This window comes from Lemur catta, chromosome 7 (assembly GCF_020740605.2).
Source record: "Lemur catta isolate mLemCat1 chromosome 7, mLemCat1.pri, whole genome shotgun sequence".
NCBI lineage: Eukaryota > Metazoa > Chordata > Mammalia > Primates > Lemuridae > Lemur > Lemur catta.
The window spans coordinates 41617754-41906111 of NC_059134.1; the positions used below are offsets into that span (position 1 = coordinate 41617754).

Below are 288358 nucleotides of genomic sequence, written 5' to 3' on the forward strand. Positions count from 1 at the left end.
TTATTTAGATATATGTGAATTAATACCAAGATAGACAGTAAAAAGATTAAAAGTTACTACCCCAGGGAAAAGCACAGGAATTAGGAAAGGGTGAGGCAAGATAGTGTGGCTTTTAATCACAGGTTCTATGATATTTTGACTTATTAAAGGCTAAGTTCTTTTATAATTTTTTTTTAATTTTAAAGGATTTTAACGTTGTCTCTGGGATCATTACCAAATTCCTTTCAGTCCCTTGTTACATGAACAGATCCTAATTCTCACGGGCAACTCCCAGGTCCCAGCACCACTAAGTCCTTGGGCACAACCCCTGTAATTTTTATCCATCTTGCTGTGAACACCATAAGCAATGAAGTTCCATGATCATCCATGGGTCAAGAGCCTTTAATAACGTGTGGTATTTATATGGTACCTTTCATCTGAAGACTTCAGTGAATGTTACAACATTATGTCACCATGTTCCTGTAGGGAAGGTAGGAGGCAGGTGCTATTAACCCCATTATACATACAGGGAAACTGAGGCAAAGAGCTCTCATAACCAACCTGCTGGGTTGGCTCTGTCCTGCAGAATTAAGGGGATAACTGCTGAGCCTCAGGACCCTTGTAAGGGATTCTGGGAGATTTAAACTGGTTTCTTAAAGTCCTGAAACAGATTCTTTCTGAAGACACTTGTGAGTGGGCTTAATTACAGGCTTCATCTTTCCCCTCTTTTAGCTGAGTGATCCGGGGCCAAGGGTGGAGCTGTGGGGAGAGGGGAGTCAGTCATAGCGAGTGAGGGAAGATGGGGAGAACTGAGAGAGAAAGGCCCAGTTAATTGTAGGCAGAGTCTTATTCATTCAGTAAATAAATGAGAAAGTATTTACAAAGCCTCCTATTAGGTTTTCAGTTCTATGCTCTACGCTGGGGAGAATTCAAAGAAGGAGAATAGAATTAGTGCCCATTTATCAGTAGCTTGTAATTTACTTGGATTCATGAGAAATACACACATTGAACAAAATGAAAACCAGTGCTGCATGGAAGGTAGAAACAGAACAGTAAGTAAGTGTAGTAGGATTTTAGGGGGAAAGAAGATGAGCAGTGGCTTGAACAGGCAGTTTTTCCACCTGTCTCTTTATAGAGCACCCACACGGGGCTGGGTGCGGTGTCGGAGGCAGAAGATTTAGCACCCAGTCCCTGCTCTCACGGCCCCCGCAAGCCAGCCAGTCTGGGAGAGGTGGTGCGGCAGGACGCCTCCCCGAGCAAGTGGCATCTATAAATCAGGCCCTAACCACAGAATGGATGTCCTGCCTGTGAGGTGCAGGGAGAGCTCTGGCCAGAGGGACGGGGCCCCAGACACACGCAGTGGAGGAAAGACACTTCAAGGAAGAAGAAGGGCTTGGGCTCAATTTGGAAATCCTCTCCTGAAGTCACTCAGTTTTCTTCTCCTAGGTCAGGATTCTTCCCTTCACTAATTTTTGCCTCATTGAGTTAAGAAGAATACTCCTCCCCCATTTCCAAATGTCCATATTTTCTTTCTGCTTTCTGTCTTTCTCTTGCCTTCCTGACTTTTAACATGGTATCAAGAGAGTGCCTATTACCCAAAAAACCTCCTGCCAGACAAATCTTTCTGCTTTTTCGGTATTTTTTTTTTTAAGTATTCCTTATTTAGAATATTTTCATTTGCATGTGACCTCATTGCCTACAAACTGCATCTATCACCGCAAAGTTACATCTCAGATATGACAAGGGACATCAGTGTCTGGTTAAGGGCTTACCTGCAAGTCAACAGATGGACTCCAGATAGAATTCCAGCCGAGCCAGGCAGTGGAGCTGTTGGATCACCCAAGTGAGGAGCAAAAGTCCAAGTGGCAATGGGTTTCGCCAAGGAAGGGGTGTGCTGCATTCCCATCCCCCTCGGTTTCAGTGCCCCTGCCAGGAGGCAGAGGGTCAGGACAGCAACTCAGCTTGGTAGCCACGCAGGAGTCCTCCCAGACCTGCCTACAACCTGGGCTGGATGAAAGGAAGTCACACGGATTAATGCATGTCATCAGCTATGGCCACCTTCTCCATACGACAAAGAAATGGGTCCCTACTCTCTCTTTTCTCAGAACCAGAACCGCAGGTGGTACCCAACAGAGAATAACTCAGTGGCTAAAAGCCCTAAATGTCCCCGACTTTTCAATGCCTTCCCTCTACTGCCCCATTCTGCCCATCGCTTGCCCAGCCATTCAAGTGATCCAAACTCAGGAACACTCTCCTCATTGTGTAAGACAAGGCTGGCTGAGTAAAAACGAGCAGACCCCCAGTCTGTGCAGAGCTCTTGCTGAGTGTGGGAGCCCGGTCATCACCCTCCCGCAGGCCCAACACCGGAGCCCAGGGAGGGTGGTGGGGCCAGGGCTGGCTGGACTCCTCAGGGTCACCTCTTATCTCCACAGCAGGTATATCCTAATTCTTCTGATATCCCCAGAAGGAGCCTGTTACACATGCCTCTCTGCTCTCCTGGAAATAGATGATTGATATTATTATATATCAAACAATAAGTTATTATAAATAGCAAATAAGTCATTATCACTAAATATTTTATTAGTTGTAACTAATATTATCATAAATACTTATATTGTAATCATTACTAATGGTAGTGTAAAGGAAAATAAAAACCTTAGGACCACCCCCTGCAACTCCTTAGGCAAAAAGGAAGGTCAAACCTGGAGGCTGAGTGATGTAACACCTTCTTCCAAATGAATAGCTGTGGTTAGCATTATGCACGAGCTAGATCCCCAGGGAAAGGTAAAAGGCTTCAGGCATCTGCAAGGACTGCTCCTACAGATTATTCGTAAGGAAATTCTTTATTGGCTTCTTATAAATAAAGACATGCAAATTGTAACTTTGGGTCTGCATGTTAAGTCCAGCTCCTAAAACTAAAGTCTGTTGGATTCCACCTTAATAATGTTGATTGCAAGTTTATTCTCCTAGGTACAGAACAGAGACAAAACAAGATCAACTATTCTTCCACCTTCTCAGGAACATTTACCTGATTCTTCCTTGAGTCCCTTTTTCTCTTCAAACATTCACCTTATCTTATGTAAAGTGTAGATTTCCTGGGCACTAAGTAAAGTTTCACAAGAATATAACAACCTGCCTCACTGCCCACCTCTCTTCCCCTATTTCTTCCTGTGTTCCCCTTGAATACTGAGTTCTCAAATCCCAGAGCACAGGTCACAGATACTTCTGTGGTTTGTGCTCTTCCCAGGTGCATCCTCAAACTTTGGCTTAATGAACCTCCATTGATTGAGACCTTTGCCTCGCTCACTTGCTTTGGGTTGTTGGTGGTAAATGTAATTAACTGTTTCATAAGAACTCATGTAGAGTTAATGGATTTGTCCATGAGCGCTCAGGAAATAGCAGTGTAGTTTCCCAGGCATAATATTTTCTTAATAAATAAAATTGAAACCTGAATAAGGGAATGTGTGCCTTGCTGCTCTTTCCATACAGTTCTCCTTGCCCAGGCCAGGGTCTTATGTTCTCACAAGGTGCAGGCTCCCTCTAATGGTCATATTTGGTTACAAAGGAGTTCCTGAAGGTCACCCAGAAATCTGGTCGGATCTGTCCCCTCGTGGGGCATAGAGTAGCCATAAATAGGACGTGGTCTATCAGAGGTGGCACTTTCTCTTATTAGCGAATACCAGAACCTAAAAAGGTAAAGTTCAGGCCGGGCGCGGTGGCTCATGCCTGTAATCCTAGCCCTCTGGGAGGCCGAGGCGGGTGGATCTCTTGAGGTCAGGAGTTCAAGACCAGCCTGAGTGAGACCTCCCGTCTCTACTAAAAATAGAAATAAAAAAATTATCTGGCCAACTAAAAATATATATAGAAAAAAAAAATTAGCTGGGCATGGTGGCTCATGCCTGTAGTCCCAGCTACTCGGGAGGCTGAGGCAGTAGTAGGATCACTTAAGCCCAGGAGTTTGAGGTTGCTGTGAGCTAGGCTGACACCACGGCACTCACTCTAGCCCGGGCAACAAAGCGACACTCTGTCTCAAAAAAAAAAAAAAAAAAAAAAGGTAAAGTTCAATCCAAAGTCCTCTCGACTAATCTTTGGAAAAGGAGCCAAAGTAAAATGTTAAAACATACATGAAAGTTGTTTTAGTAATTTATTAGGTGATAAAGTGATAGCATACTTGATACAGAAGTGCAATGAAATTATAAATCAACCTCAGACAGACCACACAGAGTCTGGGATAGCAGAAGTGTGAGAGGGAGCATGCCAGCCTCCCCTAGCCGGGGATGAAAGTAAACAACCCAGCACCCCCACATGGAGCAAAACTGGAGAGGGGGAGTCCTAGCTACCCTTTTTCTTTTTTAAAAACATTTTTTATTTTTAATTATACATAATACTTTTTTAATTATGCATTTTTTAATTTTAATTATACATAATTTAATTATATATAATTATACATAATAAATTTTTAATTATACATAATAGTTGTATATCTTTATAGGGTACATGTGATGTTCTGATATAGGCATACGATGTGTATTAATTAAATCAGGGTAATGGGGTATCCATCACTTCAAGCATTTATCATTTCTTTGTGTTAGGAACACTCCAATTCTACTCTTTTAATTATTTTAAAGTATACCCTAACTTATTATTGATTATAGTCACTTTGTTGTGCTGTCAATTATTGTTCATTCTAACTAATTGTATTTTTGCACCCATTGACCATCCTCGCTTTATCCCCCCTCCGCACTACCTTTCCCAGCCTCTCTAACCATCATCTACTCTCTGTCTCCATGAGATCAATTGTTTTAACATTTAGCTCCCACATATGAGTGAGAGCATAATAGATTTGTCTTTCTGTGCTTGGCTTATTACACTTAACATAATGTTCTCCAGTTTCATCCATGTTGTTCCATATGGCAGGATTTCATTCTTTTTATGTCTATATAATATTCCATTGTGTGTATGTACCACAATTGCTTTACCCATTCATCCACTGATGGACACTTAGGTTGATTCCAAATCTTGGCTATTGTGAATAGTGCTACAATGCACATGAAGTGCAGATTCTTTTTGATATACTGATTTCCTTTGTTTTGGATATATACCCAGCAATGGGATTGCTGGGTCATGTGGTAGTTCTACTTTTCATTTTTTCAGAAACTTCCATACTGTTCTCTGTACTGGTTGCACTAATTTACATTCCCACCAACAGTGTACAAGGGTTCCCCTTTCTCCACATCCTCACCAGCATTTGTTATTGTCTGTCTTTCTGATAAAAGCCATTTTAACTGGGGTGAGATGATATCTCACTGTAGTTTTGGTTTGCATTTAGCCTTTTTCTTTTTAAGGCATTGTATATATTTTTAATTTTCTACTTAATTATCCAGTTTATTAAAGGTAATGAGTTAGACACATGTAGGATGTGCTTAAAAACCCAAAACAGTAACTAATAAAAGCAAAATCATTTGTCCTGAAGTAGTTTGCAAGACTGCATCTTCAGTGTTGACTCTGAAAATGATCCAACAGGACTGTTGTATAAACACGAGGAACTGTACACCAGTTTATCTCTGCTCCCTGCTGGAAACTCCCTCCAAAAAACACAGTAAATTGATTTAAAAGGACAAAAGAAGGGGAGATGAGATCACAGAGTAGGAAGATGTCAGTGTATTTGGGGAAGACGGAAAGCAAATGAAAGTGTGGTCCCTAACTTGGGCGGAAGGGAGAAAGCTGAACTCTCAGGGCCTGCAGAGGACACCAGTGTGAGTTCCGTGGAGTCAGGAAAGGCTCAGGAGCTAGACTGAGCTAATTTGGAAGGTGGGCGTGAAGGATAGAGCTGAAAACTTCTTGTGGCTCCAGCGTCTACTAGGACTTCTGCATCCAGACAGCATACAGGAGAAAAAAGAGGATGGGGAATCGCACATGAGGAATCGCTGTGGGCCGGGCCTGGAAGTAGCACACATCTCATCGGCCTGTATTCTACCAGCCAGAATTCAATCACATGGCCACACCTATCTGCAAGAGAGCTGGGAGAGGTAGTCTAGCTCTGTGTCCAGGAGGGAAAGGAAATAGGTTTTGGTGATCATATAGCCCTTTCTGCCACTGGCAAATTCTAATTGCTAGAGCAAATTATAAGTTCAAGCGAGGAACATACCACTTTTACATCAATAATACCTTCCCAGTGCTCCATTAGAGGGTGCTCACTGAATACTAGCATCATAAACCACAACTCTCGCAGTGTTTACTCTGTTCCAGGCACGGTTTTAAGTACTTTACGTACATAAAGTCATTCAATCCTCACAAAAACCCTGTGGGGTAGATATTATTATTCTCCCCACTTTACAGATGAGAAAACTGAGGCCTGCAGAGGCTACATAACTGTCCCTGATCACTTAGCAATTAAGTGGCAGAATTGAGATGACAAATCAGCCAATCCAGTTCCAGAGTCTATGCTCTTAAGCTAAATTCTACCACTCAAAATTGACCCTATATGGGATCAATAGGGCTATCCCCTCCTAAATTGTCTCAAACAAGGAGAAAGTGGGTATTTAACATATTTCCCAGGAGCTGTCCTAGTATTCGTGGCTCTATGCAGCGCAGCACCCATTTTCAGTTTGGACCTTCCTTACCCAGGAAGTTCTTTCTCCTGCCCCAAGGCAGCAGTGAAGGCGGCCATAATTCCAATCACACAGACCAAAGAGCTGTGCATGGCACAGGCCACACTGGAGAGAAGCCGGCAGCCTTGCAATGCCCTGGGCAAAGGTGATTATAAGCAGTTCCGCGGAGAGCAGGGGTAAGGGCTCAGTAACTGTCGGCGCTATCTAGTCTAGTGTGAGTGTGAGTGAGTAGCATTTAACCCACCTGAGGCCCTGTCCCATGATGTTTTGTGACTAGTACCTTTCTACTGATAAACATAATTCTCTTGTACCAGGAACCTTTAATTTTTTTTTTTTTTTTTTTGAGACAGAGTCTCGCTCTGTTGCCCGGGCTAGAGTGAGTGCCGTGGGGTCAGCCTAGCTCACAGCAACCTCAAACTCCTGGGCTCAAGTGATCCTACTGCCTCAGCCTCCTGAGTAGCTGGGACTACAGGCATGCGCCACCACGCCCAGCTAATTTTTCTATATATATATTTTTAGTTGGCCAGATAATTTCTTTCTATTTTTTTTTTTTTTTAGTAGAGACAGGGTCTCGCTCTTGCTCAGGCTGGTCTCGAACTCCTGAGCTCGAGCAACCCTCCCGCCTCGGCCTCCCAGAGTGCTAGGATTACAGGCGTGAGCCACTGGGCCTGGCCAGAACCTTTAATTCTTACCACAATCCTATGAATTATGAGGGAATCCTGCTATTTTTTTGACCCCCATTTTAGAAGGACACTGAGGCACAGAGAAGTTAAGTAACCCCAAGAGACTAAGCTGGAGCATTCTTTGGGACTGCAACCCGGCCTGCAGGGCCCCCTCCACTACTACTGGGCTGTCTGCCTGGGGCACTTTGCCGAGGGGAGGCTGCACAGTCTATCTGTGCCCCCAGCACCCCACTGACCAGGTACTGGGTTGATGGGTGTGTCTATGTTTCTAATTAGGGAGGGGCAGGATTGGTGTTGCAAACAAGTTCCTACAGCCTGGCGTTGCACAGCCACTCTAAAAACCTCAGTGCGGCAACCATGCTGTCCAACCCCAAACTTAGGGTATAATTGTCTGGGTACGAATACAATTTTATGAGGGGCATGGGGCAGGTTATGTGAAAGGAAGACCATGATTAAAGAACATAGGGGCTTGTGATTACCCCACCTGTTGAGCAAGTGGGCTAAAAGGTATGGGAACTGGATAGATTCCTAAAACAAGCTGCCCCATTACAAGCTCTGTGACCTCAGATGAGTGCTTTAGCCTCTCTGAACCTCAGAATGCTCAGCAGCAAATGCATTAGATAGGATAATAATGATGTCTCTGTCATGTCGCGCCGCACTCGCCTGCAAGGACGACGCAACAAACTGGAGTTCTTCCAACAGCAGTTTAATGAGGCATCTAGTCTAGTTACATGGCGAGAGACCCCGAACAGGAAGGACAGTGGGCTTATATACCATTGCAGGTAGTCGTGGCGGGAAGTGATTGGTAGAGGGCCCTGACAAGGCTCCCAGCAATGATTCTATTGGCTATGTGCTCACCCGTAATCAGAGACCGCTCCCAACAGCTCCCCCTTTTGTTTTGCAACACAAGCTTTGGGGACTCCAACCTCAAGGTCCGGATCCAGGGGGTGGAGTCCCTGAAGCAGGTGCAAAGGCCACCGTCTCCCGTGCAATGAGCAGAGACTCTGGGAGGTGCAACGGCTGGTAAGGGGGTGACACGCCACAATCTGGTGCAATGGGGAAACCCCTCAGAGTGCATGGGCCATGTCACGCTGTGCGAGAGGGGAGGCGGTCTTGACCTTCGGAGCGTAACATTTGTAGCCAGATGCCAGGGGATTGACCACACTCGAGGGCGGCTAGGGCTTGGGTAACCACCACTCGGTCCCTGCAGCGCTGTGCACGAACGCGCAGGAACCCCCAGATCACGAAACCTGCTCCCAGGATCCCCATGAACCCTAGGGACCCCAGGCCAGCCCAGTCCCGAAGTCCTCGGACTATTGACTGAAATGTAGGAAAGAGACCATTGGTCACTGTCAAGTCCAGGCGTGTGGAGTTAATGTGGGTGATCTCTAATTGCAACTGCCGGGTCAAGGCGGTAAATTGACTAGACCAGTGTCCTGTCAACATAGCAGATAATTGACGAGACTTGTTGGCCGCGGCGGAAGCATTATCAAACGGTACCGCGGTAATGCATAGTCCTGTGAAACGCCATTCGCAGCCCAGCTGTGCCAGCTGCCATAAGGCATCTATTTGCTCCTGGACCAAGTCCACACGTTGGTTCAGTATCATGATACCACCCTTCAGGTGCGCGTTGACGGCGGATTGTGTGTCCAGAGCTGTAGCCACAGATGCCGATAGGTTGTTCAGCGTCTGTGCTGTCTGAACAGAGCCTACCGCTGCAGCCGTAGCGGCTGCCAGTGCGGCAGTCACTGCCAATGTGGAAATTACAGCTGCAGTAACGCCAAAATCTCTTCGCTGTCGGAAAAGGGTCAAGAAGCTAGGAGCCTCCACCGGCCAAGGAATATGCCGAGGCATACGGGCAACAATTGCCATGGACTGGCTGGAGGCATTCCAGCAACGGGCATAGGAGCAGTTTGCCGTGGAGCAATTGAGAACACCAGGACCAGAGGAAGTAGCAGTGATCCAGATAAAAGGGGGCCAGAGGCAAACAGGTGTGGAGGGGAAAGACAGATTACGCTGCTGAATAGCGTGGACCGACGTCTCAAATGTTGAGGAGGAGTTCCATGTAAGATTGGCAAGGCCCAAAGAGGCATTAGTAGCGAACAGCCGGGGGAAGATCTGGGCATCATGGGTCACCGGCATCGGTCTCGGGAACACCGACAGGATGGCCCAGCGCTGGTCCGTCGTCACCGATGCGGCCAGCAGCAGAAAGGTCAGGAACAGCAGCATCCCCGGCAGCGGACGCCCCATCATCTGCATCCTCCACATCCGCCAACCGCTGCACTCGCCGCGTTAAGCGTGCCGGGACCCACACTGGATCAGGAGTGTCCTGCGGGAAAACACAGACAGCTCCCCTGGACCGGCTCACAACCGGATCCGGGCCTTTCCATTTGTTAAGCAGGACATCCTTCCACAAGACCTGCTCTGATAAAGGGGAACCAGGGTTGGCGTGGCGGTCCGCAGCAGAGCGCCCCTGATCATCCAGCAAAAGAAAATTTAAAGTGAACAAGGTGAGAGAGAGCACAGGCTTAGGGGTACGTAAGCCCAAAGGGCTCGTCCCCGTCTCCCCCTTTTGTTTTTTGAGATAGGCCTTTAAGGTGCCATGGGCACGCTCTATGATACCCTGGGCCTGGGGGTTATAGGGAAGGCCCGTGCGGTGCTCCACGCCTAGGCGTGTGCAGAATTGACGAAAAGCTTGTGAGGTATAGGCAGGGCCATTGTCAGTTTTGATAACCTGAGGTTTACCCCAGGCAGCCCAAGCCTCTAAGCAGTGGGTGATGACATGACTTACCTTTTCACCTGTCAAGGGAGTGGCATGAATTATGCCAGAGCAGGTATCAACAGAAACATGGACATAAGAAAGAGTGCCAAAGGAGGAGTAATGAGTGACGTCCATTTGCCACAAGTGGAGTGGCCGAAGACCACGAGGATTGACACCTACATGAGGTGCTGGACGAAAAGGTGCACAGGCCGCGCACTGCAGCACAATATCGCGTGCGGCTGCCCGCGAGAGGCCAAATTTGAGACGTAACGTCAGTGAAGGAGTATGGTATAGAGAATGAAACTGGCGAGCTGCCTCCAACGGAGAGCCAACCCAATAAGCGTGAGTGGCATGATCCGCCAGGGCATTGCCGCGCGCCATGGGGCCCGGCAAAAGGGAATGGGCCCGAATGTGCGTTATAAAAAATGGGGACCGGCGCGAATGGATGGCAGCACGGATAGCACAGAATAAGGAGAACACCGTGCTGCGAGAGTTAAGAGAATGGGCTGTTTCCAAGTGACGGACAGCCTGAACAACATAAGCAGAATCAGAGATTATATTAAGGGGCTCTGGCACGGTTCGGAGAACCAATTCAACGATAGCACATTCAACGTGCTGGGGAGAAGAGTAAGCGAAGCGGGCCGTAAACACCTGATCATTGATTACATAGCTACCGGTGCCTGTGGATGACCCGTCAGTATAAACAATGGTAGCCCCAATTAGAGGCTCAGGGGAAGTCAGATGAGGAAAGATAAGCTGATTGCGAAGTGCAAACTGAAGAAGGGGATGTTTAGGGTAATGGTTATCTATGTCTCCTGGGAAGATACAACAGAGTACTACCCAAGAATTTATATGGATTTCCAATCTAAATATTGCCCCATGGATAGACAGGCCCGCGCGGTACCAGCCCAATCACTGGGGGTCATGGCATGCGCACTTAGCCGTTCCAGTAGGCCACGGGTGTAAGCGGCATTGCACCCATAAGCCTTGACAGCTTCAACCAAAGCTTTTAGTTGCTTGTAATCTAGGTGTTCGTGAAAGCGATGTTGATTAGCGTCCTCAAAGACGGGGAAAGCAAACTCCCTCTGTATCTTCTTTCTAGCTCGGGGAGGCACAAACGAGGTTCCGCCCTCCATATTTAGAGGGGCAGATCCCGCAACGGGAAAAGGAGGGGCAGTAGCGTACGGGGGCGGGCGATTACGCTCCGCCTCATATCTAGCCGCCGCCTCCTCCAGCTCCGCCTTCTCCTGCGGAGACAGCCCCTCCTCCGCCTCGCGAGAACGCGAACGGGAAGAAGAGCGAGACGATGAAGAAGAACAGGAAGAAGGACGAGAGGAAGAAGAGGAAGCCGACATGTGGAGGGAGGCCATTTTGAGAGCCACCTCCTCCATGTCCCTTTCAGGCGGCGGGCGTCCCCGCCGTTCCTGTTTACCCGCGGACTTACGTTTCCTTTCCGGCCTTTTCCTCGGCCGCCCCGGCCGAGCCGGACCCACTTTGCCTCTCTCAGACATACTATCTTGATAATCACTGAGTACTTGCTGACCTTCCCGGACCGGACCGCTGCAACGGTCGTCCTCTAAACAGGAGCGCACCAGTGCCCACACAGGGAGAACACACTCCCAAAGGGGACCAGACTCTCGGGCACGGCGAAGGTCCTGCTCTAGCTTATCCCAACTCGGAATCGTTAAAGACCCCGAGTGGAGAAACCATGGGGCCACCCGGTCCACGTCCTGCACAAAATGGCGCAGGACACGGTCAGGGATACGAAGCTCCCGGGCGGCCAGAAGACCCCGCAGGGCCCGCAACAGGTGACAACTAGGAGAGTTCCCCATGGGGTAGGTCACAAGCACCCGGTGCCGGCGTCAGAAGAGGGCAGGGGTCCAAAATAAAACCGCCCCAGCTGCTGTGGTTCTGAACTCACCTCCAAAGAGGTCGTCTCCGCTGGTGCGAGAAGTTCCCGGGTTTCGGCACCACTTGTCGCGCCGCACTCGCCTGCAAGGACGACGCAACAAACTGGAGTTCTTCCAACAGCAGTTTAATGAGGCATCTAGTCTAGTTACATGGCGAGAGACCCCGAACAGGAAGGACAGTGGGCTTATATACCATTGCAGGTAGTCGTGGCGGGAAGTGATTGGTAGAGGGCCCTGACAAGGCTCCCAGCAATGATTCTATTGGCTATGTGCTCACCCGTAATCAGAGACCGCTCCCAACACTGTCACTGGACTATTGAGGCATCAGATAAGACAATGCTTATGAACATGACTTTTACCATTTTTGGTGTTATTTCTAACTCTCTAGCCATATAATCTTGAACAAATAATTTCAACTCTTTGGGGCTATGTTTCCTAGAAAATGAAGGGATTGGATTTTCCAGATACCTTTGCAGCTCTAAAATTCTCAGCCATGACCCAGGAGAACAATTGCCTTCCCATAGTTTTATTAAGTGCCATCCTTGGGAGCTGCCTGGTCCCCCTTTCTAAATATGACCCCACTCTCCACCCACCCTCCCTTTTCTCTAAGAAGATCTGCAATTTTCCTGGGAAGTGAGCACGGCTGTATTCTTTGCAGCAATAGCTTTAACATCCAGGTGTCGAGAAGCTGTTGACCTGGATTCTCAGTGCTTCCAGTTCCTAATCATGAGCCCTGGCTGGGAAGAAGTCAAGGTGGAAATGAGCAGACCTACATCTGAGTGTCAGTTCTGTCACTAATTGGCTGGGAGACCCTGGAATCTTCTTTAACTTCTGCAAGCCTGTTTCCTCATGGAGCTACGCAGCTATCACCTCATTGGGCTGCTCTGAAGATTAAATGAAATGACACCTATAACGTGCCTGGAGCAAGTAGCGTTATGCCTTTTTTGTATATCCTAGAGCGCTATTTCCCACTAAGTGTTAAATTTCCATTATCACTGCTGTTAGTGGTCACACTGGGCAATGATGTCAGCAGTTTCAACCTCCTTCATCCAAACAAAGGAGCCAGAGGCAGGCAGCGCCCCCTTCAGGCATCAGCTTTCTGTGGCCCTGGATTGGGATATCAGATAGGAATAAGACCCCAAGCATTAGCATCCTGCTTAAGCCACTGTTCATGAATGACTTTAAATCTTCTGTGGGCACAAAAAGCTGAAGCTGGACATTTTTCTGTTTTGTCCCCAAAGAGAAGTCCCTGGCTCTGCAAAGGACTTCAGCTTTCCCCCGTGGAAAGGGCCATTCGTGACACCAGGCCTCCATGCCTGGGGACCGTGTAGGGAATGAGCCACTATTCATGAGGCAGTTAGTTGACAACCTTGGCATGAACCTGAGTCAAGAATGGGCACGGGCGCCACCTAACCGGAATCAGGCACTCTTCCTGCGTCCCACAGGCACATTCTGGGCTTTGCAGGAATCACCCACATCTCCTGCTTCTCTGGCAGCCTCCACGCAGCAAATGAAACACGGAATTGACTCCAGTCCGACGTCAGTTCGCAAGGAGCCAGTGCGGAGAAGAGAGGAAGATGTAAAATCTTCCCTTCTCTCCACGTACCTCCAATATGGCTTCTCCAAAATCTCCAGGTTCGGTAAACTAAATCCATAAAGAAAATGAGACAGGACATGTTCCACAAAATCAAATGAGAGGCCAAGACGATTCAGATCACCTTGGTTCTTTCTTTCTCCAGCTACCACGCATTGAGAGCCTTTTGAACACATGATCTTATTTTCATCCTCTCAACAATCTCATAAGGCAAGTGCTACTGTCAGCCCCATTTTACAGATGGGGAAATTGAGGTGAAAGAATTTAAATAACTTGCCCGAGGTCACACAGTTGCTAAGCGAAGGAGACGAGGTCTGAGCCGAGGTTTGTGTGACTCAGGGCCAAGTTCATCATCACTAGGGGAATTGCTCTGGCAGTAGATGAAAGAATCAGAACAGGACAACAGTGATTTCCTAAACTTGCCTCAGTTCCCCCAACCTTTCAAGGAGAGCCTACTGAACATGTACTGTAAGCCAGACGCTTCCACATCTATTATACTCCTTTAGTCCACATACCACTGTCTTTGAGGTCAATACTTTCTCTGTGTTACAGAGGAAACTGAGGCTCAGAGAGGTAAGTGGCTCTCCGGGTCGCTCTGTCTACCAGTGGCAGAGCTGGGCTTGGCACAGTGGGGCTGTGAGGCCAGAGCACTTTCTCCTGATTCTGCAATGGCTGGAGGCAGCTTCCTCGTATCTGCTGTTTCCTCGCTCCCTTGCAGCGAGGATTCACCTGTGCTCTGCCAAGGGCTGGAGGGGCACAGGCTTGCTGCTCTTGGCCTTGGCCACCACAGCCAGGAGGAATGAATAGAGGTGAGGAGCAGGGGGCGCGGTGTGGCACTAATCTCCCCAGAAGCTTGACTCTCAATGGAGGAAGAAAGGACAGTAGATTGAGCTTCTCTTTCTGATGGAAGGAAGGCTACAACAAGCCCTCAAAAGCCACAAGGAACACTGCAGACGACGAGTGATGACGAGCACAAACACTTATGTAATGTCAGCTCCATGCCTAAGGCTGTTTGAGGATCTGTAGGGGGGACCGGAATTCACAGCTGCTTCCTTTCATACTAACTGTAGCAGGCATTTGCACAAAGCGTTAAGGTACATTAAATCTTTGCAGACATATCATTTTATGTGTTTCCCACACCAACTTTGTGAGATAAGTATCATTATCACCATCTCACAGGTGTGGAAAGGAGGCCCAGGCAGACTAAATCAATGACTGTGGCCTCACAGCTGGTGCAGGGCAGAAGGGGGCCTCAAACACTTCTGACTCCAAAGCCTGTGCTCTCTCCATTTCTCCACCATCTCACTCATGCGTGCACACATAGGGCAGGACACGGGGAAAGATGGCATGCATGAAGCTAATGCTAGCAGAGGTCCTGCTACATACCCACAGTTCAGCAAAATAGGACACAGAGTGCTTGGGAGGGCTGCTCCGACCAGCTGAGAGTCGGTCTGAGTTTGTTTGGCCTGATGTCTGTCAGAGGAGGAACACATCTAAGTAGGTAACAGAAGAAAATCCACGTTGAAGAGGACCCACACAGTTCAACCTGTGTTGTTCGAGGGTTAACTGTATTTACCTAACCTTAGGTATGTTGCAAAGCCCCTTTCCTGGCGGCAAAGCCCACATCTTATCATCTCTAGACCCCTGGCCCTCCACGGTGCTTGACACACAGTCGGCTCTCAGGACATGAGGACACGCTCAGTGAAGGTGTGGCTGGCAGGGCTGAGACTCGGTCTAGGTCTCCTGACTCCTGAGATCGTGCTTTTCCCCCCACACAGAGCTGCTTACCAATGTCTCTGATCACAGGAAACTGTCCACTGCTCTTACAGTTTTGTTCAGACACCTTCCACCGCCCTTTAAGAACTGAGAAAACTCAAATAGCCAGAGACCTTCCTGCTCCAAAGATTCCCTCTGCTTGAAGCCTCCAGTCAGAGCCTCCCCAGAGACTTTAGACCCCATGTCCTGGGCTGCCTGAGTCATTCCAGTCAGCTCCCCCGTCCCTCCCTGTGGTGAGGAAGACACAACACGGATATGTCAGGAATAAAAGCTCATGCTTCGAAGCAAACACAGCCCTCAGCTTTGCCCCAATTCAGCAAAGCATTAACATGCTGGAAGTGTCGCCGGCCTTCCTGTGGCCTCACCGTCACACTCACCCATCCAGTCAACAAATATTTATGGAGTTTGTACACAGCTCAGGCTCTGTTTTGGTCACTGACTCAGGCTTTAGAAAAACAATTATTCATTTGCTCATCCAACCATACAACAAACATTTACTGAACATGCTCTGCCTTCATGGAGAGTGCCAACACCAATGGCTTCGTCACTCTGCGTAGAGGAGACTATGAGGCTGCATCCGGGCTTGGTGAGGAAGCATGCTAGGATCCATTACTGATGTCTGCCCTGTGTGCAGATTAGGGAGCTGGCAGCACACTTACTCCTATGTACTGGGCAGCGCATAGGCACTGGAAGTGAATGGTGGATAAGTCTCATTCCCTGCTCACAATTTTGTAGCAAATGATTTCATTCTATAGATGACAACTGGGGCAGATGAATGGACAGAGGGCGTCACAGTTCTAGTACCCCATTTTTACACACTTGGTAAATAAGACAAAGATATTTAACCTAGTCTGCCATTCTACATTTGGACCCTCTTCAATACGACCAGGAAACTCAGCAGATGCACCTTTAAAAAGCTGAGTTCCCGTCACCTTTCTCACCATTGCTGTATTGAATTTCTGGCTCTTTTCCATTTTAGAAGCTGCTCTGTGTGCTTTTGGCCACACAGGGGACTGTGGGGTCAATGTACTGTGTGGTGATTTCTTCACTAGGTATGCTTAGTGGCCCCTTCTGTGACGTGGGCAGTGGAAACCATACCTACCCTTTCAAGAATGACACCCTGGAGTGAGTAGCATTCACAGTCTTGGGTCAGTGTCTCACATTTAAAGAGGACACAGTTGATGACCACAAAGAGTGTGTGCTGTCAGTACTGACTGTCCAGTAATAGGGCCAGGAACTTCCATTCATACCCAGTGTCTTGTTTCTCTCCCCCCACTTGCTCCCAAGTCAACATCTCTGAGAGATGATTGGCCTGGGCAAGGAGCCCTGTGTGGGCCCATGAATTAAGCAGTCCACCCAAGGTATTCAACCCAGTGCCTTGACTTCCTTAGCCCCAATTATTAAACTCAACAAAGTAGGTGCTGAGGAAGGGGGGGGGAGTACAAAAGATGGATACGACAACTTTGCCTTTTGCAAGAAGCTCACAATCTAACTGTGGGGACTTAACTACCAAATCTGGGGTTGCACAAATAGTCTAGAGTGGCTGGACCCTGTGATGCACATTTAGTTTCCTGAAGGAGTATGGGGGAAAACGAGCACCAGTTGATTGAGAAAGACCCTGCCTCTCTTCTCACGCTCTCTCCCTGGCAGATCTCTTTCATGCCCATGCCTTTCAGAACCATCCATCCATTTATGTATGATCATTATTATTTATGAATATTCCCAGATTGTCAATCTCCAGCCTGGACATTTCTTCTACATTTCTGACCCACATAACCATTGCCTTCCTGAAATTTCCTCTTGAATGTCTTGCAGCGTTTCAATATGAATATGCCCTAAACCTTGGCTGCTCCCCCAGATCATCCCCACACATTAGGTGGTACCTAAAACCTGTGAGTCATCTTCGATTCTTCTCTCTTCTCACTCCCACATTCAATTTACCACCACGTCCTGTGGATTCTACCTTGATGATATGCCTTGAGTCCAACCACTGCTCCCGGCCAAGTCTGTCATTATCCTATTCCAAATCCCATCTGCCTTCACCTCAACTCCTACAGTAGCCTTGTAACAAGTGTCCCAGGCTCATTTTGAAATAGATCAGCCAAAGGAGTTTTTGTAAAAAGTAAAGGAGCTGGTGAGGCTGAGAAATCTTTACACTAAGGAACTTACAGTCTCACTGGGAACTCAGCAGACACAGACATGGGTGGGGTGAAGGTAGAGATAGAGACAGAGATATCAAATACTATGCTGCCTTGTGAAACACAGCCAGAAAACCTACTCCACTTTCTCCCTGTCCAGCCAGCATACTCTGGCCCCGAATCTCCCTCGGGGCTTTTGCTTCCATGCCGTTTCTCTGCTGCCAGCCTCCTTCAAGGCCAGGGCACCTCCCCTTTCCCAGTGAAGCCTTCTCCAGCGACTCTGGGCCTCTCCGATCTCTCCTTGATATGACTACAATTCACGCCTACTGCATGGCAGTCACTGTGTCGATTAGTATCTCACTAATCCTCACAATCACTTAATGTTATTGATGCTATTTTTAACTCCATTTTACACACAAAGAATCGGAGGTACAGAAACGTTTTAAAAATTTATCCGGAATTTCGTAGCAAGAGAGCTGGGATAAGGATCTGGGTCTGTGGGACTTCGGAGCCCTAGCTCTTAATTGCTCCTTACTGCCTCTGAGATCCTTATAGCAGTTAAAATCTTGTCTCCCGTGATTTCCCATCTCCTCCTGTGCTCTCCTGAGTGGCTACGTCTATATCCGCAACACCCTGCTGAGACGTTGTGCTATTAGAGGGAAAGATGTCTGTTCAGCCCTCTCTCCACTGGGCACATAACAAATCTGTTCTCTCTGTGAAGATGAGAGCAATGAAGACCCGTAGGGCTGTGTAATCTCCTGTATTAGGCTGGTGCTTTTCAGATGCTTGTAAGTGGCAGGTCCCTCCCTTTACTGTCTTTGATGCAGAGACAGAAAACTAGCCAGGCGAATTTTCTCTCCTGTCCTGGTAGGAGCAACTACTTATTCAACCAGCCCCCCTGGGCTACGTGCAAAGAGCTTGAGCATATTGTTCTCTGGAACATGGTCTTGTTCTCCATCCTCCTGGGGACTGGCGCTGTGGCAGCTGTGCTCTGCCTTGGTCACATTTTCAGTGGACCCTGAAGCACCTTCTGCGGCCCATGCATCTGAAAATGACAGGTCAGCGCTTCTGGAACCCAGCGATCTCCAGGTCACTTCCCCTCGTGACCCATCCCACAACGTCTCTCTGCTGCCCCAGCTCCACACTTCCAGAAGTAAGGCAGTAACTGTGAAATGCCTTTTGAAATGTAGAACTTCATTTGCCTCTCTGGGCTTAATTTTCTTTTAGGTGACCATGACTAGCTTAGGATCAGCCTGAAGAAATCGTAACTTATTGACAGATGCAAAAGAGTTCCCCTTGGTTCAGAGGAACTGGATTTGGCAAATGTCAATGCCTAGAATTCTTAAAGCTGCAAAAAAATGCTTTCTTATCAGAGTTTATTTTTATAAATGTCAACAGCTTTGAAAACTTTATCTTCTTTGTTAGACTCAAGACTGTCATTTCTCCAAATGATCTTTAAGAATGATGTAAGTCATTGGGCTGTATGATAATGAAAATCATAATAACAATAATGATAGACAGTCACATTCATTGAGTAATTACTATATCCCTGTCCCTGTGCTAAGCACTTTACCTATGTTATTTCAGTTAATTCTATTAAGCAAGTACCATTATAATGCCATCTTATAGGTGAGGTAACTCAGGCTCAGGAGGCTCAATGAATCTAAAGTCAATGAATCTAAGTTTTGAACTTGATTCTGATATTTATATTCTTGACCACTTTTAAACACTAGTTCTATGGATTGTAATAGATGTTATTCATTGACCCCCAAAAAGGAGGATCTATACTCAAATTAAATTGAGATACAGTGGATTAAAACAAAGTTTAATAGGTTTTTCTGCCACAAGACTTGTCAGAACTTTTACAAAGCACATTCACGGTGTGCATTGCTAATCTCCAGGAAGAGAATAGCAAATGCACAATTCCTCAGTCTTATTTAACCACAAAACCATTTTCTACTGGAACAATTTTTATGGGGCTAATGTTCCATGGAGCACGTTTGGGAAATATTGCATGACTCACAGGGATGGAGTAGAACCTACAATTCTTAACCCATAACAATCCAACAGACTTTCCCACACCACCGGAGAAGCAGAGAATCATGAGATGAAACCAGTGAAGGACTACTTGCCTAATGTTTAAAAACAAAATTGGCTGGGCACAGTGGCTTTTGCCTGTAACCCTAGCACTCTGGGAGGCTGAGGTGAGAGGATCACTTCAGGTCAGGAGTTCGAGACTAGCCTGAGCAAGAGCAAGACCCCGTCTCTACTAAAAGTAGAAAAAATTAGCCAGGCATGGTGGTGCACGCCTGTAGTTCCAGCAACCTGGGGGGCTGAGGCAGGAGCATTGCTTGAGCCCAGGAGTTTGAGGTTGCTGTGAGCTAGGCTAATGCCATGACACTCTAGCCTGGGCAACAGAGTAAGACTCAGTCTCAAAAAAAAAAAAAAAAATTAAAAATTTTTAAAAAATTTAAAAAATAAAAAATAAATCTTTTCTACAACAGCTGAAATCAGAAGGGCCTTTCCACTTTTTTCATCATAATTCTTTACTCTCATTGGAATAAACATTTTTGAGAACTCAATCTATGAGTAGAAGCTATGGCAGTTTCCAAAAAGGTATTTGACAGGGTCCCCACTTCAGGAATCTCGTAAACTAATGAGTCTTGCAGAGCCGACCGCTTCCATAGCAAATGCCCAGGGCTCCTGCTAGCCCAAATGGCACCTCTGTTCAAACTACAAAACAGCAGAGGACACAGCTGGGCAAGCAGAGAGAGCCACTGGCAGGTTTTAAAAAGGCATCTCTCCTATAGCCGGTACTGGATTGAATAGTGTTCTCTAAAAGTTCTGTCCAGCCAGAACCTGAGAATGTGACCGTATTTGGAAATAGGGTAGTTGTAAGATATAAATAATTGAAATGAGGTCATAATGGATTAGGGTGGGCTCCAAATCTAATATGACTAGCGTCCTTATAGGAAGAGAAGAAACACACACACATGGAGAGGAAGGCCATGTGCAAACAGAGGCAGAGATGGAAGTTATGCTGATGCAACCAAGGAATGCCAACGATCGCCAGCAACCAACAGAAAGTAGGAACAGATTCTCCCTCTGAGCCTCCAGAACCCAGCTGACACCTTGACTTCAGACCTCTGGCCTCCAAACTGTGAGAGAATAAATTTCTGTTGTTTTAAGCCACTCAGCTGGTGGTAGTCTGTTACAGCAGCCACACCAGGGCATAGTAAGCAGAGCACGGGCTGGATCTCAGCCTGCCCCCCCACCCCCAACCAGGCCCTGGACACTCGCTGCCTTGTACAGAATCAACCTGCTCAACAAGGTGGCCCTGCTGAAGCCACGAGGGCCCGTCAGCCCTGCCAATCCAGGCTGCTTCTTCAGCTGCCCTTCAGCTCTCCCGCTAGCACAAATCCAGACACAGGACCACAGAGAGCATGGACTGAGGACCCTGCAGTGAGCCTGGCACTCTGCCCGCATCTGAGGTTGTCCCCTCCACCCTGCCAGCGCTGTGAGGCTGTTATGTCTGGTGACAACACTGGGCTCGGGGAAGGGAAGTCTTTAGGGGAGTCAGTCTACCAAGTAGAATGGCTCTAACAAAATCCAAAGCATGAAGTTTTATAAGCTTTTCCTCATTAAAATACTCTCTTTGTAAAGTGATGGATTTGAAGCAAGGGAAGTAAAGGTTTTCTGCCTCTGGCAAAAGTCCCTCCTGTGGTTCTTCCTTTGGTAAGCAAAAGGAACTCACTGTTAAAAACACCAAAGCACAAACATTCTGTGGCCGGTAAGGTAGGCGGAGGGGGCATGGAGACACCCTCAGGCAGGGCCCAGCTTGTAAAGCTGGCGGGCTCTGTTAATGCACTCCATAAAGGGCTTGGGAGGGCGGGAAGTGCACCACCAACATTTTAAACATGGGGCCAACCATAACACGATTCGTGATTAATCCACTAAAAATTGTTTACTGCCAACTAGAAAAGAGATCTCTGAAAATAAGCAGGTACAGCTGACTTTCAAGGCTTAGGTCTACGATTCAGCTACTTTCTTGAGTTCCTATGATGTGCAAAGTAAAAGTGCCTGGAGAAAGGAGGGACGGAGCGACTCTCAATTATGGAAGAAAGACTTTAAGCAGAGGGGAAAATCCCAGTGCACAACCGCCTAGATGTGAAGCAAAGATGGATCCACTTCAGTCTCTGTGTCTTCAAGCACATCTCATCTGTTTAAATTCCATACTCTTGTTAAGAGACAAAATTGCAACAAACTGAGCTCAAGGATCTAATTGGCTTGTAGTCATGATTCTAGAATTGGACAGCTATCAGAACCAGGACAGGTTCAAAGAACTCCAGTCTGCCATGTGGTCAGATGGCATTTAAGGGCAGAAAATGGAAATGAGGTACAGAAGACGGAAGTGAGGTACAGAGACAGCTCAGTTGGTGACAGCTTGGCATTTGCCTCCTTTGAACATGGTTTGAACAGTTGGCTGCCAGTGATGGACTGAAGCCCGGCTGCTATGATTGGCTGAGACTCAGCTATTTGTTACAAACATATACTCCTAAATTAGGCTTTCAGGGAGTTTTCATATTAAGGCTGCAGTTCGCTATGTAAGGACTCATGTATGGAGACATCCTCAGGTCAAATTTAGTTTAATTTGAGACTTCTTATCTTAACTAACAGTATGTTAAAGTTAAACTTAAAGATTCCTTTCTGCTGATTCTAAGTTTTTAGAGAAGGCCCTCCTCTTTTAACCAATTACAAATTAAAGAATCACTGAATCCACCTATAACCTGTGAGCTCTCACTTCAAGATATCCGGCCCTTTTGGTCCAAACCAATGCATAACCTCCATGTTTTGATTTACAGCTTTGCCTGTAACTCCTGCTTCCCTCAAATGTCTAAAACAGAATTACAGCCTTACTTTCTCAGGAGGACTTTCTCAAGATGTCTTGGGTTTGTGCTTCCCCAGGTCGTGCACTCATATTGGCTCAGGAAAAATCTCTTTAAAATATTTTAAGCATTCAAGCATGACCATTCCCCAGAGGGTGTGCAACGCACTCGTCATGTAGGCATACACCCATCCCCTCCCCCCACCCCCCATCCCAGTCTGATATCCAATTGGTATCCTTCCCTGATGTACATTTAGGTGATGATCAGGGAAACCAGTTTTCTGGTGAGTACATGTGATGCTTGTTTTTCCATTCTTTGGATACTTCACTTAATATAATGGGTTCCAGCTCCCGGGGAGGTGGGGGGGGGGAGGGGATGGAGGTATGACTACATGATGAGTGCCAGGTGCACTGTCTGGAGAATGAGAGCGGACGCGCTTGGGACTCTGACTCGGGGGGATGGGCGGGACATGGACAATGTATATGACCTGAACTTATGTACCCCCATGATGAGCTGAAATAAAACAAAAAAAACAAAAAAAAAACATATAATCAGAATGAAACAATTACAATGTTAGAAATAAATTGTTTCACTAATTGAAAATTAGGATGATGAAATATAGTGAATTTCGAAATATTTAAAAAAAAATAAAATAAAATATTTTAAAGAGTTTGGTTTTTCCATTGACATAAGAAATACATATGTTGTCTTCGTCCCAGGTTCCTGGCACAGAGCTCCTAAAACCCCTGGAATTTCCTGAGTGATAATATGAGAGGAGCATCTTTCGCTGTTCATCAGAAACGCCTTGGCTGCCTGACGCCACCATCATAGGTTGTACACATGCTTCCTGGAAGAGCCTGTCCCAGTTGGCTTTGCCCTACCGCCGCAGCATCCCCCCTTGGCTGAAGTTGATGTCTGATGATGTGAAGGAGCAGATTTATAAACTGGCCAAGAAGGGCCTGATGCCCTCACGGATCGGTGTGATCCTGAGAGACCCACATGGCACTGCACAAGTACGTTTTGTGACAGATGATAAAATTTGAAGAATCCTTAAGTCTAAAGGACTTGCTCCTGATCTTCCTGAGGATCTATCTCTACCATTTAGTTAAGAAAGCAGTTGCTGTTAGAAAGTATCTTGAGAGGAATAGGAAGGATAAGGAAGCTACATTCCGCCTGATTCTGGTAGCCAAATTCATCAGTTGGCTCGGAATTACAAGACCAAGCGAGTTCTTCCTCCCAATTGGAAGTATGAGTCACCCACAGCCTCTGCCCTGGTTGCATACTTTTGCCTATGAACTCAAGCAATAAAATCAGTGTTTAACAAAAAAAGAAGAAAGGAAAGAAAGAAAGAGAGAGAGAGAAAGAAAGAGAGAAAGAAGGAAGGAAGGAAGGAAGGAAGGAAGGAAGGAAGGAAGGAAGGAAGGAAGGAAGGAAGGAAGGAACCCCTTTTAGCCATAGCAGAGTTTATGCTAACGAGGTGACTACTTCTGGTTGGCCCCTACATAACTTCAGGATTTGAGGATGGAAACTGGTTGCCGGAGGAACCAATCATATGATTAGATAGTTAAAATTTTCAGCCCCATCCACTCACCTCCAGGAAGGGGAGAGGGGCTGAAGATTGAGTTAATTATCAGTGGCCAATGGTTTTGATCAACCATGCTTAAAAAATAGAGCCTGCATACAAACCCTAAACAACTGGATTTGGAAAGCCCCTGGGTTGGTGAACACATGGAGGTGCTGGGAGGGTGGTGGCCTGAAGACGGTAGGGAAGCTCCTCATCCCCACCCCATGCCTTGCCCTGTGCATCTCTTTTACAGCTGGTTTATAGCCGGTCTGTCAGAAGTAGGGGGGACCTGGACTCACGATTGGCATTGAAGTGGAGGCAGGCTTGTGGGACTGAGCCCTTAACCTGTGAGGCTTGACTCTAACTCCAAGTGTCAGAATTGAATTGAATTGCAGGACACCCAGCTGGTGTTGGAAAATTGGCTGGCATGGGAAAAAAAAAACACATAGTTGGTGTCAGAAATGTTATGGGAATGAAAAACAGATCTTAGTAGATGGGGATGGGAAATACAAGATGAGCCTGGAGGGTCCTGTTGTGCCAGACAGTAAGGAAGGGCTCAAAAGGGAAAAGGGCGAGGGCATGCCAAAAGGACCCAGACGCAGACCCGAAAGAGCTCCCAATGGCCAAAACAGAAAGAATTTAAGCAACAAAATAAATAATGTAACATTGTATTATAACCCAAGTATAAAATAAATATCCATGAATCTAGACTGATATAAGTAAATGATTATACAAATAAATAAATTGGAGAGAGCAAATCTTCCTCACAGAAGAATTCCAAATAATGTGTGAAGATTCTCCCTTGCCGGGAAATGGAGTTTAGTCCCTCTCCCCACTTTGAATATAGGCTGTGCTTAATGACTTAATTCTAAAGAATAAGAATATGTAAAGTGGGGAAAGTCATTTTACAGTGGTGAAAATGAGAAAACATCACCTAGGCCAAATGATTAATACCATCAGCTATGAGTCATGTTGGTGGCAGGTACCCCTGATATGACGTGATGAGAAGGGCACTTCACCTCGGTGGTCTTCCTCCCCAAAGCCCAGCCTAACTATGAGAAAAACATCAGACAAACCCAAACTGAGAGACGTTCTATTAATACAAGATATCTGACTAGCTCTTCTCAAAACTGCCTGTGTGATCAAAAACAAGGAAAACCTAAGAAACTGTCGTAGCCAAAAGGAACCTAAGGACATGACAATGACGTGTCATGATCATATAATAATTAAATGTAATATGGTATCATGGATGGGATCCTGGAATAGAAAAGAAATTTAATGCAAAAATTAGTGAATGTTGATTAAAATGTGACATTTAGTCAATCGAAATGTTCCAACACTGATTTCTCAGTTGTGGCAAATGTACCGTGGTAATGTAAGACGTTCAAAATAGAAGGAACCACCAAGTGAGGGATATGTGGGAACTTTCTGTGTTACCTCTGTGACTTTTCTGTAATTTTGAAATAAAAAGTTGATTAAAAAAGAAAAGAAAAGAGAGAATTGAGTTTCCTTGACTAAGGCTTTGAGCTTCCCAACCTACCCAAGCAGCAATCTAAAATCACCCAAAATTGGAGGGAGACTCAACTAGCTCTTCCTGTGTCTGAGCAGCACTGCCTGAGCAGTGGCCTTACCCACAGGTGGCTAAAGTGAGCATAACCCAGTGGAGAAACACAGGGCTCTGTTTGGCCTCTTCCTCCAAGGCAGTATGCTGAGAGTGGGTCTAAAGAAATTACTTTACATTGTGGAAACATGCATCATGCCATCTGACCCCTGAGAAGCCAGCAGTTCAGCCCTAAAGTGACTGAGAACACAGGTTCAGGAATACAGCCACGTAGTCTAGTGGATTCTTTTGTACTAGATGTTTTCTTGCCCTACCACACGCAGTCACATGCCTGATGTACTCTCTTACCCTCCATGCAAACAATGCCCTGAGAATAATTGGTAGCCCTCTGGTTTGAGTGAAGCGGCCTTCTGTTCCCTGGACATATCTTAAGCACAGCACCCATCTTGTCATCTTGTTGGTCACATGCCAGCTCCCTCAACCTGGCTGTGATGCAGGCATGTACCTCATTCATCTCCACAGTACGCAGGGCATAATGAGTTCTCAATAAACATTTACTGAATGAGTAAACAAAAGAACGAATGAGTTAATGTTCCAAACCTGCAAATGAATCAGGAAATGTGACTATCCAAAGTAGTTTATAGAAACCGAATGCACAGCTCTTTAAAAAGTCAGCTTCCTTCTTTTTCTCTTCCTCTCTTTGATCATCCTGTCCCAAATGCAGAAGTTCCCAAAAAGGAACAAAGCCAGTTCTGAACAGGGTTGCATTATGCAACCGTAGTTAAAATGCACTCTGTCGCTCACCACCACCACCAGCTGGGATTAACATGAAGTTCTTAGTACACGCCACGCTGTTCTAAATGCAGCATAACACACAAAAATCCTATAATGACAATGTCTGGGATCTTTGCATAGGCTGAATCATCTCCAAAGCTCTTTTCCTATGTGGTCATATCTGATCCTGAAAGCATTGTCACATCTTCCACTTACAAATGGTCATCACCATTTTACTGAGGAGGAAACTGAGGCTCAGAGATGGCTGCCCAAGATGAAGCAGATAAGAGGCTCAACGCTGAACTTTTGACTCCAAGTCAAAAGTTCTTTACATGGAATCTCACTGCTCATCACCTAGCTGAGGAGAGAAGACCAGTACCGAGAAAGGAACTCAAGAGCACCGTGCTACGGCTGGAGCAGTCAGGGGAGCGCTCCAGACGAGAGAGGCCTGAGCTGGACAAGTGGGAAAGAGAGGTCATCCAGATTTTCTGCGTGTGAACTTGCGATGCACGAGCTCTCACACAAAGCAGAACTGAACTCTGGTGCCAAAGTGCCCTTGAACCTCAATGGTCTGAACCATCATTTCACCCTATACCATATTGCTGGGGCACATTTGCTATGTTTGGACAGGTTTAAGGACTCACTAAGACTATTAAGAAGAGCATCCTTATAATGGAAACAAAAGTAGAGACAGGTGGGGCACAATGGCTCATACCTGTACCCCCAGCACTTCGGGAGGCCAATGTGGGAGTATCACTTGGGACCAGGAGTTCAAGACAAGCCTGGGCAACATAGAGAGACCCCTGTCTCTACAATCAATCAATCTTCAATCAATGTAGAGATTTTTTAAAAAGGAGGTTGAAAGTAGTAAGAAGAGGACAAATATTATACATTCTCATGTCTGAGGTATTTGACAATAGAAATGATTCTCAAAACAAAGAAAATTCTGCCACATGTGAGCAGTGTTATAACTGAAAAGTATAGCAGTGAACAAGATATGAGGAAAAGGATGGGTAAAAGGGGAAGATTTTGAGTATGCAGCTTGAAGATGAGTATGAACTTCAAATACACATTAGACTGCTGTAAGTTAGAAGTAGGCTAGGAGTTTAGTGATTCAATCATTCCATAAAGATTTGTTGAGCATCTACTATGTGCCAAGACCCGTCCTAGAAACCGCACATAGAGCGGTGAACAAAACCAAGTCCCCGCCCTCATGGAGTTTTGATTTTCCAAGGAGAAATGGATGACAAACAACATATTTATCAGATGCTGGTAAGTGTCAGGGAGAAAGTCAATCAGGGCAGCTGGGTTAGAGAATACTGGTGTGGGCAGGGCCAAGGAACGTCGGTGTTTGTGTTCAGCGGTCAGGAAGACCTCTCAAACAAGGTGACTTCCATCAGAGACGTAAAGGGAGTGAAGAAGTGAGTTCTTTGAGGTCTAGAAGTTTAAACGTGATGAAAATGCCATGGATGAAACTTTTTGTAAGGTTTAAATTTTAACTACTTATTTAATTTTTGTTTATTTAGTTTGGGAGGCAGTGAACTTACTCTGCGAGACAGAGAGAATCCAGTAGGTTCTAGACAGTAGGTCCTGTGAATGTTGTCACATGAAAGAGGTGTGCAAGCCAGTCGTGTGGACACCAGAGCCACTGGAGTTTTCTCAGATGCTTACAGAGATTCTCAGAGAGCAAGGTCACCTGCTTCATCCAACCGCGAAAGGAGAAGAAGCTAGTCTCTTGACGAAAGACGTCTGATAAAATTGTCACCCCAATAGGCAATGAATGTGTCTGAGTTTAAAGCTTAAAATTAACTCACATTTCTATTAGGTAGAAAGGATCAGGGAAATACAAACTTGAACTCTCTTGGTCCCTTTGGCCTTTAGAACCTGCCTTGTTGGGGAGCAGTTGGTGGGCAGGTAAGTAATGGAAATTTATTTCCTTATCTAGCCCTTTGCAGGAAACAGGGACATCTGCTTTGCCTTCCAAAGGCTGCTGACAAACCTCCGAAGGCTGGAATTCCCAGGACCTGCCAATGAGCAACATATGCCCTGAGCTTAGCCCACAGGGAAATTCCTTCCAACGTGGACAGTGTTTGTTGTGCATTAAGCTGGCACCAGCCTGCCATAGTCACTCTCGTAATTGAAATCCATCCACATCGCGTGATGAGGCAGAAGCAAAGCAAGCAAAGCTCGGAGGAAACACAAACCAGCCCTGCCACAGCCCTGATGGCCTGACTCATGCCACTGTGCCCAGGGGAAGTTGGCTTGGCCTCTGGTGACCCTCCCACAAGCCAAACTAAGGACTCTGAGCTGGATGGTTCTGGGAAGGAAATAGGATCCTATCCCTTAGTTATTTAATATCCTAAAAGACTCTAAAATCCATCCTCTCTGCTGTGTGGAGCACGAGCTCCGCTACCACCTGCATTGCTAGCTCAGCCTCACCATTTACTGCGTGACCTTGGGCAAGCTGCCTTGGTTTCCCCACCTCATAGGAATGTTAGGATAGAATGAAGTAAAATGAGAGCCCATCATGTGCTTGGCACATAGTAAGCTCAAAATCAGTGTTAGCTGGTGGTATCGTTTCTGCCCCTTACCTCTTGCCTGGACTGGTGCAGTGGCCTCCTGACCCGTGTCCTGCCTCCAGATCCCCACTAAATCCATCCCACACATTGATGCCAAAATCACCTCTCAGCACACAAATCAGATTCTAAAATCCTCCTGTGTGTGGTTCCTCTCTGCCCTTAGAATTTGTCTACATTTACATGCATGGCGTATAAAACCCTGTGTCACCTGGCACCTCTGCACCTGCACTGTGCTCTTTACTCAGCCCAGAATGCCCCTTCTCATCCTGACCACCTGCTAAATTCCTACTCATTCCTTAAATTTCCACTTGAGCATCACTTCTTCCAACCTCTCCCTGCCGCTCCAGGCATAGTCAATCATCTTTTCTTTATTTCCTACAGAACATTCAGTGTTGACTTTACAATGGCACTTAATACATTGGCCTGTCTTTGTTTGCTTGTCCTTCTTCCCCTCTAGACTGTTTAGTTTAGCCACAGGAGTGAGGTCAGGTTCAAGGACTACAGAGAATGACAATGCAGACTCAATAGTGTGCCTTTACCGTGGTTTTGTGTCACTTCAGCCACTTAACACAGAGAATGCACACAATGCCATCCCATCCTGTGCTGTGTGACGCTAAGGACTTAGACTTTGCTCTGAGGAGAGGATAGCTGTAAGAAGAGTGAAGTGATTGGTTTTGCTCATACTGGCCGGGCAGTTACCTACTGCAGGTAACCCAGAAAGAGTGGAAGTCTGTGAGAAGATAAATTCAGTTTTTAAAAACACATATACACATCCACACAAAATCAAGGGTACATAATGATGCAAGTGGACTGTGCACTCGCTGATTCCCACAGAGAATGCTCAGCGTTCAGGGGTCCCAGCAGACTGCAGGCAGGAAGGAACTTGCTAGGTCAAGAAAGCCCAGAAGTGACAGCATGCTGCCTTCATGCAATGTTAGGATCAGGCTAAGGGTCACATAAGATCCTATCTCTGGTCCTAATATCTAGACGTTATTAGGATATAACATAATATCTTACAGCACCATAGTTCATAATATCTTGCAGCACCACAGTTATACAAGCCATTTACTTACACAAAGGCAAGGATTCCAGGTGGCAGGCCTGACCTTGGCTTGCCACACTATGCTTTATTTATATTTATCTTTATATGTGTCATATAGTAGGTGTTCAATTTAAATGTCTCTTGAATCAATAAATAGTATCTTTAAATGAAGATAATAATACCAACTTCATAAGGTTGTATAAATTTAATGAGAACTAGGCAAAGCCAGGCCACCATACACATACACACATATAGGTATAATTCTGGTAGCATTTACTGGAAATTCAGGTAACCTAAATATTTAGCTTTACCCAAAGAAAACTGAAATGTTTTACCATATTCATTCATTCAATCATTCAATAAGTGTTTTTTGAGTGCATACTAAATACAAGACATGTCAAGACAAAGACATATCAAAGAGACATGTATAATCTAATGACCAAATTCTATGAACAAGAAAAAAAATAACAGAATGAGGGAATTAAGATAGACAGATGGTGACAATTTTATATATCAGGGAAGGCTTCTCTAAGGAGGTAATGTTTGAACAGACTCTTAAATGAACTGAGTTGCTATGCAGACATCTGAGGGAAAGAGGTCTAGGCTGGGAGAATAGCAAATGCAAAGCCCTTACACAGCTGTGGGTCACATTTTCCTACTTCCTGGCGTGTCTGGTAGTGTTTGTGTGGAAGCTAGATTATTGAGTGTTGAATTTTGTTCTATAAAACCAGGTTCATTTTTTTTCTGGCAGGTAGGCAAGTTAATTAAAGTTCAGCTTGATCTTTTTCAGCTTTGGTTTTGAGTTTCGTTAGTGAGGGTCTAGCTTTCCGCTGGTGGGTTTCTGCTCCTGTCAATTGCGATTGCCTATATTTGCCTGTCTCCCCAAATTGGGGGCACAGTTTTCCTAGTGACCTCACTTCTTTTACAAACCTAAGAAGAGTTGCTGACTTTTCTGTTAGTTCAGCTTTTTACTTGTTAGGATGGAGTGGCAACTTCTAAGCTCCTTACATGCCAGATTGGAAACTGAAGTCCCCACACCAGTTACTTTTACAGAGAGAATTAAATATAAAGAACGGTTAGCTAGGTTTGAAAGACTCCTCAGGGGATCCGCAGAAGCTTCATGAGATCAGCCACAAAGGTGGCTTAGGTGAAGCGCTGAGATGCTGGCCATTTGTGGCAGAGGCATGCAGGTGAATTGTGTCTGAAGTTAGTGGGGGGATGACCAAGTGCCCTGAGGATGAAAGCCAGAGCCCTGTCCCAGTCCCTTCCACTCTCTCTTGCTGAACCCGCTCTCCTAGTGATCATCCTACAGTACTTGGAATGTCACCAAGGGAGAGGGCCACCCTGCGGCCACATAGCTGCTTCCTCATAAAGAACACACCTGGCTACCTCCCTGGGGGCTGAATAAAGGAAGTAAATGAGTAAAGCCCCCCTTTGTAGGGGGATTGTATGCCCAAGGCTCAACTCGGAGAGGCTGTTCAGGGCATCTTATTTTCTCCCTTCCCTCCTCTGCCACCTAGACCCACTCTTCTCTCCCAGATAACAGGGGGAAAAAACGTCTCATCTCCTTGGAGCATGAATGATCTTTGTAACCATTCGCTCAAGCCTGGCACCTCCTAGTCTCCACTCAAAACTAAAAGATAAAGGAGAGAAAATTAACTAAAAGACAAACTCATAGGGACACAAAGTAAAATAGTGATTACCAGGGACGGGGGGAATGAGATAATAGGGAGTTATTGTACCCATTAAAATGGGTACAGAGTTTCAGTTTTGGATGATAAAAAGTTCTGGAGATGGATGGTGGTAATGGTTACACAACAATGTGAATGTAGTTAATGCAAAGAAACTGCATAGTTAAAATTACTAAAAAGGTAAATTTTATGTTATGGCTATAAAATCACAATAAAAATATTCATTAATTTAAACTATATCATTAATTAAAATACATCATTAATTATAAATAATTGTATTCAATGAGCCCTACCTGGTGAGATAATGTGGTTGAGCCACTAACAGGTAGAGCTCGTTTCTAGCACCTGGGTCTTAGGAAGGAATCAGGCAATGGGGGATAAACCTCTGGATTCCAAGGTAACAAGCAGGACAAGGGCCTGCGGGCAGAGCTGGTCCTGCTCTGATGGACAGAAATTGGGAAAAACACTATAAATAAGTGTTCAAGTCCTTGTCACAAACTGTACTGTTTTAGCAGACACTATCTCATCCTGTTGGCATAACAAATTGAATCTCAATACTGTTTCTCCAGTTTTCTTGAGAGATAAAATATGGTAACCCAGCCAACCAAAATACTGTCCAGGAAAGTCCTTTAACCCCAAGTGCCCCATAAACCACATCTGGTCCAAAGGGAAGCATGAAAAGGCCCATCAAAACCTTGTACCCAAGGACCAGGGTGGGCAAACAGAAGCTGACCAATTCTCCTTTGTCCACACCCTAATAAATGCCCTTTTTGTCCTTTTTAAGCTGGTATTCAGTTTAGGAAGATATCATTTGGGCCAGAGGAGGATTGAAACAGGCTGTGTGAGCACTCCTAGAGCTAGTCAACTCCTGTTCCCACAGTAGAACTCCATGGGGTTTCCTTCATTTCTTGGAGCACCAAAATGATTATTATTTTCAGCTTCTTACAGAGCTAGAAGAAGCTGCCTTATTTATTCCAATGCATTCCTCCAGAAAGTTCCCAAAGCTGTCTGCTATTCATTCATTTATTCAACAGGCATTTCCTGAGTGCCTACTGGGCGTCAGGCTCTATGCTAAGCACTGGGCTGCAGCAGTGAGCAGGCCGGCCCCAGTCCTTGCCCTGGTGCTGTTTATGATCCAATGGTGCTCAAAATCTCTAATGCTCAGAACCACTAACCCCAAATCTCTTGTTCTCCAGTGGATCCCCAGGATCCATAGAAGGCATGAGGGTGTGGTCAGGCAGGTCTGGGATCCGAAGCAAACGACACCTGAGTTCAAACCCCAGCACTCTCACTTGCTGGCTGCACTGCCTTGAACAAACGTTTTACACCCCCCGAGTCTTAGTTTCTTGTCTGTGTGTATGACTGATAATCTCATCAGTGCATGCGGCTGCTGGAAGAGCTGAACGAGGTAATGTGTGCAGAGTGTTTTATATGGCACTTGGCACACAGTAGCTACCAATGCATGGTAGCTATTTTCATTAATAAGAATAGCTTTGATCCCCCAACTGTGAATTTCTTCAGAAAGAAGCAAGTCCTGATAGGAGACACAGACCTAGGGTTCAGGGAGTCGCAAGTTTGATCTCCATCCACATCTTCAAATGTGTCACAACCTTACTACCTCAGTCTTACCAGACATAAAATGGTAATAACACCCATTGCCTCCTCACGCTGTTGTAAGAATATTTTAATTACTTCTTGCAAGGCCCTTTGAAGCTGAAAGTGCTGACTAAGTAACTCAAAATAGAAAATAAATAGGTGGATCATTTATTAGAAGAAAAAACACCAAACTGGTGCCTGCTGCTTTGTCACCAGGGCTGTGGCTCTTGTAGCATCAGCTTCCCTTCTCTGACTCATGCTGAGTGAGATCAGTTCAAATGACACCACGATAAAGGACATATCCACCACCTACCCTCAGCTCAGGGAAGGAACGAACATTTCAAATGACCGTGGTGATAAAATGTGCTTTCAAATTTTTTTCCGATAATAAGAGTTTGCATCTGCATTCCTAACATGCCAGTAGCCACATCTCAATGAGTGCCGCATTGGTCAGGGTTTTCTGGAGAAGTAGAACCAACAGGATGTATATATAAGCACAAAGAGATTTATTTTAAGGAATTGGCTCAGGTGATTGTGGAGGCGGGGCAAGCCCACAATCTGATGAAACAGGCCGGCAGGCTGGAGACTCAGAGAAGAGCTGTAGTTCAAGTTCAAAGGCAGCCTGCTGGCAGAATTCCCTCATCTTCTGGGGAGATCAGTCCTTTTCTCTTAAGGCCGTCAACTGATTGGATGAGGCCCACCCAGATTACTCAGAGCAATCTGCTTTACTCAAAGTCTGCTGATTTCAATGTTAATCTCATCTAAAAACAAAAACCAAACCTTCACAGAAATATCTAGAATAATGTTCGACCAAAGATCTGGGTACTGTGGCCTAGCCAAGTTGACTTATAAAGTCAACCATCACCAGTGTTTCCCAGATGTGTTGCCAGAACGTGCCTTAGATGGTCAGCATTTTCTCTGCTGGGCCCCCCTCTGGGCCTCTGGGTTTCTCGCTCCTCAGCCACCACCATGGATGTCGCATGCCTTTGGGAGTTTCTTGCTGTGCGTCGACACCTGCCACGGCCTGTGTGTGGAGAGGAGCCTGCTCTGGCCTGGCCTCCTGATCTTCCCCCTCCCAGGGAAGATGGAGTGAACAGAAGACCAGACCAGCTTCCTCCACTCATTCCCCCAAAACTGTGGCTCTCAAAGCATAGTCCCTAGACCAGCAGCATCCGCATCACCTGGAAATTTGTTAGAAAAGCAAATTCAGGAGCCCCACCCCAGCCCTACTGAATCAGACACTCTGGGGTGGGGCCCAGCAATCTGGTATTAATAAGCCCTCCAGGAGACGCTGGTACATGCTCAGGTTTGAGGACCACTGGCTTCAGAGAAGAACAAGTCCAACGGGTGCTGCAGGAGAGAAACTTCTGTGAACCTAGTTGTCTTTTCTCCTTTCTCACAGACCTTAAACCACCTAGTGAATACCTGTCCCTTGTGAGTTTCCAGGATTGGCTTCTCAGCACACCAGAGTTTTCCAAAGCATGAATCACACTTAACTATAGATTGGGGACTCTTCCAAAAGGCTTTAATTACACTCAATTGATTTCATTTAAAATGATGTTTTTTTCTGAGTTTGAGCATTTATCTCTCTGAAGACAATATGACACTTTGGCACTAAGACATTGGAACATCCCCTATCACTCCTTTAATCCTCTCAAAGATCACATAAGCCAAGTGATAATATTATCATCTCCATTTCACACATCAGGAAACAGATGCAAAGAAGTTGTTGGCCAAGGAATCTGGCTCCAGAGTCGCATCCCTAAGCACCATCCTGTCTTGTGTGGGACCCTTCTCTTCACTGCCTGCACCTTAGTCCTGAAGGTAGGTTAGACCCTACAGTGGCCCAAGACAGCCTCCAGTGTCCACATCTAGCCTTGAGCCTCCACTGACTTGTGGCTTGCTGGGTGTACCTGCTTCCAGAGCATTTCCCCAGGGGCCCGTGAGCGCCCTCAGAGGTCTGTTGTCAGCATCACTAAACCAAGTGCTTTGGTCAAACTATTTCAACAGCTCCTGACTACACTGACCAAGGTGGTTGTGGGGAGTGTGGGATTGTTAAAAAGAATTTACACTGTGGCCCCACTTCCCCGCTCTGTGGGGCCTGGCAGAGTATCTGAGTACTAAAGCTTATGCTCACATGTTTAGCTATATTTAGCATAAAGCAGAAGATAATGTCCTTAGAACTTAAAAAAGTATAGTAAACCTTATATTATTAATATAAGCAGTGCTGAGGACTGTCCCATTAGGCAAATATTCTGGTTAACAGAAAGCTGGCATACGTTCTATACATGGCTTGTTAATTTAGACAAATGCCAGAATCATAAATCATATATTTTGGAGAGTTGAGAGAAATCTTGCAATTTAAGTCAACATGCTTTCCCAGATGCTTAGATACCAATCACGGTCCTTGTCAATGGTTCGTCCAGACATTAGATGATTGGAATCTGTCCCCAAGACTGTCCGTTCCATGTCGGGCAGCCCAGACAGTTAAAAATGTCTTCCTTCTAATGAGCCAAGCTCTGTCTCTCTGTAGCCTCGTAGTTTGACCCCTGGGTAATGACTTCCACTTCATCTTCAGGTATTCAAAGACAGTGATCATGTCTTCCCTGAGTCCTGGAATATTCCCCTGAGGTCTCAGCTCTGTGACTCCTTTTACCAGTTGAGCATCAAGCCCAAGATCACTCCCGTTTTGTCTACATCCCTTTCAAGGTGTGGTATCTGGAACTGAACCCTGTACTCCAGGGCGAATTCTGATCCAGAAAGAGAGGAACAAAGCGATCCCCTCCCAGTAATGTTCTGGAATACAAATACAGCTAATGCCACCATGATATGTCTTCATAGATACAGATATGGAGTCCATTTCTGAACACATGCACATAAATAAACTCCAGAAACTTAAACAAGTTTGTTAAATGATAGAGAGTTTTTAAATAGTCAAAAAATAATTTGAAACAATTTCAAAATACAGTGCTGATTCTCACCCTTCCTGAGTTCCTTTATGCCTTCCATTTCTGTGAGTGTCATGAACGCTGCTGGTTGGAAGGTCTAGAATCAGAGGGTCCGAGGGCCACCTCGGCAGCTGCCTGGGTCCTACCACCTGAGTCCTGGGATGTTCCTCCCCACCGAGCTGCCGGGCTGGGGAGGTAGGACCTGCCCCGCTTCACCCTGCATAGTCACGTCCTTGTACAGATGCGGCCTCCCCGGAAACCTGTCTTGTAGTCAGACATCCTGGGCACATTTGCTTAACTGCTTTATAAAAGTAGATTCCGCTTTCTTTGGTCCCTCTGAGGGGAAGGAAGGGGAAGATGAGTGGAGCACCTATTATATGCCAGGCACCATGGCATTTCGACGCCCTCTCTTTCCATCCCCTTACCACTTTATAAGGGACACGTGCTGTCCTCAGGGAGCACAGGGTGGCTGTGCAGCCTGCCCAAGGCCATGCAGCCAATAAGGAGCAGGTGGGAGTGATCATTCGGGTGGGCTGCCCTGGCTGTCCCCCTGACGGGCCCCACTGGGGGTCAGGCGGATCCTCAGTCACAGCCACAGCCTGCACTGAGGACTGTGCTCTGTGAGGTGGCGCTAGAGGGGGCTGGGTGGGAGCGAGGGAGCATGTCCCATCTCAGGAGCAGGGGTCCTGCCCCCCAGGAACCCCAGGACCCACCAGGTCTTAGCGCTGCCCCCCGAGGAGTCCCTGTGATTCCACCTTGGAAAATCAGTCCCACACTGGCATGCAGATGTCTGGGTTTTCTCCATGGTCTGGGAAGAGCAAGGGCCTGTGTTGGAGATAATCAGAGCATATTGATTAACAATGAATGAGTAATTTTCTCCCCTCCCTTCATACCTGGTGAAATGCTTTGGATTAAACAGATAATTCATAACATATAAAAACTGCTACTTTTCAAGTCAGACCATTTTGGGAGAATGTCAAAAGAGGGTAGGTAAGACACAGACATAAAAATCACTTTTAGGATGGCTGTAGATCTCCGAGGCTTTACGAGTCTCTTGTGTGGCCAGTCTAGAGGCTCTAATGTCTCTTGTCTGATCGGAGGAGCTTTGACGGAATTAACGACCTAAGTCAAAAGGGCTGTCTCCTGGAGTGTTCGAAGAAGAAAAATACCATTAATCACAATAATGATGTGTACTTAAATAAGGCCTTTCATCTGTGCCTCTCAAAGTACTTTAACCACAATTAATTATACCTCCCAACACACCTCTGAGGTAGGTAAAAATTACTGTACCATTTTACAGGCAAATAAACCACTACTGGGAGAGTAGGAGCAAATTATTTGGGGCCACACATAAACCAGTGGCAGAGCAAGCAGTTCCTGCCCCCCAGGTCAGGGCTGAGCTGCCCTATTCTTGTTTGCTCCCCTGACTGGAGGATCCGGCTCCGGGAAAGAATCAAAGATGTTCTTCTGATCCTACCTCTAAGTCACTGTTAGCTCAAGCTCTTGAAAAAAGAAAATGGCCTACTGAAGCATGAAGGCAGAATATTCTCATTATTTGGGCATTGTCCCTTAGGGTACATGTGGCCAGTGATGCGCAGATGAACAGGATGTTCGGGACCCATCTTAGGCCAGGATACCCTGGGTCCCTCACCACTGTGCTGGGTCCAGTAGAGTCACAAAGTCGGTTCCCAGAGAAAACCTGAACAAGCAGACGTTCCGCAGAGCAGAGTAGCTCCTCCTGTGACTAGTCTCCCTGTCTCAGCATCTCCCTTTGCTCTTGCCTTCCTTCCCCACCTGGCAGGGGTATGAACCTCGTCTCGGGGCCAGGGGGAAGGGCGGGAGAAAGCCAGGCCCTCCATGAGGAAAGAAAGCACCACAGGCTGAGACGACGCGGGGTCCAGAGGTGAGAGCGCCTGAGCGTGAGGAACTGCCCCCAACTCTTTAAGGCTGACACCAGTGTGTGCAGAGGAGGAGGAGGGAGTGGGGAGAGCCACAAGGCAGAATTTTACGGAGGGCACCACTACAGAGTGGGGAGCTGTGGAAAACCACAATCAATCTACGTGTTCAGAGTAGGAAGGCCGGGAGGAGGCGCAGGTGTGGGGTGCACACAGATGCTGAGTTCGACTGGGACTGCTAATTTGAGGCCCCCGCAGAACGTGCAAGTGAAGATGCCCAGTGGGCTTTGGGTGCCGGGGGCCAGAGGGCAGAATCTAGAAGAGATGGAGGTTCAGGGGTCCTGAGCTGGAGGTGCTCCTCAAGGGAGCTGGGGTCACCAAAGAACAATGTGAAAGTGAGAAACAAGGAGGACTGAAAAGGAAACCCTCGGGACGACCAGAAGCAGATTTCCTTATTTAGAGAACTGTATAAACTGGGCATAAGGACTAGCTTGGTGCATTGCATGTAGGTGTTTGAGGAAGGAAGGAAGGAAGGTAGGAAGGACAGAAGGAAAGAAGGGACGGAGGGAGGGGAAAAAGGATAAAAGGGAAAAATGGAGGGACAAAGAAAGAGAAGGAAAAATAAATTCTACAGAATTCCTTATAAGGAACTAAAAATCCAAGAGGCAGCACAGCATGGTGGTTAAGAGAAGCAGATGACCTGGGTTAAATCCCAGCTCTACCACTTACTGGCTCTGTGGCTTTGAGCAAATTACTTAATATCCGTTTCATTTTCCTCATCATTAAAGCATGGGTAATAATAATACCTACTTCCTGATGGTGCTGCGGGAATTAAATGAGTTAAGACAAACTTGTTTTTCCCTGGAGCCTTCCTGGACTCTGTCGTTTTCTCTCACATCCCCTCATCCATGCCGGAGACAATTCCCCTCCACTCTGTCTTCAAAATACCTCTGCAATCTGACTGCTTCCCTGCCTCTGCAGGACCCCCTGGGCTGGCCACCACCGTCTCTCCCTGACTTTTGTCATAGCCTCCTCACTCCTCTCTCCCTGACTTTTGTCATAGCCTCCTCACTCCTCTCTCCCTGACTTTTGTCAAAGCCTCCTTACTGGTCTCCCACCTCTCATCCTTGTACCCGTGCAGTCTGTTCTCAATGGGCTGCTGGAACGACCTATTAAAATATCTGTCTGTTCACTGCCCTCTTCTGCTGGGAAACCTCCAGCGACTCCCATCTCACCAGGAGGGAAGCCAGGGCCCTCTTGGGCTCTGCAAGGCCTTTCTCCTCCTCCCTGACTCCCTCCCGCCCCGCAACATACAGCCCTCCTGCTCCTCATCCATGGAACAATCCCTGCTCCTGCCTCAGGGCATCCATCCTTCTGTTTCCCCTGCCCACAGCTCTTGCCCAGGTAGCCGGGTTCCCCGGCCTCTCCACCCTGTGCTCAGGCACCTTGGCCATCGCATGTTCCTGACCACCTATTTAGAACTGCAGCTTCCGCTTACCCCACGTGTCACACTCCCTTTGCTGGCTTTATCCTTTCCCCTCCCCACAGCACTTCCCCTGGGTGCCATTTACTTACTGACTTTGCTTACTGTCTGCCTCCACTGTCCACTGTCCCCTGAGGCACTCTCTCTGGACTCTCGAACATGAAGGTGGGGATTTTCACCAGTCTTGTTCATTAAGTGGAGCAGTGCCCAGTACACATGAGGTGCTCAATAAATATTTATTGAATAAATCACTTAACAGTGTCTTGGATATAGAAAGCATTCAGTTTTAGCTGACTAAAATTGATTGATCCACCAAAAAAAAGTCTAAAGATAATTACTGGAACAACTGGGAAATTCTGAACATGGATTATAGATAATATTACTGTTATTATACACACCCCATTCTTTTTCTTTTTTTTTGTATTTTTTATCGATACATTATAGTTGTACATATTTTGGGGGTACATGGGATTTAAATTTCTTGAATGTGATGTAGGTTATGTAGGAGAATATCCTTGTTCTTAAAAGTTACAGGCTGAAGTATTTAAGGGTAAAGTGCCATGATGTCTATAACTTACTTTCCAATGTTTTAACCACATGTATAAATATTTGGGGGCAGATAAAGCAAAATAATTGGTGAATGTAGGGGAAAGACATGTAAATGTTCATTGCATTATTTTTTCAAATTATCTTTAGTTTGAAATCCTTTTTTAATAATAGTAAAATACACAAACATAAAGTTATGACTATCTCAGCCATTTTTAAGTGTACAGTCCAATAATGTTAAGTACGTTCACACTGTTGTGCAATCAATCTCCAAATCTCTTTCCATCTTGTAAAACTGAAAACCTGTATCCATTAAACACCAATTCTTCATTCCTTCCTTTCCCTAGCCCCTGGCAACCACCATTCTACTTCCTGCCTCTGTGAATTTGATTACTTTAGGGACCTCACATAAGTGGAATTTGTCTTTCCACTTTCCACAGAGAGACAATATTTGTCTTTCTGTGACCAGCTTATTTCACTTAGCAAAATGTCCTCAAGATTTATCCATGTTGTAGCATATGTCAAATTTCCATCCTTTTTATGACTGAGTAATATCCCATTGCATATACATACCACATTTCATTTATTCGTTCATTCACTGACAGACACTTGTGTTGCTTCTACCTTTTAACTGTTGTAAATAATACTTCTATGAACATGGATATACAAATATATCTTCGAGACCTTGCTCCCACTTCTTTTGGTATATGCCAAAGTGGAATTGTTGGATCATTCGGTGGTTCTATTTTTCATTTTTTGAGAAACTGCCATACTGTTTTCCATAGTGTCTGTTCAGCTTGAAATTCTTCAGAATAAAAAGTTGGCATAGAAGCTTTGTGATGCATCAGGCTGTTCCTGTATGTTGTCAGTTAAGGTGGGCCACGAGAGAAATTCTTGTGCAAGAGGTGGAGGGTGGAAGTGATCCAATGGCCATTTTGTAGCTCACACGTGTTGTTTCTTATCTGCTGGATTAACTCATCAGCATGAGATAACAGTTGAGTCTGCAATTGCTTCACCTTTCCTGGGATTCCCTTAAGATTCTCTGACTCACAGGCCAGGTACATGTTTCAGCTCCCTAAGAAGAGCCCCAGTTCCTGGAAGACACCCAGTCCATCAAGATCAGAGACAACAAGTACTGACAAGTGCTGTTCATTATCTGGAAAACATGATGAGCCATACTTGCCTGGACTACTTTCCATAAGTGTGTTAGGTACTTTAAGGCCCAGGGTATTATTCAAAAGAAGGGCTTGCCTTTATTTAACTGCACACCCTTTGGAAAGATCCCTTTTAGCTTATATATCTCTCTTATCCATATTATCTACCAATCAAATGAAGGGGTTGGTTGAGCAGTTAAGGATGGGGCTCAGCAATCTTTCTATGGGATGATCATCTAATGCAGAGACTCCCAAACACAGGTCCACAGAGTGCCCACCAATCCCCAACAAGGTGAGAAAAATAAAGACAATGTCCATTCAGCTTAAATGCGCTCAACATATGAGACTCTGTTGTTATTAGTTCTTCCCACCTATTGGTATTAAAAATCTTCTAAGGGAGAGGAGGAAATGGGAGGGAGTGCTTAAAAAAATCTTTTATGCAATGCTGAAAATAGTGGATTTTAGTTAAGGTTTATTGCTGTTGCTGTTGTTTGTTCTTTCTCAGCAAAATAAAACATCTTCAACCTTATGTTATCTTTGTTTAAAAAAAAAAACAACCTTACACTCATGTATTGATGGGCATTTAATATTTTGAAATAAAATAAAATAAATAAGCCTTACAGATCCATGAAATTCATAAGCCTGGAAGCTATGGACATATAGAATTTCCAGGGTGGAGGGAGATTTTTGATTCACGGAGGGCACGAGCCGGGAGGCAAGGGGGTGAAAGAGTGGGGGCAGCAGTCTGGTCTGGATGCTGTTCATTCTCCTCCACCTCCACGCAGCCTTTTCGGGTCACACCCAGCTCCAAACTCCTCTCTGTCTTCCTGACAGCTGCCGTGCTGAGGTACTTAGGGAAAGAAGCTGCAGGGGCACACTCAGCCACTGCGTGTCAGGCTTGATTACCTGGCTCTCAGTGGGGTATTTTTACCTCATCGTGGCCCCCATTCTGGGCTTTCTTTCTACATATGACATCTGACACATTCTTGCCACGAAGGCAGTATGATGCAGGAGAAAGGACAGTGGACCCACAGCACGAGACTGGACATTCCTTCCTAGCCATGTGATGGGGCAACCTCTTGGAACCTCAGTTTCCTCATCTCCAAAAACGGGATGATGATGCCACCTCCACTGTGTGGTTGTGGGGATGAAGTGAAGCAGAGTGTGTGAAAGCAGGCGTAGCATCTGGCACATCACAGGTGCTCAGCAAATGCTGCCTGGATCTGATGGTAAGATAGAAAGGAAAGAGCAGCTCCCAGTCCCCCCGCCCCGCCCCAGACGCTATTTCCCTTTGAATATAGGCAGAAATCTTGAGTCGGGAGAAAAAGTATCTCCAGGTAGAATTTCAGATATGAGTGGCAGATGCCTGGGAGCTGTGAAGTAGATGCCTGTTCTTCCAGCTCAAGCCCTTCACCAGGCCTTGCTTTCCAGCGTCTGCTCAGAAACTCCTCACATCTGAAGTCCCCTCAGCCTGGAGCCTCTTAGCTTCCATCTTAACTCCCTTCGCCATGTTGTAGCCCCTGGGATTTAATCACCCTGGGCACAGACCTGGCCCAGAACCCACCGTATCCCGCTTCCACTTGCTCCTGGAATCCTTCTGTCCATTTCCAGCTGTCGGTACCACACGTCCGAACTCTACACCCACCCAGGTCTCTCCTCTGCTCCCGCCACAGTCCACAGGGGGTTCTGACACATAATCACAAGGACATGACAAATCAGAGCCGCCAGCCTGCTGGTGGGCCTTCCCGCCACTGTCCCCAGCAAAGCCCTTCTTTTGGAGTCAAGCAGGGCCCTTTCCCAGCAGCTACAGGTGGCTCTATTGGAGAGCATGGCCTCCCCAGGGGGGGTTAGTGTGATTCCTTACTCTGAGCCTGAGATACCCTTAACTGGCTTGTGAGGAAGATATACCAGTTATAGGAATTAAAAAGCCGTATTATCATAGCACACCTGAGTGTGGCATGAGAACGTTGACCCACTTCATCTGGTGGCTTGGTTACCCAATTAACAGCTGTCTCTCCTCGTAGACTTTGTCAGTCTTACTCAGCCTTGTATTCCCATAACCTACCACATAGCCCTAATTAGGAAATACCTGAAGAATGAATGAACAAATAAATGAGAGACTATGGAGAGACAGGGTCACATTGATGAAAATAGAAGATCCCTCTTCCAGCATCACTGGAGGGGAGAGGAGGAGGACAGATGGGAGATGGGGCAGTCCAAAGGGGCAGAGTTAGGAAGCCAGAGGAGAGCAAGGCTCCATAAGATACCCATAAAAGAAAATCTTAGTACCACCGCCAACTCCCTATGCAATGAGGAAGGTAAGGCCTCAGGCACCTGTGAAGGACTGGCCCCACAGACCATTCATTAAGGAAATTCCTTGCTGGCCTCCCATAAGCAAGGACATGCAAACTGTAACTTTAGGTCTGCAGGCTACGTCTATGTAGTAAAACTAAACTCTGCTCGATTGGATTCCACACTAATAATGAATTACAAGTGTATCTTCCCAGGTGCAGAGCAGAGGCAAGACAGGATCAAACGCTCTTCCACCCACCCAGGGACATCTACTTAACTGATGCTTCTTTCACTCCCTTTTTCTCTCCCAGCATTCTCCCTCTCTTATGCAAAATGTAGATTTTCCTGCGTCTCACAAGAATGTAACCATTTTCTCTAACTACCCACCCAACCCCTGCTTTTTTTCTTTCGGTATTCCCTTTCCCCTTTAAATCCTGAAGCTCCCACATTCCACTTCAGAAAGACAGCCAGAGATTTGTCTGTGGTTTGTGTTTTTCCCAGGCACATCTTTAGCTTTGGCTTAATAAATCCTCCATTGATTGAGATTTTGGCCTCAGTCACTGATTTGGGGTTGCCATGCCTTTCACTGTGTCTGTGAATTGGGGGGAGTCAGCCCCTGAAAAGGGGGGAGGCAAGGAAGGAGGAGGGAAGACTGAGAGAGGTGGAGGTTTGAGACAGTGACTGTAGCAATGTGACCGGATGCCAAGCAGGGACTGAAGGAGGGATTGCTGGGCAGCAGCGTGGCTCTGAGGTTTAACCCTGTTTCCAAAGCTGGCAGATGCCATCTACCAAGACAGGAAATAGAGGAGGAGGAAGCCTAATTCAGGGAACAGTTTATGGGGGTCAGGCTTGCAGACGGAACTAGCCATCTCAGATTAATTATTAATAAAATGTGTCAAGCTCCTACTATATGCTGGACCTTGTATTGAGTACAAAGAAAAATGAAGAGCGCTTTCCCTGGAGGAGCTAGAAAATGCATCAAATATCAGGAAATCATAAATGCCTAAGTAAAACCATAGATGGTCCCATACTATGGCTCAACTGTGAAAGAAAAGAATGGCAAGACCAAAGGTTTTTCTCTCTTCCCTCCCCCTTGTCCTTCTTGTTCGTTTTTTATATCAAAAATCACAGAATTCAGCTCCCTGGCCCTGTGCACAGAATTCTTTTTCAGCGAGTATGACCCACATTAGGTAGTCTTGGAGCACCACCTGGTGGGTCTTCAGGGTATTAAATATTTAGCTCTTAGAAGATAGGGTTCTAGATTGTAAAGGTAGGAGAACAATGAATTCATTTGGCAAATATTTATTGCCCAAAACACTGAGACTGACACCATGACTATGAATATATGCCCTCAAATTTCTTCCAATATAATAAGAAAAAAATGTAATTGTTCATTTGAACTGACACTAATTTCTGAATCGAAAGCCTGTACTGAAAGGAAATTTGTTGGACTGGTTCTCGGTATCAGGGTTTTTTTAAAGCAAATTTGGCTCTACTTCCTGGGTGTCAGCCCACTGGGAGCATAGACGGATGCTGCTAACAAGTGCATTTAGCTCCAGTCCTGGGTCCTGCCAAGGCCGCCTGATGGACAGACAGCATGGGAAGGATTTGGCTTCTCTCCTCTCTTTTGTCTCCTTTCTTTCTTTATCTCCCATCTCCATCCTCCCACCCCTCTCCATCCTCATGTCACCGTCTTTTTAGTGCCCCCACACCCCATTCTACTCTCTGTTTCTCTTCCCCCTTTCCCGCTTTCCCACTGTCCCTGTCCTCCTTCATCCTGTGCCCAGCTCTCCTTCACTGTCTCTTTCTATTTCTCTCATCTTTGCCTAATTCTGCCTTTCTCTTAACATCATTTTGTGCATTTCCCCTGTCTTTAAAATCCTTTGCAAAGCACCCCTTTCAATGAGTATTACATTTCAATGAGGCCATCATAAAGCTGTATCCTAATTTACCCAACCATTTCCCTACTGTTGGACAGCTCTGTGGTTTCTAATTGGTCGCCGTGGTAAATGGTAATGTCATAACAGACATAAAGAGAAAGTGAAGATTTTTTTTCATTAAGTTAGTGATATAAGAGCACAGGCTCTGGAGCCAGACCAGCTAGGTTTGAATCTCAGTTCTGCCACTTATTAGTTGTGTAATTCGGGCAAGAAATTTAACCTTTCATGGCTTCAATTTCCTCATTGGAAATGGAGATTATTTTTTGCTTTTATTATTATTTATAATTGTCATATAATAATTGTACATATTTATGGGGTACAGTGTGATATTCTGATACATGTATACAATGTGTAATGATCAAATCAGGGTAATTGGCATATCCATCACTTCAAACATTTATCATTTCTTTGTGCTGGGAATATTCAAAATCTGCTCTTCTAGCTATTTGAAAACATACAATAAATTGTTGTTGACTATAGTCACCGCACAGTGTTATCGAACACTAGAACTTAACTATTTAGCTTTACTTTTGCATCCACTAACCAACCCTTGGCTTTCTCTCCCCCACCCACCCCTTCTCACCTCTCATAACCATTATTCTGCTCCCTAACTTCTATGAGATCTTTTTAGCGTTCATATATGAGTGAGAACATGCAGTATTTATCTTTCTGTGTCTGGCTTATGGAAACGGAAATTTTTTTTTTTTTTTTTTTTGAGACAGAGTGTCACTTTGTTGCCCTGGCTAGAGTGAGTGCCGTGGCGTCAGCCTAGCTCACAGCAACCTCAGACTCCTGGGCTGAAGCGATCTTACTGCCTCAGCCTCCCGAGTAGCTGGGACTACAGGCCAGTGCCACCATGCCCAGCTAATTTTTTCTATATATATTTTAGTTGGCCAGATAATTTCTTTCTATTTTTATTAGAGATGGGGTCTCACTCTTGCTCAGGCTGGTCTCGAACTCCTGACCTCAAGCGATCCACCCGCCTTGGCCTCCCAGAGTGCTAGGATTACAGGCGTGAGCCACCGTGCCCGGCCGGAAATGGAAATATTAATAGTAACCTGGCTCATAGGGTTTTTGCGAGGTTACATGGAATAATAAAAGTAAAGCACTTAGAACAGTGCCTGGTGTTTAGTAAGCCCTCAGAAGGTATTAGCTATTATTTGTAGTATTATTTGAGGAAGGACATAAAGCTGAGCTTAGAACAATTGATGTTGCAAACAAGTTAGAACAGATTATTATCGGAGGACTGGGGGAGATTGGAGAGTGTTATTAGACTGCTCCAAAAGTCTATATTTGGGTTGGCAGAGTCCGGATGTGGAATAGGGATAGCATAGCCCATATCTGCCACATCCCTTGACCTTGGTAGAAGTAACTATTCAACAGCAACATGGTTCCCATGGAGCCCACATATGGCCTAACCATCCCATCCATCACTTCAAGCTTCTGTTACTATCTAATCTGAGCTAAGGTAAGGGACAGGTCTCTTTTCATCCCTGTTCTGGAGTGATGGTTCTCAGCCCTGGTACCCAGTAGAATCACCTGGGTGGTGGGAGAGGCAGACTTCCCAGACAGCCTAAGAGGAGCGATCCCCGCCTCCAGGCAGTCAAGCCCCCTCAAGTAAGCCCCTCCACTGAGGCATGGGCCAGGCCTAGTGGCCTGCTTCTACTGAACAGAATACGGCGAAAGTCATGTCTATCATTTCCATGAATGGGTTATAAAAGACTGTGACATCCATCTCACTAGCAGACTCTCTTGCTAACTTTGATGAGGCGAGTTTCTAGGTTGGAGAGGCTCACAGGGCAAAGAACTCTCAGCTAAGAGCCAACGAGGAACCGAGGCCTCCGTCCAACCCCCTGTGGGGTCCTGCACCTGCCAGCAACCACCGGAGAGCCTGGAAGCAGATCCAGCTCTGCTCGAACCTTGACCGCAGCCTTGTGAGAGCCCCTGAGCCAACACGGTGATTACAACTTTGAGAGAAACCCCGAAGCAAAGGACCCACTAAGCTGCGTCTGGATTCCTGAGCCACGGAAACTGCGAGATCATAAACGTGTGTTGTTTTATGCCGCTAAGCACAGGGGGAATTTGTTACACAGCAATAGATAACTCAAATAAGTGGAAAGGGGAAGCTTTCAAAAGAAACACTGATGCTAACTAATTAAATCAGAATCTCTAAGGAGGGGACCCAATCATTGGTGTTTTTAAAATCTTCCCTGGTGATGCCAACATACTAGCCGAAGTCCAGAGCCACTGACTGGACTTCTCAAACTTTAAGTGAATAGAAATCACTTAAGGATTTTGTCAAAATGCAGATGGGGGGGCACAGTTTTGCGTTTCTGACAAGCTCCCAGAATAGGCCGCTGCTGCTGGTCCCAGAGCACACCAGGGGCAGGGGGCTGGAGACCAGAGAAGGGACAAGGGAGGCCTAACGGGGCACAGCTCTGGAAATGGAGAGAGACAGGAGAGGCAGGGAATTTAAAGGAATAAGCCTCGTCTTGAATCCTTTAGGTGTGGAGCGCCAGGGTGAGGCACCAGGGACAGCTGCAGCGAGGTTTTAAGTCCAGAAAACAGGGAGGAAGTCGGCATTTTTAGCTGAGATGAGGAATAGAAGAGGACAAGCTTGTTCGGGGAGAAAAGTAATAAATGCTGAAAGGAAAAGTAACAAATGCTGGAAATAACCTGTTAGGGATGGTCAGGACATAAAGTGTGGAGCCCAGCACAAAATGAAAAGGAGGGGCCCCTTGCTCAAAAATTAGGGAGAATCTCAAGATGGCAACAGTAGAGCATGGATTCAAGCGTATGGGCCAGTCACAGGCCAAATAGCCATATACCCAGCCCTGGGACAGATCCATCAAAAGCAAGACTTACCTACTCCAAGAAAATGTCTTTGGGGCCCCTGCCATACCTGTCCCCTCCCTCTGCCCTGGGGGCTGCCATGCTCTGTGCCTGGGACTCCCTCATGCATTATCCTAGAACTAGGCTCTGGCCTCCTTAGGTGCTGTGCCTCCCCAATGAGACTGGAAGCTGCCGGAAGGCCAAAGGAGTGACCCCTTTGTATTTCCCCCACGAGGGCTCAGAGAAGATTGGATGTGGCTTGTGTAAGTTCCCCCAAGATGAGGAGCAGAGCCTGTGTTAGTCACCTGTCCTGCACCTGCTTCCATCCATGTTAGTGCCCCACTGAGGAAGAGCCATGCCACTGGGAGCAATGTCGGCCCGTGTTTCCCTCATCCCAGCCCCTCCCTGGATCTGAGCTCCTCTTCCATATTGGCTTCCAGATAAGTCTATAAACAGAGTTCACAACCTGTAGCTCTAAGTATATTTTTAAACAGCTATTTTCAGCAGAGTGTTTTATAGCTCACATCAGAAAATAGCTGACCCATTCCTGAGGGTTGGCACCTGCCCCACACTGATGCGTTTGACATCTATTGGTGCCTGTGGTTACTTGTGAGTTGCTTTCAATGTTAACTTGGAGACTCTCAGGCCAGACCCCAAAATATCTTTAAAAAGGCTCAGAGTCTGTTTCTGGGACATGAGTTATGAACAAGGGTTCACAACCAACTTATTGGAAAATACATAGTCAAAGTGATTTCCTTGACAAACATATCATACTTCCCAGTACTTATGATCATTCTAAAACCCAAGAAACTGAAATGTCAACATGATGAAAAGAATACAGTATATCACAATCTACAAAATTCCATTGACTTTTATCTGCTGCCACTTTGCACATATGGTCCTAAAATTGTAGGTGAGTGGTGGGATGTTTGGCATCTTGCTCTGTGACTTGGTACCTAAGAAAGAAGGAAACTAATATTTATCATAAAGCTAGCATGTGTTGGATACTGTGCTAAGTACTTCGTATACTATCTCATTTAATAGTATAGAGAAACAGAATAACAGAGTGATGGGAAGACCAGTTTTATAAGCCAAACAGCCTGGGTTTAAGCAAAGCTCTGCCACTTAGTAATTCAGTGCCTTGGTTTTCTAATCTGTAAAATGGATAGAGTGAATGTAATAATACTTCCTTCATGGAGCTGATTAATTTAAGGACCAAATGAGTTATTAGAGATGAAGCACTTAAGACAGCACTGGCTTTCCAGCATCAGGAACCTATGTTCACCTTCACAACAACCTGGGGAGACAGTATGATAAAACTCAATTTACAGTTTAAGTAACTGAAGTTCAGAGAGGTGAAACAATTTGCTCAGTCACAAAGCTAATAGTGCCATAGCTGGTATTTGAATTCAAGAATGTTCCAGTACAGCCCAATGTTAAGATTCCTGGAATTATTTCATGCATGAGCTCCTATCATGTGCCAAGCACTGCAGATAAAGTAAAGAACAAGAGGATAAGATCCTGTTTATTTAGCTGGGGAGAAAAGGAAAGTCAGAGATAAACTAATAGATGAACAGTAAGTTCAGATAGTGATGATGCAATAAAGACAATAAAACAGACTGATGTTAAAAGGCAAAAACTAAAAATAACCCAATGCACTCCAGCCTAGGCAACAGAGCAAGACCCTGACTCTTAAAAAAAAAAGGAAGAAGCCAGGCATGGTGGCATGCCCCTGTAGTCCCAGCTTCTCAAGAGGCTGAGGTAGGAGGATTGATCACTTGAAGCCAGGAGCTTGAGGCTACAGGGGGCTACAATCCTGCCACTACACTCCATCCAGGGCGACAGAGCAAGACCCTGCCTCAAAACAAAAAATTAGAAAAAAAAGAAAATTTGATACACAGAACAATGTGAATGAATCTCAAAATCATGCTGGGAGAAGAAAACCAGACACAAAACCAGACTACATGCTGTATGACTCTATGTATATAACATCCTAGAAAATGCAAATGAATCTATATCAACATAAAACAATTCAATGGTTGCGTAGGGCTGAGGGTAGAGGGAAGGATCGGCTGCCAAAGGAAACTTTTTGGGGTGATGGAAATGTTCTGTATCTTAATGGTAGGGATAGTGGTTTCATGGGTATATGTTGTGGCAATAACTAATTCAAAATCTAAGCTGTTGCAACCCTAAATTATTTTTTTATTTCAAAGTATTATGGGGGTACAAATAATTTTGGTTACATGGATCACTTTTATAATGCTTGAGTCATGGTTATAAGTGTGCCCATCACCCAGATAGTGTTCACTGTACCCGTTAGGTAGGTTTTTGCCCATCCCCACCTCCCGTCTCTCCCCTGCTTGATTTCCATTGATTTTTACTTCCCTCTGTGCACATGTGTGATCATTGGTTAGTTCCACTTTAATAGTGAGTACACGTGTTTGTTTTTCCATTCTTTAGATACTTCACTTAGGAGAATGGTCTCTAGTTCCATCCAAAGTGTTCCAAAAGGCATTTGGTCATCATTCTTCATGGCTGAGTAGTATTCCATGGTATACATATACCACATTTTGTTAATCCACTCATGAATTTATGGGCACTTGGGTTGATTCCACATCTTTGCAATTGTGAATTGTGCTGCAATAAACATTTGAATGCAAGTGTCTTTTTGATAAAATGACTTCTTTTCCTTTGGGTAGTGGGACTGCTGGATCAAACAGTAGGTCTTTGAGGCATCTCCATGTCGTATTTCACAGATCTAGAAAAAATAATTCCATGCTTCATTTGGAACCAAAAAAAAGCTTGAATAAGCAAAGCAATCTTAAGCAAAAGGAACAAATCTGGAAGCATCACACTACCAGACTTCAAACTATACTATTAATATTTTGAGCCTTAAAGGAATGTGAATTACTGGGCCTGAGTCACATGGCAGGTAGCTGTAACCTGGGGAGCTAAAACCTTTTGTCTCTATGATTACAGAGTAAGCCTTTTCTCTTCCCTGCATGTAAAATGTTGTAAATGGCCAAAGGGCTCCAGGAAGACCCTTTCCCTTTCCAATGTTGATTTTCATAACAGATTAACCTCCTTCTTACCTTTCTCACACAAAGATTTCATGGCTATCACATTGCCTTAAAATGGAATGTTAAAATACATTCTTAAATTGGAAAGGAAATAAAAACCAGCTGTAAAGAAAACAATTAACTTATAAACCAGCCTTACATAGAAAATGTTGTAATCTTGTCAAATTTCTTTTGTTTTTGGCCTATGTAAGCAAGAATTTAGCTTTTAACTGCAGAACATTGACCCCATTTCTCTGGAGCTTGTGCATCCCGGAATAGCCATTCTCAGGTTTCTGCTTGAATAAACTCTTTAAAACTAGATTCTGGGCCGGGTGCGGTGGCTCACGCCTGTAATCCTAGCACTCCAGGAGGCTGAGGCGGGTGGATCGCTCGAGGTCAGGTGTTCGAGACCAGCCTGAGCAACAGCGAGACCCCGTCTCTACTAAAAATAGAAAGAAATTATCTGGACAACTAAAAATATATATAGAGAAAAAATTAGCCGGGCATGGTGGCGCATGCCTATAGTCCCAGCTACCCGGGAGGCTGAGGCAGTAGGATTGCTTAAGCCCAGGAGTCTGAGGTTGCTGTGAGCTAGGCTGACGCCACAGCACTCACTGTAGCCCAGGCAACAGAGCAAGACTCTGTCTCAAAAAAAAAAAAAAAAAAAAAACAACCAACTAGATTCTGACTCTTTTGATTACTTCAGGTTGACAATACACATAACAAAAGTCCTCAAATTGTACACTTTAAATGAGTGCAGTTCACTGCTCATAAATGAAACCTCAGTAAAGTTGATTTTAAAATACGGGAAAATGACTGCAAAGGTGGGTGGGACAGGGGAGCTTTGTGCTGAGAACTAAATGATGAACAGGATGTTCAAGTTGTAAGATACAAAAAAAAAATCCCCAAATATTTTCAAACTGTGGAGAACCAAGGGCAGGGATCATCTGGTCCCTGATGCAGGCAATGTGGAGGTGCAGTGTCTAAAGAGAATTTATCATAAAATCAAGCATAGATCCAGATAAAAGTTGTTATTATCACCATGTGCTGACAATTCTAGACAATGCCAGTGTTAAAATACTCTTCCCTGCTGGAGCAGACTGCTCTTACACTCAAGTCTCCAGCTGTGCTCCACACGATCAGAAGTTTCTGTATGGCACTCGGGCCATGTTAATTTTTATTAAGTACAACAGTGAATTGTGATTTTTGAACATGACTCATAAGATTTCAACACCCTATTTCTTGGGCAGTACTTCTTCATTACTTTTTGGTTGCCTTTTATTTAAATTAGACTTTTTTGTTTGTTTGAAACAGAATCTTGCTCTATTGCCCTAGCTGGAGTGCAGTGGCATCATCATAACTCACTGCAACTTCAAACTCCTGGGCTCAAGCAATCCTCCTGCCTCAGCCTCCCAAGTAGCTGAGACTCCAGGCACAAGCCACCACTCCTGGCCTTGACATTAGATTTGAACAGCTCAATTCCCATCTTGTATATGGGATTTTCAGCCCATCCAGGTACCTAATGGTAACGCCAGGTCCTGATGTCCAACTAGCTCACAGTGCCAGCTAATTCAGGGAAACTATTTGATTTTCTAATTTTTACATTTATTCTCAGATCAAGTACATGACATTGGCCCCAGACCACCTACCTAATACCTAACCTCTCATTTTTAACCAGTGAAGAAACTGAGACCTAGAGGCAGTAAATCATTTCCATAATGGAACAACTAAGGCAGAATTCAGGTTAGATTTTCGCATTCCACCACACTGCCCCCACTATGTATTTATTGAGCACCTTCTATATAACCAGCAAGAAGAGATAGCCCATAAAAGGTTGGGAAGAAATGATCTCTACCCTCAGAACTAGGTAGTCTTAGAGGCTAAGACTAAAAAGCATGACGAACACTAGAGGAATTTATCCAATGGTGCCTGAGCGCCATAATGGCAGGCACTGAGCTGGACCAGGCACTGAGCTGGACGCTGTGATAATAACTGACAGGGATCAAGGGTTTAACCATATAACCACCCCACTTCACACCTGTGTCTTATCTAACCTTCCTAACAGTACTTATAAAGGTAATATCAGAATCCCACTTTAGAGATAAGGAATCTGCTGCCAAAGAAATGTTAATAGCTTGCCTAAGGCCACATAGCTAGCAAGTGGAAGAACTGGGTTTTTCCTGGGTCTGTCTAACTCCAAAGCCAGAGTTCTTAACCAACGTGCTCCCCAACCTCTTCATTATGTGGACAGGATACTAAGAGAATAAGCCTAACAGGTGAACGAAGGCTTGTGTGCATCAATCACCACAACTTGTAGTTATAGAAGCTAAACACAGGCTGTGTAGTATAGGTAGTTTGGACCATCACAGCTCAAAGAAGAAAGAGACACCCCCTTATGGGTCTTCCCTACAGTAGGCTTGGCCACTCTTTGGTCCCAGCGTGACATGGGGAATACAAACCAGCTCACCTTAGAGAGTCTTTGGGCACTAAATGGCACCTTAAAAACCCAGCTCAAAGGAACCAACTTTAACAAAGGTTTGCATAAGCTTCCATACTGTACCTATGCTTTCCATACTGTAGCGTTCAACACAATCCCCTCCCAGTTCCGCCAGCTCCCTGTCACCATTACACATATCTCGTAATAAACAGCAAGCATATTTTCAAGACAGATGAAAGAAGCAAGAATTTACAGGCCATCTGAACATGGTGATCAATTTTGCAGAATGCCAGGCTATATGCTCTCACAAATTCAAATGTACTTACAGGAAGAGAATAGCATATTTCAAATCAGCACTGTCCTCAAGAATAAGAAATGCATGGGGGGCTGGTCTGATGGTAGTGGGTTATCAGAACTTATTAACATTAGTGTCACTAAAGTTGATATACAACCTGCCCACTGCTAAATTTGACTGGCTTTTTAAAAATTTTTAAAAAAAGAAAAGAAAAAGAAATGATTGGGGTTGTGTTGCTGTCATAAAGCTAGGTCACTATAAACACACACCATTTACTTCTCTTGGAAGTGAAGAATGGCTCCCAAGATTTTGAGAAAATAAACATTGTTGGGTATTGTTTTTTCCAGAGTGGTTGACTGGTGAGAAGTGTTACCAAATACCTGAGGGCTATGGTGTGTGCCAAAGATTGCAAAGGAGGAGCCAACATTTCAAACTCAGCGTGAACCTTGAGTTACATTCTTTTAGCAAAACAAGCATCCTCAGGAGTCAGTGTACAGACACTTCAAACCTGAGTCCCCTTCTAGCTTCTCCTCCCCATCCTTCCCCCTCTGCCTCTACTAATGCCATGCCTGAGATCTTGCAGGCATTTAAAATAATGTTTGTTGAATGAGGGCCAAGCACAGGGGCTCACACCTGTAATCCCAGAACTTTGGGAGGATGAGGCGGGAGGATTGCTTGAGGCCAAGAGGTAGAGGACCAGGCCAGTTTGAGCAACATAGCAAGACCTCATCTCTACAAAAAAATAGAAAAATTAGCCAGGTGTGGTGGCAGGTGCCTGATAGTCCCAGCTACTCACGAGGCTGAGGCAAGAAGATTGTTTGAGCCCAGGAGTTCAAAGTTATAGTGAGCTATGATGACGCCACTACACTCCAGCCTGGGGAATAGAGTGAGACCCCATCTCTAAAAAATAAATATATAAAAACTTTAAAATATACATTTGTTGAATGAATAAATGAATGAATGAAATGGTAAATACAATCATGTCTTAAATGGACTCATGCTATCTCCCCCCTCTCCTGTATGAAATCCTACATGAAAGAAAAGATCTGATCAATTTGGACCTAAATGACATCACATATGACCTCAAGGAGCCTCAGTCTAGAGCAGTGGTTTTCCACTCCGGCTGCACATTAGAAGCACTCAGGGAGCTTTCTAAAAACACTGATGCCTCAGCTCCACTCCCAGAAAATCTGATTCAATTGAACTGGAGTAGGGCCCAGACTGTAGTGCTTTTTTTTCCTAATGTGCAGTCAGGGCTGTCAATTTCTGGTACAGTCCAATCCCCTCAGAAATCCAGAGTTGATGTTACTTCTCAATGGCCAGAGACCTAGGAGGTGACAGGCAGATGAACTCACAGCATCACTGAGTCACTCCAGCCTTTATCAGCTCTTTATCTCATGAGATGCTTCCTTCTCTCTAACTTATTATTTCTCAGACTTCAGTTTTTATCATCCATATATTCACTTAATAAATAGTTGTTAAGCACCAACCATGTGTGAGGTGCCAGGCATATGCAGGGAGCAAACAGCTATGTCCTCACACCTTGGCCACAGCAGGAAGAGCCCCTGGGTCTGGAGGCCTTTCTCAGTTTGGATCATTCTATCTCCACTAGTTGGTGAGTTTCTGGGAACTAGAGGTCATAACTTATTCATCTTTGGAACGATGCCTAGCACACTGCCTAGTCCAGGGACAGATTTAATAAATGTTTGATGAATAAACAAACAAATGCAAATGACTCGTGAAGCTCTTAAAATGGAATAAAGAAAACATAACAATGCCAACAACACTACTTATTTTAGTTAGGACATTTTCAATTTTATATCATAAAAATCCAACTTAAAATTGCTGAGGCAAAAGAGGGCATTTATTTGCTGATAACCAGCAAACTCAAAGGTGCAGAATTCCAGAGCTCCAACAGTGCTATTCTGCCTCTTTTTCCTCAGTTCCCAGCTCAATTTGTCTCATCTTGGCTTTGCTCTTAATCCAAGGCCCTCTCCACCAGACAGGCAAAATGGCCCACCAGTTCCAGGTTCATATCCCCTGTTTTTTGCAATCCCAGCAGTGGCCCCCTATCATTTCCAGGTAAGATTCTGATGGCCCTGACTGCCCATCCTGGAACCAAACACTTTGGCTAGTCAGCCTGGGTGACAAGCCCACCCTAGGGCAGTCAGCAGGGTACCACTATTGTCAGCCTCACCAGGAACACATGGAATTAGCAAGGAGTCCCCCTCAGGAACCAGAAGATAGGAAAGTATGCTGGACTACCATGGTGTTCTAGGTCTGTCTATTTTTCTGCTCCATCATCCTTACTTAGCATGATGGCTTTTATCCTCATCTATGTAACTTCATGGATGCAAGTTAGTTGCCACAGATCTAAACAGAATGAATGTTTTCAAGGAGGGGGGAAAGGCGGAAGGGGATATCCCAGCCTTATCTGTCCCTTTTATCAGGAAAGCAAAAAGTTGTCCGGAAATACCCCAAGAAGACTTCCCCTTAAATATCATTGGCTTGCACCCTGTCACACTGCTACCCCCTAGCTGCAAGGGAGGTTAGAGAATGTAGGTATTTTTGTTTGGCTTTTTGTTTTTTTAATTTTTTTAATGGCTGTGCTTATGATTCAAAAGGACCTAACTCTGAAGGCATGTCTGGTTAATTCCAGTTGTTTGCCAGATGTTGTAATAGTTGCTTCTCCTACTGTGACCCGGCTGTTGGTGCCGGGGTTCCCTCCCAGCCCGTAGTTGTTGAAGGTGAGATGACTGTATGGATTGTATCCCACAAGCCCTGGTGTGCTGGACAATTGTGTCACAGGAGCTGGGGTGGGAGGTGGGGCATAAGATGGTCTTTTTGACATTTGGGAAGATTAAGTTCGCAGTCTCTTAAGAATGAATCTGAGACACCTCGGGCAGAAAAAGCACCCACAGCTCTGGCTTTGCTTCCCTTCTTGAGAATATAGTTTTGACAAAGCGAAATGGAATTTCACAACTAGCTTGGACCAACACCGATCTCCCCCTACCCTCCCCTGTCCTGGGGGTTAGTTACTCTGGTCTGAGCCCCAGTAGAATCCTGAGCCTCCCACAGCATAGCAACACACGCACTGTGCAGCAGTTGCTCGGTTTTCCAGCCCCCACCCCTTGCTAGGGTTTCTAACCAGGTGCCCACATCTGTCTTGTGTCCCCAGGACCTAGCACAGTGGTCAGCTCCATTCCACCCATGTTCTCCGAGTGACTGCCATGTGCCAGGCCCTGGCAAACAAGCAGGCTCAGTGGGCACTTCCTGGGTGGTGGGATGGTGGATGGTGGGTGGTGGATGGTGGGTGGGGATCATCAGCGTCCAGTGGTTTCCCCCAGAGCAGCCTGAGTCTCTTTGTCCCCTCCCCCATCCCTCTCACACCCAGCTGTCATTTCACTTTCCTAAAAGCCTTCCCTTTGCCTATGAAGCCATTAGATGGTCGCTTTAGGTCCTCGGGCAATAGCCAGTACTTTCCCTCCTTCCTGCCACCCAGCATCCAGCTGAATCTTGAATCAACACCAGTAAACTGGGTGTGAACGGAAGGAGACGGCTCATTATTTGCCATTTGCCTCCGAGTGTGTGCATTCCCATTCCTGCCCATATTCATATTCTCTCTCCCTGCCTCCCTCCCCATCCCCTTCTCTCCTACTCTCTCTCTCTCTCTCCTTGGGAACTGGTTCAACCAGAGTACAACCAGCTCATCTGCATTAGCCCTGGAGAACCTGCAGGAGCCGGAGGAGGAGGAGGAGGAGAGCGAAGGCGGCGGGCGGGCGGCGGCGCGGCGAGCTCACAGCCCGGCCCGCGCCGCCAGAGGAGCCGGTGCGCAGCCCGTGCCGCCCCGGGCTTGCTCATGAGGCCTCTGCCGAGCCGCAGGAGGAAGACCCGAGGCATCTCGCTGGGACTCTTCGCCCTCTGCCTGGCCGCAGCCGGCTGTCTGCAGAGTAAGCTCGGGCGCGGGGCGGGGGCGCGGGCGGGTCGCCCACCTTGCCCGGCGGAGGGCGCGGCGGGCTCGGGCTGGGGCTGCCTCGCGGGCCGGGCGCGGCCGGAGGAGCCGGGGCAGAGCGGAGCGCCCTGCGCCCTGGGCCACTTCGGGGCGCCAGCCTCGCCCGGCGAGCCCGCCGGCAGTTATCGGAGCCGGAAGCCGGCCCGGAGATAACCGGCTCCCAGCCCGGTGGCCGTCTCCTCTGCAACAATTTTTATTTCTTTTTCCTGGAATAACCAGACTGCGGCCCCCAAGGGCGCACGGACCCGCCCCCTACGGTGGGCCCCCTCCGCCCCTCCGTGGGCTTCCCGGGGCATCTGTGCGTTCCGCGCGCTTCCCGGCCGTTGAGAAGAACCCCGGCAGCCTGCTCCGGAGGAAAAAGGGCTCTGGGGGCATATATGGGTTGGGCGCTGGGGCCTGAATTCCTCGGGCCGAGATGGTCCTCACCACCGGAGCCCATGGCAGATGGATTTGGGGGGCTGAGTCCTAGAATCCCCAGCCTGGTGAGTCTGAATGTAAGGCACAATCCCACAAACTCCCATGACACAAACAGCAGATTATAACGCAGCTTTTACTTTCTCATTTAATTATTAACATCATCATTCCCATCGTACATATGGCCAACTGAGGCTCAGTGAGTGACCAGAGCAGGGCCGCTGGAGGTGAAAGGACCTACAGTAAGAGCCAGCGCTTACTAAGCACTTAAGCCTTCCCCAGCCATCAGACTTCAAGAGACTTATGTCATTGAATCCTCAGGGCAACCCTATGAAATAAGTGCTACTCTTATTCCTGTTCACAAGTGAGAAAACTGAGACGCAAAAAAGTTGTGTTATTTGTATGGGGTGCCCAGCGACTTAGTGGTGAAGCCAGGACTCAAACTGAGCAATCTGAACACTCGACCTTTACCCTCTCTGGCTAGAACCCAGCACTGGAGGTTGCAAATCTCAGAAACCCAGTAAAACTGGGGCATGTTCCTTTGGCGGCTGTGAATCAAGAAATAGCTGGTGGTTAGTCTCTGCAGGTGTGTGGGTCTGTTTGTCATTGCAGTGGCGTTTTCTGTTGTTTTTCAACCCCCTAGCACAGGTTTCCAGTCACCATTCTTAACCAGCCTTGGTAGATGCCAGCCATTTGCCACAGCATACGATGCGGTCATTCATTCACACGTTGACTGTACCCTCTCCCTGCAGGAAGTACCTGCAGGACTCGATACATTGCTTCACAGCTTTGTCCTCGGGAAGTTTAGGGTCTCACGGGGAAGACAGAAAGAAAACAAGATTGCAAGATTGCCACCCTTGGAGTGGCAAGCCTTGAGAGGCAAAAGGCAACTCACTTTGGGAGCCCTAGAGGCTCAGAACCCAGACTTGGGAAACCAAAGCAAACCTTTCTTAGGGAGCCTCACCTACCCCAGACCTAACATATGGATAGGAGCAGCCAGGGGAATGGGACGGAGGGAATGCACGGTGTCCCAGACAGAGCACAGCATGTGCAAACCTGGAGCACTGGTGAAAGTTTGCAGTTATCCATGGACTAGACCTATCTCTTGCACAGCTGCAAGCACTCTTTTCAGCTCTGGGGCCCTAGCGCTTGCCCAACGCTAGCTAGGATGTGCACCTTAAAAGGTGTTGAGTGAATGTGTGCCCACAAGAATGAGGCCTGTGCTTTAGGGCCAGTCCTAAGGATGTAGATAGAGGGGGCCTCCTTCCTCTCACCAGCTGCCTCCCTTTGCTGCCTCTCCAGCCTCTGTCAAAAGCTTTCATCCAGAAACTCTGGTGTTCATCATTTACACTAAAGTCTGTGTTAAAGCATGCCCACAACACACAGAGACAGTCTGTGCTTGAAGTCTTTCCTCTATAAATCGCACTGTTATAGACACTAAATGTTTGTGTCCCCAACCCCCAGCTCAGATTTATACAGTGAAGCCCTAACCTCCAATGTGATGGTATTTGGAGGTGGGGTCTTTGGGAGGTAATTAGGTTTATGTGAGGTCATGAAGGTGGGGCCCCCATAATGGGGTTAGTGTCCTTATAAGAAGAGAAAGAGAGACCACATCTTAATATCTCTCTCTCTCTCTTTCTCTCTCTTCCCCTGCCATGGGAGGACATAGCAAGAAAGCAGCTGTTAGCAAGTCAGGAAGAGGACCCTCTCCAAAAACTGATTCTGCTAGCACCTTGATCTTGGACTTCCCAGCCTCTTCAGAACTATGAGAAATAAATAAATGTCTGTGGTTTAAGCCACACCAGCCAGTATGTGGTAATCTGTTACAGCAGCCTGAGCTGACCAGGACAAGGACTTATAGGCTTGTCCCCTTGGAAAGCTGACAGGCCCCCCCAGCAGGCCAGGGTGAAGCATCTTTCTAGAAACCTTGTCCATGTCCTTTCATATTAAATTAGCCCTCAGGCCTACGAGTACCCAGCGCTCCCTCTTATTTGGAAGCAGATCAGTCCAAGACCATAGTAGGACTGTTTAGTTAATGACCTGGGCCCCAGTCAACTGGCTTCTCTTGTTCCAACCCCAATTTCTAAGAAGCAGCCAGCTCCCCCAACACACACACACACACACACACACACACACACACACACACACGTGCGTGTGCATCCTTTAACACTGTGGGGCAGGGCTGGAGGAGGTGGCCCCCGTGAGTCACTCACAGCCCAGTCCCCAGGAAAATGGAACAGGGTCGGGCTGAATCCGGGTCTGAGGAGGAAGTGGGCAGACCCAGAGCAGCCACAAGCAGAGTGGAGCTGTGGGTTCTGGGCTTAGCGGAGGATGGGGATGGAGGAGAAGGGGAGGGAGCTGGTGTAGGAGGAATCCCCTTGAGGTCCTCAGGAGACTTCCAGATCCATCACCCCTGCCACCAGGCAGCCTCCATGTGGCACACATTTTCAGAGCACCTCCCATGCTGCGCCCAGCTCTGCGTGCTGGCCCCCGATGAAACAGAGACAAATGAGGTGTGAACTTATTCTGCACTGGCCTTTTAGATTTATAGAAAATAGTTGTGCCTACATACAAATGGACCCACTGGAAAATGTGGGTTTTCAGTGTACTTTTTAAAAAATGCAATCATGCTGTGCTTGTTATTCAGCAACTTAGTTTTTACACCATTTTTTTAAAGCTCTATCCATGTTGATAAGGCAATGCATTCCTTTCAACTGCTGTACATATGTCACCATATAAATATGCTTTTTACTTAGCCACACCCCCTGATGGCATTTAAGCTTTCAGCTTTTAGCCCTCACTCCGGGGAGAGGCAGACCCCTAACACAGGGTGCTGTGTGGAGTGCTAGTGATATGCCCAGGGACAGGCACCCCCTGCACACACACCTCCCCACAGGGTTGGAACTCAAAAGCTACCTGAGGACTAAACTGAAGCAGTTAAGTGAGGGGGAGAGTCAACCAGAAGTTTCTTCATTTCTGATCTCAAATGGCCTTCCTGAGTGTACTCCCTGCAGGTCTGGGAGAGGGGCTGGGGCCAGGGGACCCTCTGTTCTCCATTATCCCCAGGTCCTAAGGACAGCTATATTCTTCATCCACTATAGGACTCCTTTTTCTTTCCTTTTAAAACATTTTAATACATCTAAAGTCAGGATGCATGTTACAAATCAGTAGCTTCGGTGCAATCTCTTTGCTACAATCTCTTTTGGCCTGAAGTTGAGCTCTTCCAGAGAGGACATGTGTGGCTTCTGCCAGTCACTAGGGAAGCCTAGGGAGTCAGAAAAAGCTTCCTAGAGAAAGTGGGGTTAGGTTTTGAAAGACTGAGCAAGTGTATACAGCAGGACAGGCTGGAAAAGAACACTGCAGGCACAGAGCAGGTGCTCATAAAATACCTGCACGATTCCTGTGGGGGCCTGGCAAGAGAAGAGGGAGTGGGTGTTGCACTAGCATGCACCGGTTGGAACTTAGCCAGTGCCCCCTCAGAGACCCCACTGACACCGCAGCCCCACAGCTTGTGCACTCGACATGCTGCTCTCCCTGTACCTGGGTTTCCCCTGAAGAAACAGGCAGGAAAGGATGTACTTATCCAGCAGGAATGGGAGTGGGAGGGAAGGGGACTGGCAAATTCAAAGTTGGAAAATGAAATGTTTGCTGGGCTGGGAAAGCACCAGTCAGCCCTGTGGGCAAAGAGGAAATGACACTCTGGGCAGTAAAGGGAGCACAGGACATTCCTTGGCCAAGGAAGCACACAGGCCTTTCCCCCTGCTGAGGTGCACCCCGGGGGGCAGCTCAGCCTGTGCCATGCTGGCCCCAGAGAGGAGCCCCGCTGCAGAGAAGCCCCAGCTGGCAGAGGGGAAGGGCCCGAAGCACCAGTTGCTGCCCCAGCACTGCCCGTAAACCCCGTATGTGAGGTCAGCCTTCTCTGAGCGCACAGGGTAGAGAGTCGGTGAGCTTAGTGGTTCTCGACCAAGGCTGCATGTTAGAACCACCTGGGGAGCTTGCAAGAATGACAGATACCCATGCCCTACTCCAAACCAATGAAATCAGTATTTCTGAGGGCAGGCCCCTGGCACTGTGTCGTTTTGCTTTTAAGCTCCTCAGTAATTCCAGTGGGTGGCCCAGCAGAAAGCTACTGGACTAGACCATCTCCAGATCCCTCCATTAGTCCTGCCCTATGGACACAGCTTGACGGGAGGTGGGAGAACACCCACCATTGTGTTGTAGAGTCTCGCCTATGTCTGATTTGTGTTTTTATCCTGACAAACCTGTAAATACTTTTCCACCAGGCTTAAGGCAGGAGACAAGGCTGCTTGGCTGTGAAGTTTGGTTTGGTTCAAGAAATAGTTCCTGAACACCTATGGTGCTTGGGGTAGCATGCCAGGAGCTGGGGCCTACACTGGGGAATTGAGTATCCCGGAGGGGAAGTCAGAACCTGAACCTATGATTTAATGTCACATGCCCTGGGGCACTGAGAAAAGCAGTTAGCTCCATTTGGAGTAGGGAGGAGGCAGCCTTCATGGCCAAGTAGGAGGTAGTCAGGTGAGCAGGGAGAGAGAAGGTTCTTAGCAGTGGGGTACGTGAGCGCTAGCAGCTTCTCTCATCCTAGGCTAGTAGAAGTGGTGACCATTCTTCAGTTAAACCAGATTTTTCAGCTCCTGTCTGTTTCCCTGTATTCAATCTGATGAGTTGCCTGACAGTTAAGGAAATGGAGCTTGGAAAGGTCTTGGGGGAAGGTGCTGGAATAATTCCTCTGATAGGCCCTTCACTAGTGCCAGAGGAGCAGGGACACTTGGGTCCCTTGGCACCAGGCACAGGCAAAGGAACCTAACATGAAGCTCCTCTAACTGACTGTCCTGTACTAATAGGAGACCCCTGCCCCCGCTCACTGTGGGGCTGGATCACGTTCCTTTGGGAAGCCAATGCCTAGAAGCAGAACACCAGGACTCCCCTCTCCTCTTCCCATCAGCCAGGCCTTCTCCGTACTTTGGGGTAGGATTTCAGGGATTCTTGAACGAGAACTTGCTCCTGTATGTCAGGTGGTTAGTCAATTTGCCAGCCCCTGCTTGAAGGAGTCATCCCTAATGTCACATACTGCAGTGTGCTGGTGATTCAGGCCTAAGCACAATGAGGTGCCCGCCGCCCCTTCTAACACGGGAGAGGGCAGTCACTCAGCTAACTCGAGTGCAAGGCAGGCTGCAACTCTGCTGTGGGAGCCTGGTGGGGCTGGCAGAGGAGATTGGAAGCTTAAGCAGGAACCTGAGAAGGGGAGGGGTGATCTGAGCTGAGGCTGAGCGGATAAAAGCCCAGTGGTACACCTGGAACTCGGGGTGGGAGGGAGTCGTGAGAGATGGGGAAGGGAAAGAAAACTGGGACCAGATTACTGAGATCATTCAGAGCCAGGGAAGACACAGCCAGATGTGTCGCTTAGAAAGATCACTATTAATAGCCTCCAGCCAACTAAAGGGAAGAAAAGCCAGTATCTCCTGAGTTTTTTATAACTCTTAATAACAATTACAGGACAATGCTAACTGTGACTATTTACTAAGCACTTACTTCATGCCAGGTGCTGTAACAGCTGCTTTCGATTCATCTTCACAGAAATCCTGCAAAGAAGCATGATTAGTCACATTTAATAGGTGCAGAAACTGCGGCTCAGAGAGGCTGAGGGGCTTGCCTAAAGACATTCATTCATTCAGCAGGTGTTTATGGGACGCCCACAGGGCCAGGCACTGTGCTAGGCTCTGGGGATTCAGTGGAGAACAAGATGGGCCAGCCCCTGTGTTCACATAGCTGACAGTTGTAGGAGGGTGAACCGTTCATCGAGAGGAATTACAACAGAGTGGAAGAGATGTGTTGCTAGAGTGGAACAGGGAACAATGGGGAACACAGAACTAGGGCCCCTAACCTGGTGCTGAGGAAGTGGGGAAGGCTTCCTGAAAGAAGTGATGTTTAAACAAAAACCTAAAGGACAGAGATGAATGGGCCCATTAATTTCTTTGGAGGAGTATTTATTCTAACCTGTGGTACTCTAACGCATGTGTGTACCTGAATTATCTTTTGATCACTGTATCACCCTCTTCCAAGTGCTTTCAGGCATCCCATAAAGTCCCTCCAAAAGAATTTTCAGGAGATCACACCACCTCATTTCTTCCCTTGTCTTCCTGTTCAACACATTTACTGACCCCACCCTCCAGTTTCCCAGGCCGGCCACTGGCCCAGGCCTGGCCCTACGTCTTGCAGCCCAGCTTCACAGAGGGCAAACCCCTCCACTTCCCCACCCCCCAATATTGTGCAGGGTGAGGCAGTTGCCACCATCTTGCCTGACTTCCTTGGCATCTGATTAGAATCATGGCAGTGACATTTCCATAGCCCATGGCCTTTCAGGAAAGAGTCCAACCTTCCAGCAAGGGTGGCTCTTCCTTGTGCCTGGAAAAGGTGTGCTAGAAAGATTCTGGAAGGAATTCCATAGAGAGGAATTTCAGGTCACCCAATCTCTTGCCACACTTTCAGAAAAGAATCACGGCTTTACAAATGCTCATTCCAGTTCTAGGCCTACTATGTGATCTGGATGGAAGAACCTGCCTCCTCTACCCAACATTCCAGCCCGCAGTCCCAGATCTACTGCGTCAATCTCTGGTACAACTCTAGCTTCTGCTTCTGCCTCCTGGGGATAAAGAGTTCACTACTTTAGTAAGAAGCTCTGCACATCTTCAAAGAATTCTCATTAATAACAGCTAGTATCTACTGAGCGATCACCAAGTGTTAGAAACTATGCTAAGCTCTTTACATGTATTGTCTCCTTTAAACTTTACTCTGCTGCAGGAGGTGGGCACAGCACTATTATACTGTCTTTATTTCATAGGTACTGTAACAGAGGCTGAAAGAAATTAAGTGATTTACCCCAGGTCACTCAGTTGTTTCTAGCAGAGCTAAATTTTGAACACAAGCCAGTCTGACTCTCGAGTCCATGAATGCATCCATTCTGCAAACACTGCTTCAATTCTGTTCCCAAGAACCTGTCTTCTTTCAATTTTTACCCATGGGCCCTCTGGCTATGATTGGGTGTTCAAAGACTTCCCTTCTCCAAGATAGAAAGTACTGTGCCACAGGCTTGTCCACAGAGGGGTCCCCTGGCTGGCAGAAGTGGCTGTAGCAGTCTTGGTGCAGGAGAGGAGGGGCCTGGCCTGCTGAGATCCTTGAGAGCATCCTCGGTGCCCCCTTTGCCCTAAGGTCTTATAAAATCATTTCTGCCAAAGTTCTAAGATTGTAGTCCTGGGACCACTAGCAGCATCACCTAGGAACTTGTTAGAAACGCAAATTCTTGAGGTTCACTTCACACCTACTGAATGAGAAACTGGGGATGGGGCCAGAAATCTGGGTTTTGACAGTCAGCTCCAGGTGATTCTAATGCAGCTAAATGCTGAGAACCACCAAGCTGAAGTATTGGAGAGGGTGGAGGCAGCAAACAGAATCACTCAACCTACCTGTTCTTCCTCCTAAGGCCCCAAAGCATCACTAGAAATAGGACCATCCAGATACAGTAAAATTTGAGGGACACCAGAAATAGTCCACTTCCCACAAATATCTCCCTGAAAGGGCTGTCACTAGTGTCTCAAACATTCCTCTTTCACACACATTCCTTTGACTTTAGGCTTTGTTAAAGTGCCCCTGTGAAGAAGTTATATATAAGTGGCCTTGAGCTGCTAACACCTTAGTGTGGATTAGCTCTGTAGTTTTCAATCTTGGCTGCACACAGGAATCACACGGGGAGTTTCATTAGTATAGGGTAGTGTTTTTATTTTTATTTTTTTATGCAACATGGATGAACCTTGATAGGGTAGTGTTTTTAAAAACTTCTCTAGATGGTCTAATGCTCCATTAAGATTGGAAAATAACTGGATTAGCTGATTCAGTCCTTTCCAATTGGAAAACTAGATACCTGAAGGCTGGAAACAAAAGCCACAGAAGGGCCATGTATTTGTTTACTAGGGCTGCCTTAACAAATGACCACAACTGCACAGCTTAAACAACCGAAATTTATTGTCTCACAGTTCTGTAGTCTAGAAGTGTGAGGTCAAGATGTCAGCAGGGCTGATTCCTTCTGAGGACTGTGAGGAAGACTATTCCAGGTGGTTTGCTGCCGATCTTTGGTATTCTTTGGCTTATAGAGGCATTCCCTGATCTCTCCGCCTTCATCTTCACATGGCATTCTGCGTGCATGTCTGTCTCTGTGTCCAAATTTCTCCTTTTTAGAAGGACACCGGTCATATTGGATTAGGACCCACCCTAAAGACCTCATTTTAACTTGATTACCTCTGTAGTGGCCCTATCTCCAAATAAGGTCACATTTTGAGTACTGGTTAGAATGCCAACATATTTTTGGGAGGAGACACAATTCAGGCAGGCAAAAAGGGTGGGAGCCCTGGGTAGAGAGCAGGCCTGGGTGGGACCAACCACTACCTAGATTCCATCCTCACCTGCAGCCTGCAGCTCCTGCCCATGCATTGCCAGGCCCCTGATCACGCCATTGCTCCTCATCCTCCAGCTAGCACAGGTGGACTATGATTTTTGTTTTGTTTTGTTTTTGGATCTACCTCAAAAAGTGCTTACTGCACGTCTTCACAGACATGCAAAATAGGCTTTGGTATTCCCACTTGACAGATGAAGAAACAGAGTCAGAGAGGCTAAGTAACTTCTAAGGAACAGGAGATGCCCAAGGGAAAGTGTGTTTAGAGGGAAACAGAGGTGTCTGCCAAGGACAGAGGAGCAGGTCTCTCCCCTGACCTGGAACCAGGATCCCAGAAGCCAGCTGGACCCGCGGCAGCCCCTCTCCCCAGCAGTCCGTGGGCGACGTTAGCACTGTCTCTCCCGGGCAGCCTCTCACACCAAGACTGGCTTTCTCCGCCACAGTTACTGCGCCTCGATGCAGCATCACCGCTCTCCCAGGACCCCAGGGACCAAGGAGGCCCCAGGCCCAAGGCCAGACTCTGGAGAGAGAATCTGATTGGCCCAGTTCAGATCAGGTGGTCAGCCTTGGCCCAATAGCCTGAAGCGGAGAGGCGAGTTGGCCAGGCCCTCTCTGCAGGGCCTTGGTCTCTAGTAACGGCCTGCCGGGGAGCGGTGACCCGGAACGGTGAACGGTGCTCCGGAAGTGTAGGTCGCTGACCCCGCCCCTCCCCAAATGCTTGTTGACCGGAAGGAGACTGGGTTGGGTTCTCAAGGCCTGTAGTCAGGGCTTCCTCTGGGTAAGAAATCAGAGAAAGGAGGCCCTGTGCCCCCAGAATTGTTCCTGGCTGTCAAGCTGTGTCACCCATATGGTTTCCTTTGTCTTGGGTTTTAAAAATTGAGTCACTGACAGCCAAGCCACCTTGACCCCTAATTACAAATGAGGCAATGGCGGGTCCTGGAGGCGAAGGGGTTTGCGCAGACTCGCCGGGCTCTGGCGAGTGCGGCGGAAACAGAGGCCGAGTCTTGGGCTGCGCGCGTGCTCCCCGGATCCCCAGCCTGCGTCCTGCCCTCCTCCCGGACCGCTGCTCCCACCGCAGATCCCTCCATCCCGGTGGCCCGGAACCAGTGGTGCCGTTGGTATGTGCAGTCTGCTAAGTTTCCACTCAGGGGTCGGAGAAGTAGTTTGCCTGTTTTCTTTGTGTTAGAAATTACATTTTTCATGGATGTGTTCGTTCACACCATGAATTGTCTTCTCGTTAGACCTGGGATTCTTATATAGCATATAGCCCCGCTGTGCTAAGTGTTTGGCATATAGCGTTCACTTTTATTCCTTTTAACGTATCCGATCTTTGAGGTGGCTGTGGCCATCCTTGTTTTACTGATGAGGAAGAGAGGCTCAGTGACTTTGAGCTAACTTGACCAAAGTCATGGTATTAATAAAGGGCAGATGGGTATTTGAACCCACATCTGCCTGACTCATCTCCTCGGAAGCCCTTGCTTCCCTGGTACAATCCCTTGGGATTCTTTCCACATATGGCCCCCATCTGCCAGAAATTCAGAAACTGGGCTCTGTGCGTGAGTGCATACAACAGAGCATGGGTACACACACATGCCTGTGTGTGATACAGGGCAGTTTAGACGGGAGGATCACATATATATTTCAGACTGGGAAAAGGAGGTAAATTGGGTCCCAAAGATCCCACCAGAGCTGGCTGTGGGGTCCTAACCCCTGATGCTGTGCTCAGCTTGGCATAGTCCTGGGTTCTGCACCCCACACCCCCAGATGGGATGTATAATCCTATAAGGGGTAGTCACTGCTCGGGAATTCCCATCCATGTGCCAGGCACTCTGCAGGGTTCTGGTGCTGTAACAGGGAACCAAATAGGAAGCTCCTGCCCTCATGGAACTTACAATCTAAAGGGGAACTGGTGTTAAATACTCACACAAGTGTATACTGACTGTGATAGTTACTATGATGGAAAGGTGCTATGAAAACACGTAAGGGGAGACCTGACCTAGCCTGGGGTTGGGAGAGGCTTCCCGGAAGAGATAATGGTTGTGGTCTGAAAAACGAATAAAGGTTAACAGGCAAACAAGGGCAGAGGGAGCAGCATGCGCCAAGCCCCTGTGGTGGGAGAGAACATGATGAATCTAAGAGGCTGAAGAAAGGGCAGGCTCTGGGAGCCCAGGGTAAGAAGGCATGGCACGCTGAGGACACTGAGGCCTGAATGGCAGGCAGGGCCAGACCATGCTTGGCCAGTTAAGCGTTTGAAGGAGTTTTGACTTTATTCCTAGAGCAATAGGTAGCTACACAAGGGTTTCAAGCAGGCGGGTGACAAGATGCAATTAAGTTTTGAAACTATCACTTCCACTTACAACCTAAAAAAAGAAAAAAATAATAAAAATAAATTAAAAAAAAGAAACTTCCACTCAGGATACTATATAGACAATAGGTTGGGGGGAGTGAGCAGGCACAGCGAGACAAATTAGGAGACCATTGTCACCATACATGAGGCGGTGGCTCCGACTAGGGTGATGGTGGAAGAAGGAGAGCACAGAGGTCAGATTCAAGTTACATTTTGTAGGTCAAATTGATAGATGGGATGTGAGGGGTGAGGAAGGAGGAAGTGTCAGGATAGTGTCTTGTCGAGCTGACTGGCTGTGAGAGCCTTTCACTCAGGTTAGAGACACCAGAAGACCAAATTTAGAGAAGAAATTATACATTTATTGTTTTAAATGGATTGAATTCTTTTAAATTTTGATTATGTTTGAATAGGTAGTATGCACACAGTCCAAAATCAAATGTGTATACTTAAAAGTCTCCCACTCTTGTCCTCTAGCCACCTAGGTCTTCCCCTTACCCTCTGGAACCAACTAGTTACCAGTTTCTTCTGTATCTTCCCTGATAGTTAAGGGAAATAGACACAACTGTGCATACATTTACTTTATCTTTAAAGGTGTTGATTTTGAAGTGCCTGTCAACTGTCGAGTGCAGATATAAAGCAGACAGTTGGATTCATGAGTCTGACACTCAGGTGCAGTGCAGGTTGGTGATATGAATTTGGATGTAACTGGACTAAGAGCTGTTTGCATGGATGGGATTGCCTAGGGAGAGAATACAGAGTACAGGAGAGGGCCTAGCACCAAGCCTCAAGGAACTCCATCATTCAATGGCAAATCAAAGAGTATCTTAGTACGTTTTCTGTTGCTATAACTGAATACCACAGACTGGGTAATTTATAAAGAAAAGTTTATTTCTCACAATTCTGAAGGCTGGGAAATCCAAGGTTGAAAGGCCACATCTGGAAGGCCTTTTTGCGGGTGGTTACTCTCTGTAGAGTACCAAGTCGTGTTGACACAGGCCATCATCTGGTGAAGAGGCTCACTGAGAACCAAACTGGCTTTTATAACAGACCCACTCTAGGGATAACCCAGTAACCTGTGAACTCACTAATCCATTAATCCATGAATGGATTAATTCAATCCACATGACCCAGTCACCTTTTAAAGGTCACACCTCTTAATACTCTTAAATTGGGGATTAAGTTTCAACATGAGTTTCAGAGGGGACAGACATTCATACTATAGCAAAGAGGATGAGCCTTGGAAAGAGACAGGAAGAACACCTGGGGAGCGTGATGGCCCAGAGCCACAAACAACTCAAGCAGGGGAGAGTGGTCAGCAGTGTCCCAGGAGGAGGAGGTCATCTGCTGAGAATGCAAAGGAATTTAAAGGTCCAAAGAGATTGGAGGGAGATTGTCATAGTAACTGGGACAAAGAAGGAGTGAATTTATGTGAAATACATAGTAAAATTGTCTAGCAGTATGGAGGCGCTCTTGAATTTGGTGATCTTGAATCTACACTGGAAACAACGAGCTTTGTTGTTCTGAAGAACTTCTGCAGTGGGACATCCTCCTGCAGGGCTGGCTACTCAGATAGGGGCAGAGAAGAAAGTACATCTGCACTTGACAGTTGATCTGGGGCTAGGGGCTTGCCAGGTAGATATGATGAGCAGACAGGCTGGAGTTTAAAGCACTGGCAGGCGTGCTTAGGGCAAGGCGGGCCATGGAAGCGAGGCTGGGTAGGGAGGGCAGTGAGAAGGCTGGATGGGGAGAAGTAGAGGGAGTCTGAGTGGAAGGACTGCTGAGGCCAAGAGGAGGGGTTGGGCCGGGCATGGTGGCTCACACCTGTAATTCTAGTACTCTGGGAGGCCAAGGCAGGAGGATCACTTGAGCCCAGGAGTTGGAGGTTGCTGTGAGCTAGGCTGACGCCACAGCACTCTAGCCCAGGTGACAGAGCAAGACTCCATTTCAAAAAAAAAAAAAAAGGAGGGGTTGAACGCTAAGCAGGAAGGAGAGAAGGTTGTGGTCAGAACATGCTGGTTTTCTGGAGACTGAGGTAGAGTAGAAGGGGATGTTCCTGTAGATGAGGTTGCTGGATGGACTGACCATGGGGGTGCTGGAGGTACCCGGGATGATGCTGTAACTTGCAGTAAAAGGTGTCAGCATGCTTAAAGAATGGAGAGGAAAGACAGGGACAGAGAGCTTACATTGTTGAGAGGGGGCTAGAGTGGAACAACCTCAAGGGAACAGGATTTTTTTTTTTTTTTTTTTTTCGCAAGGGGTTGGAGAAGTGATAGTCTGCACCAACATTGTTCAATACAAATATAATGCAAGGCACACATGTGGGCCACATATGTACGTTTAAATGTTTTAGTGGTCACATTAAAAATGTAAAAAGAAACAGGTGAAATTAACTTTAAAAATATGTTTCGTTCAATCCAGTATATCTGAAAGATCATTTCAACATGTAATCAATGTAAAATAATTATTAATCAGATGTTTTACATCCTATATTACATACTAAGTACTAAGTCTTCAAAATATAGTGTGCATTTTACATTTAGAGCACATTTCAATTTAGACTAGCCAATTTTTAAAATCTTTTCTCCCCTATCAGCTTGTATTGTTAAAATAATAAATATACTTTTTTTGTTTGTTTTTAGAGACAGAGCCTTGCTCTGTCACCCAGGCTGGAGTACTGTGGCACAATCATAGCTCACGGCAGCCTCAAACATCTAGACTCAAGCTATTCTCCCACATCAGCCTCCCAAAGCACTGGGATTACACGTGTAAGCCACTGCATGCAGCCCAGCTCAGACTAACCAACCCCAAGTGCTCAATAACCACATGTGGCTAGCAGCCACTCTATTGGACAGTGGAGGTCTAGACTCTTGCTTCTTGTCAAATCTTTGCCAGCACTGAGTGATGCGCTATTTGGGGAAATATAAAAGACATGTAAAACTCCACCTCTATACTAAAGTGTCTTATCTTATTAAAGGCAGCTGTGGGAAAGTGAAAAGAGACTTGGGTTCTGGTCTCAGTTCTGATTTTTTACTTAACAAAAATGTGGACATTTATTATGTTTCTGAGCCTCAGTTTCCTCATCTGTAAAGTAGTGATCAAATAAGCAAGTGACCAGGAAGGAGAATGCATAATCCCTTGGTCCGAGTCTCCTGACTGCCTGCACAGGCTGAGATAATGCTTGTGAAGTACTTTGTCAATTGTGTGAATGTAAATAACTAACATTTCCAAATGTGAAAAATCTGGGACTCAAACCCAGTCTTTGCATTTTTTTTTTATTTTTAGGATGACAGTTTTTTATTTTTTAATTCACAAACTTGCTAAAATATTCCAACTGTTCAAAGGGTATAGAGTGAAATTGAAAGCTTCCTTCCACTCCAGATAACCAGTCTCCTCCCCAAAGACAACCACAGGTCCTGGTTTTTAGAGTAACCTTCCAGAGATGTTCTGTGCACTTATACGGATAATTGTGTGTTCATCTGGGTATGTGTGAATGTGTGTATACACATATAAGTACTTTATTCAAGTGGGAGCATTCTCTACACACTGTTCTACCCTGTGCTTTTTTCATTATTTTTTGAGATCATCTAATGTCAATACATATAGATGTACCTCATTCTTTTGAATGTCTCTGTAGTATTCCAAAGCAAGAATATTGATTGATAATTTATTTAACCGGTCCCTTACCAGTGAACACATAGGTATATCGCCAATCTTTTGCTATTACAATTGACCATAGTAAGCTTCATGACAACACTGACACATACATCTTTGCATCTATGTACCTATGTTAACTGTAGGATAATTCTTTAAAGTGGAATTTCCGGGTCAAAAGGTATGTGCTATTTCAATATTTTTATAGATTTAGTCATATTGCCCTCTAAGCAGGTTACACCCATTTACAATCACCACAGTAACGTTTGAGTGTAACTTCCACACACTCCTGATAACATAATGTTATCAAACTTCTTCATCTTTCCCAGTCTGAGAACAGCCAAATCATTCAACTTTTCCCAGCCTTGGCTTGTGATAGTTGTGTATAACATCTTGTACCTCACAGGTGTTGCCAACAGAAATGGTGACTCCTGCTGCTTTGGAGTGATTTTTCTGATTTGGGTACAAATTCTGAAACCGGATGAAGGGGAGCAGCCTGGCAGCCTCCACCTAAACCTGCATGTGTCCATGTCGTTGGGTCTGGCTGACTTCCCAAGGCCATTAAGCAGCAAGATCAAAGGGGAGCCTCCTCCTGGATGAGCCGCGCGTTGGTTTCTGAGCAGTCAGGCACTGAGGGGGAATTACTGCCTGAGCCAGCCAAAGGGCTAGGTGCCCTGCAAACAGGTGCACATCACACTGATGTCAGTCATCAGCACTATTCTTTGTAGCTGAACAGGAAAGCTATTATTAGGGGTGCTGTGCTGGCCTCCTGCACAAAGCTGTGTTTCCCAAATTCCTGGCTGGCGTGTTTCAAGAATGGCACGAGTTGGGCAGTAACATAGATATTTTAGTTGTGGCTTGAAACAGTGCCATTTCTCCTCCTGGCTGTTTAACTGTCTGTACACTCGGGGCTGGGAAAGAGGTCCTGCCAGCACCTCTCTCCGCTAGGTCCAGTATCCCTCAGCTCAACACCGATACTCCCTCCCTGATCTCTCCCAGTTGGCAACAGTTTGACAGCCAGGGCATGCATGTCGTTGGTTTATTCTTACCAGTATATTTTGAGCACCCACAAAGTGCCAGGCCCAGTCCTGGGCGCTGGCGTTCCGAGATGAACAGGTTGCAAACTCTGTACAAAGAGCTCACCGTCTAAGGCAGACCTGTGGCGCGCGCGCACTTTGGCTCCCCGGACCCCACAGGCCCAGGGCAGCCGGAAGGTACAGGGCACTGCTGCACCCAGCGCCTCAAGCAGTCCCCAGCTGTTTGGCTCTAGCTTTGGGTTGTCCGGAAGGGCAGGCACCTGTGGTGGGCCCAGGGCAGCCCATGTGATGTGTGTAAATGATAAGATCGTGCATTCTGCCAGACTGTCCTTCCCAAAGCCCAGTTCAGATCACCGCTCTGTGTGCACACCCTCGGGTGCTCGCCGCCCGAGAGAGAACTCCTTCGGGTAATCTCCAGCCTGTTCGCCTCTGCCCGCTTGTCTCTGACAGATTCCTCCTGCAGTGGCCACCCTGCCCATCTTACTCACCAGGTCCCAAACGTAAGCATCTGGCAGATCCCTCCTGCCTCCCTGGGTTGCGCTTCCTTTGCCGCGCTTTTAAAATCTTGTCCCTTATGCCCCAGCCTACGTGAGTGTCTTCTCCCTTCCCCGACTGCTACACACTTCCGGGCTCATCAGGACAGTGAAAAGTACCCAGCATTTGAATCTCTGTTGAGCCACCTACCGTGACATTGGGCGAATCACCTAACCTCAGGGAACCTCTGTTTGCTCCTCTGTAAAATGGAGATGATCATATCTTCACCAGGCCACCCCCGAGGAGCCAGTGCTGGTGTTGAGCAAGCTGTGGCAGTGCGGTGCTGGGTGCTGGGCTCAGGGCCTAGCGGAAGGTCCCAGCTCAAATGGGGGCGCCTGGGATACTGACACAGGGTATGTGTTAGGGAGCCAGGGGGTTAAAGGCAGACGGCTTTGCTTCTCCCTTACCTTACCGGAGCTGGCTGCCTCTCCCATGCTGAGCCCCTTGGGTGCCTCAGAAATAAGTAGTTGTTTATCTGGAGTTTTCTCTCTGCTCTTTGACATTTCTTTGTTGAGTCTCAGATAAGGCGACCAAGCCTGGTTTGCCCATGACTGTCCTGCTTTTAGCATCCTGGGAAATCTCTCTGTCTTGGGCAAATTGGGACAGTAGGTCAGTCACCGTGAGGCCAGTGACACAGAGGTGATCAGAGAAGGGTGAGTGGTGGGGCCTGCAGCTCCTGGACAAGCAGCGAGTGCCGTGTCCTTTCTCAGTGGCTGGCCTGTTGCTGGGCCTTGGACATGTCATCTCTCCTCATTCCTGGGAGAGCCGAGGCTCTCCTAAATTAAGGACTTTCTCCAGATCTCCCAGCAAGGAGGTCCCACATCAGGTGTCTCCTACACCTCACTACCACTTGAAACAATTCTTTTGTAATGTGGTCCATCACTTCACCACCCCACTCCAATGGTTTTCTGGATTAAGACTCCCGGACCTGGCCAGTTGTGTTGGCTCACACCTGATGCTCGAGCCCAGGAGTTTGAGGTTGCTGTGAGCTAGGCTGATGCCATGGCACTCTTGCCTGGGCAACAGAGTGAGACTTTGTCTCAAATAAGAAAAGAAATATTGGCAAGGGTGTGGAAAAAAGGAAACCCTTGCACCCTGTTGGTGGGAATTTAAATTGATACAGCTATTATGAAAAACAATATGAAGATTCCTCAAAAAATTAAAAATAGAACTACCATACAATCCAGAAATCCTACTGCATATATATCCAAAGGAATTGAAATCAGTATATCAAAGAGATATCTGCACTCTTACGTTCATTGCAGCATATTCACAATAGCCAAGACATGGAAACTACCCAAATGTCCATCGATAGATGAATGGATTAAATATATATATATATGGATATTATTCAGCTGTAAAAAGAAGGAAATCTTGCCATTTGTGACAATATGGATGAACCTGGAGGACATTATGGTGAATGAAATAAGCCAGACACAGGAAGACAGTTACTGCATGATTTCACTTATGTGTGGAACCTAAGAAGATCAAATTCATAGGAACAGAGTAGAATGGTGGTTGCCAGGGGCTGGGGGTTTTGCGAAAGGGGGAGGTGTTGGCTAAAGGTTCCAAAATTTCAGTTATAAGACGAACAAACTCTGGTGATCTAATGTTCAGCATGGGTGGTGACAGATGTGTTAATTAATTTGTGATAATCATTACACAACATATAGATATATAAAATCATCATGCTGTATACCTTGACTATACACAATCTTTGTCAATTAAATATTTTAAGCTTTTTTTTTTTAAAAAAGAGGTTTTTCTGGTCAAGAGAAAATACAGAAACCAGCAAGAACCAGTCAGCCAGTTTCTAGGTGTATTAGCATCTGAGAAAGGGGTTGCTATTTTTGTTTTCCAGTTTTGCTGTTTCTTGGGCCAAAGTAACTGAAAGGCTCAAAATGAAGTTTCCTAAGGCTATAAAAAGGGCTGGTGGTCTCCCAGGAGACTAATCTGTCAATAACCTTGACCAACACAGCTAACAAAAGGTGCATGACATGCACAGAGATTATGATAAGATTTGTCACTAGTTATAAATGTAGATCTCTAAATCTTACAGTAATCACTACTCCACCTGCTCATATTCGAGGTCAGAGAAATCAGGAAATGTAGATTTCTCCATCACCCAAGAAGGATATGTTGAGGTTGGCATACCCATCAAGGACATGGTTTCCAGTGCTTTGACAAAACCTCAGGTGCATGGCCTCATGGCCAGGTGTCCGCAGTTCTGTATTGTCAGAGCATTCATCAACCCCCAGAGCTGGGGGTTGTAGCTTTGTATATGTTTGCTGTGGGTGAACCAGGAAAGAAGGCATATGCAGATTTCTACAGAAATTAGATTCTGTGAAAGATTTTGAGGAGATGAAGAAGGGTGGCGTCTTTCAGAGTGCAAAGTGATTTTGGAATATAAAAGAATTTCTTTGGGTTGATTTACATAGAAGTTTGTCACTGACCTGTGTTCCTGACCTATGAATATGTGGGCTGAGGAATAGTTTCTCTTGGTAAATAAACAATTAACAAATACTGTGAAAAAAAATCAGGAAACATAGACAAATAGATGATAGGGAGATAGATAGTCACAAAGTAGAGATACAGGGTTTGGAATCAGACTGCATTGAAATCCTGTCTTTATTTACTAGCTATGTGGGCATGTTACTGTCATGTAAAAAGCAAAAGAGATAATGACTGTGAAGTACATACTATAGTAACTGGCACATAAGCCTTAATTAATTATAGTTCTCTTCCCTATATGTATGTCAGTTTTTAGATGTACCTAATTTTTCAAACCACCAGAGCAGCAACCTTCCTATCAGGAAATGGCTCGTGCTTCCTGTTGCTATAAATATTTGGTCATTCACTTATTCGTTTACTCAGCAAACATTTATTGACCAACCACTATATGCCAGGCATTGTGCAGGGGACCCAGGAGTGAAGAAAATACATGAATCCTGCCCTCCTAGGGCCGGCCCGGAATTTGTCCTCTGTGTTCTTCTTTAATCCAGTAGCTTTAAACTCTGAAGTTTGTTCTGTGTTAAAGAATAACTGTGTCACACATTGAGGGCTTGAATGAGAAGGAGTGATCCAGGGAGTCATGGAACAGTCCTTGGGTATCTGAAGGGCTCCCACATACTGGGAGAGAACTTCTGTAGTCTGCATTGCTACAAAGGGGGCAGATTGCAGGTTGAAATAAAAGGGAGCTTTCTAAATACAGCTTCCCCAAATGGGAAAAGGTTGCCCTGTGAGTAGAGAGCTCTCTCTCACTGTAAGGAAGAGGTCAAGCAGAAGTTGAATAGTGAGCTCTTTCAATTCCTACACCACCCCGTTGGGTGTTGGCCAGTAAGGCACCTTTCACCTTGGAGAGTCTGATTTGTTGTTATCAAGCTCCTATGGGTGCATAATACCAGACCAGGACTCTTCGTCCTGAGCTTCTATCCCCAAAGGTGGCCCATGAGTGGAACCAGTGGCCACCCCATGTGATATGAGCACAAAAATGCAAAAAGACTACCTGTTCAAAATGATCTCACCAATCTTCCCCAGTCCCAAGTTTCTTAATCTTTGGCTTTAAAACATGAGGGCCCTTGTTAAAATGCAATCCATTCAAGGAAATGCTTAAAAACCAGTGAAAGACCGTTCAAAGAACTCACAAATGGCCTGAAGAGGCTCCCACTGGCCAAATATAAGGCAACCCAGCAGGAAAAATTATGATGATCGTAATGGAGTTTGAAATCTTAAAAAAAAAAAATCCATGAGTCTATAGAAACATTAAGATAAAAAGCATGGGGAGGTGCACAGAGAAAGAGTTTTTCTTTACAGAAGAATGCTAGCATGTAAATTTAGGAGGAATGATAAAGTTGAAAAATTGTGATTTTGTATCCAACTATGAAATAACTGGCATAGGCAAGGCTCATTGATGGATGCTAAGATGTGTGTGTGCACAGTTGCTGGGTGACAGGGTGGTCACATGGTCACTAAGTATCACCTTACAGATGGCATACCAATGACAGGGGAAAAGGTGCTGTTGCTTAAAAAAAGAGACTTGTCAGATATCACCCAAGTGATTAAACTTAGCTTTCCCAACAATGAGGCAAACCCACATTATTTGCCTCCTGGAGTGATGAACATGAAAACATCACCTTTGCAGTATTTTTACCTCATTCTAAACGAATCAGACTGTGGGGCATTCTGTATGACAATTGACCTGGACTCTATAAAATGTTAATGTCATGAAAACCACACAAAAAAAGGTGGGAAAATTTTACTAGATTGAAGGAGATTAATAAGACAGGATAACCAAATTCGGTGAGCAATCCTTTTTTTTTTTAGCCTAGCTCACAGCAACCTCAAACTCCTGGGCTCAAGCAATCCTACTGCCTCAGCCTCCCGAGTACCTGGGATTACAGGCATGTGCCACCATGCCCAGCTAATTTTTTTCTATATATATTTTTAGCTGCCCAGATCATTTCTTTCTATTTTTAGTAGAGATGGGGGGGTCTCACTCTTGCTCAGGCTGGTCTCGAACTCCTGACCTCAAGCAGTCCTCCCGCCTCGGCCTCCCAGAGTGCTAGGATTACAGGAATGAGCCACTACACCCGGCTGGTGAGCAATCCTTGATTGGATTCTTCATTAAAACAAAAAAGCAGGCAGAAAAGTCATTTTGAGGACATTTAGAGAAATTTGAATATATACCATATATTAGAAAATATTATACTGATGTTTAATTTCTTGGCTATATTATAATGTGGTTATGTAGGAGAATGTCTTGTTCTTACGTGAAGTGTCACGATGTCTGCAACATACTTTCAAATGGTTCAGCAAAATTTTTTAAAATTTTTTACTTAAAATTTTTATGTATATATATATAGAGAGATAAAATGTGGCAAAGTATACATGACTTTCAACTTTTCTTTAACATTTTTAAAAACACAAAGTTTGAGGAGAGAAAACATTGGTTACTTAGGAGCTGTAACTCTTGAAAACCATTATGAGTCCCAGTATTTTCAGCATGCAATTTACTGGATCATTTCCAGTCACTCAGCCAGGCCCTAGGAGAGAGACACAGGTGGGATGGGAGAGGACAATGAGAAAGGCCTGGAAAAGTGACAGGTGTGGCTACCGGGAGCCGCCCAACAGGGGACCCAGGGCAACCGGGCACCCAACGAGTGAAGCGGCTAGATAGGAAGTGGAGTCGGAAACCACGGGGTAGGCTCCAAGCTCAAATCCTGCCAAGTTCTTTCTCCAGCCTCAGGCCAGCCCTGACCACCCCTCTCTGTGGGAGAGGCATTTGTCACATCTTGTGCCCTCCACTGCCAACTGCTCACCTTTGATTTGAGCATGGAGGTTAAAGGTGTGAGGTTTACAGTCAGCAGCCCTTGTGTGAATCTCAGCCCTGCAGGGTGAACTTGGACAAGCTATTTAGTCCTGCTGAGCTTGGGGTTTCTTACATGAAAGTCTTTGCTAGAATGGCAACAGGTCGTGTGAGGCTTTCCTGAGATGATGAATGCAAAGCAAGTAGCAGTGGGCTTGGCACATGGGACCTCCTCAGGACATGTGTAAGAACATGTACTCACAGTCTCAGCCAGTGGCCCTACTGTTCATCCACTTACTCAGCAGAAACCTCTGATGCCTCTTTGCCTCACCTGCCCGCACATCAGCATGTTCTGTCTTCCCTACTCCCAAGTGTGTATCCCAAATCAGACTGCTTCGCACTAATCTCCAAGGCAGTCTTTTATCTACCTCCTGTAGCAGCCACCTGACTGCTCCTCCTGCTTTGACTGTTTTTTTTTTGTTTGTTTGTTTGTTTGTTTTTTTGAGACAAGGTCTGGCTCTGTTGCCTGAGAGCTAGAGTGCAGTGGTGTCTTCATAGCTCACAGCAACCTCAAACTCCTGGGCTCAAGAGATCTTCCTGCCTCAGCCTTCCGAGTAGCTGGGATTACAGATGTGTGCCACCACGCCTGGCTAATTTTTCTATTTTTTGGTAGAGGTGGGGGTCTCCCTATGTTGCTCAGACTGGTCTCAAACTCCTGGCCTCAAGGGATCCTCCCACCTGGGCCTCCCAAAATGCTGGGATTACAGGCGTGAGCCACCGCACCTGGCCCTGCTTCCACTCTTCCCCCCATTTTGTGCTGCTATGACAGAATACGTGAGACTGGGTCGTTTATAATGAACAGAGATCTATTTGGCTCAGGTTCTAGAGCTGGGAAGTCCAAGATCGAGGGGCCTTATCTGGTGAGGGCCTTCTTGCTGCATCATCCCATGGCAGAGGGGCAAAAGTGCATGGGTTCAAGATAGGGAAGGGGGCCGAACTCATCCTTTTATCAAGAGCCCACTACTGCAATAATGGCATTATCCTGATCACTTCTTAAAGGTCCCCCCCTCAGAATTGTTGCATTGGGGATTAAGTTTCCAGCACATAAACTTTGGGGGACACATTCAACCCATAGCACCCCCTTACCCACAGTATGTTCCCCATGGCAGACGTTCTCGGCTTAATGGGGAACATCACCCTCCTGCCTGAGCCCTCCTATGGCTTTCCCACCCCCCTTGACTACCTGACATCATGACTTGGCTCCCAGCCAGCTTTCTAGCCTCATCTGTTAAAGCTCTGCATTGCTCACTGCATTCCAGCACATTGGCCACCTTTCTGTCCCTCAGACACCCCCTTGCTCAGTCTCACCACGTAGGTTTTGCATTTGTTGTTCCCTTTGCCTGAAATGCTGTTCCCCTGTGTTTCCACAGGGATGCTTCCTCCTCCTCCCCCTCCTCCCCTTCCCGTCTCCCCCTCCTCCTTGTGCTTTGGGTCTCAGTTCAAATGTCATTTCCTCTGTGAGGTCTTCCCTAGCCATCCTGTCTAACGTTGTGTACGACCCCCACCCGTCACTGTTACCCTGTTGTGTTATCTTTTAAGCATTTCTCATTACATAAAATTATCTTGTTTGCTTATTTATCCCTTGTATGTCTCCCTTATAGAACGTAAGCTCCAGGGAGCCCTGTGTCTTGTTCACCACTGTAGCTCCCACATTAGAACCTAGGACAGTGCCTGGCCTGTAACAGGCACTCAATACATATTTGTGAAACGCATTAATGAATTGTATAAGTTCACTTAGTGGCCCCAACATCTGGCCCGTCATCCTGCAGGTCAGGGCGTGTCGCTGTACATCCCCCAGTCCACCATCAATGCCACTGTGGAACAAGACATCCTGTTTTCGGTTGAGTACTCCTGTCACGGCGTGCCCACCATCGAATGGACGTATACATCCAACTGGGGCATGCAGAAGATCGTGGAGTGGAAGCCAGGGATGCAGGCCAACATTTCCCAAAGCCACCAGGACAGAGTCTGCACCTTCGACAACGGCTCCATCCAGCTCTTCAGCGTAGGTGTGAGGGACTCTGGCTACTATGTCGTCACCGTGACCGAGCACCTGGGGAGCAGCCAGTTTGGCACCATCATGCTACATGTCTCTGGTAAGACAGCCCCCCGTGGGCACCTCTCTGAATTGCGAGTGTCTGGGAGGCCGACTGCACGATATTAAAAGCCACGTTGTCTCCATCTTCCCCTTCTCCTCACCCCCTCCCCGTAGAGATCCTCTACGAAGACCTGCACCTTGTCGCTGTCTTTCTTGCTTTTCTCACTGCCGTGGCCGCAGTATTAATCAGCTTATTGTGGGTTTGTAATAAGTGTGCGTATAAGTTCCAGAGGAAGAGAAGACACAAACTCAAAGGTAACTCCCTGGGCCCTGTGATAATCCACGCATGGTTTTGAGGCTGGGGGGTGGCACGCGTTATCTTGTTCTAAAAAAGCATGGAGTGGCTGGTTTTCACTCACTGACTTGTCCTTTGCTTTGCAGAAAGCACCACTGAGGAGATTGAGCTGCAAGATGTTGAGTGTTAGCCAAGGCTGGGCCCAACTGCATTCCTACCTCAAGAGGAAACCATTCTCCAACCAAAGGAGCAAGTGCAGCTATTACAGCCCTGTGTTGGCCTCCTGTGGTCTTGCCACAGCCGTCTGCTGCCGAAGGGACAGCTGACATTAACAAAATCAACTGCATGAAGTTGAAGACTGCGGGTGGGACAAAGTCGGTTCTAGAAGTCACACTAAGCTCAAGGATAAGAGTGACTGAGGCTTTGAACAGGAGCTTTGCTTGGCTGCAGCTTCGGGGCGGTGCTGGCGCATAACCAACGGCACAGTGCAGGTACTGGCTGCCGGCTTTGGCCCTGGGGATGGCCCGTGGGCGGAGTCCCTGCGTCAGAGGGCAGGGCATCTCCAGACTGAAGCGCAGCCAGCATGGGAACGTGCTCACTGTGCCTCTGTGCCCGTCTGCTCTGCCTGCTAACCCCCCTCATGCCCCGCAGACACTGCCGTGGGAGCTATTGTGGGCAACCTGGGGCTTTCAGACAACCTGCTGCCTCAGCAGCAGAGGCGGGAGACTGAGGGGTGGGGGTGCCATTTTGTGCTGTAGTGAGTGGCCGGGAGGTGAGGCCCCGTGGCTTGGAGCTTCAGGGAGAGGAGCTCAATGCACTCCTGAGGGACCAGCTTTGGATACAAGGAATAGGGAGAGAATTATCTTTCTCTTCCTCCCTCATTTCAACATTAATTGGACTTTCCCTCCAATGGCCCAGACGTGGACCAGTGTGAGAAGAACAGCAGCTCGTCTCTGCTGTGGGCCTCCGGCCTCCTGACGAGCTGGATGGTGCCACCTCCGTGTGAGCTGGAAAATCAGTAATCTCAGGCTTTGGATCTGTCCCCTTCGGTCACTAGCACTTCATGTCCCAAGTCAGGCCCTTGCTGTCTCCTGCTCAGGCTGGGGAACACTTGGCCTCTACCTACCTCACGGTCAGGGGATCAGGAAGAGCGCACAGTATGCACAGGGCTCTCTGAGCAGCTCGAGCATCCCTAGGAATTCTTCACGGCGCTGGAAGGCTACACTGGAAAGCACTATACTGTGTGAGTACTGGAAATTGATAAAATGCCCTGGGGCACTGGGGCTCCAGGTGAGATTGGGGACTGGACCACAGCTGTCCTTGGCCCTTATTCTCTCAGGTTGTTGGTCACCATGTTTACCTGAACGTTTCTCCTTCCCGACTTCCATTTGGCAAGCTCTCATAGCAAGCATGAGTTTATTTTCCATTCTCTTTTCTCTCTCCAATAATCATAGCTACAGACCCAAGGTACTATCCTGATTGTGATGTGTTCCCTGTCCTCAGCTGCAAATTCCCCGAAGTATAGGTGAAGAAGTGCTAGAACATTCCTTTCTCTTCTCTCTCCTGTCAGGTCCCCAATGTCCCTATCTTTTCTACTTCTCATGTCACAGGTAAGGAGTTGCCAGGAGAAGTTGGTTAGAGGCCTTTCCCTAAGCAGTGAATCCAAAGCTGCGGGAAGGGATCTTTTGGAATATTTAGGCAGGAACTGTCAGTGATCTAGAGAGTGGCTCCGAAGGCACCACTTGTTTCCACAGGCAAGAGAGAAACTGGGCTACACAACCGGTTTGTAGCTCTTGAACCTGACGCATAGAAGGTACTCACCCCCCAGCCCCCGTCCTGTACACACCGGTAAACACACACTGGTGCCCTATGCCCAGCAGGGAGCCAGGCCCCATGCCAGGACAGTTTCCAGTGCCATGAAGAAACAGCATGAGGAATTCCTGAGGAAAAAAAGGAATCAAGGATAATCTGATCATTTTTTTCTCTTCTTTCATATAGAAAGGCCACCAGTAAGCAGAAAGCAGCTAGGGCAAGTGTGCCCTCTTTCACACTCCCTGCTTTTCAGAACTCTGCTCTTCAGCTTGTCAGGAGTCAGGGCTGGCAATCTTCATAATAAAAGGAGAGAGACAGAAGAGAATACCCAGTGAGAGGCCTCCACAGCACACTCAGATGTAAATTAGATTGCCCCTCTGAAAATCTCATGTTATTCCCTCAGCTTTCCATTTCTTTGAAAAAAGGGTTTACTTTGTGCTTTTTAAGCTCCTCCCATCCTGAACATTCCTGTGGAAAGTTTTTGATGCCAGAGCCTGAGGATTTTGCTTATTTTTCAAAAAAGAAAATAAATTATAGATTTGCCAGTATAAATGTTAAGCTGTAAGTTATGTTTCAAACTGTGAAAAAAAAATTGTTTTAAGGAATGAATGAGGCTGGGTGTGGTGGCTCACACCTGCAATCCTAGCACTCTGGGAGGCTGAGGCAGGAGGATCGCTTTAACCCAGGAGTTTGTGGTTGCAGTGAGCTATGATGACGCCACTGCACTCTACCCAGGGTGACAGAGTGAGACTCTGTCTCAACAAAAAAAAAAAAAAAAAGAGAATGAGTGAATGAAATAAAACCTGAAAATAAAACCCTGGTCCTTTGTGGGTGAGCCCACTCCTGCCAAGAGCTCAGAGGCTCTGTGTGGTTTCTAGTCAGCACTGAGCACAAATAATGCCCCCAACCACAGCCATGGGTCTGGCACATATTTCAAATGACAGTGTAGCTAAGCACATTGGTTCTAACAGTAACATTCTTTAGCAATTCAGAAAAACATTGCCTTGTTAGTGCCACCGTTTTCCCCTATGTGTTAGCCAGATGACCAATTTGAAATTTGTGCTTCCAGAGTATTAATTGTAATTTAATAGTCCTTTCTGTTTCTAGAGAGGGCTAAAACAAGGTATGTATTAATTTTAGAAAAACCACGAGGTTTATATATATTTTTTTTAAAAAAGGAGAGCTTTATTTCTCATGAAGGGGTCTCAACCTGCAGTGACTATTCTGACAGGCTGGGAAACACTACTCCGGCCATGAGCCAGGAACATGTTTCAACGGAGTGACAAAAGGGAACAGGATTTTAGACTGAGTAGGTGGTGAAATACACACATTTAACAAGTTATAGCAGTCATGAATATTTATTAAGAGAAACCACACATGTGTAATCGTGCTTTACACTCCCCATCCAGTCATGGCTGGGAACTCAGTTTTAAGGCTTTTTTCTGTGGTCTCCTTGGCCAAGAGGGGTCTGTTCAGTTAGCGGGAGGCTTCAATTCTATTTTTAGTTCATAGATGTGACAGTTGTACCACCTAGCTCAGCAGGGCGTAAGATACCCTACTGAACATAACATGGTTTGTCAACAGAATGTCCTTGCAGAGATTATGATCTAAGAACTCAAAAAGGTATATATTGTACTTTCTGATTTCATGGTGCTCTGGGCATCTAAAGCAAGCTGAAACAAAGAACCCACGTCCTCTGAAGCCCACATAAGATGGCAAAAACCTGTGAGCACTTCACGCTCACTCTGATTTGAAGCAATACTCACAGAGGTGAGGAGCAATGGCAGTGAGAGATCAGAAGGTTATCAGGACATCTTGCCCAGGGCAGAAATGCGGAGGGAGGATACCATGGGGAGGGGTGGGGGAGGCTGTAACAGTGGGTAGAGAAGAGGTAGCAGAGTAGAATGCTGGAGTTGAAACCATGACCAAGGATACCATAGGGTGCAATCACAGGGGTGTGACTCTGATGCAGTCTCCTTGGCAATACCAAAGGCGATAATGGAGAGAACGAACACCCTCTTGCTGGCATCAACTTTTACACATCCAGCCTGGTTCTCTGCCCAGTTTCCAGAGACGCATCAGACACATCCATAGTTCACCGAAAGCAGAGCACATCTCTTGGTCACTGTTAGCACATCTGTGCACGACTCAAGTCTTACTAACAAATGATGGGAGTTGCCAGTGCTTGCGCCACTCTGCACACCTGAATTCACTGTTCTATCAGCTTTTCCAGTCCTTAAGAAGAACATGGTAGCTGAGGTCATTACTTCCACTGCTTTTTAAAAATTAAGTGGGTGTTTTGGCTTTGGTTTAATTACAAAGGTGATAAATCCTTTAAAGTTCAAATGGTACTTATGTCTATATATAAAGTAAAAGTTCTCTCTCCTTCCTCAACCCTACTTTCCAGAAGGAACAATAAATTGGTGTGTATCCTTCTAGCCTTGCTTATGCATATACAAACATATCTGTCGATATATGTACCACAATGTACCTATTTAACCTATTTTCTTTTTAGTCAAACGGGATTCTATTATACATATTGACCTATAAGTTGCCTGTTTTTTCCTTAATGTGTCTTGGGCATTATTTCCTAAACTTTATTCTTCTTGCCTGCACAATGCAATCCATAGCATGCATACACTATAATTGTTTGTTCACTGAAAAAAACTACTCTTTGTTTCAAATGATATATACAAAAATAAAACTCTTGGGCAAACTTTCTATTACATCACACTAGTTCCTTCAACCAAGATGACTTCCTCTTGTTAACTAATACATTCAACTCTATCTCCTGTGCATCTCTTACGCTTTCAGGGAATTCAGAGTCAATGTTTTATAATATTGGTGGATTTTATGTAAAGTTTATCGAAGACTGAGTATTGGGGTGGGAGAGAGGATATTGCTAATGTAAAATAAGTCTAAAATTTTAGCTTTAGATTTGGTCTTATAAAGTGCACACACAGGTAGGTTAAATTCCTTTGATGTAACAGACCAGTGATTGTGCAGTTCCATCCCAAAAATATTTTTCCCTCAGGTACTTCATGTTTTGAAAGGGTTTTTTCCTACTAAACAAAGTAAACTCATTAAATAATTCAGTTTCATGTTTTCATTCATCAACAGTTCGTAAGTGCCAATTAGAATTCCTGATCAACATGAGATAGTCAGGGGTTATCACTTTGATTTGATAGTGTTCTATTAAAGAGATTTAATGACATTTTAGAGGGTAAATGTACAACTTCCATTAGGCTTTTTCAAATACTGAACACAGATCAGAGCACTCCATTTACTGTCTCTTTGGGTAGCAAGGGGCTAGATGAGGAGCACTTATAAAGTTAGAAGAGAAGCTGTGAATTAGACTTGGGTGAGAGAGGTCATTCTGCCACTGGCCTCTCCTTGGCCTACTCACCAAATTATCAGGAAGTTTTTCAGATTGTGTTTTACCTTTGTATCTCAAACTTCTGCCTCATCTGTCAAGTTTCAAGTCAAATACAGTCTATTCTACTACAACAAATGTCTATTCTACCTATATGACATTATTTTCTGTGGTACTAAAAGGCTCATAAGCCTAAATCTATCTCTTACTAATGGGAATTCCTCAGGCACACTTTGGGACTGGGGTGCTATTTCCAAAAAGAGAAACATGTTTCTAGGAAACGGTAATCCATTAATCTATTAGTTTTTTTCTCTTTGAAAATGCAGAGAGAGCTAATGGAAAAGACTTTAATTGAGGAAGCACTCCAGGGCCACTGGGTAGAGGCTGGAGAACCCTGGAGGAAGGCTGGGTATGAGCGTGCACTAAGTGTCTCAAGTGGAGCAAGGTCACTCAAGTGGGAGAACAGACAAACAGGATGGGAGGAAGCCCTAAAGACACAATCTCCCTTCTATGCCTTCAGCTGTCCTTTCTGAGGAAGTTCTTAAACTATCTATTTAGGTTAGAGCCAGGCATAAAGAAGACAACTGCAGGAAGTAGTACTTCATTTATTAATACAGGAGCACACTTTATTTGAAGTCAACATCGAAGAAAGAATATTTTAAAAAGCAAATTCAAACACTTAAATTAGTAACATTTATTTAACTGAATAAAAAAATGTATTATTTTACATCTCCCCATACTACATACCCTGAAACTGTACATAAACTGCATTTCAAAGCGCTTGTCACTTATAAAGTGAAAGGTTTCAAATGCCAAGTAAACATCTGCGAATTATTATTTTTTAAGAACAATATACCTTTGGAAGTTATCGCTTCCTTGTGCTTATAGTTGATCTGCAAACATTTCAAGTCAAAGTTTCTGGAAAAAATCTGGAAGCTGTTCTGGAAAAAATCATAGGAGGCAAGGGCTAAGTGCAGACATAAGCAGCTCCATTTTATAAACAAAGTTTCGACCTTCCATTTTATTCCACTGCACTTCTTTGAATGGTCCACGAAGATGACTCCATTTGCTATCTTGTAAAACATCACTTTTTGGAAGATCTTTACACTGGTTACGGGGAAACTGAACCATAATCTTACTGCCACTTTCAGGTCCATTACGAACTGTGGAGAAAAACCAAAATATCAACACACCCATTCTCCAAACTAGAAAATAACAAGGATAAATTCCACAACGTCATTCTACCATGAATACAAAAACTTTGTCTGCCAACTTAAATATTCTTGTAAAAAAGGCTTTACAGCTTCACTATACCTTTAAAAAAAAGTATTAATTTATATATACCAGGTTGGCATAAATATTCATGATTATTGTTTATGCTGTAAAAATTAAGCAAGATGAATTTTGGATTAGGAAGTCAAATGTCCTACATATTTTCAGGAAATCACCATTTTTTAAAAAATACATTCACTTGATAATTAAATCATTCAACAAGCTGGTTAATATATGCCTAATATGTAACAAAATTCAAACACTCAGCATCAGGACTGGGAGGGATGAAGGAAAGGTGGTTTTCTCTGGGTGCGATGGCAGCTGTGCCTATAAACCCAGCTACTCAGAAGGCTGAGGTAGAAGGATCATTTGAGCCCAGAAATTTGAGTCCAGCCTGGGCAACACAGTAGGACCCCATCTCAAAAAAAAAAAACACTTCAGCTTTCAATGAAGTTTTAACTATTATTCAGGAAAAAAGAAAAAGGTATTTTGAGAAATTCCTAGCGATAAAGACCCAGCAATGATCAAACTTGCAGATTCACAAGCTGTGATCCTGTGGGGAAATATTTCTAACTACTCACTCTTTCAAATATAGTCATGTGCCACATAATGACTTCTCAGTTGATGACAGACTGCATATACAATGGTGGTCCCGTAAGATTATAATACTATATTTTTACTGTATCTTTACTATGTTTAGGTATGTTTAGATACATGAATACTTACCATTGTGTTATAACTGCCTACAGTAGTCAGTACAATAACATGTTGTACAGGTTTGTAGCCTAGGAAGAACAGGCTGTCACATATGGCCTACGTGTGTGTTAGGCTATTACCACCTAGCTTTGCGTAAGTACACTCTGTGTTATTCGTACAACATTGAAATCACTCAATGACATATTTCTCAGCATATATCCTTGTTGTTAAATGACACGACTGTATTTTTAAAGTATTTACAGCAGAGATTAGAGAAGATTATCACATTTAATCTGTAAGCACTCCAAATAGAAGTTTTAGGTAGGTAATCTACGTGCCAGTACCTATTAAAATGCCTGCTCATAGTAGGTGCTTCATAAAATATCTCTCTCTCCTCTCTGTTCTATCCCTTTACCATTTTAGGATCAGATCTTACTCTTCCCATGTTTGTAGCAGTACATTTTAAAAAAGCTTTTATCCATTAAAGGTTTGGGACTGCAGGAATAACAATGCTGATAACACTTTTCAGACTAGGAAAATGTACTGCCAAGCTAAATGTTTTTTATAACTACTGGAAAAAGAAGTTATCTCTTGCTCTGAATAATGGCTATGATCAGATAAATGCTCAGTATAAATACAACATTAACTCATTTATTACAGAGATAAATTACTCTTACCTATATTTAATTATTAAAGCTAAATGTTACAGCCAAAGTCCCAATGGTCCCTTCTCATTCACAGCAACAGAAAGTACCTGAAATAGCATAGTCACCACTTGGGGAGGCCACAGTGATGGCGGAGGCATTGCCGATGCTCTCTATGGGCCCAAGTCCCACGTGATTACTGAAGCTCAGTACCTGCCAGCCCATAACCTTGGCTAACTGCTGAACTGCATGCACCTGATGCTGTGACATCTGCGAATGAAAAGGGAAACGTGACTGACAATCAGCACAGATATTTGCAGTGACTTGACATCATGATCATAAAGTAACTTTGTTGGGGTTTTCACTGACTAGCACAGCAGTCCTATCTGAGAAATCCTCCTCTATGCGACTATTAGGGGGTGGGAGCAGGACCCCATCTTCTACTGCAGAAGCTAAAGTTGCCTGACACTCGCTTCCCCTGCCCACTGGCAGCTTGAGCACAGACATGGGACCTTAACTTGGCCAATGGAGACTCTGCCTGGATCACTGAATGGGGGCAACGCTACAAGCAGCAGGCATGCCGAACATCCTCCACTTGTCCCCTCGAGTCCACTTTCCACCCTATTCTCTTCTCTGGGAGGCTGGCCTACACGGGTACATTATCATCTTGTGTATCTTCTGGCTTCAGGTTGGGTTCCGGTAAGAGGAGTCGTCCAACGGGAGCGAGCAGGATGGCAGGGGAGCGAGGTCAGGGTATTTGCTCCCCTGGCACCCTCCCTGTGAGGTTGTCTGTGCTGGCTGTCTCCTAACGAAAGGCCACTGGTCTTCTCAAGGTGGCCCGTTCCACATGACTTTCCCCTTTAGGCTTCCTATAACCTGTCCCTCCCCTTAACCTTGGCTGAGGACTGGTGACTACTAAGCTCCTGTGGCCTAGTTACTACCAGCAGCAGGTTATACCTGGCGGTTCTCCTATACCATAACTTTGTAAATAGATCTTCAGTAAATAGGCCCTCCTGCAATTATCCTCCTGAGTGTACCACCTGCTGCTTGTTAAGACCCTGACTGATACACAGGGACAATTTAGAATGCATTCTGCCACCAGTGGAGAAGGCCTCGGTGCCAGGGTAACAGTAGTGCCATTCCCTGGCTGTGGTTCTCTTCATCTAGCTTCCTTTGATGATCCCTCCCTACGTGCAAACCTTGTTCTCTAGACTTCCCATCGATTCTGGAGCTACTCAACAGCATCCTAATATATTTTTGTGTGTGTGCTTAAGGTGACAGAAGCCATTTTGGATGTAATCAGCCAAGAGCTGCTGTACCTCACAAATGCATTTTATTTACTTGGCACCAAAGAAGCAAACCAGTATATAAGATCATTGCTTCTGGGATGGAGAGTGTATTTTTTTTAAATTTTATGTGAAAAATAGTATTTTACATTAGCATTTCATAGCACTTCCTCCCATAATTCAGCACTTCACTGGATCATCATAACTCCATGAAGAAGGTACGAAAAATATTGTTAGGTAAGAAAAGAAAGGTCCAGAAATTTGTCCAGTGTCACAAAGCAAGTTTGTAGGAAAGCTGGGACTAGAACCCATTATATTCTATACTGCCCCTTAATATGAGGAATTCTTTGTTAGTGCTTAAGATTAAAATATTTCATTTGTTTTGGATAATGGTCATTATAGTTTTATATTTGAGCCCCCTTTCTCTAGCTTTCTTGGGTTAATACTCCTCCACTCTCTTGTGGTTCTGGAGATGTTGTAAACCTTGGCAACCATAAACAAACAAAAAACTTGCTCATCTCAGAACTGGTTCTTCATCTCAAACACAAACTAAGTGAAAGCAAATCTAAGACAGTTTATCAATACTTTGAGTTAACTAAGGTTGCAAAATGGGCATCAGAAATTAAATGGCAGAAAAACATGGTTTTCTTCTTACATAATTTACTACATTTAATTATTTTTCAACCAATTTGTTCTTTAGCAGTTATGAGAGGAAGAGGCTTTAGACTTTTAGTCCACAGCTATTACCTGAGACAGAAGAAAATCTTGTAGCTCCTGTTCCTGATGAGACAGTGTAATTACTCTTCCATCTCTGTGTACAACTCGGATCTGCTCAACTCCAATATTCAATTGCAGCTGAATGGACCTTTATAGACACATATACTAAAAATCAGAAATGTTCAAAATTATCTTATACAATGCAACATAAAACCTTCAGATCAAAGAAAATGAAAACAACACTTTCAATAACTGATGCCAACATCCACGGGGAAAAAGAGGGGTCTTCTTAGGTTCAACTAAACAATCAAACTCACCACAGACCACATTGAGCACCAATCTACTCCGAAGGCGACAGACGAACCTCAGCTTGCCAGCAGGGGCCATGCTGCTGTCTATACAGCAGCAGTATACCTTTGTCGCAACAAGATGAGATCCACACTGGGTATATGTGGGACCTGCTCTAACTTAGAAACCTCATTCCCCACAGGAGCCATAAGCTCTTGTAATAATTCCGTAGACATGGTTTTCAGGGTCCCCACAACACATGCCCAGTTTTAAAAGTCACTCCATCCATGGAAGTCCAAAGGCATTCCCATCAGTTATTTAAAATTGCTCCCAGTCCAGATGCAATTTACCAATCTGAGATAAGCAGTGTTGCCAAGTAATATACATGACATCTTTCCTTATCAGGTTTCTAAGGGACAGAGCCAGACTTAACCAAAGGTGAAATTCTCATAGAGAAAAGGAAAACCTTTTCACTCTTTACCTTTTCCTCATGGAATAATCGGCAAACAAGTTAGAATATGTACACTCCATTAATACATAATATAGAATATGTACACTCTTGGCTTAGGTCAAATAAACTCATAAAATAGCCAATAAATCATACACAGATCACCGTGCTCTTCCAAGACAACTTGTATAATTTTAGCATATAACATGTTCAAGAAACTCAAAATCTCCCAAGTCAAATAATCTAGATGAACAAATGCAGAAAAAAATAGCATTGTCTTTCTTATTCCCATATATGATGATACCTCTTATAACTCTGTTTTATAGTAAATATCTGGGAAGAAAGTGTTTTTCCAATTGTCTACATAAAATTGTAATTTTTTTTAAAAAAATAGAGACAGGGTCTTGCTATGTTGCCCAGGCTTGAGTGCAGTGGCTATTCATACTACAAATCTAACCAAAATTTTTAAATTCTTTTTTTAAAAAACAAAGGTGTGAAGGAACAGGAATTCTTATCACTCACTACTGGCGGAAGCATACTTGTGGCAATCACTTTGAAGAAAAACTTGGTAATGTTAAAATTTTAAATGTCCTTATTTTTTGACCCAGCAATTGTATTTGTAGGACTTTAACCTATAAATAGATATACCTACATATGTACAAATTATTTTGCTGGCACCCAACAAAAATGTTCATCAACAGAAGTTTGGTTAAAAGTCTTGGTACATAAATGGAACACAATAAGGTTGTAACAAAAGAATGAGGTAGATCTATGTGTTGACAAAAAAGGCTTATTCACCAATATAATATACTGAGCAATAAATTATTATGTTTATTTGTCTGGATTTCTGGACCTTATGACCACCTGAATAATTTTAACTCAGAAGACTGCAGAATAATCACATATTTTAAACCCTGTTAAAATAGCAAACATAAAAAGGATCTATTCTGTAAAGCATTTCCTGTATACAATTTTTCCTAACTGATCCCATTTTGTTCTGATCATTAAACTTACCTGCATAAGTTGAACTATTATAAAAAATACTGAGAAAAAAAAGCACACAAATTACAAATAACTGCTAATACACACACAGTTTCTTTTTGAGGTAATGGAAATGTTCTGGAATTAGGTAGTGATGATGGTTACACAACACAGGGAATATACTGAAAACCAATGAATTGTGTACACTTTAAAATGGTGAATTTTGTTATGTGAATTATATATCAATGTTTCAAAAAAGCACACAAAACTGTGTAAAAGAGGTAGGGTAAAGGTAGAACATATGTGTTTCTAAATGCATGGACTTTCCTAGAAAGATGTGTAAGAAACTGTTTTGGATGATTGCTCCTAAGGACCTCCGAGAATTATTTTCACCTTTAAATAGCGTAAGTTGACCCCAGCTATAAAAGATGAGGAAAACGGCATCCTAGTACTCCCTTCTACTTCCCTCTCCTTCTGATTCTTTCAAGGCTATACCATCACTAACCTTTTCTTTATTTAAGACTAGAACATTTACACTGGGTCTGGTAACCATAACCCCAGTTGCTCTGGTCTTAGTTCTAGATGTAAACAATTCAATGCTGATAATTTTTTCTTTTCCTTTCCATTGCGCTCTTTTTATTATGGAAAATTTTAAACACAAACGGAAGTAGATCATAGTACAATGAAAGCCTATAATCCCATCACCCAGGCGTAACAGTTAAAAACTCAGGCCAAACTTATTTCATCTCTCTTCAACACCCACTCCTCCCCCCCATCCCTGCCCCAATCTCCCCAGTTATTTTCTTTAGGTATAGTGGAAGAAAATGCTATGATCCAGCTTCATTCCCTGGAAGTTTCAAGACTAATTTCCTTCCCATGATGTACTCTTTTTTATTCTATATTTGATCTCATACTTATCTACTACTTTTCATTTTAAAAAAGGTTTGTGAATTAAAACCTCCACATTGGAAAATAGCATTATAAATGTATTTTCTGTCCTTACTCCTAAGGGTGGTGATTTTGTGTTTCACCGTCTGTTTTGCTCACTATGGCTAGTTAGGTCTGTCTGAAATAAAGCAACTAACACTTACAAAATAAAAAGTACTCACAGACCCTGACAAATGTTTGCTAGTAACTCTCTCGGACTTGAGAAAAGAGACTCAGCTGTATCTTGTCAGTTGGTAAATTTCAAAGAGGCCCAAATGGTGACCCAAAATGCCCTTTCATGGCTACTAGCCAATTGTATTAACTTGTGGTTTGTGAATGTAAATCAAGTAGACTGCATGTCTATGAATGCGGGACAAAAATCGTTTTGTACCTTTCACAGACACACAGCTGTTAACTCAGTTTTAAGGGCATAATCATAAACTGGATTAGACCCAGAATCAACACTAGGTCAGGGGAGAGCTAAAAACTTAGGCTGTTTTACAGAGAGTATAGGCAGTAATATAAATTGCCCTTCTCACTTCAAATATACTGAACTTGCCACAGCCACTAGGCAAAAATGAAGCAAACCTGCAGTCTGAGCAGGTAAGGAAGCTTTCTGCTCAATGCTGGGGTTCATTTTTTACCATAGCTCAAATAAGCAACATTTACCTACTAGAGACTATTTTAGACATTCTTCCCTCTCATTCTTATAAACACTCTACAGTTGATATAATTTACAGGAATATTATGCTATCCTAGCAAACAAAAAAACAAAAGCCTAATATAATCACTCAGCCAACATCAATACACAAAAAGCAACATATTAAGTGCATAACTTTTATTTTTGACACTTACTTGCATATTTGTTCATAGCCTTGTGATGTGATTAAAACTTTCACACTAGATTCATAAACATCATTGATATTAGACCAATGAGCTTGTATCTGAGGATCCTCAATTCGACTTGCTAAGCTGTCAATGGTTGCAGCAGTTCTTTTAAAGACAAGAAGTTAAAATTTTTAAAAAGTCACCATATAAAATGATAGGATTCTAAACCACTCATCAATTTGATGAAAATTTAAAAACTGGATAACTACTTTTTAATTTTTATTAATAAAATACCACCATTTGAAAAGCAAAGATTTAAAGAAAGGCAGAGGTGCTTCTGAGAAACTCTTTCACATTCCGCTGATGTGCTCAGTTTCACATTACAACATACTCTCATCACATACTCCTGATTATCACAATTCATGATGGGTTTATTCCCTTTTAACTCCATTTTTTTTTTTCCCCACTCAGGAAAGCTGATAAGGACATAAGAGAGAAAGATATTTCTAGGGTACTAACCTAATATAAATCATTCATAAATGTCAACACTTGATCCCTGGTAACAAAAAACTTGGGACACGCCCACACCTAGACACATTACTGTAAATGGCACTATAATCATATTCAAGAGAAGCTAGAGACTTTTTGCACAATCAAAACCTTACACTCCAAGAAAAATATGATAAATACAAATGAGAATAAAGAATCATTAAGTGCTCATTATGTACCAAGTACTGTAATAAGTGCTTTCCTGAATTGTTAAATCTTACTAACAACAACCCTGTGTGTTAGGTAGGCACTATTACTATCTCCATTTTTCAGAAGAGGAAAAAAAGTTTAGTAATGTTAAGTAACTTGGCCAAGGTCACACAGCTATAAGCTGGAGTACAAAACCTGCCAGTCTAACTCCAGAGCCAAAAACCTGGGAATCTAACTCCAAAGGCAGTAATCTCTCCTTTATATCTTAGACACACTAATCAATAGCCACTACTTAGAACCAAAGCATAAATCATGTAAATTAGCCAAACCACTGTAGGCCCTCAGTGTCTAATTGTCTGATTCTAGCACTTTACCTGAAAGGAAAAGTCTGGAGAAAATGGGAAGAAATGAGAAAAGACAGTGGGGACAAGGAGCTTCTAAACAAACAGACTTGGGATTGGTTCTTTTACACTACTGCTCCAGTACTGGTTTCTTACAATCTGTTCCTAACTTTTTCCCTTTCCTTTTTTTTTTTAATTTTTATTTTTAAGAGACAGGGTCTCAGAGTGTCACTGTAGCCTTGAACTCAAGTGATCCTCCAGTCTCAGCCTCTTGAGTAGCAAGGACTGTAGGCATGTGCCACTGTACCTGGCTAATTTTTCTCATTTTTTGTAGAGGCTGGGGTCTTGTTATGTTGCCCAGGCTGGACGCAAGTGACCCTCCCGCCTCGGCCTCCCAAAGTGTTGGGTTTATAGGTGTGGGATTACATAGTGCCCAGCAACTTTCTCTTCTTTTTCCATGGCTTGTTTCCCTGACAGTGCTTCCTAATTCCTACAACAGATAGATATGTATGTGAGAATGTTCTGCTCAGCATTACATGTATCAACAAATTAGAAATATAAATATCTAGCAACTGAGAATTGGGAAAAGAATTCATTAAATATTCATGTAGTAGGATATTACACAGCTATTAATAATATCTTTGAATAGCATTTAATAAAAGATGAAAACAATTACAATATAATATGAAGTGAAGGCAGTATATAAAATTTTGTTTTCATTTTTTTGTGGTGTCCCTTCTAAGGTATGAACTCAGGAGGACATAAAATTTTATAATTTCAGATTTGCTTAAAAAAATAAAGACACCCACTCAGACACATATACATAAAAATACATTAGCATGTTAATAATAGTGGATCTCACTATGTATAGTATCATACAGGTGGGTCCTTTTTTCATTAAACTTTTTGTATACCAGAACATTACAATAACTAGGGGGGGAAAGCAAAATTTTCTAAAGCTTTGCTGCTTCTAAGGCTATACTTGCTACTATGAAATTTATAATTTGTAATTCTAAAGATATAATTTATAATTCTAAAGATAGCTATTTCTAAACCCCTCATTTATTTCAGTGACTATTTAACTTTATGGTCAATCAGAAATTCACAAGATCAGCAATACACTCAAGTTAACAGCTTTTATTATTGAAATGTATAAATGGAAAGTAACAGTAACCCACCATATATTATTTTGTCTGTAAGGAACTTCTGCATACATTATTTAGTAAGATCAGACTCCTATACCCACAATTGACAGAGAAATAAATGGAGGGGCACAGACACTAATTGCCTTGCCCGAAGTTACTTAGCAAGTGGTTCAGTCCTGGCTTAAACATATCTTTCACCCTAAATTCCCTATTCCTTTCACTGTCCCATGCTGTCTTCTCTAACATGTCTTCCTAATTCCTTTCATTAAAAGCCGAAGGACCTAAATTCCATTCTAAGGCTACAAACTAATGTGCTAATAAAACCGTGACTGTATTAACAAGAAAAAACTGGAAATCAAAAACAAAATATCATTTATTGTATGACAATGTGCCCACACCTGAAATTCTGATGTATTATCAAGGCACAATTATGAATGAAGTAAAAAATAGACCTCTTCATCAAGTTCCAATAATAAAATAGAAACACACTCCTTAGCATTGAAAAAGATACATTTATGTTCATAATGCCAAGTTCTTTTGTAAACAATGTGTATAAAAGAAAGAAAATGAGCTCTGTAGTTACACAGACCTGGTCATAAATCCTGGTTTTACTACTTTTTAGCTGGGTAACTTTGAGCAAGTTGTATAAACTTCTCTAAACTTTAATCTTCTCATCAGTAAAAATGTGGTTAATATTATCTACTCCAACGAACAAGAATTACATAAGTCAACGTATGGGAAAGTGCCTTCCAAACCCTAAAGTATATAACAAACAAAAAATACAGACAGCTTCAAAAAAGATTTAAATCAATCCAGAAATAAGTATCCCAAGGTTGGGTTACTGAAGAAAATATGATGTTCTCAGGCATATTCCTAGTCAGTTATCTTTGCAAAATTTTAGTACCAATGTTAGAAATATATTGTTAGATCAGCCATGGATCTAAGACTTCCCCATCCTTGACAAGACCCAGTCTATGGCCACAATTTTGTGGTCAACTTCCTTTCCTAGGAAAAAAAAGTTAAAGAATCCAAAAAAGATATGAATAAAAGAAAATTAACTACAGGTCAAAGAAAAAACAGTAACTCTGTTCATCCTTACCTGCTTCTCAGAAAAATATGCTTTGCTTGTTTGATTATTTTTTCCAGAAGCCCTTCACTAGACTGTAATGAATTAATTTCATTTTTATCAAAAGCTTGAGGGCCCGAAAGTCTCATTCTCTTGTGGCCAAAAGGTGCACTTGCTGGATGAGGCATCATGATGGAACTCAGGGTCTGTTTATGAAACTAACAAAAATACCCATTTTAAATGACCAAAACCCATATAGTAAATGCTATAAACTATTTACTCAAAATGCAGCCCACATCTTGGAAACACTGAAAGCAATGGATTTGAACCACATATGAAAACAATCTTGGCAAAGAGATAAATGCTATCATCTACTAAGTCATGCATAATGCAGGTTTGTAAAGAAAAGGGTCCCTCTCAAGCTGTAATGTGTTCTTTTTTCACATCAGATGGGTAATGTGCAGAAGTAACAAGGTTTGCAGGAGGAACGTCTCACACAGGAGTGTGAAAACACAATCATCATGCTTAGAAACTACAAAAGGATCTCAAGCTGTAATTTTTATTTTAAAAGTTTTAAAATATAAAATAATATTCTTCATTGAGTCTCATCAACAGAACATATGCAATCAGTAAATAGTTATTCAACTATACCCTAGATTAGAGGTGCCCAAACTGGCTGCCTATCAAAACCCCTGAGGAGCTTTTTACCAACACTGACTCTTGCACCACCACAATCAACTGAATCAGATTCTGGGGTGGGGTAAGGGAGGCTGCAATATGTACTTCTATGAAGATTCTTTTTTTTTTTTTTTTGAGACAGAGTCTTGCTCTGTTGCCCAGGCTAGAGTGCCATGGCGTCAGTCTACCTCACAGCAACCTCGAACTCCTGGGCTCAAGTTTTCCTCCTGCCTCAGCCTCCTGACTAGCTGGGACTGCAGGCATGCGCCACCACACTTGGCTAATTTTTTCTATTTTTAGTAGACATGGGGTCTTACTCTTGCTCAGGCTGGTCTCGAACTCGTGAGCTCAAGAGATCCTCCTGCCTTGGCCTCCCAGAGTGCTGGAATTACAGGCATGTGCCACCTCACCTGGCCAGGAGATTCTTTTGAAATTAGCCTAAACTGTGAACCAGTACTCTGGAAACACAGTTGTAAACAACCCATAAGTAGAATATGTCGTGAAGTAACTATTCAATTCACAGACTCTGGCAAGACATTTTCACATTTGCCCTTATACCCTCCCTCAACTCCCTCAGAATTACCCTTCCCTCTGTACCCTTTAGCATACTTCTACTATAAAACTTGTATATTTCCACCACTAGAAGGTATGCTTGGGAACAAGGTATCTTGGTATTCCCTCAGCACACAGCAAGGATCTTTCACATTAGATAGTGAATGTTGTTGCTATGTGAATAATCTAGACTCAGCAGAGGGGGGATGTTTGTGCATATTCATTGCCCCAAATATGCTCACCACAATACAAAGAAAAGCATTTATTTCATTACCTCTCTAATCAGTAGATGCAAATTATGTTCTAGGACATAAAGGTGGTCTTCTGGACTTGGCTTCTCAGTAGCAGATTTTTGTGATTTCTTATCATTTGAGGAATGGCACAAAGAAATAGATAACTGCAAGCCTATTTATAAAAAGAAGCAGGACAGAAGCAAATAACCTAAAATATGGAAAGGTACAAACTGTCTTCATAAAGTACAATCACAACCCATTCTCAAAAGATATATTCTAAACTTGAAGATCAGGCCTCATGATTAATATTTTATACCAAAATGACTTCATAAATATAATAAACTACCGTGTATTTTAACAATTCAAATTCTGTTGACCTATAATATGGTTGTTGACCCTGAGCTATCGCTAAAGACTGGTGAACAAAACCTATACATTGTTTCTTCCTGCCTTTAAAATAACAGAGTTGGTATCTGGTATTACAGAGTAAAAGACACACACCCTTCCCTGCTCCCATGTGAAACAGGATGGAATCTTTCACTATTAAAGCCTATGTCTTTGATAAGATCTAAGAAGACAGTCCTTAAAATTTATGTAAAAATTAACGTTACAGCTAACTATAAACTGGCTGCCAGGGTAAGGCTAACAGCTTTTGAATAATATAATTAAAAAATTTCTACAAATTTAGAAATATTTTGAATAAATATTTTTAAATTGACATCTCATTTAAAGAAAAAGACAGAATCCCTGAAAGATCTCACTTCAAAGCAACTGTTGCTAATTATTAATAGTAGTGATGCTAGCACAAATTTTTAATATATACTGTTTTAAAAATCCAGGAGTCACACTAATTAGGACACAACAGAATTATCAGGGCAGCTTGTGTTACATGCTTTACTGGCTACCATTACGGAGTGCACACTACCTCTTTGCTCTTACCATCCTTTCAGCACACCTAAATAGCTACTACCCCCTTTGTACTGTTCCCCAAACCACAAAGTCCTGTTTATAAGTCTCAAAAGGGCTGCCTGCTCTTACTTGGAAAGGGCTGAGAGATAATCTGGTTTTTCACCACAATGTGAGGGATCTGTGATTTAATCTGAACAGCCTCCCGAGAAAGCTGTGCAAAAATTTCTTTACACAAGAGAACATTTTGTGCCGCTTCTAATTTTGTCTGCCAATGTGGGGAACCTGAAAGACAAGGGATACATGTATATATCAATTATCTAACCATATTATGCATTAACTGGCTTCAATAGTGATCTGAATATCCAACAAAAGCTCAAAAAACACTATATTACACCATATTCTTTCCAAAATGTAAAAATCTCACTTTTACACAGAAAAAACTAGTAAATAAGTCCAATCTTAAAAAAAAAAAAAGTTGGGCCAGGTGAGGTGGCTCACATCTGTAATCCCAGCACCCAGGGAGGCCAAAATGGGAGCATCACTTGAGGCCAGGAGTTTGAGACCAGCCTGAGTAATATAGCAAGACCCTGTCTCTACAAATCATAGAAAAATTAGCCAGGCATGGTGGCATGTGCCTATAGTCCCAGCTACTCACGAGGATGAGGCAGGAGGATCACCTGAGCACAGGAGTTTGCGGTTGCAGTGAGCTATAATGACACCACTGCACCCTAGCCCTGGCAAGAACAAGACATTGTCTCAAAAAAAAAAAAAAAAGTACAGTTATTCACTAACAATTTATTACCAAATTTAAAAAGTATATTTCCAATGTTTCTTACTCTAAAACACCTATTTTTTTCTATCTACATTTATCTTTAGTTTATTTATAAATGTAAGCTCAGATAAGACCAGAAGTTAGAGGATGAAACGTAACTATACCTGGTTTGGATTTGGGCAAAGGTCGTTTGAAGAGGTTAACTGTACCAAGATCACCTATGTCTGGAGCCTGTTTTTGAATTGAAACCTATATGAAAACAAAAACATTTAAGAAAAAGTTAGCAAATTAGCTTCAGGGCTAGTAATAAGAAATTACTTGAAAAATACTTTAATGAATACCTTGATATACGCGGACCCCTCCAAATCACTAGGAATTTGGACGTCAAGGGGACAATAATCTTCAGGTATCTTTTTATCTAGATCAATATCTGTATTCTTTATTACTTCAAATGTACCATGATGGGGAAAGAGAGATCCTAATGGGGTATTAAAAAGAGGAAAATAAGAAACACTTGACATATTAATTTAATATATATTATTAAGTATATAACACTGCACATCCACATAATCACTGAATCATAAATTAAGTTCCCACTAAAAATGTATGTGTTTAGTGGGGAAGAGGTGAGAAATGGTGAGCAAAGGGAAGCAAGGAAATAGGGAAAAAAAGGTATTTACCTTAAAAAAAATCCTTATTCTAATGATATCGTTATAATATGAACTCCACAGGCCATTCAAATTTTTTTATTCCAGTGGAATTTTAATAAAATGGGTGTACTTTTAGCAAATAATCCCTCGAATTTAAACCTTAGGGATAAAATAATTCTGGAGCTCAGCCTCTATAATAAGTTTGCAACTTAAGTGTTCTGAATCCAGCAACAGAAAAAGGATACTTGTGTATAAAACACCCTTTTTTTAACCAGTTCCTAGATTTTTATGCAGTCAGAAGTTTGGGAAAGTGGTTCTGGGCTGTTGAATTATCTGAGGAGTGGGTGGTTAAATGTAACTGCTGTTTTATAACAAGGGAAGATGTTCAAGATCTTCTTGCAATTAAAACAACGTAATCAAATCCTTTCATAATCATGAGTGCCTGTCCCAAAGAGAGAAATTAGATAAAGTACTTGCACATAATCATTTGTGGAAAAGAACTTATTAGAATGCCTAAAACTAGAAAGCACTGCTTCCACAGACCACATAATAAAACGTAAAAATGGCCTTATCATCCTGAATTCATCTTTGTAATGGGATTTTACCTTTAGAATTCAAAATTCCCTGATTCACATCAATGCTGAAGCACTAAGTCCTCTAGGATTTGACTTAACCACCTCAACTTACTTTCCTTCAATTTTAGGATAATGATGACTTGCTCTGGCAAATGAATTCAAGATATCACTCTACTATTGTTATCTCAACTATCACAGCCGGGACTCCTTGCCCCATGCCTTGGCATTCAAAGCTTTTACTCCACTGAGCTGTGTGTGCCTTATAAACTTCCCCCATGCAGCCCCTCTAATTACCTCAGCAGCTTACAAAACATTGCCATTATTATCTTGTAAAACCTCTGCTCAGCAACAAAGAATTTATACCAAAAGATATGAATTCAGCATCATCAAACCTTAGTGTACTTCAAAAAAGTAATTTCCTAAATTAGTGTTGGTTGATTAGGAAAACAGAAAGCAAAGTGTTTCCACCATCCTTTCTCTTCACCCACGATGTGAAAACAGCTTAGCAGACTAAAGGGAAAAAAAGAATAAGAAGAATGGAAATCCTTCTTTTCTCCTTTTATGTCCAGTTTTTAAGGGTTACAGGTAAGGCTTTATCGAAGAGTCTATCTAGTCCTACCTAATTTCTAACTCAAACGTCAATTATAGTTCAGGATGTTAGCATATAAACTCCAACTTTGTACTTTCTATTAAATGTACCTAAAATGTTTTTAAATTGAAGCTAGGCTACTTATTATAAGGCTATAATAAGAGTGGTTTTGGTTTATTTGTACAGAAAATTAAAATTTCAAAATGTAACATAGCTAAGAAACAATATATTAAAGAAGGATGTGTTACAATACAATTAACCCTATACACAAAAAGCATAGTTTTTAACAATTATCTGTACCTGCGCTTCTGTAGCTCAGATCTCCAAGAATTTTATCTCCAACTTTTCTAAGTTTCCAATGTTGCCTTAATCGCAAAAGCTCAGAATTGAAGTCTCTTTGTAGCTTGTTTTCTTGGTTTTCGGTAACTGATTTAGTAAGTCTTTCGGCCCCCTTCAATAGGATTTGTGCTGCTCCAGCAAGTGACTTCTTTTTAGATATCAATTGCAACGTCTGAGGATTCTACCAAAAACAATCCAAAACTGCAGTTCTGTATTGTTTTTAAATGACATCAAAATTATACATTTTCTCAATAATAAAATATCTATTCAAGAGGATAGAAATTAAAGAAAAGCAAAAAGCAGGAGGGGAAAGTATACATAATAATGTTTTTTTAAAAATAATAACCTTAACTTCTTTCTTTGGTCAACATACATAAAGACTTATGTTAAACTAAAAACACCACAATGGACTCTAGTCATTACTACTTATCACTGCATCAACTCTACCCAGCCCAGGTTAAGGTCCCTTATGTACTGCCAGTTCTCTCCTTATATATTGCTGCCCCCACCCACATGTATGTACACCCTTTTGTGGCACTCATTACACTTCTGATTAAAGCCTATAATCCCTGCTTGAATGTGACCTATGTGATGGCAGAAACCACTATATCCAAAGATCCTAGAACAATGCCTGGCACATAATATTTGATTTGATGAATAAATGGGTGACTCCAATGAGTATAACTGTAAAATTATCTTGTATTACCACCATAAGCTATTACAGTGCTTTTGGAATTAAGATTGAAATCATGAAGCACTAGTATTAAATGTGCTTCACTGAATGATGACTTTTTTTGAAAACTATTCAGAAATCAAAAATCATATATTCATATATAAATATCCACAATCACTACCAATTTATGTATTTTTTTAACCAGATACACCAGAAAACTATTCAGAAATCAGAATCTATGTATCATATATTCATATATAAATATCCACAGTCACTACCAATTTATGTATTTTTTTAACCAGATACACTTCCAAAAACCTAAGTTTAATAAAAGAAAGTTTTCTGGCTATATGAGAATCAAAATCACATAGAAAGTTTCACAAAAATATCACAATCATCTTTTCATCTTATTAGGGAACCTAATTCAAAGAAGTTCCTGGAGATGTTAAGAAAATTCCTGGAGACTCCTTTCTGGGAAATGCACAGAATGAGGGGAAAGCAGTGGGCTGGGAGTGAGGTGCTGGCATTCTGGTCTTGGCTCTCTAACTCTGGCTTGACTGCAACATAACATATCACAAATCTCCCTGGCCTTAGTTTTCTCTCTGTTAAAGGAAAGAAGCAAATTTAATTAACTCTATTAAGTCTTCTAGCACAATGTTTCTGGATTCTAAAACTATTACTATGTAATTCTATTTTATTTACAAATGGGTTCTAACGATCATTACTTCTTCCCCATGACTAACTTGGTCATGGTCATGATGCTGGTTTTCCTTAAGGACCATCTAAGTAGCCTCCTTGATTTCAGACTCTTCATTCAACAATTCCTCCTTCTGTTGCCTCTCATTCATCTGCAAATGTTCAAAATTTGAATATATTCTTTATCAAATATCAACAATTCTACCCAACTTTCAATACCCTTCATAATTTGGTCTAACTTTTCTAACCAGTCCCTAAAAAAAAAGAGGAAGGGGAACTTGCTTAAGGTCAGATGGCTAGTGAGGGCAGAGGCAGGATCTGAACCCAGGTCTACCCGACTCCTACACCATTTTATCATCACATTTTTGTGTCGAATATTACAGATCAAGGACCCAGGCTATGAGAATTTAAGATCTAGTAACGCTTAAAGTATTACATTGTTAACGAAACTTAACTCTTCCAAGAGTCACAGGTATACAATAAAATAATAAAGGAGATTCAGTTTTATGGCTTTCAGATCGCTTAGCCTTTAAATCTTCATCTGGACTTAATTTTTGAAGAAAGGAAAAGGGAACAACAGGCACACAGCCAAAACATGGTCCTGGAACTTAATTAAATATTATTATTCAATTAAAGCCCACAAATACCTGTTTTGGAGGAAGTGCATCCTGAGAGACGGGATCAAGAGTCATAAATTTTTTATCCCTAACAATACTAAGAACATCATAGAGAACACACATCTCTGTCAGGGCACTTCTCAAATTGTTCCTCACTGAGTCCCAAGGCCAAAGGGAAGGCTGAAATTTTACCAACCCTAAAAGATAAAGAAAAAAAGAAATACAGAAGTTACATTGGACAGAAGAGAGAAAGCTCATTTAGAGGTTTAAAAGTACTAAAAGGAGAAAAAATAAATTTTATTTCAAATTGTTCCTCTTTTACCCCATTCCTTCCATCCGTTCTTGAATATTTGTTAACATGTAAATTAGCATTCCTACAATGGCAAAACAAATATGATATATAAGATATGTAATTTCCATAGGTTAAATCATTACAAAATTATATGTAGGCCCTCAAATATCTTTTTATATTTATGCAATCCTTTTTAATAACCTTTTTTCTTCCTGCTTTTAGAACTTGAATTTAGAAGTAATTGTAGAGAATTTCCAAAATACAGAGAAGTACAAAAACAAAATGACCTATAATGCCAGCACTGATATTGGCCATTATTAGCATATCTTTCTTTAAATTTTTTTAAAAATTATTTTTCTTAAATACATGCTCACTAGATAGAGTTCAAAAAATAAAGAATTATAGAGTAAAAAGTAAAAGTGTTCCTTCTTTTCCCACCCCTGATTCTCTTCTCTCCAAAGGTAACCACTTTTAACAGCTGGAGCCTACTTTTTCAAAAGTTTTTCTGTGTGCTTACATATATATACTCTCATTTTTCTATTACTTGCTTTTTTATCCCCACTAATATGTCCTCAAGACACTTCCACATCAGCACTTATAAATCTATCTCATTTTTTAAACACTGTATGTATTCTGGAACATGGATGTACAATAGTTTTAACCATTCCTATGTAACAGACATGTAGATTGCTTTCAACAATACTAGTAGTGGTAAACACCTTGAATGCATACCTGTCTAGATGTACAACTTTTTCTGTAGGTTAAATTCTTAGCTGTGATATTGGTGGATCAAAGGAGATAAACATTAAGAGTATCAATTCACATTTCCAACACTGAATATTAACAATCTTTTAAATTTCTGTCAGTTTTATGCATGAAAATAGTCTTTTAATGATGTTTTAATTTGCCTCTCCCTATTAGTGAGATTGAATCTATGTTTATCGGCATCTGAAGTCTCTTCTCTATGAGCTATTTATATCTTTGGCCTATTTTTCTAATCAGTCATCTTTTTCTTTTCAGTTTAAAGGGACTCTGATTATCAGGGATATCAACCAATTGTATGTCACACGTGTAGCTGCTACTTTCCCCAGTCTGTCATCTATCTTTTTACTTTGTTTACGGCATCTTTTCACATTATTATTTTTTTAAATGTTACATAATTATACTAATATATCTATCTTTTCCTTTATAACGTCTGTGTTTCCTATCTTAAAAGTCCTACTCTCAAAGTTATACAATTATTCTTCTATTATTTCTTCAATATTTTGTTTTATTTTCTTCACTTAGCACTTCAATCCTTGTGGAAATAATTTTTGTGAGAGATTTGAAGTCGTATTTACCGTTTTCCCCCCCCAAATAGACTCTTAATTGTCCTAATACCACTGGCTTGAAATGCCATCTTTAAATTCCCATTTACAATGGGTCTGCTGCATAACTAAATCAAGAATTGTGACTTTTCTTCCCTCTTAAATCCCCGACAATAATGAGAATCAAAAACCCACTCACATTGTTTCTTCCATTCTCTTCTAACTAGCCTCCTCCCTTGCAGTTTTGCTTCCTCTATAAATCACTTACCACAGAACATCCAGAGTAATCTTTAGCAAAATGATCTGCTTCTAGCCATCCTCCAAAAGCTCTCAGTTGTCTTCATAAAAACCATATGCTTATGCCCTGGCCTACTAAGCTCTGTATGATCTGGCCCCTGCTTACTTCTTAGACTTTCGCTTCATGCTCCAGTCAACACAGACCTCTTTTCAGCAGGTGCTGCTATCATCATCCGCACTACACAAGCAAGCACAGTAACTCTCCCAAAGTCACACAGCTAATAAGTCGCAGAAACCCAATACCAGGCTCTCAATCACTAAGCGTGCCACATTAAATTCGCTCTATACAAAAAGCATTTATTTAAATACTTCACCAGTGTGAGTATCTCAAACGCTCCCACTCAAAAAGACCTGCAGAAGGACAACGAGTATGAAGAGTCAAGTAGTGCCCTAACTTGTCCCGCTGTCATAAAATGACGACGGGCATAATAATACTATTCCGCGCAGCTGATACTTTCAAAGTGCTCCCACGCACAGAATCTCATCCGGCGCGGGAGAGACACAGTGACATTACCCGGGCGGCCACTGCGACCCCAGATCGGCGGACTCGAGAAGCAGACACGGCCTTACCCTCCTCGTCGTCCTGGTCTGCGCTGGACCCAGCGCCCGCCCAGTCCTGCGCGTCGCCCTCGGCCCCCGCCGCCTCCTCCTCCTCGGAGCCCGAACCCTGGCTGAAGTCGATCCGCTGGGCCAAACGCGCCAGATTCTGCGACATGGACAATGGCTGCAGGTAAGTCTCAGTGCCATCCAGGCCTACCTCCTGGACCTGCTTCTCGCAAGCCGACTCGATGCTGATCCGCACGGCGCGCACCCCAGACATGCTGGCGGCGTCGACGAGCCGTTGGAGGATCCCGGCGAGAGCCGAAAACCGAGAGAGGATGCAGAGGCGTCTCCGCGGAGAGCCAGCAGCCCAGAACCCCAGAACCGTGGAGCCTCCCCAGACCTTCAGGTAACTACACGCAACTCTCCGGCGGGAAACAAAGCTTAGGGCCCAGCCACCTTCCCAGAATTCACTGCAACGCCCCTCCCCGCCCGCTCCGCCGAGTCTCACGGATCAAAACTGCGCAGGCGCGGGAGCTCGGGGCTTTCGGGGAGCTCTTCCGGTGGATCCCAGTGCAAGGCTGGGAAGTACGTCTGGATCTGTAGGCGGCGAGGCCGGCAGCTGGAGGAAAGGTAGGATCCCGGGGCCAAGATCCTGGAGAAGCTGTTCTCTGCGGTTTTGTTTTATTTGTTTGTTTTTGCTACATCTCGCTGTGTCGCCTGGGCTAGAGTGCCGTGGAGTCAGCCTAACTCACAGCAAGCTCAAACTCCTGGGCTCAAACAGTTCGGCCGGGCTAATTTTTGTATTTTTAGTAGAGACGGATCTTGCTCTTGCTCAGGCTGGTCTCGAACTCCTGACTGTTAGGTCCGGAGCCGAGAGAGAGAGAGAGAGAGAGAGAGAGAGAGAGAGAGACAGACAGAGACAGAGAGAGAGAGACACCTAGCCTCATGTGTAGCAAATGATGTTTATTTTGAGCAGCTGGGTGCAGATGGGTGGAGGCAAAAAGCATCCACAAGGGAAAAGGGTTTTATAGAGGATTTTTTCGGGTGGAGTAAGTAAGTGGGCCAGAGCGGTCTTTTGTAATTTATTCTTTTGCAAACAACCAACTCCTGAGACCCCTGCCCCAGTCACATCCATCTTTCAACTCTGGCGTCCTTATCAGGAGATATAGGGAGGGATAAACTTCGTCTCTATCAGGAAGGGCGGTGGAAGGAATGCTGTCTGCAGCTGTTTGTTAGATTTACAAAGTCCCGGGACTCCAGACACCTGCAGCCATTGTTCTACAAGCCCGAGTTTTGCATTAACCACATTCTGCCCTATACATACTTTTCGGTTCCCACCTGGAACAAACCTAACCCTGACCTAAAGCGATCCTTCCGCCTTGGCCTCCCAGAGTGCTAGTATTGTAGAGTGAGCCACCGCGCCGGGCCTGTTCCCTGCAAAAAGTAAAACTTTTACTCATTAAAAGTGGTGGAGGGCCGTAGAGCAGTGGCTCACGCCTGTAAAATCTTAGCATTCTGGGAGGCCGAGGTGGGAGGATCGCCTGAGGCCAGGGGTTTGAGACCAGCCTGAGCAAGAGCAAGATCCCTTCTCTGCAAATAATAGAAAAATTAGCCAGGAGTGGTGGCATGTGTCTGTAGTCCTAGCGGCTCAGGAGGCTGAAGCTGAGGTAGGAGAATCGCTTGAGCCTCAGGAGCTTGAAGTTGCAATGAGCTATGATGATGCCACTGACTGGAGTCTGTCAAATAAATAAATGAATGAATGAATGTAAGTAAGTAGATAAGGGGTGGAGGAAAGAAAGCTGAAAAAGAACGCCATTGCACTCTAGCCCAATGACTGGCTAGGAAATACAGTGAATATCTTCAGCAAGCATAATAGACTTTGATACGTGCTTAATAAATATGTATTTCATGCCTGAGTGACTTAAATGATATTTATTTTTGTCATTATTTCTATTGAAGATTAGGTCTTGCTGTGTTGCTCAGGCTGAGTACAGTGGTTATTCACAGGCACAATCATGGAGCGTAGCCTTGAGCTCCTGGGTTCAAGTGATCCTCCTGCCTCAACCTCCCGAGTAGCTAGACCTCCCAAGTAGCTAGGAGTGCAGATGCAGGCCACTACGACTGGCTAATTTTTAAATTTTTTTGTAGAGACAGGGTCTCCCAATGTTGCCCAGGCTGATCTTGAACTCCTGATCTCAAATGATCCTCCTACCTTGGCTTCCAAAAAATGCTGGGATTGGCCGGGCGCGGTGGCTCACGCCTGTAATCCTAGCACTCTGGGAGGCCGAGGCGGGTGGATCGCTCGAGGTCAGGAGTTCGAGGCCAGCCTGAGCAAGACTGAGACCCCGTCTCTACTAAAAATAGAAAGAAATTATCTGACCAACTAAAAATATCTATAGAAAAAATTAGCTGGGCATGGTGGCACATGCCTGTAGTCCCAGCTGCTCGGGAGGCTGAGGCAGTAGGATCGCTTAAGCCCAGGAGTTTGAGGTTGCTGTGAGCTAGGCTAACGCCAGGGCACTCACTCTAGCCTGGGCAACAGAATGAGACTCTGTCTCAAAAAAAAAAAATGCTGGGATTATAGGTGTGAGCCACCCTGCTGGTCAGCCTTATTCTTTTGTTTGGCTTCTCTCTGTCTTCTTTAGTTAAAATACAGTAGATAACTGATCAACAAGATTAACCAAATTATGAATTTAAGAAGTAGCCCAAGGGCATCGATATTTTACTATTTGTGCCAATTCTTCACCTAACCTGTTAAGAAATCAGAATTGAGGAGAGTATCATTTTGATGATTAGTATAATTTTCTTCAGATAATGCTGAATATTGTTAAAATATTTTTTTAAAGTCTCTGAAAATATGCATTACTGACTCATCTGGATTTTGACATTGTTGTATTTTATTCCAGTTGACCACTCTTTGGAAGCCTAAAGTAATGGCTTAGAGCATAGCCTTTGTAACCTTTTCAATCTGAAAACTTATGAAAGTCCTTTATGGGGTTCCTCCAGTTTGCCTTAGCTATCCAATCTTTAACTTTATTTTCTGATACTTATATGTGAAGTAGCTGATACAAATCAGAAAAACCAGGGTCATAAGTTTGAATATTTAGTTCAGATTATCTGGCAAAACTAATAGGGTCCTAGTAGGGACCAAGAAATTCATTAATTGTGCTTTTAAGTTCTACTTTTAACCACAGTGGATAAACTAAGGCAGGTTTTTCTACAAGATACTGGCTGTTCACAAAATGGACCTGAAACAGGAGGAGTGGGAAGAGGAGGAAAAGAAGGCAAGTCTGGGCAAGGCAGTTCAGATATGAAGATACGGGAAAAGAGGAGGAGAGGCAGCTTCGGCAGTTTTCTTTAATTCAGAAATGGTTTTAGAGAGCCTTTTGTTTTTTTATCTGTAGGGAAAGAACTTTGTCAGAGCCTCTTTTGGACACTTCTAAGTACCACTGAAGTAACTCTCCCAATTATTTTGTTTAACTTTAGAGCTGGCTTTTTCTAACTGTCATGTAAATAAATTAGGCATTTCAAAGGTACCCCATTTTTGCCATTGTAGTTTGGGGGTCTTTACTGGTTAAGTAAGATCATTTTTCTAGATATTGACAGGAGGTAGCTCCATAAATATTGTATATGAATCCAGCTGGAGTCTCTAAAGGTGGATGTCTCCTCAAGAAGGACAACTCAGCCTTAAATAAACGATTGCTCATAGTTTGGGTTCTTTTTTTTAAGTGACCAAATCCTGAAAGGGAAAGATGTTTTGGATCTGGTGTGCTGCTTAATGGAGATTACTCTTCTAGGTATCACCCACGAGTCACTTCTCCCCTCTTAACATGTCTTGGTGAAACCCAGAAAGTCTGAGTGCTTAGGCACTAGCAGATCAACTCTTTATGTGTGCCCACTGAGTTAAGCGAGATTCCCTGTAGGTTCTTTGAGGATTCCTTGTGGGACTGTTTCATATCACAAGTGATGAGCTCAAACACTCCTAAAAGACCTTAGTTGCCTAAGGTGACTTTTGCCCAGGGGAACAGTGTCCCTTATTTTGGGGAGTTATCTTCATCCTCATAGAAAGCTTTTCATTGATTTTGATCACCCAAAAAGGGACTTTAGATATGCCAAATGAACCAAGCTTCAGAGTTTGGCCAGATTTTTAATAAAAATTACAAATTTTGCTTAAGGTATAAAAGTCTTCAGAGAGAGAGACTATTTCCTTCCCTGACCAAAACTCTGAGAGAAGAGGCTGTGTATAAATTCTGGTGAGTAGTTCTACAAACAACCCTTAACCTCAGAGAAAAGTGAAAATCACAAATTCTTGGGTAGCAGAATCTCTAGAGAACAAAAACAAAACTCCTGCCTTAAAAGCAGAATTTCGATTCCAGCTCCATCAAGTGTGAAATTGGGTCACTTAATAAATAAAGTCTTGCATCTCACACTAAAGCTAGGGAGATTTGAAGCCCACGAGCAGTCTCAAAAGAGACCCCTATCAAATCCAGTGAGGCTGGGTGTACGAAAAGCCTTTTGTGCTAGTACCCAGGCCTTGATTGTCAGTGAAGTGGAGGATACCTGGAGGCTCAATTCAGGCACCTTCAAGGTTGCCAAAATGTCAACCTAAAATTATCAAGAAATGTAGTTTAAAGAGAGTTTATTCAAGTGTAAAGTCTGAGGCCAGTCTGACCAGGAAGCACAGATTCCAAAAAATGGAAGTCAATGTTACAAAGCCTAGAAATTTGAGATCACTTGTATAGACAAAGCTTAGGGATGTTTAACAGAATTTCAGCATCTTTCTATGTAAGGCTTACTGCCTAGCTACAACAATCCATCTGATTAGTTGAGATGACCTTTTTCTTTCAGTAAAGGTATATTTAATTTTCCATACTGAAGATGCAACTGTCATGGGGTCTTGGGCACCATCTGGTCTGAGTTATATACAGGACAATAACAAAGATCAGTGATTGGAAGTGGGGACGTCTGATCTCTGGTCTCTGCTAGTCATTTACAGAACAAAAACAATGAAGAAGTGAGTTAAGCTATAATCTAAGAAAGCAAACTGCAAACATGCTATGTGACTCAGTCTCCAGGGCTTAATTTTCCCACTAGCTTAATAAATTTAGAGGGTCCTGAAATTTTATTTTCTTTTACAGTGATTGATGGAAAAGGTACAAGAGGTAAGCCTTGTCTGCGTTAAGTCTCCACCATCCACAAGTCCCATAGCCAAACCCAAAAGTCAAGGGTTGGGAGGAGATACACTCAAACTTTTTAGTTGCGCAGTTAAATGGCAGAGTTGTAGATAAAGAGAGAAGCAGGGCCAACAATCCATCACATGCAGAGAATAATTCAATTATATTCCCCTATCTGCTACCATTACGAAAAATAAATTCCAAATAGACTAAAGATCTACACATAAAAACAGTGAAATCTTCTGCAGACTCTGATACATATGAGATAAGAACTGCTTAGAGGGGAGTGTTCCCTCTAAGATATTTGTCAGAGTTTGAAGCTTGATGGGGCTAAGCTCAAATCTTCCAAAGGGCAGAACTGAACCCTCCACAGATCTGCCAGGCTCTAAATCACAACCCAAGGACGGAATCATGGAGTGACAGGCAGGTGCACAGCAGAGGTGGACTGAATCTTGTTTAAAATGCAACCCAACCCAACCCAGCTCCATCTCCAACTATATACTAGAATCAGTCTCTCAATTCGTTGGGCACAGTGGCTCATGCCTATAATCCTAGCACTCTGGGAGGCTGAGGCAGGAGGATTGCTTGAGCTCAGGAGTTCGAGACTAGCCTGAGCAAAAGTGAGACCTCTGTCTCTACTAAAAATAGAATAATTAGCTGGGTGTGGTGGCTCTCACCTGTAGTCCCAGCTATTCGGGAGGCTGATGATGCCACTAGACTTTACCCAGGGTGACAGAGTGAGACTCTGTCTGAAAAAAAAAAGAAAAAAGAAAGATAGAATCCCTCACTGGTGAAAGATATCCAGAACACGTAATACCCAGCATATAATAAATAATGATAATAATAGATATGCAAAGAAGTAGGAAACAGTGACTAGTAATCCAAAGCCAAAACAAATAATAGGAACATATTCGTTAGGGATGGGAGGCAAGGACTTTAAAACAGCTGATTACTAGGCCTGGCGTGGTGGCTCATACCTGTAATCCTAGCACTCAGGGAGGCCGAGACCAGCCTCAGCAAGACCCTGTCTCTGTTGCCCAGGCTAGAGTGCCATGGTGTCAGTCTAGCTCACAGCAACCTCCAACTCCTGGGCTCAAGCGATCCTCCTGCCTCAACCTCCCAAGGAGCTGGGACTACAGGTGTGCACTACCATGCCCAGCTAAGTTTTTCTATTTTTAGTTGCTCGGCTAATTTTTTTTTTTTCCGGCATATTATGGGGGCACAAAAGTTTAGGTTATGTATATTGCCCATGCCCTTCACCCCCCCCCCCCCCGCCCAAGTCAGAGCTTCAAGCGTGTCCATTCCCCAGATGGTGCGCATCACACTCATTATGTAGGTATACATCCATCCCGTCCCCCCCCCCCACATATCTGCCCAACACCCAATTGGTGTTATTCCCAAATGTGCACTTCAGTGACGATCATGGAAACCAATTTGCTGGTGAGTACATGTGGTGCTTATTTTTCCATTCTTGGGATACCTCACTTAGTAGAATGGGTTCCAACTCTATCCAGGAGAACATAAGAGATTCTATATCACCGTTATTTCTTATAGCTGAGTAACACTCCATGGTATACATACACCACATTTTACTAATCCACTCATGTATTGATGGGCATTTGGGTTGTTTCTACATCTTTGTGATTGTGCATTGTGCTGCTATAAACATTCTAGTGCAGATGTCTTTTTTATAGAATGTCTTTTGTTCTTTTGGGTAGATGCCCAGTAATGGGATTGCTGGATCGAATGGTAGGTGTACTTGTATCTTTTAAGGTATCTCCATATTGCTTTCCACAGGGGTTGCACTACTTTGCAGTCCCACCCGCAGTGTATGAGTGTTCCTGTCTCTCCACATCCACGCCAACATTTATTGTTTTGGGACTTTTTGATAAAGGCCATTCTCACAGGAGTTAAGTGATATCTCATTGTGGTTTTGATTTGCATTTCCCTGATGATTAGAGATGTTGAGTATTTTTTCATGTGTTTGTTGGCCATTCTTCTATCTTCTTTTGAAAAATTTCTATTCATGTCCTTTGCCCACTTTTTGATAGGATTGTTTGATTTTTTTTCTGGCTGATTTTCCTAAGTTCTAAATAAATTCTAGTTATCAGTCCTTTATCTGATGTGTAGCATGTGAAAATTTTTTCCCATTCTGTAGGTTGTCTGTTTGCTCTCGTGACTGTTTCTTTGGCTGTGCAGAAGCTTTTTAATTTAATCAGGTCCCATTTATTTTTGTTGTTGCTGTGATTGCTTTTGGGGTCTTCTTCATAAATTCTTTGCCTAGGCCAATGTCTATAAGAGTCTTTCCCACATTTTCTTCTAGAATTCTAATAGTTTCACACCTAAGGTTTAAGTCTGTTATCCACCGTGGTTTGATTTTTGTGAGAGGTGAAAGCTGTGGGTCCTGTTTCAGTCTTCTACATGTGACTATCCAGTTTTCCCAGCACCGTTTATGGAATAAGGATTCTTTTCCCCAGAGTATGTTTTTGTCTGCTTTGTCAAAGATTAGATGGCTATATGAGGATAGTTTTATATCTGGATTTTCTGTTCTATTCCACTGGTCTGTGTCCCTGCACTTGTGCCAATACCATGCAGTTTTAATAACTACAGCCTTGTAGTATAGTTTGAAGTCTGATAAATTAATACCTCCCATTTTGTTCTTATTGCTTAAAATTGCTTTGCTAAACAGGGTCTTCTCTGGTTCCATACAAAGCATAGAATTATTTTTTCTATATCTGTGTAAAATGGTAATTTAATAGGGATTGCATTGAATCTGTAGATCACTTTGGGTAGTACAGACATTTTAACAATGTTGATTCTTCCGATCCACAAGCATGGTATGATTTTCCACTTGTTTACCTGCTCTGTGATTTCCTTCCTCAGTGTTTCATAGTTCTCCCTGTAGAGGTCTTTTACCTTCTTAAATGTATTCCTAGGTACTTTATTTTCTTTGTTGCTATTGTGAAGGGTATTGAGTCTTTGATTTGGTTCTCAGTTTGACTGTTATTGGCATACATGAATGCCTCTGATTTGTGTGTATTGATTTTGTATCCTGAGACTCTACTGAATTCATTTATCAGTTCCAGGAGTCTCTTGGTTGAATCCTTGGGGTTTTCTAGATATAATATCATATCATCCACAAAGAGTGAGAGTTTGATCTCTTCCGTCCCCATTTGGACATCCTTGATTCTGCTCTCTTGCCTGATTGCTCTCACAAGGACTTCCAGCACTATGTTGAATAGCAGTGGGGACAGTGGGCAACTTTGTCTGGTTCTAGTTCTAAGTGGGAATGCTTTCAATTTTTCCCCATTCAGTATGATGTTGGCTGTGGGTTTGTCATATGGCTTGTATCATTTTTAGGTAGGCCCTGTCTATGCCTATTTTGTTAAGCATTCTTATCATAAAAAGGTGTTGAATTTTGTCAAATACTTTTTTTGCATCTATTGAGAGGATCATATGGTCTTTATTTTTGCTTCTATTTATGTGGTGTATTACATTTATAGATTTGCATATATTGAATCATCCCTGCATCTCTGGGATGAAGCCCATTTGGTCATGATGGATTATTTTCATGATAAGCACCTGGGTTCGATTTGCTAGGATTTTATTGAGAATTTTTGCATGTATATTCATGAGGGATATTGGTTTGTAGTTTTCTATTTTTGTTGCGTCCTTTCTTGGTTTTGGTGTTAGAGTTATGTTGGCTTCATAAAATGTGTTGGGGAGGATTCCGTATTTCTCGATGTTGTAGAATAACTTTTGTAGGGTAAGCACCAGTTCTTTGTAGGTGTGGTAAAATTCGGGTGTGAAATTATCTTGTCCTGGGCTTTTCTTTTTGGGGAGGTTTTTTATTGCTGTTTCGATTTCAGTGCTTGATATTGGTCTGTTCAGGAATTCTGTTTCTTCCTGGTTGAGCCTAGGGAGGTTGTGTGTTTCTAAAAATTTGTCCATTTCCTCCACATTTTCCAATTTGTGTATGTATAGGTTTTTGTAGAATTCATAGATGATATCTTATATCTCTGTGGCATCAGTTGTAATTTCTCCTTTCATGTTTCTGATGGAGATTATTAGAGATTTTTCTTTTCTGGTCTTAGTCTATTGGCTAAATTTTTTTCTTTTCTTTTTTTTTTTTTTTTTTAGTAGAGATGGGGGTCTCGCTCTTGTTCAGGCTGGTCTCGAACTCTTGAGCTCAAGTGATCCACCTTGGCCACTTGTAGGAGTAGGTTCCATTCTGTTTACGCATCCAGTTGGATTGCATTTCACTAGGTAGGGAGAAACCTTTAGGCCCAATGTAAAATATGTAAGGAGGCAGATTTAGGGTAAACCTAATTTAACAGTGTACAGTGCCTTACAGGGCAATATTGGTAGGATTTATCCTATTTTATTTCAATTATTTGCTCATATGAGTTGTGGTTCAGAAAATGATACTCCAAATATGGCATTTCAGCATGCTGAGTGCTTTAAATTAAAGGAGATTAAAAGGCCTCCGAAATAAGCCTCAAGACTAAGGTCTCTCTCTGACCTTCCCTGCCTTGCTGTCTTTCTGATACTATTTTTTTCTGAAGCACAGGGAGGTACTCTGGAATTTTTTTTATCTGACTAGGGAAGCTTCTTTCCAAAAGAAATGCAATTCCCTTCCCTAGGAATCTCATCAGATGACCAGGAAAGGTTAGCCATCAAGGAGAGAAGAGGCTGAGCATCTTCACCATGCCCAGAGAGGCTTTTCCTCTGTTCTTCTCAGGGCTGCTCCAGGAGATTACCTGGGGGACTTTATCTGCGTAATAAAACAACCTTTGCTCACAGTGAAGTTCTGCCCCTCATCTTCCCACCACCTCCCCCAGAGGTCAGAGGAACTTTGTCCCAGGCCGTGGTTCTTTTGGCTATTCATTACCCCTAAAAATCATTTACTCCTATACCCCCCATTTCTCTTCCCCTATGAAGAAGGGTATATAAGCATCTGGATTTCATTGGATTATTAGGTAATCATTCTCCCTCGATTCCCCATGTTTATGCACATTAAATGAAGTTTGTGTACTTTTTTCCCTATTAGCTTGCCTTTTGTCAGTTCATTTTCAATGAACCTTCAGAGAGTGGAAGGGAAGTTTGGGCTCCACTCCTGCACATTTTAGTGTCCCCACTAGACCAAGCTCCTCTGGGGCAGGGACCATGTCTTATTCATGTTGTCTTCCCAGTACCTGGCATGATACGTACCAGTACAATACATGTTAGTATATACTAGTACCAGCACAGTATGTACCACAGTGCCTGGTACAGTATGTTCCAGTATATTGCTATTGAATGAAAGAATAGGCCACACAGAGGCTTCACAGATAATCTAAAAGGAAGCTGGGGTTTTAAAACCAAAAGCAAATGGGAGTCCGCTTTTAGGTATCTACTGTAGTGGCAAATACTAGGTTGCTAATGCAAATAATATCAAGTATTGGTCTAAATTTAAAGAAGTTAATCTTTGCTATAGTTAATACACTTCAGAAAAACAGAATGTATCAGAGAAATGAGGCTAAAGGTAGGAGTTCCAGGAACAGTAACCATAAATTTGGCCAATGAATACACCAGATTTTTCTTTGGAAAATTCTGTTTTTAATATTTCATTACTTTAGTCACATAAGTTGCCCTGTTAGATTGTGTTCTTACCTTAGGTTTGGAAAGATGGTGTGACATTGTGATTTATAAGATAGTCTTAGTCCCTGTTTGCTGGCACACAGCTCCTAAAAACCCTGAGAATCTCCAGAGTGACAAGTGTCTTTTTCTATGCTAATGAAATGACTGATGGCTGGGGCTCTTGGATGGCTTCAGGTTGGGGGCTGCCTGCCAGGGCAACCAACCATGTGATTAAAGAGTTGGAATCATGTGATTAAAGAGTTGGAACTTTCCAGGGAGGGGAGAGGGGCTGAAAGTTGAGGTGATCACCAGTGGCCAATGATTTAATCAATCATGACTACAATAAGGAAGCCTCAGTAAAAACCCAAATGAAAAGGGTTTGAACATGTGGCAGTACCTGGAGGGTGGCGTACCCACAGAGAGTGTGGAAGCGCCACACGTCTTCCCACATGGCTGTCCCTATGCATCTCTTCCATCTGGCTGTTCATCTTATCCTTTATTATATCTCTTATTAATAAACTGAGAAATGTAAGTGTTTGCCTGAATTCTGTGATCTGCTCTAGCAAATTAAACTTGAAAAGGTGGGCATGGAAACTGCAATTTATTAGCAGGTTGGTCAGAAGCACAAGTCCCAACCTGGGGCTCATGATTGGCATCTGAAGTTGGCTGCAGTCTTGGGGGAGGGAGACTGAGCCATTAGCCTGTGGGATCTGATGCTATGTCTAGGTAAATAGCGAGGAAATTGAATTAAACTGTAGGACACCCAGCTGGTGTCTGCTGGAGAATTGCACAGTGTGTGGGAAAAAAAACCACATACATCTTGTCACAAGCATTCTGTGCTGTATTTAGTGTGTGAGAGCAGGAAAAGCATTTTGATTTTTTTCCTATCTCTATTAGTGTGAATGTTTCTAACCTCAAGCTTTTTGAATTGTGCCTATCAGCAAAAATAATTTGAGCTGAAACTCCTAAGAAAGGTACACAAAACTGGAAATTAAAAAGGATGAAATAAAATATGTAAATAGATATTCTAATATTCCTTCACTCCTTGGAATGTCCTGTGCACTTGCTGTTCATGCACCCCACTTTGGAGAACACTGAGGAAGAATAAAGGCAGTATTTGTATCTGTATTCAGGGGAAGAGGTGTAGGACTTAAGACGATTCTCACATCTGAAATCAGATCTGAAATCTGTAATCCAAAGAATGATTCCATTTATGATGTTTGACTGCTGACAGCTTTCAAGCCTTACCCCAACCCCTTCCGCCTCATATTTTGGCAAGCTAAGACAGCCTGGGTGCTGCTTTCTTTGACACCTTGGGAAATTCAAACCACATGCAGGAATCATCACCCTGGCCCTTCCCCCTAACCACCGCAAAGACTGCGAGCCAGTCTCCTTCCCTTGTGCTCTTAAGCCATTTTTGGACCATAGGGGCTGCTCTGCTCTCCTCAGAAAGCTTCATGATGTGAGTAACAAATCCTTTCATACCCTCTTGGGGTGCAAGTTCATTAGTCTTGATATCTGAATTAAATTTGGGGTGGGGACTATATCATGTCTCAGTGTGGAATGGCCACAACAAAACAGCATCCTTCTTTACAGTCCGTCCTCACTTTATTTCTCTTCATAACACTTAATACCACCAAATATTATGTCTTTATTTATTGTCTTCCCCTACTAGATAGATCCCCAGTACCTAGTGAAATGCCCGGCATAGTCATCCAAGTGCCTACTCTGGCCAGGTACTGTTAAAGGCACCAGTGCTACAGTGCTGATCACAGCCCTTGTCCTCACCCTCATGGAGTTTACATCCCAGAGGACAGGACACGTATTCGATACGTTATTTGTTAAATGAAAGAATATTATTTTTGTCTGGAGGTAAGATATTAAAAAGAAACAATATCATATCATGAAAATTTTTATTTTTTGCTTCAAAATAATGCTTATTTAAAAATATTTAGGAATTTATGCTCACAAGACATAGCTAACATCCAAAATAAACCATCAAAAAATATTACTTGAAGATTAAGTGCTTAGTACCAAAGAGCTCCTGCATCTTGCATGTTAGTAAGGTTGGCATTAGTAAGACTAGAGAGTTGATTTCTTGTTAATGATTATAGAAGAACATTGAGGAAAATTTCAACCATTACAATCAGTAAGAGTATAATTTTATATTTCACAGAGGACAGTGGTCATGTTTAGCAGTACGCTCACTTCAATGTTGTATTTTGATGCTGTTTTTTTCCCTTTTCTTCTTGCAAATAACCAGCAAGGTACAAACTGCTTCCAATCGGCAGTCCAAACAGCGGAGGAATCATGGCTAACACCACAAGTTGCTAATGTCTGTGAAAGGCGAACTGCAAACTTCTGAATATGGTTTAACTTCACCAAAACGGCAAAAGGCTCCCCACCCCTTTGCCATCTTGTTCCATGAAAAAAGTATACTCTGATTTCTAGAATGGATATTTAAAATCCAATACAAGGATTCAACAACTATCAACATTTCTTTCTTTCTTTCTTTTGTTAAGAGATGGAATCTCACTCTGTTGCCCAGGCTGGAGTTCAGTGAACATTTCTAAACACTTGACTTTTCTAATACTCAGAAATATCTACTTAGAAGTTGTGAGACTAATTTGAAAAATTTAATAATGTCATACAAATGTATGTTATTATTACTAAATAGGAATAATTACATGATTCCTGATCATGTTTACATTTAAAATATAAACATAAGACTGATTTTGCTAATATTACAAAAAACAATGAAGTTGGTTCAATAAATGTATATATGTAGGAAAAAAGTAAAGAACATCTCAGTTAGGTATCTTTGTTCCCAATAATCTCTTTCAGACAGATATATGAAATACTATAGAATACAATGTTAACATATTCCCTTAATTTCGAAAGCCAATAAAAAATGGGGCTTAAGTAGTGAGATTGTTTCTATTAGATTTTACATTAGTATCAATTAGTGAGTTAATCAATTAACCTTAATTCTTTTTCAAGTATCAGCTGATTTAATCTCGTCCAATTGTATGGGTCTCTTTTGGTTGATCAATACGATAGAGAAACTCTGCAGGTAAGAAGTATCCAAGATATTCTACTGTATCTGGGGTAGTGTCATAGTGGTAGTGTCCACCTTCTCCGTGATGACTAAAAAAATGCGTGTGCTCCAGTCGCAAATCAAAACCCTAGGACAACAGACAAACAATTTGTTAGTACTCAAATATTTACTTTTTTTTTTTTTAACTCAAATTGTAACTCAAATTGTAGCTCTTTCTGTATAGAGCTTTATTTTTTTAAAATAAAGACAGCATCTTGCTCTGTTGCAAAGGCTGGAGTGCAGTGGTGTGATCATACCTCACTATAACCTTGAACTCCTGGCCTCAAGTAATCCTACTGCAGCAGCTAGGACTACAGGCACACACCACCAGGCCCTGCTAATTTTTAAAACATTTTTTGTAGAGACGGGGGTCTCCCTATATTGCCTAGGCTGGTTTTGAAGTCATGGCCTCAAGTGATCTTCCTGCCTTAGCCTTCCAAAGGGCTGGGATTATAGCGATGAGCCACTGTACCTGGCCAGAGGGTTTTTTTTTTTTTTTTAACTTAACATGATGTTTGGAGTTGTTTGTATATTGGATCAGAAAAGAGCTTCCTCCTTCTTTCACACCTAACATGGTGTTATCTATCATATGTACATAACTCTTCCCAACTGACATTTACATTATTTCCAATTCCCCTGGTCTACTATAACAACACTGTCATGAATAACTTTTTAACTAATCATTTTACATAATTATGTCTATATTTAAGGATAAAATCCTAGACATGTAATCACTGGATCAAAAAAAGATAATGATCAGTATTTTAGTAGATATTTTCTTTGAATTGGTCTATAATATTTTTTCTAGTGTATAATATTAGAATATAATGAACACCAAATAAGGTAATAGAGGACCTGAATTTTATTGAATGGCTGTGATTCTACTAATTTTTTTTTTTTTTTTTTTAGACCGGGGTCTTGCTATGTTGCTTGCCCACGCTGGTCTCAAACTCCTGGGCTCAAGTGATCCTTCTGCCTCAGCCTCTCAAATAGCTAGGTAATGCCACCATGCCTGGCTACATCTACTATTCAGTAAAATGATTTGGGGTATTATTTAAAGTGCCTTGCCTTCACTTTCCCAAATATAAAATCTGCTCTTCCTAACTCATAGGGTGGTGAGCAACCTGCTGCTCCCTTACCTTTCAAAATAATTCTAGAGATTATCCTAGTTCTTAAGTAACTATTAAATACAACACAAAAAGTACCTAATTCTAAAAGAATATTCTAAAAATCAAGCATTATCATTGTAGTACAGGACAATATAAAAGACATAGACTTACTGGGTCTCTGGAGACAAAAACTGGTAGACAAACCAAAGGAGCCTTCATCTCATAAAAACGCAACCATTTATTCACGTCTTCATCTGAGTTCAAGGGGCAGGATGAAAATTCTGCAGGCTACAATAGAAGATTGTTAAAAAAAAAAAAAGACTGCTAAACAGGTAAACATACTAAATATTATTGAGAAATAAAATTTTTAAAAATATATAATTTCATTAAGTTAAAAATTTTAAGCCTTCTTATACATTCTACTATTTTTGGACCTTGAATAGCCAAAACAATTTTGAAAAAAGAATGTTATATGTCTGATACTTCTTGACTTCAAAACTTACTACAAGCTACAGTAATCAAAACAGTGCAATACTAGTATAAAGACAGACATCAGACCAGTGGAATAGGGAGCCCAGAAATAAACCCTCTCGTATATGGTCAAATGATTTTCGACAAGGGTGTCAACACCATTCAATGGGGAAAAGACAATCTTTTCAACAAATGGTGCTGGGAAAACTGGGTATTTGCATGCAAAAGTGAAGCGGGAACCTCCACCTTACACCATATACAAAAATTAACTCAAATTGGATCAAAGACTTAAATGTAGAGCTAATACTTTTATAATACCCATGGTAAAAATTTAATGACATTGGATTTTGGCCATGATTTCTTGAAAGGTACAGTCAACAAGAAAAATAGATAAATTGGACTACATCAAAATTAGAACTTTTGTGCACCAAATGACAAATGTGTATCAACAAAGTGATAAAGCAACTGATGGAATGGGAGGAAATATTTGCAAATCATATATCTGATAAGGGGTTAATATCCAGAATACAAAGACCTCGTGCAACTCAACAACACCTTAATTAAAAAATGAGCAAAGAATTTGAATAGACATTTCTCCAAAGAGGACATATAAATGGTTAATAAGAATGTGAAAAGATGCTCAACATCACTAATAATTATGGAAATGCAAATTGAAACCACAATGAGATATCACTTCATACCAATAGGATGGCTATCATCAAAAAAAAATTTATAATGAGTGTTGGCTAGATGTGGGAAAATACATTGCTGATGAGAATGTAAAATGGTACAGTCACTGTGGAAAATGGTATGGCAATTCCTGAAAAAATTAAATATAAAATTATCATATGATCTGGCAATTCTATTTATGGGTATATACACAAAAGAACTGCAGGATCTTGAAGAGATATTTGCACACCTGTGTTCATAGCAGCATTATTCACAATAGCCAAAAGGTGGAAGCAACCCAAGTGTCCACTGACGGATGAACGCATAAACAAAATGTGTATACATACAATGGAATATTATTCTGCCTTAAACAGGTAGGAAATTCTGATATATGCTACAACGTGGATGAACCTTGACAGCATTATCCTCTGGGGAATAAGCCAGTCACAAAAGAACAAATACTGTATCATTCCACTTATATGAGGTATCTAGAATAGTCAAATTCACAGAGATAGAAAGTAGAATGGGGGCTGTCAGAGAGAAGAGGGGAATGAGGGTTACTATTTAATGGGTACAGAGTTTCAGTTTTAGGAGATGAGAAAAGTTCTGGAGATGTATGGTGGTGATGGTTTCACAGTAACAGTGTAAATAATACCAGAGTTGTACACTTAAAAACTGTTAAAATGGTAAATTTTAGATTATGTGTGTTTTACCACAATTAAAACTAAAGTGAGTAGAAGAAAGGCTTTGCTTCAGCTTTCCTTGGTTTTTATTCTTTCTTGAATTCAAATGCATTTGCAACTATAAATTTATATAGTATTATTTGTGGTAATATTCACCTGTTTGCTCCTCATAAAAGTTACTAATGCATCTGATGACATTATAAATAGCTGAAGAATTAATTTTAAGGGTGACAGATTTACGCTTCACCTAAATGAAATATAAATGCCCAAGAATTAGGAGGAAAGGAGTGCTTCTATGCACTTTTGAAGACAGCTGGTTTATTTTGATTAAGAAAAAAATAAAGCACAGCTTCTTGATCTAAAATTCTGCAACATGATGATTCAATCCTATAGTCGTTTGTATTTACAACTAGATTTGCCTATAATTCTCTTGTTAATAATTTGGAAAAGCAATTAAGTAGGTTCAAAAATGCTGTCTCTTTATATGCAGGATCAGCTGGCTTGCCATTTAAAATTATCAAGATGAAAAACATTAAGGCAATGCGATTTCTGATGGCTTTACTGATGAAACAAAAAACTAAGTTAGAATCATTTTTATACCTCATTCATTTTTTCATTCATTCATCTACCAAGAATTATAAAGTCTTGAATGCTCTGGGTCTAGCTTAATATAGTATTCCATCCTTAATGTCTTATAAACATATATTTAGCCCATAAGATTATAATCTTTATAATGAATTTTCTTTCCTCAAAAGCACAACCATCTTAATAGCAAATTCTACTACGTATTCAGTTTGGGATTTTGGCAATGGAAATAGTAAGCAGTTTTTAAGGCTTATACTTGAATTTATCTTGATCTTAAAAATGAACACATTGAGAAGAAAGTTCTAATATATTAACATGAAAAAAGAACTCTAGCTAGACATTAATCTCACAATATGACTTCCAGTATTGTTTGTCATTTAAATTTTAAAGTAATATAATCACAGTGAAAGGATTTGTTTATCTTTAAAGGTAGAATTCCCAGCATATATTTAAAAATCCTAGGATCTTCAGCACATGCACATACACATAGGCCCTTACCATAATGTGAGACTTCACTTTTCCTTTCTGAATTATGAAAGTGCCTCCCATCCCTACAGGCTTATCTCCATAATGTTTTTCCAGAGTCTGTCTCATAGAAGTCACAAAGTTAAGTTGTCCAGTTCTTCTTTTGGCTTTCACCTCGATGACCTACAGAGGATATAAATATGTATACCATTGGCTAAGCTGCAAAATTTTATATAAATATCTACCAAAGTGAGACATTATATAATTTAATGCCATCAAGCAAATACTCTCTTCTTTGCTTAGAGCTCCCAGATCCAAGTTTCTGTGTCTCAGTCCTCTGTGAGTCTTGATCAAATATATACACACACACATATCAGTTATATATCATTTGCCCTAATAGTGTTATTCATGCTTTCATGAACTGAGAAAGAATTATAAATAAGTCCTACACTGACCTTTAGAGACTCTCTTAAGATATGTGTTAAGGTGGTAAAAGGTTGAGAATTCCCTGGCTTAAAGGGATTAACCTCCGATAAATGGGGGTTAGAGGGAAAGGATTACATTTTCTCATTTCTCTTCAATTCTAGACTATGTTATCTCCACTTTATTAGGTATTTTGACTTCTCGATCTCATATCTCAAAGTAGCTGATAAAATTGGAGAGTCCTCACAAATACTAACATTGAAATCATCTTTTTGCATACTAACAGGAAGTAATTATGAAGTAAAGCATTAATTTTTCTTCCCTGCTTCTTGCTATACTTTTTTCCTTTCTTTCTGTTTTTTTTGGAGACAGAGTCTCACCCTGTTGCCTGGGCTAGACTGCAGTGGTGTCATAGCTCACAGCAACCTCAAACTCCTGGGCTGAAGTGATGCTCCTGCCTCAGCCTCTAGAGTAGCTGGGACTACAGGCATGTGCCATCACACATAGCCAATTTTTCTATTTTTTGTAGAGATGGGGTCCTTCTCTTGCTCAGGCTGGTCTCGAATTCCTGGCCTCAAGCAATCCTCCTGCCTCACCTCTCAGAGTGCTAGGATTACTGGTGTGAGCCACCACGCCCAGTCTTGCTATATGTTTTTGCTACCACCATTTCTATCCTAGAACAATGTGTAATCAGTCAGAAATGAGTAATTTACTTATTTAGCACCTATAAGTAAAGCATTATTTATTTTAGCTGTGTGGTTCATATAAGTCTGTGGTCCCCAACCCCCAGAACATGGACCAGCACTGGTACTGTTAGGAACTCGGTTGCACAGCAGCAGGTGAGTGGAGGGTGAGTTAGTAAAGCTTCATCTGTATTTACAGCTGCTCCCCATCACTTGCATCACCACATAAGCTCTGTCTCCTGTCAGATCAGCAGCGGCATTAGATTCTTATAGGAGTGTGAACACTACTATAAACTGTGCATGTGAGGGCTCTAGATTATGTGCTCCTCATAAGAATCTAATGCTTGAAGATCTGAGGTGGAGCCGAGGGAGTGGTTGCAGATACGGATTATCATTAGCAAAGAGGTTTGACTGCACAATAAATGTAATGAGCTTGAATCATACTGAAACTATCCTCCCAATCCCTGTCCGTGGAGAATTTGTCTTCCATGAAACCAGTCCCTGGTGCCAAAAAGATTGAGGACCGCTGATACAAGTGACTAATTCATTCCCCAAATTAATATTCTGTTACCTTTTAGTTACTCAGAAAAAAGTATTCCTTACTACGTCTTTAACCTCAGTTTTAAAGACAACTTTTGCTCTGCCTGCAGTACTCTCTGAATCTTTCATAATTGGTTTTTTTTAGAGACAATGTCTCGCTCTGTTGCCCAGGCTGGAGGGCAGTGGCATGATCATAGCTCAGTGTGGTCTGGAACTCCTGAGCTTGAACAATCCTCCCGGCCTTAGCCTCCTGAGTAGCTGGGACTACAGGCGTGTGCCACCATGCCTTCATTTCATTTTATTTATTTTTTTTTTTAGAGATGGTGTCTCACTATGTTGCCCAGGCTGATCTTGAACTCCTGGCCTCTAGTGATCCTCCCACTTCAGCCTCCCAAGTTGCTGGGATTACAGGGATAAGCCACTGTGCCAGGCCATAATTAAGTTATTTAAAGAAATTAGACTTGGGTAGTTCTGAAGGAGGATTATATTTGGGGCAAAAAAAGTTCAAATTTGTAGCTCTCTGAGAACATTTAGAGAATACTGTATTTTTATGGACAAAATCACCTTGCCAGGTTGGCCCTCACTGGCAAAAAGATTAGCCAGTAATGCACACCCAAAATCACGATATTTCTCACTGTATTTCTGTAGTAGGCACCCTCCATCTGCAGGGTTTACACGGGCAAAGTAACTTCCATTCACAGGAGGTTTGTGTTCACTTTCTGTTTGAATAACTGGCATAAACTGAAAAGAAAATAAAGTAATTAGTCAATCTTGGTATCTCTACTCAAAGAGAATACCTTGAATAATGTTACAAAATATTTCATCCCTTTAAGACATTTTATTTCAAGTCCTAATATGAACACATGAAATATGCAATATTAATTTTATGTACAAAAACCTGGAAAAACATTTTATAAAATGTTTACCATATTTCTTACCATGTATTTATAACATTGTAACATTGGCTTTAAAATACCTAATTTTAAACATTTTTTCTATCTTGAACATTAGGTAAATTATATTAATGTTTCTGCAAAGAATTTTTTTTTAATGTTCCTAGGAAAGACCTCTCTGTAAAGAACTTGTGTAACTACTAACGGTCACATCAAAGAGACTGCAAGAGAATGGGCAGACTGAAGAGGTCATTCACTCTTATTCATGAGATATGAAGAAACAATAATACTTTATGCAGTAATAGTATATATCAATAGTATATATACCAATAGCTATTAATCTTTATAAATACTACTACTCTGGTAGTTTCCTAGTGTTTGGTCTGGTAGAAGGTAGATCATTAAATACTCCATTCATCTGCTGACCCAAAGCTGCCTTCATACCAAAAGCAAAGATACATAGAGAAGCTGGAATCCTATAATATATAAGAATAAAACTCTTCTGTAATCCATTGCCTTTAGCAGAATACCCAGGACCTTGGGTTTATCTCAGGCTGAACCTATACCCTAAGAAAATCTGATACTAGAGGTCAGTGTTCCAATATAGTTGGACCAATTACAGCATGTGCTACAGACTAAATCTGTATCAAATAGGATCTAATCTGTACAGTGATATGATATCAACCACTTACAATTCACTCAGAAAGTGGGTTTTTTGGCAGTAAAAGGAAAAATACAAACCAAATGTCAAATCTATAAAATAAAATAATTATACTATATATGCTTTGGGGGGATAGAAAAGAAAAAAGAAAAATATATATGCTGACCTCACTATTGAATCCAAGAGTCTGAAATGGACCTGCTCCCGCTCCAAGAATAAAAGCTCCAGGCAGCTTGATTTCTTTTGCAATTTTGTTCAGATCATAAACCTATAGATGAGGAAAAAATATTATTTAAATTATAATTTTACAAACTTCCTGGTTTACTTTTTATTAATAATACTGAGTCCATTAGCACTTCCTTGCCACATATCAATGGGCCTTCTAATAATAAACAGGAATCAGCCCAACTTCTACAATCTCTCTGTGAATATGAAGAGTAAAAGCACACTTACTTTTTTTTGGTTTACAAGAGGCAATAAGTAAGGCACACCTCCTACTTCTGCAATTCTAGTTTTCCCACAGATGCCTAAAAAAACACAAGCCATTTTAAAAATAGGCAAACATCTAATTTGAGTATAAAATGCCACAAGACACTAATTCAATTTGAGTTAAATTATTAATTTCTCTATTCTCATAAAGAGTTTTACCAATAGCAGGGGTTGGAAGACATAAGTAGCTAATACCCCTGTCCTATTTTAACTACCTATGTTTCTAATATCATCCTAACCAAGCATGACTTGATATAGTTGGAGGTATAAGAGCAATATGAAGCTGATGATAGGGCAAGGGCCAGAATTAGGGCCAGAGTTTGCATTGGGTGAGGTTTCTAGCATTAGTCTACAATGCCTTTTTCCTTAAAAAAATCTGTTTTGGTGTGGCTTTTTTTTGGCTAAAATTGTTTTTTAATTTAAAATATTTTGCTCTGGTAGAATATAAATTCTTAGATCCATACTGGGAAATCCTCTTGTCAAAGTTGTTCATTATCAAGGTTGTTTATAAAAATGAGAAGTAATTAGAGATAACTTTAGATGCTAATAACTTATATATATATATATTTTTTTTTTTTTTTTAAACAGAGTCTCGCTCTGTCACCCCAACTAGAGTGCAGTAGCATCACCATAGCTCACTGCAACCTCAAACTCCTGGGCTCAGGCTATCTTCCTGCTTCAGCCTCCCAAGTAGCTGGGATTACAGATGCACACCACCACACCCAGGTAATGTTTCTATTTCTTGTAGAGATGGGGTATTGCTCTTGCCCAGGCTGGTTTTGAACTCCTGACCTCAAGCAACCCTCCTGCCTTGGCTTCCCAAAGTGCTAGGGGTTACAGGTGTGAGCCACTGTACCGGGCCTCTACTTACATTTTTAATTAAAATCACAGGTACAGCTAGACATAATTTGGGAAAAGGCACTTTACCTTTTGTTTGAGAAAAAACAGTCTTGTCAGTTTCATGCTAACATATTATTATACATAGTAGATATAATTGCTCTATTTTTTCAGCTATGCAGAGAGTAGATGGACAAAATTCTAATAACCTCCATTAGTAATTGAGGATTTTGGAAATATTTTCCATGGAATCAGCAGAAATTACTCATGGATGAGACTTTTTCATGAATGATAGTGACACTGAAGTTTAGAGAAACTATTAGGGGACTCTTTTAGTAGTCCAGGGAAAAGATAAGTAATGGTGACTATAGAAATGGAGAAGAGGAAGTTTAAAAAAGAAAGAATAGGCAACTATGGTGAAGTAATGAGTTAAATTTTAGACATGTTGACCTCAAGTTGTCCTTAGCATATATAGTAATATATATAGGTGGAGATGTCCTATAGGCAGCTGGAAATACTGATCTTTAACTAAGAAAAAGAGAGCCTGGTGAGATGTACAGATTTCAAAGTTGTTGTATCCAGGTAGTAATTAACATCACAAGAGTAGATAGAAAAACCCAGAGAGATTATACAAAATAAGAAGAGGCTTAGGAAAGAATTCTGGAAAACATCAATATTTATGAGCCTGCCAGAAAAAGAAAGGAACCAGGAAATCTGCAGAAGAAAGAGGTAGGAAAGGCACCAAGGAAGAAGAGGTGAACCATGGAGAGAGACAGAACCAAAGGGAGAATGTCAGGCAGCAATGGCCAAATAGTATGAAATATGTAAAGAGATGAAATAATACTAGTAAACATACTAAGGTCATGGGTGACCTCAGCAAGACTAGTTCATGTAGAAAGTTCCTAACTATGTTTATGAAAGATCATACATATAAATATACATATGTATCTGGCTTCTAGTATTGCAATTTAAAGACTCACAAGTTATTGACCAGCAAACTCTTTTTCAAAGTATAACCCTTTGGATGACAGAATGAAGATTAACCATTCTTTCTTCTTCCTTGTCGTCTTCTATGTTTTCTGACTTCCATTTACTTTTAATTAATTAAATAATTAGCAGGGAGAATATATTACTCTCATATTTGAAGGAAGCATGGCTATTAAAAAAGCGGTGGCTCAGGCCTGTAATCCCAGCATTTTGGAAGGCCAAGGTGGGAAGATCACTTGAGGCCAGGAGTTTGAGACCAGGCAAATTTGTTAAAGGTTGTAAGTATTTAATAGACGATTCAAATACAAGGCTTTTAAGATCCCTTGTCTTGAACAAATAAATAAAAACATAAAAATTAAAGTAAGTTTAAGTAAGCACTTAAAACTTACGTGATATCAAAGATTCTAGCTTACTGTTTATTTTTTATTTTTTTTTAAGACGAGTCTCTCTCTGTTGTGTGGGCTAGAGTGCCATGGTATCATCATAGCTCACTGCAACCTCCAATGCCTCCTTCCCAAGTAGCTGGGACTATAGGCATGTGCATTCACCCAGCTAAATTTTAAATTTTTTTTGCAGAGATGGGGTCTCTGTGTTGCTCAGGCCTCTCTCAAACTCCTGGCTTGAAACAATGGTCCTGCTTCAGCCTCGCAAAATGTTAGGATTACAAGTGTGAGCCGCTGGGTCAGACTGATTCTAGCCTATCAAATGTCTATTATATATAACCTGTGAAGGTTACAAAAGTACATAAAACACAATCTTTTTCCACAGGGTATAAAACGAAATTGACCAATATCAGAAAACAGTGAGCACAGAAATTAAGCACAATTTAGCCTAAAGATTGTGACAGTATCTTTTATTTGTAGGTAATTTAAGAGGATCCTTAAAAATAATTCTGGTTTCAGAAAAAGATTACAACTGAAAAACAAAAGCCAATTGCAAAAACTGTTTACCTTTTACAGGAAAGGTAAATGGTTCCTTAGTCAAGTCAGGGCAATCAACTACAGAGACCTGGACATCAGCAAAGTTATCTTTTAGTCCTTTCTGCATAACTAATAAAGACAAGGAAAAAGGTTATTTAACACGAGGTAAAAATTTGGCTACCACACATCAAATCTTCCTTAAACTTTTCTGCGTGTCATACTTCCAACCTAAATTTGTGTCATAAAAAAGAGGTGGGGGGAGGGCAATGGTCTAAGGAATATAATTAGCTATTAGACATAATAATATACAATGTAGACTAAGACATATATCTCATCTACAGTGATTACTAAACACTGAAAGTAAACAGACCACTCAGGTGAGGACTAACTTCCTTTTGGGGAGGAGATTCCAAAAACATACTGAAATGTAAACATTTAAATTGTTAAAAAGTAAGCAATCACATGCAACAACTTCAATGAAGATAATAGAGAAACTGTTGAGGCAAAGAAGCCAGATACAAAAGAATACATATTATATGACTTCATTTTATGTATTTCAAAAACAGGCAACTGATGTAAGGTGACGGAAGTCAGAACAGTGGTTACCTCTTGGGTTAGAGACATTGGACTGGGAAGGTGCACAAAGGAACCTTTTGGGATACTGGTAATATTTTATATTTTGATCTGAATGGTAGGTACCTGGATGTAACCATATGCTAACATTTATCAAATTGTACATTTAAGATTAGTGTACTTTACTGTAGATACGTTATACCTCAATAAAAATGTAAGAAAGCATAGGTGTCTCGGTTATAAATCAGATAAGATCCGATTTGCATTCAGGGTGCCATAGATTCAAAGTTATAAATCTAAGAGTAATGTACTTTTAAGCATCAAAAGTTCTTACAAAATTTCTGATAGTAGTGTCAGCCATTAGTTCCATCTTTTAAAATTGGACTGAGAACATGAAGTCATCCTAAATCTAGCCATATAGATATTCCATACCATATATTTTATCTATATAAGAACAAAAACCAAATTGACTAGAAAATCCACCTGCTTAGACTAATGACTGTAAACTTATGAATATATAAATTAAGAGTCAGTGTGTGGAAATATAGCAAAAGCTATTTTTTACCAATTACAAAGGGACTAAGTTCTTGCTATAAGTAGAACTTGCTATAAGTAGAAAATAAATTTTAAGCCAAAAAACTTATATTTACATTTCTGTTTTGCACTGAATATATCCTGTATATATAAAAGAAAAACAGAAACATAAACACACAAGTGAAAATAGGTTCTAGAAAGGCACTCAAAGAAAATACTCCTAGCTGTCCTATCATATCAGGGAAGACAGAAAGACAGATAGAAAAGAAATACAGGCCAAAGTACACTAGCAATACACACTGTTTACTAGCCACCATTCAGTTAGGACAAAAACAATAAGGTTAGAAGAGGAAAGCCACAACAAAGCAAAAAATGAGTACATTTCTGGACTTTAATCTTAGCAGAACAGATGAACTATTAGGACAGCACACTTTGAAAAATAAAGGAAGGTTCTATAGTTACCACCAGAATAGAACCTAAAGGCTGTCAAATAAAGGTCAGCATTCTGACAGTTCTGGATTAGTACTATTGCTGGCATCATTTTTTTATTTTTTCATTACTTTTTTAGAGATAGGATCTCACTCTATTGCCCAGGCTGGAGTGTAGTGGCACAATTATAGCTCACTATAGCCTCAATCTCCTGGGCTCAAGCAATCCTCCCTCCTCAGCCTCCTGAGTAACTGGGATGACAGGCAAGTGCCACCATGACCGGCTAATTTCTTAAAAAAATTTTTGTAGAGACAGGGTCTCACTATGTTGTCCAGGCTGGTCTCAAACTCCTGGCCTCAAGCAATCCTCTTGTCTTGGCCTCCCAAAGTGCTGGGATTACAGGCGTGAGCCACCATGCCCAGCCTCCTGGCTTCATTTCATGTCCCTATTTTTGTTTTCCTTTTTTAAAATCTATCTTCCCTCCTTTTATCTTGGGAAGCTGCCTTAAATTCTTGTTTGAACAGGTAAAATACAAAAAAATATACACGAAGAAATCTAGGCAAGTTCACTGACAGTCTGTCATAGGGAGAGGGGGAAAAGTGGCATATTGGTAACATGATTAGTATAGGTTATGTATTTAAAGACTATTGTAACTAATAAAAAGTTAAAGCAAAATTGTGCAACTCTTTGGGCATCACAATTTAAATTTAAATATCAGATTACTATAGTAGTCATTTTCATCCTATAAAATTGGTATTATCAAGGACCTACAAATGGTAAGGTTTTCTTGAAGGGATGGAATTTTAGAATTTCTCAATAAAAATAGTACAGAACAGATACTGAAATGGAAAATGAATTCTGTATCAAAAGTATTATTTTTATAAGATATATTAATAGGTAAGTAGTAAGACATAGATATATCTTAGAATCTTTAAAAAAAATTTTTTCTTGGAATAATTTTTAAAAATCCAAAGTTAATACTGTTTTTACCTCCAGCAAGCTCCTCTAGACTTGGCACATGAAAAGAAAACTCAGCAAAAGCCATTTTCTTTCTTCTTTAGAAGGTTGTACAAACAAGCTATTCTTGGTTAATTATCCACAAGCGTTCACAGTATACCGAGCATGAACAGCTGCTGCTCTGGAAGTGAACATTAAGACTTCAATCATATAAACAGGGCAAAGGGGCATTTAGATTTTTTTTTCCCTTTGATGTGAAATCTCTCGATTGTGTCCAGGCTGGTCTTAGACTCCTGAGCTCAGGGGATCCTCCCACCTCAGCCTCCCCGGTGGCTGACTTTACAGGCACATACAATTCATTTTGTTTAGTCATGTTATCTGGATTCAACATGGAATTATCTAACGGTTGGTATAAAGAATATAGGTCTTAAAGCAGAAGGTACTTATTAAGGTTTATGAATAAATGTAAGTTGTTGTAGATAAATAGTATGTATATGACTCTCACGTATTTCTGTAATAGATAATTTGTGTTTTCTACTCTATATTTGACATTTAGCCTAAAAATTAAATAAGTTTCTTAGACTATCACTTTTATGACAGAAAATTTAAATTACTAATAGCAATGGAAACTTCTATGGAATGATTAGCTTTTGAAATTCAAATTTTCTTTTTTTTCTTTTTTTCTCCTTGTCTTTTTTGTTTTTTGTTTTTTTTTCTTTTTCCTTTTCAAACTTTTATTTTCATTTAAAAATAAACATACTTTCTTGGTAAACAGCTTTAATATTCCATTATTCTGACAATCTAACCAATTACAATTTGATATTTAAAAAATACATGCTAAATATACTTTTTAATAAGTAGATATACATACACAGAGTTTAGTATCTTACCTCAAGTGTTCAGTTGATGAAGTGTGCTAGCAGAGGGAGATAAAATGAAGGCAGAAGAAAAAAGTAATGTGAGGTGGGCGGGGAATCCCACTCCAGGCCAATCACAAGGAATACAGACAAAACTCCTAAGGGCATTTCAAAGAGCATTGTTGGAGTTCTCATTAAAATTGTTAATTGAACATCTCATTAATCTGAATAGTCTCTGGATTTAACATGTTTATTTAGCAAGTGAAAGGTGCTATCTCAACATCATTTGAAATATTCTTCCCCCTAATTTTTTTTTTAATTTTCCAAAGAGTCACAAGTTTCCTAGAAACTGAGTTTCTAGTTTAGATGATAATTTCCAATAACATATCCTCCACAAATATGCTATTGCATACATATACTTTAGTACTTTATCAAATACCAGCTTTTATTATTTTTTATTTAATAGACATAAGGTGATCTCCCAAATAAAATATAAATAACCATTGATAGTAGGGCCAGAATCCTATATAATCATACGTCAATTATTATTATTTTTTTTTGGAAACAAGAGTCTCACTCTGTTGCCTGGGCTAGAGTGCAGTAGTGTCAGCCTAGGTCACAGCAACCTCCAACTCCCGGGTTCAAGTGATCCTCCTGCCTCAGCCTCCCAAGTAGCTCGGACTACAAGCCAGCATCACCAAGCCTGGCTAATTTTTTCTATTTTTAGTAGAGACGGGGTCTTGCTCTTGCTCAGGCTGGTCTTGAACTCCTGACCTCAAGCAATCCTCCCGCCCAGGCCTCCCAGAGTGGTAGGATTATGGGCGTGGGCCACTGCACCCAGCCCAATTATCTTAAATACAGTTTTGAGTGGAATAATCGTTCAGGAATGAGGCATTTTAACTTTTTCTTTTGAAATAATTTCGTATTGGCAGGTATTACACACAAATAATTCCTGTATACTCTTCACCCAGATTTCCCAAATGTTAACATTTGATCACATTCTTTTATCAGGCAACCAGCAGGTACTAACTTACTTAGGAACATCCAAAATCTGCACAATAAATAGTACATTCATTTATAATGAGGATAAAAAAGCACTTTAGATATTTTTGCTTGCAGTAGGAATAAGGACTCAAGTTAAAATTCAAATATAATCTTAATTTTATACCCTTTACAGAAGAAGAGTTGTTTTTTGTTTTATGTCCCCACCAAAATAGAAACAAAGTCCAACCATGAGAGGCTGCAGCTTGAATAACTGGTTTAGAAATGTGAACTTCAGGCAGGCCAACAGCATAGAGGGCAGTGTGGCAGTATGTGTATGTCCTGCTTATCTGTGTATCGGAGGTGTGGAGAGTTTGGAGTTAAGGTGATACAAAGGAGTTAGAAAGGTTCTCATGTAAACTCAGAAAAAATGAAAATGACGTTAACTATAAATTCAAATTAGACAGCTTTACGGGTTTATCATATGATAAAAGAGGCTTGAAAGCGGAAAAAAAAATCAAGCGAGTTCATCCCTTTTTAAAATTACTTTAGGGAAAAGGACCCATCAAAACTAAACTACTTTACATTGTTCTATCTTAACTCAGTAACCAGTAAGGCAACTAATGGGAGGGAGGTGGGGAAACCCTGGAAGGAAAAAACCTCGGCTGGTTTCCCTTGTGATTTGTTAACCAACTCCCCCTAGGAGGCAGACCCTTGGCTTAGAGTGAAAGGCTGAGCTACCAAAACTAGACCCAAGGTGGGGAGGGCAACCGGATGTGCCCTGTAATAGCACTGGCCTCCAGTACAAAGGTTACGCATTTGGAGCCGTGGTCAAAGTATGAGCATTATTTTAACAAAGAAGAGATTTCTGAAGCCAAAAGTAGACAAGAGTATGACAAAACAGATCCCCCCGACACACACACACCCCCGCCCTGGACCAAGCATTAGAAACCCAGACGACAGCTCAGCAAATGCGAGACCACCGGAAACAAATCAGGCTGACAGGCTGTTTTCTTGCAGTTCACACCCATTCCGCTCGCTTGACCTCACAATTTCCTTTTGCTGTTTGCAGAAATGGTCTTGGTTGCTCCACTCACCCAGAGGGTCCGGGAATCCTACACCTGAAACCCGACCTCTGCCTCAGTCAGCTCCTCCCCTTTAGGCGAGCGCGCTGAGGCCCCGCCCACCTTAACCACGCCTCCCTGCGCGGCGATCAAAATGCCCGCCCCCGGCGGCCTGTCTCCTCCCACCGCTCGCATTTCTTCTCGGGAGCTAAGTGGTAACGCGAGATTTCAGCCCTACTATTAGCTGGGTCGCGAGGTTGGCCCATCCTTTTCCTCCACGCGGTTGGAGAAGGTAGGCAGCTTTTGGCTTGTTGAGGGCCTGAGATTGGGCGGGTAATGGGTGCGCATCACCAGGGACTCATGCCCCAAGGCAGTCAGGGGTCCTGGGCCGAGGCCTGTGTTGCGGGCAGAAAGTGCGCAGCTGAGGCCCGGCCTGAGGCGGCTCTTGGGGCAAGCCGTCTGCCGTTCTGGGGAGGTGGCGCGGAGAACATGGCCGCCTGCGCCTGGCGGCGGGGAGAGGTTGCCGGCCTAGGTTTCCCCCGCGCTGCTCTGGGGATCGGGCATCGGATCTCGGCCCGTGATGGGAAAGAGCCCGCGGTTGTGGGCTCCTCTGGGCCTAGCGCTAGAACTGAGGCTCTTATCGACGTGATTGCAATGTGGGCATGGCTCATTGTGTCTGAGATGTAGATGTTAAAATGTATTCTAGACAAGTTAAATGTTTTCTGATTCAGTGTTCGTAAGTGAGGTAGCCACTGTTGGCTCCTTTCTCCTTGCGTGAGGTTAGGTGCTTCTCGGAGAGGCTTGCCCAAGCTCACATGCGTAGTGCACGTTAGCTCCCGTAAAGTGCCTCTGTCTGGCCACGTGGCCTCTAGAAATCGCGGAATCTCAGAATAGGAAGCGACAGGTAAGGAAGAATGCTTTCCAAACTAGTTCCGAAAAAGTGATTTTTGAGCTAGCTTTATTTTGGTAATACTCTATTTTTCAAAAAAAAAAAAAGGTAACCACGTTCTAACTTAATGCCATTGGACCATATTGTTGAAATTTCATTTTTAAGCCAGTGATATTTAGGGACTTAGTTCTTAGGGTTTTAAATTTAAGAGAACTAATAAAACATCCCGGGAAATTAAAGTATGAAATGTCTGATTTCCTTAAGTACTAAGTTTGACGTTGATATCTCTGACATTTCACTTTGACACTTCTTGTTTTATTTTTATTGTGAAGGTACATCCTCAGTCTTTCAGAGGCACGTTTTGGCTTGTGATTATCTTTCACAAATTTTTTTAGAGCAATTTTTGTGAAACCATGGATAAGTCAAAAATTCGTGTTATTTTTGAATATGAGTTCCGTTGTGGAACCAGTGCAGCGCAGACAGTTCAAAATATCAATGAAGTGTGTGGGAAGGATGTGGCTAATGAACACACAGTGTGTCTATGGTTTGAGAAATTCCGTTCTGGTGATTTTAATCTTGAAAATGAGCCACTTGGGCGACTTGAAACCAAAGTGGATAATGATGAACTGAAAACTGTAGTGGAAGAGAATCCATCTCAACCTACACGTGATTTAGCAGCAAGGTTTGATGTTACTATTCCAACAATATTGGACCATTTGAAACAAATTGGCAAGATAAATAAGCTGGATAGATGGGTTCCACATGAATTAAACGAGCATCAGAAAAGAAATCGTCTGGAAGCTTGCCTTTCTTTGCTGTCACGTCATAAAGACAAACCATTTCTACACCGTATTATTACATGTGATGAAAAATGGATTCTTTTTGACAATCGCAAGCGTTCAGCACAATGGTTGGATAAAGATGAAGTGCCGAAACACAGTCCAAAACTGAATATTCATCAAAAAAAGCTAATGGTGTCTGTTTGGTGGTCCAGCGCTGGTATTATCCACTACAGCTTCATGAAACCTGGTCAATCGATTACAGCGGATGTCTATTGCAACCAGCTGGACGAAATGATGAGGATGCTTGCTATTAAGCAGCCAAGATTGGCTGGTAGAGATAGGCCAATCCTCTTGCAAGACAACTCTCGACCACATGTCACACAAAGAATGCTTCTCAAGCTACAACAGCTGGACTTAGAAACTCTCTGTCATCCACTGTATTCTCCAGACCTTGCACCAACTACCTACCACTTCTTCCAGGCTTTGGACCACTTCTTACAAGGAAAAATGCTCAATTGTCAACAAGCTGTGGAAAACGCCTTTTGTGATTTCATTGCCACTTGCTCTCCAGGTTTCTTTGAAGCTGGCATAGAAAAGCTACCTTTAAGATGGCAAAACTGTGTTGATAGTTTAGGCGCATACTTTGATTAGTTGTACTGCTTCTTGTTTGAGATACAGTAAACTACACTTTTGACTCAAAATTGGACATACAATATGGGTCCATTGGGCATTTCACAAATTTGAGATCTTAGTGATCTTATTGTCTTCCTATATTTGAAATATTTTGCTAGTTTGTTTTAGGATTTGTCATGACTCATGTCATTCACAAGTATGGCCAAAGAAAAAATCCAAAAAGAAAAGAGTGACCAAAGGGGATGCAATAGTGAAATAAGTAGTTACCTTTAATTTTTGTTTTTATTGAGTTAATTACTGTATACTCTTTCATGGATATGAAGACAGAGTTACTGTAGTTTGTTTTAGCTTTTAATCAAAACGGTCTGAGAATTTGCAACTCTGTGACAAGGAAGACAGTTTACTTAGATGAATCTAGGGATAAATGGGAAGGAGGTGGTAACTCCTGACCATGAGTTTTTAAATTGTCTGTTAAATGGAGATGCTTTTGCTGGTATACAGAGGGCACACTTTGCCTTGTAGTTTTCTATGTACAAGTTTTTCTTAGAAGTTCCCTTTGATACTGGAAAATGGCCTTTTGGCCATTGTATTACTAATATTGTATTGATAATTGTACATTAGTATGTGGCTAATGATAAAACCATTTTTTACTTGTACTCAAAAGATTGCTTTTGTTCGAAATGAAAGTACTTCTCTGGAATCTTGTTGCATCGAATAGTTTTAGAGTGCAAAAACTGAAAGGTTAAACTGTGAATGCAGTTTATAGCATTTTGGTTTTTTTTCTTAAAGAAATTGACCTTAAATGGACTGTTCCAAGAAAAGCTTAAAAACCTGGTAAATGATTTTGCCTGAGTCCACATTACTAATGGTGGCATAGTCTTATGTTGAACTTTTTAGTAAATAATAGCTGTGTGTGTCAGCATTTATTTGTTTAGGGAGGCTATCACATTTACCAAATTTCATAATTTCAGAAAAGTGATTAAAGGAAAGAGCAAGTAATGGAGAAGTCAGGAATGGATTCTCTTGACTACATGACATTGGACTCAGCTGTGGAAACTGAAAATCAAAGGTAAGTGGATTTTTACTGCAGAACTGAGTAGATAACTGTATTTGGATTTATAGGAAGGCATAAATTATATCTAATGGGTGGAAGTAAACATAATTTTCAGGATTTGGGAAAGAAGGAAGAAGAGATTACACTGATCTTCCAGGTTTATCCAATTACAGATTGAAATAGTATTGTTGCAAATACTTTTAATTCAAAATCTGAATATATTATAGTGGAGCACATTCTTAGCTTTGGGAAATGGTATGTTATCTGGGTTGATTTGGTATCTGTCTTCTTGACGAAATTATCCTATTTATGTCTAGAAGGCTGTTTGTTTTATTTAGTGGAGGCTTTTTAGCGGGGAAATAAACAGCTTTTGAGATTTTATTTTGAAAGTAAAATTTTATTTTTTAATCAGTGCTATGAGATTATGGGCCATTTTAGATTGGGTGCTCAGTCCTCAATGGCTGGCTGCTACCGAGCCCATCTTTTTTCTTTTTTAATAATTTTTAATTCTGGGTATGTTTTCCTACATTAATCCTGGAAGAAATGTGCATTTGGGATTGGTTATTAATAGTAATAAGTTCAGTAAGACAAAAAGATAAGATTAATTTTTCCTGTTTTTCTAGTGATAACTCTTCTGGTAGCAGCTTATTTAAAACGCAGTGTGTTCCTTACTCACCTAAACGGAGTCAAAGAAACCCCGTTAGAAAATTCGTTCATTTGCCTGAAAGTGTTCAAGCAAGAGATTCATCAAGTGATTCATCTATAGAACCAGTGACTTTAAAAGCTATTTTTGATAGATTCAAGAATAGGAAACGTAAATGCAGAAAGAGGAAACACAAACCAACAGGAAGACAAAGGGGAAGACCAAAAGGAAGTAAAAGCACTAGATATTCACAAATAAGTAAGAAACTACTTGAAGACAAAGGACCTGGGTTCCCATTTTTGGAATCAGAGACTGACAGAAAACCATTACCTTGGAGAAAAATTTTAAATTTTGAGGTGAGTCAGTACATTATATTTTTTGGCCACTTTGGTCAACTTGGTCCAGTTCTTCCCAATTTGTGATTAAAAAAAAAAAAAAAAAGGTATACTTGGAACACAGTCTGCAATTTTGCTAATACTCTCCTTTACTGACTTCTATCTAAAGTCTCCCCTATCCTTCAGGTCAAATTTCACTTGAGTTTCTGGGTGGAATCTTCACTGCTGAATGTCTTCAGTGAATATAACTTTGCTGAATTTAAACAGTAGTGCTCCAAGGCTGTTTTTAATCTCTTGACTTCATCTTCTCTTTTCTTTTTAAACATAACTCTGAAGCTCATATGACTCTCAGGTTTTTTTTTTTTTTGCATTAATGTAAATTAAACCCACACATACCTTTCATGTTCAGTAGATGTTTTCTTAAAGCCTAGCTCTTCACAATGGGATTACCTGATAAATACCCAAATACTTAGTAGTAAGCTCTTAAAATATTTGAGAGTTCAATCTTGAATGAATGTATGTTTAATTTATCATCCCTTGCCAGAACCTATAGTTTGAGAGGATTAATACTTGTTAACCTCTTAAGTGATTATAATAAACATTAGAAATTTTGTTCTTATCTTTACATTTCAAATGCCTTTCATAATTCCAAAACTTGACAAGATTTGTGCAGCTTGGTATCATCCTTGGTAAGTTTGATAACCTCTATGTGAACTTTTTCTACAATCAGGAATTGTCCACAAATATAGCATAGTTAAATATTAAGATAGCTAATTCATTCTTTAGGAGGGGGCTTGTTGCCATGTTTGAACATAGGCATCTGCTGAGTCATGAAAGAATCTTAATCTTGCAAGGCCATGACATGAAATATGGTGTTTTTAATATATAGCAAGCTGTTGCAAGAGGATTTTTCAACTACATTGAAAAACTGAAGTATGAGCACCACCTTAAGGAATCATTGAAACAAATGGATGTTGGCGAAGAATTAGAAAATGAAGATTTTGATAGTCGTCGATACAAATATTTGGATGATGATGGATCCATTTCTCCTATTGAAGAGTCAGTGTAAGTTGAATCAAATGAAGTTACTTTGGTCATAGATTTTAACTAAATTTTAATGTTACTTGTTCCATATTTTGTCATCATTGATTTAATACTTTTGTGAACACAGAAAAGGACAGTTGGGATTATTATAGTTGGCTGAGCTTAAAACAAGACATCCAGGATACTGTATTTTGTGTTTCCCTTGACTAGTCTTGATGATTCAGTTGTATGTCACAGCTAAGTATATAAATAATTCGGTCATAGAAGGTTTTGTTAACCTAAGTGACATATTTTAATGTTACAGAGCAGAGGATCAGGATGCAGCACATACTGAACAGGATGAATGTGATATCAAATTGGGAGTAAGTGACTTATTTTTTTCCTATTTTATTGTGGGAAGACAGGAGTTAGTACAGGAACAATTGTATTCTGTAGTTTTTGTCTTATCCTCCATTTAATTTTTGTAAAGCTCAATAAGTTTAATGAAAGAAATGGAAGAATAAAAATATTAAGTTTTTGGATACTTGGTAATGAGAACATGGGCTTTTCAATACTACTTTAGTAAATAACATTTTAATATGTGCTATTGGTAATTAGTATAGCAAATGAGAAAATACAGATGTTAATTTGGATTTTTAACATTTAAATATAGTCTGTGGGTTATTTGAATATACCTAGCACTCAGCTAAGTGTAATTAATTACTAAGCCACTTGAGTTATTGCTTAATAGTGATTTTTTTTTTCTTTTGTAGGCAGATAGTTGTTTCATAATAAGTTCTGATTTCCCAAGGAAGATCAGTGTACATGTAGAACAAAAGAATTGTACTAAAGAAGCTGCTGTGTCTAAAAAGAGAGCTACAAAGGCCAAAAACATTGGACAGAGGACACCAAGGAGACAGGAACCTGAATGTCAAAGAAGGTAAACAATATAAAGAAGTATGTGGATATATACACTGGACTGGTGGTGAAGAAATTCTTTAACCAAGAACATTCCAAAGAACAAAAAATACCTGTGAAGAAGTTGTGAAAGAAACTCCTAAAGAATGAGAATTATTAGGAAAAAAGTGTAAAACACCAGGAAATTACACAGAAAAGGCTGAGAAATTACCACTTTCTGAATAATAAACAGAAGATCCTGATGTTTTTGACAATGCTTGTTTTCTGAGTTAAGAGCTTACAGGTGTCATTTGAGCACTGACACGATGTGCAGAGATTTTAATTCTGAAAAGAAAATCTTAGATAAAATTGCAACCAACTCTCTTTTTTAGGGTACCTGAAATGTTATATCCCACTTTATTCAGCCAAATGTGACCTATTAGATGTTTAGTATTGTAATAACTTAATTTTCCTTTCCCAAATACCTAGAATACTTTATTAATACTGTTTTCAACTACCATTTATTTCCATCACCACTATAGACTACTCTGTTATATATACTGCATTTTATGACAGCACTTGTGTTTGTTTTTGTCTAACTTGTGGACAAGGACTTACAGACAGGTGCAAAAAATAAATCCTCTTTTGCAACCCAGAACTCATTGTTCAGTATGAGTTTTGATACATATAAGAAGGAATATTATGAGACAGTTTAAAGTGATAGGAGTTGGCTAGGCACGGTGGCTCATGCCTATAATCCCAGTACTGTTGAGAGGCCTAGTTGGGAGAATCACTTGAGGCCAGGAGCTAGAGACCAATCTGGTGAACATAGCCATACACTCTGTCTCCACAGAAAATAAAAACTAGTGAGGTGTGCTTTCTCCTAGCTACTCAGGAGGTTGAATTAGCTGAATTACATTGAGCCCAGGAACTCAAGGTTTTACAGTGAGCTGTGATGGAGCCACTGCACTCCAGTGTGGGTGACAGAGCAAGACTCTGTCTCTAAATTAAAAAAAAAACTTAGGACATGAGAAATCTCAGCTGTATTAATTTAGTATTCTAATTTCATGTTGACATATCAAGATGGCTTTTTTTTTTTTAAGGCCTTTATCTTGAGAACATGATGTCTGGAGTTGAAGGTATGTCTTACAGTGAGTTTTAGGATCACATTTGTTTATGTGTGTTTAGTGTAAATCGTCAGATTAATTTAAACCTCTTGCAAGTTACATTTTATTAAGAGACATTTGTTGCTTCCTTTAAATTCCAATTATGGGCCAGGCAGGAGGATATGCTTGAGGCCAGGAGTTGGAGACCAGACTGGGCAACATAGCGAGACCGTCTCTACAAAAAATAAAATTTCAATTATGACATTTATATCTGAAAAGCAATCTTAAGTTCATATATTCTGTAGTGCTGTGGTGGCAGCCTCAGTTTCCTTGCAAGCATTAGAAGTTCTCAAATTTACAAATTAGTCTGTAGCTATAATCAGAACCTTGGATTTCCCATTTGAGGCATACAACATGTTGAACTGATGCATAATCTAAAATGAGGCAGAAGACTAAATACTACAATGCAAGATTTAGTAGCATAATGAAATGACTACAAAAGTCATAAGATTTTATAAATTTGAATGACACAAAGCTTAATTAAAATTTGCTTTATCCTTTATAATGCCTATCATAATTTACAGCCAGATTATTCTCCTGTTTTATACTTGATGTCAAATAATAGGAGATAATACTTTTGATGTAGTTACTCAATTCTGAGGAAAGAATTCAGTTAACATTTGCTGTGAACTTAATAGGGGAAAAAACTATTGCAGTATTTAAGTTCATAAGAATCAAAGTATAATTTATACTTTTTCCTTTGGTTCATCTAAAGTACCTACTTGATGGTACTTTCCATACTTTTATTTATTAGTTTAATCTAGCTTCTAAGCAGCTTAGTGAAAATCCTTACCTAAGTGATAATGAAATGAGTGATTGAAGTGGTAGGAAATTTTTCATATCTAGCTATTTTTGCAGTTTTCAACATTCTGGAGCACATGATAGTTCTTGTTAGTAATTGCTTTCCTGTGGAATCTTAGACTTGCTTATATATTTAAAAAATTAACAATGAGGTCTATCCCGGTGGGGCTTTTTCTGTAGCCATACATCGTTGGAAACGCCTCATACAGTAAAATTGTGGTTTTGTTTTCCTCACAGGACTATTTGTTAGATCTGTGGCAAGGAACTACAAAACAGTTGCTAAAAGTATGAAAGACCTAATAATTTGTTTTTACCTTAGATATTGGCATATCCCACTGATCTGTACTATTCTTGAGTGTGATGGCTTTAGGTGAGTTTTAATTGGTGACAATGTAATCTTTTGGGAATACAGTTACAGTTCAAATGATGAATTTAACTGTTCAACTGCTGAATGATACAGACATGAACTAAAATTTAATTCTGACAGAGCTGAATGTGGCTATAATGCATATAAATCTGGATATTAAACTTAGATTTATGTTTTAGTGTAACAACTGGAAATACGGCAGCCTTTCTAAATCTTGGTACTTTCTCTATAGGAACTAATGATTTGAACTCATTCATTTTTCCAAGAGGTAAGTGAAATATTTAATTTGCTGAGGACTCAATAGTTATGAGAAACATGTAAACTGAGTATAGCATCCCAATATTATTATAACCAGGAGTTTTTTAATTTTAGTCATAAAAGATCTTGGCAAAAAAATTTGCCACGACGTATGTATTTTTGTATAGAATGAAAAATGACAAGAATGAATGTCATTATAATGTGTATACCCGGATATGTTGATTCAACTGAATTGCTTTAAAGGGATTTTGCCTAATTCGGCAATTTGAGCAACAGTAGTTCCATATGTAAGTTATATAATATAGAGATTGGGCAAAGATAATGACTAGCATTATAGTTTAAAATAGTTAATATAGTTTCCTGATTAGAATGACAATTAGGAATAAAGGTCAAATTTATTGTACCTATTAACAGGAACTTGAATTTTAGAATTTGTGTATTTCTCAGTAGCAGCGTTGTAATCTTGGAACAGTTAAGTCATAACTGCACTGCATGGTATCTGCATTCAGCAGTTTATTCCTGCTGGGGTGTTCAAAGGTCAGTGCCATAGAAATTCAGTATCTGGCATCGTTGGTTTTCTTGGCTTTGTGCATGTTAAACCTGGTATTTCTATTGATACAGTATTTCTATAGTTTTCTCATATTGCTTAGTTTGATATAGTCTTCAATAGTTAACTAATGCTTCTTTTTCTCTAGGGTGTCAAATTGAGAACTAGGCAGATCCATCTACTCTAAAAATGTAAGGTTTTCTATTTCTGTTCTTTTTTAGCTGCTTGCTTTCCCCTATTAGCATTGCCAGTATAACAAGAACCGCATGCAGATACTTTCATAGTGTGTGTACAATGTGGACAGGAACATTTACAAAGCCTCATTCTACAAGAGAATGGACACTGTTGATCATAGTGTCCAAAAATTGTTAATGTGGCTAAATTGACACAGGTTATGCTTCCATCACAGTGTATGTATTGCAGTGGTGACAATGAGACCTGTAACATTTTGCACAGCTTGAGTGGAAATATGTGTAAAAATGTTGACTTTTCAGTATTAGAGATGATTAAAGAATATATACAGTCATGCATTGTGTAATGACAGGGATGCTTTTACACAAGGTCAGGATCATCAATATCACTATCTTCTGCCTCCACATCTATCCCACTGAAAGGTCTTCAGGGGCACTAACATGCCTGGGGCTGTCATCTCCTATGGTAACAATACCTTGTGAAGGACCTGCCTTCGACTGTTCACAGTTAATGTTTTTATAAGTAGAAGGGGAAAGCACACTAAGAAGTATAATATAGATACAGGTATTAAGTATTATACATAATTTTTTGTATGACTGGCAGTACAGGTTTGCTTGCACCTGCATCACCACAATGTGTTAGGTCACTAGGCAATAGGAAAGTTTTTCAGCCTCATTATCTTACAGAAACACTGTTCTATATGCTGTTTGTTATTGGCCAGAACATTATGTCGTACATGACTGTATTAGATCATGTGTCAAAATACCAATGTATGTTCTACAATTCAACTTTTAGGACCCTGAAGTAACTTGCTTGAAGAAATTAGATCCCAAAAATTCTTGGTAAGTTATCTCAAAGGCCATGCAGGTCTTTTACAAAACTTACCTAATGTTTAAGTATTTATTATTCTAATAGGATTATTAGAATCCTATTGCAACCAAGTCTAATAGTTGATTTGTCACCACTAGATTTTATCATGTCAGTATGCATTCCCATTGGCTATCAAGGATATATGATGTTATGATGATGGGCAAAATGTTCAACTGCTCTGAATGGGCTGAATGAAAATAGCCTTTCTGAACATCAGTCCAGATGAGAACAGTATACAAACATGTTTCAAAATAGTTGTCTCAGGTGTTTGTGATCATAGAGCAGATTAACATGAATGGAAGTAGGACCATTCAGCCTTGATTTTAAAATATGTTTTATATATTCATTTAAATGAGCTGAATTGAAAAGAGATGGAATGAGCAATTTTAAGCCTTGAATTTTCAATACATAATGGTGGGCACAGGGGTTGGGGAGCGCATTTAGGATACTTTGGAAGCTAAGCAAACTGACTTAAGAAGTTTTTCCATAGGTGGGGAGTTTTAAGTTTTCATCAGTATGTCCATATTCAAGTGGAGATAAAAGAAGCCAAAATAAAAAGAAAAGAATTGTGGGAAGCAACTTCTGGTAAGATGAAAACAACTATTTGCCAAAGGGTATAATGGTCATTACCAAGGCATTTAGAATGCAGTTTCTCATTTGCTGTGGACATGACCATAAAAAAACTTCCCACTAGGTTTTTTATCTGCTACTTTGCTAGCAATCAGCCTACTGGGAACATTTTATTAACCCTTCATTAGACTATTTTACTTCCATTGCCTATATGAGCACTGTTCAAGTGAAAATACAAGGCAAGCAGCATGTGATTATTTAATACCTATGAAATTTACAAGACACATTTCACATTCTAACTGACCACAGTGCACAGCTAGATCCCTTGTGCCTTGTCTAGGATAGCTAATAAGTAGGTGGTTTGTTTCATTATATGATTATCTCTGGAAACGTAACTTTTATATTGTTACGTAGGGCTGACAGGACAACTATGGATTGAGGATCTGTTCTATTAAAAAGGTATGTACACATTAGGGAAAGACATTGGTCATTTCAAAGAGGGCTCATGGAGTTGTGAAACCAAGAGCTCTTAACGCTGTGACCAAATATTGAAGTTCTCTGTAGGATGCTATATAACACTAAATAGTGCTATGTTTTCCTGAGGAGAAGTACAAGACTTTGCCACTCGTCATTATTATGACATTAAATAATCCATGATTGTTGACCTGGGAAAGTAAATGTCTCATGTAACTGAAGTTTCTCTTCTTCAGGGCCATCTTGAAGGCTTCAAAGACCACCAGCCTTTGAGGAGGAACTAAGGCTACCTTGATAGTGGAAGGAATCACATGTGAAATTCCTTGAATAAAAATTTATTGACTTTTTAAAAAAATAAATAATTTTGCTTAATGCCATAATAAAAAAAACTTTTTACACTGTTTGTAGAAAGTCAGCATGTATTTTTGGCTCGGAGTTTCTCTAGTGTTTTCTGTGGGAGGGAATAAAAAAATGAAGCAGTTTCAGTTGTATACCTTCAGCTTGATAAATTGGAGCTGCCCCCCTCCCACCCTGAATCTTGCTCACCTTATGAAATTCTCTTGCCCTTGCTCTGTTTCGGGCATAAGCTTCTTGCTTTGATTTCTCTTCATTTTGCTGTTTCACTGTAGCAAGTTGATTGTATAATCTGTAAGAAATTTATATTAAATTAAAGAGAAATAATGCAGAATAGTGGCTCACTAAAAACCAGTCAACCCTACCTTAGAGCCCTTTGTTGCATGAGGGCTTGTGTAGTCTTTCTGCCTTCAGGAAGAGAGGCTCTAATTTTATTCACACCCTTTAGGCGACTCACAGATGAACCTGAGAAAAGAACAAGTGATTTGATAAATGAAAGGCCAGATTTTCAACATATCTGTGAAAAAAGGTGAAAAGTTGTACAAATGTTTTCTGTGAGGAATGGAAGTTACTCAGAAGAGTCCTCAAAGCCTTGACTATTCAGGGAGGTGGTTGCTGAAGATTAATTTTTTAAAAGTCAACATACCTATAGTTGGTTTCTCCAGAACTATTTTCATTTGAGAATTTTCAGAGACACAAATTTTATTCCGTATTTCTTTCTGCCTTTGGTAGGATCTTTCCATAAATGATTTTTTTCTCTTTACAAATGCTTCTTGTAAACTACCTGGTGGTATAGGTATAAACTTCGGAAGAGTTTCTGTGGGGAAAAGAAGTACTTGGGAGATAATGCACCTCATTTGGCTTTAGGCCAGGAATATGGAAAATTTCTGCTTTCTTCCTTTGAGTTGTGGAGGCTTAAAGTTACAGGGAGCTCACGCTGGCCCCTGGACTCGACACATTTCAGTATACTCAGGCATACATACCTGTAGGCACTGTTGGCTTCTCCATTGAAAGCTCTGACACAGCTGGACAATCTGAGGCTTCTGTTTCCGATACAAAAGGCAGAAATTCACTCACCTAATGGTAAGAAAGTCATACGTCAATTTTGTTCCAATTTTTGCTTTTAAGGGTAACCCCCTGAGTCTTTACTTGGGGAAGGAGCCAACTTACCAGGAATCTTGAAAAATTTATTTTTATTAACCACATTACCATCCCTATTGTCCTCAAATGCAACCACAAGATGTTTACCCAATTAACACAATATCTGTTTGCAGATAACACTTCCATGCTCTTGTATTTGAAGGTTCTAATCTCAGGTTACCTTCCTTGGATAAAAAGATCTAAACATGCTCATTGTGGGTGTCATGGTGATGTTGGGTGGGTGCCTGCTCTCAAATTCATGTTTTTTGGGTGATTCTGTCCAACTCACTTAGTTCTTTTATACTACTGTACATCTGACCAGCAGTACCACAAAATAATTCCTAACCATTGACCCAACCCTACTTTCCCATTCTTTCTCTTAAAATTGTTTATGTCTCTATCTCTTTTCCATACCACTTGTGTATTTTCATTACTTGTCTATTGCCTCCTTACTTCCCTTGTCAAAACAATTACCAGTTGTTCTGAAGTCATATCAACATCTTGGAATATGCTTAGATATAAAGTACCTTCTAACTTGGCATTGGAACACTAGTTGTATGATAGAAATAGTTCCACCATAGTGTAGGAGGTAGGTATGAACTCTGGAAAAAGGATGTTTGGGACTTCTCTGAAAAACTGTGTGGTGGTGATGAAAAGAGAAAAATGCATAGTAGTTGCCACAGTAGTAAATTGTTGCACCAAACAGCTGGTAGGGGTGTCAAGTTTTAGAGTCTTGACTAACTTAAGAGCTAAATACATAGCATAATTCCCTCCAATGACTAAGAATTGAAATTACGAGGTAGGTGTGAATCAACTGTTTTGCTTCTACTGGAAATACATTTTTTTCTTTAGGACCAAAAACAGCCTGCATTCTATATTCACCTCAGGTCTGGATTTCTTTACCCAACTTCTAGGACAACTTTTCTGCCTCTTACAAGCAGAAGGCATGAATTGTAACTCAAGACTTTTTTTTTTTTTTTTTTTTGATACAGAGTCTCACTCTTGCCCAGGTTAGAGTGCCATGGTGTCAGCCTAGCTCACAGCAACATCAAACTCCTGGGCTCAAGTGATCCTCCCACTTCAGCCTCCCCAGTAGCTGGGACTACTGGTGAGTGCCACCATGCCTGGCTAATTTTCTTTCTATTTTTAGTAGAGAGGAGGTCTCTTGCTCAGGCTGGTTTCGAACTTCTGAGCTCAAGCCGATCCTCCCTCCTTGGCCTCCCAAAGTGCTAGGATTACAGGCTTGAGCCATTGTGCCTGCCCATAACTCAAGACTTGATATCTGTAGCACCATATACATTTATAATTAGGACTACAAAATGGCACAAAACTGCTTTTAGGAGATTTTGAGGGCTTTTCCTTTTCTTGTCAGCTCCTGTGAGCACATTAAGCTTACTGCTTTTGCATCTAATTGGGGAAGTTTGCAAACACTTCCAGTGTAAGAAAAGATGCCACATGGAAAGAAAAGTGGAAAAAACCTCAGTGTGCAATTTTCAGTTATAGATTGGTGTATCAATAAATCAATGTATGAATAAAAGCTATGAAATTTACCTGAAAACAGCTTTCTTCCTCATTCTCTTTCTTTTCTTCTAGTGTTAACTTTGCAAAATCCGTTTCAGTAATGCTGATATCACTGGTGCTCACTAAAGTAAGTTCTGGTTCTTCCATTATACCATGGCCTGATTCTGTCTCCTTTTCAGTACAAGTAAAAGGGAAATTGTGTCAAAAAAATAGCCTTAGAACTTTAAAAATGTGCAAAAAGTAAATAAATATTCACTTTATACATCATATGCATTTTGTATAAATGTGAAAATTATGGAAGAAAAACAACAGCTTCCCCTTGAGCCCTCTACTCCAGTGTTCACTTGTAGAAATACTGGAGAGGACTTCACAGATGGGGTGAAATAGTATAACTCAAAAAATATTTACTGCAAGGACTACAAACTTACAGGAGTAGGCCGATAATACGAGTGCAGGCTGACTGGAGCTATGCAGAACTGGAGTGTATATCCTATCTAAAGGGAGCAGTGGCTGGCTACCGGGTTATAGCCAAATACGGGCCACTGCTGCCACATTATAAATTTTTCAAAGGGAAGTATCTTTGTTGGTTTTAAACATTGAGCAAGAATTTAAAAACAGACAAAACACAAGCAACAAAATTAAACACATTTGTGGTGTAGATATAGTCCTTATTTTCAACCACCTGTATATTTAGGGAAAAGGATAAACTATACATAATATTAGAAGGTAAAAACTATATCCTTTGGTGTTGAAACCAAGCAGATTATAACTTGCTGAATATGAGGAACAATGTTCTTACACTTATTCCGGTAATGGTTTTCGTGCAGTGCAGTGAGGCTTAACACTGAAAGCACAGGAAGAGACATCATTTATTGGGAAAGTTGGATAAAGGATATCTGAATTGGGATGAAAAAGATCTTTCGTAAAATTCTCTGAGGAACAGCTTTCAAAATCTGGAGTTTTCTTGTTTCGTCAGTGACCACAAACTTGATTATCTCAGGAACATTACAAGTACTTTTGCTTCTCTTGTGTTTCTGAAGTTTTTCCTGACAAGGAACTTAAATGCTATTTATATAACACAGATTTTACTTACCCAGGTTGGAATAGAGTTCTGTAATGAAAATGATCCAGAATTTACAGAGAGCTCTGATTGTCCTTGTTGAGATAGATTTTTTGTGATTTTGGGGGTTTCAGTTTCAGTTGAATTCTCAAAATATTTCTCATTTTGAATAGTTAATGAATGTGATGTCTGAATTGAAGTTCCCATCTCCACTGTTCTTACACATAATTGAGAGTCAATTTTGTCTACATGTGGATTTATGTCTAAAACTCCACAGGTTTCATTTTTATCATCTTCAGTGAGTCCTTGACTTTGTAACATTGTAACAACCCCTCTTTCTGATAGTTCTTCAAAGCCCAGTGTTTCTTTTCTGCTTTCTAGTTGCTGTTTTATTGAGCACTCACTAGAAGTAGAACCACATGGAGTACTATGTTGTACATTTAACTGATCAAATACATTAGCCTCATCAGATGAACTGGTGACTGAACTTAGCACATTTCCTACAGAGAGCTGGAAATGAACACTTTTTTTATTTTGTAATATTTCAGTATGTTCTTCAGAGGAATAGTTCTGGTTTTCCATGCCTTGGAAAGAATCTCTTGCTTCAATGCTAAAAATACTTGGTAAATCAGCATGCTGGCTCCCCTCCTGTGAAGAAAATTCTGGCAGAAGCTGTTGAAAAGACTGTTCAGATCCTGCATTAAGAAGTTTAAGAAATCAGTTAATCATTACTATATGTTGTAAAACTGGGATATAGACACAGTCTCTAATAGTTTCTAAGTAAATTGCAAATAATAAAGTCAGATTATTACCTACGATTTTCAGAGTGAAAGTTGATGTATGTAAACATGAATACAAAGATAAGGATAGTCACAGTCATTTTTAAAGAACTCTACAACTAACACCATGTATGTTCTCCTTTTCTAATATTATTTAATAAAGAAAGTATGGCTGTTAAGACATTATAAGGATGCTCTTCCCCATAAGAGAACTGAATATTAATTTTAATAACAGAAAGACTTAGCATAAGACATACATGTATCTCTCTCTCTTTATATATATATACACACACACACACACATAAAGTTCTAGAAGGACATTTTAACTGTAAGGTTTCAGGTAGGGAAGTTGTAGAATAAGAGGCAATACTTCTGCTTTTTATTTTATAAAGTTCAGTATTGTAAAAAATATATATATTACTTCTGTTATTTAAATAGATATATAATTAAAGAAACAAAACTTGTAACACCAGGGACAGGGGTGAGGACAAACCAGGAGATGTCTGCCAGACATAATTTCCAAGGAAATGGATGTAAAGAACCATAAAAAGAGTACTGGGTTTTGTTTAACTTTTTCTAACTTAGTCATACATACCCTCAATAATATTTTCTGTAGCAAAACTCTGAGCTGCAGCATGAGCCAGGTTAGTGTCAGGTTGCTGATCCAGGCTTGTGATAAGAGAAGAATGCATGCTAGTCCTCCTCAATGCTGTGAAAGAGACTGTACTTTTGGATGATACAGTAGCATGGTGGTTTTCAGATGAAGAATCTGAGCTCTGACAGAAAACAAGGAAAGGCTGAAATACTGATTACGTATTACCAGTTGAACCAATAATCATGATATTCCCTTGATCTTATCCTTCCTTAATTATCACTTTACTGTCACAGAAATAATTTGCTTATTCAAATCTAATTGTTCTTTTTCAGTCAATATGAAGGAGACTTTAAAAAAACATTTAGAAAACAAATTGTGGGCTGTGCTGTAATTCTAGCACTTTGGGCGGCTGAAGGAGGAGGATTGTTTGAGGCCAGGAGTTCAAGACCAGCCTAAGCAACATAGCGAGACCTCATCTCTACAAAAAAATTTAAAACTTCACTGGATGTGGTGGCATGTGCCTATAGTCCCAACTACTCGGGAGGCTGAGGCAGGAGGATCACTTTGAGCCCAGCAGTTTGAGGTTGCTGTGAGCTATGCTGATAGCACTGCACTCTAGCCTGGGCAACAGAGCGAGACCCTGACTCAAAAAGAAAAAAATAAATTAAAAAAGAAAACAAATAGTAAATTAACCAGGTAGAGCTTAGAACATGATGAGATAATTTTCTGATAAGCACGAACTATGTACAGTAGTCTAGGATGTCAGTCTGTGGAAACAAAAAAGACCCAGGTTTGAACCTCAGCTCCTTTACTATACAGAAAGAGGCTATTTAATTTTTACAGATTCACAGAATATTTATCTGTTTAAATGTTACACAGTTAAAATTTCTCAAGTCCTCTATGGGATCATACCCACTAGTTGGAGAGAGGCTTGCAGGACAAAGAAAATTCAAATGCAGCATTTTTTAATTTTGGTTCCACCTTAGAATCATTTGGGGGAGCTTTAAAAAAAATTCACAGTACCTGATGACTGCCAGAGATTCTGGTTTAATTGGTCTGGAGTGTAGAGTTTGAGCAATGGGAGTTTTAAAAGCTTTCCACACGATTCTAAGTAAGGTTAAGACTGATTGTTCTAACAGAAAACTTAAAACTGTTCTTGGATATCCACTACAATGTGACATCTACTTTAATATACCTGGTAAAAGTCTCTGTTGTCTTGAGAAATCCCAGAGGATGGTGATGATAAATCAAAATCTAGATATGGTTCTAAGGGTTTAAATAGCTGACGATGCAAATTTGGAAAAACGTGTTCCAATTCTGGAAAGTCAAGGTCAACTGTTGGAATTTTGAGGGGGGGAAAAAGAGATAAATTTTTAAAATTTAAAGTAAAGCCTAGAAAAGGAGTAAGAACACATCTATAAAAGCTTATTTTTACGTAACACCAGTGCAAAATTATTGCCATTTTTTCCCATGACTGGCTGATTCTTTCAAATTAAGTCTTATCATGATTATTTTCAAAGGTCCAAAAAATATGGAGCCTCTTCGTGACCAAAACTTCTGACAAATATAAATTCCCATTTCTGCTAGCTCCAAAGCCTTATGAGGAGGAGCAACCGGCCATACATGAATTGTTGTAAGCTTAAAAAAGAAAAGCCCACTGTACTCAAGGTTACTGTGGAGCGACATTGTACTTTATGTGCACTATCTCATTTAATCGCCAACATCCCTCTTTTACAGAAGATGAAAGAGTAACTTGCCCATGGTTTTACAGCTAGGAAATGGTCAAACTATGACTTGAATTCAGGTCTGTCTGATTTCTGACTCTTGCTCTCAATACTGGCAATGCCACCTCAGCTGTAATAGCAAGCTTTGCAATGGTAAAGAATGATTTGCTAATTAATCTCCTCTATACATTTTTTAGTCAGTCTAATTCGCTCCAGATGCCCTCTCACTAATTTCCCTCAATATTTTCTGTGGTATAACTGCTGCAGCAGGCCATAAAAACATGAAGCTCAAACAAGCACTACTTAAAACTAAAAAGGTTTAAAGGTGAAAAGTTAAAAACACTTAATTTATATAAAAGTATTCCTTTAAAATAATTTTACCCCGCAAGTCTGTTTTTGTAGGTATCAAATTTGCTTCATTTATGTACTTGTCTATGATCTGCTGAGAGTGTGTGTGACCAGATGTAAATTCTTCCACTGCAGGCAAAAGAGATTTATGACTGTCTGAAGAGTTCTGCTGTTGATAAATAACTTGTGTTGAAGGAACTATAGAACTTAAAATATTTGTTTCCTCTTCTTTATCGGTGGTAGATTCTTGTTCCCCATCATCCATGTGCTCTGCAAATGACCCTAAAAATCGAGTTTAATGAAAATATTTAATTGACATCAACACTATATTCCTTTTAATGGTTACTTCCTTGGAGACATAATTTGGTAGAGAGGCGTGGCAATATATACTTTGCTAAGAAAACAGTGCAACCAAGAAATGTGCTTAGATTTCCACTGAATGGGAAAATGTGACATTAGCAAATTCTTCTCAAAAGTGTTGTTGGGGATCCAGAGAGCATCCCTGTTAACTTCCAGTCATGTTTAGAATATCATACTGTCCAGTATTCTTCCCAGCATGAATACTTTACTTTTGAGATTTAAAGAAACAGCCCCCCCCACCCAATGTATTGTGAAAAAGCAATGCTTCTTCCCGCCACTGTATTGCAACACAACTGGTGCTGCTGTTTCAATTAATTTACAAACATTTTGACATTATTACCTGGATCTGTAAAGCTCAAATCTGTGTTTTCATAACTTAAAAAGCTCCCAGTAGAAACAGTTACTGAAGATAATGGGTCATGAGAAATCTCTTGTGTTTTAGCCTAGAAATTAAGGGGAATATTAGACCATGACGTAGGAAGTAATAACTAAAAAAACCCCAAACCATCAACCTCAACAGTTGTCAATTCTGAGCTCAGGTCAAGTGTAGAAACCTTCATAGTCACAAAGGTCAGTGGTAAAAATCTTTTCATCATCGCTCAGAAATGATTAGCCTTTCATACACGTGCATACATACACATAAATCCACAAACATACCCCCCTCCAATCTCATTCATGCATCAGCAGGCACTCAGTTATCCACTGTCATCTTTATGAAAACACACACACACGCACACACCCCGCTTCAGACATAAGCCTTTATTGTTTTACATTGTTTTATAGTTTTGCTTCTCAGAACTATAGAGATCATGCATCAGGTAGACTGGAATGTCTTCTGATGCTCAGATTTGGCTATTTTCATCATTGATCCACTTCAATGGAGCAGATCTCAGAGAACACAGACTTTAATATTTCACAACTTATGTAAACTAAACAAAGAGAATATGAAGCCAAATAGCTCTAAAAGTTAAGTAAATATTATTACTAACCTCATTATCTGGCTTTACATTTGGACCCAGATATGTATGCTCTTCTTCCTCAACAGCAAAACATAATACTGCGTGATTCTCAAAAATAGACTTCTTGACCTTGACTGAAAAATGGATTTTGGAATTCAAAATGGGGAAAAAAAGTTTGGATTAGGACACATCAAATTCTTAGCATCAGAAGGCACCAACCCCTGCTTTCCTACAATTTATTTTCATATTTTGCTTTTTAGAGTTGCTTTATTTTAGATCAATGAAAAAAAATTCACCTTATTATTTGTTAAAAACATTTACTAGTCAGCACAATATACTTTTTCTGGAAATTTGTGGCTATTGTTATTTTATGAATAAAATGCTTTAAAAATACTTGAATATTATGTCTAAAAGCTAGAATAGTGCCAATGTGATGGGAAATATTCTTGTAATTATTTTAAGCTGAGAAGAATATTCAATCTTAAATACAGTATGGTCCCAAAGATAAGAAAAATGGATATAAAAGAGACAATAAAGAAATACACCAAAGTGTAACCAGTGGTTGCTTATGAATGGTAGCACAAAGAGTAATTTTATTTTTTAAATATGGAACGCTTCACAAATTTGTGTGTCATCCTTGTGCAGGGGCCATGCTAATCTTCCCTGTACTGTTCCAATTTTAGTATATGTGCTGCCAAAGCAAGCACAAAAGGAGTAACTTTTACTTACTCTGTTTTAGTGTTTTCTAAATTCACAATGAGCACATATTGCTTTTATTATCAATGATTATTCCAAATTATACTTGACACATTAAAACATATAAAAATTATACATCTGTTTCATATTAATAACTCAGGCACTTTGAATTGATTTTTTTTTCTGATTCCAAATACCCAATATTTGTGAGAAAGCTTGCCAAGGCATACGATAGTCTGTGGCTCTGAACAGAATAAAATTGAAACTGCTCCACTGAATATAAACAAAATTCTGCCTCATTATCACCATGATATTATTAAAAGGTACCATGCACATTAAAAGTACGTTTCTTAAATGTTTGTGAAAGAAATATTTTAAAAATGGCAACCCAGTAAACAAACATAAACGCGCACACACACACATCTATCTGTATATATGTGTTAGATATTTATTCATAAAATAATATCTATATCATAGTTAATGATATAAAAACAAAGCTAATAGCAAATATTGCCTTTTTATTAAAAAAAATTTAAAAAATATGTTATACATACCATGGAATATTATTATTTGTCTTCAACTTTTTTACATTCTTCTAGTCCATTTAAAAATATATTATTGTGAAATAACAGATTTAACTATTAAACTTATTTAGTTGCTTCTATACATACTAAATTTTAAATAATATAAGACATGGCAAATTTTATAGTGAGGTATTATTTTTTTCTTTTTTTGTTTGTCTTATGCTAGTCAAGTGAAGCAGCTCATTTAAAAGCTAGCTGGGAAATGAGAAGTTAATCTGAGGCTTTTCACTTTATCTGCTGTTATCTATAATATACCTAGAAGACTCCCCCAGAGGAGACATGAATGAACAAGGTAGCATTTGGGTAGTGGTAAGAAATGAAAAATAAAAGTGAGAGAAAGGAGCAAGGTCAGAGTTAAACAGTCTGAATCTGGGGATGATTATGAGAAACAGAAAAGCAGCCCCTGATATTCAGGAGCTGACCTGGCATTATCAGCTAGGCTTTGGTGTTCTACTGTTAAACAGCAACAATTTCATGGAATGCTAATATCAGATAAGGCCACTCTGTGAGCATGATGGATGGAGATAAAATTCAGACCCCTCAATGCCTGAACACAGATAAAACTATGACGATGGTCAAACTATAAAAATGACCAAGTACCCTGTCATCCTGGGTAATATGAATAACTGCAGCAACTTTACCAGTTACAGCTCTAGTCTGACTCCATTCTTCCCACATCTTAGATAAGAATTTCTTGGGTACCCAGTAATAGAATTACCCCTGCTTCCTGATAACATTCAGTACTAATAAGCAAAGTCCTGTTTCCTTGAACCCTTCTCCAAATCACCTAATACAAGCCTAAATCCTGTAACAAGTCCTTTCTAATACACCTTACTGAGCTGCCCCATGGTTGCTCTTAGTGTGCATTCTCCTTCACTGCAACCGGTCAGAACACTCAAGCTTTGTTCAACTACAGGTATGTCTTTGCTAGTCTTTGGCTAGAGGATATCAATAGATAGAATAAAAAGGAAACACAGTATCTATTGGCTAAATCAAAAAGAATGACATAAAATTTTATTTTAAAATGTCAAAAATTATAATTCACTGGAAATTATATTTTTTACAGTTATTTGAATCTATAATTTTTAAAGGAGATGTTAAAGTCAATTTGTTTTGCTTTTTGGGGACAGGGTCTTGCTCTGTTGCCCGGGCCAGAGTGCAGTGTTGTCATCATAGCTCACTACAATCTCAAACTCCTGGGCTCAAGTGATCCAGCCTCAGTCTCCAGAGAGCTGGGAATATAGGCACACACCAACACACCCACCTAATTTTTCTATTTTTTTGTAGCAATGGGGGTCTCGCTATGTTGCTCATGCTGGGCTTGAACTCCTGGCCTCAACTGATCCTTCTGCCTTGGCCTCCCAGACAAGTCAATTTTAAAAATATAAACCTTCATCGGGCTCTGTTGCACAATGGATAGTGCACTGGACTTCAAAAAACCCTTAAGAGAATAGGTCTCTCTCATCTCTCATTCTATTAAACTATAGAAACAACTAATATATGAAGTATCTTAAGTATATGTGACAGCTAAAATGAAATCTGGTTGGAAAAGGTAGTATCTTAAAAGCAGGCTTACAACTAATAAAACAGTATTAGAACTATGCTTTGTAGGGTCAGTATGCGACATTGCACACAAAATATCTTGTTATATATATGCATAAACTCTAAAGTAAGAAAATTTACATTGGCTGTCCTTGGGTAGTAGGATTGATTTAAAGATTGTTCCGTCTGTGCTCGCTTTGGGAGTACATATACTAAAATTGAAACAATACGGAGAAGATTAGCATGGCTCTGAAAAAAAAAATAAAGATTCTTCTTTCTAATTCTCTTTATCTTCCAAATATTTAAAAATAAACATAAAGCAGGTCATTTAGAATACCACAGATAGAATTTTTAAAAGAGGCTGGGCATGGTGGCTCATGCCTGTAATCCTAGCACTTTGGGAGGCCAAGATGGAAGGATTGTTTGAGGCCAGGAGTTAGAGACCAACTGGGGCAACATAGTGAGACCTCATTTTTATAAAAAAGAAAAAAAAATTTTCTAGAGATAATATTTAACAGTATTTAATACATTGATTGCCACACACAAAGAATTAGAAATTTTCCTTGGGGCCATAGTGTTTTATTACAAAAACAGAATAAAAACTTCAAGTGTAATTTAAAGGTAAACATAAATAGAAAACCAAAATTTATTGACTTCTATTCATTTAATCCATGTTTTTAGAATTAAATTATCAATATTAATTGTAACAATAAGAACATCGACAAGTAAGATTTTACATATGCTTCATAGCCGGGTGTGGTGGCTCATGCCTGCAATCTTAGCACTCTGGGAGGCCGAGGTGGGAGGATCACTTGAGCTCAGGAGTTTAAGACCAGCCTGAGCAAGAGCAAGACTCTGTCTCTACTAAAAATAGAAAAATTAGACAGGCGTCATGTTGTGCACCGGTAGTCCCAGGTACTCAGGAGGCTGAGGCAGGAGGATTGCTTGAGCTCAGGAGTTTGTTGTTGCTGTGAGCTAGGCTGATGTTACAGCACTCTAGCCCAAGCAACAGAGCGAGACTCTGTCACTCCAAAAAAAAAATTTAAAAAGAAAAAAATAAACATATATGCTTCACGTAGCCCTGGGGTCAAAACTAGAATGAGTTAAATGCAACTTTCATGGCAGTTAATATGTTAATTAAACGTGGATTGTTACAAATAGGCTTAAACACAAAATTTATAGACGCTGCCAACTGTATAAAATTCATGCCCTTGTATACTTCCTACTAGTATTTATTTACCGAAATAATTTAAAAGCAAAATTACTTATTTTCTAAATAAACTTTACTTCCCTCATTCAACTTTTTATATGTTTATTAAGAGCCAAAACTATAATATGTGAACATATAATACAGAAAGTGAAACCCAGTCTCCAAAAAAGGTACACTTGTACCAACACTTTGGTAATTATCATTCCAGATACTTTTCTATGTGTGAACACAAATTTTTCCCCCTTATTTAACAATTGCACAGAAAAACACAGTATGGGTGTGCCATGATGATTCCATTACCAACAGTCACTGAGGTTATTTACCATTTTTCACTATTACAAATAACGCTACAATAAGTATCTTTTGTCTACATATTCTTGTACACAGTAATTCCAAGTAATTCCACTTTCAATTTATCTCTTACCTGGTTCATTATAGTCATCACCACGGACATTCTCCTGGGCATTTGGTTGAAGAGAACCAAATGGATCATGGGCCAGTGGGCTCCCAAGGAAACTTTGTTCTCGGCTTATTGAGACTCTCATGGGGTCTCTGTCTTGATAAAAATCTAATTTACCTGGGAAGGGAAAAAAAAAAAAAAACGACTCACTAAATTTCCACTTAAGTTTCTAGAGCTAGGTAGAACTAAAATGGTAATTTAGGTTGTAGGCAGAAATCTAAAATCTTAATTCAGTTTTACTAAGTTTTTAATGATACCCTTACCTCCCCATGCCAGATTATGCTTCAGTATTGACTAGTCACAAGAAAAATGCCTGGAAAATTTACTAACCATTAATAGTATTACTTAATATAAGGTATAATATGCATTCATAATATATATACTTTAAAGTTTGAAAATAGCCACAACTAATCTCTGGTGTAAAAAATCAAGATGGGGCTTAGAGGAGAGGGAACAATAATTAACAGGGTGCAGGGGAGGAGTTTATGGGGTTCTTTAATGTTCCAGTTCTTGACTTGGGAACTGTTTACATGGGTATGGTTATTACAGTGATAAACCACTGAAACAAACACAATTTGTGTACCTCTCTGAATGTTATACTTTGATACAAAAACAAAAACAACTAATCAAAGGAGTGTAAGACACCCAAAAGCAGCAGGCTAACTTACTGTACAGAACCACCGAAACACATGGGAATTAAAGGCACCAGGTACTATTAATACAGAAGGAAGATGTGTGCCAGGTAACTGAAAACAGGCAGAATGTTTAAAACTATGTACTTGGAACAGTTGGATCCTCCCAGTCTCCTGAAATTAATTAGAAATTCAAACAGAACTGTTTACTAAGAATTACAGGGAGGAATTTTTTTTAGATAACTGGATGTATAGAGAACAATGAAGAAATATACCTGTTCTAATTGTCCTTAAAGCCAGGATTTAAGCATAATAACCCTATAAAACTGCAGTCCCCAACCCCCAGGCTGCAGACCGGTACAGGTCCATGGCCTATTAGGAACCAGGCTGCACAGGAGGAGATGAGTGTGGGGCAAGTGAAGCTTCATCTGTATTTACAGCCGCTCCCCATTGCTTACACCACCGTCTGAGCTCTGCCTCCTGTCAGGTCAGCAGCAGCATTAGATTCTGCATTGTGGTGAGTTGTATAATTATTTCATTACATATTACAATGTAATAACAACAGAGATAAAGTGCACAATAAATGTAAATGCACTTGAATCATCCCAAAACCATTCTCCTCTCCCCGATCCGTGGAAAAATCATCTTCCGTGAAACTGGTCTCTGGTGCCAAAAAGGCTGGGGACCACTGCTATAAAAGATACAAGAAAAGAGCAGTGAAGGTACTAAAGTAGAAAAGTAGCAAAGGAAAAGAGAGAGAGAAAAAAAAAGCCCAAGTTACCTCCTAAGGAAACAGCTTTAGAAGGCAGACATGAAAGGAAGTAGACAGAGCAACTCCAGAAGACGGGATATTGAAGAATTTTTATCTATAATAAATTGGCTCCCCGATATACAAGACAAAGAAGACAAAGAAGCTATTAACACATAGTTACGTAATGCCACATTTTCTTTAAGTTCCAATTTTTTTTCTTTTTTTGAGACAGAGTCTCACTCTGTTGCCCAGGCTAGCGTGCCGTGGTGTCAGCCTAGCTCACAGCAACCTCAAATTCCTGGGCTCAAGCAATCCTCCTGCCTCAGCCTCCCAAGTAGCTGGGACTACAGGCATGTGCCACCATGCCCGGCTAATTTTTTTCTATATATATTTTTAGTTGTCCATGTAATTTCTTTCTATTTTTAGTAGAGACGGGGTCTTGCTCTCGCTCAGGCTGGTCTGGAACTCCTGAGCTCAAACTATCCACCCACCTCAGCCTCCCAGAGTGCTAGGATTACAGGCATGAGCCACCACGCCCAGCCTAGGTTCAAATTTTAAATACTGGTTATGTAAACTATTTTCTCCCTTTCACAAGTAGTCAAGCCTAAGTTTCTTTAACAAAAAAAAGATTTAGCATCCTGAAAAAAATGTAGAGAACTTGCAAACACTAAAAAATTTTATTTTTTTAAACTATCTGTTTACCGAGTATAGAGGTTCTGCCACTTGCTGGTGATTCTACTTCTTGTATAGCACTAAGTTCATGTTGGTTTAAGTCCAAACCACATTTAACTTTTGCTACAGGTGGCTTTGAGGATCTTCTACCCAGTTCTTTGTCCAGATGCTCACCTATCAAGTCAATGACAACATTAGGTACAATAAAAATCTATTAACATACTATAAACTTTTTACCAACCAGAGAACTGCAGGGCATGAAAACAAAGAACACTCAGCAGAATTACAATAAAATATGATTATCTTACCACTTTGCTTAGCACTAATATCTTCTGAAACCAGCTCATTATCCTCAGAGTTGCTCCTATCTGCATGACTAATGTTTTCCCGATCATCTCTTGATAGGTCTTGGATATGAGGAAGACACTCTCTGAGCTGTCCCATCTTCTGGGTTTTTAAATCACTTTCAACTGTGGGCTGAAGAAGTGGAGAGATGAAGGTAACACAAGTTGAAGGATCATGTGAAGAACTCATCAGATTTATATCTCCCTTCTTAAATTAGAACCTCAACCAAATAAAAAGTTCCATCAATCATACTTTACAATTTTATCCACAGTTAAAAAATGAGATATGCTTCTAATACTGAAAGGATGATACTCTAATTGAAAAATACAACCATGCACAGCCCTGGACCTAAAAGCAGCCTCCACTGCACCTTTCCAGAAGAGATTATACTTGAGTACCTGCATCTGACTTTCTTTTGCCATTACTTTTCCTCCAAATAACCATTAAATCCCTAGAACTCAACTCAAACTTCTGAACATCAAAGGATTTGTAGAATTCTATTTAGACTAAATGATAAATTTAAGTGGCCTTTTAAAATAATAGATACATTCAAAATGTAGAACACACTCTTGTCTCTCATGTAGAGAAACTATGAATGTCTGACTATGAATGACTGTGCCAGAGTCTTCTCAACAATTCAGAAACAAGCGGCAGATCCAGCTCTCCATCAGCCCAAGATTATGCCAATTTTACAACAGATAATAATGTCACTTAAGGAAAAAGTGGGCACTGATTTTGATTTATATATAAATGTCAAAAAAGTGCTATCCACAAAGAGAGCAAGGTCTGCTACTGCATAGGAAAAAGTATGCTAACCAGTCATTTTTACAATTTTAATCTTATGGTAAGTTTAAAACCCATTATAATGAAACTCCAAATGAGAATGTATTAATACATTTTTTTGTGGTGTTTATATTTGAAATTAGTTGGGCTTCAAATAACTACTAACATCATAAACACCATGTGAGGTAGATTAATTTTTAATTTCTATATTGTTTAGGGTAGAAAATCAAAGTACACTTAAGGTCAAACTCCTTATTATCAGTAACTAAAAACTTATAAGCCTAAGGTTAAACTAAATTATTTAATTTTTAGATATTCAAGTTTAAAATATACCTGACTGTCTTTAAAGAGATCTTTCAAAGTCTCTTGGTGTTTCTGTATCTGCTGCTGCAATGCTGTTTGTCTCTGAACAAGCAATTCTTCTTGGGCTTTCTGGCTATAATGCAGAACTTCTTTTTGTAGCTCCAACTGCTTCTGAAGTCCCAAGTTATCTTGCTGAGCTAAGATAGGCTGTGAAAAACTCAAAAGTCTATCTTGAATTCTCGGGATGACAGAATCAGCTGAGGGAGCTGCACGCTCATTCTGGGATGAATACAATTCACAAATGCTTTTAGATTTAGCTTCAGCAAATGGTAGCGGAATAAATGAATGCTCTATTTCCTTGGGTAGAAACAAAGAGGGGACAGCATGCTCAGCATATTCACTTTTGTTCAATTTACTTTGTTTGTTTAAAAGCAGTTCGTCCTGGGGTTTCTCAGAAGAATATACCACTTCCCTTTCTAAGTCCAATTGCCCTGTCAAATTATCTTGCTCAGGCAGAATAGGCTGTGATAAACTCAAAAGCCTATCTTGTGATCTTGGGATCTCAGGATGAGTTGAGGGAATAGTATTGTTACGTTTGGTTGGGAAAGACTTCTGGGTTCCTTCCGAGTCAGCAATAGGCACTGCTACCTGGGACAAAAATGAAGGGGAGCCAGTCTGCTCAGATGATACCCTTTTCTCCAATTTACTTAACCTTTCCGAAAGCATTTCTTCTTGGACTTCTTGTCTAGATCGAATGGCTTTTCTTTGTATATCTAACTGTTGCTGAAGTGCCTGCAAATCACCATGGCAAGGTTGGATAAAATGCTCAGAAGAGACCTTTTCCTCAAAATTACATGGTTTTAGCAAAACCAATTCTTTCTGGGTTTTCTCAATAGAAGGAAGGGAATTTGTTTGTGCATGCAAGTGTTCTTCAGATGCAATCAAATTATCTTGTTGAGGTAAAATAGGAGGTGATAAACCCAATAGCCTATCAGGCAATCTTGGTATCTCAGAAAGACTCGAAGAGACTGTATTATCACTGTTTGTTGGACAAGGTTCTTGCATGTTTTCAGATTCAGTAAGAGGTAAGGAAGCAAGTGAAGGCTGCACCACCAGGGGTAAGGAAGAGGTACCAACCGGCTGAGGAGATACTCTTCCCCTCCACTCACTCTGTTTCTGTAAAAGCAGTTCTTCCTGAGCTTCCTGTCTAGCCTGAACGATGGCTTCCCTCTGTGTAGCTAACCGTTCTTGAAGTGCCTTTAAATTATCTTGTTGAGGTTGGATAAGCTGTGATATTCTCAAAAGCCTATCCTGCAATTGTGGGATCTGAAAATGTCTTGAAGAAATTTTACTATCATTCTCCGTTGAAAGGGCTTCCTGGGTTGTACCAGACTCAGCTGAATGTAATGAAGTAAAAGAATGCTGCACTAACTGAGGTATGAATGAAGATGAGACAATTTGTTCAGAAGATGTATTTTCTTGGGTTTTCCGGCTGAAATGAAGGGCTTCTTTGTCAGGGTCTAGCCATGCTTGGTGTTCCTCCAAATTACCTTGTAGAGGCAGTCTGTGTTGTGAGAATCTCAAAAGTCTTTCCTGAAATCTTGGGATCTTCGAATGGCTTAAGGGAACTGTACTGTCATACTCCATTGACATACATTCCTGGAATCTCTCAGATTCAGCTACCTGGGATAGGGATGAAGAGGTTCCAGTCTGTTCAGAAGAAATTATTTTTTCCGATTCACTTTGTTTGTATACAAATCCCTGAATTTCTTCTTGAGCACCAACTATCATCCTCTGTATGTGTGACTGTTCTTGGAATGTTGTCAAATTTTCTTGCTGTGGCACAATATGGTGTGGGAAAATAAAAGACTTATCCTGAAATGTTGAGGTTATCAAATGACTAGAGGGAATTATATTCTCCTTCTCCAAAAAGTAATGTTTCTGAATTCTACTCGGCTCAGCCTTAGCAAAAGCTTGTGAAGCAACTGAATGTTGAACAACCATTGGTGAGAAAGAATTCATCTGGCCAGACTTATTGTCCCCCAAATCCCTTTGTCTATGTAAAAGTAATTCAGGCTGAGCTCCAGGCCTAGCCTGAAGAGTATCCCTCTGTGTAGTCAGCTGTTCTTGGAGCAACTTCAAACTATCATGTCGAGGTAGGAACTGCTGTAGGAAACCTGAAGACCTATCCTGAGATTTTGAGATTTCAGATTGTCTTAAGAGAAGTCCTTTCTCACTCTTAGATGGATACTGCTCCTGGATTTTTCCATATTTTGTATCAGCAGGAGGTAATGAAGTAAATGTACGCTGAACAACCTCAAATGGGAGAGAAGAGGGCTCAGCCTGTTCCCAACATTCTCTTTCATCCAATTCACTCTGTTTATGTACACATAATACTTCCTGGGCTTCCCGCCTCGCCTGCAGGCTATCCCTCTGAATATCCAACTGCTCTTGGAGAAATTTTAAATTATTTTGCTGCGATAAGATAGGCTGTGAAAAACTCAAAAGCCTATCCTGAATTTGTGGGACTACAGGATGGTCTGATGAAACTACAGTATCAGTCTCGGTTGGATAAGATCCCTGGATTCTTCCCAGTTCAGCTTTGGCAGAAGGCCCTAAAGTAGAGGAATCTGGAGCTACCAATGGAAGGAATATAGAGAGGCCAATTTGCTGTTCTAATTCTTTCTGTTTGCTGAAAAGCAATTGTTCCTGCGCTTCCCGTCTTTCCTGAAGAACTTCCTTCTGTAGGTCTAACTGTTTTTGCAGAGCCTTCAAATTACCTTGTTGGGCTGTGATATTCTCTGAGGATGGCAAAGGCCTCTCGTGCATTTGGCTGACCACAGAATGGCTTATGGAAACTGCACTTTTGCTTGTGGTTGAAAAGGGTTCCTGGATTTTTCCAGATTCAACTTTACCAGGCAGAGAACTAAAAGAATGCTGAGGTACCAGTGGTAGGAATGAAGATGGTTCAGTTAGCTTAGAAGATATACTTTCACTATTCCCTGAGAATACTTGCTGGGAATGTAAAGTTTGAAAAGCTGTTGCCCTTAATGTTTCAGATATTTTTGTAGCATCCTGTGATATTGGTGGCCTGTCATCTGACAAAGCCCTTGAAAGTGTATGAGAATCTTTAGGGACCAATTTATAGTCTCTCTGCTGTGTTTCAGTCTGTGAGAATTGCCCCAGATGTTCTTGTGATTCTAAAGGTTGCTTAGCTACAACACCTGAAGTGCTAAATGTTTCTGTTGTTTCCACTGGTCTTTGTAGAATGTGATTTTGTCTTGGTACTTGAAAATGATCTTGCTCTAATTTGGAGATCTGTGTTAGTTGTATGGGTTGATATTTGTTAGAACTCAGTTTGGGTCTCTGACCTTGATCACAATGCTCTGATACAGCAGTGAGTGTTTCCGATTTCTGTGGTGGTACTGATGCAGTAGAATCAGCTATCAATGATGGAGCTGGCATGGATGGGTACCTTTCTCTTAATATTGTTTGATATTCAAGTAATCGCTTCCTGGCTGTTTCAATAGACTGCCTGTGTAACCTACCAAAAACAAACACATATTATTTCTTTTTTAATGAAAAAAAAAAATGCCCCACATACTCAAATGTTTATACATTAAAGTAACAACAGCACTCTAGGATTTTCCACTCATGGTGGAAAAGAAACAACACACTTGCCTTTGAGAAGGGCATAGTTCTACGTGCCATAGTTCTAAGGGAATCCCAGTCAGATCCTCATATAAATCAAATAAGAAATCCTAAAAATGTAGCCACACACTATCACATATAAATTATACCCTAGCTAATAGCTAATACCTGTTTTGTTGTAAAAGCTGATGTTGATAGTTACGAATCATCTGCCTATGACTATCTTCATCACAAATTACAGTGCGTGATGCTGGAGCAGCGCCAACCTAATAAAAGACAAAGCTACTAATTAAAAGGCAAATTCAGAAACAAGCACTAAAGTATTTTATAAGAACTAAAGTTCTATAATTGTAAACTTCTACATAGTTTTGTTTTTATAAAAAGATTGGCACTTTCATTAGTAAGAAATGAAGTAATCTACCATTCTCCTTTAATGCCAAATCCAAATGCTCAACGTATGCGTTACATGCAAACCAGGGTCATATATATTGGCACTCTATAGAAAATAAAAGAGAAAAGCCATAGCGCTGGTACAAACTTATGTAGATATACATACATTATTAAAAGAAAAAAATGATCAGATAAAAATGTGAAAGACATTTATTTTTCTAGAAGCTCTGATTGCTCATCTTTTCTTGCCCCCCTCCCCAATGATTTATGTAGGGATGAAATTTCCTGTATCCTACCCCAGTCTGTTGAGTTTTTTTCCTTTTTCCTTCTTCCAGCTGAGCCCTGAAGCAGTCAGTTTCTAATCTTAATTTCTGTTGTTCAATTTGTTCAAGTAATTCCAACTGCTTTTGCTTCTGCTCTTCTATTTCCATTATCTAGGTAACAAAAATACTATTGATCTATTAACAACAAATGCATACAAAAGAAAAGTTAATGTGCATTACATTAAAAAGAAATAGGTCTCATAACCAAGAGTACCCAATTATCCAAGAGGTAAATGGTGATGCTTTATCTCAGTTATTGCCACTGACAGAGAGAGGATGAGAGGGAAAGATAGAAAAAAGGGGAAAAAAGAAAAAAGGAGAGAAGTAAAAAGAGAAGAAGAAAAGAAAGAATAAACACATTAACTATTTCTGTTATAGAGCACAACATAGAAATCATAGATTACCACTGAAGAACCACCTCCAGAGAAGCAGCAAATGATGTGTAGCCAAATTCTATGTTCACACCTTTAATTTTACATTGTTCCCAGTATAAAAAATGACTGAAGAAATTAAATAGTGAGGCTTCCCAAAATACTTTGATTTCTTAGGCATATCCATTAAGAGGTATAGTTATGTAGAAGCCAAATAATAGTAAAATGAACAACATTCTGTGTCTTTTCTGTCAGGCATGAAATGAAAAGAAGAAAATGGCAGAGGGATGACACATAAGCTCTTAGTATCGTTCAAATACACATACACTCCAAGTAACATGAACATATGTGTGAGTGACTATGAGTTTCATGAGGATAAAGACTAGCCTGCCAAATTCAGTACCTTCAGTCCCCCTTTATCCGCAGTTTAGCTTTTAGCAGTTTTAGTTACTTGCGGTCAAGTGGCTCGAAAATGTTTAAAGGAAAATTCCAGAAATAAACAATTCCTAAGTTTTAAATTGCACACTGTTCTAAATAGCATAATGAAATCTTGTGCTGTCCTGCTGTGTCCCACCTGGGACATGAATCATCCCTTTGTCCAGCGTATTCACACTCTAAACTCTACGTGTCTGTTAGTCGCCAAATAGCCGTCCAGGTTATGAGACCATCAAGATAGTGTAACAGAGCTTGTGTTCAAGTAACCCTTATTTTACTTCATAATAGCCCCAAAGTGCAAGAGACGTGATGCTGGTAATTGAGATATGCCAAAGAGAAGTTGTAAAGTGATTCCTTTAAAGGAAAAGGTAAAAGTTTTTGACTTAATAAGGAAAGAAAAGATAGGCTGAGCTTGCTAAGATCTATGGTTAATGAATCTCCTATCCATGAAATTGTAAATTCGTGCATACCATATATATAGTTTGGTAGTATCTGCAGTTTCAGGCATCCAGTGGGAGTCTTGGAACATAGCCCCTGTGGGCTAGAGGGGACTACTGTATAGTCCCTGATACACAGATAAGTATTCACTGAATAAGTAGAAAAAGGAATGCATGCGAAGTTTTATAAAGAGGAGCACTTGTACTAGAGATAATGAAGAATGATCTTTTTTCCAAAATAAAAAATGTCTCTATCTGATTCTTTACCTATTTATTCCTAATCAGGCAACAGTGGCTTCAGCTGAGTTCCTGTCTTCATCTTCTTTACTTTTTCTCACTTACAGGAACCACTGAATTTAGACTGTTTGCAGTTCTGTAGCACCTCTTGAACTGCACTATCAATACAGTAGTCACTAGCTACATGTGACTATTTAAACTTCAAATTAACTAAAATTTAAATTCAGTTCCTCAGTTATATTAGCCACATTTCAAGTATTCAACAGCCCACGTGGCCGCCAGCTACCATACTGGACAGATACATGGGATGTTTCTGTCATTACAGAAAGTCCTATTGAATAATACTGTTTCAGATTATTTATTAGAAAACATTTATCTGAGAAGAAATACTGGCTCACATAATTCTCATTTTCCAACTGTATTTTTGAAAAAACTACTATGACTATAAACTGACTGGCTTAGTAATAATTAGCCTCCTTCAAGGTAATTTGGCTTAAAAAAACTTTTGGGGTGACAAAGTTCATCTGAGTGTCTAATATGACAAGGACCCATTAATTCAACATATATTTGTTGTGCATTTACTATGCACAAGGCATTGAGTCAGAAACTATGTAGGATAAATTGAATTTTTAAGGAGACAGCCTCTGCTTTTAAAAAATATAAATTTTGCAGGGAAAATATATACAAAAGTATAAAACACAAAGCAGATGCAGCAAGGGTCAAATAAGCAGTATGAGCAAAGACAAAATGAATTTTATCAGCTGAATGTTTGTGTAAGACAAAGTAGAAAACATGATATCAGAAGTAGCCAGACACTAAGACAAATTTCATTGGTCAAACAAAATTATAGTACCTGGGGGAACTATAAAAATAAACTTTTAAAAATAAAATTTCAAATTACCTGTTTCTGCCTTGCTGACATTCTAATTATGGCTGCTTCTTCTTGAGGATGAAGTAGAACCGCACTCTGAGCAACAGCTGTGATAGGTGGAGTCTCATTTATTTCTAAGAGAATCCCCCAAACAAAAATTAGTTTCAATAATTGAGAATTTTTGACACCACTATAATGTCCTTTCTTCATTTATTACATATAATTTTATTAGGAAAAAAGATATAAAGAGTCAAGCACATTTAATTTGAGGATGTGATGAAAAGAAATACCTTGTTTCTTTCCAGAGTTTGTACCGCATGAAAGTGCTTTATCTTCACTAGTAAGAGGTCCAGACTCAATTGTCAGAGCATCACTTTCAACAACTGTAACAGATAATATCATTGTTATTATGAAGATATTATTGTCAAGCTGAAATCAGAGAAAAATAACAAAACTCTGGCATTTAAATTAACAATTCAATCTTGGTCCATCTGAATGTCTCAGTTAAGATCCAGTTGTCTTTCTGATGACCAGATATATTATTACTCATTAAACTCAAGACAGAAGGAAGACTAAAATTGTAAAAAAGAAAAAAGTGAAGAACTGATTAAAAAGATATGCCAAAAAAAAAAAAATTCTTAAGAGAGTGGAAGAAAAGAATTTTTAAAAATTAAAAAATAAAATAAAAAGATGTGGACAGGGTTTCAAACACAATTGAAAAGCATAAAAGTTACAAGGGTTAAATTGGACTGTTAAAAAAAAGAATAAAAGAAACTAGCAAGGTATCAGAGTTAAAAAACAGAAGCTAAAGAAATGTCAATATATCTATGATATATTTAAATAAGAAGACTTTTATTATCTGTGGAACCAGAGCAGAGAAGGAAGTTAAGGTGGCCTACTCTGATCATATCAAGGTAGCCAGACACTCTGCATGGAGCATCCATTCACTTATTCACTCACTTATTTGGCACCTACTTATGTGCTAGGTAAGTGCGCCTTATCTAGGGACACCATGATGAATCAGCAAAGGCCACAAGGAGGTTTTACAGGATGAGTGGGGGACAGAACCATCTAATTATCCCAGAAAAAATTACAAAATTAGAAACTATGACAAATACTGTATAAGAAATATAAAGGGTTATACTATAGAGTATAATAAAGATAATAAGAGATTAGTGGGTCAGATGAGATTTTTCTGAGGAAATGACATTTAAGCAGATACTAAAAGATAAGGAAGAGTCAACCAGGGAAAGAATGTGAGGATGTATAGAAGACCTCTCCAGACAGATCAGTAGGTATGAAAGGCCATGAGGATAAAAAAACAAAAACAAAAAACAAAAACAAAAAACAAACATTGGTTCATTCAAGGAACTATAAAGATGATCAATGCACTTGGGGTATAGTCAGGCAAGGGGGAGAATGAAGCAAGATGAGAATGGAGAAAGCTTACTCATACAAGGCCTCTTTCAAAAGAACTTGGTTATGAACTGATTATGAAAGTCTCGCTTTTTTGGATTCCAACACCATATTTTACTTCTCTGGCCACTCCTGTTACTGCCTTTGCCCCTTCTCTAGCTATCTGCTGGAATCCTTTATATGGTCTTATAAAGCCCACTTTTCACCAAATTCCTTCACCTGAGAATTCTTCCTTCCATGCCCATGACTTTAAGTATCACGTATGTCTGACTTCCAAACTTACCTCTCTTGCTTTAAGCTGTTCAGTTAATTCAACAAATGTTAACTGAGCACCTTTTTTGTACAAGGCACTAGTCTAGGCTCTGGTTATATAGGAATGTACAAATTAAAGCTCCTACTCCCCTGAGTGGGTTGAGCGGGGCAGGTGTTAAGACAATAAGCAAGAATATAAATTGATTGCCCATCAGATGTTGATACGAGCTATGGAGAAAAAGCAAGGTAAAGGGAATAGAGAATGAAGGGTGTGGAGGTGGAGGCGGGGTTGGGGAGGGGATAGCAGCTTGCCATTTTACAGAGTAGTCAGAAAAGGCCTTACTGAGAAAGTGACAGTTGAGCAAATACATGAAGGGAGCCAAGCCATGGAAATATCCAAGAAAAGAATTTTAGCCCAAAAGATAAGCAATTGCAAAGACCACAAGTCACATGTTTGCCTGTTTGAGGAAAAGTGAGGAAGCTAGCATCTACCGTGCAATGGTTGAGGAGAAAGTATGGTAGAAAATGAAGTCAGAGAGATAGTGAAGGTAGGAGTAGTGGTGGGGGGGTGTATATGTGCAGATCATATCAGACTTTGAAGCCACTATATACACTTTGGTTTTTACTGAGTAAAATTTGTAGTTATCAGGTGGTTTCACCCAGAGAAATTACATGAGCTGACTTGTGTTTTAAGAGGACTGCTCTGTGAACAGACTATAGCAGAGGTAAGCGCAAAAGCTGACGATAGTAGTTTACTACAAGAATCCACACTAGAAAACAAACATGGCTTAAACTAAGATGTAGGCAGTAAGAAATGGTTGGACTTTGGATATGTTTTGAGGGTAGAACCAACTGGATTTGCTGAGGGTTTGGATGTAGGATATGAAAGAAGGGAACCAGACTGAGGCCTTTTCTCATTCACCATGGTATCCCTAGATAAGGGGTGCCCAAGGGGCCTAAGGAAGTTTTATAGGGTGAGTGGGGGACAGAATCATCATATAATTACCTCAAGACTTCACTACAAGGATGCCCACTGCAGCACAGGAAATACCAAGAAAAATCAGAAACAGCCTAAATGTTCCAATAATAAGGAACTGGTTAATTTTGATTCACTGACTATACTGGAATATATATATATTTAAAATTCATATGTACATGAATAATACTATATTGAAAGTGGTCTGGAAGGAGATTCACTACGGGTTTTAACACTTGTTGCCTTTAAGTAGCAGGATTGTTTTCTTCCTTTTGAGCTCTATTCTTTGATTTTTCAGGAATGAGCATATTTTGGACAACTTAAAAAGGATTTATATAAAATGAGATTCTTAGAACCAACCACCTTGTTCCTGTCCAGTGGATAATGTTCTCTCTTCGCTGTCAATTGTTCCTGACTCAACTGTTGGTGCTTTACTCTCAATTTCACTAGCAGCCATAACCATTTCATTTTCATCCTCAGACATGGATTTAATTGTCCAGAGAGATTTTTGGCTTCGGATCTTATTTAGTAATTTTTTGAAAAGAATTTTTGAAGGGATCTGTTGGGTCTTCATTGCCAAGGGAACTAAAAGAAAAAAAAGAAAAAACTTATTCAGCACCTATTATATATCAGGCAAATTGTTCTAAGTTCATATTCACTTACCACTATAACCACTAGTTAAAAGCACAATTTTATTTTCCTCAATATTTACAATTTAGGGTGGGAGGAGGGGATGGGGGCATAACTACATGATGAGTGCAATGTGCACTGTCTGGGGAATGGACACGCTTGAAGTTCTGACTAGGGGGGATGGGCGGGATATGGGCAGTGTATGTGGCCTGAACTTTTGTACCCCCATGATGATAAGCTGAAATAAAAAATATATATATATTTACAATTTAATAGTACATAGAACAATGTTATTTGACTCCAATCACTATTTTATAACCAGGAATAATTTTTTAAATAGCAAAGGTGCCAAAATTAAACTATTTTCCAAAATTATGCATGTAACATAAATTTCAAGTTTAAAAACTTACGAGAAAGGTGTTTATTCTGCTTATTAAATGATGCCAGAATTACATACCTTCTAATTAATTTGTGGGTAAGGTTAGTATTCAAAATATGTGCTATGAGATTCCATACTCTATGCTAGAGAAAGGTCCCAAATATGGCTGTATAGTTCTTAGTAAACTACAGAGGAAAACATTACTAGTTATTAATATAACTATAAAAGCAAATTAATTGCTCCCAAATTATTCCTGGTATTATCTGGGAAAAATTTCTCCCACCTATCTTCATAAAGAGATTCCTTCAGTTAAAAAAAAAAAAAAAGAAAGAAAGAAAAACAACCAACAAGGTTATTTATTTCTTCAAATATTTTCCCATATGGGCTGATGGCTCAATGCCAAAACTTAGTACAATACTAATAGTTCTCTAAGAGGACAAAAATGATGCAAGTACATAGTGCTCTGGTTTAATTAACGAATGAAATTTAAGAATATCTTTAACAAGTTGAAAACTGGCAGACTATAGTTTTATCTAACCTAAATTAAAAAAAAATTCGAATTGAGTTATAACTACAAACAATAAGGTACACAAAACCTGAGTTATAACTACAAACAATAAGGTACACAAAACCTAAGTGTACAGCTCAATGAATTTTACATACGTCTATGTAATACCATCCAGATCATTATGTAGAACATTCCCAGCACCTAAAAGCTTCCTTCATGCCCCCTTCCAGTCAATATACCCCTAAAGATAACCACCACTCTAATCTCAAGACAGATTAGTTTTGCCCATTTTTTTTTTTTCTTAACTTCACATAATCATACAATCATTTCCTTAGGTATTCTTTCCCGCCTAGCTTCTTTCACTCACCATCAGTCCACCCGTTCTTTTTTTTTCTGGAGACAGGGTCTCACTCTGTTGCCCGGGATAGAGTGCAATGCACTATCACAGCTCACTGCAACTTCACACTCCTGGGCTCAAGCAATCCTCCTGCCTCAGCCTCCCAAGTAGCTGGGACTACAGGTGTGCACCACGCCTGGCTGATTTTTCTATTTTTTGTAGAGACAGTCTTGTTCTTGCTCAGGCTAGTCTCAAACTCCCGACTTCAAGTGATGCTCTCACCTAGGCCCCCCAAAGTGCTAGGATTGATTACAGGTGTGGGCCACTGCACCTGGCCTTACTCACTCATTTTTAAGAAATAAATTAGTTGTCAATATTTTAAAATGAGGATTTAAAAAACAATGGGATGCCTAGCTTTTTTCTGAAAAATTAGAAGACCTGGCAACACCAAGCCAATAAACCCAAATGGGACCAGCAGGTGCTAAGAGTAATTGTCCCTTTAGCTTCCAATTCTGATAGACTAGAGGTGTGAATGATACTCCCAATGAAAATAATAGAAAAAGTTGGATGAAATAGTGGAAATATCTTTTTAAAGACATTGCTGATTTGGCATGAAAATAAAAGATTTTGCATAGTGCAGAAATGAAATTTAAGTGAGAACCCTGGAAGGAAGGCAATTGAGTCCTGAAATCATCTTTCTGCCAAGTTTATGCCAAAGTCAAAACACAGTAACCTCACACTTCTGTTTGGATAGTAGTGTGGGCATAGGAGATAAGGATTAAGCCCAGAGCACCCACCTGAGGAGTCTAATAGGAGACCTACATAAAGTTGGAACCTCAAAGGGGGTACATCCACAGCATAGGGTGAAGATGATAAGAAAGTCTGAGTGGTTTTAAACAAAGCCAATACCAGTAGATATGCAGGGGAAAAAGAGGCCATTTTATGAAGAGGATTTGGTTTTTAAGGAGATCTACAGGTAAAAGGGAGGGAAGTATTAAAGATAACTCACATTGGTCTGGCTTAGGTAACTGCAGATGGTGATACCATTCACTAAGATAAGGAAGATAGGAAGAGAGGGTTTCAGCAGGAAAGAGAAGATGATAAATCTGTTAAACGCTGAGTTCTACGTACTTATGGGACAGCCAAGTGAAAAAGTTCAGAATGCTGGAGATAGAGATGAAGTTTAGGAGATCAAAATTTGTGCTATTCATCATTAAACATGAAGTGCCAGCAATAATTGAACACAGCAGGATCTCCAGTGATTTGATGAAAGTCTTTGTTGACCTTTCAAATAAATTCAGAGTTGAGCATATAACTTAAATAACCTAAAGATCTTCAGATTATATGTACATATGAATAAAATAACTTTCCTCTTATGTATATGAAAAAGATCGTTAATGATGGAAATAATGAGAATGCTGTTTTCTCTTGCCACCACTCCCATTAGTGTTAGTCACTGTTTGCACTTAAATTACACCAGATTTTACTAACTATTGGAGAATGATTAGCATTTTTTTCTGTGAAATATTGTGATATTCATCTCAGAAGGAGTTTTTACCATCTGTTTCACTAGAACATATTATTTCAGCTTCCGTCACTGGAAGGTTTTCAGCTTCATCTAAATTTTCTTGTTCCACTGAAAGGTTTAGCTCTTCATCTTGGATCGGATCAGTCACAGTGGGCAAAGGCTCTGGTTCAAGGTGCAAAATCAGGTTTCCTTTCACCTCTTAATAAAGAAATATAGAGACATGTTTTCATTCCAAAATGATTAAAAAGAATTTGATCACAAAATTTTAAAGGCCATCATAGTTTCCAAGTCTAAAATATTAGGGCCTGTTCAAACTGAGAACTCATTTCAAAAAATGCTTTATCATTATGAACATATTTTCCCACCAAAACATTTAAAAGCACTATTGAAAGTCTATTGAAAATATCTTACTCCTGTCTGCATTGTACATATCTTCAAAGGCAAATTCCAACTCTCTCTGCCAGTCTTCTTTCATTTCACTGCGTCTGTATGGAAGTTCAACTACTTGTGGTGGCATCTGTGCTACAGTCTGCCTCCTACGTGCCAGGTCCTCTTGTTGTAGCTGTTTGAGTTCCTTCATTACTTTCTCTTGATTCTTCAAGAAAAAAAGAATTAATGATAGCTGAGTCACAAATTTTGGACAGTAACATTATAGTGGGGGAAAGTGGTAGAAATCACGAGGAACAGGGCCCAAGCTTGTCCCCCCTCCTCTACCATTTATTGTGCCACAAAAAACATTAATGTATTCAATCAACAAATATTTGCTGAATGACAGATACCATGTTAAGTGCTAAGAACACAATCTCGACTCTAGCCTTGTAGTGAGACCAACAAACAGGTAGTATTATGTTAGTAAGTACTATGAAAGGGTGGTTCTTGTTAGGCCATAAAACTTCAAAAATTATCAGCCAGTTACAGTTTTCCTTTCTGAGGAAAGTCATGAAGTTATTTTCTGTATAAGTTGCCACAGATCCTACAATGTACTTTGTTTCAGTTCTCCCTATACTTGTCTCAGATAAGCACCAAGCCTCAGAGTGACTGTGGCTTAACAGAGGATATTTCTTGCTACTTCACACTCTTATCAATCCCCATGATTAAAAGGGGATCTGAATGTATCCCTTTAAGCTTGAAGAGTGTGGCTTATATGAAAGTTGGGACACAATACAGTCCACAGCAGAAAGTTTCAGATAGGACAAAGGAAATCCTAGTAGCAGTGAGATTGCATGGTTTTTTAACAACTGTTCTTATGTAAGGGACATCAACTCTACAACAAAGTGGAGAGAGCATACATAAGAAAGTGTTTGACAAATGATAACATATACACATTACTTATTCTTTTGTAAAGTTTTAAATTATTTTGTCATTTGGGGATAATTTTTTTTTGGCATGCCCTGAAAAAGAATTACAAGTGAATTTATTTCATTTTTATTAAGGTTCTAATCATCTCATTAAATTAACTTCAACATTATTTGAATAACTATACTATTCTGGCTGACTGAAAACTTGGCATATTATTCTACTTAGATTATTTATAATAACAATGACCACTACCACTAACATTTACTGTGGGCTTATGAAATTCCAGGCACATTTCTTTTCATTTAATCCTTACAAAACAAATGATGAAACAGAGCTCAGAGAAGTAATCTGCCTGAGATCAAATAGCTGATTAGTGAAGAAGAGAGATAAATACAAGCAGAAATTGGAGCCCATTTTCTTAACCACTAAACACTATTGTTTTTATGGAAGAATCTGTTCAATTTATGGCTGTTTTCACATGTGTTTTTCTATAGTTTTAAGCTTTAGATGAGGAGAATTACTGATAATAATTGAGAAATTCAGCTATTTTAGTCATAATTCACGCCCAGTGTATAAAAGCTAAAAATTTAAGGGAGAAGCTCATGATTTAGTTCAAACTATATAAATAAACTTTCATAAGATAAGTATTTAATTCCCAATGAGTTTTTAAGTACTTCTTAAAAAGTCATTCCTAAGATGGGTGTTTAAAACATCCAAAGTTATTATTAGTCAAAAAGATGAATCATTTTTATGCTGTTTCACTGGTTAAGCACTAAATGAACAATAAACATGACAAAAGTGAAGCTAAATCAATAAAACCAGTTTTCATTACACATATTTTACAGATCTATGACAGTCACTTTTTAAAAGCTCCTGATAGCAGGATCATGACTTTCTTTACCTTAGAAGCAATATTCTGGCAAAGCCAAAAAGTGCTTTGCTCAATAAATACTTAATGAATTGAAATCCTTCCAATTTATACAGCCAAATGCAATTCAAAAAATTAGAAAAGTGATTAATATCTTCTCAGGCTATTTTTGCACTGATTAAAATATTAAACTTTTAATAAATTCATTAGTAAAATTTCTAGAATAGCAATACACTGTGAGAATAGCTTAATGAAACTTGAACTTGAAACAGGAGGGCAAAGAAAGTTGGGAAACTAAAAATTACATGTATCAGAGACTGTATTTACCACCCTTCCCACTTGTCTTTGAGCTCATTCACTAATCAGTTCAGCAATGCTATCAGTAAGTCCATTAGTAATGGTTACAGGTAGAATTCAATCCTTACTTGGGCCAAATGGATCTTTTTCATTGCTTGGAAACCCCGTACATGTGCCTTTTCAGACTGCTCCATTCTCTCTTGTGCCGCCTGTTTTTGTAGTTCTTGCAGTCGTTTTGCTTCTTCTTCAGCAGCCAAATGAGCATCTGGCTAGCAGTCAATCAATAACATTTTAGATAATTCTTTTAAAAAGTGTGAAATAAGCAATAACTGGAAAATAAAACTTTAAAAGCATGTTTTCTACTTATATAAAATCAAATGGTAAGAAGAGTTAATTATCAATAGCATGTATCTATTAAAAGGATCAAATTGTTTATATAAAGTTTCACAACTGGTTCATTTCAAACCAGATTAGGCTACACTCGTCCAAACACATTCCTCCATCTTTTTAGAAGAAAGAAATTCCATTAAAATAGTGTTTAAAGGTAAACACAAACAAAACTAGTAGTGAAGAAACAATAAACATCTAAGGTCATGTAAATAATTCAGGGAAACTAAGATTTGTCTCTGGTTTTTAGCCAACATCTGCTGCTTGGCTTCAGCCTCAGGAAGGCCAAAATACTTACTTTAATATAATTTCTGTCTTCCTAGATCTCATGCATAACCAATGATTATGCTATTGTATAGTTAGCTATCATATCTCATTAATGTAACAACAGTAACACACACACAAAAGGGGAAAGGGTACATAATCTGGATTTACTCACATTAATTCACTTTCAGATATAGGTAAATATTCTGAATGTAAACAGGAGTGAAAAATCTTTTTATGTCTACATGACATGCTGAAATTCTGTCAGATGAAACAATAATTATGATGATCGTGTAAAATTATTAAAGATTTTCAAATTCTGAGATAGGTAAAGAGACTGACAGTTATATTAAGACAATAATACTATATATAAACAAGTTTATTAAAAATATTATATCCCCTTTGAGCCAATAAATATTTATGCAAATCTAAACATGAGACAGAATAAAAAAAATGAAAATTATAATCTCTGTAGAATTATTTAGCATTATCAACCTGCAAAACATTAAACAAAATAAACTTTAAGAACAATATTTCAATCCACGAGGTTTTCATGAAAAATGTTCTTCACATCTTGAGGAGAAATTAAAAGCAGAATGTCAATTATGGCAAACCAAAATTTTAAGGGAAGAAAAAACTTCAAAATAGCATATAAAATGCATGATAAATATCAGTCCAGATACAATAAAGTATATAAAGGATATGAAGAAGATAAAGGGTTAGAGAAAAATTAGGGACCACAAATAAATTTTATTCTTACTGATCAAACTTCCAAACGAGATTTTACAAGAAAGTTTTAGGAAGACTATCTTCTATAGATTTGTGTCAATGCAATGAAAAATTTAAGCAAAAATCTGCTGAAATAATTGTTAGATTCCATTTTCAGTACTTGAAGGTAAAAGATATGTGAAATTTGCAAAATCCGGGAATCCTAGTCAAGAAATTTATTTATTTATTTATTTAGTTAGTTAGTTATTTATTTTTTGAGAAAGAGTCTCACTCTGTTGCCCAGGCTAGAGTGCCGTGGCGTCAGCCTCGCTCACAGCAACCTCAAACTCCCGGGCTCAAGCAATCCTCCTGGCCTCAGACTCCTGAGTAGCTGGGACTACAGGCATGCGCCACCATGCCTGGCTAATTTTTTCTATATATATTTTTAGTTGTCCATATAATTTCTTTCTACTTTTAGTAGAGATGGGGCCTCGAATTCCTGAGCTCAAACGATCCACCCGCCTCGGCCTCCGAGAGTGCTAGGATTACAAGCGTGAGCCACTGCACCTGGCCTAAGAAATTTTTTTTAAAAAACATGTTTTTGAAAAAATTTTTCACGAGATAGAATCAAGAGTGCACAAAATGGTAAATGATATTAATAAATATACTTCTGCATCTTGTGCATCTCATATTTGGACAGAGTCTTTTTAAGTCTGATAGAGCATGGTAAATTGATGATGAATTTAACTGTTTCAGCTTCACTTTTCTACAGACATTCTGGGTCTCACAGGAAACAATAAAGTAGATCTGATTGAAGAAATATTTTTAGAATGAAAAACCCATCTTTAAAAATTGCTATGTACCTGACAAAAGAAGAGACATGATGAAGGCCACAGTAATGTAGGACTTCTAAGCATATAATGTTTAATGGGGTATACAGAAAGTGAATACAGCAAAACATGCAGAGAATTACTGGCTCTAAGTAGGACTATAGCAGGCCACTTTCATCATTGAACTTTAGCCAAAGATGAATTTTATAACATACAAGAGATTTTGGAATTACTTCATCAGGATATTAAAAAAAACACAATAGCAGCTCTTATGTGTTAAAAAGGCTAACTGAAAAAATGAAAGTAGAAAGCTAAAGAAAAATACCCAAACATATATACACCAATAGTGCAAATATTTTTTACAAGATATTTTCTGTAAGGATCCTATCATTCTACTCCAGGAAAGGCACTACATTATTATTCATGTGATATAAGCTGAGTACAAATGAGAATTCAGAGATAATTTTATCTTGAAAGCCAAACAAAATGCTTGTCACATTTTAAATCCAAGGTTTTAAGGACAGGTTTTTCCTAAATGATGGAGTGAAGCAGCAAATAAAAAAATATTAGAATAAAAATGTGTACAATCATGAATCTGTTTCTGAAAATATTCAGAAAGCATCTTCTTCAATCAGTACACAAAGCTTTAGTTTGTGGGACTGCTTTCATAAAACTGCATTATAACTACTGATCTAATCTTCAAGTCCAGAAACTGAAGAGGAGGTAGGTCTAGTTAACTATCAAAAAAGAAAATTTAATGACTTAATTTAACACCATCAGCAGCAGTAGGCTATGCTGATGGAGCTAGGCAAAATAATTTCATCAATCTTAGTTGAAAGGCAACATCTATTTAATGTTGCAAAAATGCAGTAGAGTAACCACAAAAGCAAGTTAGCAACAGACTGAAATTATTCCTATATTATAATAATATTGAAATTATAATATTTTATGATTTTAAATAAATCTCGTATTTATTCTTGCATCTTAGAAGTTCATTCTATGATAATGACATCCATTTTAGATCTTAACTGAATATTGATTTTAAAACTCACAATTAATCAGTCAACCAAAATGTATATTTCTTGCACTCTAAACTCCATATGAGTGCTATATTGAAGTTTATTTTCCTAGTAGACAAATATATCCAACATGAAAAAAATTAAAAGCCACTGTCACAAAGAAATAGCAATTATAAGGATATATTATTTGTTATTCTTAAGACTAGCAATAATTTTTAAACCATAATATTATATGTAGACAAGGGTATGGTAAAATGGCCATTCTCATATGTTGCTGAAGCTTTTTAAAAGGCAATTTATGATCTGTGTCAAATGTTACAGAGTTTGGAACCAGTAATTTCTCTTTTAGGAATCTACGTACAATCAGCGATATGGATAAAAATGTACAAGTTTATTAAGTCTGCATTATTTACAGAAGCAAAAAATGGACGAATAGTTAAATAAATTTGATGATAAAATATTAAGTGGCTGTTAAAAATCATGTTTTGAAAAGTTTGTGTATATGTTTATATATAAACAAAGGCTATAATGAACTCATTAAAATATTAACCATGTTACGCTTTGGTAATGGAATCACTGGCGTTTTTCTTAGTTTATACTTATGTGAATTGTTCCAAATTTTCCCCAAAGAGCATGTGTTATTTTATGATAAAAAAGATTAAAAATCTACTATTTTAAAATATTACCATTTAATAGCCAACTATTTTCTTTCATTCATATTAAACGATCATATACCTGACATGAAAATTCAAAGCCTGTTTGAACAAACAATAAGTCAATCACCTGCTTTGTGTCCATCTCTTTATTCACAAAAGTGTAAAGATGATGGTAGGTAGAACTATTGGTTTTCACTGCAGAAATTCTCTTTACTTCAATGTTCTGGAAAATGGTGCACACAAAAAAATAGGATAAAAGCATTAATTTTCATTTAAAGCTAAATCCAATGCAAAAAAGTAATTTTATGTTTTAATCTGTTCTCATCTCAGATAAACTAAAATCTGCTCACAATGAAATGAATTTTTTCCCCAGAGTTACATTATTTTAAATTTTAATAAAAGTACCATGCTAGATTCACCAGTATTTCAAAACATCTTCCAGGTGTCTTTAACATAATCAGTGTTTTTTAATCAACTCGATTTCTAAGTTATTTAAAGAGACATTTCATTTTTAAATCCCTGCATATAAAAGCGCTTACAGGGCATGTCAAATCAAATTAAAAGCACTTCACTATATTTACAGGAAAACAACACGCACTATTATGTCCTATTTCATATCTAATCACAAAAATTCTACTGTCGTTCACACCAGTCTTATTTCTTTTCTAAATGTTTAATGATATATTTTGAGTTTTGGTCCTAAAACACTCACCAATATTTAAATTACACTTATTCCAGAACAAAACAACTCTCAGGAAAATGAAAGTGAACTACTTTCCCTCCATCCCTTTCCTATATTTTGTCATAAATGCATTCAGCCCATCATAACCTGCTACACACTGATGTTTAATTAAATCAACCAAACTAACAAAGAATTTTAAGTGTGCACTATGTCTTAAACATTCTAGGTATTATGAATTTTACTGAAAAGTAAAATAAAATAATGGCTCCTGCCTTCAAGGAGCTCAAAGTCATAGTTCTAACAACTAGAGGTTCTAACAATTAGACATAAATTAAGTAATAAACTGTGCATTTTATATATAACATGATGAAAAGACAATGCACAAAGAAATCCTAACACTTCTGTTTAATCTCTTGTGTACTATATCCTAGCTGTGAAACCTTAGCAAAGTCCCTTAACTTCTCAGTCCCTAGGCTTTCTCAAGAAAAGTAGGTATATAGCTATCACTATATCATATGATCATTGTGACAATTATTGTAATCAATTTATGTCTGATGAAACACCAGTAATATTATGAAGTGCCAACACTGTCATAAATTCAACACAAGTTTGGAAGGCAGAAAAGTTTAAATAATAGGTTGAGAATTAATCAAAGATATACTTGTAACACATATGACTGTGGAATGATGAGAAGGACTGAAGTGAAAAGAGGAAACAACATAAAAGTAAGGCAAGAGGATGGGATTAAGGAAAACCACGTAAAAATGAACAAGAGAAGAATTATCTGAGTAGTTTTTAAAAACTGCTGATGTCTTGGCCCCACACTAAACCAAATAAAATCCGAATGTTTGGGAATAGAGCATAGCACTAGTATTTTTGAAAGCTCCTCAGGTGACCAATGTACAGCCAAAGCTGAGAACTATCTAGACCAGTCAGAAGGTAATTGATGGCAAGTACCTGGAAATACATCCAAATGGTTACAATAGGGAGACCTTATTCAGGGTCTTACAATTTATGTAAAGGATAAAACTAAAAAGGATTTTCTTCCACTAATGAAAACATTAACTACTTAATATTCTAATTAAAGTTCAGTAAGAAACTGAAGTCACAAAACAAAAATTCAAAGATGGTAATACACAGTAGATAAGAATGTTTCACTCCCCAAAATAATCTTAGTCGCTTTTAAATCAATGCCTTAAAAAAATAAACTATAGGCTTCTTGACAAGGAAGTTAAGAACTGAAGAAAACAAATCTTTAAAATTATGTAATTTGACATAAAAATGTGAGTCAATTTACATTCAACTTTACAGTACCAATAATTCCAGAATAAAGGCAATTATATATAGATTGAATTTGGAATCCCTCCAAAATTGGATTCAGTTTAAGATTTAAATTACCACCAACCCTTATGAATTATAACATGATTTCTAGTGAACTGCACTTAAGTGTTTAGTCAAATCAGTCCTTAGGCTGGTATAGTTAGGATGATTCATTAATGATTTAAAATCACTTGGTTTACTTCCTGTGTTCTATCTTCCAGCCTTAGTTTTGCTCCACAGTAACTATTTCTAGTCTTATCTATCCAGGTACAGGGCAAAACCAGCACTCTGTGGTACCTGATACTGGTTCCACAGCAAAGAAAACGAAGGGAAAAAAAGGCCAGAGGCGGTGGTAAGTGCCTGACAGGCCTGCTAGCTACCCAGGAAGCTGAGGAGGGAGGGTGCTTGAGCCCAGGAGTTCAAGGCTGCACTGCACTATGATCATGGGGGTAAATAGCCACTGCACTTTCAACCTGGGCAACATAGTGAGACCCCCATCTCTTAAAAAAAAAAAAAAAGTATAGTGAAGGGAAGAAGTTCCATGACTATAAATAAAACAAAGCTGATTTTCTACTGCATCTAGCAAACTATCTCTAAAAGCAGTGCAGAAAAGATAAAGTACTATGTTTTTAAAATGTATAATATACTATAGAAGATGCTTGATATATGGTAAGTCTGTATAGCACCTCAGGGTTTTTAATGCAAACTTTATTAATAGTCTTATTAAAAGATTATGGTTATTTACATTTGTAGACTTTAGTGTCTAAATAGTTAACTTGAACAGTTAGCAAACTCTGAAAGGTATATTCATGGGAAGCTAAGTGTCACAGTAAAAAGATCATCAGATTTATAGAATTAGACTGACCTTGATATAAACTCTGGTTCTCTCACCTCTTAAATGACTTTGGTCAGGTTAATTAACCCTTGACCTTCAATTTTCCTCATTTGTGAAATGGGAATAATATTTACCTTTTAGGAATAATGTGGTGATTAAATAAAATATGAATAAAAAACCCAGTACAACTAAACTCTTATAAGTACACAATAAGTATCCATTCTCTTTACTAGGTGAACAGTTCTCTCATAAGATTTTAGTTCACAAAAAAATGTTATTTTCTTGGATTAAGAAAAGACCTTCTTGGTATGCGAAGACTAAATAGTCTAGATTCATTTCACCAGGCTTTTCAGCATTCATATCTTTGTCTGCTTGGATAATCAGTGATACAGATGCACCTACATCCTGGGTATATGACACAATGTCCTTATCTGGTAGGCTTCCCTGGTCCCCCAACACCCCAAACCAGAATCCTTTTCCTCCCTTTCATGCCATATTCACCACCACCTCAAGCCATTCAGAGACACTGCTCTATCCCAAACCCATTTATTGGCTTGGGTAATGGATCTCTTTCTAAAATAATGGTTTTTAGTCAAATGAGAATATAATTACCCAGATCTTATCATTTCTCCACTAAAAAGAACCAGGGCTCTTTGAAGGTTCCATAAGTGGACAGGGTAAGTACATAGTGAACCTAGGTCATCTGCTTGGCCAGAGAGCAAGGAAGTGCTCACGGAGTAATGAGGGTATAGAGCCAACTCAAAAAGTCTCCTACTGACCTAATTTCAGACATGTGAACATCAGCAAAAATAAAAAGAATAATGACCATAACTGACTATGTAATATTGAATAAATAAAAATCCACAAGTCCACAGTGATGCTCACAAAAGAGCGGGGAAAAACACATTTACCACCATTGGCATTATTACACCAACCCTTTACGCTGAAAATTGGTAGGGGGAAAAATGAAAAACATATTGTCTTAAGATTACTTGGTAACTAAAAAGGGACCTTTTTGATTGCAGCAGTTGTAGTGAACCACCATAACCAAATGATCAAACTTAGCATCATTAATAGGGCAGTAACCTCCCATTATGTGCCTCCTGATTGATGCAAAAAACTATACAGCACTGTGTATATAGTATTCTTGACTAAATATAATCAAGGTTTTAAAGTTAAATTCCAGTTTAATGAGAATGCAGTGGAGGACACCATGTGGAAACAATGAGACAAAGGCAGAACGAGAAACTAGTCTCGTCTGTTCAAAAGGTCTGAAAAAAGCTTGAGTTGGAGGAGATAATGTTCTAAGTTAACAGAGACTAAAGAGACAAAACAAGTAGAGGCAATGTGTGAACCTGGACTGGTTTCAAAAAAAGAAGAAAAACTGTAAGACAATTTCAGGGACAAATGAAGAATTTTGATTATGGACTCAATAGTAAGTAGTATTAAAGAATTAATGTTAATTTTCTTAGTGTGATAATGACATTGTGGTTGAGTAAGATAATGTCCTTATTCTTTTTTTTTATTTCGGAATATTATGGGGGTACAAATGTTTAGGTTACATATATTGCCTTTGCCCTGCCTGAGTCAGAGCTACAAGCATGTCCATCCCCCAGATGGTGTGCACTGCACCCATTAGGTATGAATATACCCATCCCCACCTCCCCCCTTCCACCTGCCCAACACCCGATGAATGTTACTACTATGTGTGCACGTAAGTGTTGATCAATTCATACCAAGAAAATCTCCTTATTCTTACAAGAAGCATGCTTTAGTATTTAGGGTGAAATGCTATTTCCACAATTTACATTAAATGTATACATACATGTATATCTATTTGAAATCTATACACAATACAAATAGGCACTTACACTCTTCTTTTAACCTCCCCGTATTTTGAAAATTTTCATACAAGAAGTTGGGGGAAAAAAGTATAACCATACATTTACATATAATTCATACTTGCTAAAGCACAAACAGTTTTGTTTGCTTTTTATAAATTTTTGACCTTGGCTTTTTATAAACATTAGGAATTATGACACAGGCAATCAACAGGCACCATGGATAAAGTATTGCCTGCCTTTTATCATCTCACATTGCACTGGAGGAGTGACTGAAATATGACTCTTCCATCTGAATCTTGGATCAAATGTTACACGGCAGATGGCTCAACATAAAAGCAGGAAGGCTGACAGAACAAAAGGCTACAAGGCAAATATCTAGTTCTGACACTGATCTCACATATACATAAAACATACTTGTGTGTAAAATTAAATTAGACATTCTTGTATCTGTGGGTTTTTATTACTTCTACTCAACTTTTCAGATAAAAATAACTATGTAATTTTGATAATCATCCAAATAGACATTTCAATAACCACAAGCTAATGTGAACAAGAGAACCAATACTTTTAAAAATTTCAGCTTTACTTAATAAATTAAATGTTTTAAAACATGACCTCTAAATCACAAAAGTACACATTTTACTCCCATAAAGAAATAGGTTCCTCTCATTACTTTATAATCTTGTACAAATTTATTAACTTACCTGAACCTTAATTTCTTTATCTATAAAATGGTGACTATTTAAAATGAGCCAAATCCAGAATGTGGAAAAGTCTATAGAATAAATAATTTAGTTTTTTTTTACCCAATAAACAAAGGGCATTTAAAAAAAAAAAAAAGGGAAGAACTATTAATAATTTTTTTAAAAAACAAAACCATTATAGTTTTTCAAATAACACAAATTATTTCGATACCACAGGGGAAGGCTGAACACATACTGGGTATTAGATGATATTGGTAACAATATTAGTTTTATACAAAGAAAAAAGTCCTTATCCATCCTTATACATTTAGTATGCATCTCTATACATACTAAAGTATTTACAGGTGAAATGAGTATTATTTTAAAATACTCTAGATATACTGAAGTGTTTTTGTACAATTAAAAATTAAGTTTAAACAAATGACAGTATTTTGACCTCCACTGAATTCTAATAGTAAAGAAGAAGTATCATAATCTAGTTTCTCTTAACACTTAAAAGTAATTTACCTCAAAAAGAGCTGGAGGAGGAGGGGGCAGACTTGTAATTTTGGCAGATCTCTCTTTTTCCACAAGCAGTGCTTCCTTTCGAGCTTTTATATGCCTTGAAAAACAAGAGACAGCATCAATTAACCTTTCAGTAGTAATATTACAGTACAATTCTCATGGGTAAAAATATAAAAGTCATAGGATCTCAAGAAATCCTCCAGTTTGATCCCACAGGCTTGGTATGCTATTAAAGGATATGATAATAAAGGGAAAGGGTCTATATACAGTGGGCATGCAAGAAAATGTTTACCAACCGAAAGAGGCACATCCAAAGACATAAAGCTCTACAGTGGGGACCAACACAATAAACTTCGATGTTCTTTAATTTAAAATAGTTAAGAGTAAAAATACCAAAAATGTTGATAAAAATGGGCCATTGTATAAAATGACCACTGCTGACTAGTAATAGGACCCTTAATTTTTACAACATGCAAAAATTACTAATAACTTCCACAGTCTACAACCTCTGTTGATGTTCTTAATCACTCTGATTTTTATTTCTTTTTTACATCAGAGACAGATTTTGGTTGACATGCATTGTGAACTAGCCATACATTTCTCCAGAAACTTAGTAATTGCTGCTAAACTCAGAATTTTCAAACCACAACTAGAAGAGAAAGCTCATTAGTCACTATGTTCACCTAAGCAATATTACTCCCCCACTGGATTACTGTTAAACCAAACTTAACACATGGAATGGATATACTATGTGACTTTTATTTAATATCTGCTTTTATGTTATCCTATGTACCCTCTACTTCCAGCCACGTCAGTTTTAGTTGAGACTATGGTAAAAATGATTACTTTACCAAGTTTTTTCTTTCATTAATATTTCTTTTTGATGTTTCTGTACTTTCAGGGCCTCTTTATGCCTCATATCTGCTTTTCTTTTCCTTTCTGCTGCCCGCCATGCCAGTGCATCCAAATCAGGTTCCTAAAAACATACATTACTTAAAATGTCATGTCAGACTATTAATAGAAATGCATCTCATTTGATATCAGAAGTAACCTTTCAATTTTGTCATCCTCTTCCTACATACAATAGCAGTGTTTCCCAAAGCATGGTAATGATATTACTGATAGGGACAAACAGACATTTTAATTTAAAGTAGGCCTGTAGCAGAAGGAAAGCCTGAGGCCAGGAGTTTGAGATCAGCCTAGGCAACGTAGCAAGACCCCGCCTCTACAAAAAGTTTAAAAAATCAGCTAGGCAAAGTGGCACTTGTAATTCTAGCTACTTGGGAGGCTGAGTATCGCTTGATCCCAGGAATTTGAGGTTACAGCAAGCTATCATTGTGCCACTGCACTTGAGCCTAGGTGACATAGCGAGACCGTAACCCTTCAAAAAAAAAAAAAAATCAACGTAATCATTTCACATATTATTACAGCAATATAAATAGAATATCAAACTACTTAAGACATGGTCACATTAAGTAATAAAAGAGTCCATTTAAGTTGAAATGCCAAATATAAAGTAATACAGGTGGTTCCCTAGTTAAGGGTAAAAATTGGAAGTCGGTATTCAAATGATAGAGGTTTGGGAAACGCTGCCCTGAAGCACAAAGTTAATGGTGGACACATGAAGCTATAAAATTCTGAGGTCAGAACTTAAGGCTATTACTAAAAATGCAGACTAAAATCAAAAACCAAGGCATAGATTGCCACATTCTCTAAAGATACTTTTTTGTCTCACTAGTTGTTGTCAAAGATTTGCTTTCTTTGAAACCAACTTGTTTATTGTGTATGACTGACTCTGGGACTGCAGACTAGCATTTTCCACCCATAAATCACAATAAGCAAATCAAAATAAGGTCAGGGCGCAGTCTTAAATACTAAGTCCTACTTTGCCTTTCTGAAAGTCATCAAAGAATTTTTGCTATTTGTGAATGAAATCCAAGTATATATACATTCAACCATACATCTTTCGAGGTATCAGGAATGATACTCAAATAGGAAATCTGATTTCATCCCACTGAATCTGTCCACAATGCTGGAGATAAACAGCTTCTGGTTCAGAAAGTTATTATTTTATTTACACGATAAGTACCAGAAGAGAATACTGCTAATTTAAACATCATAGGAAGACAGATTTTGACATGAATTTTACTTGACATGACTCTTACTAGGAAACGAACATACAATTATTCTCAACTTATATTAAATTCATTAAAAAAAAAAAAAACCAAAAAACCTCAGGCTGCCCCAAACAAATTCTATACATGAAAACATTTTTTATCATATAAGCATTCAACAACTATAATTTACTTTTAACTAGTATTACTGCCACAATCAGGTAGTCAAATAAGCTCTCACTCACATTTTCTTTGGCCTGTTGATGTCCTTCTCCCATATTTCTTAAACTTGCCAAATATAGTTTTTCCAAGTTCTGGATTTTCTGAGTTTGTGATTCTTCCCATTCCGCCCTTAGCTCCTCTGCCAAACGAGTAAATTGCTGATTTCTCCTCTGTTTTATATCTTGTCTTATCTGTGAGGCGATGTCTCTTTCTTGTTCTCGAACCTAAAGAATATGTATTTAACAGATTGTATGAAAGGAGGTTTTATTTTTTTTTTTTTAGAGCCCAAAAAGCTAAGAATGGTTTAAACGTTTTTAAAAAGCTATCTGGAAATAGGAACTCAATGAATTGTCTTTAGGTGTATCAATTCTCTTGAATATTCATCTTATATAAGGACTATGTACAGCAGAAAATCCAAGTGATGTAGAAAAAATAAAAATCTCAAGACTACTTCTAAAGTCCCCCAGCTGTATTTTTTTCCCTCCAAAGCACTAATGGGACTGCCATTATCATTCTAATAATCCAGAAAAGGCTAAAATGATAAAATACAATCCAACAAAATCTATAGCCCAGAGGAATACAGAGAGCCAGATGAGAACCCCATTTCTGTGGTACGTCATCACTGATTCTAGACAGAACAGTACCTAAAACATGCTTCACAAAGACTTAACTATCTTACTTCTAGACTTCTAGAAAAGGATAATCTACAACTTCCTAATAAACTTGTTTCAGGTAATACTCTTTCCAATAAGCCTTCTTCAAAGTTATTCTAAGCTTCCTGTTCTAATCATCATCAATTACAGATCATTTTTTAAAAACGTTATTTTAAGAACTATTTTCCAATATTTAGTGAAATAATACCTATCCTCCAACTCTTCTCCAATCTACTTATCATCTCAGCCTATTTATCAAATGTTCTAAAACTAGTGAATACGCAAGAACCAAGAGTCTTGTACAGCCAGAAAAGATTTTTAAATGCAACATTTAAAACATTCTAATTTAAAAAAAATACAAATAATTTGGGGAAGGCAAAGAATTTAAAACTTTACTCCCAATAAATCATACCTGTAGCAATCTTAGTTTTCGTCTTCTTTCATAATCTTCCTTCAAAATTAAGGCTTCCTCATTAGGACTCAATCTCAGCTTGCCAGCATTCACTACTTTTCTTTTCATTTCTTTGTACTTTACATATGAAGGTTCTGAATTTTTAAAAAAGAAAAATGTCTATAAAGATATATACCATTAAAACAGGGCAGCAAAGATTTTTAAAATTCACGTTAATATCATATGTATATTATATCTTTGACATTTAAAGGGTTATATACATGCAAGGAAATAATTTGGGTAAACAAAGTCCAACTTATTTATAAACAGCAATTATATATTCAGCACTGTTTTAAATTTTTATTCATTTTTTATATTTTGTAGAGATGGGGGTCTCAAGTTCAAATTCAGCACTTGTATCAGCAGTACTCAGATGAGAAGGGGGAATTTTCAGAATCATTCAGAAAAGATTTTCCCCATCTATATATAGGTTATTATTTACCTAGAGTATTGGGTAAACAATAATCTGACTTATTCCTGATTGGCATTTCCAGAGTTTACTTAGCTTAAATGTAAAATAGCACAAAGATTTAAAAAGATGTGTTAGCACAGGATACATTTTTCACAACTACAATTTAACACTTTCAAGAGCTTCTGGTCCCTAGATTCAACTGTCTGTTGTATATAACTTGATCACCAAGTGTCACTTCATGTCATGACATCACATCAATATCATGTTCTATACTCAAAACAATCCTTCAATAATTACAACGATGCAATTTTTAAATGAATGACCATTAAAAATCCCTTGTAGAAGAATAATTCTGTTTCGATGTGTCAAATGTTTAGATTCTATAATCTATTCTTCTGTTGCTACTGTTTATGCCTGGGGTGTTCTCACTCTCCTCCCTAGATTTTAACATGCTCCTATTTGGGGTAGTATGGTGGGGAGAAATGGAAAGAATATAATATGTAGTTTAATTTGAAAACCCTCCTCAGGTAATTCTGATATCAACTTGTTTCTACTGTCACCATTTCTAAACATTAGACACTTAACATCAGTACACAATCATGATTTTACCTGAGACATGTCAACATTTCTTAGGTCTCCTCAATGACCAGGTAGACAATCTGAGTTACTGGATACTTACATCTTTCTGAAGCTAGCTTAAAGCCCATGTCCTCCATAAAGCTGTCCTCTAGTAATTCCTGTTCTACTCACTCACCTACTCCTGACCTGGCCACCTATGGTGCATATTACCTATACATGCATATGGGGACTAAGTTTATGTTGTCTTGGTATTACCTCCCCTAGGTTTTCAGTTACAGTTTGTCCCTTCTAGCTAGATTTCTAACAACTCAAGAATGGTGGGTAGTTTTTTAAAAATTTTAATAAATGTAATAAATAATTACCAGGCAGTATTTCACATACTATGGATGGACACTGTTTTCAATCAGATGTAAAAAGAATAGGGGCTGGGAGACCGAGAAATTACCTAATAGGGACTAATACTTTTCCAGTGACTTCTCCACCAGAACGTAAGCTCAATGAGGGCAGGTATGGTCTTATTCATTGTTTTATGTCCATAGCCTAAAAATAGTGTCTTGCATGTAAGTAGGTACTTTAGTAAGTGTGTTGCCTGAATGACTCACTCATTGAGTTAATTCACATAAAGTGCTACATAGGTATACACAGTCATTACTAATATCTTCTATACGACTCTAATGTCAAAAAGGAATACTGCATTTAAAAATCTTTCAATGCGTCCTACTGGATACTCACAAGGCTTTGTTAAGGGTAAAGTGCTGATTATTCTTCTCATTATATATATTTAGAAACAAAGGCCTCTTGGGCTAAAGGTCCTGTCCTAAGTGACAATATCTAGTGGCAGAGCCAAGGGAAGAATCTGGTTTTCTTATTTCAAATGGCTCCTAACTTTCTGACATGCTAAAACATGTGGAGTGGGAAACATTTTATTTAAGCTGTTATTTTTTGCAAGTTAGGACCGAAAAACAGAAGAACTGAACAAAGAAGAAAAATGAACAAAATTAAATTTATTCTTTATAATGTGTCTGAAGATTCACTCATATTCAAACTATTAAAACTATTTTCTGATGAATGTCATAGACATACCACTGAATGAAAAAAAAACAGCCAGACACAAAAGAGTATTCCACTTACACGAAGTTCAAAAACAAGCAAGACTAATCCATGATAAGAGAGATGAACATAGGGGTTACCTTTCTGGAGGTTATTAACTAGGAGTGGGCACAAGGAGATAGCTGGGGTGCTGGGGAGATTCTATATTTTGATCTGTATGATGGTTACACAGGTGTATACATATGTAAAAATTCCTCAAATGACACACTTAGATTTGTGTATTTTATTCAAAGTTATACCTCAATATGAAAGGAAAGAACTATGATTTTTTCAGATTCTTTTGGGTATCCATCATCTCATATCAGATTATAGGAAAACATATATACATTTATTATTTTTAGCTCCTAAGATGTAACAGAGTAACTTTTGTGTATAATTTTTAAACTTATTTATAAATAATTTCAGATTTAGAATTCTCATATACCCAGCTTCTCCAAATGTCAACATCTTAAATAACCATAGTACAGCGATTAAAAACCAGAAAATTAACCTTGACACAATATTTTTTTTTTTTTTTGAAACAGGATCTCTCTCTCTTGCCCAGGCTAGAGTGCAGTGGCATTGTCATAGCCACTCAAAACTCCTGGGCTCAAGCAATCCTTCTGCCTCAGCCTCCAGAGTAGCTGGGACTACAGGTGCATGCCACCATGCCCAGCTAATTTTTCTTTTGTTTTCTTCTTTCTTTTTTATAGAGATGAAGTCTCACCCTTGCTTACACTAATCTTGAACTCCTGGCTCAAGCAATCCTCCCGCCTCCCAAAGTGCTAGGATTATAGGTGTGAGCCACTGCGCCCGACCTAATACTTTTAACTAATCTATAGACCTATTCAAAATTTCTCAATTATCCCACTAATGTCTACTTTCTGGACCAGGAACTCAACCCAAGGACAACACGGTGCATTTGCTGTTGTGTAACTCTGGGTCCTCCAATAAGCAGATGCTAAAAAGGGGATTAAACTGGCAAGGATTTTTATCACGGGAAATGCCTGTGTGAGAGAATGAGAGGAGGGAGCTGGTAAAAGCTAGAAGCACCTCAGGCTTCAATCCAAGTCTGACACTGAATGAAAGAAGTACCTAAGAATGGGTTGACTGCCCCTTAGAGAGCCCTGTAGTCTAAGAAAGGTTCAGAAAGACCTGTGGGGAGAGGCCCGTATTTGTATCTTTACCACTCAGTCATTGGCTAGGAACAGCCCATGGGAAATATGGCCACCATGCAAATGGGGGTTTCAAAATGCAGGAGAGGGAGGTATGAGTCACACTCTCATGACTGCCAAAGTTGTCATGTGTCCTCTAATCTGGGACAGTTCTTCAGTCTGTCTTTTCAAGGCCCTGCCATTTTTAAAATACTGGCTAGTTATTTTGTTGAATGCCCTTCAATTTAAATTTGTCTAATTTTTCTTGTGATTAGACTGAGGTTATGCATTTTTGGCAAGAACCCCACAGAAGTGATGATGTATTCTTTTCAGCGCATAATACCAAGAGGTAAATGATGGCAATATGTCTTACCACTGGTGATGTAAATTTTAATCACTCGGTTAAGGTGATGTCTACCAGGTTCCTCCAATGTAGCTAATACTTTTCCTTTACAAGTATCTGGTGAAGAGAGATAGTTGAGGCTATAGAAACACGTTTTTCATCATACTTTTGCCCACTACATTTAGTATCCAATGATACTACTGTGGTGTTATCAAATAGTATTTCCTAAGTCCATTATTCCTTCTACACTTATCATCAACTGGAGTTCTACTCGAAGGAAGTTTCCCCTGCTGCTCCACTTACGTATTACTTATTTCCATAAATATAGATTTTTAAATTATACGTTTTATTACTATCCAATAATGGGGATGATGCTACTTACCCTGCAAGATTTTGTCTTGAGGATTTTATCAAAGCACCTGCTACACGATAATCACAAAATACTAAATTTAGAAGATTTGGGTTCAAGACCCAACACTGCCACTTACTAGCAGGAAGACATTGGCCAAGTCACCACAGTCTCACTTTCTTAAACTGTATAAAGGAAGTAATAGTATCTCCCCCAACAGGTTTGCTCTGATTATGTGATTAAATCAGTGTGACATGCCAAATACACCCTAAGTATTAAAGACTCAAACGTTTGCCATCGTTTTAAAAGCTGAGTTTTTGACAGGTCTTAATACCTGAGGAATTAAACGCGGCAAACACCAAAAGAGAGCGCGCTTCTTGCATGAAAAGATTCTAGGCAATACTGTTTAACAGCCACCAGGTGCCAGGCCCTGCCCGCAGGTGACCTGGGGGAAAGCCTGCTGCAGCAGCAGAGGCCCTCGCGGCCGCCCCCCGGCTCGGAAGCTCAGGGACCGGCGAGGCTGCGGAGGAAGCCCGCGCGACCCAACCCCGGGAGGGCGCGCGAAGCCGCTCGCGCACAAGACCCCGAGCAGCCTCTCGCACCAAGCTGTCGGTCTGGGCCCGACGCGCCTCCAGCCTGGGGGCTCTTTACAGCCGCAGCCCGGCTGCAGGCAGGGCCCGCGGCCCGCGGGCGCCTGAGAACCGCGGGCGGCGCCTTCCTGGGCTCCCCTTCCTCCGGGGCACACCCCCAGCTCCTGGGCCTCAGGGAGTCTCGCACTCCGCCACTCACCTGAGGACCCGGAGCCCGGAGTCAAGAGTTGTGGCTCTGAGCAAGCCGGCCTCCGCAACCCCAGCGGATCAGCTGCCCAACAGCCGTTTGTGCGCTTGCGGGGCAGCCATTGGCGAGCCGCCGTCACTTCCGTCATTCAAACCGCCCGCCAATGGCGGGGCCAAACCGCGGGAATCGGCCCGGTCCCTCCTCCCCCGGGGGCCGCTGGGAAGGCCGCTCTGCTTTAAAGCCCGGCTCCGCGCTCCCCGCGCACGCGCACTAGCACGCGCCGGCCCTACGTAGAAGCCCATTATTTGTCAACCTACCAAGGCTTGGAAGTTTTACTTCCTCTCTTAACGTGCTCCTTTTACAGATCAGGAGACAGAGGTCCGAGAAGGGGACGAGATTTGCCCAGAGTCATAAGGGTTTTAAGGCCCCATCATGAAGATATCTTGGGATATGCATCCTTTTATGTACTGACTACACAATTCATTGATACTATGATATTACATGCAGTTAGTGTCTGATAGCTTTCATTTAAGGACTCCAGCTCATACATCAGTGAGCTATATCGTGTTACCCTTTGCCTCCAGAGATCCGATGTAGCTAGAACATGTCAGGGATTTATCTGCTGTAAAACAAAACAAACAAACAAAAAAAAACTTACAATTAATTAGGATGAGCACAGGTTAATATTTATTGAGCATCTGTTATGTGCCAAGTACATTGTGCCAGGTGCAGGGGACCTGAGGGTAACTGGATTATGACTGCTATACTAGATTTTGCAGTTTAGGGGGTTAAAAACAGAAGGAAGGAAAGGATTAGAAAATGTTGGGTGGACATGGGGAACTGTGGACGTGATCAGATCTGGCTGCACTGTGGAAGAGGTCAGAGGGAGTGAAGAATGAAGACAGAGGCAGGGAACCTGATTAAGATACCACTGTAGGAAATGAAAGATGATAGCAATGAAAATGGGGAGAAGTGGGTAGACTGCACAGGAAGCCAGACATCAGGAATTGGAGGTTACCTGGTTATAGGAGGCAAAAGAGAGGAAGAAATCAAACATGATGCCCAAGTTCCAGAACACACAGAAGAGGAGCGAGTTTTGGAAGGGGAAGTAATGAGTTAAGCTTTGAATATTTTGAATTTGAGCTGTTTATGAGATACCTAGACAAAGGGATGAATTCCAGAAATATTAATATTTAGGAGACAAACAGTTGACTGTGAGGTTGAGGGAAAAGGGAGAGTAAAGTTAATCTCACAGGCCACTAGCTAGGGTGGCAATGTTGATTCTTGATTCTCAAGGGAGAAATCAAAAATGGGAGTTAAGCGGGCAAGGCAATGACCTCAGCTCTGCATATGATGAACTTCATGTGCCTGTGGGACATCCAGTAATGTGCTATAAACAGATGAATACATTGGTAGATAGCACACAGAGAGAACTGGGATAAGCATAAAGGGATTTCCTTGTTACATGAGTAATAACAAAAGCTAGAAGAGTGGATGAAATCACTTAGGGAAAATTTGCAGTGAGAAGAGCAATGAGCAAAGGACCAAACTCTGAGAAACATCAAAAGCTGGAGGAAGGAACTATCAAGCACACAAAGAAGAAGCAATGTGACCCTACCTCAGATTTACAGACTAAGAAGCTGAGTTACAGAGCACTTGGCCAAGAACACATGTAAATGAAGGATGGAACCAGGACCAGAATTTATGTCCCCATCCCAAATACCAGGGTTCTTCTTCTCTGCCTTTGCCCCCATTTCCTGTCATACTTATCTTGAAGAATAATTGTACTCATTTTAAACATACTCTTCAGCAGCCTCAATACAGATTCAGAGATATCCTTCTACACTCTAAAAAAGATGTGCCTATTATATCATGCCTTGCGTTAGGTTTAGTGTGTGGTCATGGGTTCACAATTCTTTATGTCCCTTGCCATTGTGACTGACTAAGGATGGGTACATGACCTAAATTGGGTCAATCAGAGTCTTTCATAGGAATTTTTCTTATTGGAGCCAGCAGAGACGAGTGTTTTTCTCATCTAGGCTTATGTTAGGATATGACCCTGGAGCTTTCTCCAGGAAGTTCTCCACCATGTGGTCCCCCACAAGCTGGTCTGAAAGAGTAAGTCTGACAGACAGCAAGGAACACAGAAAGAGAATCCTGGCGGTGTTGAATCCCTGGTTCCAGAAACCCCTAAGGTCAGCAACATGCCTGTCCATTCTAAAGGCCTTGGAATAGGAGCCATTAAATCCTTCCTTTTACTTAAGCTGCTTTGAAGGAATTTCTGGGTTTTTTTTTACAAATTAAATGAGGCTGTAGATTTACATTTAAATTCTCATAGACAAATAACATCTGGGCATCTTGAAGATAATATAGAATAATGGTTAAGATCTTAGACCTAGAGTCAACTGCCTGGATTTAAATTTCTGGCTTACCAACTCTGTGACTTTGAGCTAGTTACTGAACCTCCCTAAAAGTCAGTTTCCTCATCTCTAAAAGAGATGTTGTAAAAGTACTCAAAAGATTGTTGTGAGGTCTAAAGCTCTTAAGACAATGCCTGGCACAAAGTCTACAATAAATGCTATTTTCTCTGGCTCATATTTTAATACATTTATTTTAGGTTACAGAAGAAAAGAAACCCCCAAAATTGTAATGTGTTTATTGGTGTTTTTGGTTTGATTTTTAATTAGGTCCTTTTGTACATTATAAGCCTAGGGAGAGGTAGGTATATTTAGCTTCTAGTGTTGTTAAGCTGTTGTGAATGAACATCAATAACCAGTGATAGAGAGGAAGAGTTGCCCTAGGCAGTAATGACATTAGTGTCATTTCCATGTAATGCTGCCTCTATTCAAAATGCAACTGAAGCCATTTAGGATTGGAGCAGTTTAAAAGGATTCTCTGATGGTACAGGTTTCACTGTTCTGAGTTCACTTTAATCTTTATCCACATCCAGTATGAGAACTGACACTTAAGTGGGAAGGAACCCTCAATTCTTATATATAAAATTGAGAAGAAACGGCATCTCTGCCAGAAGTAATTGAAGACCTTCCATCTGGCCATCTGCCAATTGCCCTCTCTTTCCCTGGCATAAACACCACAAGAGCTTAACAAGTGACAGTATCTCAATAGGATAATTTAGAGCTGCTACCAGGAATGAGATAAAGAGTGCCAGGCAGGAAAAATGGGCTGAGAAAGACTTTTAAAAGCTATAGCTATTTTTTAAAGATGTGGGGCAGGAGTTGTACCAAGGAACTGAGCCATTTACTTAAATAGAGAAGAAAAGAGAGGAGAGAATAGGGAAATTCATTGGTCTTATTCCATCTTTTAAATCTTTCTCAGCACATTGTTAATATATTTATCAAAATTACCAATATTTATTAAGCCATAAGTGTATATGGTTTGAATTACATGCTTAAAAAGACAGGGAAGTCTAGATAAAAAGAAAAAAAGAAGGGATGTTACTGAAAGCTTGGCACTTGTCCTGGAGGCTGCATCAGAAAAACAAGAACAAGTGGTTTGAGGAGAAGGAAAGAGAAGTTTATTACTTTGCTGGCAAAGGAGAAAAAATGGCAGACTCTCATCTCAAAATCCGAATTCTTGTCCATAAACAGAACTACAGAGCTTTTAAAGGGAGGGCCCTCAGTTGTAGGCTATTGTTGTTAATGATTCTAATCGTCCCATCTCTGCCGAAGACAAAGCCTGTGACCTCCGCCCACCTTGGAGGCTGGTGCTGGGCCTGGGATGGCTGTAACACAAAGAACAAAAGGCATTCCCCTGCTCCTCTTGACCATCTGCCCAAGGCAGGGATGCAGACCAGGCCACAGTTCCCAAAAAGAGTGGGGGAAATTTTAAAAAGACAGAAAATATTTCTGCCTCTTTTTTTCAGGCCATTCCCTCTGTTACATATTCCCCACTCTCAAATTTATGTTTTTGTAACTATGGGAGGGGGGGCGACTACTCTGTTGCAGGGAGATCATTTATGACCCAGATACATAGATAGCTATCGAGGGCAGTTGGGTAGGGTTGGGAAGGGTTTTGCAGTTGCAGTCCAAAGATGTGGGTTTGAACATCTCCTGGACCAACAGTTGACCTCTCTGAAGCTCAGTCTCTATTGATAAAATGGGGATATAAATACCCAACCTTTATTGGACACTCCATGTGCCAGAAATGTTAATACCTATCTTATCATATAGAGCAATTGTAAAGATTACATTTTAAAAACTTAAGTTGTAAAGACCAAATAGAAAAATTGTAAATATCTTACATAGAAGCATGCAAATAACTATAAAAGATCCTACTATGATTTGGGCACCAGTCCAGAGTTGGGGCGTGTAACTTCAACACTACCATGTCTTTGTTACTGCCATTTGACCTGCTTTAACTGATAGCTCTTATAGAACAAGAACAAAAATCAGTACTGTTTGCATAGCATTCTCTTCATCCAAAATTATTTCCATTTACCTGTGAACATAACAGTAATCTACAGCCTTGCTACACAAAGTGTGACTCAAGGACCAGAAACATTGGCATCCCCTGGAAGCTTGTTAGAAATACAGACCCTCAGGTTCCACCCCAGACCTGCTGAATCAGAACCTGTATTTTAATGAGATCTGCAGCAGTTTGTACACACATTAAAGTTTAAGAAGCCCTGCTCTACACAAAGCCCAATATGAAGTAAATACGCTTGGTGCTATACTATACATTTTGGAATCACTGGATCAATTGGTGCTGTTTCCTAATCGCAATCTTAGTTTTCTGATTGATTTATGGCAGACCCCTCAGTACCAGTCTCCTACGTCCAGATCTTATCTCCTAGAATCAGTATGACCGGTAGTTGTCCAGTGTCATTCTTTTTAGGAAATCTTGTCTGTTTGACTTCCTCCCTTTCAGTATCATCCACACATCTGCCCTGGCCTCAGACACTCATCTCTGTGTGTGGTTCTCTTAAGCTGTCTCCCTGCATTTTCACTAGGAGCCTTTATGGTCTTTCCCCTCATCATGGAGATTATTTAACTCTTATTTCTACCCCAAATGTGCTCTGCCCTTTCTCAAGAACCTTAAAGACTTCCCATGTCAGTTTGCTATGGCTGCCATAACAAAGTCCCACAAACTGAGTGGCTTAAACAACAGAAATTTATCATCTCACCATTCTGGAGGCTAGAAGTCTGAGATCAAGGTATCTGTTGGCAGGGCCATGTTCCCTCTGCAGGTGCTAGGGGAGGGTCTGTTTTAAGCCTCCTAGCTTCTGGTAGTTCCTTGACTTGTAGAGACCCCAGTCTCTGCCTTTAGCTTCACGTGGTGTTCTCCGTGTGTCTGTGTGTGTGTGTGTGTGTGTGTGTGTGTGTCCAAATTTCCCCTTTTTATGACATACTCCATATTGCATTTGGAGCCCACCCTACTCATCTTAACTAATTACATCTGCAATGACCCTATTTCCAAACAAAGTCACATGCTATGGTGCTGGGGGTTGAGATGTCAACATATGAATTTTCAGGGACACAATTCAACTCATAACACTTCCTCTTGAAGCTAGTGCAAGGATTGTGAAATGTAAGAAAAAAACTCCATTTGTTCACATATTCCCAACTCAGAACTGGGCAATATAAAATCATAATGTCTTTGGATGGGCAAAGAATGTGGGATTTCTTGCTCCTTATTAGGGTAGAATTAATGTTGTGTGACAGCAAGTGTTGCTGTCATCCTCCAGCATGCCTGCTGTGCTGCTTGCTTTTTATGTGAGTTTCTAGGTGGGAAGGATGATTCCTGAGAGCATCAAGCTGAGTATGTGCTGGTAAGTAATGAGATAAAAAATCCCCTTTCCTTCGTGTCCACAAATCCAAAACCTTTCAAGGCTAATGTAGTCTTAAGAATTCTAATACTTACCATTTTATCAAGCCCTTAAGTTGCCTAGTGTTACATGGCTCAAGCAACAGAGCTGCAGTTTTCTGACACTAAAGTCCATATCCTTCCCATGCCTTTATTTACTGAGTTCTTATGTGAACGATGCTCTGTGCTGTCTGTGTTTCTCCTCCAGCTGTGCTCTCTCTGTACCCTGAATTTTCTCTGCTCAACATTAATGGCACCTTCTACCTTAAAGGAAACCACCGTGTCTAATCTATCTTGCACCTCTACAGGGCTAGGTAGAGCACAGTGTTTGAACCACAGGCAGTCCTCAATAAATATATGATGAACAAATGAAAGAAGGTAGGTACCCACAAATAATTGACTGTTTTCAGGATCTTTGTTCTGATTATTATAATACAATCCAGCTTAAAAAATAACTCGGGGCTTTAATTCATTGGCTAGTAGGGAGCTTTTCCCCCCTATATGTCTTATGTGATGAAACTTTGGCTATAAGAATGTGCTTGAGGGACCACCTTTTACTTGACTTTTTCCCGAGCGGCACTTCATGATCCAATTTTCAAGTCAAATTAGTTGAGAATGGTCTCATCACCATTTGTCATGCACCACCCATGACAGAACCACCTTTTCTGGAGCCCCCAGAACCCCCTGCAGCATGTTCCATCTCTCTAATATTACCGAAAGCTCTCCCGCTTGTCCACGAGGCCGAATCAGAAAAATGCAGACCAGTGGTTTGAGGAGGAAGGAAAGAGAGTCTACTTTGTCGGCAAAGGAGGAAATATGGTAGACCTTCTCGTCTCGAAATCCCAAATTTCTCCCATCATAGTCAGAAATACAGAGCTTGTAAAGGGAGGGTTCTCAGCTACAGGCAATTACTGAGGTTAACTATTCTAATCCTTCCATCTCTGCCAAAAACAAAGCCTGTGAACCAGCCACCCACCTTGGGAGCTGGTGCCACCTGGGAGTTTAACAAAAGACTTAACCTGCCTCAGGGATGGAGGCCAGGCTGCAGTTCCCAAAAGAGTGGAGGAAGTTTTAAAGACAGAAAATCTCCTTTGCCATTTTTTTTTCAGGCCATTCCCTCTGTTACGCTAAGACCTACACATCTCTTTAGGTTCCACATTTGGGTTCATGTTGGCCTTTCTCCTTTAGGTAAAGCCCTTATCTTACTTCTGTGAATTGAATCTCTTGTCACCAATAACACTTCCCAGGTTTCAAGCTTCTGGCTCCTCTCCCTGCCTTTTTCTTTCTCTCCCCACCATCTTTGCTCCAAAGACTTCACTATTGGATTCTACTTTTAGAATTCCCCCATCCCCAGTCCTCCAGTAGGGATCTGTTCATCCTACACTTTCCCTCCACAGCTTTACCAAAGGGCCAAAGACATCATAACCTATTCTGATGTCATCAAGCCATCAGGCCCAGGTCAAAGCAGGGTTTCCCTTTCCGATACATTCCCCTCTTTCACCTTCAGCACTAGTCACAACACACCTTTCTCAGGGAGACTTAAAATAACAAAACCTTTGCATGGTCTATGGTTTCCCAAGCATCTTACTGAGAGCTGAATTATCACCAGCATGTCCATTCTACACATGAGAAAACCCAAGCTCAGAAAGGCTAAAAATGGCTTGCTTGCCATGACATACCTTGTCAACAGCAAGAGTGGCACTCTATCTCTAAATCTAAGGCTCTTGACACCAGCATGAATGCATACTAACATGTCAAAGAGAGTCATGTTTGGGCTAGGCAGTTTTGCATTTCTTTCCCTCAAGACCTATGTTCAAGTTTTATGACATCCACCTCTGTTCTGAGGTATTACTCTGAGATAGACAATTATGATTTTTGAGGGAGCAGACAAAACATTTTTGACATTTGTGCCTTCTGTTCCCCACCCTTGGGATTGACATGGCTCCACTTTCTGGCTCACCTTTATGGCTAACTTTCCATGGCCTTTGCTGGTCCCCATCTACTCTGCAACTCACTCCTCAGGCTTAGCTAATGAAAGCTAAAGGATTCACAGTTAGACCTCTCTTCCTAGGTACATGTTTGCATTTGAAGAAGGCCCTTCAAAGCTTGGACACAAGGAAGCCAACAAGAGGCCAGTTTTAGGCACTATCCTAACTTTCCATGGTGGTGACAGAACCAATAGGAGGACATGAGGTGAATACCTCCGATGACTTTCTTTATTGGCATTTTCTTACAACTCCTGTTGGAAAAAAGGGGGGGGGGGTGGAAATTATAATGTTTGCCACTAGAGGGCGGATTAGCCAAACTTTAGAATGCTTGCCTGCAATAAAGAGGCCTCAGGGAATTTCTTCTTTTCCTGTGCTCACAAATTTGTGAGACGAGGGAAGAGAGACCGTCACCAGAAATAGGAGAAAGCAAAGGCAGGGCCATTGCTGTTGATCAGAGCAGTCCTCCATGATCTCTTCTTTAGGTGTGAATAGCATACTAGGCCTGCCCTAGGGCAGCCTTATCCACATAACAACCTGGTTTCCAGAACCTGTTACTGTTAGCCAGGCACTGTGCAAGGTATTTTACCTACATCACCTTCTTTGATCCTCACAACAACTTTCTGAGGCAAATTTTTGAAATCATTATTTTACTGGTGAAGGAACAAGTTTACAAAGGATAAATATATTGCTCAAAAGCAAGCAGCTAGGAAGTAGCAGCATTGAAACTTGAATAGATGTTTGTGGGGGAGGGGAGATGGGATAAGGGCCTGAAATTAAATGATAAATCACCATGCAAAGCCTCCTACAGGTCTTCAGGGAGGGGTAGTTTCTGTCTTATGGCAGTGGCTGTAAGTGAAGAAAATAGTTTTAAGCAAATTATATGTGTTTATTGTAAAAATTAACCAATACAGAATATCATAAAGAATAAAACAAAACTACCTTCACATCTCATGTATATAAAGCACTTTTAACCATTTTTAGTCAGGATCTGACTTTACTGTTTTTTGTTTTGTTTCGCTTTTTATTGTGTGTACATTACCATGTTGATAGACATAGAATCTTCACTATCAATTTTAATCATTAAAATCATGGTTTTAATGATTGTTTTCTATTAGTGAACACAATACTTAATGATTGTGCTCTATTCTATTGTCGTTAGACCCTTTAAATAACTTATCTAGTGCCCACTGATAAACTTTTCATTAATTTTTAGTTCTTTACCACTATAAATAATTATGTAATAAATTATTTGTGTCTGCTTATTTCCAAGGTATCCCCTCTTTTGTAAATTAGATTACATCCCATCTCCCTTAATCAAACAGTTCTCCCTTATTTTTGTTTTGTCATTTCCCTTTCTGCCATACTATTTCTTTAGCAAACAGGTGTGAGGTAATAGCTCCCATCTTTAAAAAAACCCAGAACTTCCGTAATGTCACTTCCCCTCCTGCTACACCCTATTTTCTGTTTCCTTACACACCTAGAATGCTTGAAAGAGTTATTTATGCATGCCAGCCTCGCTTCCTCTCCTCCTGTTTCTCTCAAACCCACTCCATCAGGTTTGCATCCACATTCCTCCACACACAGTTCTTGTCAAGGTCACCACGACGTCTGTGTTGTCAAGTCCTTGGTCTATGCTCTTTCGTCATCTTCTTCGACTTGTGAGCAGCACTTGACAAGCTGATCATTCCTTTACTTGTTGGAATTCTTCACTTGCCTTCCAGGATACCACTCTCTTGGGGTTCTCCTATTTTATTGGCTACTGCCCTTCAGTCCCTCATATTCCTGACTTTCAAATTTCAGAATATCCCAGGGTTTCATTCTCAGACCTCCTCTCTTCCCCATCTACAAGATCATTCCTTAGATGATCCTGTCCCACCTGTCCAGTCTCAGGACTAAATACCATGCATATTCTCCCAAATGTACATCTCCAGCCCAGACCTTTCCCTGAACTCCAGATTCATAACCCAACTGCTTGCCTGACATCTCTACTTAGATGTCTAAGTCATATCCCAAACTTGACAAGTTGAAAGCCCTTGATTTCTCTGACTTCACTTCACTCATGATGAAATTCTCTTCCCATGGGCTTCCCCATCTCAATACATATCGTACTTTTCGGCCACACATCTCAGATCCATCTTTGACTCCTTTCTTTCTCTTACAATTCACATCTGCTCCATCAGGAAATCCCGATGGCTCTATCTTCAAAACCTATCTAGGATTCAACCACCTTCATCCACCTCCCTTGGAGGTATCATATCTCCTCTTGATTACTGTCATGGCTTCCCAGGGGGTTTCCTGCTTCCACTTTGGCCCATTTCCAGCCTGTTCTCCAGCAGCAGCCAGAGAGTCTTTACAGATTCAAGTCATAGCCCATCACTGCTCTGCTTGAGGCCCTGCGGTTCTGCATGTCTCATCAAGAGTGATCTCAGATCACCGCTCCCACCCCTCAACCCCACCTCTGCTTCCACCACCTCATCCCTCCCTCCCTCTGCTCCAGGCTCCCTGGCCTCTTCGATGGTCCTTAGGCAGCAACAGACTCCCCACATTTGCATACACTGTTCCTTCAGCTTCAAATTGCCTTTTCGCAGGCATCTCTACGCCTTGCTTCCCTACCACCTTCAAGTCTCTGCCCAAGTGTGTCCTTATGAGAGGCCTTTCCTGATCACCCTGTAGGAGCAGCCCATTGCATCTTCCATTGCCCTAACCCTGCTTTACTTTTCTTACCATTTTCACCACCCCAAACCTCCCCACTTTGTCATGTCTCCCCTGACTATAATGAATGCTTTTCTTTTTAAAAATAGATTTAGGAGGTACAAGTGCAGTTTTGTTACATAGATATGTAGGGACCAAGGCCCTTGGCCCCCTGAAGTTTCATTTAAAAATCACAGGACATGAGGCAGATTGATTAATAGGAGAAAAGGCTTACAAATTGATTTAATGTATATACACGGGAGCCTTCAGAATGGAAACCCAAAGATACAGGGGAAATTGTCCATGTTTATGTTTAGGCTTAACAAAGTGTGGACAGCCATGTATTAATAAAAATATGATTGGACAAAAGGGTATGATTTACTGCTAATAGAGTAAGTCCGGGGAAACCCAGCAAGGCCTGTCTAGATTTTCCTGGCCTCTCTGAGCCTGCATTCCTTCCTTCCGGGTGTGGGACAGGGCCCTCTCTGGAATGGGGGTCCCATGGCCTATGGTCAAATAAGGTAGGTCAGATGATTACTTTATGGCCAGTTTTTACACAAAATAGTTTTAGGTTTTACAGCTGGCTTTCGGGCAGAGGGGTTCTGGCTTTTATGACCCACCTTGGGGAAGAGGAATTCTAGTTTCTATGGCTAGCTTCAGTGGAGAATGGGGCAGAGAGGCCAGACAGAAGGTCAGAGAAAAACTTGTGCTCTTGTGGCTGCTTCTGAGGCCTTCATTTGGGGTACTGTTTTCTGAGCCCCAATAGATATATTGCGTAATGGTGAAGTCTGAGCTTTTAGTGTAACCATAGTCTGAATAGTGTACATTGTATCCAATAGGTAATCTCTCATCCCTCACTCTGCTCCCAGCCTCCCACCTTTTGGAACCTCCAATATCTATTATTCCACTCTTTATGTCCGTGTGTACACATTGGTTAGCTCCCGCTTACAAGGGAGAACATGTGATATTTGACTTTCTGAGTTATTTCACTTAGGACAATGGCCTCCAGTTCTATCCATGTTGCCACAAGACATAATTTCATTCTTTTGCATGGCTGAGTAGTATTCCATGGTGTGTGTGTGTGTGTGTGTGTGTGTGTATTTATATATACATACCACATTTTCTTTATCCAGGCATCCACTGATGGACACTTAGGTGGATGCTATGACTTTGCTATTGTGAATAGTGCTGCAATGAACATACCCATGCAGGTGTCTTTTATATATAATGATTTATTTTCCTTTGGGTAGATATTCATTAGTGGGATTGCTGGATTGAATGGTAGTTCTATTTTTAGTTCTTTAAGAAGTCTCCATACTGTTTTCCATAAAAGTTGTACTAACTTACATTCCACCAACAGTGTATAGAATGATTCTTGAAGGCAGAGAATCTTCCTTATTTTGTTCCTGGCTGTATCCCTAACTCCTAATCTAATGCTTTGCACAAATAAGGGCTCAATAAATATCTATTGAATGAATGAATGGATATTCATCTTCTAACGCAATTATCTCCTTAGAATAGATTTCTAGGAGTGGGATTACTGACTCCAAGTGTATGAATATTAAAGATTTATTTGACACATTGACTAATTTATATTCCCATCCACAGAGTATATGACAGCGCCATTGGCTTGACCCTCAACAAAAGTGTTTTTGTCAATAAATTTCATCTTTAGTAATCTGACAGGCAAATTCTTTTTAAAGTTTACATTTTGGGATTATTTGCATGTTTTCATGTATATATTTATTGACATTTGTATATGCATTGTTTGTGTGACTCTAATTCCTAGATTATGTTCTTTGTCCCTTTTCTATTAATCTTATGACTATTTCTCTTATTGACTTATTCTTTGGTGTATTAAATCTTTGTTTAAATTGCCATTTTTCTTCAGTTTGCCATTTGTCTTTTTTTTTTTTTTTTTGAGACAGAGTCTCACTCTGCTGCTATGGGTAGAGTGCAGTGGTATCATTGCAGCTCACTGCAACCTCAAACTCCTGTGCTCAAGGGATCCTCCTGCCTCAGCCTCCAGAGTAGCTGGGACTACATGTGTGCACCACCATGCCCAGCTAATTTTTTCTATTTTTTGTAGAGATGGGGTCTTGCTATTGCTCAGGCTGGTCTTGAACTCCTGAGCTCAAGTAATCCTCCCATCTCAGCCACCCAGAGTGCAAGGATGACAGGCATAAGCCACGGTGCTCAGCCGACATTTGTCTTTTAATCTTAATTTTTGGTGTTTTTTCCAAAAATAAATTAAAATTTTTGTCCAAATGTATTCATTTTTCCCTTGTGGTTTTTGATTTCTCCAATAAGAATATATTAATAGTTATGGTGAATGAATATTTGAATATTGAGCCTGTCAGCCTTTCTTGGTAATGTTAATTGAGCATATTCTTTTTTGAAGATAAAGGTCTTGATAAAGTCTTATATCATGGGTCCAGGTAAAAGGAGGTAATGTAGCACTACCTGGCCATCAGACATGTAGTCCCATGGACATGGGGAGAAGGAATGCTGTACCAAGGCAAAATAACGTGAAACTAATTACCAGGGGAGTTCATGGAAGAGCGGGCTGACATGGTTGTTAACATCTGTGCACAAAGCAAGTGCCAGAGAAAGAACATCATGTAGCTCCAGGAAGCTGTGCACTAATATTGTCCTGCTCCAAGGAGAGACATGTATGTGACTGCAACTACACGGTTCCGGAGAAGCAGAAAAGTTTCCATAGACGGATTTCTCAGCTTCAGAACCATATATCCCAACAGCTATTTCCCTTCCCCTCTCAGCAGTATTGGCTGACATACATCACCACTAAGTGTTGCTGTACATATGCACAGGTAAGGCAAGTGTTTTTCCATCCATCCTCACCGCCATGTGCATCAGGTACTAAAGATGTCCTCAGGTGCAGAAACAACGCATTCTGGTCCTACATACATAGGATGAGTTAGGGTAGCACTTTCCATCTATTGTGCCACGGAAGGCTTAAGGTATACTGAGACATTTATTCCTCCCCGGCCCTTAGGGCTGCTGGTACAGGGCTTGGCTGGCCTGATTCCCCCATCCTTTCTCCTCAAAGTACTATTTGTGGACTAGCAGCCTGGGCATCTTCTGGGAATTTGTTAGAAATGCAGAAGCTCAGAACTTATCTCAGAATCTGCATTTTCACAAGATGCCCAGGTGATTTGCCAGGAAGTTTCAGAAGTTGTATCCAAAACAGTTGACTCTGTTCTTGGGCAACCCCATCCTTTAATTCCACTTTGAGGTACAATTGTCATTCTTTGTTTCTTGATCAGGTAAACATTTGGAGAGCACTGATTATTATAACCAGAGCTAGAAAGAGTGTTAAATAATGTTGTTGCTGCTGCTATTGTTTTTAAATATTCTATTTTCTGGAAAAAGTATGGAAGATATTTAGCACTTGATTTTGCTGGCTTTGTACCGATCTCTAATTGTTCATGTATAAGGCTTGCTCCTTTCCAATGATACTGTAAGACCCTAAAGAACAAGGACAATTTCATCTTATAAGCCTTCCTTATATATTTTTTTAATACCATAAAGCAGTGTTTTGCTAACTTTGCATAGGAATCACTGTGGGAAGGGTGTCTTGCTCAAGTGCAGATTTTTATTCAGTAGATCTGAGTTTCTGCATTTCAAGTAAGCTCTCAGGTGATACTTATACTGATGGTCCATGGACCATACTTGTTTTTATTTATTTTTTAGATGGTTTTTTCATCAATAGAGTCCTCAGGGAAAAATATTATCCCCATGTTATAGATGAGGCATCTGAGGAACAGGAAGTTAAATATCATACCCAAGATCCCATAGCTATTAAGTGATGGAATTGGATCCCCCATGGTGTTTGCCTCCTATAACCTATTATTCCTCTGTACAGTAAAGGATAGCAGACGATGGAGACTGGCCCTAGACTTGCTCGAGGCTCCAGAGCAGTCTAGGGTCTAAGGCCAAAATTTTCATTCCCCTTTTTTGATGGCTGTTAGGGTGGAAAGCCTGGTAGGTGCTCACGGTGCAGGTGAAGAAAAGTTTCTGACACAGAGATTAGGATATATAAAAGTTAACATGTTTATTTTATCCTTTTAGAAGGAGAGCGAGTGAGAGAGTAAGAGAGAGAGGAAAGAATGAGAAAGGGGTGTCATCCCTGAGGCCAAGTGGCTTGCTGATTTTATGGGGACAAAGAGAAAGAAAAAAAGTAGTAAGTGCTGTGAGAAACTGCTGCATCCACTCCTTTTCTTTCTTCTTGGCGGCAAGATGGTAACAGAAGCATCGCTGTGGAGTAATTAGCAGGAGGCAGCTGCACGATGTCAGGTTCTCTGTTTTTCTTGTTTTCTCTGCTCCTGGAGACTTGGTTATCTCTGAAAGGTAGTCAGGCTTATTACAGGGGATGTGATTTTGTCCCTGAGATATCGTTTTGGATGGGGAAACCAAGGCCTTTAGTTTGCTCCCCTGCTGTCTGTCCAGAAGCTTCTCAGGAACACCTTGAGGCTTTAAAAGGTATTCTAAAAGCAGTTTCTGGCAAATGTAAGCAGAAAGATTTACATTTCCTTTTTTGTCTGTTGGGCTCCTTTTAGATGTTGTGAAAGTGGAACCAGCAGGGTGCCTGCCAGCAGAGAGAGCAGAGAGAGTTCATAGGATTGATCTTAAGCTGTTATTATGAAATTTGGGGGTTAAACATTTTCCTGTTATTTCAGCAAGGCTGCCCCTTTCAATGGCCAAAGTACTGAGGCACTTCAGATCAGCATCATAGCAAACAAGAGTTTTGTACTGGGGGGACGTTTGGACACCCTCTCAGTGGCTACAAAATTATTTTTACCCAAGATATTTATTACTTTAGATCCATTGGTTCTCCATCTTGTTTCACTTGTAGCACTGTAAAAACATGGATTCCTGGGCTCTACCATAAAGATGCCAAATCAGAATCTTCAGAGATAGGAGTCTAGGCATCTGCATTTCTTAACGTTTTAATTTACATTTAGAGATGGTGAGCCTGGAACTCCTGGGCTTCAACTCCTGGGTTCAAGTGATCCTCCCACCTCAGCCTCCCAAGTAGCTGGGATAAGAGTTGTGCACCATTGTACTGGGCTTGGCATCTGCATTTTTCAAAACACCACATGTGATTCTAATGGATGATGAGGGTTAAAAAAAAAATCACTGCACACTCTCTCTCTTTCCATTTTCACCCAGCTGATTAGTGGAAGAGCTAACAATTATTAAGAACTTACTGTGTGCCTGCTAATTACTCAAAGTGTGGATGGAGGACCAGCACCAATGGCTTTACTAGAGAGCTTGCTACAAAAAGAATCTTAGGTCCCAATTCACATCCTCTGAATCAGAATTTGCATTTTAACAAGATCCCCAGGTGATTTCTATGCACATAGAGTTTGAGAAGCACTGCTTTACATACATAATCTCATTTCATTTTATGTTTCCAACAAACTACGGGGTAATTTTTCAGATGTGTGAGTGTTGAGGTCTAGGGAAGTTAAGTAACTTGCTTAAGGTCACATAGCTAGTAAGAATTCAAACTTGGTTCCATCTGACTCTAGAACCCATGTTCTTAACCAATATACTAGTGATTCTCACAATTTAGTGTGTGGAAGAATTACCTAGGGAGCTTATTAAAAATATTGATTCCTGAGCTTCCTCCCTGAAATTCTGATCCAACCCATCTAGGGCAGAGCCCAGAAATCAGCATTTTAACTCATCCATCCCAGGGACTTTGAGGGAGGTGGCCACAGAACACAATTTACAAAGCACTGCGCTTTATTATACTTACTGAAAGTGCTTTTGGGGAGAGAACTAACCTTTATTTCCAAAGCATTTCAAAATGAGGGCTTGGCTGATAGTAAGAAAAGAATTTTCACCTAGTTCTGGATTGAGATCCTGTAGAAAACTCTGGATCCAATCCCAAACTTTGGGAGAAAGTGTGGAGGAGACCAGGCAAGGGAAAAATCTGTTCAAGAACAAACCCAAAAGCTTGTTATATTTCACACTCTACAAAATCGAACACGGGCAGGGAGGTTGGTTGCCTCTTAAAATTTTTATCATGATTTCATGTATAATTTAAATCACTGGGTGGCTATAACTCCTGCTAATAAATTGTGTACACTCCGAACACAATAAAAATCCGCCAACACAGCAGAGTCAGTCTGCTCATTCCTGCAGCCCTCAGGGCATGACAGAGTTAAAGAATGAGGAACGATAACTAGCCACAGAGGGGCAGGATCTTTGCTTCCCAATTTTATTTCAACAAAATACATTATTTAAAACATATTTTGTTTGACATAACACTCCTCTTCTGAAGACCTCGGGGTGCAACGGGTGCATACACACACAAACACACACACAGACACACACACTCACATTCCCTTCATTTGATCATGGCCCCAATTGAGCACACAAACAGAGAGAACTAAGGTGAAAGAAGTGGAAAGAGTAAGTAGTGGTAAGTTATTTTGTAAGACTATTTCGAGTTCATTCATTCAGTAGTTTCTTTAAGAACATATACTGAGCATTTAGTACACTCTGGGCCGTTTGGTAACTACTTACGTGGCAAACAGGAGCACACCACCATCTTCATCCTCAAGGTACCACAGTCTCCGGGAGCAGGGGGGTGGGAGGGAGAAAACACACATGCACAGTTTTGACACATTTGCCTGATGAAGGGGATGCCTTCCCCAAAGCTATCTCCCTGGGATTTATCTGTTACCAATGAGGAGGAAATCTGGGGCTTGGAAGATGTAACAGGGAGTAGCCACCGGTCTCAGAATGTCTACTTACGCTGTGTCGGACACGCCTCACAGCAGCTGGCAATCTCGGAAGTTGCCCCAGACCTGCCTATGAGGAGGTGAAGCCTGGAGAGGGTAAAAACGTTCCAAGGTGACACGGGGGAACACGGCATCCTCAGGAGCTGTGTGTGTCAGACTCCAGAGCAGCGTTCTTTCAACCCTGCCACCTTATTTCCATGGTTGAGAAGGTGATAAAGAGAAGAAATGGAAATCCATACGTGAAGGAAATTGACATGGAAAGTCACACCTCTAATGATTGCCGCCGGGTTTTCAGGAATTCAATTTTGTAGTATTGAGTAGAGTTTGGCAATTTACTCAACTAGAAGATGGCCTAGGTAAGGCCAAGTGGGTGATTTCCTTGTTCAAGGTCTAAAAAAGATGCATGTAATGAGAGTCCACCACAGCCTTCTCATAAAATAGTGCTGAGTTTACCCAAAGGGGCCCCTGGTATGGAGTAGGAAACTAGATTCTGGGATGAGATTTTGGTAAAGGCCTTAACGCAAAAAGACATGTGATCAAGGGACTCAGCATTACACACCACTACCCTGGTGAAATCGGCACAGAACACACTGCTTTTCCCTGGCTGTTGTGTCTGTCCTCCATCTCTGAAGATCACAGTGTGTTGGGGCTGGAGGCAGATCTAGCAGTTGTCTGTGTGTTGCTGTAGGTAGAAGGAATCCAAGGATGTGTCAATCAGTTATGCTACAGTAAAAAACGAAACTCCCAAATCTCAATATTATAATAACAAAGGTTTTTTTTTCACTCCCATGTCCAACATGGGCCAGTGGCAACTCTGCTCTACGCCTCTATGCTGGGCCCAGGCTGATGGGCCAGCCTGTTCCTGAAACATCTCCTGTCACTGAGGCAGAGGGAAAACAGAGATGGCAAACCATGCTCTAATTCTCAGTGGCATTTCTGCCCCTTTTTCATTGGCCATGTGAGAGTTCAACAGGGCAGGCTTGTGTAATCCTCGCACAGGGAGGAGAATCAGAAAAATTGGTGATGAATACATCCAATCTACTACAATGGGTGAAGAGTTCTGAGGATCACATCTGGGATCTAAATTCAGGGGTCAAGCACAACGCATGAGAGTAGGGCCAGAAATGAAAGGGAAGACCAGTGAGGCTAGGATCCACGAGAACTGGAGGAGCGCAGGGATTCACAGCAAGAGTGGGATCAAAGGGGACGGCATGGACACCCTGAGTGGTTTGTGTCCAGTGAGCAGTGCTAGCTGGGACATGGATGAGCTGGCTGGTTTAAAAGCTCACAAATGTGCAGGTTTGGGGAATAGGATTCATTAGGGTCTGTCTGGGTAGTGTGAGCTATCCATTTTGTTTGGTTAGTTCAGTGCTATCTCCACATTGGCTTGTCTTTAGTTCTCCAGACACTGATCTTCCTGGGGAAACTGAGGCAGCATGTTACACCAGTGAAGGGTTCTAGAACATTTCCCAGGCCTATGGCCTTAGAGGATCATTTTTAGGACCCTGAATGCTTTTTTCTTCAAATAGGTAACCTACATTGGACAAAAGCCTTCCAATCCCCTTTAAGGGACTTTTGATAAAAAGATGCTACAATTAGGAGAGCCTTGCAGACAGCTACTTGTCTGCAGTAAATGATGATTTAGGGGGAGCAGTCGTCGAGAATGTTAAATTAGCTTTGTTTTTCCATTACCTGGAGCAATATCAAGCTAAACTCTGCTCCAAAGAGGAAAAGACAAAGAAATCAATGCAAACAGGGACTTGGATCAGGCAAAGGAACATAGGATTCAATTCTTCCCCTTTTAGGCCTTGGGAAAAATGTATAAAAGAGTTTGGTTCTGTTTTCTCTACCACTCCTTTATTTAGTGTTCTTTTCATTAGTTTGGGACTCTCACCTCCTATTCCCTCTTGCATCCTGCTGTAATAGGGATGTAAGAATTGCCTCTCAAGGCAGGATTTCAGTTTCCAGAATTCTCTCTTTTTTCTCCACTATTGAAATTACCATTTGATTCCCTTACTTAAGAGCAGTACCTAAAAAACTATGGACAGACTAACTCAGACTAAAGTAAAAATGACTGATAACCAGTCACTATGTTACCTTTCCTAGGAATATTTGCATTTCAAATCTTCCTAAGGACAATACTTCCACTATGAAAATAATAATACTGCCATAACAGTGGACTATGAGGCAATGTAGCTTGCCAGTGGGGGAGCTATTTTGCTAGGGGGCCTTCCCGGGTTTTATTTCTCGTCTCTTCTGAACAACCTGTATTTGTGAGTACCCAGCTTGACACACAGTTCAAGCAGACCTGCAGTTGATGGCTTCTGCATAGTACTGTGTCACATTTTCAGCAAGATAGTGTGAATCTGGGTCTCAAGTGTCAATGTCTGCATGGCCAGGAAAAAACTAGTAATTATAACATTAGTTATAATTTATCATCAGCCTTCATGATTTCTCTAGCACTTTCACATGAATTAACCTAATTAATACTCAAAAGTCCATGATGGAGAGAGGACAGGTTTATTATCTCCCATTTTGTGATGTAGAAACTGAGGTTCAGAGAGATTAAGTGAGTTATCTAAGGTCACACAGCTAATTAGTCCACCCGCATCCATTTCAATGTTTTTCCTTTGTGTAGTGTTGCTCCTTCAGCCACTGGCACAGCCTGGATTGCTAGCGCCTGGAGTTTGGATCAGGCAGGGCAAAGGTGCAAGATGGCAGGACAGTGTCATCAGTCAATGTCCCTGATGCTTGGCTCCACCTAGGACATGGCCACAGTGTTTCGCTGCAGGGCATCACCTGGTGGAGGAGGGTTCTTATTTTGGTATTCTGCATCTGTGTGGGTATTGATTTATTTCTCAAAGGGTTCCATCTGCCTTCTCTCTAATTATGTTACTAATCTTCATCCCAGTCCTTTGAGGGTTTTTATCCCTGTGCTACAGAGGTGCAGGTTTCCAGGGTTACCAGAAATCCATAGATTGAAGCCTTTCTCCGGCTTTCTTGTAGAAGTTCTTAATCAGTAGAAATCCTACTTTTTGTCATCTTCATTTTCTGGATGGTGTGTCTCTCAAAACTTTTCTCTTTTACTTCTGTTTGCAGTTAATCTGTTAGGAATAATCCCCGAGAAGCTGCTTTGTGCAGAAGATGCAAAATAAATTATAGACATTGTGTCCTCAATGACAGTTTAAAAAAACCCAAACAATCCTACATCAGGGCCATTGTTGTGAGGTGGAAAGCACTCTGCTCTTGGAACCAGCAGATCTGGGACCAGTCTTGGCTTGTCAGGAACTAGCCATATGGTCCTGACCTCATCATGTAATTTCTCCCGTCTGAGTCTCAGTTGCTTCAACTGTGAGATGGGGGATATTAACTGCCATATTGGCTTGGGAGGCTTTGATGAGATGGTTTCGTCAGACAGAGCTTCTCAAACTTTAACGTGCATAGGAATCACCTGTGGGAAATTCAGGTTAAAATGCAGATTCTGAATTGGCAAGTCTGCAATGGGGCCTGAGATTCTGATTTCTCCCAAACTTCCAAATGGTGTAACCAAGGTTGATAACCACTGTCTAAAGGAATCTTGGAATGGCATGTGGCTACAACCTGCAATGAGTGTCTGAACACTGAGGGGAGGGGGGAATTGCAGCAGCATTTAGAAAACTTTCCCAATTCATCTTTCTTGGTATGTAGGACCTGCCACAAAGTAGCGTTTAAATGCAACATTTGTTTTTTTTCCTTATTACAGAAGTACTGAGTGGTATCTGTGGACACAAGGCTAACTCACATCTCAATACTTTTCTTGGCTGACATTCAGACTGATTTACGTGCCAGAGGTTAAAGGTTTGAAAATATCCCAGCATCTTACTGCACAGGCAGCTAAATTAAACCTGATACCCAGGAGCAGTGTGATTAGAATAATGCACTATTTTAAGCTACCTCAAAGACCTGTCAGTAGGGGAGTATTGTAGGAGCAGGAAGAAGCCAAATTTGGGAAGTAGAAACTGGATTGCAAAAATAAGAAGTCCCAATAACCATCTGCTTACCAGATAAATTGTTGTTTGGGATGGTGAGAAATTTGCCTTGAAGTTTGATGGATTCTCTCTTTTTTTTTTTTTTTTGAGACAGGGTCTTATTCTATTGCCCAGACTGGTATGCAGTGGCATCATCATAGCTCACTGCAACCTCAAACTCCTGAGCTCAAGCAATCCTCCAGCCTTGGCCTCCTAAAGTGCTAGGATTACAGGTGTGAACCACCACACCCAGCCCACTTTGATGGATTCTTGACCGAGAGAAAAATCTTCTCTTTTCCCATTTGGAGATAGTGGGCAAAGTCTTACTGCAGTGAACATTATGTCCTTATGTATTCCCATGCCCAAACCCTCCATCGCACCCCCAGGTATCAGAAAATCTCAGAAGGATTTTATGCTAATAGAGCAGCTAACCCAAGACATTGTCATTTTCAGAATGATAAACGCTAAAATTGTACAGAGCTTTATGGTTTAAAAAGCACTTTCACTTACATTATTTTATTTGATCCTTATGACTATCCTCTAAGCAAAATATTATTATTTCCATTTTTCAATTTTGGAGAATTTATGTGACGTGTCTAAGGTCATACTGTAAGTGGCAGAGCTGGAAGGCAAATCAATCTTTTCACCACTTATTTTTTGTTTTTTTAATCCTCCACTAAGAGTTGTACAATTGACCACTTAGTTATTGTCATTTCCACAATAATGTATATGTCTTTGTTTTTGAAAAGTATATTTTAAATTCTGGACTCACATTGACCTCTCCTAGGTCAATTAAATCAGAATCTTTGGGGGTGGAGACAATATCCATCTACATTTTTTTCTTTTTCCTATTTTGTTTTTAAAATTCTGATAGTGAGTCTAATGTATATCCAGAGGTGAGAAATCACTACTCTGGATACAGTTTTTGGGACTGGCAGAGAAAATGGGTTTTTTCTTCAAAAGGAATGTATCTGTTTATGGAGGGCCAGACACTGTTGTGGTACTTGATTCTTTGCATCTGTGATTTCTTGTGCTAGCTCAAATGTCTAGCAACTGGGGAAAAGGAACTAAAATTATTGAGCCTCTGCTAGGTATCAGGCACCTCACTGGTCATTTAACTACACTGCAGTGAGATTGGTATCACTACCTCATTTAAATAGGAAGACACTGGAACATACTGAAGCTAAGTATCATTCAAAGTTATGTCATTTGTAAGTATCAGAGTTGGGATTTGAACCTACATCTTCCAATGCCAAAGCCCAAGTGTGTTTCACTGTGCCAGTGGTTCTAAACTCTGGCTAGGAGTCTCGTTACCTGGGCAGGAGTAAGGCCCAGACATTGGTACATTTCCAAAGCCTTCCAGGTGATCCTAATATGTAGGCAAGGTTGAGAGTCACTGCCCACACACCATTTATCCTTGCAAAGTGCTCGGAATACATTTGTTAAACTTGAAGGGTAACAGACAACAGTTTCCTTAGGCATGTAAACCCTTACATACATGCACGAATACCAATCTCTCCCCACCCCTCCACCTCAAATTAAAACAAAGACTTTCATTCCACAAAAACACTTTTAGAATAGGGAATATAGTCATTTGAATTTACATCAAAGCTTTTTTGTGAACAGAGAAAGGAGAAGAACTTTTGCCTGTGGGCCTGGGGTATCTAAGGGGTGGCTGGGCCAAGGAAGGTGGCACAGAGGAAGTAGGGGAGATGCAGAGAATTGAATTAGGACACAAGGACAAATGTGGACACCTTTACAGTTTTACCCAGAGTCAGTTTGCATTAGGAAGCAGCCAAGTCTTGGCAAGCAAATGTGATAATTTCGACCAAACAGTACAGAGAATGGCTTTGCAACTGGGATATCATTAAGAGGTTTAGAACATGCCTTATTGACTCCTGGATCCTGGCATGATCTCCGGTAGAACACATTAGTATTTTGAAGGAAATATAACAGATTTCCTATTGGACTCGATAGTGGCTCCACTAATCTTCAGTAAGCGTTCCATGTGCAACGCTTTCTGAGGTAGTAGACATGTAGAAGTAGATGCATTTCAGTCTCAGGTAAAGTGATTCTTAGACAGTCACTGCTTCCAAAAGCCATATCCAAGTCATCATTGTTATTCAAGATTCCAATTAAGTGCTTTGGAATTACTCCCGAGAGACAAAGGTGGGGGGGGAGGCTTGTATCTTCTTTTCCATTGGTATTCCTGCTGTGTTTAAAGAAATATAATATCATTTTTACATCGATGTTTGAAATTTGTCCAAATGAGAAATTCTTAGTCAATTCCATTCTGTTCATTGCTCTCAACCTTAGTTCACCCAAGACTCCAACTTCCAAATGCCAGACTAATATCTGAGGGTCACAGCTCAATGACACCAACCTTAGAAAGGATCCAGATTAGGTTGGACCCAGATTAATTTTTTTGTCCGAAGATTGTGCTACCTAAACAGAAGGAGAATCATTGCTTTAATTAAGAATTTGGGGTCTCCTAAGCCAACATTTCAGAAAGGGCCCCCTAACTTCTGTTAATGAGAACTGAATTCAATTTAGGAAGTGTTAACTGAAAGAATACTTAATTGGAAGATTCAAAATGGAGTAAAACACAGTCCTATTCATTTGTTCACTAAACATCAGTCAAGCCATTACTATGTGCCAGGTACTGACCCGAGCACAGGCGTCTGGAGATAGGTAAGATGTTGCCTCCAGCCTAGAGGTTTCTAATGCAGTGAGAAGACCCACAATGTCTCCTCAGCGCTGCCTCCCCCCAACATAGGAGCTGTGTTTTCACATCTGGTGTATAGATCGGGAGAAAGAGAAGGCAGCTGGCACGGCTGTGCCTGTTGTTAGCTCTCCATTGCTCCTTCCCATGCAGACTGAAGCTACACAGGAGCCGGACCTTAATAAATTCATTTTCTGAGTGCCTCCCAAACATTTGGAAGGTCAAGCTGTGGTACTCTTTGGAACTCTTGAAGGTAGTGATACTTGCTGACTTCCTCTGTGGGGTTAATTCATTTTATAAGTAGGAAGAGGAAGAGGCTCACTCTGACAGGGTGACCTCCTGGTTGGTCTCTTAAAGCCATGGAGACCTCTTTCTGGATTGCAAACCTTACAGGGACTGGTTGGGTAATTTCACCTAGACAAGGATAACAAGTCATAGCAAGAGGCAATTCTACCGTTGTTCCATTATTCCACTAATATAATGTAACTCACTTAACTGGGGTGAGAATGTTGGGTCTTGACCCTCCACCCGACAAGACATAGATCAGGACTTCATCAGCCCAGGGAGAGGGAGGGTCCACAGGGAGAATTTGGGGTCTGGGCATTGGCCAGGTCACCAGGTGGGGGTGAGCCAAAGACCTATGAGAGTGGGATACCAGTGTACAGGGACAGAGAGAAGTCAGACTTCCCAGAAGCCTGGCTAAGGAGTGAATGGGAATTCTGGCCAGAAATAGGTAAGAGTGAGGAGCCCGGGGAACCACAAAGGGCCCAAGGGCTACTAGCTGCCAGGGCCGGGGGCACACTAGGGGTTTTCGCAGGCAAAGCATCTTTGTTACAAAGCTGTCTCAGCAGGAGTGATGTCAGCATTTGGTTGGGCTCATGGCCACAGATCAGAACTGAGAGGTGAGAAGAGAATGTAGCTGGTTAGGGCAGAGGAATGTGGAGGCTACAGGTAGTTAGAAAGCTGTCTCTACCCATCACAGCAGAGTAAATTCTTCCATACATTTTCTTAACCTTATTGTTGCATTGATCTTGGCATACTGTTTTTTCTTTATGTGTTATCTTAGCACAGACTGTAATGCATCCAGAGCAGAGACTGCAAGCTTGCCAGCATAGGTTTGGCGCACGGTACGTGTTGTTTGCTTTGCCTGACTCCTAATCCAGGGTTCTTTACCATCCCCGCCAAGCTTTCCACACAGATGTTCAAACCTGTAGAAAGAACACCTCTAAAAAGCATTCAGGTTCTTTTTGCCACTGTGTGTCTGGCAAAGGGGCTCACAGTGGCTTGCAAACTAGTGGCACAATGTTAAAGACCTTGCTTATATGTTCTAAGAAAGTATCTTAATGAGGTAGTATTTACTGAGAGCTGCTGCAGGCTTGGCCCTGTGCTCGTGGCGCTAACCTCAGTAAAACTACTTGAATATCAGTTACCATCAACCCAGCTGATGAAGTGAAACCATCCCCTGAAGATGCATCTCCCTGATTATGAGCTGCTCTGAGAGCGCCAGATATTCCACTCCCACCTCTCTTAGTTAGATTTTTTTTTCCCGGGCTGACAGTCTTCTAATGAGATCTGGCATTTATTTTTTCTAACTCCCCGAACACTGTGATTATAGTTAAAACAACATTATTGGCTGCTCTGTTTAATAGCTTTTGTGAAGCACGAGAGAAGGCAGAGTGGAAAAAGGAGACGACCAGAGGGCGCCACAAGGGATACAAAAAGAGAAAAAGAAAGGTGAGGGAAAATAAGAAAAATATTCTGAATCTTCTTGACAGTTAGAGTTTTGCCTTATTCAGAAAGCTGTTTAAATCCTTCAAAGTTCCTCTTTCAAGCCAGTCCCCTGTCAGAACTTGAAACATCCTGAGACACAGGCTATAGGAAACTTAAAAGATTCCAAGACACCTACCTAGATAATTTTCTTACTTAGGCTCTGTGTGTGTGTGCATGTGTGTGCACACGCGTGCATCCCTTAGGAAGGCTGTGGCAACCACTTGCAAGTTTGAAAACCAAAGATGAGCTATGTATTTGTTCCCAGTGCAGGCTCTGCTTGCAGTCTGTTTTTTTTTTTTTTTTTTTTTTTTTTGCTGTAGGATGGTTCATTGGGATGAGAGCAGGACAACAATTCAGTTATTTATGTTCAGGCCATTGATTCGCCAGGAGGCAAGGGGAAAGAGATGATTAACTTTCTCATTTCTAGGATTGCTTTGTAAATTTTGAAGAAAAAAAAAGACCCTGTTATGGACCTGATGTTTTTGTTCCCTCTCATCCCCACAAATTTATATGTTGCAATCCTAACCCCCAATGTGATGGTAGTGGGAGATGGGGCCTTTCGTAGGTAACTAGGGTTACATAAGATCACAAGGGTGGAGCCGCCATGAATGACATTAATGCCCTTGTAAGAAGAGACCCTAGAGAGAGCTTGCTTTCACTTTCTCTCTCTCTCCCTGCGCTCTCCGCCATGTGAGCACACTGCAAGGAGGCGGCCATCTGAAAACCAGGCAGAGGCCCTCGGCAGACACCAAGTCTGCTGGTGCCTTATCTTGGACTTCCCAGCCTCCAGAACTGTGAGGAATGAACATTTGTTGTTTCAGCCACCCAGTCAGTCTGTGGCAATTTTTCATTGCAGCTCGAGCAGACTAAGACACATGTCTTTCTGCCTTCTGTCCTCCTGAGCTTCCCTGCTCCCAGTTCCCCTCCTCTTCCTGTTTCAGCCCGTTGCTGGCCAGCCTTTGTGTCCCAATTCCTCACTCTGTTCCTCTCTGGATTATACACATCCCAACCCCTACAGCCTCCCCTGTGAGAGCGTATTCTTCTCTGCCCAGTACGCAGGCACTCACCAGGTAGTCCTTTCTGTTCTCCTTTCCAGTGAGTCTCTTAGTGATGTTTCTAATAAAAGATGAAATAAAAAGCCCAGGCACAGGGTCCTAGAAATAAAAGAAGCAGCATTTTGAACAATGGAATCTACAGTTGTCAGAGCTTTAGTATATGTATTGGTGTTTATGACTCTGTGTGTGTGCGTGCGCGTGCATGTTGTGGGGAGAAGGTGGTGATAGATACAGTGTGAAAAGGAGGTAGTACTTGGATATTCCTGATGGTTATTTTTCCCCTGATGATTTCAGTTCTGCTTCCTCCACCTTCAATACCTGCACTTCCTGGGTCCCTTCCCTCACCCTAGGATGACAGTAAATAAGGAAGGAGAGGATAGAAATACCATGTCATGTGGAAAACTCTTCAGTGAACATGGGGTGACAGGAAGTAATGGAAGTGAGAAACAGAGACTAGAAGCAAAAGGAGTATTGTGTTGGAATTAAGAGTGTAGGCTTTAGACACACCCGGATTTGAATCCCAGTGTCACCACACAGCATCCATATACTCCCTTCTCTTAGTTTCAGTTTTCACATCTGTAAATGGGAATAAATTAGATTACGTATTTAGAGCATTTAGCAATGCTATATACTTATTAAAAACTCAATAAATGTAGATATTATTAAGCATGGAATACTTGGAGGGCAAGAGCAGTGAAAGAGTGGTGTTTATATGACAGTGCATGACAAGTGAATTGGAAGCAGCATGAAGAACACTAGTCCCACCTGCTTCCCACTCTTGCGCCAATTGTGTGGGCAAACCTGGGGAACGGGCAAATGGGCTGCCTCCATCTGAGAAGACTCCCGGGAGGTCTAGGGGAGAGGCAGATGAACAGTTGTCAAGGATTCTGTTTCTTAAAAATTATGCCTTACCACTCAGCTTCAACTAGGTGACCCCCAACGTCCATGAAAACCTGATTTTATAAAAATATACACATAATACGAAATCCAAAACATGGAAAGGATTTAAATACAGTGAAGCCGTCCTTCCACCCTGTCCCAGGCTCCCAGTTTCTTTCCCCAGAGGAAACTACTGTAACTAGTTTCTTATACATGTAAGTGTATTCTAAATGTTCTAGTCTATAAAATGCCTTTTTAGAATTCCCAGTCTCCTTTAAGCCTGCACTGAAAGCTAACTTTACATGTTCCCTTTTATGCTCTTTGAGAACTTCCATGGCTGCCGTAGCTGGTCCGATCACGAGCCTGTCAGCTGCTCACAAGCACGGTACACGGAGTCCTGAGGAGCATCCAGCCGGGGAACATGGATACAGGAACACGCAGGACAGGCAGGCAGGATCTGGGCAGCAGCCGAGAGCCGCTCTCCCACCTGCTGTCCCACCACAGACATTGGCTTTCTCTCTTTTGGCCCAGAACACAGTGAAGCAAGATATGGCTATTATAAAATAGGCAAAGGCAGTGTGATTAGGAGAAACGAGGAGAGAGGAGCATACATGCCCAGGTGAGTGGGCAGAGGAATGGAAAGGATGTCTTATTCTGATCAAAGAGCATGGAGAAAAGTCTGTAGAGCTGAGAGGAGAAAAAGCTCAGCTAGAAAGAAAAAGAGAATGTAGGGGACAGAGCGTCACCCACATTGGTGACTGAGAAACTGAAAATGTAAATGTGTTTTCCTCTCCTATTGCTCCAAAACTATCTAATTTTCTATTCTTGCCAAAGGCGACTTCATTCCTTCTCCCATTCTGAGTGGCACTGTCCCCGTCCAGCAATACAGTATATGCTGATTGTTGTTTTTGCTGAGAATCCCTCATGGGGCTGTTTAGCCCCCGCTTTTACAGCATGGCCTGATTTCACTAATTTTATAAGGCCAACTCATTAGGGTCAAGCTGGGGAGCCCATAGAACAGATAAATAAATAATTTGCTAAGTCATCCATTTAAAAATGACAATAATAAAAATATTAATAAACATCAATATTTGCACCACAGCTTATGATCGTTTTTAACAAGCAATTCTGCCGTGATCTTTGAATGATTTTCCTTAATTGATGACTTCCCTGTTGTCAGATTTGATCTTGACCCAACGTGATTAAGCTACACCACCATGTCTGTGCTTCAGTTAAAAAGCCTCTTGGCTGAGTTCCACAACTGAATTCAAGAGTTAGACTCCTTAAGGATTTTTATAAGTGGTTTTCACCATTATACATGATTCCGGGGTGGAGGTTGTTGCTGATTAAATGCAGAATTAAAACCTACTTGCATGAATAACAAATTCAGGCCCTCCAAAATCTGTTTTAGAGCCAAAACTATCTGGATTGGGTGTCTGGGCAGCCACTGTGTAGTTAATTTACATTTAACTTTCTTTTCCTTCCTTCCCTCCCTTCCTTCCTTCCTTCCTTCTTTCTTTCTTTCTGACAAGGTCTCGCTCTGTCACCCCGGCTGGTGTGCAGCAGAAAGATCATAGCTCACTGCAGCCTCAAGCTCCTGGGCTCAAGCGATCCTCCTGCCTCAGCCTCCCGAGAAAGCTGGGACTACAGGTACATGCCACCACACCTGGCTAATTTTTTAACTTTTTGTAGATATGGGATCTCACTATGTTGCCCAGGCTGGTCTTGAACTCCTGGCTTTAAGCAATCCTTCCACCTCAGCCTCCTAAAGTACTGGGATTACAGGCACAAGCCACCGTGCCCAGCTCTTAGTAGTAGTATACAATGTTAGTTACATTTTCAAACAATATGCTCAATCTCCAGATATCTTTGCTAATGAAGTACCTCTAGATTTTAATTAGTGGATCAAATTGTTATCCTGAAAAAAAAGTACAATAAATGCACGACAGAGTGGCAAAAGAAAAGTTTCACAACATAGGGTAGTGTATTTATTATATAATATTTTTTTTTCAGATTGGCAATCTGACATATTGTAGTGCATTTATTTTGGACATAGATCCATGTTAGTTAGCATATTGTCTGAAAAAGTAACTAATACACAGTTTAAAAATAAGTTTACCCTATCTTTCTGGATTTTTCAGACATAATGTGGTAGCCGATGTGAACATGAAAACTTTGTATAGTTGAGGTAAAACAGAATATAACTACTAAATCAAGACAGAAAATTATTCTGAATATCCTCATAAAATTACAGTTTAACATAGTAAGCAACATCCTCAACTGCATCATCACAGCAGCACTAACACAAATTTTATGGTACTGTTTCTCGTAATATCTTCCAGTACAGGCAGATGGTATTACCCCAAGTGTAATTCAGAAAAAATGCATTTTCGGGGGGTCGAAGGGGACAGAGGCTACCCATTATCCTTTGTTGGCTTTGCTTTAGCTCAGCTTGCTATCTTTTATTTAATTCCTCTCAAGACATATTTATTGAGTGCTTATTTTGTATACTATGCTAATTGCTAGGGATGCATATGTGAATAGGAGAGAGTTCTTGTCCTCATGAAGTTTACAGTCCTGCAGGAATTAGAGGAATTAACCAAGAGATTACAACAGTGACATAAAAAGCACCTACTAGGTGCCAGGCTTTCTCCTGGACACTTTATATCCATTATCTCTGCGAGGTAGATCTTATTATGTCCATTTTAGGGTACTGGGGCTCAGAGAAGTGAGGTCACACAGATTTGGGATTTGAATTCAAGTTTGCCTGACTTGACGGTCTAGAATCCTGTGCCATCCAATATGGTAGCCATTAGCCACATGTGGTTATTTAAATTTAAAGCAATACAGATATTTAACATACACATACACACTTAATTTATAAGTTGAAAAATTTAATTCCTCAGTCACATTAGCCACATTTTAAGTGCTTAATATCCACATGTGGCTAGTGACTACTTCTGAGGGGAAACACACTCAAACTCAAAGTGTTTTCCTCTGCTCTGATACCAAAAAAACAATCAACACAGAAGACTTCTGTGACCAAACATGTGGGGGTGTTTCCCACACACATCAAGCAAGCAGTTCATTCTGCAGTGGACACTAGCTGGGTGTGCTTGCTCCATTCAATTCAATTCTGACACTATCTACCTGGAGGTAGCCTCAGAAACCACAGACTGAGGACCCAGTCCCACAAGATGCCCCCTCTTCCCACCAATCACAAGTCCAGGCCTCCAGAACTTCTGACTGATTGGCTTCAAGTTGGCATTTCAAGGACCCTCTCTTTGGGTTCAATTAATTTGCTAGAGCAGCTTACAGAACTCAGGGAAACACGTTTACTAGTTTATTACAAAGAATATTGCACAGAATGTAGAGGAAGAGATGCACAGGGCATGGTATGTGGGAAGAGGCCTGGAGCTTCCATGCTCTCCCTGGGTGTGCCATCCTCCAGGAACGTTCACGTGTTCAGCTATCCAGAAGCTTTTTGAACCATGTTCTTTCAGTTTTTTACGGAGGCTTCGTTACATAGGCATGATTGATTAAACCACTGGCCATTGGTGACCAACTTCACCTCCAGCCCCTCTCCCTTCCCCGGAGATTGGGGAGTGAGCTGGAAGTCCAGTGATTCACCTCCATTCTGAAGCTACACAGGGGCGGCCAGCCATCAGTCAACTCATTGGCATACAAAATACATCACTTTGGAGATTCTATGGATTTTAGCAGTTGTACGTCAGGAAAAAGAGTTGAAGACCAAATATATATTTCACGATATCACGCTACTATATTGTATAGTGCAAATATAGGGCTATTTCCATCATCACAGAAAGTTTACATTTAAAGTAGGTGATTAACTCAAGCTCAACATCAATATCCTATGTTGGATATTGATCCAGGGCTGATTCCAACCCTTATGGATGACTCTGAGGGGTCCAAGGCTTCAGTGGAGGAAGTAACTGCAGATGTGGTAGAAATAGCAAAAGAACTATTATAGAATTAGAAGTGGAGCCTGAAGATGTAACTGAATTGCTGTAATCTCATGATAAAACTTGAACAGATGAGGAGTTGCTTCTATAGATGAGCAAAGAAAGTGGTTTCTTGAGTTGGAACCTACTCCTGGTGAAGTTACCCTGAACACTGTTGAAATGCCAACAAGGGATTTAGCATATTGCATAAACTTAGTTGATAAGCAGTGGCAGGGTTTGAGAGGATTGACTCCAATTTTGAAAGAAGTTCTACTGTGGGCAAAATGCTATCAAACAACATCACATGCTACAGAGAAATCTTTCATGAAAAGAGTCAATTGATGCAGCAAACTTCATTGTTGTCTTATTTTCAGAAATTGCCACAGCCACCCCAACCTTCAGCAACCACTACCCTGATCAGTCAGCAGACATCCACACCGAGGCATGACCCTTCACCTGCAAAACAATATGACTCACTGACGGCTTCTTAGTGCTTTTGAGCAATAAAGTATGTTTAAATTAAGTTATATACATTGTTTTTGTAGACATAATGCTATTGCACACTTAATAGACCACAGTATAGTGTAAACATAATTTTTATATGCACTGGGAAACAAAAAAAATCTATGTGACTTGCTTTAGTGTGATACGCACTTTATTGCAGTGATCTGGGACCAAACCTGCAGTATCTCTGAGATCTGCCTGTGTACACTCTAGTCTGGAATTGACGGAATAGTTTAGGATGGACTTTAACTGCCCCCTTCAGGATGTCTTAGCTGAGAGGAGGTGCACATAGAGCTCCTCATGTTTCTGGGTGATCCTATGTATAACTATCAGGTCCCTTGGACACACACACTAACAACACACTCACACAATACAATCTAAATCCATACCGATGAAATGAAATATATTTCTAATTGCAACATGATCCACTGAAAATGCTATTGCCCGTGTTGGATGTAGAATATTGTATTGTTATGCAGAGTTTTGTCAGTCTCTGTAAGTTCCTTTTCCTGTGTCTTCTTGATGAAAAAAAACCTATTATGGTCATCTACCACTAAAGGTGACTAAAGGTCACCACCTGAATACTCAGCATACCTTGCCAAAGCTTGAAAATTAAAGTTGTTTGTTTAGTTTTTACTTTGGGGAACAAGATTAAATTCTTGGGCTGACTGTTCTTCCAGGTGTTCTGAAGTCCTTGTACTCTGAAGAGAGGCAGCAGGGGGCGCTAGCGGGGCCACAGATGGATTGGGAAGGGGGCAGGATAGCTCTGGTGTCTACAAACAAGAAATTCATTCCACACAGTGCTGCAGCACTAACCCTGCTGTTCACCAGCGACATATCACTGCATGCCCTTCTCCAAGGATGCCAGAAGATTCCCCATAACCCCTAACATCAATTTAACTTAGATAATGAGTTTTCCTCTCTCTCCCTTTTTTGCTGAAATAATACTCTGCATACTATGTCTACTTTTTTTTTAATTTCAGAATATTATGGGGTACAAATGTCTACTTGAATAGAAGCTCTCATGAGAAGGCTTTAGAGCCCAACAGGCCTAAACTGCTACAGAAGCTTCCCCCTTACTAACTGTATGCCTGTGGGCAGGTTACTCAGCTCATGCCACAAATATTAACTGAGCACAGATAGCATGCCAGGCGCTGTGCTAAGTATGGGAGACACAGGGATAAATAAGATGAAATTTCTCCCTCCAGGAGTCTAGTGGAGGCTGACAGAAAAGTAAACAAATAATTACCACGCAGCACATCATACTGGCTGTAATAGCGTTCAACACAGGCTGCTGTGGGAGTTTGGGGGCCCAGGGGAGGGGAGTAGTGAAACATTCCCAGAGGAGGTGTGTAATGGCTGAGCAAGTCCTAAAGGTAAGTAGGAGGTAACCAGGTAGAAGGAGCTAGGGCTGGTTAAGGAGGAGAGTGTTTAAGGTGGAGGAGAAGTGACCACCCATAACATGGGAACAGGAATTCCTGACACATAGGGCTGGTGTGAGAATAAATGGAGAAAATTTATGTATATAAAAAGTGTCTAGTCTAGTCCATAACAGGTGCTATCTCCATGCAGTTCAGGAGGCCGATCCCTGCCATCTCAGCCATGGTATTCTGTCCCCTAGTTTCCTCTTTGTGGCAAGGCTGACCTCTGGACGTAATAGGGCTCCCCACCGTCAGTGTAAGGTTAGGTCTGCAAAGATCATACATTTTCCACTATCTCAAAACCACCCATATTTTGTGCATTTTAATTGCAGAGGTTGCAAGGGGATTCGGCCACCTTCTCAACTTTCCCCCTCAGCACACGGCATGTCCAGGTGAGTCCAGGAATGCAAATAAAAGCACAGTGAAAAGGTTTGAGTGTGCTGGTGCATGCACCAAATTATTCTCTGCATAATCATTTCTCTCACTGTAATCAGACTCTGTAATTAAAAATCACTAATGTTTTATGACAGCTCTGCAATTGGATTTGGGGCACGAAGGAAAAGACTGGGGTGTGCCGGTGGTGGTGGGGACACCAGGCATAGAGGTGTCCGTGCTGGGAAATGGTGTCGTCGTCGTCCTTCAGGGCCATTCACTAATACAAAATCTTCTCATTTATATACAGAAATAATGAGGCAAAGAAACAATTTAGGGAAAAAAAGAAAGGATAAGCAAAAAAACTACAGATCACTTAGAAACCACAGAAATTTACCTGTTCGCTTTCCTTTTCTGGGAAGATTTTTATCTGTCCGCATTGTCATAAATTACTTGGTAACACTTGGAGTTAAAATTGTTTTCAGTTTATTCCATCTCCATGTGACCCCTGTGTAAACAAGAAGCCACACTGGGTTATCTCATACTCTTAGCTGTGTAACAGCCCCCCAAAACCAGGATTTCGCTTTCTGCTTGACCTTGATTCTGGGGCTAACACAGCAGCCACCACAGGGAATTGCAAGCAAGTTCCTGGTCCCACCACTGAGGGATTCTCCATGCTTTCCGCCCCGGCCGCCTGCTGGGTCAAATAAAGCCTGTCCATGGTGCCCCTGACACGTGCAAAGTAGCCAGAAGGAAGGAAACCTTGGAGGAAATCTAAGCTTCATTCTCACCCTTGTCGGAAAGGGATTTTTCCTCCAGCCTCTGAGAAGATCTGTGTCCTGAGAAAGTAAATTAGGTAGAAAATTACTTTTTGACAAACTTGACTGAAGCTGTGAAAGTCGTTCTGCCTAAGTTTGAAAAGTGATTGGAACTGAAGGGTTTTTTTTTTTTTTAAATGATTCTTTCTCTCTTCTTTTCTTTTTAAAAAACAGATTGCCCCAGGGCAAAGAATTGGAATTCAGGTAGATTGCGAGTGCTTTTCTAGTTTGTCTGATGCTGATGAGGAATTCTTGTCTTCACCTGCATGTCAATATGCAAGCCCCCCTTGGATTTTCTGGGCATTCTGGATCACCATGTAGATTTTTCTATTATTTCTCATTGTAAATGTATAATGTTTATGGATTAAACAGGCTTTCCAGCTAGTCTTAAGAGAATACAACCACTTTAAGCTGTTGTATTTATGTTGTACTTAAGCTGCTGTATCTATGATTGTTTCTGTTATCTGTTCATGGGTAGCAAAGCATTACAAAACTTAGTCTTAAAACAATACTTTCTTATTTTTCTCAATTCTGTGGGTTGGCCAGGCAGTTCTTCAGCTCCATGTGGTGCTGTCTGGGCTCACTTATGCAGCTGCATTCAACTGGCAGATGGACTGGGCTAGGGGGTCCCTGAAGGCCTCTCTCTCATGCCTGGGACCTGGTGCTGACTTTCCACTGGGCTGCCTCCGTTCTCCTCCATGCAATCTGTCTCTCCACATGGCTCTCACACCCCAGGGCCCACTGTCCACTGCTCAAGAGGAAGCCAATACACTGAGACAGCAGGCGTTACAGCAGAGAAAGAGTATAATGTCACAGGTGCCATGTGAAGAGATGGGAGGAAGTTCTCAAATCTGTCTCCCCAAGAATTTGGGAGAAAGGGTTTTTAAAGATAGTTTTGGTGGGCAAAGGGCTAGGCAACTGGCTCTGCTGATTAGCTGGGTTTGTGGTGGAACCATGGGAGGGGGGTGTAGAAATTGTTTGCTTGTGCTGAGTCAGTTCCTGGGTGAGGGTCACAAGACCAGTTGAGTCAGTTCCTTGGTATGGGCCACTGGCTGGGGTGGGTCAGCCAATCCCCTGAAATGCAGGGCTTGGAATATATCTCAAAAACTAGCCTTAAGCTTCACAAGGGTGATGTTATCTATGGGAGTAATTAAGAAAGTTAGGAATCTTTATGACCATCTACTATGTGACTCCTGCGTAGCAATTATAGGAAAGCAAACCAGGTGACAAGGGCTGGTGAAGTATATATATATTTTTAACTTTGCCTATACCTTTGCAGAGTTCAGGCCCCCACCACAGTTCCCACCTTGTGGCCCTTTGTTAATTTTATGAAGGGCAGTTTCAGACAGACGGTATTTTTTTATCCATCTTATACATCAAGTAACTGAAGGTTAGAGACACAGCAGTGCAGGGGCTCCTTGCAACAAGCTGGCAAGGATGCCAGCGGGGCTTGCTGCCTCCACTTCCCCCAAGCACCCACCTCTCCAGAGAGTCTCACCTCGGCTCTTCACCAGCCCGGGCTGCACCAGTCAGACTCCCTGCGTCCTTTCTCTATCTGAAGGTCGCTTATGTTCAGACTCTTTCCAAGCCTGTGACAAAAAGTACTAAAGAGTTTTTAATTAAACTTCTTCCATCAAATATGTTACTCCTTTAAGTTGTCAGGCTTGCCTCACCCAATTAAAAATTTTTCTTAGGAAGGCACGTAGCCCAGGAGAGTCAAGAGAATTTTGAAGAATTTAAAAGGGTGCAAAGAGCTCAGGGTTAGCCTCAGCTGTATGGAAGAATGGTTGTACCAGCAGGGTGAAGTATGAATCAGCGGAGAAGGAATGGACTCTTCAACGAATGGTTCGGGACAGCCAGCCATTCATATGAAAAAGCACAAAATTAGATTCATAATTCACACTGATAAGGAAAATCCCCATCTATTACTTGGCACAGCAGCCACCTGAGACCCCCACCCCTCACAGAAGACCCACATCAGCATAATACTAACCTATTACCCTGCCCATCAACTGATCTATTACCTGGAGCATCAGCATAACACTAAACCTATTACCTGGTGCATCAACCTAATACTAACCTATTACCTGACACATCAACTAACCTATTACCTGGCGGGCATTAGCCACTTGAGAGCCCACTCCTCGGACCACCCCAACTTAATAAAAGTGGGAAAAATCAGGTAGACAAGGCTCAGAATTTGGTGGCAAGACCCCTCTGAGCCTGCTGATGAATAAACCTTGATTCTTCGACTCTCTGTGTGCCTCTCGGCTTGTCCTCGGGACCACCCGCGGTAACACTTGCTATAACAATACCATACACAAAAACAAATTCCAAGCAGATTAAAGGGCTAAATATAAACAAGTGAAGAGACTATGAGATTATTTTTAGGATCTTAAGTGTGGAGAAGGATTTCTTAAATAAGATACCAAAGCTCAGATCACGTTGGGAAAAAAACTGATTAATTCAAATGACATTAAAACTTAAAACTCCATGAAGTTGAAGATGCATACATCCTACAACCCAGAAGTTGTATGGTTATGGGTTATGGGTAGGTCTAGAGAGACTCTCCTACACAGGCATGAGGAGTAATGCAAAAGGTTGTTCACTGAAGCACTTGTTATGATATTAAAAAAAATTAGATCAGCCTAATTCTTCCTTAGTAGGGGAGTGGAAAAATGAACTGGTTTATTCATATAATATAATAATATTCAGCCATTAAAATGAATAAACTAGAATCACATGTAGCAACATGGATAAATCTCAAAGTCATGATGAGTAAAAAAATTAAGGGCAGAAGGATATGTAACAGAATGATGCCTTCTATGAAAATTTTTAAATGTGGGAGATGACATTAAATATTTTTTTTTTTTAGTGGCTGAGACTATGGCTGTAGCTATGCTATCCCCTTGCTGTGGTCTGAATCTTCATGTCCCTCCAAAATTCATGTTGAAACCTACTCCCCATTGTGGTGGTAGTAAGAGGTGGGACCTCTAGAAGTTGATTATTTCATGAGGCCTCTATCCTCATGAATGCGATTAGTGCTCTTATAAAAGAGGCTTGAGAGAGCCGTCTGTCCCTTCTACAGTGTGTGGTCATAGCAAGAAAATGCATTTTTAAGCACAGAGTGAGCCTCACCAGGTATGCAACCTGCTGGTGCCTTGATCCTAGACTTTCCAGTCTCTAGAACTGTGAACAATAAATTTATTGTTCATAAATTACCCAGTCTGAAGTGTTTTGTTATAGTAGCCCAAAAGGACTAAGATAGCCCCTCTACTTACTTATTTACTTATAATAATAAATAATCACAGGGGTATTACAGGCACATTACTCAGGCTAGGCCAGTTATAATATACCATTCTCTTGTCCTCAAGGATTGGTCTATGTATGGTCATGTGGTTCACACAAGCCACCCACAGCCCTTCCCTGGAATGTTTTAACTACATCTGCATCATTCAGCTAGGAGGCTGTAAACCCAGAGCAGCCTGTGCCATGTCCCTTGCCATGTGGAGAAATTCCACTTTTAATAAAGCGAATTAAGCTGGAATGCAGAAAGGAGCAGAGACAAGTTGGACAGAGTCCCCAGAGCATTTGAGTCCCTGGATATAGGTGTGTCTAAGACCAGCTCCATCCTTACTCTTTCTGTGACTATATAAGCCAACACGTCCCCTAGCTTAGAATGGCAGGGTTAGGTATCTGTCCACTGGCAATCAAAGAATCTAGGTAATTTCCCGATAGATGGAATATACAGAAACTCTTTCAGCAAATTTTCTATCTTTCTGTCTAACCAATGGAATAACTAAAACAGACCCAAAACATTGATTTCTAGGTTTGTTTCTTGAGGGCATTTTTCAATCGATGGCTCCTCAATTTTTAGAGAGGTTGCTTAGAATAGTATCTGGCCTGGAGCTGTGGGCTGGTGACTCTCAAAGGAAGATAATCAGACTTCTCATTGAGGAGATGTTTTTGGGAACAGAAAATGAGATAATATCCAGTATTAATTCATATAGAAAGATTATTTTGTAAGTACCATTTAAATATTTCTTTTTAAAGTAAACTTATAGCTTTGAACCTTTTTTTCTATTACAGAGATGGAATTCTTTTGATGGGCTTCTAATAGTGTCAAATCATAACTTCCCTCTCTGCTTTTAACTCTATGATATTTAAGACACTTAAAAAGCATTTACGCTTGAAATCTGGTTATTAGATATGAGGTCCAACTATATATATATATATATATATATTTTTTTTTTTTTTTTTGAGACAGAGTCTCACTTTGTTGCCCAGGCTAGAGTGAGTGCTGTGGCGTCAGCCTAGCTCACAGCAACCTCAAACTCCTGGGCTTAAGTGATCCTACTGCTTCAGCCTCCTGAGTAGCTGGGACTACAGGCATGCACCACCATGCCCAGCTAATTTTTTCTCTATACATTTTTAGTTGTCCAGATAATTTTTATTTCTATTTTTAGTAGAGACAGGGTCTCGCTCAGGCTGGTCTCGAACTCCTGACCTTGAGCAATCCACCCGCCTTGGCCTCCCAGAGGGCTAGGATTACAGGTCTGAGCCACCGCGCCCGGCCCCAACTATATTTTAGATGAAGCATCCCCTCTAAATTATCACACTTATATCTCTGCTTCCCATTATATTTATAAGAAAACTTCATATTGTGACAATATATGCAAATTCCATTCTGCCAAGGAGGTGACATTGCTAATGGCAGAGAACAGTGGCTTGACAAGTCTACTTTCCCACAGGAAATATGAAGAAACACTTGCCATTGAGGTTTTGTTTGCCCTTAAAGTTAATAAATTACATGATCTAATAATAACTAATTGTACCTTCCTTCTGTCATAAAGCTCTTAAAGCATTTCACAATCAATTAGCAGCTCAGGGACATCATTATTACTGGACATTTTGCAATATGAATGCATTCAGAGTTAATACAGAGTAGATTTTACTGCTAAGCAGCTCGGGATGGGGCTAGATCACAAGCTGAGCAAGAAGGCTTTGAGGTTTATAAGGAAAGCTTTCAATGTCTCACCAGCTTACTGGCAAGGTTTCTTGGTCCCTTGCTTTTATTTTTCACATATTGCTTTTCTTATTACTTATGCATTGCCCATTAAATCCAGTGCTGGAGCTGAGGTCTGGTTTTTCTAAATATCCAAGTTGCATTGCTGTATTGTTGCTCTTGATAAGATAAGCTAAAGGTGTATGCCTAACCAAAGCAAAGTCCAATACTGCAAAATTATCCAGTATATTTGATTGGCACAGGACAGCAAGCCATGTGATTTAGGTCAGAATGGATTTTAGGTTAAGTCATGTTAGTAAGACTTATGGGCTAAATCTAGACATTCAAATGCTACCGACTTCTTTTTTTTTCTAAATGCTACCTTCTGATCTGTAGGTTGTTGAAGCCTTGCATAATTAACTATTTGTTCATAGCAATGGGTGACCAAAAAGATGGTAAGATAATGTGATGCAGTTTCCCTAGAACCTTTAGACATAGACATTGCTTGTGAATTTTTTAGTTTACATGGTATGTTTATTTGAGTCAAACACAGTCAAATTTAAGTAGCTCTTTGTGGATCCTCCAAAAGGGAGTTTTAAGGCAGTTTGAAAAAACTTCTATAATTTACTTTATTATCTGGAGGCTGTCAACGTGATTGGAAACTGAGTAATCTGCCTTATTTGGTAGTTTAAGTAAAGGAAGGCTTAGGAGCCTCGGATGCCCTATGAGGTCAAACTGGGATGTGCTACTCAGCTCTTTTCTCTTAGCCCCTACCTTCAGGCCACAGAAAGGTCATGTTTCAGCAATCAGTAACAGTGTGGTAGGATGAATCATGCCCCCCTCCCCAAAGATGTCCACGTCCTACTTCTTGGAGCCTATGCATGTTACCTTATGTGGCACAATAGTACTTTGGAGATGGGATTAAATTAAGGATTTTGATATCGTGAGATTATCCTGGATTGTTTTCCAGGTGGGCATTAAATGCAATCACCTGTGTCCTTATAAGCTGGATGCAGAGGGAGATCTGACACGGACAAAAAAGGAGAAAGTAAGGTGGCAACAGAGGCAGAGATTAGAGTGACGCAGCCACCAGTCAAGGAATGCCAGCAGCCACCAGAGCCAGAGAGGCAAGGAGCGGATTCTGCCCCAGAGCCTCTAGGTGAACACAGCCCTGCTGAAACTTTGATTTTGAACTTCTAGCCTCCAGAACTAGGAGAGAATAAGTTCTGTTGTTTTTAGCCACCAATTTGTGGTCATTTGGTATAGCAGCCATAGGATACTCATAAAACAGTGAAGTCATATTAGGGGACAGAGAGAAAGATCCTTTGTCATGCCAGAATCTGCCCCAAGTTAGGAAGTCTAAGGAATACAGCTGTGGGCCGGGCACAATGACTCATGCCTATAATTTCAGCCTTTGGGATGCTGAGGCAAGAGGATCGCTTTAGGCCAGGAGTTCAAGACCAGCCTGGACAACGTAGTGAGGCCACATCTCTACAAAAAATAAAATAATAACATAATATAAAATAAATAAAATAAAATAACTCCACAACTGGTTCAGGACTGGGCTCTAAAAGACAGCCTGAGACTGATTGGGTATAACACAAATAAAAATTTCTTTAGGGGCTAAAGAAATGAAAGTGAGCCTGAGACTGATGGTCAGAGTTTGGGGACTTCCCAACGCTTGGATTACACCCAGCTGCAGACTGTGCATTCCCTGGAATCTGGAGTTGTAGTGTGTACGTCATTAGATGCCAGTGATCTGTGAGGCAGTATTTATTTGGATTTGCTTTATCTGAGCTTCACCTTTATCTAATGGAACTTCACTGTGAGAGTTATTTTCTCTCTTTCACTTATTATGTTTTTGGTAGGAGATTTTTTATAGGATGGTTCCTCAAATTATACAACTGAATCACGAAAATCGTCATGAAATCCAGCATCTTGCTAGTCCTTCCAGGTAAAAAAGGAAAGTCTGGCGTCCCGGTTGCCTGCCTGGTTGGTTCCTCCCCCAGTCGGGCTGGAAGTGACAGCAGCCAGACAAGTGCGCCCGGAGCACCGAGGAGAAGAACTCCGCGGCTGTCCCCAGGCCACGCGGACTTTGGATGTTAAATAACGTGTCTATTGCACAGAGGCTCCAGCTTCTGACAAGGAGCCGCTGGCGAAGCATCGGTGTGCTGCTCACAATTACGGGCTGGAGGAAATTCGGCCGAACAGAACAAAGTGATCCTGAGGACAAAATGGCTCAATCAAGTGATTTCAGGCCTGACATCAGCCTGACATCAGCAACTGGGTTCTTATTATTATCTGCTTTTGAACCTCAGTAGGAGAACTTGACTACCTTTGATACCGTAAGCACGATGCTTCATGTTTAAAGATTAAAGCAGCTTTCTGGCTTGTTAGAAAGAAATCGAGTGGGAATGGGTTTCACAGCCAGAAGCTGGGCTCTCTAAGAAGGATGCCACTCTGCAGCTGGATTATCTCCCCCTTCCATGAATATCAAAAAAGCCCTTGATTAATTCTTTCCATTAGGAGCCCCATCTCCCACCACTGTTAGGTTTGGGATTGAAACAATATAGTCTGATTACCATTGTGTCCTGTGCAGATTGTATGTACAAAATGTGAAATGTAAGAATTTTTTTCTTTTTTTTTTTTTACATCGTGTCACCCCAGATGAGAACATACTTTGAAAGTGAAATTAGAAACAATGCGGTGGTGATTAAAGACTGGTGTCTTCCCTGGGACTAAAACGTAGCCCACCGTGCCAAGATTTTGATTGGCAGAATGTAATTAAAAGACACTTTAAATGGTTACTAAACATAACCAGCTACAAAAAGGTGACAGAAGAGAACAATTTTAATACAGGAATTTTTAAAAATTATACTCATTCAGAATATATGTCAAACACCTGATTAGACATTTAAAATTAAATCCCCAGGGTACACTGAAAGAGTTATTCTCCACCGTTCCTGCTTTTTTGTTTACATAAAGCAATAACTTAATGGACACTATATTTGCAAGAAATTGCTAATTAATGTGTATAAATTGTTGGGGGAAAGGGGAAGTTCTGAGACTCCAGAATGATGATATTTTGGAGAATAAATTCTAGTACACATGGATGTATCCCTTCTGCTCTTGTTTTTATTATACCTCAATCAAAAATTTTAATTGTTGGCTGATTTGAACATACTCTTTTGGTGAGGGAGGAGACAGGGCCCTAGACTGGGAAATGATGGGTGACAGCCCCAAATGCTTCCTCCTGCTCCCTAAGGGACGCTTATGTGAAGGCCCATTTGCGAAAATACCTTATTTGCAATGTCACTAGGGAGTATAAAAATGCAGAGAAAAGGTTATTTTAAAGATTGCAAAAAATTAAGCTGATTTCATATATATAGTTATGAGTTTAAAATAGTTCGCACACAATTTGTTAGTGTGAGTTTTATTTGTTTTTGCTGGAAACACCACTCTCAATGGTTAAGCACAAGTCTACGTGGTTGTCCTTATGCAGGCCCACAAGTTGGGAACAAGCTGCCAGAATCAGAGGGCATGTATTCAAGCCCAGCCACTCCTCCTAGGCCCTAATCTTAGGTGGCTGGTGGTTCTCTCACAAATGCACTTACAGTACAGCAGACCCATGTAAGTAGCTCAGGACTTTCTTTTTTGCTTCTTTTAGAACTTAAGGAAGAGATGGAACTTAACTGCTTACAAGTAAACAGGCATAGAACCTTGTGATTGGCATTATTAATATTCCCTAAAGAGAAACACAGCAGGGCCCTCTTAAATGTCAGATTGAGAGCATTCAACAAATCTGAACAGCTCAAGAGAAAAATGTTGCTAAATGAGTTCACAGCCAGCCCTTTGCATTCCTACCTTCTATTATAAATTGCCTTGCAACAATGGGAGAGGTGGGGAAGAGCTTTATTCCCATCGGATCACCGTGGGCTCTTTGTCAGGACTTGGTTCCATCCTGACTCTCAGATCAACACAGTAAAAATTCAGATTACCATCCCCAAGGGTCTCACTGTCTCTTTCAGCATTAGCAATAAACTCTGTTTTCCCATTCAGCAACCCAATCACCCATGCAAAAGGTTAATACTTCAGATAGATGTTGTGGGGGCAAAAGAAGTGTAAGCCTCAAGGAACACTGATTCTGCTTGAGAAGATTAAACATACACATAGCGCTTATTTACCACCAGAAAGAGGGAAGGAAGGAAGGAAGGAAGGAAGGAAGGAAGGAAGGAAGGAAGGAAGGAAGGAAGGAAGGAGAAGTAATTTTGAAACAAACTTCTTTTCTCCTTTTGATCTTTGTTCAGTATTTTTAAATTGAATTGTTTATGAAATTTTTTAAAAATTGAATTGTTTAAAGCATGGTACTGCCATAAAAAGAGACACATAGACCAATGGAACAGAATAGAGAACTGAGAAATAAGTCCACACATTTATAGTGAACTTATCTTCAACAAAGGTGCCAAGAACATACAACGGGGAAAGGACAGTCTCTTCAATAAATGGTGCTGGGAAAACCGGATATCAATATGCAAAAGAACGAAACTAGACCCTTATCTCTTGCTATATACAAAAATCAAATCAAAATGGACTAAAGACTTAAACCTAAGACCTGAAACTATGAAACTACTAAAAGAAAACATTGGGGAAATGCTTCAGAACATTGGTCTGTGCAAGGGCTTCTTGAGTAATACCCCCAAAGCACAGGTAACCAAAGCAAAATTGGACAAATGGAGTCACATCAAGCTAAAAAGCTTCTGCACAGCAAAGGAAACAATCAATAATGGGAAGAGACAACCCACAGAATGGGAGAAAATATTTTCAAACTACCCACCTGACAAGAGATTAATAACTAGAATATGTAAGGAGCTCCAACAACTCAATAAGAAAAAATCAAATAAACTGATTAAAAAATGGGCACAGGATCCTAATAGACATTTCTCAAAAGAAAACATACAAATGGCCAACTTGTATATGAAAAAATGCACATCATTAGTCATCAGAGAAATGCAAATCAAAACTACAATAAGATATCATCTCACCCCAGTTAAAATGACTTTTATCCAAAAGGCAGGCAATAACAAATGCTGGTGAGGATGTGGAGAAAGGGGAACCCTTGTACACTGTTGGTGGGAATGTAAATTAGTGCAATCACAATGGAGAACAGTATGGAGATTCCTCAAAAAACTGAAAATATTTACTAGAACTACCACATGACCCAGCAGTCCCACTGCTGGATATATATCTGAAGGAGGACAATTCAGTATATCTAAATGATATCTGCACTCTTATATTTATTGCAGCAGTATTCACAATAGCCAAGATTTGGAATCAACCTAAGTGTCCATCAGTGGATAAATGGATAAAGAAATTGTGGTACATATACACAGTGGAATATTATATAGCCACAAAAAGAATGAAATCCTGCCATTTGCAACAACATGGATGGAACTGGAGAACATTATGTTAAGTGAAATAAGCCAAGCACAGAAAGGCAGATCTCACATGTTCTCACTCATATGTGGGAACTAAATATTAAAAACAATTGATCTCATGGGGACAGAGAGTAGAATGATAGTTACTAGAGGCTGGGAAGTATAGCAGGGAGGAGGGGATAAAATGGGGATGGTTAATGGTACAAAAATATAGTTAGATAGGTAGAATGAACAATATTTGATAGTACAACAAAGTGGCTACAATCAAGAATAAGTTAGGGTATACTTTATTATTTATTTATTTATTTTTGAGACAAGGTCTCTCACTGTCATCTGGGCTAGAGTGCCACGGTGTCATTATAGCTCACTGCAACCTCAAACTCCTTGGCTTGAGCGATCCTCCTACCTCAGCCTCCCAGCTACCAGCTGAGACTACAGGTATGTGCCACTATGCCCAGCTAATTTTTCTACTTTTTGTAGAGACAGAATCTACTCTTGCTCAGGCTTATCTTGAACTCCTGGCCTTAAGTGATCCTCTCACCTTGGCCTCCCAAAGTGCTAAGATTACAGGTGTGAGCCATCTCACCCAGCCAGGGTATATTTTAAAACAACTAAAAGAGTGGAATTGGAATGTTCCTAACACAAAGAAATGATAAATACCTGAGATGATAGATATCCCTATTGTCCTGATTTGATTGATTTACATTGTATGTCTGTGTCACAACATCACGTGTACCCTATAAATATATACAACTATTATGTACCCATAATAGTTAAGTAAATAAAAATAAATAAATTGAATTGTTTAAGAATTTATTAGAGGTTCAATGCTTAATATTTAAAGCTAATAAATTAACATTTTAAGAAATAATATTTAGTATCTAGTAATGAGGGTTCAGAACATTACACTACCAATATCTTAATACCTATATTTACTCAATAAAACAAAACAAAACAGAATTTCTAAAGATCCAAGAGGAAGGGGACAACAGCCCAGCTGAGATGGCATTTAGTTACACAGTACTGTAAATGAATACTTACTAAATTCACTGTTTTCCCCTTTGGTGCTTCTCTAACTTTGCTGAATGTAAAAGGAGCTGAGCTCCTAGCATAAAAGGAAGGGGGCCATATAACTGACCTAAAAGGATTCCATTAAAATATATTAAATAAAAGAATTAAAATATACTGGCTTGCCCTAGTGTAATCCTAGTACTCTGAGAGGCTGAGGCTGGAGGATTGCTTGAGTTCAGGAGTTCAAGACCAGCCTAAGAAAGAGTGAGACCCCATCTCTATTACAAACAGAAAAATTAGCTGGGCCTTGTGGCAGGGCCTGTAGTCCCAGCTACTTGGGAGGCTGAGGCAATAGGATCAGTAGGATTGTTTGAGCCCAGGAGTTTGAGGTTGCTGTAAGATATGATGACACCATTGCACTCTACCCAGGATGGCAGAGTGAGACTGTCTCACAAAAAAAAAAAAAAAAAGAAAGAAAGAAAGAAAAGAAAAGGAAAGGAAATTGAACCACCCTCCTCACCCCCCTCTTCATATTAAAAAAATAAATAAATATATAATTCCTTACTAATTTTTTTTTAAAAATTTCAGATTTATAGAAAACTGGCAAGAATAGTAAAAAGAACTCTCATATGCCCTTTACCCCATTCCCTAACCCCTATTTCCCTAATGTGATGTTAACATATTACCGCATTTGCCTTTCATTCTCTCTCTTTCCATATGCATTTATACACATAGGTTTTTTAAAGACCTTTGAGAATAAGTTGCAGAGATCTTGGTGCCTCATTACTCCTGAATACTTAAGTGTGTATGTCCTAAAAACAAGGACATTCTCCTACATAAGCATAGTACAGTCACCAAAATCAGGAAAGTAACGCTGATGTAATACTGCCATCTAATCCTCAGAGCCCATTCAAATTTCTAATAGCCCCAATAATGTCCTTTATAAGTCCAGGATCATGTGTTGCATTTAGCTGTCATGTGTCCTTACTCTCCTTCAGTTGGGGACTCTTCCAGTGCTGTGCTGCTAAACTGCTCACACTGGGGGCCGGGGGACTCTGATTTGTAGCAGTTGCCATTGAATAAAATAGGAATCCATGAGATCATATTAATATAAATGAAGAAATTGAAGAGAAGCATCCATCTTACAGTAGGATGACAACTAATAATTGTAGAAGGGTTAGTGAAATGTTAAAAAACCACTGCTTGGCAACCATAATAGAAATAATTGATCAGGCAAGAATCATCAATGGAATATTAAAACTAGTAGGTAAAAGTTTAAGGAGGAACTGGGTATTTGAATAGTCTCAAATTATCTCCCCATAAAATGCTTATTAATTTATTTTTGGTGTGCATATTCCCATTCTGACATTCAAGTTACCAACTTTGTATCACTGAACCGCAGAGTTGGGAAGAGATGTACACAATCGGGTTTCTAGAGCAGAGCTGAGCCTGAACTAGCTGGCTCCAGTGCACCACAGACTGTTCCTCTGTCTTTTCTTGCTTTATGACTGATTTTTTTTTTTAAGTACAGGACAGTTACTTTGCAGAAAATCCTTCAGTTTGTGTTTGTCTGACATTTCCTCATATTTAGATTCAGTGCATGCCCTGGTGGCAGGAATCCTGCAGAAGCGATGTTGTGCTCTGCTTAGTGCATGGTCTCGGGAGGCACAGGATGCGGACTGGTCCCATTACTGGAGACATTAACTTTTATCACTTGGCAAGATGCTGTCTAATCAGTGTTCTTCACTGTAAACATAAATAATATTTTATACCTTATTTAATAAATAATTAATAGGCATTTTATGGGGAGATACTTTGTGGAGAATGGTATTTAGCAACCAAGACCTGGGAACTAGACGTTCATTATATTGGGGTTTCACTGGTTTTAGGCCTTCCCAGAGCTAGAGAATATATGTACACACACACACGTACACACCCAGCCACACATATTGTGGTGGACGTGGACGTGCACCTCTCAGATCCTCCTTCAAGGGAGCACTTGTTGCAGAGAACTGCCTTGCCCAATGTCACCCTTCCTTGGGGCAGCCAGCTCATACCTAATCGCTGATCAGGGAACAGGTATAAAACTGGTCATTTTAGTACAAGGAGAAGCAACTGTGACAGGTGATACATGCTCCAGAGTGGAGCTGGCCAAGGCTCTCCTGCGCTTGTATTGCAGTTCCAGTGCCCCTGTGGCCCAATCTGCTTCCTTCCACAGGTTCTGATCCCTAATAAATACCTTACACTCCAAACTTCATCTCAGCATTTGCTTCCAGAGAACCCAATCTGCAACACACACACACACACACACACACACACACACACACACACACACGCACACACACATAAGCGCGCGCGCACATCTATTGCTATATTTGTCAGTATGCGAGTTCACATTGATACTTCCAATTCCAACCAATCACTATGGGCATGTTCTAGTCTTTCCTTCTCTCATCATCATTCAGTGTATTATGTCCTCCCTCCCCGTGTGTAGGTGATCTCCTGGCCATGCAGGATGTCTCCTCAATCCAGCTCCACCAGTCTAACCTCACTGGCCTGACCTCTTGCCCTGCCCCTGCTGACCTCACCAGCTGTGTTAGCTGAATCCTCAGCACTGAGCAAGGGGAGGGGGTGTCCGATTCACTTTACAAGATAGGGAGTTATAAAACTTCCTATAAACAATACCTTTTATTTGGTCTGAAAATACATTTGAAAGTTATATAGTGCTTGTTTCCTTTTCGCTAGTAACTGAGGTCTACTAAAAGTCAAATTCTGTATTACAGTTTCATCTTGTGTCCAATGGAGAAAGTGTTTTCAGAGTCAGCATTCTGGCACATATGATAGATGTGTCAAGAGAAGGTCCTAATTACTTTGGGAGGTGGCTCAGTAAAGACAGCAATCATTTCTCACTGGGACAGAAAAGGCTTTGTAGAGGGGGTGGGTTTTGCACTGGCTCCTCTAGGGTGTACTGGTTTTGAATAAACGAATTAGAAGTTAATCAAGGAAGGAGAAAGATGGTAAGTGGAATCAAGGAATATGTGGAGTGGATAAGAACAAGGAGTATCAGGCGACGGTGAGTCAATCAATTAGGCAGAGAAGAAAGATTCATGGAGGGAGAACGTGGGAGATAAATCTGCAAAGCCAGGATCCTGATCATGCTTCAGACTTTATTTTGGAGGCAGTGGATGATACTCTTCATCCTTCGCTATTCATGATCAGGATGCGTCTGGCAGCGATGGTCAAGATGCATTGATGGGAGAATGAACAGTTAGGCCCTGATGGCAGTGGTTTGAGTGTTGAAGATAAAGGCAGTGGTAAGGCTGGGGTATCAGACAGGGCTGGAGGAGGGAAGCAGACTCACTATAAATACTATGGGCCAGGGATATGTTTTAGGAATAGACCTTATACTATTGTGAAAGAATAGTGAAAGGTCTACAAGCTGAGGCAGATTTGAGCAGAATTCTAGGCTGGGAGGGAGGACCTAGTGGAAATAGGAGAGACTAACGATATATTAAGAAGAGCTAAATCCTGAAAGAGCCTGGAAAAAGTAGAACTCAGGAGAAGAGGTCAGGGGAAGGAATGCTTAGTCTCAGAGAGGAGGCACATCTACACTTTTCACACATACGGAGGAAATCCTGGCCCCTTCTTTAGAAGTCTTGCCCATTATCTTCACCCTGATAAGTACCATGCATTTTTACTTCTAACAACGCCCCATAAGCCAATCATATGTTCTCAGATTAAAAATATAAGTCACTTGACTTTTTACACAGCTTTTGCTTATTAGAACTAACTGCACTGGAGCAATTAAATAAAGAAAAATACCTTACCACTCACTGGAAAAGGATCATCCATAGATGTCAGGGTTATGGTATTTTACTCCCACATTAAATTTAAAGACATGGGAGCTTGTTAAACCGGCTTTTTATTTGGGGTTTTGTGGAGTTAGCATATTCTGAATGTCTTCAGCAAGATAATTTAGGTAAGAAAGTTTGTGTATATCTTTCAGTGCAGGTGACAACATTCCAGTGAAGTATTTTACAGAGTGCAGAACAGAGTCATTAATAAGGCAACATCCTCAACAGTCATGCATATTTCTTTTTTATAACAAGCATCTTGTTTGGTAATGGCAGGACAGCAGAGTGAATATCCTGCCACATTGAAATTCATGAAGCACAATCCATTTTATGAAATGCACTTTTTGCTATACTCTTTCTAAATTGCTGTCTCTATCCTTATGACTTAGGGATTTGGGAAATACTCACCTGGTAATAACACTTTAAAATGCATCTCCCCTGCAGTATACCCATTATGCTGATTGAACTAAGAAATTCTTAAAATACAGCCCGCCGCATCTATCTAAGAATAATTATCTGTGGAGGATGCCAGGCTTAAAAGGTACAGGGGGAAAGGAATAATGTCTCCAGTGGAAGATCGTCCTGGGACTCAGTGTCTTTGTAAGAGCAGCTAGGAGTACATGCTGTCAAAATACATTAGGCAAATCAAAAGATTAGAATCCCTCTCCTTTTGTAAGATGAAAGGGAAAAATGAATAAAGTGCAGAGGCAGCATCACTTTGGTTCAATTCCTTTCTCTAGGCTGCTCTGCCAAACCTTGCTTAGTGAAACTAACCGGGGAGAAGCAATGTCTGAATTATGGACTGTTTTCAAAGAAATGCAATTTTAATACTTCTAAATACAAATAGTAACTCCAACCAGGTACACATTTAGCCAGGTGGGTGTTCTTGGAGGGCCAGTTTTGTGACTAGAGCTGACAAGGACTTGTAATTAGCATAGTGACGTTGTATAATCGATACTTCTAAAGTGCTGTCCTTTAGCACATATTTAAGTTTTCATCCTTCAATATTATTCTTGCAATTTTGTTCACCTTAGTAACCTCTCAGAAATAAACTTCACATTCCTCTTTCATGAATTCAAATTTAGTAGGAACTCAATTAAGGAGAATTTATGAGTGTTTTAAGCCAGTTTATTTTTAACCAAGGAAGGAGAAAAATAAAACACAAGTTATAGGGCCCAAATGTCATATAAATTCTGAGGATGGAGTTAAGAACATGGCCTTAAGGGACGTGAATTGATATTTTTTGAGTTTATGCCATATTCCAGACAGTGAATTAGGGGATTTTGTATTAGAAGCCAGGAATTCTGAATCCCAGTCCAGAGTTTCTTATAATCTAATCTTCTACTCAATTAATTCTTGAAATGCCAAAACATTCTCCCTTGAAAGACACAGTATTGAGACTAGCCTAGTCTTTGATCCCAGGGATCAGAGGTCACTTAGGTAGCAGCCTCAACTAGCTAAAACAAAGTAGATGACCTAGAATAAAGCAAAAAATAAAATATTAGCTGCCTTACTCCCCAAAACAAAAAACAACAACAAAAAACTGCTGGAGCAAAATCAAATACTGAGCAAATAAAACAGATGGCCTCAAATCAGCAAACTTAAACTTGTACACTTTTCTTGTAATAGAACTTCTTGACTCTTCACTCAGAATGGATTTACTCTTATATTGGATGTAATTCTAACTGACCTGAATGTCTGGTTTCTTAGCCAGCTGGTGATTAGAAACAACCTGTGCTGGTAGTGGCGGCTGTAATTGCTAGTAATGCAATACTGAAAGAGGAGACATAATCTACTAGGTCTAGCGACATCCAAACTCAATGCCTACCAATCCAGAATCTTCGATGTAGGGAATAAAGTGCTTCAATAATCCCCAAACATATTTCTGTATTATTAACACATAAAAATATGACTCTGAACAATCAAGCAAGTATTAAGTTATGTTCAATGGACTTATGTTAAGGTGGGAAAATATTTAAAATCTTAAAATGTTTTGGGGATAGAGTTTCCACTACCTTTAAATTTTATTGATAAGGAATATTTCATTTGTGGCAAAGCCAGAAAAGCATTTTTCTTTTTTTTAAATTTCATTCATTACTTCCCTTAATCATTTACTTACTCATTATTGTTACCCATCCGACAACCCTTGATGTAGCTGAGGCGTTACTATATTAAGACATTAAGGAAACATTGTAGTTTCAGATGCCTGATTTCCAAGTTGATGTTAAATCACTTACACAAGTCTAGCAATTCTCAGGATCAGAAAGCAACCTGGGGAAACGCTTCTCTGCTGAAAGGGAAATGAAGGACTTTGGAGTGTCCGTGACAAATGAACCATAACCCAAGGCGTTTCCCCGGAGAAAAGTTTAATTGTGAGTGAGTGAATGCTCCTTGTCATTAGTACACATCTTGTGCATATAAACAGAGAAAAATCATTGAGGCAATGTTATAGATTCCAGAGAATAAAAGGAAACGGGAACAGAGGGAAACAAGAAAGAAAAAGAAGAAGACAGATTAAAACAAGGATGAGGCCCCCAAACAGAGTAATGTAAGTATTTACCAATCTACTTCTCAGCTCCGGCTAAGGTAAATTCTTCAACTGCACCAAAATAATGCACCAACACAATGGTGTAGAGACCAGCCTGAACTGGTCTCTACTTTCAAGCAAAGTTTACCTTTGCTTGAAACTCTCTTTTAAAGTTCAGTTCCATATATACATATATATTCAGTACTGTTCAGCTAATTTGTCAGACGTATCGAGCTTCGCAATATGCCAGGCCTATTTGGTCTATGCAATCTATTAAAACTGTCCCTTACTAATTAGTTCCAAAAATCTTTAAAGATACACACATGCACTCACACACATTTTCACTACTTTTAAATAACATTAATCAAGTGTACTATTTCTTTCTGATCACTCTCTTTTCTCTTCCTACGCAATTGCAAACCAGAGATACAAAGTCTTACACAAACAGCAAAGAGTGATTATAACAAAACTTGTTCACAAATTGTAAAATTGGCTAATTTGATCTTCTCTCCTTTCACGAGGTACTCTTCTAGTAACAACATCATTTAGTTTCCACATTTATTGAGCACTATCTGTCTCAATAAATAACACTAGAAAACCTGTTCTCAGACAATAATTTGTTATCATTTATTTATTTATTTGTGATACACACACACACACACACACACACACACACAGAACACTCTTTTATGTGCAAGGCTAGAGGCTGGTGTTTTACCAATAAACAAGGCAGATACCCTTATAGTCTAAAAGTATATAGTTTTAAAGTTAATTTGTTGCTTTCCCCAGGATATCGGCTTTTTAAGCAGATGTGCTTTAAGAGTTTCTCAGATTGCAGAATAAAAGGCTCTTTATTAAAGATCTCTTGACAGCAGGCACAGCAGGTATGGGTGGCGGTGGGGGTATTTGAGGATGGAGACTGAATCGATGCGGACCACTTCCCTGCCTGGATGAAGGAGTTAGGAAGGTGGAAGCTGTGGAAGGCTTTCTTCCTGGAATAAGTTACTGGTCATCTGCACAGCATGCTCTGCATGTAACCCTTTTGTGATAGTTTCAACCAGGTCAGTGAACTTGATGCCTTTTTCTTTTAATCATGTTTTTCTCATCTTCTATTCACTGAACGCCCTGGCTCCATGCCAGTGTCATGCTGTCTGTCTCCCATTCATCCCTGGGCAGGAGAAGACATCTCTGTCTTCTCCAGACCAGGCCCTCAGACCTGCTGGGGCTGATTTCCCCGGGCTGGGAGCTTTCTTGTTGGCTACTCGGGTAGGTGAAAACAGGACCTCGGAGATATTGAATCTTCACTCCTCAGTATGTAACTTGGTGACTTTGGGCAAGTTAGTTAATTTTCTAAACCTCAGTTTCTTCAGTTACAAAATGGGGTTAGCAACATCCGCTTCAAACTTTTCTGTGAAGATTATGTATATGGAGAACTTTCAAAGAATAACAACTATTATTTATTGAACATTTCTGGAATGCCAAGCACTTTTCTAAATACCTGATACATGTTCATTTTGGTAAATCATTAAAAACAACTCTATAGCATAGATACTATATTATCAGTATAATAATAATTTTCTTCCTTTTATAGAGGAAGAAAAGGCGGGGAGGAGGGGGGGTAGAGACAGTAAGTAACTTGCCCAAGCTCACGTGGTTATGTGAGTGCCAGAGCTGAGTCTGGGATTCAATCTATCATATCAGTCTCCAGAGCTCGGGGGTTTGTAATCACTGTCTTATTGGCAGCTGCACAGGTGTGTTCTCTGTCTTGTCTTTGAGTGTTGGCTGATGCTGGCTTCCTGGCTGCCGCCTCCCTCAGTCAGCCGTTCTCTCTGTAGACCCCCACTGGACACCAGCATCACAGCACTGGCAGTCCCTTGGTGCAGCCTGAGGGCTTGCTGTGATTATAGCTCCTGGTTCTGGCAGAATGAAACCTGGTGGGAACCATCTTCTCAGGGATTCCCCTCCATCCCATCCCCCACTCCACTGCACCACAGCAGCAATTGCCTGTCCCCTCGCAGGTCTACCCATCTGCAGAATGGTCCCCGAGAATCTAGACAGCAAAAGCTGAAGTACACAGTGGCCTGGCAGTCAGAACTTTCTCTTCCAGTTTTGACCCAACATGCAGATTAGCCACCCACACACAGAAAACTGGTTTGATCAGTGATTTCCGGGCTCCAGGTTTGTTATCTCTCGTGTTACTCTCCCTAGTATTGTTTAGGCCTGTGGAGTGGAAGAGCAGGAAACTTACTCTGTGTAGCACAAGGAGAAGAAATCCCTGCAGGCGAATTTCAGCTCAATATGAAGAACGCTTTTTTTTTTCTTTTTTCAAAACAGTTGTGCTTGTTTTTATCTGTAGAATGGGCTACTCTCAGAAGGATTCATTTTCCATCTGTGGAACTGTTCAAACCCAAGGAGAACTTCTTGTCAAGGACACTGGAACATCAAAGTTGACAGTAAGAGAGTCCCAGTGACACTACTCACTAACACTGTGCATTGGACGAGTCACTCAAGCTTGCTGAGCTTGCTCCTGTGTGAAATGGAGTAAGGACAGGTGAGAGGGCGGGTCAGAGGGTTAAAGATATGACATCTGTCCAGCTCCTTGACTGGTTGGCACTCAACGAAGGGTGTTTAACTGACACTCACAAAGTCCTTATTGTGTGTCAGACACTGTTCCAAATCCTTGGCAAATATCAATCCATTTAATTCTCAGGACAGTCTTATGAGTTGGTACCGTTATTGTGACTGGGTGGAATGTTGGTTGTAGTGTTTTCCAGAGCCCCTTCCAACTCTGAGATTCTCGGACCAGGATCCTGTGACTGGCAATACCAATAACAGACCCAGCCAGGCAGCTGGATGGGACTGAGACTTGATGGGCTGTTGGGCTATACTAGCTACCAGCTGTCCTGCTCTGAAGGGCCAGGCGTTTAGGTAGATGCACCCCTCAAGTCCTGTATAGCTCAGGGCCCATGAAAATGCCCCCTAATCAAGCATTTTCCCCCTTGCAGACATGTCCACTAAGATATTCTTTCATTATCCCTGAAAGCATGCTCTGGCTGCCTGGAAAATGGCCTCTTCTTCCCCTCTGCCTCATAATTAATTACTACCATGTATTTAATACTTACCTCTGCCAAGATCCATGCAAAGCTAAACATGTATGTTTGTCTGAGCAGGAGAATAACAAGATCCAGTTATGTGCTGATAAGTTATTAAATGTAAGTCCAGCCTGATCTCATTGAGACCCTTGTTTATTTACATAGCTATTTGAATGTGCCTAAGATCTATTCATGTCCCCAAAGATTCCTTACTTTCTATCTGTGAGCCCCTGATACAGCTAAGTAAATAGCAGAACTGAGGTTTTCCATGACAACTTCTCATTATTTAAAAGAAAAAATTGCTTTATAATAAAAGGTGATAAAACAAGCCAGAGGTAAAAGATCAGAAGACAGAAAATGAGCACAATATCTAAAGAACCAGATAAGGCTATGAGAGACCAGGTCAGCATAAGCTGGTAATTATGTTAAGATCAACACAATGCATCTGCATCTCTTAAAAGCTAACATTTTGCATGACTAATTTTCTTTGAGTAAATGCATGAATTCTTTCACCCTTATAGATTTTTTTTTTAACCACAGAAACTGATAGCCTAGAGGGAAGGAGGGAACAAAAGGAGAAACATTCCTTCATTTATTCATGTAATTATTTAAAAATCATGTATTAAATTATTACTATGGCCAGTTTGGGGTCCCATAATATGGAAAGCATTTGGAAAACTAGAAAAACAATCAAATTGATAAAAGGGTCAAGAAATGGGCTTTGCTAAAAGGCTAAAGAAAGTGGTTGTTTGCTCAAGGAAAAAAAAAATGAATTTTTATCAGTCAATACCTTTAATTATATAAAAGGTTATTATAAAAAATAGTGGTCAATTATTTTTCTTTGCCAGGCAGAGAAAATAAGAAGAAATAGGCTTCCACTAAAGCAAGAAGAGTTTAGAAACTATAATGCAACCTCATTATAAAATTATTGAGTCCATGTGACTGAGCTGTATTAGCAAAGGGCAGGGCCTTGGCATGGGTAAGAGATCAGGAGCTCCTTGCCCTACTTTTCGTTACCCACCACACCCACACACCCCCAATCTCAGTTCCAGCGAGACAGATTACTGGAGCTACAACTGCCAGTTGTCTAATCAGTACTGCTGGGCTGTCTCTGCTCTGATCCTAGATCTAACGCTCTGTAGCACACGTCCAGGCCCCTGCTGGGGCAGAGGAAAGAGCAGCATGCTCTGTGTTAGGAGACTGGCATACAGGCCCTGCTCCACATGTTGGTTTCCTTCTTTGGACCCCAGTTTTCTCATGTCCAAAATGAACAAGTTGGTCTTAATGCTCGTAGTTCTCAAGCGTCAATGTAGTTGAGAATCTATATTTTTCTTTGGAGGGGTGCTTATATAAAATCCAGATTTCAACCCCTTTCCCCACATCAATTTTGCTTTAGTTAGTCTGGATGGAGTGCAGGACACAAGTTTCTATAAATTAATAAGTATCTGATATGAGTGATCATGGGCTAGTATATTAGTTTGCTGAGGCTGCTGTAACATAATACCATAATAGGCTGAGAGGCTTAGACAAAAGAAATTTATTTTCTTACAGTTCTGAAGGGTGGAAGTCCAAGACCAAGGTGTCAGCAGGTTTAGCTTCTTCTGAGGCTTCTCTCCTTGGTTCGCCGATGGCCGTCCTCTCACTGTGTCCTCACATGGTCAATTCTCTGTGTACAGCTACTTCTGGTATGTTTTTGTGTGTCCTAATCTCCTCTTCTTATATGGACACCAATCAGATTGGATTAAGGCCCCTTCATGGCCTCATTTTAATTTAACTACTTCTTTAAAGGCCCTATCTCCAAATTCTGATGTGCTGGGAGTGAGGGCTGAATTTTAGGAGACACAATTCAGCCCCTAACAGCTAGATAATCTCTAAAATTCTATGCCCAGTGAAAGCTAGCTCAAACCTCTCTGCACATTCAGCCTTCTTTTAGATTCTTCTTATAGAACTCTTGTGGGATATTTTTATAGTCTTCCCACTCATCCAGCCAAAATTTCTTAACCTCAATCTGGTGACATCTGGCCTTAATCTTCTGGCCCTACTTGGTCTTACCACCCCATCTAAAGTGCTTGCCACCTCTCGCTCACCCTCAACCCCACTCTACCCCACAACCCACCCATTCCCACATTAATTTCAGGTGTTATTGCCTTATCGGTTGACGTGTTACCTGTCTTTCTCCCCTGTTAGACTATAAATTCCATAGGTCAGCCAATCTATACAGCATATTTTGTTCCTAGCACCATGAACAATGCCTGGTATACAGTAGGCACTCATTAAATATTGACCCATGAGTAAATGAATGAACAAGGGATATGAATTGAGATGACCTTCAGGGTCCATTCCAACCCTAGAATTCAATTACCTTCTCCTTCTTTACTCTTCCCCTGGGACAGTGTTTAAGAGACGTCTCCCCAGTCAGAGGGAATACCATACGCAGAACACTGAGCTGCAGTGATATCTACCTAGAAGCCTGGAAGAGATGAAAATTGTGCTCACTTATCATCCTACTAGTGTCTTAATCACCAATGCCTTAACAGTTTCCTGGCCCTAGAGTGCCTCGACTATACTGGACAAACATAGGTTGCCGAGAGAGAGAGAGAGAGAGAGAGAGAGAGAGAGAGAGAGAGAGAGAGAGAATGAACAAATATCCACCATGGTGTCTAAAGTCCTGCAGATAATCTGCCTTAGCCCACAGCTAAAGTCTGGGTGTGATCATCAGTCCTCTTGTAGACGGTCAAAAACTCCCACTTACGAACTTTGGGCCTGAGACATTTGCTAGCACAGCATAAGCACTTATACTTTTCAACTTATGTAATTCCTTTAGGTTGATGGAAGGATGCTGGCATGTGTCAATAAATGCAAAAATAATAATGCAATAAAAGTAATAATGAATGAAAAAATAAAAATATCAATAATTGTTTAAACAGAGAGATTCTGAGGTACACTGAAGACAGATGAATTATAATGTCTGGTTGGGTTGGAACTACATAAGTGAATAAAATATCTTGAAGCTACAGAAGGCAATATTTTTAGATAGTGCTCCTGTATATTTTCATTGAAGGCCTTGATCCCAGGCTGAGTTGATTGCTTTTTCCTTATACTTATTAAATTTGAGAGTAAATGTTTGTTTCTCTGTCAGTTTCCTCTACTATATTGGTGCCTTCTTGAGAGCAATGATCACATCTTATTTATTTCTGTATCTGCACCTGCTACATGGCCCTAAAAATTTATTTATTAGATGAATAACTAACAAGGAGATTTAAATATTATCGACTAGTAAATATTTCCAAAATATTTTAAGGCAGATTAGACTGAGACTTATTAATTACTGCCATGATCATTCTAATATATCCCACTCTCAATGATGTTACTTATAGGATTTTTAAAAAACAGGTTTTAGTCTAAGGCCAAAATTTATTAGAATGGGGAGAGCTAAGTATGTGTGAGGGAGGAAAGGAGCCACGAGTAAGATGCTTGCATGGCCACCTCTGGGAATGCAAAGTGACTTTCAAATGATCCTAAGTCAGACATAATCAAGAAAGTTAATATATTGAAGGGGAGTCGTATACCTGTAACACAATGCAAAGCATTTTAAAAATCATCTTGTGCTCCAGATTATACACATTGTTGCTCCACTCAATAGTGTATGTAATAGTAAATTGACTCTAATTGTTAATACCAATAATACCATTCACCAAGAAATCAGTTTATAATAAAGAATTATTTAGCTACTAAGCTCCTGGGGCTATAGCTAAGCACCTGCCAGAGAGGCAGTCATGAGGGGTTATTATTATTAATTATCTGTCCAATTATTCCTCTATCCCTTAGGAACAGCAACAATATACACTCTGCTTCTAATGAGGGCAGGAGGGGTACACCTGTGCCCACTCCACTCCTTCAGGGTCCTTCTAACACAGAGAATGTCGTGGGTTGGCCCTGAGAATGTTCCAGCAAGTAGCACAGGTCCTAGAGGAAGCCTTCAGAGCTGCGCAGAAGGGAGTGCTGGCAGGGAGGCTGGCAGAAGTTTTCCGTGAAGGAGACATGATTCCCCTCTTCCACAGTCACTTTCCCTTCTCCTGGCTCCCTTCCTTCTCCAAACGTGCTCGGCTCTGTCCATTCTCAGGAAAACCTCTCAGTGCCACCACCCTCTTGAGCTGATCATTCTCACTGTGCTCGCAAGCAAACTTTCTTTTTCTTTTTTTTTTTTGAGACAGCTTGGGGAGATGGTGAAAGGGCTATCGTGAAGCATTCCTAAACTGAATGGGGCTTTTAAAAAATTGTGATAAAATACACATAAAATTTACCATTTAAACCATTTCAAAGTGTACAATTTAGTGTGGCATTTATTACGTTCACAATGTTGTACAACCATCACCACTATCTTGTTCCAGAACATTTCCATCAACCCAAGAGGAAACCCATGCCCATTAAGCAGTCATGCCTCGCTCTCCCCCCTCTCCCAGCCCCTAGCAATCACTAGTCTGCTTGTTGTCTCTACGGATTTGCCCATTCTGAATATTTTACATTCAGTATGTGACCTTTTGTGACTAGCTTCTTTCATTTAGATAGGTTCATCCTCTTTGTAGCACGCTATCCGTTCTTCATTCTTTTTATGACTGAATAACATTCCATTATACTAATATAGCACATTTATTTATCAGTTAATGGACATTTGGGTTGTTTCCACCATATTTAGGTCATTTTAAGGGTAGCACCTATGCATCCTCTCTGTTTCCTTAATCTATTGGGATCCAGTTTCGTCCCTAACAAGAGTAATAGCCAGTAAGGAGGATAGCCAATGGTTATGGTGAGCTCGCAGTACTCTAGGCATGGTGCAGCATGCTTAGCAAGCATGGTCTCATTTAATCGGCCTAGCAGGAAGCTTGCGCAGTTTGGTCTCACACCAGGCAGCCCAGCCCAGGGCGCAGGGCTGAACTCCAGCCCAAGCTCCGTTGGCTCAGCGGAGTGCCTCGCTCAGGTTGTGTCTGTCCCAGGAGAAGTCCTGGTGGTAGTGTGCACAAAAGCGGCTTTGTCAATAACCCTTTGAGTAAATATCATCATTATTCCCGATTCATAGTTAAGGAACGTGACAGTAAGAATTAGAGAGTTCCTGTTTCTGTAACTTATTCAAGATCATACATCTAACAAAGAAGAGGAAGCTGGAGCTTGAAGGCAGATCTGAATCCATACTCTGAGCTACGTCCCTATTCTAGAATAACACTGGGGAGGACGTCTGTGGCCTCCTTTCTTCTTCAAAGATTTTCTTTTACCATAATCCAAAGTAAAAGATATATTTTACGCTGTGACCCAGTACATAATGCACATATGTAACGGAGAAAAAGTTTCACAAAACTGTACTTAACCTTAGTGCCTGCAACACATTTTTCCATTCTATTTCATCTTTTAAAAAATATTGGTCAAGCTCCACTAAATTGATTTCTTAAAAGGTTGTTGCCCACAGTTTAAAAGCCTCTACAGAAGCCCATTTTTTTCAGTCTTCATTTTTCTTGATCTTTTTGTGACATTTGACACCGTTAGGTAATCCTCTATGTCTGGAAACTCAACCTATTTGCGGATCACTCTCTCGTGGGCTCTGCAACACATTTCCAGCTTTCTTCCTGCTTCTCAGCCAAAATGTCTTGTATGTGCTTCAAACATAAGGGGTTCAACAGTAAACTTATTGCTCCATCTATTAAAACTGCTCTTTCTCCACTGATCCCTTTCTCAGTTAATGCCTTCTCTACTTTCCCATTCTCCCAAGATATGTAAAGAACTCTTGCAACCAAAAGATTGAATAGACATTTTTAAAAAGAATATATACAACTGGACAAGCACATGAATAGATGTTCAACATAATTAGTCATCATATAAATAAGAATTAAATCCACAGTGAGACACCATTATATATGTATATATATACCCACAAGAATGTCTAAAATTAAAGACTGCCAATGCTCATGTTGGCAAGGATATGGAGCAGCTGGAATTTATATATATTGCTCGTGGGAATATGAAATGGTACCACCACTTTGGAGAAATGATTGACAGTTTCTTGTATAGTTAAGTCCACACTTACCATGTGCTCTAGCAATTTCACTCCTAGCTACTTTTCTTATGAGAAATAAAAGCATATGTCCACAAAGACTTGTAAATAAATATTCATAACAGCTTTATTCATAATAGCACAAAGTTGAAACCAACTCAAACATCCATCAACAGGTGAGTGAATAAATAAAACATGGTATATCCACACAATGGAACACTACTCAGCAATTTAAAGGCAGAAATTACTGATATAAACAACAAAAATAGATGAATTTCAAAAATATTATGCAGAGTGAAAGAATGCAGACAAAAAAGAGTTCATACTGTAGACTTCTATTTATATGAAATTCTAGAAAAGAAAAAACTAATTTATAGTGATAGAAAGCATATCAGTGGTTCTCTGGGTTGGTGGGGTGGAGGAGTTGTTTACTGACTGTAGAGGTCATAAAAGAATTTTTTGGATGATGGAAATATTCTATATCTTGGTTGTGTTTACTTGAGTATGTATATATATTTGCCTCAACTTATCAAACTGTATACTTTAAATAGATGCATTTTTATTTTATGTAAATTATATCTTTATAAAGTTAATTTAGCTTGCCACTGGGATTTAAAAATGTGTTCAACTTCCTCCTTTCTGTCATCCCCTAAAATGAATCAATTATTAAGTTCTCCTGACTCAACTTCAAACATTTCTCTCCAATAAGTCTCTGCTCTCATGCTCTCTACTATCCAGTCTTAGTTCAGGTCGTCAGATCTCTCCACTGCACCAGTGGCAAAGCCTCCTGCCTTGCTTTCCTCCCCAACTCAACTCCAGCCAACATCTTCCTTCTCACCCCTCTTAATTAATCACATCCTGTCGCTCTCTTGATAAAATACTTCCATTGGCTGCCTTTTGTCCATAGGTTGAGATACAGATTCCTTCCTTCCTTCAACAAATACTTATTGGGAAGAGGCAAGCGTTCAATGCACTATGCAGAGCCATTTCATATATTGTTCCCTCTCAAAGCTCACCTTTAGTCACTTTGATCTTTCACAACTCCACACCTTTTGTATGCTGTCCCTGCCACCTGTTTTGCCTTTCTCTCTCTTTCTTCCCATTTACTTCTTAAGGTCTAGCTTAGATATTTCCTCCTCTGAAGATTTCACCAAGTACCCAGGCAGACATAGGGGTCTCAGAACCTTTTACTTAGCCCTCACATAGCATTGGTTGGTTATCACTTCTTTGTGTCTGCAAAGCCTGTTTCCCTTTCTAGACCGTGTATGATTTGATGTTATCGACCCTGTCGTAGTCACACCTGCACCTCTAACAACTTACATGCTGGGGCTCAGTAGTTATTTATTGAATTAAAACAACCAGACACATATATCAGCCATATTTTTATTGATGGTGAGGTTAGCAACATAAATTCTTTTGTTGGAACTAATTTTTTTCCCTCCTATACTTCCAAAATCTTTTGTCAATGCCTCTCTTGTATCACTTATTATTCTCCCACTAGATTGTGAAATTAAAAATTTTTTTGAAATATTTTAGGCACCTAGAAAAGTACTCTATAGGGAATAATAAAATAAACTCCCACGTACTCATTCTTGTCAAATCTTAGCATTTTTGCCTTATTTACTTCAGATGTTTCTTAAAAGTAAATCTAACACTTGTACATACAGTTGAAACCTCCTGGGACCCCATTCCGAATGCCATTCCCATTCTTCCCTTTTAAAGGCAATCACTCTCCTAAATTTGGTGTTTATCATTTATTTGCGTATTTTATACTATGTATGTATGAATTCATAAACAACTAATAGTATTGTTTTACATATTTCAAAACCTTATACAAATAATACAGTGCCGCAGATATTCTGCAGTTTAGTTTTTGTTTTGGCTTAATGTCCTAGTTTTAGATTTATCCATGTCAATACTTGTAACTCTAATTTAATGAGTAAGCTAAAGCATGTACGCATGCATGAATGTTCAATTAGATGTAGCCCGACTCTGTAAGCAGAGAACATGTTATATAATGCAGTGATGATTCTTATTATCTGCCTGTCTCAATGCTTGGCATGCCTTCTTTTGGCTACTGTACAGGAGACTATGCCACAGTATGGTATAGATACCTCTGAAGAGATAATACATTAAGAATCCGAGCTGGAAAACATCTTTAGTAAACTATAGAGATGGACTAAATCTACAAATTTGAAATTGAACACAGACAAAGCTAAAGCATATCATTTGGGCTAAGAAAATTCCAATGGCACAAATATAGGTTGGGGGAGATGTGGCTTAGGAGCAGAATATGAACAGAAAGTGGGGTGGGTTAGTTGACAAGTTAGCAAGGCTGTGAAAGGAAGTACCCATGGAGAACCACCAAGATGGCATTTCTAGAATGAAGATACTGGGTAGCAGAGCGAGCTCCTCCGGGCTGCTTGACTACACCTGGAAGACGCCTTTGGTTTCTGAATGTGGAGCTTGTCCAGAGGAAAGTAATGAGAACAGTTGAAGGAAGAGGTGATCATTCACATCAAGAAAGGAGGTTAAGGCCTGGTGGGATCATGATGGATGATTTCCATGATTGGAAGGGAGCTCCGTGTGGCCCTGAGAGAGGGCTGGACCAATCCTGCTCCTCTTCCTGAATTCCTACCTCAGCACCACCACCGACCCTGTCCTACCAGCTGGAAACCTGGGAGGGATCCTCAACTCTTCCTCACGTCCTTGCCTCCTACCTACCTGATGGCTTTTAAGTCCTGTCAGAGCTACATTCTAGACGCTACCTTACTTTACAACTCAGCAGCCTTTAACATTTTGGTACAGCCCCTCCTACATGAAAATTCTCTTCTGTTGGTTTTGTGTGTTGCATGTTTACCTAAATTCTCTCCCGCCTCTGAGAATGCCAGGGCACAACCAGATTTCGTGGAGCCTGAAGTGTTTTCAATTTTGAGGGCTGTCTTTAGAGGAGTATAATAACATTGTGAATAAAAGGCCTTGGATGGGGCCCACACAAGGTAGAGAATTATTCTGTGGCAAATCTAACTCAGGCTTTTTTTTTTCTTTAAAAATAAATTGTAATAGATTTAGGGGGTACAAATTGAATTCCATTACATGTATATATTATATGGTGGTGAAGTCTGGCCTTTCAGTGTACCCAAATACTCAGGCTTTTTTTTAATGCCCATCTTCTTCTATCAAGCCATATGGTGGAATTCCTAAAGACACATCAAAGCCCCTTTCTGTTTTAATGCTATATACTTCCCTAGTTTTCAGGATTTCATTTCAATCTCAAATGGCTACGGCTCACTGATGACTCCCAAGCTCGTGTTTCCACCTCTGGCCTCCGTGAGTCTCATGCTCAGCGGGTCATCTCCACTTGGGTATCTGCAAACATGCTGTGGCTGAGGCTGAATCACGACCTTTCCCCTCACCATCTGGTCCTCTTGTAGGTCTCCTATCGTAGTATTTGGCCCCTACATCTTCCCAGTTCCAAAAGCTAGACACCTAGGCAGCATCCTTAACACCCCCTTCTCCCTCATGCTTGTATCCAATCCATCTTCAGCCCTGTCACATTTTCCTTAAATATCTCTTCCCACCAACTTCATTGTCACCATCCCCAGGCCAGGATATTGTCATGTCTTGGCTGGACCACCACAATCACAATGGTCTTCTTCCTTTTCTTTTTTTTCAAGATATTATTTTTAAAGACTTAATTATCTTAGAACTGTTTTAGGTTCACAGCAAAGTTGAGAGGAGGTACAGAGATTTCCCATATGCCCTCAATCCCACACATGCACATCCTGCCCCATTATCAACATCTCCCTGATGGTACATTTGTTACAACTGATGAACCTACCCAAAGTCCAAATGTACATTTGGATTCACCCATGGTATTGTATATTCTATAGTCTGGATGATATGTATCCACCATTGTAGTGTCATAGTGGGTACTTTTACTGCCCTAAAAGTCTTTCATATTCCATCTATTCATCCCTTCCCGCTCACCCCAAGCCCTGGCAACCACTGATCTTTTTACTGTCTCCACAGTTTTGCCTTTTTTAGAATGTCATATAGTTAGAGTCATCCAGTATGTAGCCTTTCCATATTGGCATCTTTGGCTTAGTAATGTGCATTTAAGATTCCTCCATGTCTTTTCATGGCTTGATAGCTCATTTCTTTTTAGCACTGAATAATATTCCATTGTCTGGGTGTAGGACCGTTATCCATCCACCTACTGAAGGACATCTTGATTACTTCTAAATGTTGGCAATTGTGAATAAATCTGCTATAAATATCTGTGGGCTGGTTTTTATGTGGACATATGTATTCAACTCCTTTGTGTAGATACCAAGGAGCACAATTGTGGGATTAGACGGTAAGAGTGTGTTGAGTTTTGGAAGGAAATGCCAAACTGTCATCCAAAGTGACTGTACCGTTTTGCATTCTCACTGACAACAGGTGAGAATTTCTGTTGCTGCACCTCCTCACCAGCATTTGGCATAGTCAGTCACAATAGTCTTCTAATTGGTCCTCCCACATTTCATCTGACAGCCTCCTCCACCTCTTCTATTCTATACACTGCTGTTTGGCCGTCTTTCTAAAAGGCATATCTGATCACATCATCCCCTGCTTAGGACCCCCAAAAGACTCCTATCTTTCTCAGGACAAGGATCAAATCCTTACCTAGCCCTTCAAGGCCCTGCCTCCTGTGGCCCTGCCTGGCTCTCAGCACCTCCTCACTATGCCACCTCTGCTCCCAGCCACGCCACCTTCTCTCGGTCCCTCCTGAAGCCCAGCCTGTGCCTGGAAATCTCATCCTCAACCTCCTCACTCCTGAGTCCTCAGTCCAGGTCAGGTTCCTTTATTACTCACTCTTAAAAAACCTTATTTCCTTCCTGAGTTTATTTATCCCTATTCTGTATCACACATTCACTGGTGTCATTGATTTGATTGATTAACATCTGACTCTCAGCTCTACTCTGGGTTTTATGCCAGCTTGGGCCACGCATGTGTGCGGTTGCTCTTCCATGTATCTGGACCTTGCTCACAACAAGTCCTCAATATTTTTAAAAGAGTGAATAGATGCCTAGGAAATGGATTGAGAAACAAATTGATCTGTAGGATGATGCAAGCCTAGGCTCTAAGTCTTGGGTCCAAGAATCATTTACTTTGAACGAACAAGATTCAAGGACACTGTAAATTGCAGAGGCGCATGCCCTGTTAGGCCAGGAAACATATCTCTCCCCATAGCTTAGAACTTGGCAATTCCCAATACCCTATGTCGAAAGCCAGCTGGCTGGCAGCACTTTTGAAAGCATGGTGATACATTAACCCTCAAAGGCAAAGTCCAAGGGCACAATTTTGCTGCAAGGGCTGCCTGCCTGACTGCAGCTTTAATAGCCTATTCTTCAAATGTGCACTGACGTCAGCGAGAGTTCCCTGTGTCCAGCGTGTCTGACTCGGCCTCCACAGTGCACTTTGGAGGGGAAGAATTTGGGCTGAAGACATTTCACCTGCTACCTGTTTACCTGTTTACCTCTTTGGGGGATTAAAGTGAAATTCAAAATTCATCCTTTTTTTTTTTTTTTTTTGCTCTGGTATAGATTTCATTTACTATTGCATTTGTATTTCCTATTTTATTATTTATGAACTGCTAGATAAAAATCTGAAGGCAGAGCAAGGTGGGATCTGCTGAAAAATCAAGCTAAATCAAGATATTTTTAGTCTTTTGTCAAAGTCCCACAATTAAAGACACAAGGAGAAATGTTTTGTTGCTTTAGGATACAATAGAAGCTGCAGGGTGTTTTTTTTGTTATTAAAAATCTTTTTTGACTTTAAAAATAAAATGTGTTAGCCTCAAGATTGCAGAAAATCCTCACCAAGTGAACTAATCAGAGCATTATATGATACAAGAAAATATGTTATTGATGGAAAAGATTTTTCTGCCAAGTCTTCATAAAAAGCAGCCATGTAAAACCCAAAATGTCTTTAAAAATGATATAGCAAGATATTACAATGTTGTCAGAAATGTTTGCAAACGCTTCAGAATTATCTTTTCCCTTCCTAGTGCTCTCAAAGTACCTTAGACACACCTCAGTATAGTGTTTACTGGGGCATGATGACAAACTGTTGGATGTCTCCTTGCAGAGATGGTGAGCCCCTTGAGGCCAGAGCACAGTTTTTAGCTATCTGTGACAGGCATAACTTTTGTAGGGTGTCTGGCACAGAGAACAGGAATTAGAATCAGGGAGCTCAGTGCTCCAATTTTGCTCTCATGTTTTCATACTGTAGAAACTTGGCAAATACTTAACCTTCCCAAATCCCATTATTCTGTAAAATGGGGAATCACACCTCCTCACAGGGCAGCTGAGGGAATGAGATATGTGTCCTGTATGCAATAGGTAATCAATAAATATTATTATCAAAAACTTAAAAGCTAAGACCCTGGGGTCTCCCTTTTCCTAGCTGTGTGACTCTGGGCAAGCCATGTAACTTCTCTGAACCTTGACTTCTTGTCCATATAACAGAAATAATCATAGCTACACCTCAGAGTTATGATGAGGAACAGATTTTGGACTTTTGCATTTAATGAGCCCAAAGCAAACAAAGTCTAGTGACTAATATATGGTTGGCAACCTTTTATTTTTCTAAGTAAGAATGTTCCAAAAGAGAAACTATCATCTACCATCACCATGAAAGGAGTATTTAACCCGAAAAAGTGGGAAGGATAAATTCTTTTAAATGGACATGTCTTTTAAAAAAACCTTCCCAAAGCCCTTATTTTAGGCCGGTAAAAATTTTAGTCCTGCACCAGCACTAGTCTATGTCTAGCCTTTGAAATCCATTAATTATGAAGGTTAAATGATATAATGTGTATAAATGGTTGAGTGTAGAGCCTGGCACATGGAAAACGCTAAACGAATATTAACTTCTACTATTTAGTATTATTTTTATTATGATTGTGATGGTTAATTTTGTGTCAACTTGGCTGGGGTAAGGGATGCCCAGATAGCTGGTAAAACATTATTGTGGGGTGTGTCTATAAGGGCATCTGAATTAGTAGACTAAGTAAAGAAGATTGAGCTCACCAATGCAGGTGGGCACCATCTACTCTGTTGAGGGCCTGAATAGGAAAAAAAGGTAGAGGAAGGGCAAATTTGCTCTCTTGGCTCTCTTGCTTAACCTGGGACGTACATATTCTCCAGCCCTGTATATTGACACTTCTGGTTTTTGGGCCTTTGGACTGGAACTTACACCATCGGCCCCTCAATTCTTAGGCCTTTGGACTCAGACTGAATAACACTACTGGCTCTCCTAGTTGTCCAGCTAACAGATGGTAGGTTGTGGGACTTAGCCCCAGTAATCACATGGTCAATTTCTGTAATAAATCTCCTCTTACATATATCTCTATATATCCTATTGGTTCTACTTCTCTAGAGAACTCTGGCCAATTAGCATAAATTAAAATACTTAACATTTCTATTAAAAAAGTTTAATAAATGAATGAACTAAATGCTTGTTATATTTGTAATCAGTAGAGCTAAAGAATGGAATGAGGTAATGATATGAGTAACTGGTTAGAGGCTTTGGGAATTAGAATGTTGCTGGCAAACATTTACCAAAGGCTTCCTGTGTTTCAGGCGCTCCTTTAAGTATTTTACCTGTATGATCTCATTTATGCTTCATGAAAATCCCATTTATCCCATTTTTACAGAGAAGGCAACTGAGGCAGAGAGAGGTTATATAACTTGCTCCAGGTTACCTGCTAGTAAGTGTCATGGCTGGGATTCCAATCCAGGCAATGAGACTCCATCAAATGAACTTTAATCACCATGATACTCTGCCTCCCTATAATAAAGATAAAATGTATTACCAATTCTAATTTAAATGAATATATTATATAAGTAGAAAAAGAAACAGGCAATTGAGAGGAAGAGCAACAGATTGTGTCATTGAACCACATTTGGGGCAGCGTTAGAAATGAACAGGCCCATAATCATATTCAGTTTTATGGAAAAATGTCATGCTCTAGGAATGTGTCAGATAACATTTGAGGGTAATTGAGAAATTGGATGTGTCAAGGGCTGAGCACCTTAGCACATCACCTTTATTTTCTGCTGGGCTTCTCTTGTTCAGTTTTTTGAAGTGTGACATACCTTTGATAGTTTGGAAAAGGTGAGGGATGGGAGTGAGGGGGCAGAATGATGGATTGGCTGTGAGTCTTGTTTTCAGCATTTTAAATCCATGGTATTGCCAAGACAGCAAGGGGAAAGTGCTGGGAGGCACTACGTTCCGGCTAGAGCAGGGTGAGAGGAGGCAGCCAGGGGTAGCCTGCTTGACACTAAATCACCTGGGTAGAGCCCCGGCTAATGAATCGCTCGCCCCATGAAGCAGCCACCGCCTCATTGCTCTGCACCAGCTCCACAGCGGAGGCCAAAACCCAGCTCTGGAAATGAGCCTGTGCAGAATATAGCGAAATAAGAGGTCACATTTTCCCAGAGCTTCGCTGCCAGCATGTGGCCAGTGCCCAGCTGAAATTGGCAGTAGTGGCCACCGAAACCTCCCTCCAGCTGAAAGCAGAGTAACTGGCTTCTTGGAGATGGTTCAGCCACAGCCAACCTGTGGATCATTTCTGAGCCAATATTCCACAGCAGGACCCTGAGGAGGACTCAGCCAAGGTCCCAGTGTCACGGCAGGGGCTGCCAACACAAGTTGTTCCTTTGAAGACCAGAGACTGCTCTGCTGAGTTGGGGTTAAGCCCCCAGGGTTCACACAGGATGCGAAATCACACAGGCTTTCCATCATCTCATTATTGATCTTGTTTCTTATTAACCCAAACAAAAACACTTTGGCTTTGACTCCGGTGTTACTCAGGACAAAAATTATATCCTCCTTCGGGTTCAAATGGATATCCTTTTGTTTGTTCCAGGCACTGCTCTAAGCTCATTATGTAGATTGTCCAGCTGTCACAACCACCCTTTGCAGAAAAGGACGTGAACGTGTAGAGAGGTGAGGTAACTCACCAACCGGCACACAGCGAGTGTGCTTAAAGCCCAGGCTAACTCCAAAGTCTAAGCGCTTTAACCACATGTTGGTCCTTCTCTTGTGAGGACTGTGAAAAGAATTATTATTTAAAGATTCATGTCTCTGCTTTCTTCCCATATGGATTCTTAGCTCTTTGAGAGAAGGGACTATTTCTTACTAAGGTGTTTCCATAGTATTCATTCAAGCATTTGAGAACGTTTATTGAGCACTTACTATGTGCCAGGTACTATGCCAAACATTTACCAATACAAAGACAAAAAATCATAGGGCCTGCTCTTTGGGAGCTAATACTTCTATGAAGGTAGTACCTAGGGAAGTCAATGAGTTATTACAAAATAACAAAGTCCATCTGGCAGGAAATGTGCTATTCTAACAGATCTTTGCAGTTATTTATAGACTATTAACATATTTTATTTATTCATATATTTGATTCTAAATGCAATTAACAAGTGAGTTCTCAGAAAAAATACTTAAATTAATTCAATCGTGGGTGTGACATACTCAGAAATATATATGTGGTCTTTGTCCTTGGTTCCTGACACAGAGATCCTAAATCCTTTGGAATTTCTTGAGTGATGGGGTGAGAGGAGCATCTCTTGTTCTAATTATGTAATTCTTGGTGGGATCTTGGATGGTGGCTGGCCACCAAAAAAGACCAAACATTGATAAGAAGTCTGGAACTTTCAGTCCCAATCCTTAACCTCTGGGGAGAGGAGAGGGGCTGGAGATTGAGTCAATAATTGATCATGCCTATATGATGAAACCTCCATAAAAACTCCGAAACCACAAGTTTTGGAGGGCTTCTAGTTTGGTGAACACACTGAGGTGCTGGGAGGGCATGAAATGTCACATACCACCCTCTTTTTTTTTTTTTCTCTATGCATCTGTCTCATTTGGCTGTTTCTGAGTCATATCCGTTATTAAAAAAACCTGATAATAGTAAGTAAGCCGACTTCCTGGATTCTGTGAGCCATTCTAGCAAATTATCAGACCTGAGGAGGGGTCGTGGGAACTCCTGAGTTATAGCCAGTCAGAAGTACAGGTGCTCTGGGACTTGTGACTGGTGTCTGAAGTGGGGACAGTGTTGGGGGACTGAGCCCCTAACTTGTGGGATCTGACGCTAACTCTGAGTAGTGTCAGAGTTTAATTGAATTGTAGGACACTCAGTTGCTACTCAGAAAATTAGAGAATTGTTCCTTGGTGTTGGAAATCACCCCAGTGGGATTCTTGAGAGAGCAACATAAATTCATTCATGACTAAACATGGGCATCAGAAGATATAAACATCTTTTGTGAAATGTGTGTAGCAGACTCAAAAACATACAGAATTTTATCTGTATGAACTGTAGCAAGATCAAAATAAGAGATAGGTGTTTAAACATTTTATGTTCTTAAGTTCCTGCCAAGATTATCATAAAGGCCTCCTGACTCATCTGCGTCCTCTGTACCCCACCGTCATCCCCCTTCACAGAACAGCCAGGGAATCTTCCAAAACAACCAATCAGGCCATGTCACTTAGCAGCCAAAAGCCCAGTTGATTTGCAATTGTTTTCAGATTAAAACCCAAGTTCCTTATCATGGACTGCAGTGACCTACATGATCTATCTCCTGTCCTTTCAAACTGATATGGTGATAATAATGATGCTGTCATGATAATGATGATAGAAAGTGTTTATTGAGCATCCACTAAGTACTTTACATGTTTTCTCTCATTTAATCTTTATGACAGTCCTATCTCTCCTCTCTAATTTACGTGGCAGCCACATTTTGCTCCTTTTTCTTCCAAATACTCACAGAGCCCTTTCCCACTCCTGGGCCTTTGCACTTGCTGTACCCTCGGCCTGGCCTTGGATCGTCTTGTTCCAGCTCTTCTCACAGATGGCTTATGCATATCCACCAGGTGTCAGCTCAAATGTCACCTCTTTGGGAGGCTGCCCTCACCTACTCCATCTAAGCAGCTGCTTCTGATTATGACATCCTTTCTTGCTGATGAGAACATCTCGGAGCCTTTCATGCTCGTGTTTAGGTCTTTTCTCATGTTTGTCTATTTCCCCACCTAGAATATTTTGTCAGCTGTCTTGCTCATTACTCTATGACCAGTGCCTAGTGTATGTGAGAAACAGAGGCTCAATATGTATTTGGTGAATTAATTGATAAGTGTATCTCAAGGATATTAAATAATAAATGCTGGGCCAGGCATGGTAGCTCACGCCTATAATCCCAGCACTTTGGGAGGTCAAGCCCAGTTCAAGACCAGCCTGGGCAACATAGTGAGACCCTGTCTCAACAAAAAATAAAAAATTAATAAGTGCTAAACAAAACCCCATATATATTTTTTGTTAGTAGCGACCACCTACTCATGCCAATATTCAATAATTTAGCAGGCCTGGTTTTCATATCATCACTAGATGTGTGTGCATTTTTTGGCTGAGTGATCGTAAGAAAAGCAGGCCCAGGTGAACTTTGGGGAAACATACCTAAGTGTTTTAGATAAGGCTGATGACAAGGTGAGCACTAGCATACAGCTAAAGCAGCGAGCGGTGGCGGGGAAGAGTGAAGAGCCGTCTGGGGCTCCCAGAAAGGCTGACAATTCAGGAGGCAGGTGAGTCCTCTCCAGAGTGGAGTGGCTTGGTGTGAGCTGGAGCTTGGTATAGATGGGATAAAGATGGAGGGCTGAGGAGTGGCGGAAGATGAGGCTGAAGGTTACACTGCAAATGATGGAGAAAGGTGGTGAATACCGTGCTAAGGAGGACAGATTTTGTGCTGGAAGCTGTGGCCATGGGGCAGGGCTTAGGAAGTCAGAATGATTAGATGAATGCCACACAGAAGAGGTGACATGGATTGGAGAAAGTAGATGCTGTAGGCAAGACGTGAGCCCCACCCTCCACTCAGGTGGTACAGTAAGAATGAAGAGGATGCTGTGCACGGAGTTAATGTTCAGCGTGTTTGTTCAATAACATCAGGTATTTAAAATATGCACATTGAAATACACAACGCATTAGGAGAACTGGTTAAAGGAAAATTGTTTTAGGTGGTAGGACAGAGAGGTAGGTAAATGCCTCCTTAAACCCCAGCATGATTGTTAACACATAGACAAGCGTTGCATGTCCTTAAATGAAGAATTGCAGGTACGATTTTTAGCTATGTCACAGGATTAAGAATGAAAAGGAGATTCAGAGCAGACTTGAGTGCCCTTGTTCTTCATTTTCACCTCTATGGCCTTGCTTTTTCCACTGGGGCCTCTTCCAGGTCCCTGGCTCTGCCATAACTCCAGTTGTTCGCTCTTGCTGGGACCTCGGTGAGTTTCTCTCTCCCATCCCTGCTGGATGAAATCCTACTCATTTTTCCTGGCCAAGATACAGAGTCACATCGGATACTTTCCTTAACTTTATCCAGATAACATTAATTGCTCTGCTCTATGCCCCTGTGTTATTTGCATCAAGATCTATTATGCAAATACACATCAAGGTGCAATCATGTGGTGATTATCGGTGTGGACTCTATAAAGCCAAGTTGTTAATACTTTGTTTTGACTAGGTTTGTTTTGGGTTAAGTCACTGAAATGCTCTGTGCTTTAGTTTCCTCATCTGTAAAATGAAGATCGTAGTATCTATAATAATAGTGATCCAGCTGCTATAACAAAATATTATAGTCTGGTGGCTTATAAACAACAGAAATTTATTTCCCACAGTTCTGCAGGCTGGGAAGTCCAAGATCAAGGTGCCAGCAGAGTCGACATCTGGTGAGCAGCTGCTTCCTCATTGACGGCCATCTTCTCACTTTAGCCTTCTCAAAGGCCAAAAAGGTGGGAGCCTCTCTCGGGCCTCTTTCTTAAGGGCACTAATCCGATCCATGAGTCTTCATGATGTCATTACCACCCAAAGGCCCCACCTCCTAAAACCATAAGCTTTTATGTTAGGATTTCAACATATGAATTTGGGGCAACACAAACATTCGGACCATAGCAAATACTGTTTATCTAATAGGGTTGTTGGAAGGATCTAATGAACTGATACATGTAAAAGTTGAAGAACAATCCCAGGCACATAGTAAGCATTAAGTGCATTAGGTGTGTTAGCTCTTTTCTTGCTAGACTGTGGTTTCTGAGGGTAGGGGTGCAAGTCTCCTTCATCTCTGCAGCCCCAGAGCCTGGCACAGTGCCTGACCCACTGTGGTACTCAGGCTGCTGAATGAATGAATCGTACAGATGAGGAAACTGAGGAACATGTTCATGGCCCCACGGGAGCGTGCACCTAGGGCCTGGTGACCCCCAGGCCAGTATTCTGGGTCAGCTACTGAATTACCCCTGACTGTAGAGTAAGCGGTTCTACCTGTGTGCTTTCAGCAAGGAAGACTCTGTGCAGTTAAACTCACTTTTTATGTAGCATTTTATGACACCTACGAGAGGGATGTTTACACTTGCAGAGCATTAAAAGAAAAATGAATGCAAGTGTAAATTCCTGAAATTATTGTGATTTAGGGAATGATAGGTGTTATTTTTTCACAAGTTTTATATAATGTGAGTGCATGCTATGGAATCATCTGAACAAAAGTTGTAAATAAACCCAAGAGTACTTATTTTTAAGATAGGGCATGATAGCAGTGTATGCCTATCTTTCAAATATTTGCAAAATGTGTGATATTTCTAACGGTGTAGATGTGAGATATTTTCTCATAATATTTATTGGCCTAAAATGTCGTGAAACAGAGGCATAGCCGTGTTTGGGGGCCCTGATTTAGAAGCCCCAATGTCCCAAGCATGTGCACCAAGGAGAGGCAGGAGAGCAAGGAAGGGTCCAATTTCTTCCCTCAGAGCTAAGACCTCTTATCCTCTCCCTGCAGGTGTCCACCCTGCCCTGGCTCTGGGCCAGTTCTTATTTGAGGGGGGATTTAAAGAGCCCTGATCCATTGCAAGTTAGTAATGGTGCCGGTCCTGTCTGCTCCGGGCCCCGGTTCCAGCTGAAGAAACAAACTCGCTGATTGTTTGTTGATTGCCCTCTCTGTGTCAGGCTCTTACATGCTTTATGTCATTTAATCCTCATAATTATGCCTAAAGAGGGTAAGTGATCTGACCAATCCACCCTATATTGTAAGTGGGGGAACCAGGACTCAAAACCCTGGTGCATGATAGAAACAACCCAAGTATCTGCCCACCGATGTGTGGATAAAAAAATGTGATGTATTCAGACAGTGGAATATTATTCAGCCATTAAAGGGGAATAAAATGCTAATACAAACTATGTATTAGATGACTAATACATAGTTATCTGATACATAGTTTTAGAAAAACTGGAAAAACAGAACCAATAGGATACATACCTGCGTGTGTGTATTAATATAAATGTATTTGCATATGTGTGTATATATATAGAGAGAGACAGAGACGGAGACAGAGACAAAGAGACAGAGGTATTATAAGGAAGTGGCTTGTCCTATTAGGGAGGCTGAGAAGCCCCAAGATCTGCAGTTGGCAAGCTGGAGACCCAGGAAAGCTGATGATATGATTCCAGTCTTAACCCAAAGGCCTGAGAACCAGGAGAATGGGTGTACATTCTAAGTTCAAAGCCAAGAGGAGACTAACATTTCAGTTGGAAAACATTCATGCAGAGAGAGAACAAATGCCCCCTTAATCAGCCTTTCTGTTCTATTCAGGCCCTCAATGGATCGTATGAAGCCCACTCACACTGAGCAATCTACCAATTCAAATGTTAATCTCCCCAGGAAACACCCTCACAGAAGCACCAACAATAACCAAATATGGGGCCTCTGTGGTCCAGTCAAATTGACATAAAATTAACCATCATATGCTTCAACATGGATGAACTTCAAAAACATTATGCTAAGTGAAAGATGCCAGACACAAAAGGTCACATAGTGCATGATTCTATTTATATGAAGTATCCAGAGGAGGCAAATCCATAGAAACAGTAAGCAGATGAGTGGTTGCCAGGGACCGGTGGGGAAGGGAACAGAGTGACTGCTTAATGGTATGGAGTTTCCATTTGGGGTGATGAAAATGTTCTGGACCTAGACAGTGGCGATGGGTGCGCAGCACTGTGAGTGTGCTTAATGCCACTGAATTATACATTTTAAATTGGTTAAAACAGCAAGTTTAATGTTACCTGCATTTTATAAAAAATAAAAAGCAAGCAGACAGATGAAAACCTGGTGCAGCTATCTTTGAAGACCTTGATTTTTCTTGTGCAACAGGATGTGCTTCTGCCTTGTTTCTGATTCTCAGTTCCTACCCCATAACTGGATCTCTCTGGGCAGAAACTGCTCAGCCCCTCAGTCCCTGTGCTGCAGGGTTGCTTGCTTTTAGGAGCAGCCTCCCTCCACTTCTCTCTCCCCTTCCCACGAAGGCCGGCCTGGAGCTCTGCGCTACCTGAGAGCCTGTGGTGGATGTTACTCATTCCCACTGCCTGCCTGCGTGTGGCTCTTGGCTGGCTGTGCCTTCATCTCTCTTGTGGCTCCACCTGATACCAGTCACTTGTCCAAATTTGCATCTATGGCCTGTCCTTGTCGGGGCTGGGTTTCCGTGGCCGGGTGCCAGGCCCAGCGTGGACTTGCCCCATCTTGGGAATCTGGTTGGGCTGACCTGTGTCAAGCGCTGTCAGTGTCCTCTTCCCCACTCACCCTCAGTCCTTCCCCCGTGGACACTTGCTTACTCTCCTCCACTACTACCGATTTATCTGTCCTGCTCTTCTGACTCCCCAGACCTGTCACAGTGTCCCGGAGTGACCGTTGGTCCTCTGCAGAAACTGAATAAAGGCTACTCGTTCTAGCCTTCCTTGCCTTTCCTCAGTTGGGTCCATCTTCCCAGAAAACACATGGGCATTACTCACCCCACCCTTAATTAATCTTCCTAACTCATGCTTAGATTGTGTTTACTCTCCTTCTTGAAGAGTTTTCCTGGCTACTGCAGTGACCTACCTTTCCTGTGCCCTGTGGCTGCTTAGCATCTTCCGAAAGCCTTTCTACCTCCAGGGAAACTCGCACATTAGGAGTCCTGCCTTCCCAAGGCACATGCCAGGACCTCACCTTCCCAGCCTCCCTTGCAGCTGGAGCACAAGCACGTGACCCTGGCTCTGCCGGGAGACTCTCTGCAGTAGACTTGGGTTCAGAGAAAAGCCCTGCCAGGAAGCCACACTAAATGGGATACGTTTTCTGGAGTTGGAGATGAGGTTCTAATGTTTAGTATCCAGTGGTGGGAACTGTAGGCCTTCATGGAATTGGCACAGAGGGTGGTTTAGCTGCTCAGTCTCCAAGTTCTGTTCCCTGCCCTCCCGGAGTTCCTGTGAGTTACCCAATATCTCTATACTTTTACCCACATTACCCAATTTTTTCATCTTTATTGAGGTATACTTGACAAATAAAAATCGTATACATTCAAGGTGTACAACACGATGTTTTGATATATGTATACACTGTGACATCGTTACCACAATCAAGCTAATTTACATATCCATCACCTCACACAGTTAACCGTTTTTTGTAGTGAGAATACTTGAGTTCTGCTCTCTTAGCAAATTGCAAGTATACAGTACATTATTATTAACTATAGTCACCAAACTGTATATTAGGGCTCCAGAACTTATTCATCTTATAAGCACAAGTCTGCAATATCTTTTCATCAATTTACTTTTTATTTAAACTATCTGGCATGGTTGTTTGTAACTAAGAAACCTCAACTATACAGCTCCCCTTCATCTTCTGATTAAGACCAAACTTCTTTCCTTGCAAATGAGGCCTTCCAGGTTGTGATCCCAGGTGTTTCTCTAGGCTTAGCTCTTTGTTCATGTCTCTTTTATGCAGCTAAATGGTATAGCTCACTCTTTCCTGAGCAAAGGGTGTCTATGCCTTTGTTCCCTCCACTTGGAACACCCTCTGAGCTACCCCTTTGTCACTAATGTTCTACTCTTTAAACTGTTAAAAACTCTTCTCAAACCTTCCCTGATTGGCCGGGCGTGGTGGTTCCCGCCTGTAATCCTAGCACTCTGGGAGGCCGAGGCGGGTGGATAGCTCAAGGTCAGGAGTTTGAGACCAGCCTGAGCAACAGCAAGACCCCATGTCTACTAAAAATAGAAAGAAATTATCTGGCCAACTAAAATATATACAGAAAAAATTAGCCGGGCATGGTGGTGCATGCCTGTAGTCCCAGCTACTCGGGAGGCTGAGGCAGTAGGATCGCTTAAGCCCAGGAGTTTGAGGTTGCTGTGAGCTAGGCTGACGCCACGGCACTCACTCTAGCCTGGGCAACAAAGCGAGACTCTGTCTCAAACAAAACAAAACAAAACAAAACATTCCCTGATTCTTTCCACCAGCTGTGGGAAGTGATTCTTATTCTTCGGAAACACTCTAAATCTCTTTGATGACACATCCTACTCAAGCTCTCCCACCACACAAATGTGCCCACTTTTTCTGGAGAGCAGAGACTCTGTCTTACTTATCTCCCAGAATTTAGCAGTGTCTGACTGAGGAACCTACCAGCTGGCAAAGTAACACTCTGGGATCCCTCAAAGTGAGCAGTTGAGAAAAGATCCCTACAATGCCCTTAACACTTCTTCTAGGGTCACCTTTTCCTTGGGAGTGTCTGTATTTCCTGCTTCCAACACTGTGACCACCTTAGGTGCTATCAAAATTCTTTACCTCTCTATCCTAAGGATGGGCCAATTCTGGTCCCTTAATATCTTCCAGAACAACTGTGCTTAGATAAGGCTTTGGGCTAATAGAAGAGAATGATTTGTAAGACTATTGGTCTATAGAAATGGTTATTCCCATCACCTGCACCTGCCCCTCCTTGGGAAGCCCCTCCAGATCTGCCTCCCTGTCCAACTCCAAATGGCAAGAGTCATTTTTCATCTCCCCTAGCCCCCACCGCACCGTGGAGGACATTCAATCCTTGCTAAATTCCTGGAGCCTGAGCTCAAGAGAGCCACACCCAGAGAAGGGAAGCCATTCTTTCCTTACCCCAGTCTAAGTCCTGTCTTCTTATTCCTCACTTCCTCTTCCAGGACCACCAACACTGGAAGTGTCATTTCTTCTTATGTGATTCCATCCCTGAATGCAGGGATGTGGCTTTATTTTATTCCAAGGCTCAAATGGGACATTCTGGCACAACTTAATCCTGTATCTATGTTAAGTGACATATAAACAGAAGAGTGATATATAGGAGATATGCAGTAAATGTATGGAGAATTGAATTAACCCAAACATTTGTAGTTATAGTAATTGAAACTTTATACATGAATATTGTACCTTTTACATTTTTGGTAAACCAACTTAATTTCTCCCATCCCATTATGCTGGAGACTGGGGAAGGTCTACTTGACCTAAGCCATTCTTAGACTTCCTGTGCCCCCTTCAAGCCCAGGGATTGGAGTACAGTTCCAGGGTCTTTCACATTCCCCAGGCCTCTGATGGGGGGAGATGCCTCTTTGGTCATGAGGTCATTGTTTCACAGTTTCCCATTGTTTACAGGGCCCTTTTTGAACTAGTGCCTCTCTGTAGCTTTTATTTCATGCTTGGAGGCACAAAAATATTTTACAAGATCGTCACAACGAGCTAGATTCAGAGATTGCCAATGGGTGGAATTAAGGCTTGAGATGTGTTATTTCACCAGCCTAGTGTTTAAAATTTTTAAAAAACATTAATGTACTTAGGACATGCAACCTCAGGTAGACACAGTCCCTACCCTTCCCTCTTACCTCCCCACCAGACTTGCTTATTTATTCATTTTACAATACCTTCCCTGATCCTTTGAAGGTATGTGAGTGTGTGAGCTCCATTCCTCTCTGGAGCCTTCGGCCTCCTTCTCTCCTGCTCTGGCCTGGGGAATCTCTGGTCTTGGGAGAATCCATTCTTGCCAATACCTTGCCCCAAACACTCAAGCTATTCAGAGAATCCCCTCGTTCTTTAACCTCCTTCATAAACCCTCTTAGGTCTTCAAAGGACATGACTTTAGAAAATAAAGGCTATCGATCTTACTGACTAATCCCTGTTTTCTTCTCTGCAACATACCTTCCCTGAAAAAATACAGCAGTTTTGGAAGCTGTGGGAGAGGGAGAAGGGGTAGGAAGAAAGGGAAGAAAATATAAATTTTTGTTACAAAATGTTAGCTAACCACATAATCTAAATTGGAAAAGAACTAAAACGATAGGAATTTTAAACACAGAAGAAAAGAAGAAGAAAGCAGTATAAGCTGGAAGGGACATGGCTGGGGACCCTTGGGGTCTTACAGCATCCCTCAAACCGCATGATGCTGGCAGCTGTGCCTTCCAGCCATGTGCCCCATCCCAAGGCCCCTGTCCTTTCCTGCGGGCGCTTAGTGCCACTGAACCCCTTCTTCCTGCCAATACAAGCCACATACTACCCCCTCAGCAGCTGGCAGACACCTGGACACAGGGCCCAGCCTGCTCATTCTCTGAATAAGTGCCATACTTCATTTGCCACGACTTCTCCCAAGGTCCCTGTCTGAAAAGCACGATGTCATCATTAGACATGTAAAAGAGCAAAAAGAGCCTTTTCATGTTCTAGCTACAAAGGAAGCCGGCTGCACCCAGGCAAGGTGGTGTAGCAGGGAAGAAGCCCTGCATGAGGCCGGGCTCCCCTGCGTAGGGCAGGCTGGACAGGACGACCAGGAGGAAGCCCTGTCAGACCTCCCCAGGGGAGAAGGGGGAGGAGAAGTGCAGAAGCTGGGAAAAAGGATCGAGGTTTGGCCTGAGAAAAATCAATCCATTGTTGATCGAGAGAATCAAGTAGTTTCCATCTCTCAACTCTACTGGGTACTGCAGCAAATACAAGGAGGAATGAGATGCAGCTCCTGCCCTCAGGGAGTTTACTGTTTAGTTGTTTATGCTCCACTCTAGGCGATACCTGTGTGTGTTCCGTGAGCAGTCGTATAATAAATGGGAACTCATAGGAGGGAGAGAGAACTGGGGTCTGAGAAAGCTTTTTGGGGAAGGGGAAGCTTGAGCCAAACCGTGAGGACTGGAGATGTGGAGGGGAGAGGCTTTCTAGGTGGACAAGGTGTGACACCATCAGGGGACAGGAGCAGGGGCCTGCCTGGCTGAAGCAGAGGACAGAGTGGCAGAGGAAGGGCTGGAAAGGAAGGGGGCAGGGAAATGTGAGGCAAGCTCAAGTAGCTGTGTGACTGTGCATGAGCCTGGCCTAGTTTCCGCATCCCCCAAATGACCGTCATCAGCCCTGTAGTGCTGTTCATAAAGCTAAATGGGATACTCGATGCGAAAGCTTTTTATTGTCCAGGACTTCATAAAATGTTGCTTCCTCCATCCTGGGCTGAGGTGCTTGGACACTACCCTGCAGCTTGTGGGGAGCCACCAGGGCTTGTGAGCAGGAAAAGGCACTTCAAAACCCTGGCGGAGAGGAGTGGTGGAGAAGGATGTGAGAGGGGCTTGTGGAAGGTTAAACCATGCCTGCTCTGACGGAGGCTGGCGAGGACCGAGCTCTCATGGGATACGCTGAGGTCCTGGGTGCAGGGTGAGCCACCAGACTGGTAAGCCTTTCAGTGATCTCCCAGACCCAGCTTGAGGCAATGAGGTCATGTTCGAGATCTTTCCCTGAAATCTCCCCAAAGGCAGCAGGCAGTAGGGGCTGCCAATTCCTAGACTGCTCAGCGGGAGCAGACTCTGTGGGATGGAAAGTGAGAGACTCTACCGCCCTTAAGAATCATCATTGCCAGCCATCCTTCGGTCTGGCTGAAATTTAGTGGGCATATTAAAAATGCATCCAGGCACTAATGAAACTTAGTTTGAGGTTTAAAATATAGCTTGTCAGATGAATATTTAGTGGTATGTTTTAATATGCATAAGTGCGAACCAGAATTTAATGCACAGGCTAAAGTACACATTAGCAATTTCATAAGTGATCTAAAATTGCACCGTACATGAGCAACGGGAGGGGAGGGTGGGCTGGGGGGAGAAGAGGGAAACAACAAAATACCATTAAACTTTGTGATATTTTCTCTTTATGCCTCTAAGTGGGACCTTGAATAATCCCCAGGTGAATTTGTAATGAAGTTGCCTCTTATTTATTTGTTTAGTTCTTATTTGATTTTATGTTTTATTGAGATAGATCTCACAGGACATAAAATTAGCCCTTTTACAATATCTAATTCATTGGCATTTAGTACATGCACAATGCTGTGCCATCATCACCTTTATATAGTCCCAAAACATTTTCATCACCCTGGAAGGAAACCCGGTACTCATTAAGCTGTCAGTCCCCCCATTAAACAGTTAGTCTTTATTTCCTCCTCCCCCTAGCCCTTTGCAGCCACTAATACGCTTTCTGTCTCTATGGATTTACGTGCTCTCTCTATTTCTCTCTCTTTCTTCTTTTCATTTTTGTTTTTGTCCTGTGGGTTCACATAAGTTTGTGTGTTTCTCTAGACCTTAGGCAATGCCTGTTGCTTTGGAAGAATTCAGGGATTGCGATGCTGGCAACTAAGATGTTAGATTGTTGAAAGGAGAGGAACCACCAGATAGAGCCCAGCTTTGTAAAACCAATACATGTGAGGCTATGAGACTTAGTCCTACTAAGATTTTCATAGAGGGGCTATTGACTTTTTTCTAGTATGGGTCCCTTGGCAATCTGATGAAGCTCTTACACCTCTTCTTAGAATAATGTTTTGAACAAAATAAAGCAGATTATAAGGAAACCAATTACGTTGAAATGCAGCTTTAAAATATTAGAGTAGTCTGGGCTTGGTGGCTCATGCCTGTAATCATAGCACTTTGGGAGGTCGAGGCAGGAGGATTGCTTGAGCCCAGGAGTTCGAGGCTGCAGTGAGGTATGATCATGCCACTGCACTCTAATCTGGGTGACAGAGGGAGACTCTGTCTCAAAAAAATTTTTTTTTAAATATTTGATGATCAAGTAATATATATGCTTTTTTTTTAACACATTGAAGAATAAGATCTAGCTTGGGTCTAATAACACTCTAATTTTAAAGTATGAGAGGTGTAAATTATATTTTGAGATATCTGCAACATATAATGTGATATGAAGGTATCTGATTTCTATTGGGGACAAATTCACAGAAATTGCTAATACTGTGGTTTGTTGCCTACATTCATCATTAAGGGAACATGAGTAGAAATTAGTGAAAACAAAGATATAATTTTCCCCCAGCCAGGTTTATCCGCAGACCCTTGTTAAGAATCCTTGGTCTGGGATGGATGATTTCTAACCCCTTTTCAGCCATGGCCCTTTGAGAATCTGATAAAAGCTGTCTGTAAACCACTTCACCAGAAAAATGTACTTGTCTACGGATGTAAAAATTGTATCATGACCGTTGACCCCCTGGCACCCACCCACGGACCTTGCCCAAGTCCACGGACCCCGCCCAAGTCCACGGACCCCATGTTAAGAACTCCAGTTTCAGATGTAGCAACAGTCAAGGTCACTGCCCCATTTAGAATTCTTTGGCTGTAAATAATAGAAACTGACTCTGGAACCATGTAGTTTTAGAGGCTCTTTGTAGCAGAAGCTCTGGACAGTCTTATCTGCATCCCACGTCTAGAAGGAGTAAGCTCCATCTGTGGCCAGGCTTTTGCCACTCTGACCATCGTACATACGTCTGAGTGGCCGAGTGTGGGGCAAGTGCCCACCCCTCCCTTCGCTAGGGGAAAGCTGGGCACCTTGATGGACAATTCCAGCAGACTGTGTCTAAAAGGGAAGAGTAATTTCCCAAAAGTAATCTGAAGTGCAATTACAAAAAAAAAAAAAAAAAAAATTGGTGTAGACATGAGGCAGGCAAAAGATAAAATAAAGTTTACTTAGACTTAAAGTGACAAGTGGTGATGAGTACTGATTTTTTTTCTTATTATAAAACACATTTTTTGAAACATTTTAGTGTTTCCAAAGTCAGGATATGACTCTTAATATTAACATATGTGTATATTGAAAGCAGCCCTTTCCCACCATTCAAAAATAAGCCATTGTTAAGTCAGTGTTGCACCTTATGGTTGAGGGGTCTCAGAACCAAGGAATTGTGGCCTTATCAAAGTCAATCAAAGCCAGACAAGCTGGATTCCTTGAAGTTTCAGGAGTTGCCTCTAAATCAATGCTCTTCATGCCGTTTTCTTTTAATCTCTGAATTTCGAAAGCATACTTACTTTGTCTAATTTGGCTCTTATTTCACATCAGATGTTTGGCACACTACTAAATGTTGAGATAAAATTCAATCCCACTAAACAGGTGTTTATTGAACAGTGGCTACGAATCAAGTTCTCTTCTGGGCATCATGAACATTATCAAAGGAGAATAAGATAGAACCATCTGCTCTCCAGGAGCTTACAGGTAGAGGTAGAGACTGCACATGCATAGGAACCAGAAAAATGCTCACCTAGAGTGCTAACTTAAGTGCTACTCACCTGGACTGCTAACCTAGTTGCTACAGCCGGGAGGAGTCAAGGGTTCAGAGAGCAGAGTGTGGGTTGGGTGGAGAAGGGAGCCCCTGTGGAAGATGCTGGGGAGTCCCTGCCTTGCGTCTGTACCTGGGGGGAGAGAGGATCCCAGGACTCCTCTTTGAAAGCAGTGATGCCCTGAGAAGTTATACTTCTTATCCCGGTTGTTGTCCAAGATGTGCAGAAGCCTTGAGTGAAGAGGGCCATGTGCCCAGTAGGCTCCTCATTGGGCCAACACCTGTTCAACTCTTTGGTCTGGCTTTCAGATCATTTCTAGAAAGGTCTTCCCTGACCTCTCAATTTAAAACTAATTCCATTTGTTAAACTTTCTCATAGAACCTTGTTTTTTTCCCTACAGCGCACGTAACATAATTTGTAATTATATGTTTATTTTTCTCTCCACTGCTCTGTGAGCTTCTCTAGGGAGGGAAAGAACTGTGTCTTTTATGCTTTGATGCCTCTGTATTCACAAAATTCAATACATTGCATGTTCATACTAGGTGCTCAGTAAATATATGTGGAATGATTCAAGAGTTAAGTGCAGACTAGAAACCTTATTATTTCTTTCTGATAATAACGAAGCTCTGTTGGGGACAAGGATATAGTTGATAGGAACACCTTTTGATGTTAAAAATGTGCCAGGCCAAAAGGGATGGCTGGCATATGAGTCACTGATGAAGATCTTGCAGGTTATGGGTCTGAAGGTTAAGGTAATTAAGAAGGGTTATTTTTCAGTTTGGAATTTAAAAACCGTAGTGGACTATTTACAACCTATGGAATAAAAATAAAGCTCCCCTGATCCGTTCTAAGCATGCTGACAGTTTCACTTTTAATGGGACTCTGGGGACTTGTGGTTTTAGTGTGGTCTTATTTTCCCAAGCAAAAAACTTGAAATCCTGAAAGGAGTTAGATGAGCATGAAGACAGGCAAGTTAATGACGCTCTTATTTCTCCTGAAATAGAAACTTGACATTTGCCAGCAGGGAGAAAGTTGTGAAGAAATTAAGTTTAAAGAGTCCACTGGTGTTCTCGGCTTGATTTGGTTGCTGGCAGCAGGAATGGGGCGGGGATTCCTTCCCATCCTTTAGCTGAAGACTTAAATTTCAGAAAACCAGAGGCAGCGAGCATGAAGATCTTGGCTGAACTTTTCATTAGTGCTCCAGTGCCTTTATACAAATGCAAGCAGAGATCTTAAAACTTTTCCTTTTATGGGATTTTACAGCTTTACGAAAATGAGCAAGCTTACCTTTACTGTAGAATTGAGTAGGTATAATTTTGTTCTGTCTTTGTTTAAAATATATATGAGATACTACTACCAGTGAGAAAAAGACATTTTTATTATAATACTTGATATATATGCAGTGGTTTTCTCTGAGGAATTCAAATTCCAGCTAAGTGTATAAAATGGATAGGTCAGCTTCTGGTGGAAATGTAAATGTATAGGAAAATATAAAGCTATATTATTTCCCAAATACAAGAAGCTGGATAGTTTCCTGTCTCAGCTTAGGGAAGGTAAATTTCACCCTTTTCCTAGTTCTAGAAGAGTCTTTCCATAATGTTGGCTTCTGGGAATTCATATCAGATTTAACTTCAACTAACACCAATTGAGCACCTAAAGCCTTACCAAAGAGGTTAATTATTTGAGCTTTGGATTTAGTCAGGCTTGAGGTGAATTATTAAAATATTCTAAGTCTCAGTTGTCTTCTTTGTAAAACAAGGATTAAAAACAATATCTCTTCTTAGGGTTAAGTAGTCCCCCTAAGGTAGAATAGTGTTGGTGACCTAAGAAGGATTCTCCCTGCCATAAGTACACACGTGCATGTGTGCATGTTTACACACACATGTGTGCACACCCTACACCACCACCACACACACACACTCATGGTCACTGACCAGACCTCAAGTCCAGGTCTTCCTTCTTGGCAGGACGGAGCCAAGGCCCAGCTCCCTCCTGACTCTCGGCCACAGATGCCTCCCAGAGAAGCCTCTTCCAACCAGTGGAGCTAATGTGACTGCCAAGCAGGTGTGAGGCAGAAAAGGAAACAGGCTGGGTTTACATGATCAAACCAACAACAACAACCACCACCACCACCACCACCACCACCACCACCACAACTAAAGCCTTTGTAGGGATTGCCCAGGTCTCTAAGATTGTAAAGTGGGAATTTCTGAGGCTTTCAGATTTCATGGACCAAAAACATTATAAAAACATTTGGGGTAGGGGGTGGGGCTGAGGTTGTCAACTTTTTATTTTGCCAAAACATAACTAAAACAAAACAAAAACTCAACACCCAAGCTCTCTCGAGTATAATAATCACTGATGCAAAAATTGCATACATTTAGCTGTACGTGGCCCTTATTACTTTCATTTTGCCTCTGAGTTGTGAGATCCTCTCTGTGGGCCCACAGCCACCAGCAGGTAAGTCTGGGTCCTCTGCTGTAGAGAATGCAGAGCCGGGCATGCACTGAGCCCGCGGGAGCAGTTTTAGGAACACACATTGCTGACCTCAGCTCCTGGCAACTGCAGCCAGGCCACAGGCCCAATTTCAGTTTTGAGGTTCTTACTTCTGCAAACATTCTGAGACGTGCAAACTTCACCATTCTAGGCTTCCTCTCTCCTACTTCATTGCTTATTAATTTATCTCTCAAGAACAGCACAGCACAGCACAGCATGGCTCATCTCTGACGCACATTTATCCTGCAGGAGTCTTGGTCCTCTCCACGGCTTCACACAGGGACCCAGAAGAAGTCCTTTACTTCCACAACCTATACTCACCACATTCTCTTTGTCTTTTCTCACCGTTCCTACAAAGTTAACGTCACATGGATCAGTTCAGAAGACTCACAAGGCCTATATTATTCATTCATTTGTTTGCTCATTCATTTATTCATTTAATAAATATTTATTGAGAGCCTGTCATGCACCAGGCACTGTGCAGTATATAACAGTGGGCAAGCACGCACAGTACCTTCTCTCGTAGAGGGAGAATAGGAGAGAAACAAACACACACATGAATACGTAACTATAAAATGTGATGAGAACCGTGAAAACCTGAGTGCCATAGAATGCAACAAATAGAGTGGTTAAGAAGAGCTTCCCTGAGAAGATGATATTTAAGCCAAGGCCTAAGAGATTACATAGTGGACATTCGTTGTTTTTCTCGTCCCTGATCAACTTTCCCTTTTGATGATTATCTTTGGGGACTTCCATTCAAGGTGTCCTATTCTCCTCTGGCTGAGGGTGGGCATGTGACCAAGCGAGGTCAAGCTTACTTTCTTCTAAGGTCCAGAATCCTGAGTGGAGTGGTGCACGGACAGAAAAACTGGAGTGCATTGTTCCTTGACAAGGAGCCTTGACAGGTGCCTGTTAGTTTGTCCTTAGATACCTTAGCCATGCCGGTTGTTGACCTTTCTGAAACTTGCTTGAAGAGACTGTGACCTACCTATCTGTCCTCCATATTTTTTTTTGTTTATATTATTCCTTGAATGGCTTTCCGTTGCTTGCAACCACAGAACTCTAATGGGTTCTGATAAACAGGATTTAGCAAAATGAAGGGTTTGGGGGAGAGAATGTCAGTAGAGGGAACAGCATGTGCAA

The 288358-nt window shown here is 41.1% G+C and overlaps 5 protein-coding genes, 1 long non-coding RNA gene, 12 other non-coding genes and 2 pseudogenes across 33 annotated transcripts; 13 read left to right on the forward strand and 7 right to left on the reverse strand.

The window, feature by feature from the left end:
* The first annotated feature begins 17656 nt into the window (after positions 1-17656).
* LOC123641997 lies at positions 17657-23633 on the forward strand (annotated as a pseudogene).
* Positions 23634-57885: 34252 nt separating this feature from the next.
* Positions 57886-82562, forward strand: VSTM5 (V-set and transmembrane domain containing 5). The gene is made up of 4 exons (XM_045557115.1): positions 57886-57976; positions 81620-81946; positions 82063-82203; positions 82330-82562. Exons 1-4 carry the CDS (start codon positions 57886-57888, stop codon positions 82371-82373), a joined length of 603 nt encoding a protein of 200 aa, XP_045413071.1. The 3' UTR covers positions 82374-82562.
* A 5426-nt stretch (positions 82563-87988) lies between these two features.
* MED17 (mediator complex subunit 17) lies at positions 87989-108987 on the reverse strand. Of its 3 annotated transcripts, XM_045557116.1 has the most exons (12): positions 108456-108987; positions 106020-106186; positions 103965-104184; positions 102192-102328; positions 102015-102099; positions 101208-101360; positions 100211-100341; positions 98740-98924; positions 95483-95620; positions 92014-92131; positions 90091-90250; positions 87989-88531 (listed from the first exon to the last, which is right to left on the reverse strand). In XM_045557116.1, exons 1-12 carry the CDS (start codon positions 108703-108705, stop codon positions 88320-88322), a joined length of 1956 nt encoding a protein of 651 aa, XP_045413072.1. In that variant the 5' UTR covers positions 108706-108987; the 3' UTR covers positions 87989-88319. The 3 variants fall into 3 exon arrangements, with proteins under 3 accessions (XP_045413072.1, XP_045413073.1, XP_045413074.1); XM_045557117.1 differs by lacking the exon at positions 101208-101360 and having other exon boundaries at positions 108456-108875; XM_045557118.1 differs by lacking the exons at positions 106020-106186; positions 108456-108987 and adding an exon at positions 105420-105568.
* Positions 99150-99250, reverse strand: LOC123643158. The gene has a single exon (XR_006736714.1). It is a non-coding gene; the product is annotated as a small nucleolar RNA U13 (small nucleolar RNA).
* A 29-nt stretch (positions 108988-109016) lies between the features above and the next one.
* Positions 109017-130591, forward strand: LOC123642219. Its single transcript, XR_006736393.1, has 3 exons — positions 109017-109058; positions 112604-112681; positions 130578-130591. It is a non-coding gene; the product is annotated as an uncharacterized LOC123642219 (long non-coding RNA).
* C7H11orf54 (chromosome 7 C11orf54 homolog) lies at positions 122219-138236 on the reverse strand. Of its 4 annotated transcripts, none has more exons than XM_045557133.1 (10): positions 138162-138213; positions 136117-136241; positions 135260-135407; positions 132764-132862; positions 129954-130027; positions 129667-129768; positions 128511-128687; positions 126334-126483; positions 123599-123715; positions 122219-122406 (listed from the first exon to the last, which is right to left on the reverse strand). In XM_045557133.1, exons 3-10 carry the CDS (start codon positions 135312-135314, stop codon positions 122233-122235), a joined length of 948 nt encoding a protein of 315 aa, XP_045413089.1. In that variant the 5' UTR covers positions 135315-135407; positions 136117-136241; positions 138162-138213; the 3' UTR covers positions 122219-122232. The 4 variants fall into 4 exon arrangements, with proteins under 4 accessions (XP_045413089.1, XP_045413090.1, XP_045413091.1 ...); XM_045557134.1 differs by having other exon boundaries at positions 136117-136142; positions 138162-138202; XM_045557135.1 differs by lacking the exon at positions 136117-136241 and having other exon boundaries at positions 138162-138236.
* TAF1D (TATA-box binding protein associated factor, RNA polymerase I subunit D) lies at positions 130674-149988 on the forward strand. 7 transcript variants are annotated; one of them, XM_045557124.1, is made up of 15 exons: positions 130674-130715; positions 133300-133397; positions 138137-138420; positions 141404-141501; positions 142110-142485; positions 143354-143529; positions 143813-143870; positions 144261-144427; positions 146671-146721; positions 146898-146986; positions 147672-147714; positions 148511-148557; positions 149076-149170; positions 149570-149614; positions 149866-149988. In XM_045557124.1, exons 4-11 carry the CDS (start codon positions 141431-141433, stop codon positions 147689-147691), a joined length of 1008 nt encoding a protein of 335 aa, XP_045413080.1. In that variant the 5' UTR covers positions 130674-130715; positions 133300-133397; positions 138137-138420; positions 141404-141430; the 3' UTR covers positions 147692-147714; positions 148511-148557; positions 149076-149170; positions 149570-149614; positions 149866-149988. The 7 variants fall into 7 exon arrangements, with proteins under 7 accessions (XP_045413080.1, XP_045413081.1, XP_045413082.1 ...); XM_045557125.1 differs by lacking the exons at positions 133300-133397; positions 138137-138420 and having other exon boundaries at positions 130692-130715; XM_045557126.1 differs by lacking the exons at positions 130674-130715; positions 133300-133397; positions 149570-149614 and having other exon boundaries at positions 137693-138420.
* LOC123643146 lies at positions 144959-145086 on the forward strand. Its single transcript, XR_006736703.1, has one exon. It is a non-coding gene; the product is annotated as a small nucleolar RNA SNORA40 (small nucleolar RNA).
* On the forward strand, positions 146498-146629 carry LOC123643137. The gene has a single exon (XR_006736696.1). It is a non-coding gene; the product is annotated as a small nucleolar RNA SNORA18 (small nucleolar RNA).
* LOC123643152 lies at positions 146769-146840 on the forward strand. The gene has a single exon (XR_006736709.1). It is a non-coding gene; the product is annotated as a small nucleolar RNA SNORD5 (small nucleolar RNA).
* LOC123643128 lies at positions 147461-147599 on the forward strand. Its single transcript, XR_006736687.1, has one exon. It is a non-coding gene; the product is annotated as a small nucleolar RNA SNORA8 (small nucleolar RNA).
* On the forward strand, positions 147840-147972 carry LOC123643131. Its single transcript, XR_006736690.1, has one exon. It is a non-coding gene; the product is annotated as a small nucleolar RNA SNORA1 (small nucleolar RNA).
* LOC123643127 lies at positions 148729-148801 on the forward strand. The gene has a single exon (XR_006736686.1). It is a non-coding gene; the product is annotated as a small nucleolar RNA Z40 (small nucleolar RNA).
* On the forward strand, positions 149206-149326 carry LOC123643135. Its single transcript, XR_006736694.1, has one exon. It is a non-coding gene; the product is annotated as a small nucleolar RNA SNORA32 (small nucleolar RNA).
* On the forward strand, positions 149640-149769 carry LOC123643130. Its single transcript, XR_006736689.1, has one exon. It is a non-coding gene; the product is annotated as a small nucleolar RNA SNORA25 (small nucleolar RNA).
* On the reverse strand, positions 149932-199666 carry CEP295 (centrosomal protein 295). 5 transcript variants are annotated; one of them, XM_045557121.1, is made up of 31 exons: positions 199561-199666; positions 198453-198539; positions 194807-194940; positions 193765-193965; positions 192257-192381; positions 191409-191502; positions 185644-185739; positions 181781-181921; positions 179600-179783; positions 179219-179386; positions 176170-176391; positions 173453-173545; positions 173193-173296; positions 170785-170922; positions 170267-170364; positions 166478-169991; positions 165325-165493; positions 165047-165190; positions 162926-163078; positions 158500-158603; positions 157851-157953; positions 157184-157432; positions 156274-156413; positions 155079-155259; positions 153738-154399; positions 152675-152815; positions 150967-151060; positions 150630-150800; positions 150349-150448; positions 150176-150275; positions 149932-150080 (listed from the first exon to the last, which is right to left on the reverse strand). In XM_045557121.1, exons 3-31 carry the CDS (start codon positions 194912-194914, stop codon positions 150042-150044), a joined length of 7836 nt encoding a protein of 2611 aa, XP_045413077.1. In that variant the 5' UTR covers positions 194915-194940; positions 198453-198539; positions 199561-199666; the 3' UTR covers positions 149932-150041. The 5 variants fall into 5 exon arrangements, with proteins under 5 accessions (XP_045413077.1, XP_045413075.1, XP_045413076.1 ...); XM_045557119.1 differs by lacking the exon at positions 198453-198539 and having other exon boundaries at positions 199561-199640; XM_045557120.1 differs by lacking the exon at positions 165047-165190 and having other exon boundaries at positions 199561-199639.
* LOC123643140 lies at positions 158041-158111 on the reverse strand. The gene has a single exon (XR_006736698.1). It is a non-coding gene; the product is annotated as a small nucleolar RNA U2-30 (small nucleolar RNA).
* Positions 158301-158380, reverse strand: LOC123643142. The gene has a single exon (XR_006736699.1). It is a non-coding gene; the product is annotated as a small nucleolar RNA U2-19 (small nucleolar RNA).
* LOC123643043 lies at positions 159070-159176 on the reverse strand. Its single transcript, XR_006736620.1, has one exon. It is a non-coding gene; the product is annotated as a U6 spliceosomal RNA (small nuclear RNA).
* On the forward strand, positions 161480-161575 carry LOC123643087 (annotated as a pseudogene).
* Positions 199667-288358: the final 88692 nt, after the last annotated feature.

What these genes read in the sequence shown, in the direction of transcription:
- VSTM5 (XM_045557115.1), top strand. Translation starts at nt 57,886, where the DNA reads ATGAGGCCTCTGCCGAGCCGCAGGAGGAAGACCCGAGGCATCTCGCTG. An exon ending in CATCATGCTACATGTCTCTG is followed by an intron (nt 81,947 to 82,062) that starts GTAAGACAGCCC and finishes CCCTCCCCGTAG; the next exon opens with AGATCCTCTACGAAGACCTG. An exon ending in GAGAAGACACAAACTCAAAG is followed by an intron (nt 82,204 to 82,329) that starts GTAACTCCCTGG and finishes TTTGCTTTGCAG; the next exon opens with AAAGCACCACTGAGGAGATT.
- MED17 (XM_045557116.1), bottom strand. Translation starts at nt 108,705, where the DNA reads ATGTCTGGGGTGCGCGCCGTGCGGATCAGCATCGAGTCGGCTTGCGAG. An exon ending in TATCTCTCAGCCCTTTCCAA is followed by an intron (nt 100,342 to 101,207) that starts GTAAGAGCAGGC and finishes TTTTATAAATAG; the next exon opens with GCTTGCAGTTATCTATTTCT. An exon ending in GGCTATGAACAAATATGCAA is followed by an intron (nt 92,132 to 95,482) that starts GTAAGTGTCAAA and finishes GTGTCTATAAAG; the next exon opens with GTCCATTCAGCTGCAATTGA.
- C7H11orf54 (XM_045557135.1), bottom strand. Translation starts at nt 135,314, where the DNA reads ATGGCTTTTGCTGAGTTTTCTTTTCATGTGCCAAGTCTAGAGGAGCTT. An exon ending in TCTAGAGGAGCTTGCTGGAG is followed by an intron (nt 132,863 to 135,259) that starts GTAAAAACAGTA and finishes TGTCTTTATTAG; the next exon opens with TTATGCAGAAAGGACTAAAA. An exon ending in CTCTTGGATTCAATAGTGAG is followed by an intron (nt 128,688 to 129,666) that starts GTCAGCATATAT and finishes TTTTCTTTTCAG; the next exon opens with TTTATGCCAGTTATTCAAAC.
- CEP295 (XM_045557121.1), bottom strand. Translation starts at nt 194,914, where the DNA reads ATGAAAAGAAAAGTAGTGAATGCTGGCAAGCTGAGATTGAGTCCTAAT. An exon ending in GAAAACTAAGATTGCTACAG is followed by an intron (nt 193,966 to 194,806) that starts GTATGATTTATT and finishes CATATTCTTTAG; the next exon opens with GTTCGAGAACAAGAAAGAGA. An exon ending in AGAACTCTATTCCAACCTGG is followed by an intron (nt 152,816 to 153,737) that starts GTAAGTAAAATC and finishes TGTACTGAAAAG; the next exon opens with GAGACAGAATCAGGCCATGG.
- TAF1D (XM_045557124.1), top strand. Translation starts at nt 141,431, where the DNA reads ATGGAGAAGTCAGGAATGGATTCTCTTGACTACATGACATTGGACTCA. An exon ending in AATGTGATATCAAATTGGGA is followed by an intron (nt 143,871 to 144,260) that starts GTAAGTGACTTA and finishes TTTCTTTTGTAG; the next exon opens with GCAGATAGTTGTTTCATAAT. An exon ending in CTTGAGTGTGATGGCTTTAG is followed by an intron (nt 146,722 to 146,897) that starts GTGAGTTTTAAT and finishes TTTATGTTTTAG; the next exon opens with TGTAACAACTGGAAATACGG.